The sequence below is a fragment of the Athene noctua genome, chromosome Z (assembly GCF_965140245.1).
Source record: "Athene noctua chromosome Z, bAthNoc1.hap1.1, whole genome shotgun sequence".
Lineage (NCBI taxonomy): Eukaryota > Metazoa > Chordata > Aves > Strigiformes > Strigidae > Athene > Athene noctua.
In genome coordinates, this window is record NC_134077.1 from 20,130,980 (window position 1) to 20,419,337 (window position 288,358).

At 40.3% G+C, this 288,358-nt stretch overlaps 7 protein-coding genes across 13 annotated transcripts; 2 read left to right on the plus strand and 5 right to left on the minus strand.

Annotated features, from left to right (window-relative positions):
- Positions 1-557: 557 nt before the first annotated feature.
- Positions 558-3,279, minus strand: MCIDAS (multiciliate differentiation and DNA synthesis associated cell cycle protein). The gene is made up of 6 exons (XM_074931559.1): positions 3,078-3,279; positions 2,675-2,868; positions 2,256-2,313; positions 1,657-1,868; positions 1,427-1,537; positions 558-683 (listed from the first exon to the last, which is right to left on the minus strand). Exons 1-6 carry the CDS (start codon positions 3,277-3,279, stop codon positions 558-560), a joined length of 903 nt encoding a protein of 300 aa, XP_074787660.1.
- Positions 3,280-4,440: 1,161 nt separating this feature from the next.
- On the minus strand, positions 4,441-5,941 carry CCNO (cyclin O). Its single transcript, XM_074932571.1, has 3 exons — positions 5,699-5,941; positions 5,429-5,614; positions 4,441-5,242 (listed from the first exon to the last, which is right to left on the minus strand). The coding sequence occupies exons 1-3, from the start codon at positions 5,939-5,941 to the stop codon at positions 4,757-4,759; spliced, it is 915 nt and encodes a 304-aa protein (XP_074788672.1). The 3' UTR covers positions 4,441-4,756.
- Positions 5,942-6,638: 697 nt separating this feature from the next.
- DHX29 (DExH-box helicase 29) lies at positions 6,639-37,916 on the minus strand. Of its 3 annotated transcripts, none has more exons than XM_074931682.1 (27): positions 37,717-37,916; positions 34,351-34,424; positions 33,442-33,555; positions 32,766-32,895; positions 28,188-28,330; positions 26,937-27,059; positions 26,370-26,496; positions 25,862-26,023; positions 25,128-25,293; positions 23,381-23,504; positions 22,523-22,969; positions 21,528-21,671; positions 21,258-21,434; positions 20,517-20,657; positions 18,944-19,088; positions 18,619-18,739; positions 17,620-17,704; positions 16,927-17,015; positions 16,217-16,345; positions 15,301-15,376; positions 13,759-13,983; positions 12,734-12,870; positions 11,990-12,083; positions 10,970-11,272; positions 9,497-9,628; positions 7,895-7,991; positions 6,639-7,177 (listed from the first exon to the last, which is right to left on the minus strand). In XM_074931682.1, exons 1-27 carry the CDS (start codon positions 37,892-37,894, stop codon positions 7,122-7,124), a joined length of 3,939 nt encoding a protein of 1,312 aa, XP_074787783.1. In that variant the 5' UTR covers positions 37,895-37,916; the 3' UTR covers positions 6,639-7,121. The 3 variants fall into 3 exon arrangements, with proteins under 3 accessions (XP_074787783.1, XP_074787782.1, XP_074787784.1); XM_074931681.1 differs by having other exon boundaries at positions 22,373-22,969; XM_074931683.1 differs by lacking the exon at positions 34,351-34,424 and having other exon boundaries at positions 22,373-22,969; positions 37,717-37,792.
- A 204-nt stretch (positions 37,917-38,120) lies between these two features.
- MTREX (Mtr4 exosome RNA helicase) lies at positions 38,121-86,050 on the plus strand. Of its 3 annotated transcripts, XM_074932985.1 has the most exons (28): positions 38,121-38,452; positions 38,734-38,760; positions 38,853-38,984; positions 40,564-40,630; positions 42,832-42,894; positions 43,441-43,553; positions 44,366-44,540; positions 45,532-45,622; positions 45,984-46,108; positions 47,314-47,412; positions 48,192-48,294; positions 48,416-48,547; positions 49,742-49,821; positions 51,217-51,327; positions 52,050-52,151; positions 53,564-53,689; positions 66,604-66,754; positions 69,732-69,904; positions 70,196-70,264; positions 74,418-74,546; positions 75,692-75,802; positions 76,126-76,314; positions 77,409-77,572; positions 78,969-79,074; positions 79,815-79,871; positions 80,287-80,449; positions 85,336-85,440; positions 85,801-86,050. In XM_074932985.1, the coding sequence occupies exons 1-28, from the start codon at positions 38,349-38,351 to the stop codon at positions 85,851-85,853; spliced, it is 3,120 nt and encodes a 1,039-aa protein (XP_074789086.1). In that variant the 5' UTR covers positions 38,121-38,348; the 3' UTR covers positions 85,854-86,050. The 3 variants fall into 3 exon arrangements, with proteins under 3 accessions (XP_074789086.1, XP_074789087.1, XP_074789085.1); XM_074932984.1 differs by lacking the exon at positions 38,734-38,760 and having other exon boundaries at positions 38,123-38,452; XM_074932986.1 differs by lacking the exons at positions 38,734-38,760; positions 70,196-70,264 and having other exon boundaries at positions 38,122-38,452.
- Positions 85,780-151,037, minus strand: PLPP1 (phospholipid phosphatase 1). 2 transcript variants are annotated; one of them, XM_074932988.1, is made up of 6 exons: positions 150,668-151,037; positions 120,916-121,067; positions 117,257-117,537; positions 101,367-101,424; positions 88,505-88,681; positions 85,780-86,382 (listed from the first exon to the last, which is right to left on the minus strand). In XM_074932988.1, exons 1-6 carry the CDS (start codon positions 150,723-150,725, stop codon positions 86,257-86,259), a joined length of 852 nt encoding a protein of 283 aa, XP_074789089.1. In that variant the 5' UTR covers positions 150,726-151,037; the 3' UTR covers positions 85,780-86,256. The 2 variants fall into 2 exon arrangements, with proteins under 2 accessions (XP_074789089.1, XP_074789088.1); XM_074932987.1 differs by lacking the exon at positions 120,916-121,067 and adding an exon at positions 133,502-133,656.
- Positions 151,038-173,985: 22,948 nt separating this feature from the next.
- SLC38A9 (solute carrier family 38 member 9) lies at positions 173,986-219,566 on the minus strand. Of its 2 annotated transcripts, XM_074932608.1 has the most exons (15): positions 219,471-219,566; positions 217,389-217,527; positions 209,261-209,393; positions 208,573-208,694; positions 205,164-205,227; positions 204,954-205,047; positions 203,843-204,013; positions 201,245-201,304; positions 198,849-199,046; positions 197,115-197,222; positions 193,559-193,665; positions 186,968-187,081; positions 185,511-185,659; positions 177,864-177,953; positions 173,986-176,140 (listed from the first exon to the last, which is right to left on the minus strand). In XM_074932608.1, the coding sequence occupies exons 2-15, from the start codon at positions 217,490-217,492 to the stop codon at positions 175,975-175,977; spliced, it is 1,680 nt and encodes a 559-aa protein (XP_074788709.1). In that variant the 5' UTR covers positions 217,493-217,527; positions 219,471-219,566; the 3' UTR covers positions 173,986-175,974. The 2 variants fall into 2 exon arrangements, with proteins under 2 accessions (XP_074788709.1, XP_074788710.1); XM_074932609.1 differs by lacking the exons at positions 208,573-208,694; positions 209,261-209,393.
- Positions 219,567-240,409: 20,843 nt separating this feature from the next.
- On the plus strand, positions 240,410-272,743 carry DDX4 (DEAD-box helicase 4). The gene is made up of 16 exons (XM_074931564.1): positions 240,410-240,685; positions 244,100-244,163; positions 250,157-250,225; positions 250,665-250,739; positions 252,890-253,003; positions 255,204-255,269; positions 256,471-256,613; positions 258,275-258,427; positions 259,976-260,130; positions 262,078-262,207; positions 263,245-263,411; positions 266,917-267,062; positions 267,816-267,915; positions 269,722-269,992; positions 270,147-270,233; positions 272,663-272,743. Exons 1-16 carry the CDS (start codon positions 240,410-240,412, stop codon positions 272,741-272,743), a joined length of 2,097 nt encoding a protein of 698 aa, XP_074787665.1.
- Positions 272,744-288,358: the final 15,615 nt, after the last annotated feature.

The window sequence follows — 288,358 nt, forward strand, 5'->3', positions numbered from 1 at the left end:
CTATTTAATCATCACACCGAGTGCAAATATACACCTATGGTTGCACACATGAACGGTGCCAAGTGCAGTTTGTAAAGACTATGGATGTAAAATTCCATGATGGGGAAGGTGTATCATGTTTAAACCTCTTGGGATGGTCCGTCCCTTTTCATGCCGGCCAGCCGCCTGTAAGTTACGCTTTTCTGCTCAACTGAGTAAAATCTCCGGATAAAACGGGGGAGATGCTCATTTAATCTCTACATTCATCACGTTCATTAGCAAACTACTGAGGGAGAGTTGCCGACTCGAAAACCTCGGCAGCTCCCTGCAAAGCTCGGCGGCGGCGGCAGTGGCAGTGCCCGGTCCTCGCTGCCCCCCTGCGCGGCCGCTGCCCCCCCTGCGCGGCCGCTGCTCCGCGCCCCGTCTCTTCCCCAGCCTCCAGCAACAGCGGCGAAAGCGCAAGTACCCGTTTCCCAGGAGAAGACGGGGCCCGCGCTCCGCCAGCCTCTCGCCGCGGCCGGCCCCGCTCCGCCTCGCCGGGGACAGGCGCGGCGGGGGGTGGCGCGGTGCGGGGGCTCTCAGCGCGGCACCCAGCGGAAGCGGAACCCGCCGCCGGCGGTGCGGAGGGTGAAGGCGTTGCCCTGCGGGAAGGCCAGGGTGCGGATGCCGCCCGCGCCCCCCATCGCGGCCCGCAGGCTGCTGCCCCCCTCCGCGCCCCCCTCGCCCGGGCGCGGGGCGGCGGCGCGGCCGGTGCGCAGCCCGCGGAAGGCGCCGTGCAGGCGCGGGGGCGGCCGCGGGCGCTTGGGCGCGGGGCTGCCCCCCGGGCTGCCCCCCGGGCTGCCCCCCGGGCTGCCCCCCAGGCTCCGCAGGGCAGCGCGGCACTTCTCCGACACCGCCCGCAGCATGGTGTCCACGCCCAACGCCTCGTCCCGCGGCTCCGGCCGCCCGCGCTCGCCCCAGAGCCCGGCCGGGGCGGCGGCGGCAGCGGGAGGAGGAGGTGGAGGAGGCGGAGGAGGAGGAAGGGCCGCCCCGTCGGCGCCCTGCGGGAGCATCAGCGTCTGCCGGGAAGGAAAGAGCGCGACTTTCCGCGGGCTGCCCCGCACTGTCCCGCACTGCTCCTTGCCCACACCGCACGCCCCCCCGCCCCGCCCCATCCCGCACCACCCGCCCCGAACTGCACCGCGCTGTGCCCCGCTGCCCTCCTCCTTCCCGAGCTGCTGAACGCCTCCCCCGCGACCCACACTGCCCTTACCGGCCCCGTCCCACCCCAGCAGCCACCCCACGGGCCCACACTGCACCACCACACCCCGCCCCACACCTCCTCCTGCTCACCCCCCCTAGCTCACCTCGCCCCGCGCCCTGCCCCGCACTGCACCCCCGCACCGCAGTGTCCCCCAGGGTCCGGCTGGGCCGCGGGAGCCAGGCCAGACGGGGCGGCAGCGCTCACCTCGAGAACGGCGGCGAGCTGCCGGGCCTGGCTCGCCAGCTCCTTCAGCTGCACGTTGCTCGCCCGCAGCGTCGCCAGCTCTTCCTGCCTCTGGGTGAGGGTCTCCTGCAGCTGCGAAGGACAGGGGCGGGCGGGGGATGCTGCACACCGGGGCTGTGCAGCCGCCTCAGCAGGATGCGAGGGAGAGAAACCCAGCGCGGGGGGCTCGGGGAGGGATCGGGAGCCCCTACCTGGCTGGTTTCCTCCAGGGCATGGCCCAGCGCTTTCTGGTGCTGGTCGGCCAGGTCCCTCCAGCACGGCTCGGGGGAAGGCAGGCGCTGCGAGGCCATCTGTGCCAGCGCACTGCTCTCCAGCTGCGGGGCACAAGGGCCAAAGGCCTCCTCGTCAAGTGAGAAATCAAAGTCGGTGCAGTCCACTGGCGGTGGCATTAAGGTGGATGCATCTGGAGGGAATGACCACAGGTGTTAGAGGTGGTTTTCACGTCCTCTCTTCCCCCCACCCCAGCACACCATTCCGGTTCAGAGCATCCCGCAGTACGTCTCAACATGCTTTTACTCTGCTGCAGCAGCTGTGCACCCTAAATCTGTTTGGACTTAATTTCTATCTCCCATGGGAGAAAGCTCAGAGTCAGCCCAGGTCCCTCTGAGGGGGTGCACCTTACGGTGCCTTACTCACTGCCTTACAGAATGTCACCGGGTGGGACAAGCGTGCAGTGAGTGGGCATCCAAAAGCCCAAAAACAAATCAAAAAAAAGAGGAAATCGAACACAGCATGACTGACGTGCACAGGCAGGTGTGTTTGGCTCAGGTAAGGAAAAAGATCTACTTGCCAGATATAAAATCATCGACCGCATCTCTGAACTCCTGGAGATCAAACTCCTGTCCATCCTGGAAGCAAGGATCCTGGGAGGGGTGAAGGAAATTTGCCTGTGAACAGAGCCCAGCGCTCAGACCTGCCTGCGCTGCCCACACTGCTCCAACACTGATTGCTGACAGTCCTCACACCTTCCCACAGCCCCGGCTTTCCCCAGGCACCTGTCCCCTCCCCTGTCCTTGCCACTAACCCATCTAATGTGTGGGACAAGACACTGTCCTCTGCTGTGCCCATTTCACAGTTGGGAAGCCGGGGGGGGGGGACACACACACACTGCCAGCACACATCAGCTTGAGGGAGCCACCCCCTCGGGTGCCCTGTGCCCAGGGCGGCCAAGCCTGCCCCAGCTGGGGGGGGGGTGGGGGGGGGGGTTACCTGCTGCAGGGTCACAGGGCCGGCCGGGGCGGTGGGAAGGATGGGGGCACAGGCTGCCAAATCCTGCCAGTCGATGGTGGCGAGTGCTGGGGACAGTGAGAGACAGGGGTGAGGAGCCCGGGCAGGGATGGGCACAGCCCGGGGGGGTGCGGCGAAGTGTGAAGTATGGCCGGGGGCATCCTCAAGGGGCACAGCTGGGGGAATGCAGGGCTGGGGGGCATGGTGGGGGCAGTAGGGGAGGACACAGCGAGGGGCATGGAGAGGGGGACACAGCCGGGGGGACAGGGTGGAGGGCACAGTGGGGGTGTCATGGCCAGGGCGTGCGGGCTGGTGGGAGGGGTGGGAGGCACGGGGAGAGGGGCACGGCCGGAGTGTCAGGGCTCTCCGCCGCGGACAGACTCACCGAGGGCGGGTGCGGCGGGGGCCGGCGGGGCGCCGCTGCGGCGCGGGCGTGGGGGGGGTGCTCGGGGGCTCAGGGCGGCCGGAGGGGTCCCCGCCGCCCCCCCGCCGGGCCGGGCCGGCTTCTTGGCGAGGCGAGCGGGCGGGCCTTGGACCCTGTTGGGGCAGATGCTGCCGAAGGCCCGGCGGCGGCCGCCCTGCTCCATGCTGCCGCCGCGGCACCGGCACCGGCACCGATCCCGGCACGGGCGCCGGCGGGCGCCCTCCGCCCCGCGCCCCTCTCGGCGCCGCCCCGCGGGCAGGGGCGCGGGCAGGGGCGCGGGCAGGACCGGGGCCATACCGAGCGCTGCCCGCCCGCCTTCCCTCCGCCGGGGCGCGGGAATCTCGCGCCGCCTGCCCGGGCCGCGCCGGCCGCTCCCGCGCCCGCGGAGCCCTTCCCCGCGCCCGCGGAGCCAGGGCGGGCCGAGGGGGCTATCCCCGCGAGGGAAACCCCAGGAGGGGCGCTGCCGGCCCCCGGCCGAGGCCGCTCCGCCGCGGCCGCCCCCCCGCCAGCACCTCGGTCCCCCTCCCGCTTCGGGCCGAGTGTGGGAGTCGGCTTGCGGGCTGGGCTGGGTTTTGTAAGGATTTTGCTAGGGCTGTGGGCCGTCAGCGTGGAAAGCGTAAGTCGGGGGCAGGAGAGCAAAGAAACCAGCTCGCGGCATCTTGACTTTGCTGAGCCCCGCACCGGGAGAGGGTTCCCCCACCGCTGCTACGGTGAGCCCTGCTGAAATGACCGGTGGGGCTGGCGGAGTATAAACCGGCCCTTAGCCTCGTGTGAGGGGCTCGCTGGTATTTTTTGCCGCAGCAGTGTGGACAAGTTTTGCTCTTTCTGCCTGATGCTCGTTAGCGCTCAGAGCGCAGCCCAGCGTGGGGTTGACCCCTTCCCCGCTGCCCTGAAAGGCGAGCGTCCCCCAGGGCGACTTTAAATGTGTGTGTGCTCTTCTGTGCACAGATACAAAGGCAATAAAATAGAAAAGAAAATATTTCGTGACATTATAAAACTTCCCTCTTTTCTCCCCTTGAACGTTTCCCATGCTACAGTGCCAGGTTGGTTAGGAGTATGCACCTGGATTACAGACCTGCTGGAAAAATAGTGATCAGCTGTTCTATTATGTAACATTTCGTTTTCATGTATTAGGTCAGTGCATCTAATTTTGCTTTTTTCTTTCTCCCCAAGCCAGTGTCAGTTTGAAATGGGCAATGACACCATTAGGGCATCACTACTGTGGGGGCTGGAGTTAACTGTTGGGGTGAACTGTTTCTATGCCAGTGTGTTTCCTCTCCCAGCAGTGTACATGTGCTGCCAGCAAACAAGACGACTACACGTGGCAAGTAGAAAAAAGTTTATTCAACGCTCCTCTGGTCCTTCCCCCACCACCTTTACAGACCATCCTCCAAATAAATAATACAGTACTTGATATTCTGCATGTTATTTACATGCTGGATTTTAAAGAACGGCAAAGGGACAGTGCAACTGACATACAGTAACATCATGTGCAAAACGTGATCTAGTTTTTAAAACCCCAGTGACACTAACGCTTAGTTGACTACACTCTGCATCAACTCCAGCCTGCGGCCAGCTCAGCTGAAGGCCGAGACAGACACCGCAGCGGCCACAGGCACCAGCGACCTTCGGCCCCGCAGTCAGCGGCCTCCCCGCAGCCAGGGGCACTTCTGGGCCACCTCTGGGGGCAGGAGGAGCGGCAGGGACTGCCCATTCAGCGACACCAGGAGCTGCAGCTGGTCCATGCAGGCCCGCAGGAGCCCCTCCGGGTAGCCGCTGACCCGCAGGTCCAGGGGGCTGCGGTGCCGGAGCAGCCGGTCGGCCAGGCCCAGGCTGCCGGCGGCCAGCAGCGAGGGTGCGTACTTGGTGAAAGCGTAGTCGGCCAGGCTGAGCTCCGCCACCCCCCCGGCCAGGCTCCTGGCGTCCGCCGCCTCCCCCGCGTCGGCCCCCCCTGCCTCCAGCCGCACCCGGCTGAAGTGCTCCAGGAAGAAGCTAACGGTGGGCGCTGCCACGTCGAAGCCCAGGCGGTGCAGGACGATGCACTCCAGGTTGCGCAGCTGCTGGCGGCTGAAGGCGCCACAGCAGAGGACAAGGAGCTCCTTCACGGTGGGGGGGTGCACCTCCACCTGCGAGGGAGGGAGCAGGGAGAGGGGTGGGGGCAGGCGGTGGCCTTGCTGCCGCCGGCGGAAAGGGTGCAGAGCCCGGAGCCCGGCGCGGCTGGGGCCCTGCTGGCGCCGGAGCCGCTGGGGGTGGCCGAGGAGGGGCTGCGGAGCCCCCGGTGCGGGGGCCGCCGGGCTGCGGGGCCGCCCTACCTGCTTGCCAGCGATGAGCAGCGCCGTCACCCCCAGGAGCTGGAAGCAGTCGGCCGCCACGGGGGTGGTGGCGAGGAAGCGGTCGAGGATGTTGACGGCCAGGCAGAGCGCCTCGAAGGAGAGCCCGAAGTGTCGGTGCACGGGGATGAGCCAGCTGACCAGCTTACAGCGCGCCTCCGCCGTCACCTGCGGCACCGGGAGCAGGGGGTCGGGTCGGGCCGGGCCCCCGCCACGCTGCCCCAGCCCGCCCCCCGCCTCCGCCGCCCCCACCTGCGGCTGCCGGGCCAGCGGCTCCCGCGGCTGGAAGCGGCTCTCCAGCCCCTTGCGGGAGCGGTACCAGCTCTCCCCGTAGTCGCGGAAAGCCTGCAGCTCCTGCGGGCTCTCCGCCGCCGCCACCGCCGCCGGCCGCCGTCGCCGCCGCCGTGCCGGTCGCCGCGGGCAGCGGCCGGGGGACACGCCGGGCCCCCGCCGCCCCGGGGTGCCGCCGCGCTGCCCGCTCGCCGCCGTCACCATGGCGGGGCACTGCCGTGCCGGCTCCGGTGCCGGGCGCGGCGGCGGCGGGTATTTGAGCGGCGGGGCGGCCCCGGTGCCGCCACCGCCCGCCCCCCGCGCACCCGCCGCCGCGGGGAGGTCGGCCGGGCACTGCCGGAGCGCCGTCTCCACAACACAATCCGAAAAGGGGCCGAGTTAGCGGAACGCCTGGCTCTTCTCTGGCGCCTTCCACCGGGGCTGACACCGCCGGGCTGCGGGAGGGCACGGGGCCCAAACCGGGCAGCAGCGCCCTAAAATCCACTGGGGCAGAGCCTGGGCCGAGCCCGCTGAAGTTCCTGCACCTCCGGTTTTGCCACTACTAAAACAAACGTCTCTCCCGCTCCTGACATTTTGTAACTCAGAAGCCCCAGAGCTTTAACAGCTACCTTGCTCTGTGTAAGTAGTGCCCTTCACTTGGGGTCAGCGGGAAGGAGAACAAACACGGGGAGGCGGGGATACCCTGGGCAAGGTTGCAGGACTGTGCAAAACTGAACAGAGAGAAGGAACAGCAGAACTTACTACAGTAGCAGGGAGAGACAAGGATCAGGGGGAACAGGGAGGAACAAGTGTGAGAAAAGACAGAGGTCAGTACACATGTTTAGCTGAGTTCACAGCAGTCCATACCATCTCATAATAAAACATCTCCTTAGTACAAACCATATAGAAAAACAAAGACATCTATAAGATGTATTGCTTTAATACTGTAAATTCAGAGATCAAGTAAAATTACACTTGGAAAACCCACATTGAAAAGCATTTGTCTTCCATTTGCACACATCTAATGGAACTCTATTCAGCTGAGATTCAGGACCCAAGCTTTAATCATTACTACAGTCTGCACCACCATGATAGTAAAGATTAGTATGTTAAACCAAGAAAAAGAGGAACTGACCACAGCCATTTTTATATTAATAACAAATAACTTCCATCCATCATTTGTACAGTCAGACAAATGGCACCAAATATATTGTAAAGGCTAAACATATTCAATGTTCATCTTTAAAAGCAATACGGAAAAAAGTAAATTCTATGTAAAACATGCAGTCTTTCCACATCATGGCTAGTATCAAACACACTAAGCATTGAAATACGTTCAGTTAATGTTTGAGTGCATATATCCCCTGCCATTACTGAAGCTCTGCTTTGTTACTGATTTCCGGTTTCAGTTACCATTCTCTGTTTTTATCAGTTCTTTGATGATGTGTAAGATCTTATCATCTAGGAAAGAAAACACAGACAGTGAGTGGAAAAAGGTGAGCTTAAAAATTGGTTGCCAAGTCTAGTTCTCAGCCACTTGAAATCTTCATGCTTTAGGCTATGCCAGATTCAAAAGCATGACAAATAGGCAAGCAGTATGTCCACAGTACACTAGAAAATTTATAAAATTACTCAGTGTGCTGGTTGTGGCCATTTCAGTATTTCACGAAAGACTGAGAAAGTGATGAGTGAACTACAGATGCATTAGCATAGAGGAACTCACTTTCTTCCTCCAAATCCACAATATTCTTCTGAACATCCAGTGTTCAAAGTTTGTATTGTGCTCCTCTACCACTTCATGTTGGGCGTCAGCGTGCAGTTCGCCATCATTAACCTAAGCTGTGGGACAGCTTGCATAACAAAATTCATTCATGCCTGAGGTCCATCCCTCAATCTAACTTCTGTTTTGAGACACACACCTTAACCATTACTACCATTACTTTGAGTGTTACCAGGGATAACTTAAAAATACCAGTTGTGCAGATCTTCACACATCTGGGATGAGCCACTCAACACACTAGGATTAGTAATGACTTTTTGGGTGTCTCTCACAATAATGGAATGATACTCAAGTCACATGAACCCTATTGGGTCAGGATGCAGTGTACTAAAGTTTCCTCAGGTTTGCCCCAAGATCTGTTTAACAAATAGTAACGCCAGCAGTGCAGTAAAAGTTACCTTCAAGTGACATTTTAGGATTTTCAAGCTTCTTCTTTAGAACAGACTCTATGAGAACTCTCAGCTGTTTGAAAATTACTGCTATCTTTACAGGAGCCTATAAAGAACAGAGAAGAAAAACATTTGCATTACTCAGACATTTTATACCAAAATATAAATTAAAAGATTACCTTACATACAAATAGAAGTTTTTAACAAGACTCTTGCAAACATGATGCATATACACTTTAAGCATATGGATAGTGTTCTCAAGAAATGACTGGGCTTACGTTATGCCCTCTTAAGCACCTGTTTTTTGTAGCATCACAGCCTAAAGAACAGCTTAGAAGGGTAACTCAAAATATGTTCTCACACGTATCATGAACAACCAGCATATGATAAAATTATTAATTTACCAATATCCTTCTTAGTCTAACTGCTTTTTTCGAAGGCATAAAAGTAGAAATTAATTTATACCTAAAAAATATCTACACATTTCTCTCTCAGGAGGTCCATCTAGCCTCTCGAGAAAGCAGTCACAAACCTCTCCTAAATCTCACTAGGAATTTGCATATCTAAAGCTGAAGTCTTTTTCAGGAATCCCTATTCCACTTTTTATGTTATTTATAAACTGCTCATGGTACAATAAGCAGCTATTATGAAAAAAGCACAAAATGCAACATATTCTTAGCATCTCAGTAGAAAATAAACATTCTGAAACACACTAAAGGATGTAATTGGCCCAGCAACTGCACAACTTATAGCTACCCGGGGAACATAAAAAATTCTCTATACCCACAAGGGACCTGCTTTTTAAAATTCCATATTCATGATAAACAGTGAATTCAATTAGATGGTTGCTTGCTTGCATCAGAGTGCACAAAACTAAAATGTTTTGTGACTTAGAGTCTTCCTTGAGCGTAACACAGGGCCCACAGGAGCACAGAAAATTGTAACCAAGTAGCTGGCAGGCTAGCAAAAACCAGTGTTTACTATTTAACAGAGTTTACAAAAGATTTTGGCATGTCACCTGTTTCAATTTTTGTCTGCAAAAATGTGCTAAAATGCACTCAGTTTTCCCATTTCCAAATAAAACTTTTTCACTTGGAAAGAAAAATCCCTGAACAAAAAATCCCAAGCACCCCAAATCCAAGCAAACAGCTATTTTCCACTTGGATTTTTTTCCTTTCCTAAATAATTCTGTTTCAGCTATAAAACAAAGTAAATAGTATTTTAAAGATAAGTATTTATTTACATTATTATAAGACTGTAGGAAAGGGTAAGATAGCACACATCTGCATTCAATACTAGCTCTATAAAACAAGGCTTAGTCTATATCCTTTTCTAACACCTTTTCTGAAAGAACTGACTTTTTTATTTTCATGGAGAGGAAAGTGATTTGTTACAAGCTGCATATATTACATGCCTATTCTTTAGAGTGTGATTTGGTAAGATTGTTACATATATATAAATTTTCCGATAATTTCCTTTAATTCTGTCCGTCCTTCTTCCCTCTTGACTTCATCCTACGTATATAGCATTCTGAATTAAGCTTGCACATACATCAACTGTGTAATACAAAAGCCCATGGAACCACAAAAGGTAGTTATCACTGCAGTGCACCTGAAAATGGATCCAGCCATCAACTGTCAGGAGACGCTCCCGATGTTGGACTTCTATATCCCCACCAAAAAGCAAAATGGGAAAGGGTGATATTAAAGTAGTTTCTCTCAAGTACACTTTAGTGTACCTCACCTGCATATAAACAAACACAAGAATTAACAACAAAAAAACCCAAACCACAAAAACTGTAACACCAAATTTCATTGCTACTTTTAAAAGCAAAAAAATACACTTTCTTCCTTTTAAGATCCAAATCAACACAAGTCACCGAACACAGAACAACTAATAGCAATTTGTCTGCTTAGACCACATAAAATACATCACCTCTAAGTAAAGTGACCAGGCTTATACACTACCAGGAAATTAGATGAAGCCACAATTTTCTTGTCAAAATTCAAACAGAAAGGTAGTGTTGTTAGCCTAGTGCTGTTCAGAGAAGACACATCAAAATTAATAAACCTAGTAACATCAAATTATTCCATTAATTTGATTCCATTATACATCATTCTTAGCAGCAGCTGGTATGTCTATCTACATCCATACATGCACATCCATTCATGCATAAATGTGGGCACACATGCAGATACATACACAGAGTAAACTACGGGGCTCAGCATATGCTACTTCTAGCTTTGGAGCCTCTCAAATAACACTGAATGGGATGGGAAAAAGTTATAGTGGGAGGAAAGGAAACAAAGAGTGCATCTTCACACAAGTTCAGGCTTCAGGTCTACTGTTCATGGAATACCTTACCTACTTTAGCTGCTGTCTTGCCCTTACACAAGGTTCTTAGGGGCAGGAAGTATTTTCAGCTCTCCAAAAAAAAATACTATCACTTCATATGCACTAAGAAGTCTAATGTAATTTCCTGTTTCTCTACAGTCAAGTTGGCCATTAAGCAACTGCTGTCAAGGTTTTGTTGTGTCAGAAGTGTAACTAAATATAAACACTTGAATTTAGCAAACAGCTGACAAAATTTTCAATTGTGAGGAAGAAGAAAGTGTCAGGAAAAAAATGCAATTCACTTAGGAAATTCAGCAGTCAATTACATTGACATGGCTATTTCATTTTACTATTGGGGATACGTGAGACCTGCACCAAGTTTCGTAACTTTATAGAGTCTGTTTAGAAGAGTAAAAAGGGAAAGCACACTTTGAAGGGTTATTACTACATATTACTGCTTAAAGTGATCGTATTAAAATCAACAGTGCTATTAAAAAAGCCAATGATACAGAAATGTAGTTTCATTTACAGCTAGCAGCTTCACCACAAACAGGCATGTTCATGATGTTCAGTCTTAACTTCAGCACTCAGCGGACTCATTTTTATGGACTTTAGAATCATTAAATACTGAAGACTCTTAAGATGACCAAGACATTCAGATATACTTTACCCTGGTGTATGCTATTTAACATTAGAGGCATAACTCCACTTTTACACAAACTGTTAGCTATATTCACTATTTTCACTTACCTTCTCCTGGTAAAGGAGCCATCCATATGTTTGTAAGTCTCTATTTACAGAGGAAGGATGCACTTGCGCTTTACCCTGAGCAGTTTCTACCATGCAAGCCAGCTTCTCTGTAATATCTACAGACTTCGTATATATTACTTTTCCTATGTTTTCATACAGCCCTGCAGTCAACACCGCTTTAAGAAGAGCTATTTCATGCAGAGAAAGGGATTGTGTGGCTCCATTTCCATCCCATCCACAGTGTGTTGTAGGTGCTGTGAACCCTGCTGCTCTGACCACTCTTATGAGTTCTTGCTTCACATCCTGAAATTAGTAAGGTGTTAATAAAACTCTGAATTTAAAAAGGTACATACTCCATCAGCAGACAACACTCTATCCCAAATATTCATCCTCTCCAGGGGAAAATATCTTACTAGAAAAACACTTGTATTTTCTGCAACTACTGTGGAATACTGGCTGTTTGTATGAGAAAAAACATTATCTGGAATATGAAATTCGACATATGTTACTATATATATAGCAAGAATCAAATCCCTCACCTGTAGTTAAAATAAAAAGATACATACATTTGTATCAAAGATCTATTTCTGCTTAGGAGAGCTCAGTCAGCCAAACTTAAATAGGAAAGACCAATTAAAACATTTTCTCAACAAAAATAAAGGTCATTTACTTGTTTGTCTCATCTTTCAAACTAACTGTAAACAGATGCGTTCTTCGATATCAAAAACCTCACAATCTAAGTTTTAATTTCTGAGTTTTGATTATCTGGTGGAAGTAAGAACTAGATTCTCCAATGGCAGTGACTACGAACATGTATACCAATGAAGCATGTGTATCAAAACTCAAATGCAGACACAGCTACTTTAATGAAGGGTGCGGATTTCATTAGTCCCTAGCATTTCACTTGTTTTTGTCTTATCTAAATAGTAACTGCAATATATCACATCTTTAAAGGGGCATGACATTCTCAGAGGGAGATTTTAACAAATAAGGAGTGTAAAGCGTAATTATTTTGTTTACCTCCAGAGTTAACAGTGAAGTCCTATTAAGGAAATTTCTTCCACAATAAGTCATTTCAGCACGATATCCTCCTTCTTGTCGAGCCCGTTTCCACCTAAGGAAAAAATGTGTTTTATTACAAGAAAAAGAACCACATCAAGAACGTAACAATACAAAAGTGGTAGTGAATTAAATGGCAATACTGTGTTTTGGTCAGAATTCTCCCCTCAGAACTAAAAATAAGTGGCATTAAGATGAACACTGCTGATCTAAGAGCACTCTGGAGAACATGTCTGCAACAAATTTGACAGATACTAACAAAAATACAAGATAATTTTCTCTCAGAAATTACACACTTCTGTCCACCTTGACAGTTGAAACAATTCAGGTGTGGTTTTTGAGACTTAGTGATAATATCCTAAAAACAAAGAAGTATGTATGTCATTTTATAATATAGGCATTTGTACTTTCTCAGATACAAAATATTCAGGTCAGACTATCACAAACAGCAAATACTTTAAACAGTAGGATAAACAGACACAGGACACCACTGTACATGTGCAAGCATAGTTAAAGAGTTAAAAGATAAGGTACTAAGCAAGCTAGCCAAATACTGTAACACAAAAGGATTATCTTGTTATTCTGAAGAGAAAAACTGCAGGTGCAAACAATTCAAGAGAAGATAGTTATTAAGAATTCTTTACAGAACCATGTTACTTAAGTGTTATCTGCATCTAGCTATAGCACAGGAGAATTATCATTTACCCCAGATAAGCATTGTAGATTGTTATATGGTCTGAAACTGCCATTGCTAGAGATGATTTTGCAAGATCTGCTTCATCTTTTCGACCAATAGGTGTAGTAAATGGGGATTTTTCTGTCATAACAGCAGCCAGAGTTGCCTGCAATTAGTAAAGTACACATCACTTACAAGTATTTAATTATAAGCTTATAGGTTTATCATACAAATAGCTTTAAGTTTTATTTCACAGTAATATTTAATGATGCTTCACCTTCTACATCTCAAGGAAGATTTATCACCTTAAGAATTTCCTACACAGAATTCAGAACTTACTTATATTAGAGACATTGCTTACATAGTGCCTTATATACACTGATAAAAATAATAAATTTCAAAACACACAAAATATTTTGTCAAATGACAGAGTAGTACCTGATGTAATACAGTGAAGGTCAGATTAAACAACTGCTTTAGATTATACGACATTAACAGGAGATATTGAGAGAACACATTTAACTTCCAGTTTTCAGCAACTAACATACCCTTGCTTCCTCCTAACTTGCAGTAAATTATATGGATTAGGTGGAAGTGTAAACTATGCCACAGTCTTCATATAATAAATTACCATATCCATTAATTTGCAATAGCTTAACACCAGCATGTTCTTGGGCCACAAACTATGGAGTAATCCAGACTGGTCTAACCCACATGTAAGAGGGCTTTTTCTGTAAGTGTCACACTCCCTGGGATTGTAACAGACAGAACTAGAAACCAAGTCTGACTATTCCTTTGTGAATAGTACCTAGGAGTTCAGAATCATAAAATCACCTAGGTTGGAAAAGCTCATGGAGTCCAACTGTAAAGAACACTTAGATTGTTCCCCTCCATGATGGCATGATGTCCAGCTGTCCTCACCTTAAAATAAACATTTCAACTTCTTTCATCATCCTTTCAAAATATGATGTCACAAGATATCAGATTAAGAGTAAAGAGTTAACCGTTTTTATGCCTTTAAAATTTAGATATAACTTTTGGTTTTTTTACTCACCACAGGATCCAAGCAGCCAAATATAGCACCAAATATAAGCATTTTGCCAATCTTTACATTAACAGGAAGGGCTGCAAGGTGCTGGCCCAATGGAGTCAGTTTAGGCTCATTTAACAGACAAGCCCCAATCTTCCTCAGCAGGTTCATTGCATTACCAATTACTTGCTGCTGCGGAGGGTCTAATGCCCTGGAAAGGAAATCTTCAGGGGAGCCAAGATTGCATTTCTGTGGAGTAAATGGGCATATATTTCAATATAAAAAGTTATTATAGTACACTTTTAGAGTAGCTATGAAGGAAACTGTAAAGCTCTTCTTGCAATCAAAAGCCCACATTCCCTTCCCTCTAAACCAGCGTCTTGGTTCTCAGAATGCAGACATGCCCTACATCAATTTAACAAAGCTTCATTTATTAGAACAACTTTGTATGGCACAGCCACTGATCAGAGAATCACATTACCAATGGTCACAGGAGACTCTCAAACCTGACGAGATAAAGTTCAAACCTGGCACTAATTTGCCAGGTTGCTAGTTCTTGAAATGCTGGGGTTTCAACCCCAAGCCCCAGATTAAGGTTGACCTATGGGTGATTCCCACAGCCCTTCCCAAAGAGGGGGTGAGTTTGCCTTTAGGCTTCCCTCCAGGGTGGTGCCGGCCTGGCAGGGAGAGCCATTGGGTAAATGAGCCCCAGGTGTCTGCATTAAGTAAACAAAGGTCCGGTGTCCCCCTTCGGGATAAAAGCTGGGACCACTTGCAGGCAGGGGCAGTGTCTGTCTGTGAGGTGGATGCACTTTGCAGAGTTTCCTGTTGGGGAAGAACCTCCCGACTCCCTGGGACTGGGCTCCAGTGAGGTCTGGCTTTTGTAGATGTAGGCTGTGTAGAGGGTGTATGTGGCTTCCTTGGTCTTATGTATTTGGCTTGTTGGCTTGGTTGTCTCCTGTCCTTTCTATGTGAGACTGCATTTCACCATTTATTCCACCCATTGTTGGTCATGCGGTGTCGTTGTTGGGGTCAGTGGGATTGATGTCCATTGTGTATAATCTGACTGACTTGTTTGTACCCCCATAGCTCACCCATGTATTGACCCTTTTGTATCAAATGTAGCTTAGTTATTGGTTCATTTTCATGCTGGCTGTGTCCTTTATGCTAGGCCTAATAATTGGCAAAACAGTTCTCCTATGCATATTCTACTCACTCAGGATGTGAGGAGAGGGAATGGAATTGCTTCCTTAAGCAGAAATCAGTTTAAAGGCTGTTTAACTAAGTTTGGATTGTTCCTCTGAGGTAATCTGGAATAGTACAGTATGCTACTCCCACTGGTCAGCATTCCCTGGGTTTTCCAACACACAACACTGGTACTGGGTTCTCCCCTGCCCTGGTGGGAGAAGCCCACACTGGATAAGGGCTGTCCTAGCAAACATTTTAGCTAACAAGGTCAGTAATTCCAAAGCCAAGCCCCCACAAGAATATGAAAGCATAATTCCTCCAAAGGTACATGTCATATTTTAGCTAACACTGTCAGTAATTCTAAGATCAAAACTATACCATAATATGAAGGCATAGTTCCTCCAAAGGCACACGCAGTATTTCTGGAACAGAATATTCCATGAAACTTTCAAACCTGCAACATCGTAAAAACACAGAATTACAGATACCAAATTTAATCTTTGAATTCAACTTAAACACAGGTTTGACATGTTCATTCTTTGCAGATGTTCTTTTGAGGGGCAAGCGGTGGGGAGTGGCACATGTTTTAATACAGGGATAAACCATTCATCTTTTGAATTAAGGTGTGTGTGGTAGCTTGGAAAGCAAGTGTTTAAGTGAAAGAGATGGAAAGGCAGTAAGACCCTGATTTTCGTAACAAGTTTAAAATGCATAGCGTGCAAACTGAAAGTCTTGCATATGGCTAAAATGCACGCTTCACTGGTTATTTCAAAATACTTTTACCTTAACTGTTTCTCAGCTGAAAGTTGCTTCAGACTTTCAAACAAGAAGGAAAAAAGTTATTCCACTGCAGTACCAGAAAATTATTCTCCAGTACTGTATAATTTATTTTATCCATAGAGATACCACTTCAGAAGCCTACAAAATTTTCTGATAAAAAAATTTGAAATTCAGGAGGTTGGGTTTGTGTATAATTTGATGCAGGGCAGTAAACGTTACTTAAAAACTCATCTACAATTCCTTGGTGCTGCACTTTTTCTTAATTATGACAATTTTCTTCAAAACACATTATAGAGATACCAAGAATAAAACTGATTTTTAAAAAAATCAATTAAAACACTTACTGTGTTATTATAACACTTTGGTCATACAATTTATTTTTTTTAATTTACAGTTTAACAGTTCCAGTTTGAAGTAAAGTGAATTTCAACAAGTCTTCTTGTTTGTGCACAGAAAAAAAAAGACAAAAATATTTACACAATTTACAAAATCTTGCTAACTAAGTTTACAGTACCTGTCTCTTGTGTACATTCGGAAGCAGAATCCATCCCTAACACGCCCAGCTCTTCCTTGTCGCTGCAGAGCACTAGCTTTACTAACAAAGGTCTCTTCCAGGGAACTCATTTGACTACTTTCGTGATACCTTAAAAATTGCAAAGCAGGTGCCCATTCAGATTTCAGAATTAAAATTTTGATGTATACTTAAACACCAGCATATTAATAATTTATCTAAATAGTATTTATTTGAAAATATTACATTTAGTTTTAAAAACTAAGCATACCTGGTGGAAACTGTACACTATAGAACCTTGGATATAACTTACTAATGAAAATGTGAAAATTAGAAAATGAAAGTCCTATTGTATTATGTAATCTCCCTGACAATTCAGAATTTTTCCAACACACTCTGTAAGGCTTTTCACATTTCAAAGGCACAAAAACCCCCTTCTAAAAACTGAGATAGCATAAAAAGGATTTACTCTATTTTTAAACCAGTACTTAGTCATAATTCTCCAAATCTCTGAAAAATTCCCCTTGCTGTTCTTCACATCATTTGAAAAATGGAGATTTATTCCACGCTTGCACCTGAACTGCAAGATGTTCAATGAGCTCAGCACATTTTTCATCCAGAACTGTAGCTTAATAAGGATACTACAAAATTCTTGCAGTACTAACCTCTAAATATTTACAATAATCACAGTATCATTGATGTAAATCACTCACCTATTTTCTTTTGTTCTCCCAGTATCAATTACAAAGACAACATCTGGTATTGTAATACCTGTCTCTGCTATATTGGTTGCCAAAACAATCTGAGAAGTAGTAACATAACAAATACAAGAATTATAGAATGTCTAACAGTTTTCATCCTTTTATTCAATATTACAGAATAAGTTTGGTTAAAGTTTGTTTACCCAGAAATGTTTCTTTAAATAATCTGACAAAGCATTAACAGCTATACCACTTGGAAAATGGTTTAGTCTACACCAATTACTAAGGAATCAAAAGTTAGACAAGAATTTCACTTTTTGTTTTATAATCCATCAAAGTTACTAGCTAGTATCTGCCAAAATTGATCAACTTTTAATTAAATGATTTGGCATTAAGTAAAACACTGTTTTCCTAGGTAAAAGCTATAGTTAACAGTTAAAAATAGTTAAAATACAGGAAAGTAACAATTAAAGAAGCTCTTAGAAAAATATTATGTTTAAAAATTTGTCTGATTACTGTCAAGGTTTTCACAGTGTGCTAGCTTCTGTTACACAGCACCAAATCAGACTAATTGTTTCTTTCCAGTGAGAAAATTCCAGGAACTACTGGTTGTTAATTCTCTATAATTTGATTTTAAAACAGAGTTGCACCCACAGAAAGTTTCTCCTTCCGGTGGTGAACTTTGCTTTTCTAAATATATCATACCTTTCTAACACCAAAAGGAGGAATTGTAAATGCAGCTGCTTGATCTTGAGTTGAAAGAACAGAATGCAAAGCTATCAACCTGTGCCTAGAACAAGAAATTACACTAATCAGTATACACTTATCAAATTAAGATACAGTAAAAAAAGAGAGACCAGAATGATGACAAGTATGAAAAAAGTGACTAGAATGGACACTTGAAAGAGTAAAACCTTGTATGATTAGGTATGAAAGACTGCTTCAGTGTTTTATTACAATATCAAGAAAGGATAACACCATTAGTTCTCAGTCTGTTCTACTGGGTAACAATGCAGGAAAAGTACTACCACTGCAGAACTCTAATTTACATCAATAGCCTAGCAAAAGAGGGAGCTAGGTGTCCGAGTTCTTTACATTGTGTTTCCAAGACAAGGACCATTATTGAAACTTCGCACAGAACTATAAACACATGCAACTTTCAGCCTGAGTAATAAAGGTCTTCAGAAATAAGACAGAGATTTGTACTTTTCTTTTCTAGACTTTGACATCTCAGTCCATCTAAGAATCTTTAGAATTTGACTGCAAATGTCCTTCTTATGCCACACACTAACTTCTAGCTACCCATAAAATAAATTTCAAAACTATCTGTCACTACAACCTTATGTCACTTCTCTTGGTATATTACTGTCTCTGGATCTGTTCTCAGGAAGTAGTCACTTTGATGTAAAGCATAAGCCACAATAAGCTATATCCCCAATATGGCAGCTTCCATACCCTAAGAAGTGGAAAAGTAGTGAAGTGCTTTATGATTAAGTAAGTTTGTCAAAAAATAAAATCAAAAGAAGAAAGTTATTACTGTACCATTCCTAAGCACCTGTCATTTTTGCTTTTATCATTTTTATATAATGGAAGTATACTTGTAGCACAAACAGCTCAGAGGCATAACTCTCAGTGTCCCTTTTCAAGAACAGCAGACCTTAAAACCCAAACATATTAATTAAATTAAAATATTCACTGCATTACCTGTCACGCAAGTTAAATCTTCTGTCAGTTGAAATGAGATCATACAGCTGTTGGATATGGGCAAGGCCGGGTAAAAAGATCAGCACTGCACCCTCAATGTTCTTGAAATGAGGACTTCTATCTGGAAAGTACAGTACAGGCATATAGTTAAAACAAAGATCCATTTGCAAACACTTCCACTTGAGAATGGGAGATAATTCTGGGCCCTGAGGTAAACATGTTTAGGATGTTTCATCTAAGAATGAAGACAAGTATCAGTACAAAACGCTGACAAGTAAGTCCAAAGGACAGCTCCAAGTATATAAACTTCATAAGTAGGCTGTACCTAAGTATGCAAGCAGCTCCAAAAGAAGTTCAAGGTTGATCTTGTAAGGGTTCATATAGAAGATTGCCTGTTGTGTTCGACTGCTATACTTCGCATAGTAAGGAGCTAAATCAGTACCAGATCCAGACTGGATTGGGACATACTCCTAAAAAGATGAACACAAAAAAATCATATTTTCAGTGTTTTAGAAGGTAAGAGAAAAAAAGGCCAATTTGTCATTCACTTAATTTTCTTAAAACAAAGACTGGATAAGATACATTTAACTAAGCTCCCATCAAAATCACTGTGAGTTAGATTAAATCACAGCCACCTATGTAACCTGTGTATAGGCACCTACTACTGTTAAATGACACTCCAGATTAAAAAAATAGTAAAAATTAAAGTCCATGGAAGCAGTACTATAGTCTGTTTTGCAAATGAAAACAGTTCCAAGGTCCATATATGGCATCCAATTGGTATCAATTCAAAATGGGATAACAGTGTGTCTATTCTTCTTTCAAAACTCCTGTTTTGGGGTATGGGAAACCAGTCTTCCCTTTTCTCCTCCCCTTACCTCACCCCTCTCAAGCAATAGTTGCAGGGAAAGTTAAGTGAATTAGGTGGCCACTCCTGCAGTGTTTTGGAGCAGGAGGAAAGAGGGAGGAGAGTTAGCAGAACATACAGACTTTTTAATTGTTTGTAAATGTCTTATAGATGTATAGGACTTCTACCTTAAGTGGCACTACTGTATATCATTTTATTGTTAACACACTTAAAGAAACTTGCCACCTCTACTTCTGTACTGAAGGCTCAACAGAAATAAACCACAAAGATGGAGGAGCACTCAGAAGAGCACTTGGGCTTCAAGTCAAGGGTGCTGTTGTGATGTATGGGATAACTACCACTCTAGAAAAAAACCCATCAGTTTTTCAACATATGCATCAGTGTTTGATCACACCAAGCTAAATGATCCTACAGAGATTCTGAGAGAGCAAGTCAGAGCAGACAGGTATCTACCCAAAATAAAAGCAATCTAGATGAACAGCCCAAGTTGCCTAAAGTCACATGGCAGCCATATACTCTTCCCTTCAGGAATTTTTATCCCAAAGCACGTACAGCTGTCACAGAAGAGTACCTACAGAAGTAACCACAGCCTGTTAAACCCAAAAGCCCTACCTAATCTCATGTAAATAATCTCATTTGACATGCCAAGTTGGAGGATCTTGGGAATTTTTCAGCTAAGAAGGACATGGCCTTGCCTCTTCTGTTCTTTGGTTCATTACTTAGTATAAGTAATTCTTTCGGAGAAAAAAACTTGAATGCTTTCCCCTGTTGCTAGAGCTGGGAATCTGTAGAGGAGAACTCAAATGTCAAATATAGCAGAAACCAAAGGAGCTGTAGACACAAACATAAGGGTGCAGCATTAATAAATATTTGGTCTCCACTATATGAGTGCCATTGTGCCTATCTTACCAACTGAAAGAATATTTGATATTATATAACCCAATCACATCTAATAAGAAGAACAAAGGTGATAAAATAATTAAAAACATAATCAATACTTCCAAGCCAAAACTAGAAGTGCCTTTTTTACCTGATACTTTGTAGTGCCTCCACCTTTGCTAGTAATATTTATTGTTACTTCCTCCTCCTCCTCCAAGAACTTTTGACAATATTCTGAGTCTTTCTCCAGAACATAGCCAGTTGCTTCAATTATGTCTTCAACATGGAAGATCTTTAGTGAAAATTCACAGAAGAAATACAAGGTATGTCAAAAACTAACCAAAGTCATCTTCATTTTTTAAAGCTTACATACAAAGCTAAACAGAGCATGCCTTTCTCTTAATGTTATAATAGATCTTCTAAATTTCAGCTTAATCTTTCTTAGGATTTTTGAAAACCTACTCATAGAGCTGCTATGAGTTTGTTAACGGGCCTCTCCACATGATCACCAACACTACCTTTACCACAGCTTATATAATATGCATGAGAAACCCACATAAGAGTGAAATGACAACTTGCATGGGGGGGTGAGGGGAATTCTTTTAATTCTTTCCTTTCTACCTACGTTGAATAGAGAAAAACCAAAGCATCACTGATGGACTGATTTTAATCAATTAAAAATCCATCAGAAAAAATAGTACAACACTGTACTTCAAAGCACTGATGCAATTTTATATTTTCAGTAAGGAAAAGGGTTACAAGTCCTTGAAACATACATTTAAATTATGTATTTTTTGAAAGAAAAAAGTGATACAGGTGTATTTCCTATATACACTAACTGAGCAAACGTGCATACAAAGTGTCTTGCATAATTAAAGCAACATTTACCTACCTCAACAGGGTAACTCCTCCCCGAGATCCTTAAAATGGGACAGTGTGAGAAATAGCTGGAAAACTTCTCACTGTCCACAGTAGCACTCATTAAAATCAGATGCAGGTCTGAACGTTTATGCAAGATCTCCTTCAGAATTATTAGCAAGAAATCAGACTGGACACTTCTTTCGTGTACCTAGAATTAGAAAAACATATCTATAGTAAGGCTTTAGTACAAGTCAAGGCTCAGAATAACTACAGTTTCTGCAGAATAGTAAGAGCTGATAACCTCATCTACAATAACATGAGATATACTTGAAAGAAGACCATCCTCCTGAAGTTTCCGAAGCAGGACACCTGTTGTACAGTAGAGTAGTCTGGTGGCTTCTCCTGTTCTTGATTCCATACGAATTTGATATCCGCACAGGGAATTCTTTAAAAAAATATATTAAAAATACAGGCATAACTTAAAATAGTATACAAACTAGAGATACTTAGAATGAAGTGAAATTTAAGCACTATTAGATTCAGACACTGCACAAGTTGCTAGTTAAATAGTACGGTGAATGACTACCACGCCGTTTTGTTATATACACACTTTCCTTTGTTAAGAAAGGGAAAATACGCTGAAATCTACTACTAAGGTTCCCCAGAGTAGCAAAGACCTTTAAGTGTTTTTTTCACAGTTCTTTGCATTCCTCAAAAATTCTTTTGCACAAATACACTACCATAAAGCATACAGGACCTTGGTTTTCTTCAAATAACAAAATAACTTATGTTGGAGGGGCCTCAAAGCCTCACTCAAGGCCAGAATGGATTGCTCAGATTTTTCAGGGGAGACTTCTCCTGAGATGACAGTCTCTGGGCAATTTGCTCCAATCTCTGACCAAGTCCATTATGAAACACTCTTGCTCTTATGCACCCTGTAAAGATTTTAGAAATCATGTATGGATACAAAGAAGTTCACAAGTGACAATCTGGAAAATAACAGCTGACACAGCAAAAAGCCCTTCTCAAGAGAAAACAACATCTAATTATTTGGTTGTGCAAGAAACACTGTTTTCACTTTGTACCAACAATCCAGTCCCCCTGTATCCGATTAAGACTAGAAAAATTAATCCAGACACATCTTACTTTTCCTCCCGGTCCTGATTCGCAACCTAGCTCTTCACAAACTCTGGTTGCCAGACTCACTGCTGAGATTCTTCGGGGTTGTGTGCAAACAATATTACATTTATTTGATCCTTCATCTAGCAACAAGTCTTCTAACAAGAAATGGGGTACCTGGGTACTCTTCCCACTGCCTGTTTCACCAGCCACAACAACTACTCGATGTTTTTTAAGAGTTTCTACAATTGAGTATCTGTGCTTAAACACAGGTAATTCCTGTCTCTCTTTCAGAAGCCTCTGGTATCTGGAGGAACTTTGCAGCTTTTTGAACAAAATCCGTGAAGGTTCCAAATTATCTGTGTTTGAGGTCTCAAGGGAGAGACTGCTGAAGTCCTCATCAGAAACTAAGTTTTCCCAGGAATCTTCAGGACCCTCAGATACTTTTGGTTGGTTTTCGGATTGTAACTGTTGCTGTTGTTTGAGTTTATTTAATAATCTAGCAATAAAGTTATCACGAGGTTTGTTGGTTTCTATCCTGTTTTCTTCTTCCTTTTTCTTTTCAATATCCCTCCATTCCAGCCAAACATCTCGGTAAGTAGGAGGCAGTAACTGATGAACTGACTTCAGGTGGAAAAAAGCAGAAAAAAGTTACTTTATGTACTACCACTAACATTTTATGTGTAAATGAACTTGAGTGGCAAAAGATATGACAAAACATGAAATAGGGAGCTATTTATTATACAGAAATGATGAAAAGAGTAATATAAATGTCAACAATAGACTTTATTTTCAACTGGCTTGCATTCCTTGTAACACCAAAGAAACAGTTTTACTATTAGAAAATTTCCTCCCTGTATACTGCAACACATAGGCATAATTACAGATAAAAGTAAATGAACATATAATACAAGCAAAGAATTTAATGAGAAACACTTCATTAAACTGTTTTTAGAATTTAACTATGGATATTACAACAAACAAGTGCAGAGGCAGATTCCAGGCTAAGAATAGTAATACTGGTGAAAATCTTACTTGTCCTTTGGTTAAATGATAGAGGGCCAAAGTAGCAGCTAGATGCTGTGCTTGCATACTATCTTCTGTTACGATTGTAGGACACATCACCGTTACATCATCTGATGATTTGGTAATCCTGACCCTTAAAGATAAATTCATACAGGCATTTCTTTAAATCTGTTACCTATATAAACAGCACACCTGTTAAATGTCTTTGTTTAAAACTGTCAGGGTTTTAACCCAGCCAGCAGCTGCTCATTCACCCTCTCCTGCCCAGGTGATGGGGAGAGAATTGGAGGAATAAAGGTAGGGAGACTCAACGGCTGAGATAAAAACATTTTAATTGAAATAAAATAAAACAATAATAAAGATAAAAAATACCAACAGGTCATGCACAAACCCATTAACTAATACCCAGCCCATTCCCAACTAGCAATCCTGGAGAAGCCAACATCCCAAAACCTCAATTCTGGGAGCAAGAGAGAACTCCCCCTTCTTGGTCAACCCTTCTACATATATTGAACATGACATTACATGACATGGAATATTTTCATTGCCCAATTTGGGTCTGGTGCTCTGGCTGTGCTCCCTCACAGCTTTAACACCTCCACACAGGCAGGACATGGGAAGCTGGGAAGTCCTTGATTTCTTAGTAACAGTTGAAAACATCAGGGTATTATCAACATTCTCCTTACACCAAATCCCACCCAGAATCCTAAGCACAGCACTATTCTAGCTACTAAGAAGAAAAATTAACTCCATCTAAGCCAAAGCCGGGTCAAAAACGTGAGTTAAAATTAAAACAGAGAAACTAAGCTAAAGAAACTTAAATGTTACTCAGTAATACCTTGTAAACAGAAACAGCCAATAAAGCTCGACTGAATAGCAGAAAATTTTCAGCAGCAGATTCTAGCCGTGAACTTGTGATTTTTTTTTTCTCTTAACAAATGTCTTCACTTTCGTCAAAGCAGAGGTATTTATATTCATACTGATTACCATTAAGGTTAGTTGCTTTGGAAGAAGGACTAACTATATGTGTGCTTGCAACTACTTTGGAGAGATTGAGATGACAGTAAATGATCTACCTGTGTAAGATACATGCCAATCAGATCAGCAGTCAAATTTCTCATATTTTTATGGGGACACTAGTAGCTTTTAACTTGAGCAAGATGACAGCTTCTTTTACTTGGCTCCTTCAAGAAGCATTACTTATTTGTAATGCAGTGTCTACTTCATTTTTGTGATAATACTCTACTTTATACCACTGTATTATACATTCATTTTCCAGAAGAAATTTTTAAAAAATCACTGATACTGCACTGTTCTGGTTACAAACTTACCTTTTATAAAGATTTATAACCTCCACTTTTAAGCTCCAAAGAGGTTTTGGTATTCATATGTTTAAAACCTGTGATTTAATATATTACTTTGAATGAGAATACCAGAACTTAATTGCCCAAATCTATCTCGCAGGTTCACTTCAGAACCTTTCATTCAGCATTACAGAATTAAAAACTAATCCCTTCTTTATGGGATCATACATTAGAATCTTGTTTTTCTGATACTCTCCTGTCTAAGCACTACTTTTACAAAAATATCCACAGTGAAATACCTCTCTGGTGGACTAAAACAAGAGTTTGGGTTAAACACACTAGATTCATATATATCTGGATCAACATGACAAGACAGAAGTAGCCAGCATTTTTATTTTTAAATGAACCAAAAGGAAAATATAAAGGAACGTAAATTTCTAGGAAATACATACCTACATTTCCAGTATTTTCCAACTGGAACCTTTTCAAAAGCAGGATTTGGGCTCTTAGGAAAATTCTTCCTGCACCAGTCAATCAAAAACTGTTTTGGAGATTTACCAGTCCAGCTTCGAGCACTATAATCAAAATTTCTTATATCCAGTGGTTCTTTCTTTTTCACTGCAAGAGCAGAAAGATACATTGTAAGTCTCCTAAAATTTATTTTATTTTACAATTCTTTGCAAGTGTTTTTACCTTTTCTTCAAATGTATTTTTACTAGAGAGCAGTCTTTTCTGAAATGTTTTACAGAAATACATGACAAATTCCTGCTTTTCCCACAAAAGTATCTAGCAGGAAATTAATTTCAATATTTTGTTTGCCATCTTTGATCACACGATAATTTAAGAGCTTTCCCTAAAGTTTGGTTATTAGAAAATGTAACAGTTTGAAAGTTTACAATCAAAATAGTTTAAAAAGAGGGTGACAATGGAAACAGTAACTAGCCCTATAATTAAAAAACCCCAGAATTTTAGACATGACACTATGGCAAAAATAGCTTTCAACATGATCTACTAAAACCAGACAGATCCTTTAAAGTCAGCTTGATCAGTGAGGCAGTCCACCTGCTTTTCCAACACACAATCAGAGCCTGATGACTCAGCAGTGCAATACAGCCTGGAAAAACGAGAACTGACACTGGAAATTTGTGATACATTCCAAACTTGTACAGAACCATTTCCAACACACCTTTTTCCTCCTTTGCAGCACCATTGGGTTTTTCAAGCAAGCTCAAATTCAAAGTGGTTTCTTGAGGCTGTGGTGATGGAGTTTTTTTCTTTTCATTTTGTTGTTGGTTTGAAATCTTTATAGCTGGATTAAATACTGGATGTTCTTCAAGTATAGTCATTTCTGTCAGACAGAGAATACAACTCACACTCACCAATTGCTGAACATTTCTTCTTTAACCCACCCCCCCCCTCAATTATATTAATTAAACATCCCTTCTTTAAAAAGAAAAGCCCAACTATATTAATCCATACCAAGTATCCAAAACCAGAAGTAGTGAAATGTTACTGACTTTTTAGAATTTGACCCACATGGAAAGGACAGATTCGTGAAAGCCTGCACAGTGTGCATAAAATTCACACAGTGGCATAAAGGATGATGAAATCAATTCAATCTGACTCAGGGACTTACTTGACTAACAAATATGCAAGTCACAAAATACACACACAGGTAATTTGCATAGCTCTACCTTGCTGAATTCTTCTTATTTTCCCCTGTGCTACCTTCTGGCCTTGCTTGTCTTTGTCTTGCTTGGAGATGCTTGCTTGTTCTTTTGCTTCTGAAAGCTTGGCAGCCAGGTGTACATACCTCTCATTCTATTTCAAACAATTATTAATTACAAATTGAATATTGTATGCTCATCATACAATACAATTTACTAATAATAAAATGAGGTTTTTTTGTCCTTTATACCAAGCTTACACCAAGGAGGAACACTTAGTTTTTAGGTAACTGTCAAAATCTCTCAGAATTTGATAGTCACTCTCCTAATCTGAGATGTGTTTCAAAACTTTTTCCTTTCTAGCACAATGTGTTCAGTATTTTGAGACCAGTACAAAAAAAATAGGAAAGGAAAAACAACTTCAGAAAGAAGAAGTTTCAACCCATTTCCCCTTCAGTAGCCTGCAAATATAAAAATAGGTTAACAAAGAAAAAGTACTCAATCCCCAATTTTTAACAAACAGCTCCACCACTTGGAGATGTACCAGATATAAAAGTTTTTGAAAGACTTTCATGAAGTGTTGCTCTATCTTACTGGGTCAAACTTTTCTTCATCTGTCTCTTTCACAGACTCATTCTCTTCATCACTCTGTTGCTCAGCATACCGCAAAATCCATTCCTTCATACTCACTTCTTTCTGTTTCCCCACGCTCGTCTCCTAGGAAGAACATTGCAAATTAAAAGTAGTGGTAACAAGCAAGTGAAAAGACCAATGCTTTGTCAGTATTTAGGAACTATTGCTTAAGATTATTTTATGTACAAAAACTAAGTTATTGTAAGTGACAAGTCCCAAGTGACTGTACTGTGAGCCTGTGCAATGCCCTGAGAGGAGGGATCACAAGTAAGTCACAGGGATGGGCCTGGTGTCACTTCTCTTGATTTGACTGCTGTCTCAACCACTCTTGGTACTCGGGCAAGAGAAGGTTCCACAAGCCCACGAGCTGGAGCAATAAATAAGGGCACATACAAGTCTAGAGGGGACTCTCTACTGGCCCTCTATTGGCAGGTCTGACACTAGATCCAGGACCTCTCTCTCCTCTATCACTTTTCTCTTTAAGTTGTTAAAGTGTTAAAGGCCTACCTTGGTTCCCCGTAAATCCTCATAGCTTAGGTAAACATAATTGTGAGAGTGCCAACATTTACAGAATATTTGTTCCCATTAAAGTTGCTATCTATGTATAGACCTGCAGTCTTCTCACCTTAATCCACACCAAGGAGATTTGGGAATCCTAGTTACTTCCCCCTCCCCATAGGTGGGATGTTATATTACATAAATAACAACAAAACATGGAGCAAACTTCTCCAACCGGGCTAAAGATCTCACAATTTACTTACATAGATATATTCACACTTGAACAATTATAACTGCTGTCAGAAAAAAAAAAAAATTTTGCAAGAAATCTTTTTGATTTCTAGGTGTAAGAGTCAATAATCACAGAAATCAAAACACTGCAAATACACAGGCAAACTTAAGCCCACACTAGTATATAAAGATTGCCATCTGTAAATAAACAGAATGTACTCATTCCAGGACAATTGGAACAAAATTCAGCTATGCTTTACTAAAAAGAAATTGAACTATGAAGAGCCTTCTAGACTTCACAAGAAAGGTTACCTTCAACTCACCCTCCCACTGAAGTTAAAATACCATGGGTGACAATTATAAAGCATAACATATTTTCAGAAGTTTTTCACAGCGTTGTTGGAAGTCAATACAAATTCTGATTTTTAGAAAACTTCATCTTCTCTTCCCCCCCAGTAAGTACTAATGAATTTTTCAGATTACCTTACTTTCAGGGCCATTTTCTTTCTTTTTGTTATCTGTTAAGCAAGGTGGAGGTTCATGTTGTGACACAGGAGAACAAAATTTTGCTCTAGGTTTCTCTTGCTGTTCTTCAAAGTGCTGGCTAAAACCTTCAGGCAAGGCATCTTCAAAATAAAAAATCCACAGAATGTGTCAATAATAATTCCTGGAAGTCTTTTGAAGTGTGTTGGGAACCAACCCAAAGAACATAAAACAAAAGCAACATGCCTGAAATAAAATTAGTCTTTAGCATTAAGATAAACCAGCATTTGCTTGTTGGACTTCCATAAAACTCTTATGAACAAGAGGTCTACAACACTTTACACTCTTAAAAAGACATCCCAGAACCAGTCAGCAGCCCATCTGGGAAGGGAACACTATTGTGTTGGGTTGGGGGGGGGGGGGGGGGGGGGCTACAGTGGTGTCTCTTGTGAGAAGCTTCTTGAAGCTCCCCCAGCTCCAAGTCAGACCCACTTCTGGCCAAGGTCGAGACATTTAGCGATGGTGGCCATGCCTCTGTGACAACGTATTTAGGAAGGTGTCCTGGTTTCGACCAGGATGGAATTAATTTTGATTGGAGTATTTCATACCATGTGATGTCATGCCCATGAGTTTAGGTGGGCAGGCTCTCTCTCTTGTGCATGCCGTCTGTTCATCAGGCCGTGTTGTTGCTGTGAGGGGGGCGGTCACTGCGCTTGGTAGGCCACTGCTGCATTTTACCCATTTCTTTTTGGATTCACTATTGTTACTGTTGTTATATTTAGTAAATTATTTCTTTTTTATTCAACCTACGAATTCTCTTCTCTTTCTCCCTCCCCTATTTCACCAGAGGGGGGAGGGGGAGGTGAACAGCCAGCCACATGGCGTCTGGCTGCCATCTGAGTTCAAACCTCAACAGTTTTTGGCACCCAACGTGGGGTACGGTGGCTTTTCTTTTTGTTTGAAATAACAAAATGGGTAAAATGTGGATTGCTTGGCTCCTTAAGACCTTATCACCTCATCTGCAATATGTGTTTCCCATGATGTTGCTCATCTTCTGTGAGAGGTGTGTTAAGGTTGTTTCTGTTGTACTCTGTGATGCCAATCTATGATGGCATGTGGTCATTGGTTCTGTGGCTATTTACACTCGTGTTTGAGAAATTTGTGGAGTTCAAATATCTTTGTAATGTTGACAAAAACATGGTTGCCATGCTGTTAGGAGCTAGTGTTTTCCTGCATGTGGTTCAGGTTTTGTTTATGGTTAAGCTACTATTTAAGATTAACCAAGTAACAGAAACTGCAGCCACTACAAGCTGAGGACGGGCGCTGCAGTTGAACCAGAGAACCAACCCATGACAGTGTCAGCTGCTCCCATACAGAAGAAGAAATATACAAGAAAATCCCCTCGCAGTGTACAGGGTGATGATGAACCAAGCCTATCACAAGAACAGGAGGAGGCAGAGCCAGTGACAGTCACCCAATCCTTGTCCTTGAGTGAGTTGCAAGACATAAGAAAAGATGACAGCCGCTGAGCGAGAAAAGTGGCCGGTGCTCTACCTCTACACTGACTCATGGATGGTGGCAAATTTGCTGTGAGGGTGGTTACAGCAGTGGAAACGGAGCATCTGGCAGCACAGAGGCAAACCCATCTGGACTGCTGAATTATGGCAAGATATTGCTGCTCAAGTAGAGAATCTGTTTGTGAAAGTATGCCATGTAAACGCTCATGTACCTCAGAGCTGGGCCACTGAAGAACATCAGAACAACCAACATGCAGATCAGGCTGCCAAGATCAAGGTGTCTCAAGTGGATCTGCACTGGCAACATAAGGGTGAACAACCTATGGCTCGCTGGGCCCATGACTCCTCAGGTCATCAGGGAAGAGATGCAACATACAGATGGGCTTATGACCAAGGGGTGGAGTATTGCACAGGTAATCCATGAATGTCAGACATGTGCTGCAATCAAGCAAGCCAAATGGTTAAAGCCCATTTGGTATGGAGGACAATAGTCAAAATATAAATATGGGGAGGCCTGGCAGATTGATTATATCACATTCCCACAAACTCGGCAAGGCAAACACTATGAGCTTACAATGGTGGAAGCAGCCACTGGTTGGTTGGAAACTTATGCCGTGTCCCATGCCACTGCCCAGAACACCACTTCAGGCCTTGAGGAGGAAGTCTTATGGCGGCATGGCACTCCAGAAAGAATTGAGTCAGATAATGGGACACATTTCCGTAACAACCTCATAGATGCCTGGGCCAAAGGACATGGCATTGAGTGAATATATCACATCCCCTAACATGCAGCAGTCTCTGGGAAGATTGAGTGATACAGTGGATTGCTGAAAACTACACTGAGAGCAACGAGTGGTGGAATTTTCAAACACTGGGACGTGCATTTAGCAAAAGCCACCTGGTTAGTCAATACCAGAGGATCTGCCAAGCAAGATGGCCCTGCTCAATCCCATCTCCTACATACTGTAGATGGGGATAAAGCCCCCATAGTGCACATTAGGAATCTGTTGGGGAAGGCTGTCTGGGTTACTCCTGCATTGGACAAAGGTAAACCCATGCGTAGGATTACTTTTGACCACGGACCTGGGTGCACTTGGTGGGTAATGCAGAAGGCTGGAGAGGTCCGATGTGTGCCTCAGGAAGATTTGATTTTAGGTGAGAATAGTCAATAAACTGGACTGTCAAATAACCCTGTTATGGCAACTGGTGCCTTGCAACATCCCTGTGCCACATCCAGAGCCTCCTGTTCCACCGACTGAGTCAACTCTGCCTCATTCCTCAGCCTTATAGACTGTCATTGCAGATGGAACCCGAAGTTATGGACTACATGAAGTCAGCAAACATTGTGGCAGGATGGCCTATAGACTAAGGGAATGATAATCTGTGAGACCGGGGAAAAACGGGGTGGTGATTCCTTAAGATGTATTTGGAAACCTGAGCATAATGTCAATGGTATGGAATAAGGGGTGGAGACTGTCCTGGTTTCCACCAGAATGAAGTTAATTTTTATTGGAGTATTTCATACCATGTGATGTCATGCCCAGGGGTTTAGGTGGGCAGGCTCTCTCTCTCGTGTGCACCATCTGCTCATTCAGCCATGTTGTTGCTGGGGGGGCAGGGCAGTCATCGTGCTCAGTAAGCCACTGCTGCATTGTACCCATTTCTTTCCGGACTCACTATTGTTACTGTTGTTCTCTTGTTATATTTAGTAAATTCATTTATTTTTTATTCAGCCTACAAATTCTCTTCTTTTTGTCCCTCCCCTATTTCACCAGAGCGGGGAGGGGGAGGTGAATGGCCAACCACGTGGTGTCTGGCTGCTGGCTGAGTTCAAACCTCCACAGAAGGGGAAACTGAGAGGAGGGGGAGTTGTGAGGAAGAGTTGAGGGAGGCACCTATGCATGTAGGACAGTGGAATGAAGTGGGGGAGGAGGTGCACCAGAGGAGAAACCCCTCCTTGCAGCCCATGGTGAGAGGGCAGGCTGTGCCCATGCAGCCGATGGAGGTCACTGGTGGAGCAGATGCCCACCTGCAGCCTGTGGAGGACTCCACAGCTGGGCAAGGTGCTGTTCCTGAAGAATGCTGGGACTCTTGGAAGCCCCCATTGTTGTATCTCAGCACTGAAAGGACTGTAACATGTGGGAGGGACACACGCTGATCTCCAGTGGGAGGGACTACACACTGGAGCAGGGGAAGAGTGTAAGGAGTCACAGAATGGTCTGGGTTGGAAAAGACCTTGAAGATCATCAAGTCCAACCACCAATCCAACATTAACAGTTCCCAACTACACCGTATCCCTCAACACTATGTTGACCCTACTCTTAAAACACCTCCAGGGATGGGGACTCCAACACTGCCCTGGGCAGCCCATTCCAAAACCTAACAACCCATTCTGTAAAGAAATGCTTCCTAATACCCAGTCTAAACCTTCCCTGGTGCAACTTGGGGCCATTCCCTCTTGTTCTATCACTTATTACTTGGTTAAAGAGACTCATCCCCAGCTGTCTGCAACCTCTTTTCAGGTAGTTGTAGAGGGCGATGAAGTAGCAGAGACAACGTTAGGGACCAACCACAACCCTCATGCCCTGCTCCCCTGCACCACTGGGAGGGTAGCAGGTAAAGAAATTGGAAGCAAAGCTGAACTGGGAAAGAAGGGAGGAGAAGGTGTTTTTAAGATGTGATTATACTTCTCACTGTCCTATTTCAATTGGAAAATTAAGTGGTGCTGGTAGTAGTGTTACTAAATTGATGTTCTTTTTCTTCCCCTAATGATTCTGCCTTTTGTCCCTGACCATGATGGGTGAGTTAAGCCTCCCTACCCTTGTCTTGATGCCTGAGCCTTTTGTTGTATTTTCTCCCCTCCATCCCTGAGGGGGAAGGAGCAAGCAAGCCGCTGTGTGGTGCTCAGTTTCCCTTTGGGCTCAAGTCAAGACAACTGTGGGTACTACCAGTCTTGGTGAAACAATAAATTTGATTACTACTATGAAACATTCTCATGCCAAAGCAGGTCCTGTTACTCTTCTGTTAAAAACTGTAATCAATTCTCTGTCACCATACTCACCATCAGGAAGGTTCAGACAAAGCCAGTCAAGTGCAGAGTGAAGATCACCACCATATAAAAGTGTATTTTTCATTGCTTCCTCAATGTGCTCAGTCTTAAAAGAGAATCTTTGTAAAGCCATGTATACATCCTATAAATAAAGAAGGCAGTAAATTTTAGTATTTAGTCTAGCAATCTAATATAGGCTTGTAAACTCCTATTTCCCACATACCAGGTATCTGGCAGTAAATGGAGGTAAGCAGCATAAATTTATTAGGAGACTGAGTAGAAAATCCTGTTTTGCATCTATAACTTATATTTTAATTGTAAATACATATGCATATGTATAAATACAGCTACATTCCAGTCTCCGTACACAGCTTATTTTCTACTTAAAAAGATAAACCTAAAATTTTGCAGCTATATGTAATGAAAAAATGTAGGAAACAGAACATTCAGATTAAGTTCTACTTCTCTATTCTGTCTGAAGACTCCAGTTTTAGTTACTGAATGCATAAAGACATGTATTTCCTAATAAGCATACTTGTCAGTTTCACTGACCAATCATTAATATAACTAGCAGAAAGCACTGGCTTTTACTGCATGCAGAAGTGTAGCATGATACATGATAAGAATGACAACAAAGAAACTTTACTCTAATTAAACAATGGTCAGAGAACACCACTTTAAACTCTACCTGTAGTTTCTTAGCAGTAAGTCTTCTGGAAATCATTCCTTTGTCATCATTTTGGTTTTTATGGTCATTGATTACATCAATAATCCTTTTCTCTAAATGACCATTTATCATTACCTGCACAGAGAAAATCAATTGAAACAAAGCAAAATGTAACAATTTTTAATGATATATCAATGCTCTTCATGGCTAAAGAAATAAATACAGAAATTTCTGCTATTCAAATCCCAACTTTTCTAGCTTTCCCTAAGTGTGGTAAACATTTCTTATGAAAGGGACACTTTTTACTTTCCCAAGCTATATGCTTTTACTTGAAATAGAAGAGTTTACTCCTTATTACAGAGAAGGCCTATTTACATATTCAAGGAAATGTAGTGTGTCAAGGAAAATACTGTAAGGAAATTCAAAAATTTCTACGAGAAAGAACAAGGCCCTCCTCCTCTGCTTACCAAAACTGATATAAAATAATTTGATCATCAAGATACAATCTGTGACACTCTTTCCTGCCTGGCTTAAAAAAATGTTAGTATAATAATAACAACTTTAGTATTTTTAACACTTCTAAAACATGAACCAAGCCTTGATTGCTACTGAGGTTGTTGTACAAAATCTGTATTCTACCTCCAACAGGAAGAATCCACATGCACAGAAGTCCAAACATAACTCTTAATAGTTCTGCATGTAATGTGGCATTTGTACTTAAAACCAGATATCCTCCTGCTCTGTTACTTTACCCCTATTTCATAAAGCACACTGAAAATCCTAAACATATCAAGCTCAAGACATTCAACATCTAATACATGAACACAGTTTACCTGCCTAACATAATGCTGAAGAAGAGCTGAAGAAATATTCACTCAGCTATAAGAGCACTATGGAAAACCAAAATTTTTTACCCAAGAAGATACTCACCTTAAGAACCGATTTATCTAGATTTGCAGCAGCACCGGAATCTGTTGTTGAACTAAAACTATAAGTTTTTGGACCTGCAAATTGCAAATAACTATCACTACACAAGCAGAACACACAACATCGTTTACAATAGCTAAAGCAGACCCAACATAACACAGGTCAGTGCAAGCAAATATCACAGTAATTTGTCAGAAACGTGTATGTATATATGAATAATCACCAGTGCAGAAAGACCCTTGAACAAGGAGTAACAAAGAAGAATATGACTCCCAGCAGCCAAAACATAAAATCCCAAGCGGCACAATGATAGGAAGTGGGATTGACTGCTCACTTTCAGCTTTGGAACAAGGAGTGCCAAGGAGTAGGGAAGTTAATGGCAGTTTCAAAACAAGCAAGACTGTTGAGGTTTATCACAAAAAGCACAGCCTATTAGGCTGTTCAGAAATTAATTTACGTTTTGAAATGTGATTTTCATTGTATGTGTTTCAGGAATAGTACCTTCTCGACTGGCATACTGTTAAATATTTTTGAAAAGCTCATGTTATGAACTTCCACACTGTATAATTAAATTATAATAAACTGCGTTTTTGACAAATTTTGGAGGTTTGAAGTTCAGATGTCAAAACAGCAATTTTGACAGATCTATGAGTTCAAACTTGGACGTAATGCAGCACAAGCTGCTCAAAACATCAATGAGGTATATGGCCAGGGAAGTGTTAACAAACAGACAGTGTGACTTTGGTTCCAAAAATTTCGACGTGGCGATTTCAACCTTGAAGATCAAGAAGGTCGCAGACGTCCTTCTGCTATTGACGATGATGAATTGAAGGCTCTGGTAGAAGCAGATACGAGCACAACTGTTCAAGAACTTGCAAAAGAACTCGGGGTAAGCATATCAACTGTTTCTGAGCATCTGAAGAAGATTGCAAAGTCAAAGAAGCTCGACAAATGGGTGCTGCATGAATTGAATGAGAATCACAGAAATCGCCAAAGTGTTGTCGGCGCTTCTTTTTCGCAACCAGAATGACCCATTTCTCGACCGTATTCTGATGTACAATGAGAAATGGATGCTCTACGATAACTGGTGATGATCGGCTCAGCGGTTGGACTGCGATGCAGCTCCACAGCACTTCCCAAAGCCAAATCTGCACCAAAAGAAGGTCATGCTGATTGTCTGGTGGTCTGCTGCTGGTTTAATCCATCACAGCTTCCTGAATCCAGGTGAAATGATCACAGTGGAGAAGTACGTCCAGCAAATCAATGAAATGCACCAGAAACTTCAATGGCTGCGCCCAGCACTGGTCAACAGAAAGGTCCAATCCTCCTCCATGATAACCCATGGCCACACGTTGCACTTTCGACGCTGCAACGGTTGAACAAGCTGGGCTACGAAACTCTGCCGCATCCACTGTACTCACCAGACCTGTCGCCCACCAACTATCACTTCTCCAAGCATCTCGACAGCTTCCTGTGCGGGAGACACTTCAGACACCAAGGGGAGGCCGAAACTGCCTTTGATGACTTCATTGCTTCCACAAGTCCAGAATTTTATGCAACCGGAATAAATATTCTTGTTTCTTGTTGGCAAAAATGTGTTGATTCTAATGGTTTTTATTTCAATTAATAAATTTTATTCTGAACTGAGGTATGCCACTTCAAACATACAGGTTGAAATTGGCAATTAATTTCCGAACAGCCCAATATGTCACAGAACTCTTTTCCATTAAAGCTGTGGATATTAGACATTTACCAAAGACCAAGGGCAGACAGGATAACTTTGCAGTAAAGAAACCGATTTGGGAGGGCATTGAAAAAACATTGCATATGGCTCAGGAAGACCCTAAGCCACAACAGGTGGAGGACATAAGAGTATCCTACAGCAGTATCACTGCATATCTGACCTATTCTTACCTAGGTACCTGCTTTTGGCCCCTATTTAGGAGAAGGCACTGCGTTAGAGGCCTTTGGTCTGATCTGCTGTGGTCATTCTTAAATGCTTTTCATTTAGCAGATGTTGGAAAAAATAGTAATTCACAAAGCTATTTATTGTCATTAGAATGACAACATACAGCTACTGTTGGATTCCACCATTTGCAGAACACATGTACTGCACAGGTATAAAGAAACTGAGCAGCCTCACAGCTTTCACCACTGTTCGAGGCTGTATGCCACCCCAGAGGGATCACAGCTGTGCTCCAGGACAGCTACCTCCCAGCTCCTCAGCCTGCCAGCAGGCTGGCTGGACAGCTCATCTGTGCAGGGCTGCCTGTGGAGAGGCATTTTAGATTGGCACTGGGTGTAGGTAACTGTATTTCAGAAAAAATAACAGTCAAATCTGGTCAGGAGCTACAAAGAGCAATCAGCATTCACGAGCTAATCACTGGCATTTACTGGTAAACTGTGCAACTATACAGTAGTTAAGACTACACTAACTTACTTATCACTTACACTGACTTATTTTTCACCACAGCAGACAACCTGGGAGAGATGCAGGATAGTTTCTGAAGAGGACTGAGCACCATGGTGTTGGAGAAGTGGGACACACAAAAAATACATTTAGCAGAGCCCAAATTTGTAAAAGCAGTGTACATTAACAAGTTCAAGAAGGTTAAGTTAATAGATTGCAATACTCTGTTACCAAGTCGTAATTTCAAATGGCCGGGCCATGGCATCATTTGCTTATAGTCTGCAACATAATCAGTTACTGGTGTTATAAGGTATCTGAGTTACTTCTGGTAAAGCTGTCTTACTGAAGACAGACCTCTCATGGTGCTGCACAATACTAGTTTTTCAGGCTACAGCCAAAAGAGTCATCCCTCAGCTCATCCAACACTGAAGTGCCTTCAGCCCACAGAAGAGTTCTAGGCTTTTCTTGTGACACACACACCAAAAATCCCAAATCCACGTTACGTTTGTTTTGAGCACATATAAAATGAACATCTATAAAAACAGCTCACTACTGGGAAAGTGCCACATCAGCACTTACTCTACAAGAGCTGCCAATAACCTAATGACGGACTTTTTGTAACTAACCCATCAATGCCAATAAGGCTCATCTGCTCAGGGACACCCCAGCAAGTGAGACAGGCTAAAGCCAGGCCTAACCAACCCCGTGTCGGAGAGATTTAAGGTGCCTCTCGATGCTCAATTACGTCAAGCCTTTTAGCAGGCCTTTTCACGCAACGCCGAGGCGCCCAGGTAGCAGACAGCGCCCTCGGGGGCTACCCGACGAAGCTGCCCCTCCGTGTGCTCCCGGCCATCCAAGCCACCCCCTCCGCCGCTCAGACCCTGCGACCCTCCTCCCCACGGCACTGCCGCCCCCGGGGCTCCCTGGCCGGGGCCGCCTCACGCCGCAGGGCCCGGTACCTTGCTTGACACGAGGCTCCTTGGAGACGGGCGGCGGCCGCGGTGCCGCTCGGCTACCCGCCTCTGCAGCGGCGGCAGCTCCAGCCTCGGCAGCGGCCCGAGCCCGGGCAGCAGAAGTAGCAGCGGAGGCGGTGTGGGCCGCGCTGCCCGCCCGTTGCTTCTTGTTACGGCCGCCCATGACACCTCCTGCCCGTACGGGAAACGACACGCCCCCTGCATCCGGGCACAGCGCTTGGCACCGCCCTTCTCTTCCCATTGGCCAGAGGCTCCCGCATGGCACCGCCTTCCATCCCCATTGGTCAGCGCCCGAGGCAGTGCGCCTCGCCGCCGCTAGGCCTCCTAGGCCATGCGGAGATCAGGTTCCGGGGCAAGGGCCACTGCCGGCCGCGAGGGCTTGTGGGAAGGGCTTGGCGGGCGGTTGTAGTTCACTGAAGGGAGGTTTACAGTGCCCCGGTGCTGGTGGGGTGGGACCGGGACCGGGAGCGGGAGCGGGATCGGGCCGTTCGTGCGGCTCCCGGGGCGGCGGGGCGCTCTGCTGCTCCTCGGGGTGCAGAGCCGCGGGAGGGGCGGAAAGGAGCCGTGTCGGTGAGGGAGGCAGTGCCGCGCGAGGCATTGTGGGACCGGTCGGGAAGATGGCGGACGCGTTTGGGGACGAGCTCTTTAGCGTGTTCGAGGAGGACTCGGCCGCAAGCGCCTCCTCCACCAAGAAGAGCAAAGAGGATGCCAGGAGACCAGGGTGAGGGTGCAGTGGGGGTCCGAGGAAGCAGGGCCGGGGATGCTGTGGCGGCTGAGTGTCGGACCGCAGTGCTGGGCGCGGCTTCTGCCTGCTTATTTGAACTACTGAACCTCCTCGGGACCGGGGAGTCGGTGCAGTCTAAAGGGAAGCGCTTCACTGGGATTCCTAGTCTCAAAGCTGTAGCCGGCCCGGGCGCTGTGGGCGAATGGGAAGCGTGGGGATGTGGGGGAATGCTCATCTGGGAAGCGGTTTGAAAACCCAACAGATTTTCGTGGGTGGAGTTCCCCGGGTCGTGCTCTGAATGCAGGGTGATCACTGTTTATAGGACACCTGATTTTTTTCTTGAAAATGTGTACATAAAAGAAACAAAATTTGTATTTGTTTTCTATTTATGTTGCAGAAAACACTTGGAGGAAAAATCTTCAGTAGTTGCAACAGGGAAGCCCAAAAGGGAAGTTGTGCTTGATAGTCCTGAAGATACCATTTTGGGAAAGAAGGCAAAACTGGAGGATGTTGTATCAGAAGATGCTAAGTAAGTACCCATCTTAATGTTAAAGGAAAACATAGCATGACATACTGGTTAGCTGTATGCTAGTTGTGCATAATCAATGTCAGTAGCTTTGCATTGTTTTCATATAAAGATGAATAGGCATATGAAGTTGATTTTCCATTATCTGTATAAGTGAGAATGTGTTGGTAGTACAGCTTCAGCAGTGATGACCCCTGGGTATGTTTAAAATGATACTGAGGACAGACAAGGAACTGCAGTATGAAAAGTTAATGTATTTGTGGTTACTGCATATGGATTGGTGGTTCTTGGTGTTGATTTCAGGCATATAGCAAGAGATAAGCAGTGAGGCACAGGGGAGGAGGCAGGCTTGCTGTACCATGCCACTGAAAGACATTATTGGCTTGGGGTACAGGAAAAATAATTTGACTAAGGGAGCAGAAACTATTAGAACTGCAGCAAATATTTGGAATCATAAGTATGGACATGCTTTTAAATTTGAACACAAATGGCAGGTATTTGACATGTTGACAGCGGCAGAGATAATGCAGCTGAAGGCAGGCCAGAATGCCTTTTCTGTGCTTTGTGATCTACATATCTTCCCTCTTTTCCTTATGTAACTTCATGACAGGTATTATGAGGTGTTTTGTGGGGACAGTGTGGGCACTTTTACAGTTTAGGATATGTTAAGAGATTATTGGGAACTTGGAAGTTTGTGTTGGTTTAGAAAATGATTAGGAGGGTTCATGGAAGAAAAATTCATCCAGAGCTGCCAAATGAAGGTCTGTACCTCCTAGCTCAAGGTGTAGAAAACTCTACTACAGGAATAAAAATAATGTGCTTTCTGTGTTCTTTTTTCTCTGGGTGATGTATTATTGACTTCTGTCAGACAGAATCCTGGCCTGGATTATCGTTTGGTCTTACATGGTAATTTTTTGGAAATTTAAAGGAATATTTTCTATGAGAAAGTCATAAGAAGACTTCTTGGAACAGCGTAAAAAAAAGAGTACCTGTATAGAAGCAAAACAGAGCCAGAGTCAACATTTTAAGTCCGTTTGTGTTAGTGTTCTCAGTGGAATATATACTTGTCCATGGTAACTTACCAAGTATATTAAAACCATCAGAAGAAACCACTGTTTTATGCAGTGAAGACACTAGCCCATTTTTGTGGCCATGAGAGAAAGGACTGGTAAAGAAAAGAGGGGTCTCGTCTTCAGGCAGCTGCTTGGGATGCTTCAGGCTGCTGTTGTTCAGTGTCATGACTAGTAGTAGGAATACAAGTCTTGAATTTTGCTTTGTTGTATGTTGAAAAAAAGTCCCCATTTAATCAGAAAAGTTCATGTGAACAAGTGTGACAGAAGTACTGTTTTGTGGTGCAAATCTCAAAGCAGTAGTTAGAGTAGATTTATATGGTAGCAAAATTTTAACACCTAACAGGTATTCTTAGTCCTGGTAGTAGTCTCTGCCAAGTGTCCATTTCACGTTTGCACATCCTTTTTTTAATGTCGCAGTTAAAGTAGCGGTGAAGTTCAACATTTTTGCATTTATAAAGAGACAGGATTTTTAAATATTGTTTTGGCATTCCTAACTCATATGTTTTTAGTCTGGCAGACCTGATGCCTCACGTGAAGGTGCAAGCTGTGGAAACTGTTGAAGGTTGTACACATGAGGTGAGTGCAGTGAAAATGCACATGAAAAGTATAGGCTTGTTTCATAGAATTGTATGTATTGCTGCCAATATAATAATGCTGTTTATTGCACTTCTTCTTACTATATCATAGGATCCTTTAGGTTGGAAAAGACCTTTAAGGTTATCAAGTCCAACCATAAACCTAACGCTGCCAAGTCCATGGCTTGGCTAACGCTAAACCATGTCCCTAAGCATCACATCTACATGTCTTTTAAATACTCCCAGGGATGGTGACTCAACCAGTTCCCTGGGCAGCCTTTCCCAGTGCTTGACAACACTTTCCGCAGAGAAATTTATCTAATATCCAATCTGAACCTCCCCTGGCACAACTTTAGGCTATTGCCTATCATCCTATTGCTTGTTGCTTGGGAGAAGAGACCAACACCCACCTTGCTACAACCTCCTTTCAGGTAGTTGCAGAGAGCAGTAAGGTCTCCCCTCAGCCTCCTTTTCTCCAGGCTGAACAACCCCAGGTCCTTCAGCTGCTCCTGACAGGACTTGTTCTCTAGACCCTTCACCAGCTTCGTTGCCTTTCTGTGGACACACTCCAGTATTTCAGTGTCCTTCTTGTTGTGAGGGGCCCAAAACTGAACACAGTATTTGAGGTGCAGCCTCACCAGTGCCGAGTACAGGGGGATGATCACTTCCCTATTCCTGCTGGCCACAGTGTTTCTGATACAAGCCATGATACTGTTGGCCTTCTTGGCCACCTGGGCACCCTGCTGGCTCATTCAGCTGGCTGTCGACCAACACCTTCAGGTTGTTCCCCACCGGGCAGCTTTCCAGCCACTCCTCCCCAAGTCTGTAGCATTGCATGGGGTTGTTGTATCCCAAGTGCAGCACCTGGCACTCAGCTTTATTGAATCTCATACAATTGGCCTTAGACCATCAATCCAGCCTGTCTAGATCCCTCTGTAGAGCTTTTTTACCCTCAGACAGTTATATTATTTCATACTAAATTTAATGTAGGACAGGCTTGTAAAGAGTTTGAAGTCTCTGTCTGTCACTGAGCATGCCCAAAATTCACTCAAGAAATGAACTGGATATCTTACCGGAAGCAATTTGAATGATACTTGCAATAAAATAAGTGATTGTGAATGACTTAATGATAAGTTTGAAGGTCATATTTCAAAGGTACCAAGCACAGTGTGTACTGTTGTTGAGGAGGAAAACTACTGGTTGTTAAAATAGGTATTTGTTCATAGTGTGATCTAAGTGTGCAGCAATGTATTGAAATATTTTGCTGTTTTGCTTCAAAGAATGAAAGGCTTTTTTGTAAGGCTGGTTACTGTTGAAAATTACATTTTTAATATAAAGGGAAAGGTTTTTTACGTAAAAGCGAAATAATGAAAATATCCATTTTCAAATTGTGTTAATAGACAAAAATACAATTTAAAATATGAAAAATCAGAATTAAATTATTAATGCTGATTCCTTTTTTTTAAATGATCCTTCATCCAAAGTTGATTGTCAAGGAGTTTCTGTGAGAAGTAAATATGTAAATTTTAACTTCCTTGTACTTTTATGCTCATTTTCTGTCCTGTTCTGTCTTCCAGAACTAGCTCAAGTTAATTAGGGTCACATTCAAGGATCCTGTATGATTAGACCTTTGTAATGAAGGCACTGTATATGCAATTGAAGATAGAGGTTTTAAAGCTCTTGCATATGTACAGTATTTATTATCTTCAGATGTCTGGTTGAGGTTTGCCATCTCTTAGTAACTGAAGAGAGCTTAAATATTTAGTAATAATGAATTTCAGACATTGGCCAGAACAGGAACTTTACCTGTATAAATACATTGTCCTTGGAAAGGGTGTGTTAGCAGTGTGAGCTGAATAATAGCTTCTAACATCCACCGGCCAGAAGCCATGATTGTGTCTTGGCCTGAAGAGTTAAAGTTCCAAGGTAGGTGAAGTAGAAATATTTCACATAAGACAGTAAGGAGTGAGAGCAGGAGCATCATTGGGGCAGGTGGATAGAGATGCTGGTTGAAAAACTGTTGAGAGGAAGGAAGGAGCCCTTGACATAGGAGCTCATAGAAACAGGATAATAGAAACTCAGACTAGTTTTCATGCACTTTACATCTCGTGTCCCAGGTCTTCATAGCTTGCCATGTCTCTGGAGTGGACACCAAGAACTTGAGAACTTTGAAACTGTTTATATTTAAAATGTGTTTTATAGGTTGCACTTCCAGCAGATGAAGACTTCACGGGTCTGAAGCCAAGAACTGGAAAAGCTGCGAAAGTATGTGGTAGATTGCTTTTTTTTTTTTTTTTTTGGCATATGCTTTAGATAGTAGATGAGGGTAGAGGGCAAAATGATATACCCTGCAAGTAAGGCTTAGAAAAGAGTATCTTGAAAAGATAGCCTGTTGCAAGTAAGACTGGTGTTTCTGTATTTTAAATTTGGTAGAGTAAAATGTGGTTGAATGGGATCGTTAGGCTGTTGTGACTCCAGTTCTATTCTACAACATCAGGTACACAGTAGTACACAGTATTACACATTTTACAGTAGTTTTGTCTTCCTAAATTAGTAAATTAGAGAAAAATCAGTCATGGGGGCAAGATTTTAACTTGATATGGTGACAGGATGTAAGTAAAGATCTTAGGTGTAGTATTAGATAACACAAAGTCATTGCAAATTTCTGGATTAAAATCAGTTGAAGTTACAGATATCTACAGGATTTTATTTCTGCCTGTAATTGGCACCCTAGATCAGTCACAAAATAATTAGATGTAAATAACAGTCGGTGTTAAAAATACGTAATGGTTTTGCTTTCTTTCTTTTTAGGAATATCCATTCATTCTTGATGCCTTTCAGAGAGAAGCTATTCTTTGTGTAGATAATAACCAATCTGTGCTAGTGTCGGCTCATACATCAGCTGGTAAAACTGTTTGTGCAGAGTAAGTAATTTTCTGACAGGCTCTAATAAGAGAATGGTATGATGGTTGTCATGTCATTTTATTGAACCATCAGTAGCTGTTGTGTCTCGGTTTCTTGATACAAAGTTTGGACCATTAGTGTTAGAAGTGAATGGACTACTGAATATAAAAATTACTTATTTTGTCTTACTTAGTGGGTAGTGAAAGGCTTAATTTATGCTTAAGTTTACCTTTCATTTTTAAACAATCTGGTTTTGTTGAGATGTTATTGTATAGATGGAAAGGAAAGCTTCTGCAATACAAAATTTAATGAATTTAGAAAAACATACCTTTGTTTTCTAGCTCTTGGCTAATAAGGAGTTACTTGTATGTTTTCTTTGCTTTGTCAGAAGCATTGGTTTGATTTAATTTGCAACTAGCTGTTTATCAAGCAAGAAATGTTCAAAAGATAGTGTATGTTTTTTGTCAGAGTTTGGTCTGGCAGTGAAGTGGCTTTGCTGACCTGAGGTGAGATGTCATATGTACATATAGATTTGTTAGAGCATGGGTTCAAATAGTAATAGTTTGACATGAGACTGACAAATTTTTAGATTTAATTAGATGTGCTCTGATATCCATAAAAATCTGTTAATGTTGTCAATGATTTGTTGCTTGCCAAAGTGGCTTACATAGTTAAGATTCAACTGAATTTAATAATGCTTCATACCACTCTAGTGGTGGTCTGAATTTCATAGTTTATTTTGTTTTATCTTTTTGAAAAGAAGTTTAAGAGGAAAGTGATATGCTCTGAAAGTCTTTCTGACAACTTTAATATGTGCAATGTTTGAATACAGATATGCAATAGCCCTTGCTTTGAGGGAGAAACAGCGTGTGATATTTACAAGTCCAATTAAAGCTTTGAGTAATCAGAAGTATCGTGAAATGTATGAAGAATTTCAGGATGTTGGTTTGATGACTGGGGATGTAACCATTAATCCTACAGCTTCTTGTCTGGTAATGACAACTGAGGTAAGATCAGATGTTAATTTGTGATCTGTGTGTGTTTTATTCTACCCTTTTTTGACTGAGAAGGTCTGATATTGAAAGATTAAAGTTATCATTATAAGCCCAGTTAAGGTAGAAAATGTTGCAAGTTCATTATACTACCCTATAATGTTTTAACTTTTGGTTATTGAAAAAGTTAGGTAAATCTCTGTAAACTCAAGCTTTTGGACTATCAGCAAGGAACTTTCATTCTCACATGCAGAAAGGCAGAACTAGGTTTCCTGAACTCTCAAGACACTGAGTTTTCTCTGAATAGATGTGAAGTACTGAAGGTCAGACAAGCTTACTGAATCCTGTAGGGTCAGTATTTTATTCTAGGGAAGCAGAACGGGGAAAGGAAAATCGCTGAGTAGTAGTTGAGTGGTTCATGCTAGATGCTAGTACACCAGGAATATACAGGTTTTTGTCTATGGTAGCAAAGTACTGTTGGCACAGTTGTGTCATACTTCTGTTGTAGAAGTCTATCCAGCCATGAGTTGGCATATTCCTCTTGCTGTCTTTGCCTCAAAGGACTGAAGAGTCTTACAGAGAAAACTGGTAGGGGAAAATTGGTGTGGAGAGACAGGATGACTTGAATTCTGACAAAGGTTTCCTCTTAATCACAGAGGCTTATCTATTAGCATGAGGGAGGAAGGCTTGGCAGAAGTAGATCTGTAGACCTGTAACAAATATGCTACCACATAGGGGCTGAGAGAAAAAGAATTTTTCCTTCATGTTCCTTCATTGTTCTTGCAGGAAAATGACTTAATCTCTTATCATAAGATTTGTTAGATTGGAATCGACTTGGAAGGCATCTCAAATCAATCTTTAAATGCTTTTAAGTTTTGTGCAAAATAAGATTTCATATTGCCATGCAAATGTGAACCAAACATTCTGGCAGTTTCTCTCTGACACCTCTGTAACGTGGCAGTTACTATTTCATGTGATGATCTCGGGTGTTTTTTTCCTCTTCTAGATTTTGAGAAGTATGCTCTACAGAGGTTCTGAGGTTATGCGAGAAGTTGCGTGGGTTATTTTTGATGAAATCCACTACATGAGAGATTCAGGTATCCTATATGTACAATTTTTCTTTTCAGTAATTTTTTTTTTTTCCCCAGAACAATTTTTTTGTTGTTTTAAAGAATTACATATATATTCTTTCTCTAAAAATCAGTCATCTTTGTGCATAAATCATTGAGAATTTGTTTTCTACTGAATGTATATAAGATAATTATTGTGTGTTGCAGTCTGCATTTTCTTTGCTGAGGCAAAAGCCACCCAGAAAGCATTTGTTGTACCCTATTTGTGTAGGGGAGGCTTTTTTGAGTTTTTGTTTTATTTTGTCTTTAAGCATGCTGTTTCTTGGCATCAGAGCTGAAAAATAGGCTTTAATCACATAAATTTCCCATGTGACTTTTACACTTTCAGAACGTGGTGTGGTTTGGGAAGAGACAATTATTTTGCTCCCTGACAATGTTCATTATGTGTTCCTTTCTGCAACTATTCCAAATGCCCGTCAGTTTGCTGAATGGATCTGCCATCTTCACAAACAGGTAATGTTTTTGATGAGCTGTACCTCCATCCTTGTTGTTTAGTGGCATAATACTGGCTCTTTGGTTGATGACAACTGAGCCTTTGAGCATCTTTTTAGTCATATTGCTTATAAACGATGGTATAGATCACTCCTGGCTTCTTTGGTTGTATTCCTAGCTTTTGCAACTATACTGGCTGTTGGTTCTACAAAGCAACATTAAAGCTGTTTCTTTAAAGTTTATTTTCCACACTTACTTAGACACCAGCTTGATTTCAACAAACGCTCTGAACTATGAATCACGATGAATGTACTATGATTGTCAGAGGGCTGATAGACAAGAGGTTATTCAGAGATTTTTTTTTAAGAATTCCGTAAAAAGGCCATATGGAAATCAGAAGTAATTAATAAATCCATAGGAAATACTATATATGTATGCAAACAAAGTGAGAAGAGAGGAATGTAAGAAATCTATCCTTTTACATAACTGTTAGGTTTATTTTTATCTGTTTTTTTAAGAGATGCTTTTGCAGGAAAGAATATGGGCATTATAATTAGGGAAGTTGATATCCACAAGAGGTTGGTCCAATTTTAAACATACCCCAGGGATTGAATCTTACATTGTTTGTGATGAAAGGAGTGTAGTATAAGAGATGTCTATTTAAGCATGGCATAAAACCTTGACTTTGTTTTGCAGACAACTAGACACTGTTTTTTGTTTTTTTTTTTAAAGAAGATTTAATGTTTTAAAGGAAGTGTTCTGTTTATTTTTTTTCCTAAACAAACTTTCTCTATGCATTAAAACCTTAAATATTTTTAAAAGTCTACTGTGTGCCTTTTTCAGGTGGTGTAGGAAATACTGCAGGCTCTTTTGTAAAATAGAAATTTTCCTTTTGGTTTTAAAAGGTTTTGGGATTTTTGAATCTGTGTAATAATACAGAAGGAAATATTACCTGTCCTTACTTTTTGGGTTCATGAGAAAGAATTTTTGTAGCCAAATTGTGTACTTTTAAAGGACTCGCAAACTTTAATTTTCTTAAGCAATGTCATTAGTACAAAATTCATATTCAGGAAAGAAAATTTATCTTACTTTCTGTGAGTCTTACTTTCTGGCTTTTAGAAGGATGTATTTCAATAGTAATGTATTTGATTTTTCATCAAGTGAGTGTTTTTACAGTGCTGTTAGAAACATTAAATATTTATGTATATGCTGTTCTTTCTTTATAGCCTTGCCATGTGATTTATACTGACTATCGACCCACTCCACTGCAGCATTATATATTCCCAGCAGGAGGAGATGGACTCCATCTGGTTGTTGATGAAAATGTAAGTGACATTCAGTTTGTTTGGAAGGTCTTTTTCCTCGTGTATCAGTCACAAGCTTGGTCTCTTGCAAAACTTGGATGGGCTATGCAAAAAAGGATATTTGTGTTAAAATGAAGTACAAATGGGTAGTGGTGGTCTTTGAATTGCTGTTAGATTTTTGGAGCCTTATAGAAGAGAATGGTTTTATTACCTAATGCAGGTAATCAGCTGAGTAATAAGTACTTTGCTGAGATGTCTTAAGTGCCCTCATCCTTGCTTTGTTTCCTAAAATGCATGCTTCTTTCTGTAAATCTGCAAAGTAGCTGATGTTTATTGTACTGTTTCTCAGAAGAAAACATAGTAGCATATAAATTTTACTTAGTCTGAGGGGCAAAATATTTTGTGTCTAGGTGATTTTGAAGTAATGACTTGTTTAAAATTCATCATCAGCTTGCACAACAGTAGCTGTTGTCATAAGCAGTTGTACTGCACTTGAAGCTAAGTCTTCATTGTGCAGTGTTGTTTCATGTAGACCTTCCTAAAAGTCAGTTTTATTACTGTGTCAATCAGCAGGTCTAGCATGGTTAATGGTGTGGTGGATAGAACAATGAGCAGTGACTTCAGAGACACCAATATAATTCTGATCTGTGACACTGAGGTAGTAAACTCACTAGCTTATGTATTGTTTTTGTTCTGCCTGTAAATGTGGGGTAATGGTACTGGCTATGCAAAGTACCAGATATTTTTTAAGTAAGCTATGTAAGAAGTAATTGCTTACAAAGGTTGTGTTTTATATCTAGGGAGATTTCAGAGAAGATAATTTTAATACAGCAATGCAGGTGCTTAGAGATGCAGGAGACTTGGCAAAAGGGGACCAGAAAGGCAGGAAAGGAGGACTGAAAGGTGAGTTTGAATCCCATTCTAAAGTAACTTTTTGTATAATAGTTGTCCTTTTGTCTCAATTATTCCATGAGATTTTTTTTTTTGCCAAAATAACATTTAAATTAATATAATCTCTCTGCAGGTCCTTCAAATGTTTTTAAGATTGTAAAAATGATCATGGAAAGGAATTTCCAACCTGTGATTATTTTCAGCTTCAGTAAGAAAGACTGTGAAGCCTATGCACTTCAGATGACTAAGTTAGATTTCAATACAGGTACAGATAAATAAAATGCAGTTTTCTTCACAATTGTAGTTTGATGTGAAATGTTACTCGGGTTAGATATTTCTAATTCCCTTGTGACTTTTTGTGTAAAAACTAATGAAAAAAACATACTGCTTTTTTGTTTATTATGTCGGTACATCAGGCCATTTTCAGTAGAAGGCTGTCAGTGCACAAAGAGTACTTGATCATCACAATATTTAATTGTTACTCTATTTTTAAACTTCATTCATTTCTTCAAAATCCTGTTCACTTTAATAATAGCACAAGAGTTCCTAGAAAATTTTTATAATGGGACAAGACATAACAAGTGTATTTCCCAAAATTTTCATATTATGTCCATTAGAAAAGTGACTATTTTCTCAAAGTCAAAGCAGCTATATAACAAAACACTAGACTGTTATTTCTCAACTATTAAATCTATTACATTTTCTTGCTTTCCTTCCTCCCCCTTCTCAAAGAAAAAATCAAAAGGTAAATTAAGATTTTTTTAGTTTTGGATTAAGACCAAGATTGGAAAACGTTTAAGCTTGTTGCTTCTTGGAAATGTTAGAGTTGTAACAAAAGTAAGGAATTTGCTGTAAATCAACATAACGCTTCATGTTTGTGAATGGTTCAGGGTTCTTGGTTGTTTACTTACTCTAGCCTTTGCACGTTTTGGTTCAGTGTTTCAAAACAGTGCAGCCATTTCTGTCAGAAAATCTAATGATATGCACAAGTGCAGAGATGCATTTTCATCCATTTTTTAGTCATATCTTTGAGTGTATATTCTTGATAGTTGTACTACTTAAGTAGAAAGGATATAAACGTAGAGAATTAGCAGGGAAGAAGAAGAACCTCTGTGTCCATGCAGACAGGGACTACTGGGTAGAAGAGAAACAGGGAGGTTTATGAAATAGGCAGAAAGTACATAAAACTGAGAATTCCCAGCCTTAGAAATAGCTGAAGTTTAGGCTGTTCTGCCAGGTTTGTTCTGTTTTCCTTTTCCCTGAGCATCTACTGGTTACTGTTAGGGTCCTTGAGGCTCACATTCAAGTCTTGACCCAATGTGGATGTTTTTGTGTGAATTTCACAGTCTTCCATGATCTTTTTATTGTAAACTTGTAAATATTAGAATGTAGTAATGCTTTATTTACATATAGTATTAGCCTTCTCGATTTTGTGCTAACTTAAAAATTGCCTTCTTAGATGAAGAAAAAAAGATGGTTGAAGAAGTGTTCAATAATGCAATTGATTGTCTGTCGGATGAAGACAAAAAGCTTCCTCAGGTGAGTGGAAATTGGATAGGTGTAGCTACTGCTCTCCTGTTTTCTGCAGCTTTTGAGGCTGTGGGTCTTTTGTAGTGGGTGCAGAAATTATAAACTGGATATTCTCATTCATCTCCCCAGGTTTTAATATCTCTAGCATTTCTCCTTGGAATTGTGAAATAGGACTCAGTCATTAGGATTCCTTCCAGTTGTGATTCCACTTAATGACATATGCTGAAATCAACCATGGAGTTCCTACCCTATGTTTATTTTTTCTGATTATGTTTTTAAGTAAATACAAGGGCTTATAAAGATCTGTACCTGAGTTAAAACTGTCTGGAAATTGTTCACATGAGAGTGCAGCATGCACTTTATCAGGTATTGACTGCTGAGCCTTTCAAAAAGTTGAATTGACACATCTGCATTCTTATTGTATAATGACTAAGCATAGTGATGGCCTTTACAGTGGAAAAATACAAGCTTCTAAATGGACAAAATTTTACAGGGTTCAGTACTCTTGCAATAAATACTAAAAATATAATTTATTCCTACCCCTCTATTTATTTGTGTCCATCATTTCTTAATGTAGTTACCTTTATTGTGAACATGGCAATTTCTTCTTTTAAAAAATAACCGTTGAATTTTTGGCCATGCCTACTTGCTTTGGATTCCGCATACCTGTTTATTCATGAACTTGAGAAAAACAGAAAATAAGAATCCAGTATATAAGGTGTTACATGATGGTATTTTTGGTAAGCTTATAACAGTGGCATTATACCCAAGTAATCTGTTTTAGTATCTGTGGACAGTGTATTCTCAAAATTAGGTTTGGGGTGGTAACCAAGTGTTATTAGATTATTAATAGGAAACATTGTTTTAAAAGAAAAAACAGAGACAAAACTGAGTTTGTATAGGTATTTGAAGTATAATGTTTTTAGAATTTAAGAGACTAATTCAGTCATTTACAGCCTGGATTTCCATGTATCACTCTCGTGGGTGCTGACTTCACTGTTTTACAGCATACATCAGTAAATGAAATCACTGCAACTAAAACTGAAACAAAAGAGCTCATGAATACCAGGATCGCTATTTCCGAAAATTATTTTAAATGAGGCAATGTTTTTTTGTATAGAGGCAAATTTAAGTACTAACTGCATGTGTAGATTAGGGCATAGCTTCACAGTTGGTTAACCCAGTTTAAGACTAGTCTATTGAAAAGATTGGCCTCTGGCTTTACTCTTCACATCATCCCTAGTTCTAACCGGAAAATAATATTGAAGTATTTATTGTATTTAAAATCGGGAGATACTGAATTACATGAACACTGAGGGCAGTGTTGAGGTTTTCTGTTCAGGTTTTATTTTTTAGTAATGAATATTAAAATTTTTTTATGGGTCTTTATACCTTTCTTCGCAGGTTGAGCATGTACTTCCTCTTTTGAAGCGAGGAATTGGTATCCATCATGGCGGTCTGCTTCCTATCCTAAAAGAAACCATAGAAATTCTTTTCTCTGAGGGCCTAATAAAGGTATATAATTCATGTCCATATTTAAGTTTTTCTCTGTTGTGAATACACAGTTGGTAATCCTGAAAAAACAGGACCCGTGTCTTAGCTCAGAATATATGCTAGTATTACAGTGGAGATCTGCGTATGGTCTGAAAAAGGTGAAGGACTCATTACGGTGCCAAACTGAAAAGTGCTTTCTGTTTTGAATGTGATTCTGTGCAGGAAGCATAAGGCTTAGTACTTACCAAAACTGTTTTTGAACACTGTGTGAACCATTAAGTAGGCAGTTTTTTTTAAAAAGAGCTACACACATGTGAAGGGAGAGGTTTCATTCAGCGGATCTATATACTGGGTTCTACAAATGCACACAGAACCTCTGGAAGCCTGTAGCTGTTCCAGTGGCACAGGTTAATTGGTGTAACTGGTTGCATCACCCTTACCTTGAGAAATGCAAATATTTCTGTAAATGCCTCCATCTTTACCTGAAAACAAAAATTCTTGAAGCAGGTTTGGTTTTTTTTCTCTCTATAAGGAAAAGTTTGTAGTCTTTAATGCTTTGCCGTAGATGTCTTATGTTAGTGCACAATTACAGCTCTAGTTTTATGTGTTCAAGATTTTATTCTAAAGTATTTAAACTTACAATGTCTAACTGTTGTGGGGTTTTGTGTAGTAATGTCTGATGATTTGCATGTTTGCTTAAGAGTGTTTGTTTTTGCTTGCTTAACTTTAGTCTGTTTATTTAGGCCTTATTTGCAACAGAGACTTTTGCTATGGGAATTAATATGCCAGCCAGGACTGTGCTATTTACAAGTGCCAGCAAATTTGATGGAAAAGATTTCCGATGGGTAAGTGAAAAATGGGTTCTGTAGAATAACTGAATTGCATTATTGAAACCTTATTAGGTTTAAATTTACTTGTGACGTATCCACTTCAGTGTAGTAGATAATATCTTTTTTCTTTCAAAAATCTTTCTTTGTTCACTAATTCATTTATAATTAGTGTACAAATTCCTGAAGACAAGATTCCTCAGATTATGCATGAGATTGTTTAGTTTAATAGACACAGCAAAAGGACACGAAACACAGGTTAGTGGTGGACACTGAATTAGACTAAGACTTCTGCACAACTTGTCCAAGGTTGTGTGACCTAGGCATTTTCTTCTGTGTCAGAGAAATGTGGAGAGTGAGTGGGTTCAGTATCATATCATAATGATTGCTAAATTTAGGTTTAGACAGACCCAAGAAAAGAGATGATTTACCTCAGGAGAGTATTGACTGTTCTGTTCCAGCATAGTGTTTTGGGTAGCCCACAGAAAGACAAATGTGCAGAGGGAGAGACACGTTTTTAAAACAGCTTAAAAACAAGTAATTTAAAAGTTTTAAATGTTAAAGGAATGTGATTCACATATAAATAATAATAAGGGTGTACAAGTCATTCCATTATAAATAAGTGTCATGGTTCATCTTTCAGAGATGGGAAAATTGAGGTAAACGTGACAAGTGACTTGAGATGCATTATGAAGTAAATATCTTTTCAGTCTTAGTTCAGGCTGTTCAGTTTCAGTATTTGTTCAGTCTGATTGCATGTTCTTAAGGTGTGTGTGAGAATTGACTACCTTTGAGGGATCAGATATGTGGTACTCCTGCTTTTGAAATGACTTAGCACAGTTTTCTTAAGTAGTTTTTGACATCTGACTTAAAGTGAGCACAAGTGCCACAGATAAAAAAAAAAAAGGTTTTATGATTTACTGAGACATAGGGAACCACTTACAGCTGGCTCTTGTCCATGTCCCAGTTCTTCATAACCTCTTCCATTTCACTGTTAGTAGGCATAGAAATGCTGCTTCTGCTAGGTATCAGTATTTTAATGTTACATATGTGAATCATTTTAATCATTTGAATGAAATGATACATTATTTGAAGATGGTGAAGATGAATTATCGGTATGTAGAAGATGTATTATAATTTAATGATCTCCACCATGCCCAGCAACCTTCTATCGCGTAAGACATAAAATGGTTTTTGTATTTATTAAAGTGATACACTGTTACAGAAATCACTGTAGCTATGGAAACGTTAGTTAATGCTGCTGAGGTGCATTATTCGTAGTCAATGGAATCTGTGAAAAGTTCATGTCTTAGATAACTCTCCTAATTTTTATACATCATGGTCATTTACTGTATAATTGTAAATAGCACTTTATATGTTTTTGCTATTTTTCTCATGTTTGTTATTTTTTTTTTCTTGTTTTATCCTAGATATCCTCAGGTGAATACATTCAAATGTCAGGTCGTGCAGGACGTCGAGGTATGGATGACAGAGGAATAGTAATTCTTATGGTGGATGAAAAAATGAGTCCAACAATTGGCAAGCAGCTCTTGAAGGTAGGAGAGAAGTTAACTTCTTTTTTTTTTTATTCTCTCCACTAAGGTTATTCTCATTTGAATAATGTAACATGTAAAATTGTACACCTAGAGAAAAAATGTATGTAGAGCATGCAAGTAGGAGATGCATGGGCTAAAAGGATTATGGGCTTTCACTGAATTTTCATTCAAGTGAGAGTTTCTACTGTGAGACCATTATCATCCTTCTCTGTATAAAAGGGATCTCAGGCAGGAGAGGTACAATTACATTCTGTTTTCTAGTCGTATCACTACTGCTGCAGCATTCTGTTAATTTCTTGCTGACCACAGTCAGTTCAAGGATATTGCTGAACTAGAACAGGTTATCTGAGCTTTCACAAGAATTATTAAAGGCTTGGTTCTGTGGTGAAATAAAACTCTGTTAATGGACTTTTCAGTGTAATAGACAAACTGGATAAAATGAGGTACATCTAAATAAGAGTGAGATGCCTGTCAGCTAAAATTAACTATTGATAGTGCTTGTAGGAGACTGAGGTTTATAAATCAAGAGATTGAAAAAATATACTCTTGTGATTGAGATGAGCATTAGATTATAGGGCTTCCTCACAACTGTAGTGGAAATTGTTACAGATTCAATTCTTGCTTTATTTTGCACTCATTGTTCATTTTGCACTCTTGCTTTATTATTGCATACATTACACTTCTATTTAAAATACATGGCAAAAATCACCATAATGAAGCATAATATTCTGTTCTGTGTGTTGTCTGTCTTAGACTGCTTACATTAATTGTGTATGCATGTTAAAATTGAAAACTTGGGGAGTTACTCTGCACACAGTTTGGGAGCTTGTAGTCTTGGTACAAATAGCAGGTCATTTGTGTTGAAACAACGCTTAAGAGTATTATCAAAGTTTGTATAAATGGTGTTAATTGTACCTTCTTAAAGTCAGAATTTTCATAAATACTATGTTATGGCTAACTAACCACAAATTAGTAAAATAAGTTTCAAAAATATTGGAACTCATTCATATATGGTAGCGTTAGGTTTTGAATTTACTTCTTAGTCTTGATTTGATTTGTGTTTTCCCAGTGGAGTGGATGTGTATTTGTTTACATCCACACTTAATGTGTGTGTACATCTCTGAGATGTATGAAGGCTAAGTATTTTAAGTGTATTTTTATGTGTTTTTAAGTCTATTATAAAAAATAGATGTTTTTGTGGCATACATATTTAAATAAAGTCTTTATACCACTCTAATTCCACCATTGAAAAATAAAACAGCAGGAGATACAAAATGAGAGAAAAAACCAGTTCTTATAAATATCATTAATTTTTTGAACTTGTAATTTGTAGTTTATAAAGAATATCCCCCAAAGGTTAATTTATTTGACGTAATAGTAAATAGCTTAAGAAAAATTGATCTTTCAGTTATTTATCTTCTAGCTTTATGAGATTACTCTATAAGTTCAACCATTCAGAAGGTATGTTTTTAAGTTTGTACATTCAGTAGTTTGAGAACTGTAGAACTCAATCTGCATGAAGTATGGAGAAAAAAGGAAACAGTGTATCACCTACATCTTTTTGATACTATCTCGATTTGTTGTCTAGATTTTAAGGAAATAATAAAGAATATTTCCTTTATTGAAACTATAAGCCCTTTGATTTTATTTTTTTTCCCTGCCTTTTGAATTATAAGGTAACAAAAGGGAAAAATAATGGGAAGTTTTTGGCTTTCCATAGTATCGTTTGGTTCTTCTCCACTGATTTAAATACATTAATGTATTTCATTAATTTTTCACACTACTTCACTTGTGAGCAAGGACTGAATTTAAGATTTCTTTGAAAAAGATTCGAAGGGGCTATAATGAAGGTACCGATGCTTCTGTAGCTTCTGTTACCATTTAGTCAATTGCTGAAAAGGCAGTAAAAGTAATCTTTTTATGAGATGAGCAGTACAACATTAAAAAATACTTCATATTTTCCCCTTTTAAATACAAAACACTTTGAGGAAATTTTATATCAAAACAGGCCAATAATGTGTACAGACTTAACATTTCTTCAATATTCACATTTTGTATTCATCGTTAAGTGTGTCTGAATTAGCTTTTACTTAGTAACTGACAGTGTAAATAAAAAAAATCTGTATTAAGATCATGATCATGTCTTGTGGTAATATTTTACCGCCACATCAAGTATTGTGGCTTTGCTCCAGGATAACCTAAAGATCTATAGGGAAAACTTCAGAGGAAATGCATTAGCCATACTAAGAGTCATAGGACATTTACATAGGACATTTTTATCATCACTCTTCAACCTTAATGCATGTCTGATCCAAACCATTTCCTGAAAACTAGAGCAAAACATCTAGGAATAATGTTGTCAGCTGCTGTAAGTGAAGTGAGAGCTTTGAGTACGTTTCAGTACCAGCAGTATTGTTGCAGCTGTGCTGTTTGGCTGCCACTGTTCGTCGCAACATTGTGTACCTCACTTCAGACTTCAGTTCAAAGTTCAAATCTTAGATGGAGTTCTTCCAAGGGGTATTTGTAAATATTTCTTTAACTTGGTAATGTACATTTGTCTTCTGTAGTGTAACTAGGGGTTTTTGTTTATCCTTAGCATTTATTTGACCATTGAATATTTAGTAAACTGGTGATTTGCACAAATCTATAAACACAGTACTGTTTGATAGATTTCTGAAGACAGTAAATTACAGTTTTACATTTACATAATACTAAAAAATGTTTGGTGGGAAAATTTTTTTTATTTCCTTCATTACAATCTTTAGCTATATTGTGATACTTTAGGTAGGAAGTGGAAAGCTTCTTCTGATGCTGTATCACCTTTAAGACCAGAACAGCATCTTTCTAGTTGGAATTTGGCCATGTTACAAGCATGTATTCCTCCAGAGCCAACTGAGTTACTGAGCAGTGGTAATCTGTTAATGTCTCTAAAAGACAAAAATTTTAAGCTAATTACATTACAGAAATGAATGATTATATAATGAAAGAAAATGTGCTAATGTAAGTTAAGTTTTTGAGCCTTGAATTTGAGTGTATCAATTCTTTGCATCTACTTATTCCTTCACAGGATAAGCTAGATGGACTGAAAAAATGAAAGAAAACACTCATCTAGCCAGAAAAAATACACAGTATTATGCTTTCCTTGTCAATAAAGTGTCCCAATGCCAAGCTGTAGGAGATAGTCCACTAGGCTCCTTGGCTGGGCCTTCATTTTTAAAGTTGGCACTACTGTACTTGTTTGGCCTCTGTGAAATCTGTCTTGTCTTTTTGTATTTTATTTTGACTTTTAGGTTGTTTATTGTACTAGGCAAATGAACAGGATAGCAAGTCAGACATCTTGATACTTTTCGCTAACTTTCTGCCTGTTTGCACAGCTCTCTCATATGACCACTGTGCAGTTGTTGGAAAGTTTCTTAATTTTGAAAGGACAAATCATTGTTTCCTTATAACTGAGGCAGCATCTGTGTTTTAATCATCTGCTCCATATCAGATACAGCTATTCCTTTCAGACTCCCAAGTACAAAGAAAATTCTACTTACCGTGAAGACCTATATTTACATAAAAATAAATATATTTATGCTGATTGGGAATAAATAAGATTGGTAATGGTGAGGTGATGAGAAGCATCAGCTGCAGGAAGAGGAAGTTTCTGGAACAGGAGCTATGTGATGAAATTGCTGGAAGTTAGTATTTTTGCATAAGCATAGCTGCCTGTCAGCATAAGTTTCTGTGGATTTCTAACACAGAAAGTGTAACAAGCAACTAAAACTTTTGCCTGGGTCATGAGAAGTGCCATAGTTATCTAATGCCATAAAAAACTCTGATAAATCAATTCCGTGTTTTAAAATAAATGTGGATGTGTATGCTCTTGAATTAGGTTGAAAAACAGTAAAACTTTAAAAATTACCTAGTGTAAAAGTATAGATTCTGTTTGAGTGGTTGGGTTTTGGGGTGATTTTTTGTTGTTGTTATTGCTAGGTAGATTTAGGACAGTCCAAAACTGTTGTTGGTCTTTATTACCCTTTAAAATACCCATATATTTTAACATCATACTCTTGAAATTATTAATGTGTTTTTGTTTAACTGATCTCATTTGACTAATATATAGAAAACCCTTTCAGTGAATGGGAAATTTTTCAGGTGGTAAGATTTATTCTGTTAAACTGAGTTCTCATTTTGTTCTTACAAATGGTACTGAATTTTTACTGTGTGATTAGGCAAGAAGCATGGGAGTAGAGCATCAACAGAGGTTCTTTATCAAATGAAATGATTAGCACTGTCTGAAGTGAAGAAGCAGAGGTTGTTTGCTCTGTATGCCTGGCTGTCACAGAAGTCAAGAATAGGGAGCTGTTGACAACCTCTATCAGGAAGCTCAAGGTACAATCAAATGCAGGCAAGAGTGTAGCAGTTCTTTAGTGCAGTGTTTGGCAAAATTGCAGCACAAGCTTCTTTGGCCAGAGGATATCCTGATACAATGTCTATGAGTAATGTTTTCTTGTGAAAAATGTAGTGGCCTGTACTGAAATAGGTATGGAATGATATGGCTTACTACCTCACTTTTATGATAAAGAGTCCACAGAATCTTTAATACTGCGGGTTGTCTTCATCTTTTAAAGTGGTACTTTGTGCAGATTTTCCATTTACTTTTCCCCAAATGCATTAAAGATGTTTTTAAAGAAGCAAACTGGTATTTCAGTTCATTTTCCTGTAATTTGTGAGTGAATAGTAGTTACAATTTTCCATTTGGTCTTGTTGTTTGGAACTATGCACAAGACAGCAGGTGAAGCCTTCTAGTGAGACTGTCTTCTGTGAGCATTCTGTCCCTCTGCAAACATCAGCATAACATGCCAGCTTAATTATACTATTGTACTTTGGTTTGGTTTAAAGCTTACTCATATGGAAATAATGAATGCCTCAGGATCTTAGAAAATTACTAAAGCCTAGTTTGGGAGAGAAATAGATTTCAGCTGGAGGTTGGCACTAGCACTTTTTGGAAAAGGTGTGGCAAAATCTAGATAAATAGATTGTCACTGGTGATTTGAGGACAGTATAACGTTCTTTCTAATCTAAAGTTGTGACATAAATGAGAATATCAATGAAACATTTTGGATACCTTATCAAAATTTAGATAAAAACAATTTTAATGTGATTTTTTTTAAAAAAAAAATTTTTAATTGTCAAAATACCATTTTTTTATTGCCAAACTTTTTTTGTTCTTATGAAGCTTGCACTGCAGAAATTTTCCAGGCTTCAATTCAGGAAGGTACTTGATTTCTAACCTTAATTTAAAATATGCTAAAAGTCAACAAGATTTTAGCATGAAATCGTGGAGAGAATTCAGCTATTTTAAGGGAAACAGATATTCAGATGCCATCGTGAACAGGGTGACAGTTTTGTAGATAATTATACAAGCCAGCAGATAGAAAACCACAAATGGTTGTTCTTCCTGCTGTTTGTAACCAAAATGTGGGAAGATGCGGTGCATCAGGTGGCATGTAAAATAGTTTGTCACTCTTTAACTTCACCTCAGGCTTTGCCAGAGACAGTAGGACTAAGCTAACTGGTGTTTATGAATTGCAGTTGCTGCTTCTTATTACCACAAGTTACTTAAGTTTTATTAGGTCAGTCTGTGGAAAGCAGATTCCCCTGAGCTAATAGATTTTTTGGAAATTTTCTTTTACTTTGGTAAACTCATCGCTACAAATGTGAATGCGTTTTGACTGGTTAAGTTTTGTTTTTTTTTCTTTGCCTTCTTATTCTTAAAAGAACGGTAGGTGGAAGATGAACAGAAGACAAAAGTTCCTTTTTAAAAATTATGTTAACTTTTTGTAGAAGTATATGATCTTTGCTAGGGCATACATGTCCTTTAAGTTAAACATACTGCATATTTATCGAAATTGTAAATTGCCACATCAGTGACCTGCTACCTGTAGTAGCAAATCTGAAACCAGTGACTGTCGAGGATCTTGGCTAGCTTCTTAGTGCAGATATAGATACCATTTGTTTTTTTGCATTTCAGCATTCTCTGAGTTCATCCAACCTAGAAGGAGCAATATTATTCTCTCAAATGTATTATACAAATACAGTTATAGTCTTAGCAGGCTAGCTCAGGTCCAAAAGAATCATTGTACAGTATGGTGTTGAACACATGGTGAGTTACCTTGCCCCCACTGTCCATTTGTGTTCTGTGCAGAGCAATTCCTGTAGCAGTGCTATGATCCTGGTTTGGGGAGGGCCAGTTTCTAAATTTTTAAGTTAATATTTGCTTCAGAGTTTAAATACTGCTTTGTTGAGTGGGGATGCCTTGGTACAACTGTGTAGGGTTTTTGTATATTTTTCTGTGTTCAGTTCAGAAAGAAGACAAAAGGCTTAGGGGAAGAAGACAACTTGGAGTTAATAGCCTGAAGTAAAACTAAGGTTGGTTACAATGGTAGGAGCCTACTATTTAAGAGAGAGTAAATGACTGAAAAGTTCAGTCATTCAGAACTAACTTCAGACGGTGGTAATTGCATGCGAGAGAAATTGAGATACATTTTTATTCCTTTTAAGTCTCGAATTACAACTGGAGCATTTGTGGAACCCAAGCTGGAGGTATTTTCATCGGCAAAGCCTGCTAAAGCAGCATTTTGCCACCCACAGTGGCTTCTGGTTTTGTTTTTGCAACTGGTTTTGGGGCAAAGCAGTTAGCTAGATTGCTAATTAATTTGTGCTTAAAATAGCTACTTACTGTTGTCTCTTAAAAGTAACCCTACAGAAGGGGTTTTTGTAGGTTTTGCAATCATGCCAGGATGGCTCAGGATAATCCTGTTATCAGTATAACTATACAGTCTTTTTTAATATTTCTGAGAGGCATCTGCTTATTCATGTGGTAACTGTATCATTGATGTGTAGAAAAAAATGTGTGCTGTTAATTGCTGTTTCACTAAAGGCATTTCTATGTTTTACAGATTATCAGGCAGTCACTTGCATTTTTATTTGATGAGGTTTTTCATAGAAATTCATAATGGCAACTGTTACAGACAGCTAAATGTACGTATTTCCCCCTTATGAGGAAAAAAGTGAGAGACCTTTTAAATATCATCAATGTGTTCTGTCTGCCCTTTTTGTAAAGCAGTTCTTTGTTTCCTCTTTGGAAACTAATTAATTCAGCTTATTTCTGGAAACACTGATAAATAAATGAAACAGTCAGTGGACCAGATGGTGTAAAATATGTCCTGTAGTGTATCTGATTTGTGTCATTATGAAAGATACTTCATTGTTGCTTTGCACGTTGCCTCTTTCGTCTTGGTTACCTCGTAATGTCCCTCAGTGTTAGTTTCAGACAGTATTTGCCATCTTATGTTCCGTGTGAAAGCTTTGTACATGTTTTCCATGAGAGGCTGGAAAACAAGAAAGTTACATGCAAAATTTGTTCCTCTCTCTGCATGGGAACAGTTTTGAAAATGTAAATATTTTTCTCCCACCATAAGAGAGAACAGAGAGAGTAACCCTTACCAAATGTACATCTTGCTCAACACTACGTGCCATAATGCAGCAATGACAGCTCTCAGATCTCTTGTTAGACAGAGCTTCCAAGTCTTAACAGTAATTAAAAAAATGTGAAAAAACCTTTTGAATATCAATTCCAGACACTAATATTCCTCCTCTCCAATCTTGTATCTTTCTAGTTTATGTGGGCAAGAAATGGTAGGACTAGGAAATGCTGAATGCCACGTTGGATGATTTGGTTGTGTTAAGGAGAGACTGCACTCTGAAGTTGCTGGCAGTTACAGGGCACAGTGTATAGCTGCTATAATTTTCAGATAGATCTTGACTAAGTTATTTCTGTAATAAATTGTTTATGGGCATGTTCTTGATTTTTAACATTATCAACTTAAACCAATCATTCCTTTGCAATCCAAATCTTGGAAAACTTGGAAGGATGATACCAGTAAGTTGGTTTAAAATTTCTCAAGAAGTGAAGTGGTTGCAAGCACACAGAGTAGGTCATTAATTTCTGAGAACTTTATTTGATATATCCAGGCTGTCCTCACGTATCTAACCAGTTCCCATCCAGAGTTATGGATAAAACAGCTCATAAAATTGTTCTTTTTTTTTTTTTTAATATTCAGACATAAATCTGTTGTACTGTCTGTTGAAGATTTGGGGTGTGGGGACTGCCGTCTTTGACAGGCTGAGGAGGAGGATTACTTGTAGAAAGGAGGCTGTAGAACTGGGATGGTAGTTCTCCAACATCAGTAAAGTCACGGACACAGCTTGTGTTTGGCTTCTTGATGGTTGTTCAAGGCAGCCTTTCTCATAAACTTTTGTTACAGCTCTGATCAATTAGGCTTTTGCTCAATCTTCTGCTTGACTAGTTGGTAGTTCTTTCTTTTTCTAATATGGAGCTTTTTCTCTGGAGAGAGAGAACTTGAGGCAGATGATTGCAGATGAGGCACATACCCTAGCTTGTCGAAGAGAAGATTGATGAGTTGTGACAGGAGGATCTATGGTAGGGGATGAGTTAAATGTCATGCACATACTTTACAATATTTTTAAGAAAATAAGAAAAGTAATTGTTCTGGGAGCTGGTGGCACAGGGCTTGAGTAAAGAAGGAGTTTGCAAGAGGAGCAAACTGTCATGGAGAAGATCTAAGTTAAACTGGTTTGCCTCTTATAGCAGCAAGCAAAATCCAGGATAGTTGAACACGTTGCTCTCAAAAAGCCTGCACAGTACAAGATAGGAAACAGGTCCACCTTTTCCATTTTCCTATCAGTAATGTATCTATCTTTCCTCCCCTCCTGTTCTTCCCTTCCCTCCAGCATATATATCTGACAGGTGTCTTTAGGTAACTTTTAACTGCCTCTTCAGTAATCATGCCAATCTTTGTGATTTATCAGAAAAAGCTTGATTGTCTACTCATGTTTTGTGTGTACTTATTATGGAAGAACAACTGTGTATTGCTATAAGGTTTCCTAATGCAGCTGCAAAATTTGTATGTTGCTTCTAGGAAAATGAAGCAAGGACATCTGGGTGATTGCTGTCTGTTAGATGCGAGTCTGTTGACAGCCCGGGGTAGTCTGTAGAGACTAATGCATGTTGCAGAATTCACTGGCTGTGCTGAAGGTGTAATACAGTAAAGCTTCTTATAGGTGTTTTTAATTTGGAGAAGCAACTGTTCCAGTTTTCAAAAAAAATAAGCTGATCTCAGACTTTTTATTTTGAATGTAGTATTGCCTAAAGAACGGGAACAAAACTTGGAGAAACTTGGGGTTTAGGAGATGAGGAAACAGGAACAATTCACAATTTTTGCCAAAACAGGATTTGTATTTTAACTGCTTGGTCTTAATGGAATGATCTTATTTTCAAATTGTAAAATGCTGATCATGTGTTCAAAATAAAAATTGCCACATCAGCAATTGGCTCAAATGCTGCCTTTCAAGTAAGTCTGCTTTATATAATCTTGGAAATAGTTTGGTGGTTTTAGTTCATTTTTAAATCACTCCTTCAGAGTTGAACTGTGCTGATTTTAAAAAAGCCTTTAAAGTGAATCCGCAGGAGTTGTTCGGTTTTCTTGGCATGTTCTGTGCCTGTATTATAGTTGTATGAAGTTCATTGTTTTCTCACTTTATGATAGCATTTAAGTGACAGTGTCACACTATTTTATTCTTTCAAATAGTTGATAATCTCGCAAGCACACAGCTAAATTATGACTTAAAGCCATGTAACGTCAGGAATGGAAAGAGGAGTTCACAGTGTGATCAGAGCAGTCACAGCAGCATTTTGCCAGATGTCTGCTGATCTGTAGATAAACTGGTGGGTATATTCCAGCTGCTTACTTGATGCCAGGATATAGCAGTGGATGTTGCTATAGGAAAGAATCTGACCCACCGTTAACTGACACTGGCATAATTGCTCTGCTGTTCTTTAGTAAATGCCATTCTTTAAATGGCATTGTCTGTTGTAGCTTAACAGACTTTTTAGGGAGTGGTCCTTTCTCTTTCCTAGAACAATTCATATATTTAGAAAAACAGACAAGATCTTGGGCACATAATCCTTTTATTAGGTCTAAGGAAAAAGCCTTGTTAAACATCGGTTACCAGCAGCAGCAGCAGTTCTCATCCTTTGGTGTATCAGACCAGAGACATCTGTAGAATCTTGAGCTTTCCTCAGTACGCTGCAACTCAGCTGTTAACATCATACTTATTGACACTTTTCTGGTAGTATAAACCTATTTGCAGTAATTTCAGATCTGATTGTGTTATTTCAAATACATATTTCATGATCTAATTTAAGAGGTATTTCTGTTATGTGGTACATGACTTGAGGTGAAAATCTGTGCGTGTATTCTCACAGATTTAAGCTAGAATGACTGAGTCTCTGGCCATGGAAAGCAAAACATTAGCGTATGTGATTTATCTTAAACCCGTTTTACATGTTGGTACTTCCTTAGTATAAACATATGCTGAAGGCTGCTTTGTAAAAGCTGGGGTTTTTTTCTGAGATGAAATAATCATGCAGTGAGTACAATTCTGACATTTATAAGGTAATCTACTAAACCCCTTTATCTCACATAAAGCAAATGGGATTACAGTATTCTTAAATCTCCTACATGTGAAAGACTCTTAGACTCAAACTTTCTCTGATTAAATCTGACATCTGTGCATCAATGAAAGTATGAGAATTCCTGACTGTAGATTTTAAATTGCAATAAAATGTATGTATTGTGGTAATGTCATTTAAAATCCATTAGACTTAGATTGACCTAGGAGAGCATTTGATCTGAATTTCAGCATTTGCATATATAAACTAACATATGGGGGTTTTTAATAGCCTATGCTTTTTTTGTTACATATAATTAGGGAGTATCTCTGCTAGACACCTTACTGTATAGCAAAAGGCAAAGAAAGGAGCTGCAAGAGGATACAGTATAATTGATTTTAGGTAAAGGAAACCTTGAGCCTAAAAGAAAATGTAGCATTCCCAAGTGTCAGCCATCTCTGAGCTTCTAAAATGTCTGATAGGATATGTTGAACTTTAAGCAATCACATATTTACATTAAAAATATATCTTGAAACATACTCATTTTCTTGTTATGTTTTATTATTATTAGTTTAAAATGTTTAATCATAGCTGAATTTACCCATAGGTTTTACTGAAATTACATTTGTTTAGTAAATATCTTTTACTTCCAGTTTAGTTCACTCTTTAATAGGCAATAAATACTAAACTGTTGCAAACTGTTGCACTTCATCTTATAATACACTTTCAGATTCAGTTTCTCTTGCCATTTTATTCCTCATCATGAAACTCTGTGGATTGCTGGTATTTTCTGTATTTTTAGCAGACCTTGCTATTTTTCTATCTATGACTTTTCTAGATGTCTTATAAATCCAGACATCTTTGAGTCTCTACTGGGAAATTTTGTTTTGAAAAAATACCAAATTAAACTGTAATTCACAGGTCTGTCTTTTTTTGGTTTTTTAATCCCTTAAAGACATAATTACATTAGTCTGGTGGGAGTAGGGAGTGTGTTATCATAAGTTTTTCAGGAATCAAGGAGGTATGATAATCCATGTACTTGTTAACACCTTCAGAGAGCTCTGAAAGATTTGTGATACCTACCTTGGTTTTAGATAAAGTCTATGGTGCTGTTGTGCTGTAGTCTATTCAGCTGTCTTGATTCTGGTTTCCACTCCTCTTGCACAGAAATTGCAGTTTTCTGCTTCATAACTTCTGGATTTCTCTTCAAATTTTCCTTTGATACCAGTGCTACTTTAGATTAAAGTTTATGCACTTCAGATGGGCAGTTTCATACCTCAGAAGTTTTGCGTCTCTGGTTGCAGTGACTTCTTACTTGGTTTATCAGGATGGCCTGTGCTGACACTTAAGTTAGAAACAGTTTCTCAAGTTTGCCCTTTGCTCAGAGAGGCTGTAGTGTGGAGGTCTTCTAGATCTTTCTTGAACACTGTTTAACTGTTCTGTGTATTCTTTGAATAGCTGGTTGTTTTATTGTATATCAGTTAAATGTTTGCTTTTCTTATGATAATGCAGTCTTCCTCTTGAATAAGAACATAATAATTGCTATGGTGAATCAGGCCAAAGGTGCATCTGGTTAGTTCAGTACCCTGTTTTGACAGAGGACAGTAAGTAGATGTATTTGGGAAAGAAGGCAGTGATGTGGTATTTCCTCACAATTCTTTCCCAGCATCCTTTCTTCTTAGGTTATTCAAAATATCTGTAAATACCACCTTGTAAAAAAAAAAAAAATAAACCTCACAGAATCCCAGAAAGTTTGAGGTTATAAGGGACTTCTGGAGGTCATCTCATCCAGGCCCCCGGCTCAGTCAGGGTCATCTAGAGCAGGCTGCCCAAGACCGTGGGATTTTGTGTATCTCTCCAAGTGAAGAGTCCACAACCTCTCTTGGACAACCTGCAAAGTAAATTAATTTTATAGTAAGACATTACTTAAGTTAAAGAAGATGCTGACTACCTGTTTTTGAACAGACTTCCCAAGATACCAGTGTGATCAGTAAGACTTAAGATAAAAAGTTGTGCAAATAAGTTTTTCGAGAGTATTAAAATAATGGATTGCTTTAAATAGTTAAATAACTCTATAAAAGTTAAAATAACGGAATACAAATAATAGACTATAACAGACATCTAAGTTTTTCATCTTTTAATTTCATTCAGAACTAATTTATAATATTGTAGTGTAACTGTAGATGCAGTGAGTCATGTAAATGCTGTTACATGTTCAGCATAATAAAATTGCTTAGGATTTGATGAGACACGTAATCTAAATTCAAGACAAGCGGTACTACCCATCAAAGTAGCTCCTTGTATAAAACATTGCATCATGATTTATTTGGTATGTTCTTATATGCTGCAGTTAATATTTTTTAACTGGACGGTACTCTTGGATCTTTTTCAGGGTTCAGCTGATCCTTTAAACAGTGCATTCCACCTGACGTACAACATGGTATTGAACTTGCTTCGAGTAGAGGAGATTAACCCTGAATACATGTTAGAAAAATCCTTCTATCAGTTCCAACATTACAGAACTATTCCAGAAATAGTAGAAAGTAAGTATTACTGTATGTTGTACTTACAAGAGTCAGTATAAAAGGTGCTGCGCTGTGATGTCAGGTAGTTACACTTCATCACACTTCTAAGAGTTCCTTCTAAGAGTTACCTCTGCAGTTCTTGCCTTCCCTGCCAACAGTTGCCACTGCACAATTTCCTGTTACGTTACAGTTTCAGGAAGAGTAATTTCCTCTTATTCTTAGGACCTTTATTGATATGTACTGTCAAACTATGAAGAGAGCTTTCCTCAATAAGTCAGACAAGAATGGTTGTTTTGTCAGCATTCTCCTGGCAAAACTGGCTGCTCCTGGCTTGGATGGGCACACGCTTCCCTGGGTAAAAAACTGGCTGGACGACCGGGCCCGAAGAGTTGTGGTGAACAGAGATAAATCCGGTTGGCAGCCAGTCACGAGTGGTGTCCTCCAGGGCTCGGTTCTGGGGCCACTCCTGTTTAACATCTTCATTGATGATCTGGACGAGGGGATCAAGTGCACCCTCAGTCAGTTTGCAGATGACACCAGGTTGGGTGGGAGTGTTGATCTGCTCGAGGGTGGGGAGGCTCTGCAGAGAGACCTGGACAGGCTGGAGCCATGGGCTGAGGCCAACTGGAGGAGTTTCACTAAGGGCAAATGCCGGGGGCTGCCCTTGGGCCACAACAGCCCCCAGCAGCGCTACAGGCTTGGGGAGCAGTGGCTGGAGAGCTGCCAGTCAGAGAAGGACCTGGGGGTGTTGATTGACAGCCGGCTGAACAGGAGCCATCAGTGTGCCCAGGTGGCCAAGAAGGCCAATGGCATCCTGGCTTGTGTCAGCAATAGCGTGGCCAGCAGGGACAGGGAAGGGATCTGACCCCTGTACTCGGCACTGGGGAGGCCGCCCCTCGATTCCTGTGTTCAGTTTTGGGCCCCTCACTACAAAAAGGACATTGAATGACTCGAGCGTGTCCAGAGAAGGGCAACGAAGCTGGTGCAGGGTCTGGAGCACAGGTCGTACGGGGAGCGGCTGAGGGAACTGGGGGTGTTTAGTCTGGAGAAGAGGAGGCTGAGGGGAGACCTCATCGCCCTCTACAGCTCCCTGAAAGGAGGGTGCAGAGAGCTGGGGATGAGTCTCTTTAACCAAGTAACAAGCAATAAGACAAGAGGGAATGGCCTCAAGTTGCACCAGGGAAGGTTTAGACTGGATATTAGGAAGCATTTCTGTCCAGAAGGGGTAGTTAGGTGTTGGAATGGGCTGCCCAGGGGGATGGTGGAGTCCCCATCCCTGGAGGTGTTTAAGAGTCGAGTTGACACAGCGCTGAGGGATAGGGTGTAGTTGAGAACAGTCAGTGTTAGTTTAATGGTTAGTTGAATGGACTGGGTGATCTTCAGGGTCTTTTCCAGGTGATTCTGTAGTTGTCACATTGCTAAACTGTAGGACATGCAGAAAGAAAAACAATTTTTAAATTCTTGCAGCCTTTTAGAGGTGCAGAGAAAAAAGGTCTTATTCCTTCTTGATATGAAGAATTGATCTAAAAGAAGTATGATTTTAATATCTCATTACAATCTCTAAAAAAATAATTCAGACACACTGTATTCAGAGTAGTATAGGAAAAAATGTTTCATAAAAATACAAAGCAAAATTCAGAGAGGACTGAGACATTATTTGCACTCCACTGAGTAACTAAATTTTGAGCCATGATCTTTAAATAGTGTGTTTTCATGAGCCAAAGATAGTTTCCAAAGATCTCAGCCAGGGTTTGAGAGTGAGGCCTCTTTCAAAACTTAACCCAGAAAAATCTTAAGAACACAAGAGGTAACTTCTTCCTTTACCACTGATGAATGAGCATTTCATCTGTTCATTTGTTAACTGAATATTAAGAGGCACAATGTGTAGCTTTGATAGATGTGCTGAGGGGGAGGGTTTCGATTCCCTTTGCAGTTTTTGTTAGTTTGCAGGTGCAGTATTTGAGACAGTAGTAGTCAAATATAGTATGTATTTCCTGAGAGTCTCACTGTTCCAGCTGGCATACCTAGATCTTCATTTTGGCATTCCAGCATTGCTATTTCAATAGAGAGAGAAATGAAGCTGGAGAACAATTTTCATATTTCTTGGACATTTTTTGTTTATGCACCATACTGGGTATTAAAATTTTGTGATCACTTCAGCTGCAATTAAAAACACAAAGGAGAGAAATGGTTGTTTAGATCAAGTTGGAAATTATGCTATGAGTATGGATTGCTAGCTTTTTTCTTTAAAAAGTTGGCAGTTAAAAATAGGGAGCACTTCCCTGAACTGTCTCTGAAGCAGGCTCCCAGTGACGTGGGATTTCTGAGTCACCCGCATGCATTCAAATAGCATACGAGAGGGTGAGTTGGTAGAGAGAAAAAGAGATCTTTATAAAGTGTCCGTTGCTTATGTTTACTAGTGCTATCATCAGTGTGAGAGAACAAAGCATGTTGCTTATAATAAAAACTGATTTGCCTAAATAAGGCGTAAAAATGTTGGAGGAAGAAAATAGTGATTTCCAGCTGATGAATTCAGAGCCTAAAACAGGTTAAGAAGAACACTTTCTAACAACTTCCCTCTTTTTGGAAGATACCTTGTTAGAAGATGTCTTTGAGCAATCTTATTTTCATAGGAGGAGGTAGAAGGGCGCTGGTAGACAGTGAATACCCTCCTACAAATTATTGCAAGTTCTTGTGGGACTTCTCTGTAACCCTGAATTAGTGATTCCTGGACAATTGGGGATCTAGCCTTCTTTGTTTTCTTAAGCTTGTTTATTTAAAAATAATATTTTCTAGTATTAATATTTAATTTCCTATAAATAAAATTTAATGCACACATTTATAAATTTCTAGCTTTCCAGAGAACAGATTATTGTAAATAGAAAATGAATGCCAAAAATAGTGACAGAATACTAGTTATGTAGATATGAAGGTGAAACATTGATTTCTAAATCTGAAGTTACTCATTTCCATGAGATTTTACTTTTTATTACAGGAGTGAATAATTTGGAAGGACAGTACAACAAAATAGCAATTCCCAATGAAGAAAATGTGGTCATATACTACAAAATCCGACAGCAGCTTGCAAAACTGGGTAAAGAGATTGAAGAATATGTTCACAAACCAAAGTACTGTTTGCCCTTTCTACAGCCAGGGAGACTGGTAAAGGTAACTTGATGCTTGTTTTGTTTTGTTTTGTTTTTATTTTTACTATCTATCTGTGAAATTTGCTGGGTTCTTGTCTGCTGGTTTACCGCCTTGATATATTACATGCATTTCACTAAGCAAGAATTTTGACTTCTGTTCTTTGTTAAACATTCAACAATGAATTAAAAGAAACACTATTTCCGCGATGAATATTAGTCCATGATTGGTGTTGCAAATATCAAATAGAAAAAGATACACTTGCTAGGATTGATTACACATAGTTTATGTTATAACATCTTGTAATATTTTCAGGTGAAGAACGAAGGTGATGACTTTGGATGGGGAGTGGTTGTTAATTTCTCCAAAAAATCAAATGTTAAGGTAAAATATACATTTGGTCCATTAGAAACAATTCTTTTTCTGAAAATAAGATAAAGCTCCTATTTTCTTTGTAGTTCTCAAAGGCAAAAAAGTTTTCCTTTCGCAAAGGAAATTACAAAATACTCAGGCCTTCCTGAAGTAAAAGTATAAAGAAAAAAACTATGAAAGGTGGGACAAACCCTAAATCCTGTGTTCATTTTTTAACTTTTGACATATTTATGGAGGAAATGCTTGGTTGTGTCTGGGATAAGTAGTTCAAAAGTGCACTTGGTACTAACAGATATTTGTTTCTGAGACAACCCCAACAGCACTACTCTAAGTGGTTCATGGGAAAAATAGTCTTATCTACTCAGAAAATCAGTAGAAACTCTAAGTGAGGGTTGAGAGCTAGGGAGACTGACATCTGGCTGTGTGTAGAAGGTTATCTGAAACTGGGGAATTGTGTCTTGAGTCCTGAGCTAGTGCATGAGACATGGGATTGCTTCTCCTGAGACATTTCTGTGGAGTTGAGAGTTGGGAAGTTAAACTACGAAGAGAGCAAAACAGTAGAAATGCGTTCAGGGAAATGTGGAAGAAAATACAGAGGGCAGTGGTGGAATAGAAGCCAGATTTGGTTTTACTTCCAAAAATCCATTTTTATAGTTGGTCTCCACACAACCCCAGAGATGATGTTTTAGTCTCCCTTTTAGAAATGTTTTGACAGGCTGGTTAAAATAAAACCAAAGTTTAAAGTGTATTTTTCTGTGGTGGCATTTTTGCTGTAATTTTGGCTGGAGAGCATTGGCATTAATTACTAGGTCTAAATGAGAAGTTGTCAAGTTCTGGTGATGACTGTACATTGTGGCACCTTTTGGTGCTTCTCTAATGCATATTCATTAAAGAGAAAATGAGAAAAATGTGTGCATACAGAACTTATTAAAAGATAACTTGTTTCGTTTTCCATCTTCCCTTTGAAAGTCACATTTCTTTTCAAGTTGAAAAGCTGGACTGTTACTGCTATTGCTTAAACTTTTGCTTCTAGACTGCCTTTTTCGTAGAGCCATGTGAACAGCAAAACAGATTTCCTTCTCACCCCAGCCTTCTAAGTAAAACTGCCAACCTCTGTGTCACTGGAAGCATTTCTTCTATCTGTGTCATATTTTACCCACATATATATTTGCCTTATCGATCTGACCTGTCTCACTGTTGTATAAAGCCTTTAGGTTTGAATATTAGCTTTGCAATTACGGTCAGTTGTGCAGGGGGTGGCTCTGGCTCCAGCAGCCCTTTTTTCATTAAGTCATTCTAGCAGCTGGGTTGAATTTTTCCTTCTGAGCTCTTTGGAAAGAATGACAATAGATGCTGAAAATTATGGAACAGACTTAAAGCTATATAACTTTTAAAATTGGTATAGAAAGACTACTTTCTATGAGGAGAGGCAAAACAAATGACTTAGAGGCTGTTATTTAATGTGCCTATTCAATGTATTTTTGTCCTGGGATACAGATACACTTCCCCATGTTCAATGTAGTAGTATACTTAGTATTGCAATATGTCACTATTATGCCATGCCTTTAACCCTTCATCCACTTCTAAGCTGTGACAGTTCTTTGGCTTTGCTTTTAGAAATTACATTGAACTCAGTCTCTATTAGTAGTTTTTCTTTAGTTGTAAATTTTTCTTCATGGTTTCTAATGAAGTTCTCTTTCTAGTGAGGAATACATGTAATTAAGATTGATATCTAGGATTACAGTATGTCTGTATTTGAGTAATTCTTTAGTCATTGCATTGTGAAAGCAAAAGCATGAGTCATTGTCAGTTTTGTTCATTGCTAATTTATATGTTTTTGCAGCATAATTTTCATGATGCAGTGTTCCACAAAATTGTGAATACAAATAGCACTTTACCCTGAATTAAAGCAGACAGAAGAATTTATGTCATGCAGTGGTGCTTGCTATATATTGTACAGTACAGCAGGCAGCAAAGTAACTATTTGCTTTGGAATTCATAAAAAAACCCAAAATATTTTTGAGCAAGAAATTTTATTTCCACTAGATTGTGCCAGCAGTATGCTAGTTTAACTGTTGTGTTGTTTATAGTCCATATTGTCATCTGATTCCTAATTCTAGACATCAAATTTTGTCTGTTAACAGTTACTGGTATTAAAATTTGAGATACTGAAATTTGGTCTTCCTTATTTAGCATAATTATAATCCTTATGTACTAAACTTAGATTTATGTGCTTACCTGTTCATATGCATTTATGTTTACTGAATAAGCATTATTTTTGCTGTGTTGTGGTCACTAAATTTTCAGTGAGTCTGATGTTATCAGTCTGGAAATCTGAATTTGTTATCTGTGTCACATTTCTTGATTTGCAGATATGATCAGCTGTTTTACCTTGTTTTGTTTCCAGGCACATAAAGTAAAAGAAGTTTCAGGGCAAATATAAAATCCTTGGAATAATGTGCCAAAGAGGGCAGGAAATTTATCCTTGAAGCATGTGGATTAATGCGACATGAACCAAAGGATCATTCAAACTTGATATGATGGAAATGTCTGCGACTAACAAATTTTTACAGGGTGTTCTAGTCTCCTTTTACTCTTGCATATAAAACCATGGATGTTCCTTTTCAAGGGTTTAGCACCTAAAGTGTTGTAGAAAACCCACTGAAGGAAACATGCACATTCAAAAAGCAGTTCTAGGTTAACTCATGTCTGGCCAGCGTTGTCTAAAAGCCATTGGTATATGTGAACTTACAGAGAGTAATATTCACAGCAAATGTTAATTAAATGTATACTCCTTTATTAATAGGTTTACAGTACAGTTAGTTTTAGAAATACTTTTTTCCTCTCATCATTTTCTAGACATCTCCAATTATAGTATTTTCTGTAGCATATATATGCAGCTATGAGTTTAGTCTCTTCTTTATTCAGGTCAGCATTATGCTTTCTGTGGCTTTGGCTGGATACTGATTTGGTATATGTGGATATTATTTTAAAATATTAATTTGGAGAGCAGCAGTCATACAGGTTTTGTACGTTGCTGTGAGTGCTTTCTGCAAATGTAGCATAGAATTCAGAGGAGCAGCTTCTTCCCCAGCAAGTAACTGCATTTCTTGAAGAAGTTATGTATCTAGTAGAACAGGATAACCCTGTTTTTCTGTTTAGTTTACTGTGGCAGTTTCTCATAGTACTTTTGCGAATCTCTTAGAAATGCTAGCTGGCTCCACCCTGCTTTGCATGCAGCAAAAAAAATAGTGTGTTGTAATGAAAAATATTGCCCAGTAAAACTGAACTGAGTTAATATGGGATTTTGAAAAGACTGTTCTCTCATCATCTCTCTTGTATTTGGAAGCAGACAAGGTTGCACATAGTATTTTAAAAGATGATGTCTGCCTTCAGTGTTAGGCCTATAGCTTGTTTCTATTCAAAGTCATAAAAAGATTTGCTTATAGTAGGAATGTGTTTCAGCAACCTTAGTGCATTCTGATCCAGTCAAATAACTAACGGCAGATTTTTCTGAAGCAGTATATAACAAAGGTTAGGCTTTGTGAACAGTAGTCCTTAACCACCATATCTGCATGTTTTTGTTCTTTAAGTGAATGTCAGCTGTTATGTATGCAGTTTTGGGTATGTAAAGGTGTGACCTGTAAGATGCAGCTTCTGGTCTGCTGCAGACACAAGCTGTTATGGTTGAAAGATTTTTCTGTGCTCCTTATTGCAGGGAAAAACTTGAACTTGCAAACCTGCAAATGAAAGAGATCGCCCAAATTTTGTTTCTTTTTTTTAAAAAAAAATGACAAAGTTCAGTACTGCTAGCTAGCATGATGCAAATATTTTGCATTACAGTTACAAAAGATGTAACTGAAGAGAGCTACATCTAGAAGAAAGGGCAGAAGCACCTAAAGCTGCAAGTAGGCTTTCGGCTACACTGGTGAGGGAGGATGAGGAAGGAGTAATTTTTTCAAGTGTATTTTTCTGTGAGGGAACTTTAAATCAATACCAATTCAGTGGTTTTTAGAATATACTGCATCACTGAGTTGATATGCTCTGAAGAGCAGTAGCTCATTTCATACCTGTAATATTGAAATAAAATCATGCTTTTTCCTTCCATTCTTGCTGGTATTTTAAAATAACTGTTATGGACAAATTTTTTCTGTGCCCTCAACAGCCAAATTCTGGTGAACTGGACCCACTATACGTAGTTGAAGTGCTACTGCACTGCAGCAAAGAGAGTTTGAAGAATTCTGCTACTGAGGCTGCAAAGCCAGCCAGACCTAATGAGAAAGGAGAGATGCAGGTTTGTTACACATCTTCATTCTCAATAGTTTCTTATAGATGTTCTCAAAGATTCTATTTCCAAAATATTTGCAAGCTGTGGTAAAAGGAGGATTGATGCATTAAGAGAAAGGAGCTGTACACCTAACTCCGCTTTCTTAAACAGTTGCTGATTTCACTGAAGAGGAAACTTTTTAAGTGTGAACAAAATACTTGAGTGAATTTGTTACCATATAAGAAGTGCTTCAAAAATTAGTTACTGTTGTGTTCTATATTTCAAATCAGTAAATGAAAGACAGTAGCCATAATGTAAACATGAAAATGACCTGTATAAGTGGTAAAATCTGCAGATAAACTAGTCTCTATAAGCTGTTTTTTCTTGGATACTTGTGCAGAATTTTGTGCGTAATATGCATTTGTTCTTCTAGATCAAGAATTTAGTTAGAATTTTTATAATCCTTAAGTAATAAATTTTAGCAATGCTGTTTGGCAGATACTCTTCTTCACAGTATCTTCTGTCTCTGGGAGCAAAATTCTTTTTTTACTTCTTTTTTCACACCCCTTCAGCTTTGCGAGACTATCTCATTCTAAAATTAAATGGTCATTTTTATTGAAAGCATTTGCATTATTTAAATTTTTCAATTTGAAACCCTATATCAAGACAAACAATGAAAATTTTCAGACCAGACAGTGGTTTATGAGGTCTGCATGGTTTTTTCACAAAGTCAGTTTAAAGCTTGAGTTTTGATTTTTTCATGGTGTCTTCATGATTTTGATACTTATGAATATACATTTACTGATTTGATGTTCTCTATTGTTAGCATTCCTATATATATGACAATAATTAGTCTGATTTGGATCCTAAGATGTATTCCAGTAGATAAGAGGCAAAACAATAGAAAAATGGAAAACTTCTTTTCTGCTTGTGGCCTCTCTCCAGATTTAACTGATTTTCCCATTTGGATAAATCTAGTTTTCTTCTTTATTAATACTTTATCTCATTACCCATATTTTCCTGCTTCTGACATTTTCCTGCTTTCTCATATTGCTTTACCTACTGCTCTGTCCTTGTGTACTTAGATCTTTTCCTTTGTAAAGTTTTGCTATGGAACAGTAATAATAAATATTTTTTCACTGATTTATCAGTTACTGCGCTGTCTTTGATAGGTTGTTCCTGTTTTGGTACATCTTCTCTCAGCTATCAGCAGTGTCCGACTCTACATACCAAAAGACCTGAGGCCTGTTGACAACAGGCAAAGTGTGTTAAAATCTATACAAGTAAGTTCTACTAAGCTGTGTAAACTCTCTACTCAGATTAGTGAGGTACTCTTGAACCCAAGACAACTTGTTCTAAAGAAATTTGTCTAAAGCTCATGTCACATCTTCATCTCATTCTTAAAAGGGCTTGGAAGCCATGAGTTATGTCAATTGTTTCTCCTTGTCAACAGTCATTTTAAACTGATTTTGAAAACTTCTGAAACACTGCATAACAAACTTACACCAGTGCCTTCTGTGTCCCTATAGTTCTGACAGCTGATTTGTAGAAGTATAGTTGATTTTACTGTTACTAATCTTTCAAAAAAATATTCTTTTCCTTTTAGGAAGTACAGAAGCGATTTCCTGATGGAGTACCATTACTAGACCCTATTGATGACATGGGCATCAAAGATCAGGGACTGAAAAAAGTAATCCAAAAAGTAGAGGCATTTGAGCATAGGATGTATTCCCATCCTCTTCACAATGATCCCAACTTGGAAACTGTATACAAACTTTGTGAAAAAAAGGCACAGGTAAAAATACAAACCAAACCATGATATTTAGCTGAAGAGAGAGACAGTAAGAGTTCCCTTCTTACTTGCTTTTCTTTTTATTTGCAAAGCCCAAATAATCCTTTTAAAATTAATAAGCATATTACTGAATCTCACTAACAAACTGGCTGACTTGGTGGCATGCCCTTGATTGGTACAGATGGGAGGTACATCTGAAAAAAAAGCTCTTAAGAAAAAGTCATCAGGGATTAGAAGTTACAGAGGTGCCACTAGAGTATTTTTCACTGAATAGACATAGTATAATACAGGGTAGGTAAATTCTTCACAGATAATTGAAACTGATCATTTTTAATATGCTTGTGCAGAGCTAAGTTGAATTGATGGGGATTATTAGATTGGGGAGTGTACCATACAAATGTGTGCTGCTGCTTCCAGAGCTCACTCCCAGCTGGGAAGCAATACACTTAATTATTATGTATAGAGTCATACCCTGCTAGACCAAAACTGGTTGTGCACACAAACATCTCTCCTGTTTCTGTACTGATCCAGAAAACAGGTTCTCCAGGAGTCATTTTACAGAAGTGAGGCAGTTCTGTTACAGGCAGCACAAAGTTGCATGTGGCAAGACCTGATGGACCAAGCAGACTTCTGCGAGGGTGTCTGCACTGTACACCCCGCTATCAGGATGCTGGCAGTGACTGATAAACTGCAAGGCACTGGAGAAGCTCTAATAGCAGGAAGTCATGCCTTTGAGTTACATTTGATGGAATGGTTAGTTAGCTGAGACTTAGTACAGGTCTCATAAGACAAATGTTCATTTCTCAACCAAAGATTTCTTGTGTGGTTTTTTGGTGTGGGCCATTTGGGGTTTTTTGCTCTCACTCTGGGTAAGTAGCTTACCTTCCCAAACATGTCAGAGTTTCCTATAGGTTAATGAAGCTGTCTTGTTTTGGGTTTATTTTTCAATTTGTTTTAAACCTTCCTCTTAGTAGAGTTAGGACTAAAATGTCCATATACTGTAGTTCTGAGGCCTTTATGTAAATTAAACAATGTCTTTAAAACAGTTGCATCTGTTAAGCCAGTAACATGTAATTTCTCTCCCTCTGTCCCCCCAGATTGCTATGGATATTAAAACAGCAAAGAGAGAGTTGAAAAAAGCCAGAACTGTCTTACAAATGGATGAACTCAAATGCCGCAAGCGTGTTTTGAGAAGGCTGGGGTTTGCCACATCTTCAGATGTTATTGAGTTGAAAGGACGGGTGGCTTGTGAAATCAGCAGGTAATTGGTTTCTGTGCAAAGTGATTATTGTCAAGAATACACACTTTACTGTCCTTGCTGAAATCAATATGCTATATTGATGTTTATATTTTACAGTTCTGAGACTGTTAAAAGAAAGATTCCTCAGAGCTTACATGATCTGTGTCATGCAGGGAATATACTGATTGAAGCAATAAAGATAGCAACTTAAGGACAAAATAAAACAGATTTAAAAACTAAAATGTGGACAGAAAATGCCAGAACAATGGCTATTTTCTTATACAACTTAAGCAGTAGTTTGTGTTTTCATTTAATATTGTACATTAGATGAGATAATGGTCTCAGTTTCTATGGTTGCAGTTCCTGGGTCTCCTAGTACAGAGTTGCTCACAAACAAGGGTGTAACAGTGATTATCAGCAATTAACCAAGTAGCTGACAAGTTTGGAATACAGCTTAATTGCTTTCATAAGAGCTGTTGGAACAAATCTATGCAAGTCATGCATTTTACTGTAATACATTTAGCAGGTACATCTATAGTGAAACATATTGTAAAGATTCCACAGAAAGTCATGAATCAGACTTTAATACTTCAGAGTGTAACTCAGGTTTTGGTAGAATTGTGTATTTTTAAAAGTTACGATGACTGCTGTACTCCTTGCCTTACAGATAGTTTGAAAGATGCTACCTATATTTGTTTGATATCTAATACCTTTTTGCTCCTGCAAAATTTAATAGCAAATGAGGAAGCTGAATCAGAATTTTATATCAACTTTCTGACATTCAGGAGCTGTGTGCTGATGAGTTAACACTTTTCTTTGTAAAAAAAAATCTACTTTCTTCCCCCATCCTACGCATTTGTCTGATAAACTCCAAAAATAAAGGCATAGTCTTGTCAACAAATTTGTTGTTTTATCCAAATAGTATGTTTGGATTTTGTATCCACATCATGCGGCTCCTATTATAATTAATGATTATGTCTTTATTCTACAAGTAAATTGAAGCAAGTTTGTTCCTCTTTTCAATATCTTGGAAATACCCAGTTGAGTCTTTTTGAGCAGCAGCAGTACCAATTTTTCATAAGTTGCCTAACTCTAGTTCTTTTCAGTCTCTTGATATCCTGTCTGACAAAAACTGACTAAAGCAACTGTTAATACTAACTTCCATGAACTATCAGGAGAGATTCTTTGTAGTTCAGTAAGAGCTTTTAGTTTGTTTAAAATATTGCCTCACTGTCTTATAACTAGCACTTCCCCTTAAAAAGCTAACATATCAGTATTTGGTATTCCCGTGAGAAAAATTGAGAAGTTATTGTTTATTATCTATATCCAGTTGCTTCACAAAACAGATTAATATTACTTCGTTTAAAAATTACATTTCAGTAAGTCTTTTCCCTAAGCTTCCTTCTCTTTATTTTAGTGCTGATGAACTACTCCTGACAGAAATGATGTTCAATGGTCTCTTCAATGACTTATCTGCAGAGCAGGCAACTGCGCTACTAAGCTGCTTTGTGTTTCAGGAGAATGTGAGTTACTTGTTCAGTTCATGAATTCTAGGCATTTCTGTCTACCAACAGTATTGTATATAATTCAGTTCCAGAAATTGGTCATAACAATATGAACCATTGCACATTGCACATTTTTTATCCTTTCCTAAGGTGTTTGACGTGAACTCCCATTGTTACCAAAAGCATTGCAGCTTCAATGCCAAAATCTTTCCTCATGAATGATGTGCTGAAGGTTGCATAAAATTGCAGTCCTTGTAATGAATCTACAACTCTTTCCTCCTCATGTATGTACTCACACATCCCTATAATTTAAAATGTAGAGTGATTATTTCAAAACAGAGGCTTAACAATACCTGCTCCACACACTCCAGGCTGACAGTATCTTTAATTCTGAGCTGTGTCCGTGTTACACTACATGGACAGTGCCCTTGACCTGTTGATGGAAGAGGCAGTACCACATGGAATTGGCACTTCGAAATTATGGAACAGCTAAATAGAGGGAATTTTGGAAGCATTCTGAAAGCAGGTGGTTTTTTTCATACTGTTGGCAGGTGGGACAGAGAGATTTTGTTTTCTGATTTAGTTTGAGGAAAAATTACGTAGGGAATTCAGTAAATTTTAGTGTTCGATAACAGGTTTGAGAAATTGGAATCATTTAAGATGGCGGTATCACAAGCTGAACTTCTATTACTGCATTTAGTTTGGTGTAGAGCAAATGTATGGGAGCACATGCGATTATTTAATGTCTTCTTTTTCAGTCCAGCGAAATGCCAAAATTGACAGAGCAGTTGGCAGGACCACTTCGGCAAATGCAGGTAATCTGTCCCTTAGAAGTCTGTCTAAGATCAGGGTTTATGTTAACATGAATAAAGTGTATGAGTGAAGTATAATCAATGCATGGTGAAGACTTGATTTTGGATCATCAGTGAATTTGGCTGGCCCTGCATGTGGTTTTGCATTGCGTAATGGGTTATCTTGTTTGCAAGAAATCTTCATGCTAATCTAGAACATGCCTTTAAAAACTTTCATAAGCTTGTTTACTACACTGTAAGTTGTTAGTGCAGGCAAACTTAATGTAAACAATGGTTTACTTGCTGATTCTGAATAATTTCACAGTAAAAAGGAAATCTCATCCTGTATACAGTACCTAATAATATGCAAGTTTTTCTATTGGTTGAACACTTAATCTGTTTAAGCATATCTATAAATTTAAAATATTTTATTTTAAAGGAGTGTGCAAAAAGAATTGCCAAGGTGTCAGCAGAAGCAAAACTGGAAATTGATGAAGAAAATTACTTAAATTCTTTCAGACCCAACCTAATGGATGTTGTGTATACATGGTCAAATGGAGCTAACTTTGCTCACATCTGCAAAATGACTGATGTCTTTGAAGGTATGTTAATCAGTTTTCTTTAGGAAGTATGAGTGGTAATTCCATAACATGGAATGGTAATTCTGAATAACCTTCCAATAGATCACAAAATGTATTAACTCAGATGTATTCAGGTATCTGCCTGGCTGAAACTAAGTGGGGAAAAAAAATGTTTACTATATATGTTAATTTATAGTTTTACTGTGGGTAACTTAGAATCTATAGAAGACTTTTTAAAAGGCATCTCTCTACTTTTTAAAAACTTTATATAAAACTCAGAAATCCTAAGTATTGCAACAAAGTTAATGCTTACCTTTGCTAGTTAAAGGGAAAAATACTGTGTTCCAAATACTTGCCATTAAAAAGCACATCTCTTGTGCTTGTCCTCATTACAGTTCAGTGTTTTGTTTACTTGGTAAACTGAAGGTTCCTCTTGCTGTCTTAATGGTGACAGAAGTGAGAGGTGGTAACCAAGTCTCTGTTTTGGATGGTTCATCACAGCAGTGTCATGACCCAGCCTGAGAGCCCAGAGAGTCACAATGGTTCTGTGATCCCCTCGAGTTAAATTAAGGTGAAACAACACCAAACAACTAGTTAAAATGTTTTACTTGCAGTAGAAAACAATTTAAACTTGGATAATAAGCCATGTGGTCTCTTATAAATCTATAAGAAAGAAAAGAGTCAAATCCAGATCACCACCCCTGGATCCAGTGTTGTTTCAGGTCTGATAATCTTGGGTGGTGGGTGCACACACAGCAAAGTTTTCTGTGACCCTTGAAGTTCATCTTATCAGCTGATTAGCATACTGGACAAAGAGAGGCAGGTATTCCATGAACTCTTTTCCATGAGAGACAGGCCAAAGGTGGAGCATGGGTTCTGCACATGTGTTGGGGGGGGCAATGGAGTGCACTAACCTTTTTGTCCAATTGAGTTGGTGGTTGTGATCTCCCCCTGCCCCTTTACCTTTCCCTCAGTTTTGGTTTCTTGGGCAATTACTCAGTCATTAGCTCCATCTGGCGTTAGTTGTTTATCTTTCTTACCACTCTTTTAGCATTCCTTGGAGGCTGTAGTCATAAATTAAAGTGTAGGCCTTAACCTGAACATACGGTTTTACTCAAGTCTACATCTCCTCCCTTCAAAGTTTATCTAAGGAATTTGGTTATAAAACCACAAGGGAGGAGAGCCATGCACCCTTTGATACACCCTGTGCTTCCCTGTGCAGATAGTTCATTCCTTAAGACTAATCACAAAGGCCACAATTTGTCCTTGAGTTTTTTTGTCGATGAATGTTTGAGGCATTATTTCCTTCAGTTCCTTACACAGTGCTATGCAGATATTTGAAAAGCCTAGGTATAACCTGTCACCTGGGTTAAGTTGGTTCCTAAAGTTGGAGTACTAAAAACTCCCCTTGAGGAAAGACTTAAATTTTAATTATTTTAAGGATGAGTTAAAGCCCAGATACTTTGTAAAATGACACACTATCCACCTGAAGGTCAAACCAGAATGAAAAACCTTACTTCATCTTTACCAGCTATGTTGAAAATTGTGAGGAACAGTAGAATGTGTGCACCAGTCTTAAAAGTCTGTGTGTAATGACTGATAATTGAAAATCCTTTTTGAAGTTCTTGTCACGATTCCCTTGCCTCTCTCAAATGCTGTTTTCTTGTTTGTGTGTACATAATTGCAAATGGGAGCCCTTAAAACAACAAAAATCAATGCACTTCTGTAATCCAGTGCATAGACCCGGGTTCTAAAGCATATTGCCTTCGAGCAGCAGGAATCCTGGCCATCTTTGATTCTGCATTCAGGAGATTCCTCCAGTTGCAGTGAATGTCTGAGCATTACATCTGATGTAGAGGCACCCTGAGTAAGGAGAATACAAAAGGAAAAGCAGTAGCTGGCTTACGTCTTTATGTTGGCATTTGCTTGTTCAGAATACACAGAGCAGTAGCATTTTCCATTTACCATATTTGGGCTAAGGCTAATCGGTCAGCTTTGTCCTAATCAACAGTGCTAACTCCCTCAAAACCAGATCTTATGGGCCTGTTTTGAGAACTTCAGCTCTTGTGGCAGGGGTTGACACATGATTTTTCCTTTAATTTTTAATAGGCTGGTTTTTTGTGCATTCTTCAAAAGGAAGGAAAGTGCCTCAGATGTCCACTGTCCATTAACGCTTATCTTAAATGCAGTGTGGTGCTGCTGAAGCCCAGGGCAGTTTGCCCTGGTTAGCCAAGTCACTATAGTGATTTCAAAGGAATTAAATACTGGAATACAAAAAAATCCCAAACAACAGAACACAGACCAAAACCCACAGCATCCTTATTGTGATCTTAAGCGCAAATTTTCATTTACAGTATTAGTACTTCTGTCTTAGTTTTGACATAAGGTACAGCATGATGTACCACAAGGTACAGCATGATGTCTTGTTAAAGCTCTAAAAGGTGTATTTATTTTCCTCTTTGCCTTTCAGGCAACATGGAATTAACAGTAACGAATTGCTACTATTATAGGGACTCCGAACTTCACTGTTGTGTATCAGTTTTAGTAAGGAGGCTGAAAATTGTCCAGCCATTAGAGAGTGCACTGGAAGTCACCACTTTAAACTAGGTTTTTCATCACCTCCCCCCCCACCCGGCAACTTACTGAAAGTGCTTTCTGAAAACTGCTTTTCTTGTTTTGTGCTGCCATCCAGGCTAACAGGCACTAGCAGAACTGTTCTAGACAGAAATCTTGAGTCAATGTCATGCTTCCACTCTTCACAAGCCTGAAGATAGATGGCGTTCTGCTATTTTATTACTATTGATGGTCAAGTGTCTGAAACCTTTTGGATGCAGTTATGAGTAGTGTGCTACTTGTGGTAACTGGCTTACTTTTCAGGTTGCAGCATAAGCCTGAGTGTTCCAAGAGCAGACGTGCTTGCCAGAGATTGGAACAGTGTTGACTGGCTAATGAAAATGAGTTGTCATTAAGCTGAAATGTGTGTGTGGGAAAGAGGTAGAAATTAGAGAAGCTTTTTAAAGCTGTAGAGAAGAATGGCAGACTGAGCTAAGTATACTGTTAATCAGTTAGATTGACTCTTTTGTTTTGTGGAAGTAAGTATACACAGTAGTCATTTAGTCAAAAAATGCAATTTTTTTTTTCATGCAGAAGTGTGACTGCAACAACCCCAGATGTGCTGCCTGTAAATGAGTACTCTCTGGAATGGTTGTCAGGGCTGGCCTTGTAAATGGAGACAAGCAGGATTTTTAAATGCTGAGTGGGGGCCTGCCACAACACAGTGTGGCCATGTTTGGGGGGGCTGCCTACAGTTCACTTGCATTGTCTCTGTTCTTTGTGCTCAGTAGACTTATGTATGGTCTTTTTCACCTTGTGTCATTGCAACAGGTTTTGCAGACTGCTGCTCTCACACAAACTATTCTTTCTGTGGAAACTGACATGGCCTACTTGTACAGTAGAAAAGTGATATTTTATTTAACTTCTCACTTTCCCAACAACGTTCTTTTCATATAGTTTTTCTCCAGGTAGGTCACCTAGTTCAACCCACCATGCAATGAGCAGGGAGATCTTCAACTAGTTCAGGTTGCTCAAAGCCCCATCCAACTTGACTTCGAATGTTTTCGGGGATGAGGCATCTACCACCTTTGTGGGCAACCTGTTTCAGTGTCTCACCACCCTCACAGTGAAGAACTTCTTCCTTATGGCCAATCTAAATCTACCCTCTTTCAATTTAAAGCTGTTACTTTCAATTTAAAGCCTCATCCTAGCCCTACACTCCTTGAAGAGTCCCTCCCTATCTTTCCTGTAGCCCCCCTTAAGTACTGGAAGGCCGCTATAACGTCTCCCTGGAGCCTTCTCTTCTCCAGGCTGAACAACCCCAACTCTCTCAGCCTGTCCTCGTAAAGGAGGTGCCTCAGCCCCCATTCACCTTTGTGGCCTTTTCTGGGCCTGCCCCGTCAAGTGCATTCATGTCTGTCTTATACTGGGAGGCCCCAGAGCTGGGCACAGGACTGTAGGTGGGGTCTCACAAGAGCAGAGGGGGAGAATCACTCCTCTTGATGCAGCCCAGGGTAGGGGCTGTGAGTGCATGTTGCCAGCTCCTGTCCAGCTTTTCAGGGCCCAGTACTCCCAAATACTTTTCCACAGAGCTGCTCTCAATCCCTTCATTGAATACTTACTCTAGGACAATTATTTTGTCTGTAGGTATGAGGTGATGCTGGAGGAAATGACCAAACAGCATTGGCTTGCATGCTACTAAAAGAGAATACGCGTTAGGGTCACTTTGTGAAAGTTGTTGCGGTAACTTAGGCTAAGCTGAGAAGTTACAAGGAGAGGAACGCTTAACAAACCACACTTGGATATGAGGTTGCAGTGTAGGAGCTTTGTCAAGTCTGAGCTTGTATGCATTACTATAAGCATGCAACTGGGTGGTAAAGTGGTCCAGACTGAGTGGCACAGGAGAAGTAAGGTAGACCACTTACTGACTCAGTGGATCTACCAACTAAAGAACTAAGGGCTATCAAAAAAATAAACAGCACATGTGTGGTGGTTCTTAAAGCAGGACACTTCTGAATCCCTTGAATCTGTATGGTTTTTGAGAGAAGTCTTAACAAGTACTTAACAAAAAATCCACTAGTAGTCACTAGTTCTCTGGAGACTGTGTAGAAAAAAAACAAGAACAGGACAAGGTCTTGGAGGATAGCTTCAAGGAAATGCCTGATGAAAAAAGTTACTGTTAAACAGAAACCAAGCCTAAGATATATAGATATATATATATGGCTGTTCTTACCCTTGGCTTCTAGATAAATTGAACAGGGTTGAAGAAGGGCCCAGTGGGCCCAAGGAGCTGAATTGTTCTGTGACATGATGTGGCAAAGGATACAAAGTTTTCCCTCACATTTTTTATACAGGTAGCATAATCCGTTGCATGAGGAGGCTAGAAGAATTGCTTCGGCAGATGTGCCAGGCTGCAAAAGCCATTGGAAACACAGAGTTGGAAAATAAGTTTGCAGAGGGTATGTATTTCACTTCCACAGTATAAGTAAGCGTAGAAAGCGTAGAAAGGAGAGGGCTGCAGGGAGAGGAGATAGGGCAGGGTGTGGAGGAATGATTTGGTATTAACAAGCTTCTGGTATCAGCTTCATGGTAAGCAGCATCATTGCTCTCCTTCCAGACAACATCTATGTTAAGTTTGACTTAAATGCATACTGACAGTTTAACCAAGTTTGTGACTGAAAATGGATGTACAGTGACTTCTGTTTAAGGCCTGTAACACCTTCTGTGCTGCAAAGTATTACAGACCTGTAACTGCACTAAAAATAGTGATTGTGTCAATTATGACTGCTGGATATTAATATGGTTTTCTTTTTTAATAGGGATTACAAAAATCAAGAGAGACATTGTGTTTGCTGCAAGCCTTTACCTGTAACAGAAGGTATCTTCGAGAAACAGTACTAGATTCACATTACAAACAAGATCATCAGCTTCACATGCTACTTTCATTTCAAGTCATTATTTCTTTTAATGGTGTGTATTTAAAACCAGTCATTTGTACATGCCTTGCTGAAACAGCAGTGTATGTAATATAACTGTTACTATGTTTTCAATAAAAATTTACAATTTGAATAGCTTTTTTCTTTTATGCAAGAGCTTGAGCCAACAGAAATTTAAAGTTTAGATATACATTAACGGTGGTAGATGTTACTATATACAGGTAAAGTGAGCATCCAAGAGCAGCAGCAGTCTCTTAAAGGCATTTACTTGTATTACATAGTTAGACTTGTGAAACTGTTTTCCTTTCAGAGAGCAAGGCAGGTGAGGTGGGCCATTCTTCATGGTTGATGATTGCTGCCAAAGTGATTTCCATTTGTTGGAGTCTCATGTAGGGTTGTATGGGAATCTTCTTTTGGTTGAAATGTACATCCTCTCACTTTGAAGAAGTCAGACACATACACAACCTAAGTGAACAAATAAGGGTTAAGCTCTTGCACTTGTGCAGAAGGTAAATTCCACAGTCAAAAGTAATAAAACATTTAAATGGATTAAAACATTAGAAAATGCTAGGAAGTCTTGAATACATTTCTGGCATCTGTTCTTTCAATAGGTTTTTCTCCAGCTATTACTCCCCTCCCACTGACTACTTAGCCACTGATGGTTTAAGCCAAATTCAAGGCTTATGTATCAGGCACTGCTTCATTACAATAGCCATAGTCTCAACAAATGATAGGCTTGCTGAGGGCCCATATCACATGTACTGTTAAATTTATTCGGTAATTCATTTAGAACAGGACAGGAGATCTTGTGCTTTAGCTGAGAAATAGGGCTCAGTAGTTAGTAACTATTAGTCTCTAGAGTATCACTCTCACTTTCATTTCTTTAAAAGCTGGTTAAACCAAGCTTGCATTCCTCTCCTTGACAAGATTCACAGCATCTCCCTTCCCAACACATGTGTCTCACCCAGGTTACAGCATCTGTAAGGGCAACTCGATCCACATTATCCTTTCCTACATTCCTTTGAACATACCAGTTCCTTCACAGCTACCAACTATGAGACTTGATCCAATTCTGAGGCTTCCCACTACCCACTTCATCAAGCCATACTAGTGAGCGTGCTGAGTGGAGTGCTGCATGAAGTACAATAAGTGAGAAGCCTTCTCATGATCCCTTCCCTTCCTACTTCTTCCCCTCCCAATGCAAACTGGAGAACTGCAGAACACAATTCAGGGCAGCAGCAGAAGACAACTTCCACACCAAGCTGATGGCCCAGCATGCTGCTTAAGATTCAGTTTCAGCTTGCACTTAATTCTGAATTCACTCAGCTCAATTTAGTGCTCCATTTGCAGTTGCAGTCCCAGCATGCTTACTTAGCTCAGCTTTCTGTTTCTAGAGATGAACTCTTCAGTTCTTTCAGATAAGGGGTTTGTTTGAGGAGGTTTATTTTTTAAGTTCTCACATTTCAACTCTGTTCACTGTTATGCCACCTTCTACTCATTCTTGTATTACCGAGCATCTCTAAGATACCCTCTCAATCATCCAACACCCTTCACTAAACTCATTTTTCTAATACAAGTGCCCTCAGTTCATCATTCCCTGCACTCCTTTTCTTAGAAAGTGAGATTGTACAAAAATGAGGGGTAGTATTATGTTTTAGTCAACATGCAGCCATTTAATAACAGCTAATGTAGCATGTAGGTTTCCCAGAGCTACTCCAAGATTTGTTTTGATGATTGCAACAAGTAAACAAAGCTTTGTCTTGACATGAACCATACCCTTCTGACTTTCAGCTGAGAAAGTGCTTATCATGGAAGCTGTTCTTCTCAGTGAGCCTCAGTTCTTGGTAACTGAATTCTTTAGTATTAGCTCATGTCTCTGAACCAGGAGTCTTGATCTGTCCCTTCCCATGGATGAATCAGCCATGGCACTGCTGACAGCCAGCACAACTGATGCCACCAAGTCAGCCAGGCCTGCAGCTCCACATTTAGCTGATTCTGTTTCTTGGGATGGTATTTCACTCATCAGTACAGCTAAGCTTCACATGCTGGTTGCTGTGAACAACTTTTAGCAGTCAAAATGCATACAAGAAATGGTGAAGATTTTTTGTTTTCCATCAGCCTGAAAAAGCAGGCTGTGAAAGGTAGCAGAGGCAGACACTGGGCACACAGTCTGTATCATTAAAGGCCTTTTTTTGCCCAGCTTACCTCATACACAGTTCTGTTGTACCTGCAATTTAGAATTTGGCTAGAAGCAAAAGCTCTATCTTTTCTTGGTTATATAGAGGCCCACACAGCTTTGCAGTTGACCATTTCCATCTCAGTTATTTGAAAAGCTCTTGGGCAGGGATAATTTCACATTGTCCAACAGCTAAAACAGCCACTTATCTCATCATTGGCCCAGAGTCTGCCACACTCCCAGAAGTACTATGGCTACCTCCAGTTCAAGGAGTTGTTTCCCCTCTCCAGCAATTTTCAAAGCATTAGGAAGACAGGTCAGCTTTCATCTGAACATAGCCTGCAATTCTAAGGTGCTGTTTATAAAAGCAGTGTTTACACACACACATACACCACCTCAGAAATTACTTACAATGAGCACAGCTACCACTGCTCCCTGAATGAGTCCTGTTAAAACATCACTCCAATGATGCTTGTAATCGGAAACACGTGAGAGACCCACATAGATAGATGCAGCAATAAGACCAAATTGTAGAGTAGGACGTACAAGTCTTGCCCAGTCTCCTTTCATTCTGGCCTGAAGGTAAAGCTAAAAGGAAAATTATAAAATACATTAAATACAGAAGCAGTAACCATCACATAAAATTGTGTTGGGTCTGTTCAAAAAGTTGAGTTGAAATTAGTGTTCAGAGACACGATAACATCCACAAATGTTCCAAATGCTATCCTTTCACAAATATGCTATGGCAGAGTTTGATAGTCAAGTGTTGCTCTATATGTTTTACATAAAGCTATATAACACCATCATATAGATACTTGCTGTATTTGTACCAATGTGACAAATTACTGTTTTCAGGATAAAGGTACTGGTAAATACCAGAGCCACTTAAGGCTTAGAAAGAATCCAGTGGAAATCAAACCAGTATTCTAGTCCTACATTAACTACAGGTAAGTCTCACACACACACAAAAATCTGACAACCATCCAAATTTAGTCCTCCAAATATAGGGAGCCCCATCTTGCTCTGAGTGGGAAGACCATTAACACCTTCAGTAAAGTTTACATATACTATGCAAGAGTTGACAAGTTTTTAACTTTATTCTCAATTCCAGTCACCTTCAGTATTACCAACTTTTAGCATAATATTACAGCTGTAGTTAAGCATCAGAACTAACTTGATATATCAACATTTAGGATATCTTTTTCCCTCCCCTCATGTGTATGCTTTTGATAAGTTCTCAAACTCACAGTATTTCTTACTTTTCCATCTAATGTAAGATCCTGCTTTTGTCTCCTCTGGTCTGTCTAGGATAGAGATCTCTTATTTCAGCTATAAGAGGAGCTTCTCCAAATCCACCCTGTAAACATAATTGAATTTATTCTAGAACTTGATCCTGTCAAGATAGGCAACATAGTTACCATATTTACAGAGAAGAAAAACACGGTTGGAAGTTAGATTTAACATTTCAAGTATGATCTAGGAACTTCAGGTAGAGTACAAAACCTTGGCTTCTATGATTTCGCAGACTGTCGGTTAACTAAAACACAGGCTTCAGGCACTAGGCACACTAAACTTCTGGTAAATTCCTCCGTTGCCAACTGCAAAAGCCATGACTACCTTTTAAAGGCATTACATTTACAATGTAAATACTGGCATAGAGCATGCACTGTAGATACAAAGGTGCTACTTTCCAAAGTTAAACATTTGGGGAAAGTTTGGTTGGTTTCTGTGAGTAACTCACATCATACTTCTGGCATGCTGACTTTTTCAGCTATAAATGGAACATCAGAAAGATCAACCCAATCCATAAAGTTTTGTTAATAGTAAGGTCATGGTGAAAACTGAAGCAGCTACAGCTAAGCCTGAACTGGAAAACAAGTTTTTTCACCCCAAGTGGTGGGCACTGCCCATTTCTGGGGAACCTTAATTTCAGCACTAGGGAAAATACTGTTTAGCCACTTCAAAAATTAGTTGTCACACAGTTCTTTTAACAAAAGATGTTTTAATGGTCTTATATTAATATTACCTCTGGATTTACCAAGAGTAGACCAGAAGACTGAGTGTCAAATGGAGCACAGGTGGGTCTAAGGAACACATGCTGGTAGCCCAAAGAGAGCTGGCTGATGATTTAATACTAGCTGTTCTTTCCTCTTTCCCTATTCACACTAAATTCTACGTAAGACAGCTAAAAATACCTTGCTGTAATAAAGTTTTTTCCATGTAAGCATTTCTGATAGTTGACAAAGATCTATAGTTGTATTAGAAAGAAAACGACTGCAAATAGGTGAAAAAGCAGGTTTACTTCTCAGAGGAATTAAATAAGGCAAGACAGACAAAAAACAAAGTTGGAAAGATGCCAGCCCGCAACACCAGATGACCAATAAAATAGTCTTTGAATCCTTGTTACACAACATGTATTCATATTTTCTTTCTGCTTGACAAAGCATCAAACAAGACACTTGGATTTAACATCTGCATGAAGACTTAATTTCCATAAGAAGAAATTAATCTCCAGTCATAGAGAAGATCTGGAGATGCTTCATCACCTGCAGAACATGTGCAGTTGGCTACTGGCTTCATCAGTTCTAGGTGCCTCTTCACACCACCAACTCCAGTAGCTGCACAGGAAATGCTCAAAGCCCTTCTTGCACCTTTTTCTAAAACTGGGTGTGAGAAGAGTGAGGAATCATACCCCAGGTGTCAGTGACTGATCACTGCTGTATTTACTTCCAGAAGTAGCAGCTGTAGAGATTTTTTTTGTTCAGTTGAGAGTAACTGATTATTAACCAGCTGCTACAATGGTGAATTCCATGTTATTTTTAAAGAGGTAACTTCAATCTGACAGTGCTTTTAATAGACTGAGGCAGTCATGCTCCCCTGCAAAGATCCTTCCTACTACCATGACTCACTCAGACACGTCTGGGCTGAAATGGGCCAGCAGGATCGCACAGGGAAACAGAGCAACCAAAGAGAGGCAGGAGCTTTTTTGCCTTACAATTCATAGAATCATAGAATGGTTTGGGTTGGAAGGGACCTTAAAGATCCATTAATATAAACCCAGGTTGATACCCTAAGTATGACCCAGTAGTCCTTATATAGCATTATATGCACAATATAGAGGTGTCCTGGTGTTACACTGTAATAACACTTCCTACTATTTTGACCCTGTTGACTAACAGAGGGCCATGACTTCAGGCTGTTTACAGAACCCCTCCTGACACAGTTTGCCTCAGCTTCTTTTGCTCCTCTGAAGTCATTTACAGCACAGGCTTAAAAAAGGGAAACAGAAGCAAATCCCTGCCTGCCTCTCTGCCTAAGTCTGTTTGCTAGAAAGGAATAAGCTTTAGAGTAGAATTTGTAATCTACAGGTGCAGCAGGAACTTTAGGAAGTGTCATCTGGTACACAGTAGTGTAAAGCCCCTTCACAGCAGTTCACTTGTTGCTGAGAAATACATCTGTGGGCTTACGAACACAGCAGGAGCATCCACAGCTGTTCTGGTAGCAACGTGCTCCTGTAAGTGACAGCTATGACACCATGCCAGCTTCCTGGCTATCCTGTTTCTGAGCATCTGTCTGATCATTCAGTAATATAATTCAGCTATGATCTATTTCTCCATCCTGCTGTTTCTCATGTTTGTTTTGTAAAGTACATAAAAAGATTTCATAGAAACTTTCTTGTAATGGGATTAAATAATCTTGAACTTTTTTCCCCCCCCGTACTAGCTAATGCTTACTCTATAATGAAAATATGCTCTTTACACCACACACATCCTGAACACAAGTTTCTTCTTAATCTATGGTCTAGTACTTCATTTCTAAAAATACACACAGGAATGAGAAGAAACTCACAGCCACTTTGTGGCTTGTTGCAAGAAGCCACAGACATGAGTGGAAGGGTCTCTGCAACTGAAGAGTTATTTGCTGCTCTTAATCTTTCTAGCATAGTTTTCAAGTATTTGCTCTTCCACTGAAGCAGTATTAATATACATATATACATGATGCCTGCCTACCTGATTTTAAAGTACAGTGACTTATTTCCTAGATGGACTTTTGTAACCATGCAGCTTCACAAGAAGATTTCCCAACAGCCAACATCTCACATCTCTACCTTAAGGGCACAAAATTGTTATAAATCTACCAAAGCCTCCTCACTCCACAAACTGAGGTCATATTTCAGATACTTCAATACTTAAAACTCCTCAGTCATTTCTCATTCAATATCTTTTCAGTTTTTTTCCAAAATCCTATTACACTAATCCTAAAAACTCTATACTGCAAAATGTTTTGCCTATTAGGGCATGGGAAATTCTCCTGTACTTTCAGTCTTCCTTTAAAAAAGAAGTTCTACTTGTTCTACTGGTACCAATTGATTTGTTCTGTCACTTTTCAAAAATTATTTTCTTCAATAGGATTTTAGGTTTCCCAGTATCAAAAGGCCCTAGTAATCACACTTCCTACAGGTTTCCTGTTGTGTCCTAAGGACTAGAAGTACACTTTCCCTTTGGAGATGTACCTGTTTTCCCTCTTATTTTTGTCTCTCCAATCCTAATACAGCATCATGAACTTAACAGCAAAACAGAGAAAGCATAAGGTTTTCTTAGAGACAAAACTCCTCTGTGAGACAGGGAAGCAAGAGCACTTCTTGAATTGTTCAAGTACAAGTAGTAAGAGTCTGGAGGAGAAATAAAGGTGCAGAAAGTCTGTTTTCTTACAAAGCAAGCCCTACTGTGAGAGACAATAGTGGCTGATACAAGTTTTGGGAAAGAACAAGTAAATGGCATTTACTTAACTTAGTATTTACCACTAGTCATGTCTAACTTCAGTTTCATGATACCTGCTTGAGCATCAAGAAAGTCCTATGGCATTACTGTTTTGCTCTTAACAGGCACAAGATCCTACTGCAGTTATCATTAGTATTTGGATCTTTTATTGACTATCATTAGAAAAGCTCATACTTTGAAGCAAGTCTGCTGACCCAAAAAGTTCAAAGTGCCACAAACAGTAATCAATGCTGTGGAAATCTACCATAAGGATTCTTCCCAAACCAAGAAGCTCTGAAACAGTAATGTGTAAGCCACCTCAAGTGTGTGTACACATGTATGTGGTTGGGTTTGGGATTTCTGGGGTGGAGGGAGGGGATATATAGAGGTACTGTGTTTTGGTGGTTTTGTTAATGAGACTGAGGTGGAAGTAGAAGGGAAAAGCACATGAGGCACCAGTGTTTTAAAGTCTTCAGAAAAAACAACCTCAGAATAACTAATCTGATAAACAATAGGGCAAAATTCTCCAGGAAGCCAGTGGTTAGGAAGGAAGACTGAGAACCCAGGCACACTTGTAAGACAGGTAAATTCTATTTCTATGGATATCCCAAGGACATCCTTACAGGACACTCCTAAGACTGAAGTCATCCATTAGGAAACTGAGTAGATGCACAGAGCACCAAAGTAACTATCCACCCTCCTACTCCATCAGTAAGTAAGCATCATACCCTTTCTGTGAGGAGAGGGGACTCCAGTAACTACAGTACTACACACTTCTAAAAGACAGTTTGCTCCTGAGTATCTTCAATACAGTTATTCAAACAAGATCTTCCAAGAGAATGAAAGACCTGAGACAATCACAATTCTTGCATAATGCTATAAAGCAACAGAAAACAGACACTTAAACAGATCTGCCATCTCCCTGTTCCGGTCCTGCTCAACAGTCCAGCAGTACAGACCCAAAACACACCTGCCCTACTCATACTAGGTAACAGGGGTGAAAAAAGCCCACTTCAGAAAACTTCCAAGCTTTTTCCTCCTTCTGTGAAGGTTTGCAAAACAGTTCTTCCCTTTCTGCATGTTACACGAACCGTTACAGATTCCTTTGTATAAAAGCTAGTTGATATAAAAGCTATTCATCATATTTCAGCTACCAGAAACTCTGGAATTCAAGGCAGTGTAAGAAATCCAGGAAATGGTTTAAAAATTGCAGTTCCAAGCACAAAACAATGGCCAACAGCCACAAGATGTGCTGAGAAATAATCTGTCATATATAATCTTGTGTTTATGCAAATACTACATACAAGAGAAGCAGCTTGTTTTATACTTGTAAGCACAGTATCTACAGAAAAATAGAGCTTTAAGCAGCAACCAATAAGGCACTGCCTGAAAACCAGAAATCAGTGTGCGGTGTCTCATGTGAAACTTGATTTTAATATGGATAATATCTATCCCATGTAATTTTAAACACAACAGGCTCATATACAAACAGAAAACTATTATAAAAGCACTACAGAGATGTAGCAGAATTCATGAGTCACTCATGAGCTAGGGTTCTTAAAGAAGAAAAAAGCAACTTAGACATCTAAGTTTGTCATTTTAATGACATCTTTTCTTAAAGAATATATACTTATGATCCCTGGTATATCTGCAATATTATCTGGTTTTTAGTTTTATTTTGATTGAGCAGAAAAAGGAAAAACACAGTATTTCAGAATTAATTTTTCCTCTTCCAGTGAAGGAAAAGGATACAGGTCTGCTTTACTTCAAGGTGGTCTATCTAAGCTGTTGTTCAAAGGGATATCTATCCCTTTAACCATGTATTCCTGCTGACTCCCCTGTACCAGCTCTGATGTTTGAATAGCCCTACAGTGAGCTGGTACAGGGAACTGATCCATTGGACAGATGAATTAAGGGGGAAAAAATGACTGGGCTAGAAAGAAAAGACAGAATAGGTACTTATCTGGCTGCTAAAATAGCTGCACACTACTGTTAAAAGGCAACTGATGCACAAGAGCTGCCGCCTATGCAATGCAAAAAAATCCCCTCTGTTACTAGCAATAGCCCAACTCTCAGTTCGATATCATAAGTACAATCAATCTATTCCATACAGACATTTCCCACTGGACAAGTAATATTTTATGGGTTTTTAATGCTCTAGTCTGAACTTGTCTGTACACAGCAGAAATAATTGTTTATTGACATCATTTTACCATCAAGCAGCATAAACATTTTATTCCACTGAAAATGTTAACACTTGGATCTTTTCTGATGAGAAAAAGCTAAATGTGTTCCTTCTACTTGGTATAAGGATTTTTCTTTTCTACCAAGTTATAGAAACCTTCACTAGAAGAACATAAGCACTGCAAAGTATTGCTTTCAGCTCAGTTCACAATAATCTCATCACTCCTGACAGCTTTAACTTCTAAGCAAACTATGGAGAAGTACTTTTGCTTTGTTTGCTTACTGTTAAAAAGTCTAAATACCAATGCAAGCAGAAGCACAAGCATCTCCATACTTGAGCCTTACAGCGTGACTAGTTACCCTTTATTTTTTCAACTCTTCAAGTAAGATGCTTAGTACTGGCCACAGCTACAGTCAAATAAAACATTTTCAGTAATGTCTTTTCATTAGTTTTTGAAGACTGGGTAGTCACTCCTCAGCTTTCACATGGGCAGGAACATATTAAGGACTGTTCTGTAACTCTAGACACAATAAAGAAATACTGCCAGGCAAAGAGATATACCTAAAATACTGGATAAAGGCTCCAAGGCTCTTACTTGGGTACTCTATCACTCAACCTTCAATCCCAACATAAACAATTAAAGTAAGATTTCAAGAACAAAGCTTGACTGGCACATTTAGGAACATGAGTACAGAAGGCATCCTAAACCCAACCTTCACTTGTGTTTATTTAGCCTGTGATCTCTGCTAAAGGTGGCTGTCCTTTCCCAACCGAAATACTAGTTGTCCTCCCCATTCTCATCTGTAATTCCCTGTGTCCTTGGACACATAAAACGTTCTTTCCCAATGAACAGTGGGAAAGCTTGAGAGCCACTCAAGTTACATCATGCAAAGATTCATCATCCCCTTTCGTCCCAAGTTTAAGCAACACAAACGTTGCCATCCCCAGAATAGCAGGGCAGCTTGGCTGGGTTTCCACAGCCCTGTTCTTCATGACAGGTTAGGAGCCAGCAGGGACATGCCCAGGCCAGCTACAGACAACACCAACTCCATTAAAGCAACCTGATCCTCAGCGCCACACTCATTTCTGCCAACTGCAAACAGTTGCAGTGGGGTCATTCTCCCTACTGAAGACAGCATACATTTTAATTTACAATAGTTTTCAGGTGTAAGTTTTAAAAAGAAGTTGAAGCAAAAATTTAGGACTATAACTGAAGCACCTCCCACTCTAGGGGAAGGGTGCTAGTTTGGTCACATGAACATTGCTAGAAGAGACATTCAACTACATTCACCCTCCCATTCTCCAAGCCAAGATAAAATGGTCTTGTTGACACAGGAGAGATAGTACCAGCTGTCTAACTATGAAAGAAAAGGAGCAGCAGGGGGAGGGGATGACGGAGACAATTTGGGATCCAGCATCTGTTATTAAGTCACTGGGTTCCCACACACTGTTGCACCTCAAACTCCCTCTAACTTCCACGTGAAGCTGCTGTTGGCAAAATCATCCCAGAGATAAAGGCTCCATCTGGACCCAAACTGACCCACCTAGCTCTGCCAAATGAATCTCAAAATACGTTCTCCACCACAACTTCCCAGCCTGGTAGTCTGCAAGCAGATTTTTTTTCTGTGGCTTCATTCTACATACCAGTTAGAACTATAAGAAACCAGAAGCCTAACCTGAAGCAGACTAAAAACCCAGGCCTTAAACTGGTCTAGTTAGACACAACCACTTTTTTACAGGTACATGGCAACATAATATCCAGTTAAAAATGTAGCAGTGACCTCTGTGGTATAATAATGTGAAATACACTACTGCTTGTTTAAATAGGTAGATTATACATGCTATTTAACATTCCCTAAGGTTATACAAAACCTACACATTTCTGTTGTACTATCATTCTTTTAGAACATGTTAGATATATGCTTTATGAAACAGAATTAATGCATTCTTCTTGTTACTCTGCAGATGAGCAAACCTCTTTTCTCAATGGAAGGTGCCCCAGTGATCTGCAGTAGGCACTGCCCTTGCTTCTGTTTTAATGCCAGACAGTCACATACGGCAAGCTATGTGAGACCAGTTCAAGTAGAGATTTTGCACATGAACACAGTAATAATTCAAGCACAGTAACAAAATGTAGATTCATTATATTTTGCCATAAAAGGCTTTAAGAAGAGACTAGCTTCATGAAGCTGCTATCAATTATGGAAATATGTAAATTGATATGGTATCACAGACTCATTTCTTCTATTTAGATAATAACCTTTAAAAGCTTGACTGCCACATGCATGTGAGGTGAATGCTGCTTCTGCACCTAGAACAGACAATAGTAAGTAACTGTAAATGCTGGGGAACAAAGGTTATTTGTGTTCTCCCAGAAATATGAGCCCAAATTACATACCAAGTAACCATTTTTGGGGTTAAAAGTAAAGTTCTACTCTCTAATGCTGTCCCACAAACCAAGAGACAAACTAAGGAGAAATGCTTCAAATTTCCAGATATGTCCTTGCTTAAACTATTCATTTTGAATAGAATATCATGTGGCATGATAGTCTTGTTTGTTTCTTGAGCTCTTTTAAAACTCGATATGTATTTTCAATATGGAATTTCAAGCTTTTCAGCTACTATCCTTCCCTTCTTAACTAAATCACACATTTTCTTCTACATGCTCCTGAAGCAAGAAAATGAGACACCATCTACACAAAATCCCTGCTTCCAGCATAACGAAGCCCCCAGAATACTAAGACATTAAAATTACAACATCTTTAAGAGATGAACTTTTAAAGAAACACCCACCCAGCAGTACCTACAACTTACAGTTTTTGTCAACATCTTCCTTCACATTGAATATAAAGCCTAAGCCATCAGATATTTCTGAGATGTCAGATGCCTTCACTATGAGGTGGAAATATGCAGCACAGGATTATGTTCAAAATTGCAGTTTTTAATCCCAATACCAGCAAAGCCATGTAGTCAGAACTCAGATACCACAGTTCTCACCGAGACTGGAATTTCTCATGTCACCAAAGGTTTAAAGCATCTAAAACATTTGAAAAGGCTGATGAACCACCTCATGTTATTTTTTAATCCATCATGTGCAAGTGCACATAACAAAAAAGCTACAATTTACAGCAGAATTGCCGGACTGCAAACAAGGTAAGTAACTGAAGTTGCGAGAAGTGTGTCACTACTTCACTTAGTATTTTGCAAGGTGCCTTCAAGCCACACACATCAACTTCAAGCATCTCATTTCACAGCTGCAGTGTTTGTGGCAGAGATCATTTCCCCTTTGATTCCACTGAAATGTTCCCTCATTTTTGAAATTCATAACCTGACACAGTACATATGTTTAGCAGGTAACATTTAAGAGCACGCTTTCTGCAGCATGTACATGGCAGACTGCTCCAGTCTCTCCAGAAGCCAGTATGCTGGTGTCTGGTTATGATTAATGCTGCCTATGAGTAATACCACATGTTAATGATTCTGTCCTGCTCATGACTCAGTCCATGGCTGGATTAAGTGTGCAAAGAGCAGATAAAGCTGGCACCAGAGTTCAGTTAACAAACAGGTTATCAAGTGCCACAGATTCGGTTTAGAGCCAGCAGCAGCATCCTGCCTTGCCACATGCACAAGGGGGAGGGTTAGAAAACAGTTTTCCTCATGTTCCTGCAGTAGCTATCTGTCTGCTTGAAGACATCTGTACTTTCTTTTTGTTACCTTTTTTTAATAATAAAAAGACCACATGCAATACAAAGGTTAGTATGCAGTAACGCTGTGTTAATCAGCAAAGTACAAACATCTTGCACAGGTGTCATTAACCTTCTTCAGACATCTGTATGAAAGACTCCCAACAATTTCTGGGTGAATAACCTTGTTACAGGACAGAAGAAAGGACAAATCTAATCTCCACAAAGCCTCTTACTTGTACTGGCTAACAGCCCAGCCAGAGACAAGAAACTGGGGTGCAGGAATAGATGATGAATGCCTTCTCCTTCAGCCAGGGTTCTGGCTACTCATTGACAAGTTTACTGAATAACAAACTAATCTCCAATAAAGCACTTACTGTCTAACTCTTAACATGACATTTGTTGAAGTCATTCATACCCTTCTAGTTTAAGGGTGCTAAGTAAAGCCATGTTGTCTTGCAGTTACTACAGAACTGAAAGAACATGAGGGCAGTTTCTGGAGCAGCAGGCTCAACTACAGTTTTATTTCATTGCTGAACCAGGACTGACACAAGCTCTGGATTTACAGCATTTCTAAGTGGCATACAGAGGATGATTTGACTTCCACTGCTCTACTTCTCCCCCATGCAGAAGGCTGTTAAGAGCGAAGCTCACATACACACAAAGCCCCAAGACACATAAGGTTCAGTTGCCTGTTGAGGAACTCTCCACACAAGCTCCTTTGCATGGATTCAAAAAGCCATGCCACAGGCAGCTACAGAACACATTATTTAACCCACATGAAGTTAATATTTTCAAAACAAAGAATTCTTGACTTTCTTGCCAAAGGCTGCATTTTTTCAAATCCTACCAGGTTAAACAAACAAGGTCTAAAGACCAAGCTGTTCAAGCCCATCTTCTATTACATTGCATTCACCTAAAGATGGCCTCAGTATTACAGCAAGAGAGAGGGGGGTAGGGTGGGGCAGGCAGTGAGGCACACACAGGTTTTAATTAACAGTTGAAAGGTTTGAAAATAGCAACTCCTTTCAGTCTGTAGCAGTTGAGAAGTCCTCCTGACCACCACCATTTCCCCAGTCTGCAGCAAGCAGGATTCTCCTGACACACACCCATGACAGAGGTAAAAGTTCAGACAAATTCAGATCCCTGCTAAATGACTATAATCCAGTCAGTATAAATTATAAACCATACACACTGCCACACATCTAGCCAGTCTTTTCTTGCCTGTAAGTTTGTGCTTCTGAGAAGTGGCAGTATTCCATTCTCATATCGCTCAACAAAATCATGCATGGAGAAGCTGGATCAAAGGGTATGGCTTAACCCAATGGAGCAAATCAGTATTAGGTTGTTATACAGCAGTAATTGCTCCACTGCCCTATGGAAATAGTGGGTTTGGAATCATATCACAAATGGACCTACATGATTTTGGAGACTGCCAGTCATAATGTGCAAGACACTATTTTTAAAATAGCTGACAGATAAGGAAGCTGCACTATATTCCAGTCAAACCCATGACATAATAGCACTGTGAACTCTTGGTATTTTAACACTAAAGACAGGTGAGAAGGGAGAGGAACTAAACAGGTTTAGCAATAAACAAACTTCAGTGATAGATCTAAACTGAACACTGAGCTTCTGAAAAGCCTTTATTTTAAAATAAAGTTTAAAAATACCTATGTCATACTGAAAAGCCTACCCCCCTTTCTGTTTGTGGTTGTAGCTTTTTTACTTTAGTTTGGATAATGTGTCCATCCACTGTGGATGTTATAACACTGCCAAGAGACAGAAAAAATTTAAAGTGCAATCAAGATAAGAAGGCAAATTGAATCTGAGCTCTGAAAATCCTGGCATGTATGTATTATGTTAGGAATTTATATCCAGGACTTAAGCTTAATTTTCCAACTACCTTGAAGACAAAAGTGCACAAAATTGTTTAATACTTTCTGTGTTGCAAATTAGCAGAGGGAGAACAATCAAAATCAATCTTTCAGAGTTACAAATCTTGTCCTAGGACTGAAGGTAATTGACCCTAGATGACTTGGAACAACTTGAACTGAAATAGATTATGCTGCAACTGAAGCATTAGAAGAATTGATATTATTATTAGTATCTAGGTCCCCACACAGATCCATCCCCTTGCTTCCCTCACACTTCCTCCCCACCCCTAGAAGATAGGAGAAACTAAAAGGAATTTAAAAATTCAGGTTGACTTTGTTTTGTGCATATGGACCCATACACATTTGACCAGGGTTTAAGTTTATGGGTTTTGTTTTTTAAATAGGCTTTCCATGTTTCATTAATTCAGACATACCTTATTATATATTTTTATATGGCTTGCAATACTTCCAATATAACTAAATTTAAGTAGCAGCATATTTTCCAAACCCACTTGTCAATAGGTTCATTTTAGAGAAGACACACAAGCCAACTACCATATTAAGTATTTGTAGGCACACTGAACATAAATTCTCTTCGTGTCCCAGTATCAGTGGTGTTCCCTTACAACTCCTACTGAGAAATCTTCAGGTAAACATCCTACAAAAGCAATGTCTCTTGCGCAACGCAGCCAAATAAATACTTCAAATTTTGTACTAGGTAACTTAACAGACTTTTCGTTGCCATTTAAATGGAAAGAGCATACTTACTGCTAGGAAGAGCATGCAGTACATGGAGAACGAAGAATGGCCAGAGTAAAATGATAGTCTAGAAGAGAAGAAAGCAGACATCTCATCATTTTGCTTTTGCAACACAGTCTACAGTGATACTAATTTATCTTACACAAGTGAACTGGTAAATTGGCAAACATATCCATGCTTTTTCTTCATGTAGGGAGGCTAGCTAGGCACAACAGCCATTATGCATGTCTGACAACAGCTTCTGACGAACAGCAGATTTCTCTACTCAGCAGATACCTTATTCCAGCATTAAGTTCATCTCCACATTAGGTAGTAACTACTAGCTCTCTGACTGAGCAGCAAGTAGACACATCCTCCAAACTAGGTGTCCTTTAAAGCAGTATATTTGCTTCTTCATCTTAACACCAGAATACTGTAATTATTATCAATTTTTAAAATTACTTACCTGATAGTCACAGTAGGTATATGAGAAGAAATGACACATTGATCACCAATTAGTTTTGGTCACCATCAAGAGGCCATAGTGTACAACTATCTAGACGTTTATACCACATACACATATGTATACCTTTGGTAAATGTACTGATTGATGCAGACCACTATCATCTGTCATTGAAGGGTCAGGGGAAAGGCTGGAAGGCAGTTCATTAGCCAGCCAACCACAAAAGACAACACTTCATCTAATATTTGTAGAAATATCTTCATACTTCGCTATCTCATTTAAAGAGTGTTAACATTGCTTTCAGCTCATAAGGGCTTCTAGCAAGTCCAGACTGAAGGGACTCAACAGTTGATGCTGACACTCTGGCATGCCTTCAGCAAAGTCCTCCCCCGCACAGGTGGTTTCTGAAAGGAGCTGAGTATCAGAGATATAAAACAAATCCCACCCACCTTTTCATCAGGAAGAGAAGACAAAAGGGAAAGACATTTCTAACTCCATCTTAAGCAGCAACATGAAAGAAACTGTAAACTATTTTTTCTATTTTATGCACAGACCCTCGTAACAATGCTGCTTAACAGGTACCAGCCAGGCTTCTGTGCAATTTAGCTAAGTAACACAGCACTCCTGACTTAAAAGAGTTTGGCATATATAAACAAGACCAACTTAAGTGTCATAGCCCTCCACCATATCCAGCAGTCCCTGTTTTGATGCCTCAGGCAGGCAGAGAGCCTGAGGCCATGGAAATTCCTGGTCAGGGAAAGCATTTCTACTCTTCAGGTATGAAGATAGTAACGAAGTAATTAAGGCAGCTCTGATGCCCAGTAAGATAATTGGGTTTAACATTCACTACTCAAATACCACAAAGAAGAGAATAGAACAAACTTATGCACAAGTGAAACTGCACAACTTCCTGAATTAATTTTCACACCTAATATCATGAAACTGAATCAGGCATCAGAAAAACCCACATAAGTTTCCTCTACACGTTTTAGAGTTCCTGGCTTATAGTTGATTCAAAGCACAGCCAATAAATAGCTTTTCAGTTTCAGAGGTACTAAATAAGAAGTCTTGAATGACTACTTTTGTGGGGTGTGAATATATATAATATCACAGATATTTTAAAATTCAGTTCTTAAATAGAAAAACTGTATTGACAATGTGTTATTCATGTTAATATTCAATTATCAATTGAATATCAATGTTAATATTCAGATGTTTAAAATTCAAAAACATAAGATTACATTTTAGCTACACATCTCCACTTTAGTACTCTTAACTCTTCACCAGTTAAAATCTCTGGGCAAGAATCCACTGTGAAAGCCAATAAGCATTTTGAAGATCTCTGTCTTTCAGACAAATGTCATCTGAGCCATGAAAGCAGAGCATGCTGTTCTACAGAACAGAAGATAGAGTAAGGAATTCGTGGCTCCTACAGCAATATTTTATCCACTGACTTTGGGCCTACTCCTGTTGTCCACTGCCTTTGGAGCTATATCTGTTGTCCATAAGATGACATTTCCTGTAATTCCTGAAGACAACCTGTTGCCAACTGAAGGAATACAGAAGGCTAATAATCAAGAGAAGGAATAAATGCAATTCTTTAAGTTTATTTTGGAATTCCTATACCATTTTAAAGGTGGTATTCTCAGGTTTAGGTTGATGTCACATTAGCCCAATGTAACATTAAGAACGTGTTGTTCCAAATTGAAGATTAAAAAATTTGAATGCATTCTTATCAGGCATAGATAAGTATGCTGTACATGATTGAAAGTGTTGTGCTTAGCACATAAAGTAATGCCAGAAATACAACTGGGACAAAGTATTGATCCAACTTGTACATTGTGCAATCTCACTGAAATTTCTTTGGCAATACTGCTGATTCTAGCTTTCTTTAAAACACAGACATCTAAAAAAAATAATCTTAAAACCCTTTCAAACCCTAAGTTTGACAATGGAAAAGTTTACCAGCAATTCCTCAGCACGCAAACAACATCCTCCCAAAGCCAGGAGAACATCTGTCTATCAAACCAGCCAAGCGGCTGCACAGCCCAGGCTTCTTTGTGATCATATTGCAAGTACTGGTTTGCCATGAGACAGCATTTACAAAATAAATACATTTTTAATTAAGAAATTAACCACTCCTTAGTAATCCCAAGAATGCAGAAGTATTATAAGATACATTAATAAATAAAATGGTACAGACAACTCTCAAAACCCCTACCTTTTGCTAATGAAAGAAAGGCTAAATTATCCCAGTAGGAGTTTGCACATCAAATTCTGGGACATCTTTTCAAAATTAATATTAGAACAGTATCCAGTAAAACTGTAGCATCATGAAACAGAATTGGTAACTGCAAAACTTGTTTTGATTTTTTCCAAAATGGCAAAGTCTGACATCAAAAGGACAGCTTTTCAGAGATCTATGCTTTTTACTCCATCAACACCTACCTCACAGATCTCTTCTGATGTGAGGAACAAGGCTTCATTTTAACAGGAAAAAGCATAAGATTTAGTTTTTTCCACTTGGGCGATGATCATATCTCAGTTGAGGTCTACAGTTTCCATCATATACAGTACCACTGCACATCTCAAAATGGTCTTAAAACAAGGTAATTTAAGGGCAGTTTAGCTTTCTTGAAACTTAGCAGTTTTGCCACAAATTTCACATTGTTTATGATAAAGAAAAAAGCAAAGACATTATACCTCCTTAAAAAGTTGCCAGAAGACTGATTACAATTAATCACTACAGTCTGTCACTGTAAATCTGTGTTTTTAAAGATTACCTGGGAAAATTTGTATTTTATAAGAAATAATTGAACTGAACCACACAGTACTTTTAGCCAGGACTTCTAATCCCAAGATAGCAAGTCTAAGTAAGATTGCCTTGCAGGACTTGACATTGAAAACCATTTCACTCTGTTCTATTCCTTTCCATGCACAAAAGCAACTTGGCCTAGGGAGCAGAGCCTGCTTGATAGAAGGTACCATTTCTTTAATTTGTAGAAAAATGAAACAATACACACAGCAGATAAAAGGATCATTTGTCTTACACTGTCACAAGAAAGCATATTTTGTAAAGTGCATTATTTCATAAGGGAAATACTGAACAGCGGAGCTCAATACACAAGCTTCATGTCTTCTCTCCATAGAATGCCTTTGTAAGAACACCTGAATACGCAGAAACATTTAAGCAAAGTGCAGGAATCTGACAGGGAAATAAATATTGGAACACTTCATACAAGAGAAGTTATTTTAATGCAAAGTAACATTTCATCATAAAATTATTCCTAGTACAGGAGGGGGGTGGGAAGACATACGATTGTTAATAAGATGGTTATCTTCAAGGAAATGTCCAGTCTCATTTTAGACATTAAAAATTTCAAAGCAAACAAATTGCAAAGGCTATCTAATGAAACAAGGGAAAAGAAAACTAATCATGAAAATTAAATTAAGGCGTGAAGTTTGGTTTTGGTTTTTTTCTGGGAGTTTGTTTGGTTGTTGTTCTTTTGTGTTTTTTTTTTAACAGAGTTACAGTTTTGGAGGCATTCACAGAACAGACAACATAAGCATTTTGAAAGTTTGGTTGAACTTCAAAAACATTATACAAGTTAGCCCCATACCAGTTAATCTAGCACAGGTCCCTAGCTACTGGGAACTGCTCCAGGTGATTTAACTGCACTCACTGGCATGCATGAATACAGCCTGTGAAAGAGCTCTAAACAAAGCTGAAATAAAATTCCTGGCAAATGACTGGTAAAGGGCACCACCTTGGCAACTGTGTTGAAATAAATTATCAAGGTCAAAACTGTCAGCTCTCATTTCCTAAAGACTTCTTTGAAGATTACATTTTGAGTTTGCAATGGCAGACAACACACAGCTTGTTTTGAGTGCAGCCAGCATGTGAGCAATAGATCAACTTAAGTAGGGAACTGTTCTTTCCTCTGGACATCTGAGTTGTAATATGAAACTGTACATTAGTAATACAATTATAATTATGAAACAACAGCTGCATTATCTGTTACCACAAATAGAAAAAAGTCACAGGCTGAAATTAGAGAACTTCAACTATCCAAAGTTAAATTCAACTTCAGAGAGTGTGCTTCTCACTCACATATACACTTGCTAGCTGTGCAAGTCTGCTTTGGAATCTAAGAGAGTTCAGACTGCAGAGAGTACAGCTGAAGTAACCAGACTTGCACAACATGGCTTAATATTTACCACTTCAGGTTAAAAGGTTTCACTTTTGTCTATGTGCTTACTGAGCTGACAAACCAAAAAAGGGACAGCTCTTTGGATCTCCTTAGTCACCAGGTTTTCAGTGTTCCTCCAAGCCCTGAACTCTGAACTTTCAGGCCCCACCCCAACATCCATACTCAGTAAAAAAACCTAAAAAAATATATCTAAAAAATATATTTAGAAGTCACTGATTGCATTATTATGACAAACCTGCACTGCTCAACTAAACTGCAATAAATACTGCATCAAAAAATCTGTAGTAGACTCAGGAAGCCTGAGCAGGTAGATTAAGATCCCTTTAGCACACACCCAGGACTATTACACATGGAAAAAAAACCACTTCACGCTGTACAAGAATGTGTGCTGATGGGAATTAGTTTAACCAGTGTTAAAGCAATAGCATAAATCAAACTGTATTGCAACACTGCAACGAAATTTAGGATGACTACAAGAGGAAGCCATTAGCACCCTAAATAAACAAACATGCTGGCATCCAGTTTGTCTTCTAAATACTCATATCACTGCTGTTCCTCCTCCTTTATATTCAACTGTCCTTTAAGGGAGAATATAGATTTTTGAGAACAATTAATAAAAAATTTTGTTCTAATTTGATTCTCAACCTCTGAAAAACTACAGTATGTCCTCAGAACTGATTTACAAGATGACTCAAGCTTCAGCTACAAAACGTTTTAACAGCAAATTCCTTATAATAGGTACTGTAGAAGAGAATTAAGGCAACCATTAAGTACATCCACTGTCAGTACTCATTTGCAGATCACCTGCACCACCTTCTATTTGGCCCAGAAACAGAAGTTATGGAAAACACAGTATGGAAGCACATGTATAACACATACACACTCTTAACTGGTTAGTTAGAAACCTGCTATCATAGCTGAAATTGTTTGCTGAAAGGGCTAATCTGTCGAAAGACTGTTTAGACCTATTCTCACATCCTCCTCTGGAAAAGATCTGAACGCCTACTTTCTACTCCCAACTCTGCAGTGTATTAATCAAGGAAGAACATGTTACACTTATGTCTTCCCATCTGCAACTGTACTGTGTCTCACAGCAGCAGCATGATAATTAAGCACTTCACATCCCTGGAATGAAAAAAGCTGCTTGTTTACCTGAAGATTATAGAGACATTACACACATGTAGCAATGTTCTGCTTCCCCATTTTAAAAAGCAGGAAATCAATGGGGGGCAGGATGTTTGCTATATGCATTTTTTTCTCTAATGAATACTGCACTCTTCACTTTCAGAATTAGAAACCTGGACTGTATCCTTGTACAACACTGAAACGACTTTGTTATGGAACTAGTGGGAAAGTTTTCAGTTTTGAAAATGTGAAATAACATTTTGAATGGCATCCATTAAAAATTCTAAATTTTATTATATTTTCTGGAAAAAAAAAAAAAAAGCTGGACCATCAGTTACCCAGATTTAAAATTCAACCCTGATTTTTCAAGGTGCATTCTGAAAGGACAATAAAATTCCAAAGGGACACATCTGGCATTTATGAAATCCAGTTTGAAGCATATCTTACACATGAACAAGACGAAAAGCCCTCATATCTATGTCTCAATAGAAAAACAGAAACAAGCCAATCATAACTCAACAGTATATGTTTTAAGAGACAGGAAGACTGGAATGCCTCTGAATCTGCACCTTAAATGAGAGATCAACAAATAAGCTCCAGAGTAAAAGTTCGTGAATTGAAGGGTTCAAGAAATTAAACCAGATGTTGACCCTTCTCCTATTAACTCAACTTAAAGTACAGCTGGAAAGGCATAAAAATAAAATAGGAAGTCATTAAAGAAGCTCACTTAGATGTTTGGAAGCCAAGGTTAAAGTCTTGCCCAAGGCTGAAGAATACAAAGAATTGCTAAGTCATCCTTTCAGGCTCAGTAATTGTTGTACACAAAAGTGATTGGGGGACAACCCCAAGATGTTTTAGAATCCACTAGTTAGACTGGGCATCTCTAACACTAAAGTACAGATTAAAATTTCTAACGACTAGGGGCATAGGAACTCAAGCATCTCGTATCTAGAATGGCTTCCTCTCCTAGAGAAAGTCAGCTGCCTCAAAATCTGCAGGAAGGACATAACAGAGTGGAAGCGATTCAACAGCCTTCCTTTGACACTGCTGTTGGACAGGCCTAACAGGAAGATTGCTTTCTACTAAGCTGTTACTCAGGAGTAAAAATGAACTAGTTGGACATGTCAGCAATAGCCTTGGTTACAGCAACTATGAGGCAGTAAGATTTCAAGGACAACTTCCTCAGAGCACAAATACATTCCATCCCATTGTGGAAGAAAACAAGCAGGAATAGCAAGAGGCCATCTTGATTCAGTGAGCAACATCTTAGTTTAGGTAAAAAAATATCATGAGAGGTACAGACTGCTTACCAAGGACAAGTACTGAAGAATCACCCAAACATGCAAAGGAATTAGGAAGTCCAAGGCTGGAGCTAGTGAGGGATACAACGAGCAGTGTGAAGGTGTTCAACTGGTAGGTCAGCAGCAAAACAAAGACAAGGATAACATGGGCCCACCACTGAACAGGGTGAGCTGTATGCTGTGACAAAGCGAATAGAAAAGCTAAAGGTATTTGATACCTTGACTCAGGTTTTGAAGTCTTTTCCAACAAGACCTTTTCAGACTTCCAGGTCTTCAAGCATAGTAGTGAAGTTTAGTCAAAGAAGATCTAACCATGATTACTTAAAGCTGGACTTGCAAGTCCATGAGACTGGATGGCTTGCACCCAGTGGTGCTGAAGGTAGATGATGCCCTGATGAGGCTGTTTAGATATCTTTAAGAAGCCATGCTAAGGAGGCAGATGGTACCCTTGATGGTTAGAAAAAGTGCAAGAATGAATGAAGGAATATATTTTCCCAACAGGCTGTGGAGTATCCACCTCCAGAGCTCTTCAACAAATCAGGATGCACAGAGTTTTGTCAAAACTCTATAGTTAGCCTCCATTTTAAACAGGAGGTTGGACTAAACCTCCAGAGATCCCCTCCTATATACACACAAAGGCTTCCTAAACATCCAGCCACGTACCAGAAGTATTTAAGCCATTCTTGCTAGACATTTTAACAAGGTCTCCACAGTCTTCAAGATCATGCGGACATTAACAATCCTGGATGGGGGGGGGAGGGGGTGGGGAGGATCAATTCAGCAGAAAGAACAGTTCAGTGAACATTTCAGAAGACAAAGATTCAGAATTTTATAAGACACCTCCAAGTGTCTATACTCAAACATTAGCTTTTAAGAGAAGCCACCAGGTTTATTTTTCTGAAACGTTTTAATACTTTTTCTGGTGACATTTTAGAAAAGTTCTTTTAAAAATAGTTTTCACCATCATCTGCAGGCAACATCCTGAAATGCAGTATTAAAAATACAGACTTAGGTTAATCCAAAATTACGAAGAACAAATTCATAACCAAATTGCCAGGTATCTGAATTGATTCTTAAACTTCTACCCACTAAACTGATTAGTCTTAATTAGTGTCTGTTTCAGAGAATTTTGTGACCACTATGGCACAACAAGCAGATCAGGTACACTGAAGATGTGAGAAGAGGAATCCATGAACTAAAAGCCTTTTATTTTCAAAGGTTCCAAGTTCAACACAGCATTAGCAACAGTGGTTTGACATTCCTTATTGAGGTATTACAAACCAACTTTTTTCCTACATATTACTGCAGGAAGTGATTCTAAAACCAGAAAGTTTAAAGAAGTATGCTTTAAGATTTTGAAGTTCTAGGGAGGCATCATTTGCACCAGCAGTAACTAGACCTCAGTTATTTACACCCTAGTATGTTATTGTCCCTGTGAAATTATTCAGCAGACACTAAGTAATAATATTGCACACTTCATGCTACAACATTTGTTCTTAACGTTTTGCGGATAAAATGTAAATTTAAATAGTACCAGATTCAATATACCTGACCTTTACACAAGGCTTTAATGTGCTATTTGTGCTGCCAAGTTTATAACATGATATATATACACAAGTGACAGCACAATCCTAAATTAAGTTCTAAAAATACTGTAAGCTGTATATAGCACCTGCTACATTGTTTGAGAATTTAAAAAACTCTCATTCAAATATTCTTTCAATTACCTCCAGCCCTTCAAATACCAGAAACTTGGCTGGTAGAGGTTCTTTATTGTTGTTTTGGGGGAGATTTTGTTCAGGGGGGGATGCCTTAAAGTTTTTTGTTTGGTTTTTAGTTTTTACCTGCTTATGGAAAGAATTTTATAAAGCCAGAGAGAAAAGTATATCGCCATTACCAAGTTCCCGTCCTCCTCAAAAAAGATACTGACAGAACCTTTAAGCCACATTTATTGTCTTTGAGACTGGATTCTACAACCAGTAAGAAATACCCATTCTTCACTAAAATGACACTCCAACTTTACAGATACAGTTAAGACTGACCTTTTCCAATTTCAGTCTGCCCTGGTCAAGCATGTCTCCTGGATTCCAGATCTTGCTACCTAGGGATTACCAGTTGTGAGGAAGGACCTGTAACTACCTAAAAACAGGGCCTGAGAGAAACAGGCCTGCAAGAAAAAACAGCCTGAGAAAGATAAGGTGGGGCATGTGGGAGCAGAGGCCCTCTGAGCCAAGTACTGTCTCAAACACCTGCAAGTAGCAAAACTATAGTCACAGGGTGGATATCAAGTTTGGAACTGATAAGGCTGCCTGGATAGCAAAGGATGCAGCTAGAGGGGGGGAGCTCCTGTGAAGGCAGGACAGTTCTACTGTGGTGCATCTTGTAAAGTTTCAAGAGCCATCTGTCCAGTGAAAGACATTTGCTTCGTTATCCACAAAATGTATATTAAAGTTGGCAGCCCTGAATATGCTAATAAAGATTAACAAGATTATGCTAATTACCTCATCCCATGAAGCCCCTTACCCCTCCCCATACGTGAGATATGTAGGTATGACCTAGGGGACAGACCCCAGGAAAGTGTGTACAGCTTGAGGGGAGGGGGGGGGGGGTGGGGAGGAGGGAAGGGGAGAAAGAAAGAAAGAGACATGAAGAAAGCAACAGATGCATCCCTGTCAAACTCGGACAGGACCAGTGCAGGAACCTGGACCAGTGATTGCTATTTCTCTATTCTATCTCCCTCCTTTACCATCGAGTAATGCAAGACATACTGTATTGCTTGCCATAACTCATTATATACTTAGCCAATTACTGTGTATCCAGTTAGTATATTGTGGGAAGTTAATAAATGTCTGGACTTTGAGACTTGTCTTACCATTCTCCACAGCTGGGGATTTATGAATCTTCATCACCTGTCTGCCTTGTCTGAGAGGACACGACACCAATCCTTGTCCGCACAAAGGCTGTCAAGATACAGTTAGCAACTCTTGACTGCCAAAATTATTTGGGAGCAACCAGTTCACACTGCCACACAATATATTAGAACAATCTAACAATACAGTTAGAAGGAACCCTGTCACCACCTTGAAGTGCTGAAATACAATATATTTAAGTGTAACTAAACCAATAGCTTTCAAAGTTGCCTTTTCTCCCCTACCAGAAGCCTTAAAAAAAAATCTTTCATACCACTCAAGTGTTAAGAAACACTAACAACAAAGGCTTTTTGAGCATGTTGAAGACTTATTCCACAATTCATAAACTTGAGGAAAACAAGCAGCTCCTGATTTTCAACTTTGTTACCCTACCAAGACATTCATTCAAGCTTCACTGTCTACAAAATTTCAGGCATACAACCAGCAACTACAACAAGGTACACTCACCAGAGGAACAGTATAATATTAATTCAGAGCTCCTGCTGCTGAAGACCTGTGGTTTCTATTAACTCTTTTCTGTGCAAGAAAGCTAACAAACAGGATGCATGAACAACATGCCACAGACTGGCTAGAGCAGACAGGTTTGGGAAGTATGCCTTAGCTACCAATATGGAATAGAGAAGTCACCTGTCCTTTCTGTGTCCTCCCTGCCTACTCCTCTTTGGGGAATTTGGGTATCTTGCCAACCCACTCAAAGCCAGGCAAAGGCACACAGTAACAAGCCAAAAGAGAAGGAAGCACTGAAAAAGAATGGGCGCCGCAAAAATGGCTCACTCATCCCCACTCAATCAGGGTTATGGCCCAGCATACTTATTTATTTTAGTGAACCCTACTTTGCAGATTTGAGAAAGGAAACAGCCATCTGGCAAGTCATTATCTTTATGGGTGCTGAAGAGAGTACCTTAAAGGCAATCCAGCAGCATTAAAGTATATGCTGGTATACTCAAAGTGACATGCTAATTGCTAGCACCAGTGACAGCAGGACCCCTTGGCTTTGATCTCCATTCATAGACACTAAAACTTGTTTTAGTGTAGTAGAAAAGTCATTATCTCCCAATAAAGAAACTATACAATATGAAGTTCTGTACCCTTCTGCCCAGTGCAACTACATTTTAAAAATATTTATCTTACTGAACAGCATTATGTGCTTTAAGGAGAACTTTGCTATTTTGATATTCCAAAGAAAAACCACCTTCACTGAGTTACTACTCTTAATATTTATTTAAATGGAGTATTACAGAGCTCCACACACAACTAGGTCATAAAAGCTTGAGAATGCAGTTCTGTATAAGTCATTCACCCTCAGAAAACTGCTGTGAAGTAACTCATACCAAGCTTCTGTTGCTAGCTTAAATTAAATGCCAAAGAAATCCTGAAGATAGGGTTATCTTACAAAAGAGACACTTAAGTACAGTTTCTAATGCTAATACATTATTTAACTAGCAATTTTTTATGTAGCTAGTGATTTCCATTTATATTTTAGAGATCTTCAAGTGCTACATACTTTCAAGTAATATATGCCAACTCTTACATGCATCTTTCAACAAATATGAATGAGATTTACCAAGTACACAACTGTGATTGTGACCCTCAGCTTAGCTTAACTACTAGTAGTACTGAAAGTACAAAGACTACAAAAGTTGTCAAGGAGAACCTAAGCTATTTAAAACTGAAGAGGACTCTCGTCCTCAGCATGATACAGAGCAAATAAGACACGTAAGTCACAGAATCACAGAATCAACTAGGTTGGAAAGGACCTTGAAGATCATCTAGTCCAACTGTTAACCTAACACTGACAGTTCCCAACTACACCATATCCCTCAGTGCTATGTCGACCCTACTCTTAAACACCTCCAGGGATGTGGACTCCACCATCCCCCTGGGCAGCCCATTCCAACACCTAACAACCCCTTCTGTAAAGAAATGCTTCCTAATATCCAGTCTAAACCTTCCCTAGTGCAACTTGAGGCCATTCCCTCTTGTCTTATTGCTTGTTACTTGGTTAAAGAGACTCATCCCCAGCTCTCTGCACCCTCCTTTCAGGGAGCTGTAGAGGGCGATGAGGTCTCCCCTCAGCCTCCTCTTCTCCAGACTAAACACCCCCAGTTCCCTCAGCCGCTCCCTGTACGACCTGTGCTCCAGACCCTGCACCAGCTTCGTTGCCCTTCTCTGGACACACTCGAGTAATTCACTGTCCTTTTTGTAGTGAGGGGCCCAAAATTGAACACAGGAATTGAGGTGCAGCCTCACCAGTGCTGAATACAGGGGCAAGATCCCTTCCCTGTCCCTGCTGGCCACACTATTTCTGATACAAGCCAAGTTGTCAGTAAGAATTAGCTTATGAAACTCAAGTTAGAAAGTAAAACTTTACTGAAACTAACTAAAATCCACAAGTACTTTATTAATTTAAACAATCAAGCATAAGTCTCATTAGTTTATGTTCATGATAAAGCATATATGTATTTCAGCATGCACTCTAATACTGTTACTGATGAACAATAAAGACTAATGATTATCATCCTCTCATGTCCCCATGTTAGAGTAAACATATGCAAAGAGTTGCAAGCATCAGATTTGCATAAAACAGTACTGGAACAGACTATGCAAAGATGCTTGCCCAAAACACTCAGCCTCCAACCATAACTTACAGGCTTCTAGAAACATAGTTTGTTTTCTTGGTTTTATTCTTCTAGAAGTTCGTCCAAATGGTTTTTTGAACTCATCTATAAACTTACACATCTCAGATCTGCAAGGAGTTCCACATCTTTCTTAAATCTTCTTAATCTTCATGTGAGAAAAAACAAAAAGTAACTACTTCAAATGTTTTCCCTCCAATTTCACTATTAGGAGAAAAGGGGAACAAGTGTTCATTACCTAACTTCTGTACCACTTCTAAAGTATCTAGAAACTTCAGTCTTACACCCACCTCTTCAATACACATCCACTTTATTTTGACCAGGGGCTCTGATTTACTCAGAGATGCTGCATTCCAAACATATAGAATAATGAGAAGGGATGACAAGGGAAGAGAAAACAAAACGAGTACAATATGCGTAGTGGAAGCATACAGTAGATTTTTACACTGGAAGCACTGCTTTCCTGCTATGAATTAATATAAACAGAGATTAAATTTGTCTTTTGGGCAGTATAACTGAGCATGAGTCTCTAAAAATATTCAAACACAACCTCAAGTTGTACTACTACACAGGAATAATAGGTTGAATTCAGAACATATGGGTTTCTATGCAACACTATAATTGTCCTGTCTTCATTCTTTCTTGGAATATCTATCTGCATATTTATCTTATGCAAGTGATTGTAGATGGTAATAAGTTTGTCCTAGTAATTTTGTCCGACTGATCCAGAAATTCACCTCTGGGTTACTGTTTGAGAGCCTACTGACCTACTCCAACTTGCTGTAGAACTCACTGCAATCAAACTCCCTCCCTCTTAGTGTATGGTATGTAGGTATGTGACCTAAGATCATTGAAACCACCCTTTCAGATGTAGGACCTAATTTCCATAGGAAACCCAGAATGATTTACTAGGTCACTGTATCCATGACATCCACCTGTACAGGACAATGTTCCACTTTAATCTACCCTTCTTTGACCATGCAGTAACTTAATTTTTCTTTACAGCTTCCTGTGCATGAAAAAAAATCTCAGCTGAGAGCAGAATCACCACAGGTGAGCTCACAGTGAAGTCATCACTCAAGGCAAACTTTGACCAAGAAAGGACAGCCCTGTTACGTCATTTTCTAGGGAGCAACAGTGACAACAGAAAAAGGGAACAAAACAGTAGCTGGGAATAAAGACCTAACAGCTCAGTTAAGAGATGACAGACAAGTCTTGCTTCCAATATGGAAGTCTGATTACAAAGCACTAGTTGCACAGGGAAGAGCAAAAGCTAGGTGATTAGTATGCCATTGTTCCCCCATGTTATTCTCATACAACAAAAATCTGCTTCCTCGATTAAGAATAAGCTGAATCTAGTTTTAAGCATCCCCAAAACGCAGAGAATTTTACTTCATGACCATTTTAGTCATTACAGTCTATTGAATTTTCTCCTTTTCCCTCTTTACATTAGAGAAGCATTTTTAGACTTGTGTGAAATTCAACTGAAGACTTCGAGCTATGCCCAAGTTGAATTTTGACCCCACAGTTCCATGCTGAAAGCCATGCAATTCTGTTCCAAAGAACCTGAGGAAGTGCCTTTTTGTTTAAAGACTCATTCCATTTGAAACTTAGACAAGTATCTTTTCACATAGTAGCAGAATAAAAGGTCAAAACATCTTACCTCTGCCACAATGTAATATACAACGAATTCTGTATTTCCTTCCTCTTGTAAATTACCATTTTATCCTCTTTTAAACTCTAAAGATATAGTTTCTGGCAGTTACTTCTGCTAACTCACTACACTAAAATTTGCAAAGCTGATAAGATACCAATACAATTTGTTACCTTGGGGGAAGCAGCATCTCCTTTATTTCAGTTAAGGTTGTTCTACTACAAGTCAGATCTTTGAAAAGTCACTAACATTTAAAAGTCTGACAGACATTTTTCATTAAAAACCTCCATTGTTTACTCTGCCTTTTTCCAAACTGAAGTTGACAGTCATATAGAAAGTGACCATTACAGGTGTTTAGATACATTCCATTTCCTGGAACAGAGGTAAGAGTTATACGTTGCTAGTGGATATTCTCACTCTACAGGACTACTCAGAGATAAGGAAAGTTCACCCAATAATCAATGTCTAGAATAGCTTAGTATGAGTAAATAGAAGTCTCCTAAGCACAATTATCAGCATTAGTAATTTAAAAAAAAAGCTGCACACAAAGCATATTCTTCTACTGCAATCTCTCAAAGAGCAAACTCCCGTTTCTCTGTTGCATGACGTTCTGTTCATTTTAGGATTGCCTGCTCTACTGCCTATCTATCATCATGCACTTACTTCTCCACCAGCAACAGCCATTCAAAATACAAACTGCTCCTGGCACCTTTGAACAGCTGCAGTGCATGACTCAGAGCTGGATCTGGTCCCCCACCAAATCAATACACAACATTTTTCCAGTGGCTGCTGAGGAATACCATGTGGACTACTGGAAGATCCACAGCAAACATGTGCTCAAGGAGCCGAGGACAGTGAATGAAACCTATATACATGTATTTAAGAACCATACACAGAGAAAGGAGTTCCAAAAGAGTTCACTGGTCTCCTGGAAAAAGAACAGCAAGGAGTTTCTCTAAAGCAAGCTTCCAGGGAGCTCAAGCAACTCCAATACCAGAAATTATTCTGAACATACTTTAACATTTCCAATTCCATTCGAACATTTTTTCTTATAACACTGACAAAATTCCAGTGTGTCAGATGCTTCTTTTATTTCCCTGTTACCTTGCTTCAGTAACTAGCAGATAAAGATTTAAGGTAAAGAAATGCCTAATAACAAGAAAACCAAGTAAAGTGATTCTCTTAACAGTCCTCCATATTTTTATATGGACACATCCAGCTTTTATTTGCTTTCATTCTAAAGCTAAACTGTTTTCCTTGCTATTCCACATCCAATTTTGAAGGCAGATTTCAAATTCTTCTTTAGTGGGATGCATAGACACTTCAGAAACATAAATAGAAGACAATCAAAATTGAACATCTACAATTTGTAAAAAAGCAGAAATGAATACACAATAATTTATGCATTCTTCTGTATGTTAATAAAACACATTTCCACAAATTAGAAAAAATCTTAGTGTCTAGACAGGGCTCAAACTTTAAAATTGATTACAAGAAATTTACTCTAGAATCACAAAAAATGCAGCAGCAATACCAAACTCATCATCTCAAGTTAGGAAACAGGTCTTACAACCAACTACACAAGGTTAGGCAGACTCACCTTCCCTCATTGATTTTTGCTTTGTCTCCTTGACAAGAGAAGTTCTCAATGTAACCAAGACTGCAGTTGATTCGTGTCCAGTCGGGCTGGCATACAGCGAGGAAGTGAGGACGCAGCCTACCTATGGAGTACTTGGCAATGTCTGTCAGCGACTGGCTAGCAGCTGCTCCAAAAATGAAGGTCCCAATGGCTTTGTAAATAGTGGCTATGTAGTTATTTCTGACAAATGAATTTGAGTGCAAATTATTATAAAAGACAGAGAGAGTCTCTCCTAGGATTATCTGAAAGAGAAATAAGGACAACAGTTAAAGAAAGATAATCACTTCAAAAGAAAGATATTACTCTACTGTTATTAATACTCAGATATGCAGTTTCAGAATTGTACAAAAATTAAGCTGCAAATTTAAATTTTCCAAGAGTCAGCAGTAACCATGCCGAAACTTTACACACTTATGTAGAAGAAAAAACCATTACCTTACCCTGCTTCATGTTCAACTTAACATTGTTGATTTTCAGAATGTTTATTAAAACACAGCCTTCTCAGAGTAACATTTCTCCATGTTACTTGGCACGACCCTAATTAGAAGCATTTTCTCCACTATTACATTCTATTCTACATTGAGTCTTCTTCAGCTAAACTGCTGAGCAAAATTTTTCTATTTCATCATTAAGTTGATCGGTTTTTGTGAAGCCAGAGACTATTCTGAAGGGTCTAGACTTCATTTCCATATGTGAAAGGCCAGTTATTTAAACAAAGAAATATCTTATTCCTCAGGAAAATTAAATCCTATGGGGAGAAAAGAAGACTAATGAGTGGGAAGAGACAGGCATTACTGAGGACTTTCCAAGGATTTTTCAACCTGCATGTCCAAGGTATATGCATCAAGTGTGTATCAAGTGTTGATAGGGAAACAGATTTAATTTTATTTCCCTGCAACTTTATCTTTTGCAGAAAGTAAGTTTTCCCTTAAGCCAAGTACAAAACTTCAGCTCAGACAGGCTGGATATTGAACCAAATGGTCCATTTTGTACAAAAAGGCTCAGCTCATACAGATGATCAAGTGAGTGGGGGGACTGTATGCATTATGTAGACTGGTCTTTAAAAATCATGTAAAGATTAAATGATGGCTCCATCTGTCACTCAAGAGTGACAAGCCCAGGATCCCAGCAAAGCAAAGCTTTGGAGAATGAAGCAATTAGGCACTGACACTTGGGCATACAAAGTAGCTGTCAGCAGCTCTGCACATTAAGGCAAAACAATCCCATCAGATGCATGACACTGAAGTTTTATACCTTGCACCATACTGAAACATGAACTGAAGCAGAGAATCACCACTAACATGGACTAAAGCTGAGAAAGCTTTCAGTAAAGTAGATGTTGGTAAGCTCTTATACAGAATCTACCTATCCCAGAGAATAACCTCTTAATGAAGACAGTTGAGCAGAAATATCACAGCCATGACTAATAATGAATCCCTTTCAAAGAACACTGCAAGGAGGTCACTTATCTTGGTTGATCTGACAAAAAAAATTACGTGACGTCAGTGCAGCTTCTTCACTGGACGGAGACAAAGAGTATTCATCTTCAAGAATCTGACTAAGCACTGAGTAGACGACACCAACATTCGCTTTTACCATTTCTTGACAGAAAAGCCTCACTTCACAACTGAAAGACAATCCCTGATGTTACAAAGGTAACTGTGTTAGCTAAATGTTCATACAGGCTCACATGGAGACTGGATAAATTCAGAGGAAATGCATCCATTAAAATTACTATATTTACTGAAGCCTTTTCTGACTCTGGAAGTCCCTGAGCTGCAATGGCTAGTAGCAAAGTACTTGAGGGCAAAACAATCTTTGCTTGCTGTTTTTCTTTATTTCCTCCCTCATCTGTTTTAGTTGCTGCTAGAAATGAGGTTAGATGGACTTCAGTTGTGACCAAGTACTATTGCTCTGAAGTAATATTGACTACCAGTGGTAGTAACAGGGTGGAAAAAACAGTCCTATCTTAAAAGGCAAAATCTTTTAGCATAAACTACTTGCCAGTTAATAGAACAGACAAAACCAAAGTTTTATCTGCTCCAGAAGTATTTCTGTAAGTTTTTGAAGCAGTTTTTCCAAGAAAAAAACTAGGTAAGTCACAGTTTTGATTCCCAGCCCCACATTTCTACAGTATAAAACAAAAAATTCAACCTGAGAGCAAACATTAGCTACAAGTTGACCTTTATGTTGGAACCTAGATAAAAATCCATGCAGTCCTTATGCAAAAACCAGTTAGATTGACATAGTAACCCCTCCTGATTTTAACTCATTAGCCCAGAGAAACAGCTGGCCACTACTGAGGTTTACATTTAGCTGCTCCTCTTCCAGATTTGATTCCTAAAATATATTTGAATAAACATTTATACACTTAAAAATCTTATTTGGCATAAAAGAGTTTTAACTCTGCTCAAAGTGTAGCTGTGCTGAGCTTGGATGTCACCCAACAGAGCCATGAATGGAGTCTCAAGCTTTTTAGCACAGGGACTAAAGTCCAGGACTTCTGGACAGGGATCTTGAAGTCCCCATTGAAGTGCCATTGTGGGAACTAAAATGCAGTCCCATGAAACTTAGGACACAAAATAGTTAATTGATGAGGTCCAGCTCTCCCCTCTGCCCATGCCCAAGGACATGCCTGCAGCACTGACACTGTATTCTTCCAAGAGCCATTTCACTGAACATAGCTCAAGAAAGCTGCTCTTTTTTGTCAGGTTAAGGAATTTCACTAGCTTATACTGGGTCAGACAAGCAGCCAGAGGTAGCAAAATACAGGGTAATAGTGGGACCTCAACTTTTGTCCACAGCAAGCTATTGAGCTATTAGGCTAGCTCAGCTGACAGTAAGCAATTAAATCTGAAAAGATACAGTGTCACTATATGCTTGAACCAGTTCAACTGATCTAGAACCTGTGGTCAAATAGGCAGATCCCAAACTGGCAGTTGCTGAGGCAACCTCTCCAACTCTCTAATACAGTACAAAAAGGAGGGAAGGAGAACTCCATTTTCAACCAGGGTGCAGCAAGAAAGTGAGCCCTAGCATTAACACAAACACAAATGGGCCCAGTGTTTTATTCAGATCTTTGGGGAAATATCTGGCTTTTTTTTCTAGCTATGCTTTTGATACATTCTGACTGGAAGCCACAATATTTTTCTATTACAGAACTTAGTATCTGTTGGTGCACTTCCACACAGAAGTATTTTCAATGACTCTGTGGCAGATTAAAAAAAAAAATCTAACTTAATAGGTCATGTAAACTCATTCTGAAAGTAGTAACTCCCCAAAATAGAAAAGTTTGAGACTGTCATTTAAGATACATTAGTGTTATTCTTAACTGATATGGTAAGAGAAGTTTTTATTGATCAGACTGTGGAATTGTCACCATAGTTCTGAATTATTCTAGTCTATAATTCTAGTAGTTTGACCTCAATTAAAGAAAACATTTTAGTTATTTTTGCCAGAACACCATTTCTACTGCTTTAGCACCTGGTCTAATGACATTATTTTAAAGTTGAGAAATCTTATAGAATACAGTTTTAGAAGTCTGTATCAACAGATTGCCCCTCCTCCCTCTTCCCCACCCCCACTGAAATCAAATGCAATGAAGAGAAGTTTTAACTTACAACAATTATACTGAAAGGAATAATTATTCCTGCTAACAACTTATAAGAAATGGTGTCCTCTTTGTATGGATACCGGATGGATTCATCACTACAGAAAACTCCTCTCTGGAAGGGGATACGTCTTGAATTGAGAATTGCAAAAGGCAAGCCAGCTAGCAAAAAGGAATAAAAAAAATACATTACAAAAGCAACACAGACTCTGGCGATGATTATATCCCCGCATTTCCAAAGAGAAGCGCATAAAGAGGAACAGGCATGCAGCAAATTAGGAGGTTATGCACTTCCTTTGGCCAATGACTACTGCCTTGTCTTTGCAGCTCCCAGGAAGGACTGCTGAATGAAGGAGAGCAGGACAGGATTCCTTTCACCTTTTTGATCCGAAATTTCTCACCCATTTGTGGCACATCAAGTATGGAAGCATGCCAAAACTGTGATTGAGTAAACAGTTCAGTGACAACCACTGAATTGCTCAATCTGCTGCTACTGCCACGATTATCGACTGTTCCTTTATATTCCAGTGAGCAACAGTTGCCCCTTTATACCTTCTCTGGAGAGCTTTACAAGTCAGAAGAGCATAAATTACATTCCATGAAAGCAGAAAACGGGTGCTTCCCAGGGAGTGCAAGTGCAGAGGGAGTTTTCAGGAAGATATGGAAAAAAGGTAAAATTATACAAATTATACATGCATGTGAACCCCTCACTTCCACACACATTGGATAGTTCCCTGGAACAATGTGGTCACCGCACAAACCCTACAATCTCAGGGCATGGAGATTTTATTCCCCTCTCTTTCACAAAAGAAGAAGCCTTTGGCTCATCCTAAACTCAAGGGAACACAAGATTAAGGCGCACAATGCTCTGTGCTATTGCACCTCAAGAGACCTGCAACACTAACCAAAACTAGTCATTTGAACAGCAAAGTTTAAAAAAGCTTAATAGGATACAAATTACTACAACTAATAGAATCAATTTTTAAATCCTGATCCTCCATCGTTGACAGGCATACATTATCTGCACAATGTGTTTGTGTACAGAGATGAATACCCTCAGAAAGAAACAGCTGTATGGAAAAAAAAAGTGGAGACTACCAAAAGTGTTCAACAAAACAACAAATAATCTTCTTTAAGTTAGGAATGAACAGCACAATGGCACTGAAGTGCTTAAAACCCTGGATTTTGTTCTCAAAATTCAGCAGTATTGCACATAAAGTACATACTGAGTTAGACAACAAAAATCTGGGGGTAGACAATCCTCATCTACCACTAAATGTATCAGAAAGATGAAAAAAAGCATCCTTCCTGCCTGCTAGAGTAAGATGTTGCTGTAATCTCAATTCTCTCCTCAGGACCTCAGTGTCAAGGCACAATCCACCTTTTCCTTTCCATATATACAACTACACCCACATAAATGTGTACAAACAAAAGTAAACATGGAAAGAACAGAAGAAAAAGAAATTAGCAAAAGATACCAACCAAACAGTACAAGAACTGTTAGAGGAGAAAAACACTAAGTTACACAGTCAGGACTTACAAGAAAAAAAGAATACCTAGGATGCTTTTCAACCCTCTTCTCACTTTAACCTCCACCCATGAAGTCCTTCAAACTAGCCTGACTCCTGGGCGCATCTCAAAGAAGACATACTATGGTTTCACCAATGATTTGCTATGGATTTCATTCCTCACAAACATAAAGTGACTGCTTAAAAGAATGCTTCAGTTTGAAAACAGACACAGAAGAACAAAAAGTGAAAATTTCCTTGAAGTGACTTCTGACAAATGACACACAGCTTTCTTCCACAACCAAGCAGTTATGGGTTTATCATAATGCCCACTTATTCCAGCTAAGCTGTCACAAAAAAATCATGCAGCTTCTGTACTGTTAGAGTCATAGAATCTATAGCATTCTCCCTTCTGAAAGTGGCCAAAAAACCCACTGTCATTGTGATGGGGGGTTGCTTCCAGTTCCACACTAGTAGGACTACAACTGACCTAGCTCTGGAAGCTGTCCAAGCACACCAACAAAGCAGAAGGATAGCAGAACAGGCTAAGAGCCAAGCCAGAGCCTCGCCAAAACACTGAACCATTCAGACATGAGCCACCACAGAGCCCTGGAGCAGTACTCTGCAGTACAGTGCAAAAACATAGCCCTTCCTACCAGGAAAAAAAATCCCCGTTGCTTTCTCCTAATAGTATGAACAACAGGGTTTTTTTAAAGTGCTGCAGACAAGACCTCATTTCTGCCCTCCCCTTGCATTGGTATTGTGACAATGTCACAATATGTAATCAGTTGTTTAACTAACTTGTGTAAGGGAGGAGGCAGAAGCAGTGTGCAGTCAAGGTGAGGGATGGTGACTTGTCAACATAATGCCGTGGTGTGTTTCCAAGACCATTTACTCTACAAAGTATGTATTGATTAAAAGCTTCATCCTTTGCCCTGCACACATACTAAACACCAAGATTGAAGACTGTATATTTAAGCATATTTTTTACATTTCCACAAGTGGAGCATGAGGCACACACAAATAAGAATCTCTTGATTATTTACAGGTTTGCTTTAGAGTAGGTAAGTTTTAATCATTATGGTAAAGCAGTTGCTCACAAAATTAAGTCTAGCCTAGAAAAACCTCATCACAGCTTCAGCACACTGCCACAAATACTTGCAATCATAGTTAGGTGATGTCACAGACATCACCAGCTCTGCATCATCCTTTTTAAAGACCTGCTCTATGAATAATGTTGTCATGGTGTCTTACTCCTCATTTCCTCCTACCCATACCTGAATATTTCAGCTGGGGTTCTTCAAGTGTTGGGGGGGGATTTTTTTAATGTAATTACCTCCTGCTAAATCAGACATGGAAAGCAATGGTATGCAGATAATGGGAACAAAGTCCATCATGCAGCAAGAGCATGTGCTTTTCCATGTAAAGAGAAGCTGCTTGAAACGTGTGCTCACTCTACAGCAATATCAAAATTATTACGTAATTAGTCTAATTGCTTGCAGCACCTTCCTATATCAAGATCATGCAAACAAAATACCAAACAACTCTAAGTTTGGGGGGTTTTTTAAACAAGTAAGAACCAGCTAAAATATGTTATTAAAATGCCTTATCTCTCATAATTTTTCTACTTCTACCTGAAACCAATCCCACATTGATAATTAAGAAAGAGAACTTTATAAACAGTTTCCTGAAGTCTTAACCAATAATATTAGGTAAGACAGTATGAGCCTTAAAATTCTATGTATCTGGTTTGAATAACAGTTGGAAGATCTATGCACTGGAAAACAATACTGCTAAAAAAGCATATACAGTAAACTTCATGAAGGGTTTCTTCAGATTCCCCCAACTGTATAATGTATTTTTTAAAAGTAATTCCACCACCTCTTTGTCAGCATGTTTCAGTGCTGTAAGGAGACGTGCTCCACGAAAGCTTAAGATAAAAGTTTTAATTTTTAAAAACATATTACAGTAAGATTGATCAGATTAACTTAACACTGTTAAACTGAAAACTAAAGTCACAGAACTACAACATTTGTAATTTACCTTTTGCTCAATCCAAGGCAGTTAGACTGAAAAATCACGCCAATACTGGCTTTTGATGTCTTTTCAGTTGAAGTACTCTCCAGTGCCAATACCTACTCCCTCAGAACACAATCCATACAGGTTTAATTTACTTGTTTTAAAGACACATGGACTGGCTTCACTATTAGCTGGTGGGAGGGGGGAGAAAAGTAGGAGTCAAACCAGAGGAGCCACAACTCCTACTGTTCCTGTCATGTGATGCCATTAAGAAAAACATCTCAAAATACTTAGGGGTTTTGTTCTGTTTTACATGAATCTGCAAGGTCTGGTTTTGATGGATTTAAAGGTGTTTTTTTAAAAAAACAAACTATTTGTGAAATAAAATCAAAGTTATTTCAAATATATAGCTTAAGTACTTCCTGCAGTGCAAGCCCCTCTCCCCCCAAAGACAATGCAGAGACAGGGAAAAATAGTTTGGCTTTTTCATTAGTACAGGCAGGACAAACAAGCAGAAGAACTGGCGTAAGTGATTAAAGAGGCAAAGCCTCTTAGCAAGTACAACAGTAGCGTTTCCCTACAGTTCTGATAGACATGTTACTTTTTCACCCCAAGAGGTATCAATTTCAGAAGACAGGAATAAGTTTTTGCATCATGGTAGCAGGACTGGATATTATTGAAGAGACTAAGTGATATTTGTCTTTATAATGGTACAACTATCATTAGCATCAAGGTCTTTAACTTCCCAAATACAAATGAAGAACAAGTTTCAGTGGTAGTATAGGAGGTGGTGTGCTTCATTGTCCAAAGATTTATCCACATAGAAGTCTATAAAGTAGTTTCTCAGGAAAAGCAGCAAAGATTCAACAGCAGATCTCTGGGAAAAGAAATCCTGCTCATCTGCCATAGTCATGTGTTGCCACAGTAAGTTAAAAGAAAGGCCCTTCTTTTTCTAGAATTACCCTTTTCCCCCCTAAACAAGCTACAATTTCTAAGGACAGAGTTTGGCATCTTAAGAAGAACTAGTAAAAATTACTTGGTCTCAGTTTTACATGAAACTAGAAGAAGCAACTGGGGAGTTTAAATACTCCTTTTAAGTGGAGATGGCAGAGGATCATCAAAGGCTCTCTACCAAATACTTCCCATATGACATTACCAAAAACATCCCTAACGTATACTTCATTTCCCAAGTCAATTGTAACACAGTGAAGAAATTGCCTATAGGAAAGATGACAACAGGTATGTTAAGAGGAATTATAAGGTTGGGAAGAGGTTAGGTTACCAGTAGGGTAATCTCAAGGATAAAGCCAACAAGCTAGTGGTATGCAGTGCCTATGCCAGCATCATTAATGAATAACCAGTAGATGTACTGCTAACAGAGCTGGCAATTCTGATACTGTGGAAGATCAAGGTCAGGCAGTTCTGCCTGCAAAACAACTCTTAAAGACTGAAGCAAAAAAACAGATGGAGATTTGTGCCGTAATGAGTTCAGTCATGTACTTGGGAGGTTAAACAACGCTAACAAGCTGGGAGCTTGTCAGTTCAAAACAGGAAGGGAAAATAGTGACTGCTTCCCATGGTTGTTGTTCATCAACATAACAGACCATTAGAAAAGTCTTTCCAAAGGCTTTAACACTTCCAGCCACCCAACAAGAATTTCTGCTGAAACAGCATTCAAACAGAACTTGAAAACATGTTTATTTTTCATTAAACTGCCTTACATGCAGAGAGGACAGCTAAGGTACATTCCTCATCTCAAAGAGCTGGAAAAGTTGAGTTTTGCACAGTTCAACAGAATGTAAGGGTTGTGAATCAGCTAATTGCTTAGGCAGTGGTATCGGGGGAAAAAAAAAAAAAGAGCAATACTTCAACAACCAGCAAGAATTAAGGAGCTGCAAATACAGTTGGCAATAAAGACATTCATAGCGAGGGAGATACACAAGCTTTTGAAACAGCCCTTCACTCCAAATACAGGGGTAGAAACACAAGTAGCTCAACTGATAAGACTAAGTATTTTACACAATTATAGTATACTTGTCCAATAGTCTGACTCACACAGTATAATGGATTGTATTTCCTCACAGGCTGAAGTGATTTCTAATCAGTTATGATGAGGTTTTTTCTATAAATGTCCTGTATAACAGGCTTATTTCTTTCCATGTTTCTAATTTTGATTAAGTTTCTACACTGTTACTGGGCATGGAGTTGATCTCTACAGAACTAAAAGCTGATCATTACCACTCTGGTGAAGAGAAAGAACATCACATTATATGTCACCCTCAAGTTGTCCTTCCCACTCTCCTCAGGAAGGATATGACTTGACATTGATCTAAGCTGTATTTCACTAGCCATGTTATTGCCATCTTTTGTATTTATTGCTCTGAGTACCCTACTTGGCTGTGTCACTGCATACACTCTCTTCCAGGGCATTTATCACTATAAATCACTATCACTGGCCAGACTGCTGGAGAGCTCTACTTGGTACCTTCCTCCCTTCTTAAAGACAGGGAGCACGTACTCTTACTGTCAATTTCTCACATTTCAATGATTTATTTATATATTTAAGGTTTCCTCATCTAATCCCATGACTATTCAGTTTCTTGGTGAAGTAATCATTTGAATGTACAGATCAAATGAATTTAAATGCTGCCTTTATAGCCCAAGTACTTCAGGCTCATGGTTTATTAAAGGGATGAGGAAGAGAATAGATGTGATTGACGCCAGGAAACAGTGGATATGTTTCAGACAAAATAGCTTTAAATATCTGTGTTTAAGCAGTGGGTATCAATAGTCTTTCTTCTGAATTTAGAAACAAAACTGTTTTTGAATGATGTTGCTCTTTTCTCCCAGCACTTCAAGAAAAAGCTAGCACCATTTTCACATTTTCATGCTATTGTCTAATGCCAACTTCATTAGTGTAGCTTTAAACCAGAAGTGACACCTAGACTTATTAAAAACACGTAAGTAGTATCTGAGGTTTAAGTCTCCTCCAGAAATGGATAGACAGCAGAAATTAACATCTCATGAATATGCTGTAGAGATTGATTACTAATTGCATCAAGAAAAAACATCCATAGTATTCATTTGTACAACACCAGAAATCCTGCCTGAAAAAAACATTTTGTGAAAGCTTAGTTAAAACTTCTGAGTTGAGTATTACTCTGTATAACTGCTCACATTCCACGGGGGTTGATTATGGTATTATACAGCTCATTGCAGATTAAGTTAAGACTTCAGCTTCTCCTCATTACCACAACAGTGTTACTTTACATTTCTTAAAATGAAATTACAGGAGATTTACAGTTTAGGAGGGCGCCTAACAAGAAATATACCATCACTCTACAATTCACCAAAATCAATGGCTGCATTTTGTTATTCAGCTTTCTCCAGAAAATATGGATAAAAACCATCTCTCTGCATGAGCATTTCACTGCTCAAGGCAGAAGAGAAAGAGATACAAAGGGGTGAGCCAGAGGAAGGGAAACAGAAGAGGCAGCCAAAAAGGAACTTTCCCTCTCTTCCACTTACTTTCCCTGTTGCTCATCTCTGGTTTCTGGTGCAGTCCCTTCCCTTTTCTGCCACCCCCTTGAGTGTCTGTTTTAAGTCCTGGATGTCAATAGCAAGTTATTAGTAACTAGGTATGAGACTTAAGGAAAAAAATCCATGCCACAGACTGGTTGGGGGTTTTTTTGCTTAGATGACAAACTCGCATATTTAAAGTTGCAACTCCCTCTCCCTACATTTTTCCCTATTCTGTTTTACCCTCTTAAAAACAACTCCAAACCACTTGGCTTTCTTCATTATGACCACACTTCACTCAACATTTTAAAAGCCCTTGTCTGGAGCTCCTTCCAATGTCAGGCTGCCAACTATTTTACTGTGTCATACACTGCATGCATTTTTCATCACTGTATTAACAAATGTACCTGAAGGATTGAGAAAACTACAATATTCAAGTCCACAGGCTTAACAAGCAAGTAGCTGCAATTTATTCAAATTGAACTGCATCTGGTAAGAGTATCAAACTGGAAGTGGCACTTCTCAGATCTTTCCTCATCTGACTTCAAACCAAGCCCACCAGAACACCCTTGCTTGCCATGGACAGGGCAGAAGTGGGGCCAAAACTGGATGCAGCAACTGTCATTTCTCAGCATCTGTCCCCCACAGCAGTGATCTCACCCAGTAATTACTCATCAATTCAAGCAAAGTGCATCACCCCGTGCAACCCTTCACATAATGTAAACATGGGTTGTATAAACAGTTAGTATCAAGTAGAACTCATGTCAGATTATGAAGTTCAACAGCACTGCCTAAAAAGATTTCCAGTGCCATGAATACACCAGAACAACAAGATAAAACATCATCCTCCTTTCAAAAATTTTACCAGGTAAGAGGCAAAGTCTTGTTCGAGCATAATAAAATACATAACCTGAAAATTAAAGGATGCAAAAGTCTACTTTAGTGTCAAACAGCAGGTTTAATTTTGATTAGTTGCAAAACTATCAACAGTGGGCCATAAAGCTTTGACACTGCTGCAGAAAAATGAAGTGCACATCTACCAATTTAATAGTCCTCAACAGGTTTCATTACAGTCCCCTGCTTTACCAGGCTTTACCACAGCAGTAGCTATATTTGTCCCTCAAGAAGCATATGAACCAGCCCAACGAGTGCTTATGTTATTAATCAAATAGGTCCTTCCAGTAAACTTTTCCCTGCAAAATGTACCTCTTTCACAAACAAAGCATAAAAGATTAGTTTCTTTTGCCAGAAAATAAATGAGATTGCCTCCAAAGTATGATTGTGCTAATCTGTAGAAAAAGTTACAGTCAGAACATCAATGCACATGGTAGAAGGAGACATTGCTGAGAACATTAAGTTTAATGCCTAACACATTAAAGCTGGCACAGAAGCAAAGTTACATAGGTCCCTTTAGGGAAGGCATCACAATACTGAAGACATTAGCCTTTGCCAAATCAAACTAAGAATGTTTTGGTTTTCTGAAGTAGAAGACAACAAGACCTGACAACCTAAATATATTTTGGATGTGTTTAATGTGGAGAAATTAAGTCCTACAGGTACGTAACATTCCTTTCTCTGAAAGAAGTCACAAACTGCAGAGCTCATCCCAGAGAAGTGACTTAGTCAAAACCCTGTACTACTACTGAACACTTCCCCTTGTCAGGAACATCAGCATTTGCACTACCTGTTTTAGCAGCAACAGCTGTGGCAAACTACTTTGTTCCCACAAACTCCATGTGGCACTTTGGCTGAGTTAGAAGAACTGAACACTTGTCCTCTAATGAATCAATCCATCATATAGAAACTCACCAGTGCATTGTGTCCCTTCACCTCCTGAACCTCTGCTCAAGACAAAGCTTTGGTAGGCAACTACAGAAACCCTGCTCAGAACCTAGCATGAGCAGCAGATGAAACTCAGCAACTCTTGAGTTGCTCCCATTCTTCTGCTCCTTTGCTGAGAAGGATGCTTCAGAGAGGCCTCCTTTGCTCCTTCCCTCAATCACATCTACCCTTTGATCTAAGAATAGCTATATGAGCGTCACTGAAGACAGCAGTTTTAAGAAGCAAGATGACTGGAGGAAGAGGAAATTGATCTGGAGGTGAGGTCACCAGAAAAGACCAATGGAACAAGGCACATGCAAATAGGCATGGTTGGACCTTGCTGCAAGAGCAAGACACTGACATTAATCTGTCATTTATACATGGAAGAGCCAATCTCATGCAGACAGCTAAAGATCAACAATGCCAGACCAAAAACATCTACTTAAGAGATTAATTTCAAAATATTCCTAGAGTTGCAATCTATAGACACTGCCCCCTGACTAATCATGACTTTTAGACTAGTCAGAATTACTTTCTAAGCATCTCTGAAAGGACTTCAGAAGGTGGAAGCATCAGAAGAATCTTCTGGGGTTCTTGAGATGTCAGTCATCATGAATGTGTGCTGCTCCAGACACTGGCCTAGACATCAAAAGAGATTCATTTTTCCGGAGCACTACCAAGGCTCAAGTGTAAGTCTCCAAAAATTCTAATACAAAATTATGCTTAACATCCAGACACAGAAAACAATTTGGAAATTTATGAAGTATCAAACTATGAAGTGGCACTTGCAAAAGAATAAACATGAGTTTGCCCCAGACATTTTATTTTCTGATGAAAGGTGGCAGTGGGAACAGAAAGAGTTCAGTGCTATAAATGGAATTGTAGAAACTTTTTTTTTAAAGAAGATCCCTGCAAGTTTCTAACATGTCTTGTAAATCTTCACAAAATGTTCTGAAGACAAGTAAATGTTCGGGCAGCCTAGTTTTTTATGCACAGAGAGACTTCTTAATAAAATTTCTATGCCTTACTCATTGCTGTATGTTTGGTTTGTTTGGGATTCTTTTTGAAGGTGTTCTATATTCCACTAGGGGCCTACCCCATCAAGTGAACCAGACAAGACCTTTTATTATTATAAAGCAAGCTGTCCAGGCCATTTCTTACTGCATTCTGAAGACAAGCAAGCTGTTAGTGCAGCAGGGTCATATGCATAATAATATTTTGAGCATTTCTGCTGAGATTTCATGAGGCTTTAGGGACTAAGGACTAAATAACTGCATCAGCAATACCTGTACATTGTTGAATGCTAAAGGGAAGGGTTATAACTACTCTACTACCTAATTAACCATTCTCTTTTTTCATGTTGTAGATCTGATTCCTTTTCCCTCCCTCAGCTTCCTACCACAAGTCCTTCCTTCTGTTTTGTGATGTGACAAAGCTGAGGTGTAAGTCCTTCTTAGGAAGGAGTATCCTGTTCAAGCTAGTCTTTGATTAGGGAAAAAGTTTGCACAAAAGAGCAATTTATCAACTCTTATTTGACAGTATTTGACCGAATTTTTACTCTCAATTCCTTCATTGAGAAGCCTGTTCCCGTCAAGAACATCTCAAAAGTCAGGATAACATTTTTTACTAGATGTGGGATAATCAGTATCACTGCCCAATAAGCTTTCACAAGCCAGCTGTGACCCTGCTGAGGATATTGACTCTGGAACATGCTACTTCCAAAAACTTAAGCTGCTTTGGAAAAAGTTTCAAGCCTCCATTGAGTCAGTCCAAAACAAATTGGAATGTCAGATTCTTCTGCTCCCAGACTAATCAACTTTCCCTGTTCTTTTTGAATAAAGGCAAGCTTAAAGCTAGAAAGCATTCACAACTGGAACCCACTTTCAACTCAGTAAATTGTAAAAAAACAGATCTTAACATCCCTAGCTCTAGACACCTCACCCTAGCTCTACATTTTCAGTAACCATAAATGATTTCTCACCTATTACATGAGGCTGAAGAACTCCCTCAATGTAATACTGTGACCAAGAAAGCCAGTTAGATTAACATAAGTGCACAGAACAGTAATATACACACTACAGTGATTACTTTCTCACTAGATTCCAGAAAAATCTGTGTTAAGGTTTGTAAAATGGTCAGACTGAAGAAAACTGATCTGGATAGCCTGTATTGTCGTTACAGAACTACAAATGCTTTAGAATTTTTTTTTTAGTGTCTCAACATAGAAGCCACAATTGATTGTTCCAATTATATACTTGATCCCCTGCACAAAGACAAACAATAAAAATTCACTGTGTAAATCCTACAAGATTATAATAGGAAAAAAAATATCAGAATAGACTGGAATCAGTGACAAGTCTAATCCTAGGTTATAATTTTAGATACCTTGGAAGCTAAAGTTACAATAGCAGTCCAACTCCTTAGATGTTTACACTCTTAAGTAAATTAACTGTAAATCAGGTGTTTCTCCACTGCTTTAGAGCCCCCCTCCCCCACATTCTCAACTGACTTTCTATTACAGGAACAACTTCTTCTAATCTAAAAATAGAAGATAAAAATATCAAGCAATTCAATAGATTATCTAACTGCAACTGAAATGCCTCTTTAAAAGTCCAAACTTCCACAGACCTGCAATTGCTAGTTTGCCTGTGAACATACCAGTTAAGGTACACATGAACTCTACTGGAAAATTAATTTTCCTGAAATTGTAAGATATATATCAGTACAAAATTACAAACTTCAGACTGTTTCCCTCAAAAGTGGACTGTTTTGTCTACCATCTACTCACTGCACAGGACTAATGCAAGCTTTAATAAATAAGCATTTAATGGAAAACTAGAGTACCACATGTAGAGATTCTGCAGTTTTCTGTTTATTCATTTTAAACAATAGCTTCCATCCATAAACCAACTTAATATACACTTATTAGTTTAGCATATACATTTATCAGAAGACCAATTATGGCCATCTCTAATGCAACCATTGCAGGCAGAAACAAGAAGATGCAATTTCAGGTTCAAGACTGATCTGAATAGTTAAATTTTGGTTCTCTAAACCAGCTCAAACCTTACTAAAAACTCAGATGCAAACATGGATAAAACAGTTAGAAAAGCCTACTGAAGAATTAAATTGTTCTTTGTAAAAATCATGTGGTCTTGAAAACACTGACTCTCTTTTTTACAGGCAACTAGATTTTCAGCCTCTGTATCCCATTTTGAAGGGTTTAAAGAGTCACCACATTTTTTTCTAAACCTAAGACAACACACTGAGTGCAAATTAGACTTATTTCTGTAGAAAGTATATGGAAGCAACAGTCATTAGTTATAGGTTTCTGTACTCCACTACAGTGCCAGTTTTAACATCACAAGTGTTTAAACCATCAGACTAACCTATTCTGAACAAGAGATGTATTTTATTCCACAGAATTTTGGAAGCTTGTAGCATTCTTATCCCCTGTGATAAGAGCCTAGACTAACACAGTTTAAATTCTCATCTCCATTTTTTTTCTGCTCCTAAAACAAATGAGATTAGCAATACTAGCAGTCAAGAGATTAGTCCCAGATTTCCTGTGCAAACGTAAGTAGCAACAGCATCTTTCACATGCATATTACTATACACATATGGGATCTTGCCTATACAGACTGTCTTCACCTCAGTCACAGTGCTTAACTCTTGAAAGGCACACATTTTATTCCCATCACCAAAACTCCCTATAGATTAGCTACTTACAGAGAAAATGGGCAGGGTGAACCCCACTGTGTAGAGGACAGTGGATGTGATGGTACTGTCATGGAACGGATACTTGATGCTGTCATCATTACAGAAAAAGCCTCTCTGATACGGTTTTATTTTGGCCAAGTTTAGAACACCAAGGGGTAAGCCAGCTGTTGGGGGAAGGAAAACAAAAAACAAAAACAAGAAATACATGTGGTTAAATGAAAAAAAATCATTTTTAAACATGCATGGAGGAAGCTACCAAACATGCAAAACTCGAATTTCCTAAGTATCATGCAATGTATACACTTACATTTCTATAAACGGGATTTGTTATCTCTTCCAGAAGTCTATTTCAGAAAGACTCTGATGTTGCCCACCAGATACAGAAGTTAAGAAAATATGAAGTTCAAAGTCCTTCCATCAGTAAAGTGAGTTGTCACACACTGAACCAAGATTACGCTTAAGAAAAGCATTTGCCACTCACATGACTGAACAGTTATTTGAGGGCAAGCTGCCTTTTGCACCCCCTCCTTCACCACCACCTCACAGCATTGAAATGTATCTGAATTACCAGCCTTGTTCTGTACACTGTAATCTGGTCGGTGTTTACAGAGAAGACAAAAATACATACAGATTTTATTGTAGTTAAGGAGTTAAAAATTTCATGCAAGTAGTTTTCATGCAAGTAAGGGGAACAAGAGATCTGCAGACACACCAATGGGAAATACAGACACTTTGAATGGACTGCATTCTCAAGGTAATGAGATCTATACTTTAAGAGTTACATTTACACAGCTTTGTATGCTTTGGAAGATTTCTGCATTGAAAGCAACTAATTTACTGACATGGGAACTGAGACTTGGGTCTCTGAATTTACACTGTGTGACATTACCTACTCCTCCTCTTACAATTCACTTCCACTATACTGGTAGACATTCCAAAGAAGCCATCAAGACCTCTGACAGTTACATTCAGGTCTAACTTATTTCTGACAAGAATCATCTAGGGAATAGACATTTGTAGGAGCAATGACCTCAGGAAATCAAAGTTTGTCATTTTACTCTACCTTCTCATCCTCCCCCTTTCCTTTGTTCCCCTGAGCAAGTAGTAGATTAACATTGGATAAATTAGGCAATGCTCCAAGAATTGCTAAATCCACAAACAATAGCAAAGATACATTTTGGTTTAAAATAAGGTTAAAAAGGGCAAACTAAACTGTATTTTCCCCAACATCCATGTAATATGCAATTCTGCATATAGACATTATATATAAATTAATGGTAAGTGCTATTATTGAAGCAGAAAAGATCTCATGATATAAACAAACTGCCATATTGAGAACAAAAAAAAATTTCAGAGAAGCTCAGATGATGTGAGACAGCTTTGATTTCTGGTGATGCTTAAGACACCTATCACATAAATCACTTAAAGGGGTTTTAAATAAGCTTATTCCTATATACTTCATTAGAAGACAAGACATCAAGATTTAAACATTAGGAACAGAGTTGTAATCCCTGGTCCCTTCTTTGAGCTGCTAAATCACAGTGCAAAAGCTCATGAAGTGCATATTGAAGCTGTGTACATGCTTCCTAATGCTCCAGCTCCCAACTTTTCTTCTAAGAAAATTGCTACGGTCACAGAAGACATTTTGTCAGGAATTTAAAGCCTCATATGGAGCAGAGAGTAATTTTTTCCACAAAACATCTGAAATCCTAAGGACTGTCTACACTTAACATGTTAACAACCAGGGATGCTGATGCACCAAAGGACTTCAGCAGATGCTTACCATCTTGTATAACAAAACTGAACAAAAATGCAAATGGCACTATGCTTGTTCAACCTTAAGCACAAAGTTTCATAGAGTAGGTCAATTTACCTTCAAATCAACAGCATCTCAAAGATCTCTCCCTCCTCTGCTTTAATGATTGAAAAGGAGCTGGAACATGACAGAATGAAAATGGCAGAAGTAGCTGTAACAGAATCACAGCCTTTCAAATACACAGCACACACTGAAGAACTCTGAAAGTTCACTCAGATCAAAGGACACTGCTGAATGTTCACATGTCTGGAGCCAATTTTTAGCTCCACTCGAGGCCATGGCAGGATTCCACTAATGTACATCAGAGGCCATGTTTCCTGTCTTTATCTCTGCTATTGCATGCCCAGCGTCAGGATGATGGAGTGGCAAAGCCATTACCTATTTGATACAATCCTATCTTCTCAAACAGGTCACCAGATTTGCACATGCGGAAAATATATCACATCCTCATGGTTAACTTAAGCAGCAGCTTCCACAAGTTGACTACTTAAGACAAACACCTCTGTTCTCCAAGAGAAGCTGCTACAACTCAACACCAAGAATTTTTCTGTTTCATTCAATTACATTTTCAGCCTTCCAGCTCAACCTTTTGAGCCAATATTGCTCAGTTTTTACAACAAGATTTTGAGGTGTTTTGCCTTGTTTTTTGTTTCTAGATTTAACTTCATTAGGACAAGCTGTTTCATTTTTACCAGCTGCTGAACTCTAAGTGCTCCAGTTCAGAAAGTGAAAAAGACACTCCAGTAATTCACTTGCAAACATGAGAGTTCTTAGCTCAAAAATTCCAAATTTCTTCCCACCAAAGTACACAGGTTTACAGTCACGGGTCATGTTTTTTTAAGGAAGATTTCTTTAGGAACTGGAAGAGATCTATTAAATGACTATACATGAAAAAGAGAAAGTACCGTAAGTTTGACATGCAGTGTTTTAAGCCTACCAGCAAAACAAATAGTTTGAATATGAAGGGGGGTTTTTTTGTTGTGTAACTGCAGCAGGAGAGAATTACTCACTCTGTAACCTAGTTAAGACAGAAGCTTGAGGGCTTTTTTTTTTAATTAGGGAGAATTACTGACAGTAAGTGCTATGCCCTCAGTTTTTAATAAACAAAGATGAAGGGAACTCAAGATTTAATTCAAGCTTTTCTTCCCATTAAACAGTCATCTGTATGTGAAATATATAAAAACTAGTTTGAGAACTTTCACATAAATAGCAGTTATCCAAATCTTTCTGTGCCTACATATTTAAATATTTCTCGTACATTTTTGTTCCTTTCTACATGTTTCATTGAAAGAAAAAGATTTTTTGTTAAATCAGATTGATTTGACTAAATTACACAGTTTAATTTCTTTGAAAGTGTATAATCTAGAGTAGGAATTAAAAAAACATGTTTGCACTTTCAACCATAAGATTCTGGAAAGGGGAGAAGAGGAAAAGCAGCAAATAAAGGGGTCAGATGAGAACAGTTTCACCAAAGTGACTGCAAAATTCATTTGTACAGTCCATAGTAAAAGAATACAAGAAACTGGTAGTGGGTTACACATGTTACACTAAAAGCCCATTTCCATTTTTTACATTACTGTTAGAATTCCTACTGCAATGATGCATTGCTTTCCAGCAGTGGAGTAGAAGACTTTTGAAATGGTGTTTAGTTGAACATTAACCTACCCTAAACAAGTAGAAGCATTTTTACTTTACAGGGAAAGAAGACAACACTGCAGATACGTAAGCAGATGGTCCTTAAGTTTTCACTGTAAGAGAAAAAAACACACTAACATAGATCACAAGCCAGTATTGCCATTACAGGTGCCAAGAATCTCTATGACCAGGTGACTGTACACTGAACTTCTGAGGAATGCATGTATGTTCAGTTTCATTAGCTTCTATAAACTGGAGGAAAGGGTGACCAAGATCTACTGAAAGATTACAAGGCTAAAATTCGGTCTTGTAGATCAGCTCTCATGCCTTGTCTCCTTCACAGTGTACCTCCTCTTCCCTTTCACCTAGCCAGTACCAGCAGTAACCTACAAAGGATGCTTTTCTGATCTAGTTAACTTTATATTTTAAGGGATCATAATGGCTCAGTTGTTATTCATACCCTCTAAAGCATAACCTTCAGCTGTAAAGACAATTCCTTGAAGTTCCCCATGCTTCAGACTCAGAACTGGGGTGCCTCTACTTTCTGTTAAGATTCTCTATTTTGTTTTAATATTTGTCTAGTTGATTTTATCAAGGACTAGTCACCAATAAGTTCTGTGATGTTTGCTAGGTACTAGCAAGAAACAGCAGTCCTCTGATTTAGATTCTCTCCCCTTTAGTTATACAGAGAAAACAACCTGATCACTCAAGTGCTCTGGAACTGGCTCATCCAAGACTTTGTGAAAGACTGGGAAGTACACTTCGCCTGTAATGCTCACACAAAGAGCTTTCAGGGTTAGCCAGAGTCTACAGCACTAGTAACAAAGTTGAACAGGAAAAAATACTGCAGAGATTTGAACCCTTCACCTATGAAAGAAAGGTGAAAAAGATTCATCAACATGGAAAAGAACAAAAGCACACACACACGATGGAGCGGGAGAAGAGAGAGGCAAGACCAAGATTTGAATTACTGAGCAGGGCTTGCAGGGAAGAAACAGCCTTAAGTTTTTGGCTAGAACTGTAAGAACTGGGCAATACACATTTGTACAGAGTTAAGCTAAGCCAGTTCATAGAGTTACATGGGGCTACACTCAGTTCACAAGGAGTTCCCAACATTTATTTGTAGGTTTGAGACAGCTGTAGTGTAGTTTCCACTGAAAACCTATGGATAATTCACAGGAATATCAACAGCCTTTAGGGAGCTCATATTTAATCACATCTGGCTGGACAACATGGCATGACACAAGTCTGTAAGGAAGGAAGGGAGACTAGGAAGGAAGTTGTCACTCTGAGAACAGTTCTCCACCCATAGAAAGGGAATGTCAAGAAAAAACAATACCCAAAGGAAAGGGAAGATGGAGCCTTCCTTTGGCAAAAAAAAAAAAAAGACTGTTTAATGAAAAAAAATGTTGATTTGTTATATTTTAAATAATTTTAAGATTAAAACAAAGTCACTTAATTTCCACAATTTACCCTACAGATGGAAGTGCTAGATACCAAACTATGACCTTTTTACGATGTGTATAACACTGTAGTATTATTCTGATTTGTGGCTTTTATCACACTTAGAACTTTAGTTAGGTGTTTAAATTTAGAGGCATATGGAGCTGGATTCTGATATTCAGGTGCCTGTTTGGCTTTGCCAGCAAGTTGCATGGGATAATTTTTCCCTAAATAGGGAAAATGATAGCATTTATAACTGAATTAGCCTCTTTTGCAGCCAGCAGTTGCCATAAAGTATTTAAGACCAGCAAGAGAATACTGTTCAAAAGAAGGTAGCTTTAGGGTCTGCAAATACTGTCTGTGTTCTACTTAAAACTGGGTAACATTTTCCTAAATTAAGTCTATGCACACAGTTTTAGGTCTTCCATTTTAACATTTAGTTTCACACCTGAAAGGAAAAAGACTCTTGAAGTTTATAACCATTTATAACTATATATACTGTACCATCTAGTTCAGAAGCAAGTGTGGTGCTCACAAAACCTGGCTACACTGGGCTCAAAGACTGTCCTGCCTTTCTCCCACCTCTGGCCATCTATCACTATCCCCTTCCTTGCCACAGCACTAGCTTTTCACACCAACCTGTCCAAAGAAAGGACAAGTGCATGCCCACACAACAGCATGACTGTTAGAGCTGGTATAAAGGACATAAAAGGAACACATAGCCAAGGGTGTGGAAGAAAGGAGAACAAGGACAGACTGGCCACAGTCTCAGATCAGCTCAAACTCCTTCTGAAATTGTTTCCTGGTCAGTGTTTCTTCCTCCTCCACAGCTTTAAACAGTTTAAAGGAATGCACTGTATTTTTTTGTAAACGTTTAATTAACCCAGTTGGCCTCCTTATCTGTGGAAGTGACTGAATCCTCATGTGAAGCTCTGAAAAACTTTAAGAGCTTGTGCTGAATTGTGTTTCAAGTTCTCCAAGACACACAAGACTTCCACCTGGTCCTCAATCAGAAGTTCTTATTTAAACAAATTAATATCTAGAAACCAGGAGAAAGACAGCTGCCCTTAAGGGAGACGATGGCAAATAAGAATATTCTAGCTTGATTATTAACCAAAGTTTTTTCCTTATGCTGTACTGAGCTCACAAGTGCTAATTAAGAGAAACTATACCAGACTAACATGAGACTGAGAACTTATGTTTCTCTACACTTATCCTGAAGAATAGGATCAACACATTCTGCGCTTGGACTGACAAAGTCAACTTTTGTAAAGAAATCCACAACTTACAGTTAAGTCGGGGAGTGTCAAACAGGAATTCTGGCTGTATCAGAAATAATCGCTATAAAACACATCAAATAACAGTCTCAAAACTGATCAGGTATTCAGCTGAAGGCTGCTCATTTAATGAAAAGGTACTTCTCACAGCTTAGATGCTTATTAGAAAGACAATGCTTTCAACCCCACAGATAAAAGCCATCATTCTGAGCAGAACATATGCAGCTGGTAATTACTACTGAGGGCAAGATAGAATTTAAGTTCTCCCACTCTTACACAGGTATTTCTGCTTTTATTTTCAGACAGGACAACCATATTTGCTTTGCTTTTGCAGTGTGCAGTCTGGGGTAAGAAGGATGCGAGATTTAAAGAAACAGGTCAGCACTGCTGGAGAGTTTGGGAGCATCTGTAAGAGACCGTTCTTTGCAGAAAAGCAGATGTGCTGAAAATTTTTTTCACAAGTGGTCAAGACAAACAATCAACACCTCTTAGACAGAAGGTATCAAGAGGAAGAAGAGGTTAAAAAATTAAGAAAGTCTCTAGGGGTGACAGATGTACACGAGTCAATACAGTATTTATTTTCAGTATTTGAGATGAGTGGGTAGAGTCCACAACTCACCTCCTAGCCACTTTAAAGGACTTTATCTTACTTTTCTACCCAAAGGAATGCAAAAATAGTATCTAACACCAGCACATTGTTCTGGTAACACCAGAAGCTGTGCTAGGCTTCAGTAAACAGGATATACATATTTAAAAGTACAAACTACCTTCTAATCTCTGCTACTATTCTACTTGCAACTATACAGTACTTACATTTTTATTTGTTTACTTATCTGTGATTTAGCTAGCAGGAAGTCAGATCAACAACCTGGTCCAGCTGAGACAGTTTCAGTAAATGATTCCCTCACCATACCTTACACTTCTAGTTGAGCCAAGGCAAGGGTGGCAAAGGCAGGAAGTGAAGGAAACTTTCCTGTGAGCTGGACCAGCCTCAAAACAGAAGAGTGCAATTGCTAGTCCACTCATTTACTAGCAGAAAACTACATTATATTCCAGTTTCTCCACATTCAACACTTTAGTAGTACATGAGAGCACTAGTTGAGTTATCTACATTACCAATCCGTGACAAGAAGTCACAACATTTGTTTGAAAATATTCACATAGACAAGTGTATTCCCCATTATATCTACATTTCAATGAAAAAAATGGGCTTTTAGAAGCACTAAGTACCTGTTCGTCTAAAACCCATGCAGTGGTCTCACCTGTGAGCATTTACAGAAATACAAATACAAAATTAAAAATGCAGAGAGACAAGACAGTAGTATATCCTAGCCTGCTCTATTACTTAGAGGAAAGTATTCAGCTGAACCAAACCAGTTGCAGGTCACAAGCAAAGGCTGTGCCCTGTGCTCTACTCTGTTCAGGGGGCAGAGAATGTTGAAGTTAAACCAGCAACTGACAACCACCTGGAACTCATTAGCAGTTCACCTAGTGGGGCAGAGGCCAATTGCCCTGATCACTGACAGACCTTGCAAAGATTTTAGACCCTCAAACATCTAAAAGACACTGGGGGGCAGGGGGAAGAATGGAACGGGAGAGGTCAGCAGCAACTTGTGTTGCAGTGCAGCTCATGGGGTGTGGAAGAATCCAGCTGGCTGCAGCCAGAGCAAGCAATAACCCTTCCTGTTTAGGGGAAAATAAATAAATATTTAATCACTGCTTGCATTATGTGCTCAGTATTACATTCACTGTTAAAGGCTTTGACTGTATTGTCTAGAGAATTAAGAAGCCCACAGATACAATATGCTGTGCATGCTCCCCAAAGATCACTATCTACAAACAACCTACCTAAAGCACAGGGTTTACAGACAGGGAAAACAACACAGCAAGAGAAACTTAACTATCAAGGTCAGCTGTAGGCAAGGCAGGGAGGGATTTTTCTTTCTGCAGGTGATACCAACTCTGAATGTCATGCAAGACCAGTGTTCTTGTAAACTCCAGAAGTTCTAACTTTTGTTTTGTGGGAGTGCACATTAAGAGGCTTTCATAGTATTTCACATACAGCTACACACCATAACCTGAAACACCATTCAGTCTCTAGAAATGTAATAGCCAATTAGTTGTTAGTAGTGTAAATGCCCTTTTTCCAGTGAGTCTTACAAGCATAACAATATTTTGTTTAAACAGTCTTTTAACAAAGTCAGGCCTTACAAAGGCAGTGCTAGAGGGACTCAGAACTCCCATAAGATTGTCTACCTTGTAATCCACCAGGACAGTATTTTATACTGTACACACTGCTGCATACCACCATGTTTAGGAGTATTTTTAGTTATCAGAACCACATTTTTTCATGGTACACTGAAGTCTGTAGTGTCTAACAGTACATTCTGAGAATATAAGCTCTTTATTAAGCTATACCTAAATAGAATTTTAAAAGGAAAAATGAGAATACCCTATATATTTTAGAGCTACCAGAGCAATTGTTTTGTACTGATTCTGAAGACTTCCTGAGAAGTTCATTTAACCAGCATTTGTAAAAATATTTAGAAAACATTGCTCTTGATACTTGAGTATAATGAATAATGCCACAGCATAGAAAGTCTTCTAGTACTCTCATAACAGAGCAGGTGTTGCTTTCCAGTTTCAGTAGAAGTTATCAGCACCAGATTCCTGATCTTAGTTTCTATGTATTAATGATTGGAGATTTCATTTTCTAGTGTTAGTGACTGTAGTCTTAAGACTCAAGAAGATATGAAAAGAATTATAAGAGACTGTCTGCAAGCAGAAACAGTGACCTTATTTCCATCCTCAGCATCTCCATTAGCATTAAACACAGCCACCATACTGGCTTGTAGTATTTCAGCTGAATACCAGTACTGCAGCATAGGCTTACCTAACAAAACAAAATGAAGCTGTAATTTCCCTGAGTCAGCAAAAAGGACTCACTCAAGAAACACCAAGAAAAGGAGCCACTGACTAAGATGATGACTTTTGGAATTTAATGGAGAACAGCTCCTGACGGGAGCTCTTTGCAGGCTCAATCTCACTGCCTCCCTTCTGTATCTCAGCATTAAATGCCCTCTTGACCCCTTAAGGGCCATACATGCTCCCCATTAGCTTGCTGCACATCAGAAAGTTCCCTGGTTAAAACTAGAAGTTTATCCTCTCATGTCTCTCCACCACTAGCTTCCAAACCAGTCCCTTCATCTTAAGGTAAGCATAGTCCATTGCCCCTCAGATACCTTAAAATAAGGTAGATAAGCTTAGATACATGTATGTGCCTTACCATCCCAGCACTCCAGTTTCAGAGAATATTGCACCTACTGTTAAATCTCAGTAATTCAGCCATCTAAGTCTCAGTCAGAACAGATTTACAGTAATCTGCAGGTCTGCAATAACAGGACAAAAATACACTAAGATGAATTTGAGGGGAAAATTCCACCTTATTCTAAGAGAGTCAGAAGCTACCTGAGATGCTGAAATTTGATACATAATCCCTTCTAGATTTAAGGGAAAAACTGAGCAAAATACCTGTTGGGTACAGCTTCCTCCTTCCCTAGGAGAGGGATCAGATAACAAAATCCTATGACCCTCCTTCTATATCAGAGATGACTAGCTAACGTCTTGAAGCTACCTTACAAGATCAAACAACCCCTATGTGGTCTCTCTGAAAGCTGCATGCTTAGCAACGGCAGCCTAAGGTAAGCAAAGTCGAGAAAGATTCATCGTTTCAGCAGCGTCACAAAAATAAGGCTATATTGATAGGGCTCCTGCATACCTTTGGTTCCATTTAGTAGAATCAGGGTTTATAGACAATACAAGATGGATGCCCTGATCTAACATACTTGCCTTTTTAAATTTAAAATTAAAAAGTTATTTTCCTGTTGCCAAATATCAAGATACCACATGAATAGGAGATGCCAAAACTGTGTTGGAAGTACAATACAAATAAAACTAAAGTGCCTTAACACACTTCTGCATCAGACTGCTTCTTGGTTACAGCTTTTTTAAAGATGAATCAGCAAAGTCTGTGACACTGTAAAACCAGCCTACTGATATTTTGCTGGTTGTTTCAGGTACTGCAACTCAATGTGATAACAGAAGGAGTGTTTGGTAATTACAGCAGACAGTTTCAACATTACTTTTCTGTATCATATTCTGCTGAAGAAGCTTACTTTGGTCTATTTTTGGCTTCTGTATGAACAAGCAGCCTTGATTTTAAATCTAGACTGGACCTGACTGTGCTAGAATTAGTGTAGCAGAGGAATATGTCAAAGGTAGTTTGAAAGACACAATGCAAGTTTATCAATAGGCAGTTTAGTTCTGTGCCTCTGAGATCAGCCTCAACTTGGAAAGGAAAATTCCTCCCAGAAACTGGGTCAACTAATTAGTAGTCAATTGTTAAACAAGAATAGGTGAGCTGAAGATACTTAATATAAGGGACAGTTTCTACATGCCAGACTACACTACTCTGGCTGAAAAAAATGCTTGTGGGTCTACTCACAGGTGGGACTAAAGTCTATTGCTGCAGCCAAACTGATTAATAGTATTTCCTGACGTAGCAACAATTACATTGTTCCAACAAAACAGTCTAAGAAAGTATCTTAAGGAAACCTTGCTTCTTCAGGACAGCTTTAAATGGTTTTGATTTTGTCACAAAACTGGGCTATAACTAGTCACTTGCTAATCATCCATTATCTGAATGTGTAGTGTTTGTGGATTTTTCAGTTGTCTTCAGACAACTGTTTTACCTGATTAAACCCCCAAAAGGAAGAGCTTCCTTTGTGGGATAAAAAAAAAAGAACCAAGCCCTGAGCAGATACAGCAATAAACAAGCCCATACCAATGACTTCTCTGAAGTTGTACTTCTGTGGGTGGCATATCTTGCCAATAAGGTTCTATGTTATTCTGTTCAGCACTTTTTCTTTTTTTTCCCCCAAGGTGAGTTTGTTTTAATTCTCCTGGACTAATTCTGGAAAGAGAATTATCAGTTGTCAGGAATAAATCCAAGTCACTTGGAAGACTACAAAGCTCAAGTTACCTCTCACCATCAGGTACCTTCCTTACAGACTTAGGTCACCTGTTCCTGCCACACACTTCTGTGGTTCTAACACAGTCACAGATAGAGGACTAACACAGCTTTATCCTGTTATCAGCATCTGGTCAGAGCAACAGTGCTCCTGCATAAAACTACGCATAGCAGGCAACCAGCTGTCAACTCTTTACTTCCTCCCCCACCAGGGCTGTGATTGTGCAGGTTTGAAACCAAGCTGCTTTTAGTCAGTACAAGTTCATGCTATCCAACTCCTTGAAACCAGGGCAGTGTGCTGAATCAGCTCAGCACAGGCTCAACAAGCACCCAAGCAGCTACAAAGGTGAGGCAGGACCTCTTCAACTATGAGAGATAAACTATATTATTTAGCTGTAGTGTGGCACTTCATTTTCTACAGAAAGTGTGTCAGAAGCCCTTTCCCTCCCATTCTCCTAAACAAAGGTCACCACCCTCACATAAGCATGCTGCAAGAGCCCTTCTGTCTGTTTAAGGTTAAAAAGTCACCAGGACTCAAGCAACTTGTAAGGAACCTCACTGCTGACAAGCAACTTCCTCTATTATGCCAAGAGGAAAGAGTATAGAGCTGAGTTCAAGATATGTCTCTTGGGAAGGCACTAGAAGGTGAATTAGGATTTACTCATTGCTGTAAAAAACTAGTGCAAGAACAACTTTTTTTGAGGCTGGGGTTAGCCAGAATACAAGATACACTTTAAAAGCAATACCTGCCAGCGCAAGAACCCAATTGCTGACTTTGAGTAGTGCTCATTAACTATTTGAGTTCTAACCTGAAGCTTTTCTGTAGGCTACCAAGCAAGACAGAGAGCATCTCTGGGTAGAGAATCTTTCTTTATGTGGGGGAAAGTAAAAAGTGACTTGCCAAGAACAGTAACAAGGGACAATGTCACAACCAGACTATTTGGTCTCATGTGTTTTGAGAAAGCACAGTGGGAGAGGGAAGATTTTCCATGGTTTAGGTCACAGCCATGTTTCCAATGAACTCAGAGTCAACTTAATGGGTATCATATCCTGGTACCTGGTGGACAGCATCATCTGAAGACAAGATGCTCTTTCACCTGAGCCTGTTACAGCTTGAGGTATTCACACACTAGAAAAAAGATTTAGCATCCACATGACATGAAAAATAAGCATGGTGACACATATGTCAGTGAGTCACAAGTAATAAGGGAGGAGGTTTTATTTGAACTAGGGCAATCAAGAAGTGCTAACCCACATAGAAGGAGGCCCTCCTTGACTGAACAGCAATACCTTAATCATCATAAAAACAGCTGCCTTCAGTGACAGCAAGAGTAAACACTCCCAAAAGGGAAGAATGGCACCTAATGCAAAAACATTGTAGAGGGTGTGCAGAGTGGTCTAGCCATCTCATCCCAGAAGTCACTGCAAAATCAAACTCACCTGTCCTACACACATGCATCTGCCATTTAGCATATTGTATCACGCAACACTCCAGTAGTCTTTAAATAGTACACTTTAAAAGTTATGTAAGCAATTTGCATTTCTGGGTTAGCTGACATGTTCTTCTGTTTGGAAGACTAGAAATTCTCCTTCCCTTACTCAGAAGTAGTGTCATAATAAAAAAAGATAAATAAGACTGCCACAGTGTCACCTTCCCCACCACCATCCACCTACCAAACTCCTTTTTTCCCCCCACAGGCACTGCTTGCAACTTAAGGTGCCTCAACACTCAAGTAGCAGATAGCCCTAATGCTAGAGAATGGCTGGTAATAGGCAAGTTTTTAGTTGGCTTCTTGAACCAGCACAGGATAGGACATGGGGAGGAAAAAAAAAGCAAAAGAAATCCCTACACATGCACCGAATAGAATTAGATACTACAGCAGTTTCAAATTTAACTAAGTAATCCTTTACTATTTCCATCATATGGCAGAAGATTGGATCAGAACTGTGAAGAGCCAAATTCTTTGGAAGACATCAATTTTTCTAATCTTAGGTTGTATGTATTCTTGCATTACAGCAGCAATCACATATTGACAAGTACACTCCCTAAGTACTTACAATAGAGTTTGTCAGTAATTGTGTTGTCAGGCAAGGGACTAAAACACAGTTCTGTTGCACTGCAAGTTGTCCTAGAGTCTGACATCACAGAGAATGGTTTCCTTATTGCTCTAGTCACCTCTGCAGAACTTTATCTGACTTAGTCTTCGTGAGAGTTTGGTCTAAAGGTAAATGCATTTAGTAGTTGTACTGATTACAGGAATATTACCATGGTTTCCCAACTTTGTTCTTTAAGTGTTGTTTACCTGCTTTAATGAAGGAGCCTGATTTGCAGTCAGATAATAGACCTATAAAAGTGGAATAGACTATATGTATAGTGCCTAATGAAGATAGCTGTTACAAGCTAATTAAGTTACTCTAATAAGCTGTTATTTTTTGTATGACAAAATGAAAGTATAATAAACCATATGAATCAAGTCTCAGTATCAGCAAAAATGGTTTTACTATTGTCTAGTAATGCCATTCCATTTACATGTCTGTGTCATGATATATAAAATGTCTCTGTCAGAAAAACAAGGAGGGACAAGTAACAAAAGTATGCAGGAGAAGGAAACCTTGCAGTCCAGGCAGCTCATGCTCTCCAGTGACAGAAGCAATTGACCACTGACTACTGGACTGCACAGAGTAAGGGAGCTGTTGCCTGCAGCACTGCAGAGCTGCGCACAACATGCTGCATGCACACACAGCACGGCAGATCAGCACGCACTCACAGAATGCAGATACAGCCTTGTCAGACTATTTAAGGACATATACCACAGAAATCTGCAGTTTTTTCTTTCTAGTATCATTTAGGAAAGAATTATCATCCCGATAAGAAAGGAGAGCTTTCATTTATTTTCTCAGTGCACCAAAGACTGCTTTCCCTGAACTCTCTCTCTTACTGGGTAGAAAGGTAGATGAGGGAGGGAGTTTCCTTAAGGCCAGTTAAGAACAACCTTAGACTTAAGTTTCAGGCAACGAAACACATCTGACAGTTTAATGCCACATAAAGGGGGAAGACGTTGCTCCCTCCTGTGCTGCCTGCTTGCTCTTGATCTTAGTGTCTTACCTACCTCTCCTCCATCTGGGGCACTTGTCAGACCTTTCAAAAAAGTCATTTAAATCACACAAAAAAAAAATCACAGTAGATCTTTCCCTTCCTTCCCCTTTGGAAAATTTGTGTTGGGAAAGCTGAACCTGCACAAAGAATGGTTTGACTAAAAAGGGAGCAAGTAAGTCAGACATACACAGTCAGAGTCATCCAATTCCACTGTGGTGAGTTTATGGATATATCAGGTCACTGTAAGTTAAAGTGATATCCTTAGGTTTCTGTCAAACATTGCTTAGACAATGAAATTAATTTTTCTTCCTCATCTTCACTTATTATGGGGAAGGTGAGGACAGGACATGGAAGAGAAAAAAGTCAAGCTCTGTACCAAATGACAGTAAGAGCTACCTTGGGAATCATGGTATGCTAATGGTAGCCCTTTTTGTAGAGTGGGCTACCACACAAAGTTTGAGAGTTCAGTCATCAGCTGAAGCTAGTCTACATAGTTTTAAACTTTCAGTATGACACAGTTAAAGTTTACTCTTGGAGGCTTCGTGGTCTCTTTAGTGGAGCTGCTAGGTATCAGGTTATCAATACCTGCAAGTCACTTTATCTAGGCAGTTACCTTAGCCATCTGAGCAGATACCAAAGTGCAAGGGGGGAGGGGGGGGGTGGGTGGGCAGGGGAAAAGCAAGTTAGAATAAGAATCCACAATCAGCAAGAACTATTCTTCTTACAGTAAAAAAAAATCAGATTACCCCATTAGATACACAGGTTTAAGATAATTCTTCTAAGGGTCTGTCTCAGTCACATTGGAGCCAGGAAGAGGAAGATAATCTGGTTCTATATGCAGTATCTTTCCCATTCTTACATATTTTTGTCTCAGCTAGTTTCACTGAAACCTGTAACTCCATGTGTTTGAAGTTACAGCTGTCAAAGATTTCATGTTACACACTGCCTGCATTTTTCTTCCTACTAATACTAAACAAGACCAGGGAAAATATAAATTCTGTCAACCTCCAGCACACTGAGGGATCAGATTAGGGCATCTGTGATGCAAATGCTACACAGAGGGGGGCAGGGGAAGGTGTGCAAATTGATACTACACTGCAGGGCAAGGTCAAGAATCCACCCCCCAGGTAGTAACTTGGGGCAGGAGCAAGGGGAAACCCTCATTCTTTTAGCTGGATAACCCTCAAGTCATATGCCTCCTATAGTCTTCATTTTAATACCTTTTGTTTTTCTCAAGGTTACTTAAGAGTATGCACATATGCCTCAAACAGACTAAAGTATATGTGTAGTGCAAACTTTTGGCAATTGTAAAGATTTTGTAATGACAATTGTCGGGACAGTCAAAACTGTTTTACGGGCCATAAAGACAGCATGAAAGATTAAGCCTTGCTACAGTGTAGCTTTGAAAAACTTCTGAGTAAAGATTGCTCCTACTGGACTACATGGATCCACTATCACTCTCCAGAAGCTCTCTCATGTAACGTTTGTTCAGAGCAACGCATCTGAAATTACCATAATTTTGTTCAATACCATTTAGCTATAGGTACACACTGTTGCCACATGAAGCATCTAGCAAGATAAAATGTTGCTCCATATTGATGCTAGAAACTTCTTCAACCAAGAGAAACTTCATGAACCAGGTCTGTTTGAACACCCCCACTGAACAGGACAAGAAATTGACTAGATTTATTACTGAATCACATTTGATTAAGACGCAAACTGCCTAACACTTCCTAAGACTGACCAAGAAGAACATCTTCTGATACCGAAGACACTTCCCAGGGTCTCGACACCCAGAGCTCCAGAGGAGTCACTGCTCATTACAGAGTAAAACCTCCCCTCGCTGATCAGTAACTAACATTGTTACTCTTTACACCGGGTCATTATGTAAAAGGAGAAAGTCAATGCAAATTGACAGGCCATGATGTAGTTTCAACAGAGCTAGAGACTGAAACGGAAGAAAGAAAAACTAGGAAGGAGCCACTCTCTGGACGAGCCAAGAGAAGCGTCTGCAGTGCTGTAGCAGTGTGCTGCGGCTGTCAGGGTTCCCCGCACCCAGGCATCGCTCCTGCCCCTACGCGTGTCCCTCTCCGCCGCCCACAGACACGGGCACGCAAACACCACGCTGCAGTAAATGCCCCATTTCGCTTTCAGCCGCAATCGAGGGTACCGGCTGAGCTTCCCCGAGACCGCACACAACTGGGACCTCAGAGCGACCGACCCTCCTCTCCGCTGCACCACGCCTGTCGCGCCGCCGCGGCCGGGCACGGCGATGAAGCGCGTCCCCGCGACCCCGGCCCGCGCCGCGGCAGCCGCCCGACCCACCCGGGGCAACAAGAGCACCCCAGGCTGCCGACACCTACACTGCCCCAGCACAGGCTTTCGCCACAACCGGCTTCCAGCCGGCAGAAGAGGTGAGGGAAGGAGGAGTAAGGACACCAAAGAGCGGAGGGAGTTCCAGATGTCAGTCGATAAGCGGCAGCAGCCCCCTCCCCCTAGGGCTCTTCCCTTCCCAGCCCGCGGCCCCGGCGGGCGGGGAGACGGCAGTGACCAGATTCCTCCGGGCGAGGGTCGGGAGGGCCCGGCGCCGCCGTCTCCGCGGGGCGGCGGCGAAGGGAAGGAGCAGGCGAGAGGCAGGCAAGCAGGGAGGGAGGGAGGCGGGGGAGCGAAGGGGCGGCAGGCAGCGGTGAAGCGACAGATGTGCGCAGCGAAGGCGCAGGCTGGAGGAAGACCCGCGCTGGGGTGGTGCCTCGCGCCGCGGGGAGGGGAGTTGCCAGCATGCGGTTAGCCCGGTGCCGTGCGGCGAGGGAGCGGAGCGGGACGCTGCGCAGCGCCCCGGGGCGGCTTCCCTCGCCCCCGCCGCGGCTCGCCGACCTACCCAGCACCACGCAGACCACGTCCAGCGCCACGAAGGGCAGCCGCGTCCTGTCAAACATCCTGGCAGCGCCGGCGACGGGCGCGGCGGCTACGGCCGCGCTTCCTCGCGCAGCGCGGTGACAGGCTCGGCCCGAGGGGCGGGAGCGCAGCGGAGGCGGCAGGAGGGAGGGACGGAGGGGCTCTGCCGCCGCCAGGCGCTGCGCTCCGAGCCAGCAGCGCCCGCCCCCCGCGGCCCCGCCACCGCCCGCACTGCGCTACTGCCGCCGCTGCGGTGCCCACCGGGGCTATAAGGCGGGCGGGGTGGGGGGGGAGGGCGGGCAGGCGGCGGCGCCTCCGACCGCCCCGGCCCGCCGCCGTGACGCCCCACCCGGCGGCCGCGCGGCAACGCCGCGGCGCGGCGCGGGCCGGCCAATGGCGCCGCGGCACGCCCCCGCGGCGCCCCGCCCCCCGCCCCGCCCCCGCGGCGCGAGCCCCGCCGGGCCGGGGGGCCGCGCCCCCCGCTCCTGGGGGCGGGGCGGCGGGCGCGCGGCGGGAGGGCCGGGCCCCCACCTGCCGGCACGGCCCGGCACGGCCCGCCCTGAGGCGGTGCGGGCCGGGGCAGCGGAGCCTGGCCTGCCCGGGCCCCCGAGGGGCTGCCGCGGTGACCAGCACCCGGGGGGGCTGTCGGTGGCGTCCGGCTCCGGCCGGACACGGGGACTCCCGCCGCCGCGGCGCCCCGGCCTGCCTGCGACAGAGACGGGGAGGCGTCCTCTGCTGCAGACGCGGGGGAGATTTTTTTTTTTTGACTAGGAAAAAGCCGTTACCACCTCTAAAGTGCTGGAAAATTGAAAAAATGCTGAGAAGCTGAGTTTCAGTCCAGTCCAAAACAATCCTTTTCCTTATTAAAAGCTTTTATTTGGGAAGAAAATCTCGACCGACGTGAAGAAAATGTTTTCTGCGTAACCTCATTTTTATTTTAACAGCATTTACCACAAAACAGACAGCTTTTTACACCAGTGTTGTTAGCGCTGTTGGGCACAAACTCCTCACACGCACCACTGAGCACATCTGTGTTTTGTTCCAGGTAACTGCTGGTGGAGTGGCGCTTCCCACTCCAAAAGCATCCGGATAAACTCTTCTGCGATTTCTCATGTATTTCACCCTCTAATTCTGTAAACAGCTTCACTTTGTATTGTATCCTAAAGGCGGAATAACAGGACTGGCAGATCAACAAGGGAAACAAGGCGGTGGAGGCGCCTTGCTAAATATGCTGTCGTCTTCAATCATGCTGCCTGAAAAGGTACATAAAGCGGCTCCATGCAGAATATATAAAGAAACTCTACACAGCAGCACATTCGGGATTCCCGATTTCATCTCAACAGCTAAGAAGCATCCTAGCTACAAATCAAAATGGGTGGCTCTAGAAATTAAAACTACCCTTGACTTCTAGGAGTGCAGAGTAATTTACAGAGCACGTTTTCCTGTGCAAGTATTCTGGGATGGTCTCGTGAAGGTAGAGGCTCCAGTATTGTCTTAAAATGCAGAAAGTAATGGAACAAATTGGTGCACAACCTGGCAAGGAAGAAAAGTGGGGTTATCTTTGTGAGAACTGCAGCTGAAAGAAAAGTGTGCTGTCTGCTCTGCTCCTCACAAAGCAGGGGATTGTTCACAAGGTCTTAAATCAGGAGTAGATAACATCCCCAAAATTGCAAGATGGTTACAAAACCCAGAAGACAAGCAGCGCAAACATTCCATGCACAACTGCTGTAATTGCTTTCTTCAACCCCAAAGCATTATGTTAATCTCGTTTGGGCTGAACAGCAAACAGCTCTCCTGATCCACACCCCTGTGCAGTAAATTAGAGACGGAAGAGCTTGCGCTAATTTACATGGATCTCTTCCCAGAAGAATGTAAGCAAGATAGTGATTACACTTAAAAACACCTGAAAATTGGGCTGCAGCAGCACAGCATTCACCAAGGAGAGAAATTAGTCACGCTTTATTGTCTTGCAGTTTCTACACCTCTGTTTTACCCTTGAGAGGTAGCTTGCCTGAGGGAAGAGGCATCTCTGAAATCTTCTGCCAGAATTCAGGAAAGAAAACAGTGACCCAATTCCTCTCCAAACTTTCCATTGCACAAAGGATAGGAGCCTCACTGTTGCAACATTATTCCCACCACCAGGCTTGCGATGACTTGGAAAACCCCCAGCTGAGCACGCAGGGTTTGAGGGATTCAGTTAGCACTGCACTGTTCTAGGCTCTCAGAAGGCTTTTCTGGGCCTTCATAGGCGGACAAGCATTAACCATGGCAGCACTCCAACCCAAGCACTTTCAGCCTGAATTACAACTCAGATTAACAAAACGCTACATTATTCAAGGGTTGTTACTACAGGTACTGCATCTTTAGATATGATCTTATTTCACACAAAAAGGATGTAAGGATGTTTGGTGTAAAACTAAAGAGAGGAAAAAAAACCCCACACCACCAAACTGCATGCATGCTTAAGCACCTTTAACAAATAATAAGTGTCTGTGGCAGCAACAATGGCCAGAGTAGCAGAAATGGCAAACTGATGGTGCTTGAGACCACCTGGAGCAGCATGTTCCCAGGAGGATGGAGGATGCTCATTTATAAATACAAGCAGAAATCACGTTCAGCATCACTTGGAAGTCTGGGGTTTTTTTAGATGTACTACACAAATATCATAGCTTCTAAACTTATTTTTTTCCTGGTACTGTGAGAGTTTTGTAGTATCTTCTGACTTTGTGGTATTTTTCCTGTCTAGACTTTGCTTGGTACCTGTCCCTCACAGCAAGGCACTTGGATGTCCACCATTCTTAACCATCATAGTGACTCAGTGATGTCAGTCAGATCCACTCATATGCATAGCAGGATCTGTGCTAAAGAATGTTTTTGATCTGGGACCCAAATAAAATGAAGGCAACAGACAAAGCTCATAAATTATATTTTATTCTGTCATTACATTTACATTTTAAAAGAGTCTAATATTACTCTCTAGAATTCAGATTCTCCTAAAATGGTTATTTAGTTGGGTTTTGGTTTGTTGTGGTTTTTTGTTTGGTTTGGTTGGGGTTTTGTTTTTTTTTTTTTTTTAATTTTATCTTTTTGTTTGTTTAATTGAGAGCAGTGAACAGCAGAGAACACCAAGCCCAAGTTAAACCCCCGTTCGTGTCTGTTTTTTCGGGTTCTTCTAGAAATCCTGATCTTTAGTGTTTTGTCCATCCTGCTTAAAAGTTTTGTGTGTACTAGGATTAAATTCTCAGGAAATTTATCATCAGTCTGTAGTGGGACTTGTATGATAATTAGTTAGCACTGACCCAACAGGACTCTTAATTGCAATTAACATTCATATAGATCAGTAGCTTTAGTAAATGACGGGACTTTCCCAGGCTTGTTCCTCTATAGCTTGATGGGAGTCAATAGCTCTGAATGAGCTGTTACCGCTCGGGAAAGGGATGAGAGGGTCACGGTGGACAGTTCTGGGAAGCCATCCTCTGGGTACTCGGTGGAGAGATCACCACGCCAACTAGTGCTGGGAGTGCTGTTAGGAAAGACTTAGAGAGCAATTAATCCAGTATCACTATGACACATTCCTGAATGCCGGCAAATCCCACATCAAAATGGGTAAGTAGAAGCAGAGAATGCTGAAAGGAAGGCAAACGTGATTTTTAGCACTTGTATACAACAGCCTCAGAAGTAGAATAGGATTTTTCAACACGAAAAGCCAATGATGGGAGAGGAAAAGGCTTTATAACGCGCAGATCTGTAAAATCATGAAAACAGTGGAGAAGGTTGAATGTGTAACAAGTAGTCACTACTTTGTATCAGATAAGAACTAGGGACAACCTATATAAGGTGTCAGACAATAGGACTCCTTTACATTATAATATTGTGGAATTTATTGCCTCAGAGTGCTGTGAGGGACAAAATTATGAAGGAACAAAAAGGCACTAAGTAAATTCATAGAGGATAGGCCTGCTGTTAAGCAATGGATCCTGGCAGTTGAAGAAATATCACAACTGCTGATTTCCCACATTTAGAAAGGTCTGCTGGGGAAGGATCATTCTGCAGGCCCTGTTTCTTACACACACACACACACACACACACCCCCAAACATCTGCTGCTGGGCACTGTTGCATGGTATTGGGCTGGGCGGACTTGATCCAAATCAGGTCTTATGTTCAAAGCCAGGCAATGGCCATTGTGTAATGCTGCCAAAGACATTAGTAATAGTTAGCAGAGATGAAATAGTTCAGACTTGTTTATAATATTGTCAGATTCAGACTCTGCAATACTTTTGTGTGGTTATTTAGAATTTATCTGCCAAAACTCCACTCATGCAGTACGACCTGCAGAAGAGGACCAGGGAGGAAAGTCTGCCAAGATGGGCCTCCTGAACTTCTCTTTCATCATTTGTCCAGGGCATGGGATTTGCCCCTTGCAAGATGACACACACTTCTACACTACAAGTACTGTTGAGACCTGGACTTCTGAAGTCAGCTGACAACCCTTGCACAGAATGTTTCAGGAAACAGAATTTGGATTCCACCAAAATATCTTAGCCACTTGTCCATTCTTTTGTTTGGTCTGGACATTTAGTTGTTTTATTTCTTTTGCTCCTATATCTTATGTTTGTTTGGCTTTTAATAAGGGAGCAGTGAACTATACAGAACATTTACATTTCTGATAAACAAAGCATGAGGAGTTTCCTGTCTTCTGTCCTTTAATTCTTTTTCCTTTAAATACAGCTGACACTTGTTTGGCTGCTTCACTCTCACATCCCTATTGAACTGTGTTGTCTATTCACCAAACAGCTCCTGCTGTCAGGCTGACTTGAGATTGTCCCTCGTGGCACTCCACAGCTTCGCTCCTCAGCAAGGTCAGATCCATGAAGGGTTCTGCTCCCCCAGTTTTAGGTCAAAATTACAAGAGCATTTCCACAAGAATAAGCAAGACCTGTTCTAGTAGAGAAGACAACTGGTTATTTCTAAAGATTAGCTGGAAAAATAAAGAGTCAAGCAGACATCACCAGACAGCATAATAACATAGATTTAATATTCATGTCCATGTAATGAATGAAAAGGTATTAAACCCGAAGTATTTAGCTTTGTTTATATATATTTAATAGCATGTATCATACAGCCTCAGAAGATCATACAGTATATTCTAGAAAAGATCCTTCAGGCTACATCTACACAAGTTAACTTAGTGGGGCCAGCACACACGAAACGGGTTCTGGCACATGATTCTCCATACCATTTATGTGTTAGCTCAGAAATGGTGTTGTTTAGAATTAACTAGCACATGACAGGGAGCATTCTCCATGGCAGTTTTGCATGCAGCCATACTATTTTGCCAGGAAGAAAATGCAGCTGTGTGGCCATCAGCTATGCTTTGCCAGTTGGCCTTCAGGCTAAGAAACTGTCTCTGCTCTTTATTGGATATTATTATTTGTTTCAATTACAGTTATTGCTCTGAAGCAATAATAGATTCTGAAAGAAAGAATGTCTCAAAGGCACTCACTAAATGTTCATGGCTGAGTGATCTCTTATGATCATTGCAAGTTGTAGTGACTTAGGGGCTGCAGGATATGTGTCCTCTGGCTTCCGATTTCCCTTCTCTTCCATTCTTGGTCATACTTTCCAGTTAAACCAGCTAGCAAAACAGAGGTAACTCTGGCAGCAGTAGGAATTGCAAGAGATGAACTTCAACAGGGTAAACCAGTTGCAGAGTGAAGAATTTGCCAGTGATGTATCAAAGACAACCAGTTTTGACCCATCACACACTTAAAGTAGCAACTCAGCCTCCTGTGCCTGGTTCCATGTATGTTCCATATATCCATGTATCCACTTCAACAGATAGAAGATAAGCTTGAAGGAAAATGTGTGTCATTGCACCTCTTCCAGATACATCTCCATGTGCTTCACTGGCTGATCAAAGCTGTGCATCCAGAGTGCAGCAGCTAAGGTGTGTGCTCCTGCTGCTTATCCCTGCTTGGCAGCCGCAGTCCCACCCTGGACACTCTCTGCTTTAAACAGGCAGCAATCTACACTGAAACCATTGTGAGGCAGCAGCTTCCAGTCATGTACCGCTTCAGGGTGGCTTGGATACCAGTTAAGTACCACCAGAAGTACAGCACAGGAATAGACAGAAGCACACAGACTTGGTGAGATGTAGATCCGAGGTTTTTTTCCTGGCCTAATTCTTATGATCCTGCTAGGTGAATGAACCGCCTGACTGCCGCCCCTTTGGTTACACATGCCCTGCTCATTTATGTTGAAAAGCCTTCAGAACGGCAATGGTCCCTTACCATGTACGTTTCCTAACACAGTGAGTTGAGCCTCCAGATGTTACTGCAATACTCATAAGTCACAGTCATCCAAAACTACACTCTGAAGCTAAGGCCAAGCTAATATAACCAGAATGGCTATGGAAATATGTCTGCAGGGGGTCTTTTGCAACATTTTTAGTAACACTATTATGCTGTTACAGATGTCAATGTTGCTTCTGCTTGAACTCCACAAATCTGTGCCACAGATCCAAAGGTATTTATTCACAGGTTCATAGCATTTTGTTGTGGTTTTCTTAAGACATTATAAATATATCAGATAAAATTCAACCTTGGACACATCTCTGTGCACTAATATAATGCAATTACAATAGCCTAGCACATAAATAATAGCAACTACAAAAATAAATTATGAGGGGGCTTTGAAAGTGAAATACAAATAGGAAAAATGTCACCAAAACCCTCAAGCTGGCAGAATCAAATAAGGCAAAAAGAAATACACTTCAGTATTGATTGTGGAACACATTTATTTCTTGCAGTTTTGAATTATTCTTCACAGAGCATGATCATGGTCAGTGCCTGCTAAAAAGTAAATTAAGGGTGGAGGAGAAAAAAATCAACAGATAATTGCAACATTAATTGCATCATTCCTTTTGAAAGAATTATGTGAGGATTTGGGTCTTAATAAAATCATTATCTAATGAAAACTTCTGCCTCTCCATCTACTGTAAAATAGTATCTGACTCCCTGAAACAGTCAACAGAGTTGAACACAAACAGCCACAGCTGGAGCTGCTCCAGCCGCTCCAGTTCTAACTAAAATCACTTCCTCTTAGGTTGTGTCCTACACGCTGAGCAGGAAACGTGGGATTTCACTTTGCTGTCTTGTCCCTTTACATGGATTCACCCTTGTGCCAACAGTAGATTCAGTGCCTTAAGGTACAAGTCAACGGCTCCTGTAATCCACTGCCAGAGCACAGCATGTCCAGATTATAATTAAACCCTGACCACTTGGTATTTACTTTTATTACACTAATACTGAGAGGCCCCAGTAAGATTTGAGCCAATTGTGCTATGTGCTGTACACACTCACAGTCATTGCCTCAAAGACCTCACAGAGTAGGATGAAAGAAAGTATTATTTTCCACAGCAGCAAAAAGAGCCTTAATTTTGTTGCTGTTCTCCGTGAGGCATTAATCCAGAGAGAGACGAGAAATAAACCTGTCCCATATGAGTCATCTGTGCAGATGAAAGCATAAAAATATCCTCTTATCTACTGTTTTATCTCTCCCTTCCACGTTGCTGCTTCTTTCCCAACTAGAATAATAACAATAAAAATAAGAGTGAAGTCAGCACTGGGCAGGGATGTTGTGTCTGGAGCACCAGAAGCAGTGGAAGCAGGCAGGAGTCTCACTTGATGTGCTCTGGCTCCTGTAGTCAGAGCAAGCACTTGGCAAAGGAGAGGAGAAGGATTTTATCTGTCAGAATAACTTTTATGGGACCCAACTCTTCCAGGGATTGTTTAAAATCCACATAATGCTCTTAAGTGTTAATGCTTGCATTGGGATGTTTGCATTAGCAGATAAATGTGCAAGAACACGTTTCCAGACATCTGCCTAATGACTGCACATCTGAGCAGTTTGCTGAAACTTGGTCCAAGGTCCATGAGGTCCTTGGGCTCCTGAAATGACTTCCAAGGTTTGTAATAAATTGTGCTGCTGAAGTGTGCTGCAGTTAAGCAATTCTCACATGATAGAAACAATGTGTGGTGCACTGCACTAAGCCCACTCTATGTTATTTTAACTTTTCAGCCTTTGAAAGCACTCAAGGGAAGGGAACACAAACATACTGAAGAAATTCATACCTACAGATGTTGTGAAAAAAAACCCAACAAAACAAACTTGGAATGATGCCCCCAAATTATCACCTTCCCAAGACTACTGGATAACATAATGCTGATCTTTGCTGTGCTTTGTATTAGCCAGAAGTGAGGAAGAAGAGGGTAGTTGTTGAGGTATGAGCACTCCCCCACATTTCCAGGGAGCCCTGGTTGAATTGCTTATGTCCCTCTAGCTAGATCCCTATTTTTTTAGCCATGTCAGAGGAGTGAGGACTTGAATGTGCAATGCCATAAGGTGAAGTGGTGGTGTCTGGGACAGACAGGTTCGTTTTCAGGTACAAAAGGCATTGCAGTATTGTTGAGTTTCCCTTCCTGGTGCACACATGAGCTTGCGTCAGCACGTCAACAAACAGGTGGTGTGGGCTTTCAAGGAGCTTGGGCTTGAGTGGGAATGCAAGCCATGTACATTAGTACACCCTGGCCTTGTTCACTCCCTTCTGCCAGGTGGGAAAGATAGCACTGCTGTACTGCAGGTATGTACTGTGAAGATAAACTGCACAGAAGTGACAAGGGACTCAGATACTACTGCCATGGGTATAGATCCAGGGCACAGATTTAGTTTGTTCCTTTCTCTAATGCTATTATTATTATAAAATTCACAGATAATAACCTATTATCAGGCTTAGATAAGAGTTCTTACTCTGCAATACTTAGGATAAGCACAGTTGCTAGCTTTCAAATGCAAACCCAAGTTATTTCATTAAGGTACCAGTGCATCAACGTCAGCAGTGAACAGCTGGAATGGTTCCTCCTATAAACAGCACCTTACAGAACACACACAAATCATGCAGATCCATACAAGTATAAAAAGCCAGTGTGACAGGTATCTTGTGCAGTATTTGTTTTCTAGAACAAATACGAAAGCACAGCAGCCTCATCATAAAATCTTTGCATAAATCAATAGAGAAAAATCTGCTCACTGCGTACGTACTTTGTATGACTAAAGCAATTAAGAGGCATAAAAAGGCCATGCAGTTGCTAAAAATAGGTAAATGGGGAGTATCCCATCCCAAACTCAGCAGTTGGCAGAGTGTATGTGCTGCAGTAATTTATCATGAACCTGATCTTTGTTTTGCTTAAGAGCCCATGAAGCGTGTGATAAATTAACATATTGGAGCAGTGACAGCAGGTTGGCAGAGGTACCTGGGACTGAGCACGCTTTTTATTGCCCAGTTACATGCAGTCTTAAAAAAATTTTGGAACACTGAATAGGTGACACATAAATTCTGAGTGCCGGTTTCACCACTGTGTTTCTCTGCTTCTAGAATAAAAACTAAGAGGAAAGCTATAAACAGAAGTGGGAGGTGATATGGTACAGGCAGATAAAGGCAGGTCAATAAAACATGTTAGACCCTGATAAGTGACGTGTGTCATACAATGCAATATTAATATTACGTCTGCTAAATATATCTACGGCATGGTTTGTTTTCTATCAAGTCCTCTGTGCTACCCTTGTTTAAAAAAAAAACCCCCTACTTTTATAAAATTAAAAACCCCCAGACCTGTTTAAGAATCAGACATCAACTCTATATGGTAAAGAACCTGCTTTCCTTTATCACATTTAAAGATAACTGAGAGAAATAGTGCTGTAAGGCTGGTGATGAGGAAAATCTCTGATAGACTGTAGCTTTTGCTGCAAGTCTGCTCCACACATGTTAAAGAGGGAACTCAGCTTCCCAAATCTCCCATCTGCCAGCTGAGAGCTTTTACTGCCAGACACGAGCAGGACATAATCCGTCTGCTTCCTGGCTGTGTTTCAAGGGACAGTTAGGTGTGCTCGACCAAGATCAACAGGTGACAAAGACTGAAGAACCCCAGTTTTTTCATTTGTCTTGCTCTCACCTGTGAGGTAGGCTCTGAGCACTCCTGTGACTCCAGGGATGACTGTAGATGCCTGCAGGGTTGGGTCACAGACATTGTGAATATGCTTAAGTGCTGTTATCTAAAAAAAACCTGTTAGGCATCAAAGACTTTGTGAATCAGACTGAGGATGCACGCTGTCACAGAGCCGTAAGACTTCAGCCCTGACCCTTCCCAAGTGCCTCACTTTAATCTCACTCATTTTTGCTGTGACTTGTTTGCTCAAATGCTCAATCCAGCACATGCAACTGCAAAATGAGAAGCTTCCCTTTCCTCTGCAGCCAGCTTCTAGCACAACCATGGTGTTGATTTTTCTTGCACTTTGATAATTTTGAATACACCTGTATTTAAATGTCTCATTAAAAAGTGTGTGCGCGCATCTGTGTGTGCTTGCGTGCATTTATGAGATTAAATAAAACTATTTTAATTGTTATTCAGTTCAGCACTAGATTTTAGTGTAAGGAGTAGGAAAAAACCCAAGGTGTTGTAGACAAATTATGACATTTGTTAGAGGGAGGGACATCAGTGAAGTGGAACCTGAATCCTAAGCTTGCAGCTGTGCAGCTCTGGAGACAGTCAGTGGGAGCAGAAAGGAGTCAAAGGAAATGCAGAGGCATCCCCTGGCATGCTCAGTTACTGCAGAGCACATATGTGATTCTATCAGTGTTGTTAGTGTTTAGTCTTGCAAGAAACATTTTTAAATAGAACAGTGAAGGAATACTGTATGCACTGTGGTGTGAAGAAATGGGGGAGCCTCATCTGAAAGCATCAGAGAAGTCAGTGAGTGCAACAGCTGAGGTAAAGCGTTCAATGCGTTGCTCTAATAAAGGAGGAGATTAGTGTCAATTACAAAAGTGGTTTAAATAATATTTCACAATGGAACAAAATAATGGATTGCGTTCTGTTCTTTTTGGAAACAGGAGGAAAAATGACAGAGATGGATTAGAGTATTCCAATATGAAGATCTGGGATAAACTAACTCAGGATCGGTCCTTCAGGCTTTCTCAAACAGCATGACAGGGTATCTAGCACAAAAACATGCTGAGAAAGGTTCAGATTCCAGAAACACAGTGACTCATGCACTTCCAAAACAGTGTTAGAACAAGTTGCTGTCCAAATTTCCTGCTGTAATATATATAATGTACATTCAGTGGTGCTGCTGGCACACTTCCCTCTGAGTCAGTATTGAACTACTGCCTCAGTTCAGAGTTAGGCGACCACTGTGCTGCTGGAGCTTCTGCCGTTACAAACAGATGTAAACCAACTGTCCCAACTCCTGGTAGCCATCAGTATCCTCTTGCAGATGGCAGAGTCTAATTCATCTCTGACCTGATGACCATGTATAAAGATGGGCACTTACCTTCTACATTTCTGTGCCCTTCAAATTGGTTACAACAATTTTCAGTTGAACTAACATTTAGCTCTGGGGAGCTGGACTCTTAAGTTAAGGAAAGAGAGCAGGAAGCTGTAAGGGAGCATTATTCTATACATGTTTTTCTTTCAGTACCTAATACAATCATATTGTGTCTTAATGTTATGTGACCTTTCCTGTGGATCCTCTTTGCACTGTGTGTTTGACAAGCACTTGGAGGCATGGGAAACCATGGGGAGAGGTGAGAAGGAAGGTAAAGTATAGAGAATTGTAAGTACCGGCCTTACTCATACAGACATGCAGGGATTCACTGTTGTTAGGGAGCAAGGTAACTTGCCTATTCCACAAGCCCTGGAGTAATCCTCCATGGGGATTCCTTTCTGTTCCCTTCTTTTTTCTATCCTGGGTCTTAATGTTAAAGGGAAGCATTTCAGCCTGGGGGAAATCTCGACCTGTCTATGTATACCACAGCTTGTAAATGAACAAGAGGAATTGGTTAGTAAGAAAGAATTAGCAGCACTGAGCTTGGGCTGAAATGGTCAAATCCAAATCTGTTGAAACTGAAACCTAAGAAACCAGACTGCAATGAGGAATTTTGGGCCTTCTCTAATCATTACATGCCATCACAAATATGAAGAAAGAATATCAAAAGCCTCTTTGTTTTTTTCCTTTCCTTTTAATGTGCTGGTGGCTTCCTTGAACAAAAGACATCATGAGGCATTATGTGCCTTCCTAGTAAAACCTTTGCCCTCTGTAAATGTGACTGTTTCATACCATGTGGAAATCTGGAAATAAGAAATCGTATCCTAAAGACAATTTAATTGAATTGATAGTCTGGCTTGAAAGAGTCAAGCTTGAATTTTTCCCAGAGCACATTACTTGTCTGCTGAAATAGAATGAATTTTTCAGAGGTTAGGTGTTGCTTAATGTGTGCTGGAAAACCACCGTTGTAGATTTGCACTGAGGAAAGATGGTATTTGAATCTGCTGGAATACTTTACATATTCATATTGCCTGAAGGTTGGAAACTTTTTATCACCAGCAAAGTAGCAGAGATGACAGTAAAGATACAGGTCAGGCAATGGAAAATGAGATTAAAACAGTTGTTGAGACTCAAAATTTTCTTCAGAACACTTTTTTTTTTTTTTTTTTTTAATGCAGAAGTCCACATGTCTTTTGTGGAGATACACAGATTTGCAGAGTATGTTGTACTGGATCCCAGAGACAGCTCAGATGAGTACAGCTTGATCCCTGAACAGACTTTAGATGTAAATATGAAAAACTCAACAGCTTTTCCTGGCTATAATGAGAACAGTGACATGCCATGTCCCTGCAACTCAGATTGAGGTGAATAACTCTTTACGACATTTTCTACAGCACTGCCTTCTCTAAAGCGTTCTTGCTGGCTAGATCACAATTCATTTTTTAGCAATGACGGTTTCCACAAACCTTACTCTTGGGGATATAACTCTCCTTCCAGGAACCTATCCTGAATGGCAGGGCAATAAAAATTTGACACAGTAATGAAGAGCAATCTAAATCTGCTATCTTTTTAAACCTAGTGTTAAAAAGTCCAGGAGAACCAGATTACATCTGTTTTAGTCTTGTCTAAAATAATCTAGATTCACTTTTTGCAATTGTCTGTTTTTTTGCAATGACTCTTCTACAACACCACTCTTAAAAAGCAGTTACAGAATGAGACAAGGCTAAGTTGAGAACAGAGCTACTGAAAGATGAGGGAAGGACATGGTTGATTTTTATACTAATGCTTAGTTTCTTGTTCTGCAGCTGACAGGATCTTTAAGCTTTACTGAAGTCTGGAGATCTCTGGGTGTGTGCAGCCACATTCCTGTGCACACAATAGCTGGAAAAATTGCCATTGCAGCCTTAGAAAACATGGCTTTTCTTCACAATTACGATTCACTTACATAAGTGCGAGATGTAAACCTAAGATTGCAGTTGGCAACACAGCAAATAATTAGGGATGCTCTGCCTTGTGGGGTATGAGTTATGTTAAATTGAGAGTTATGTACTCACATTAAATGAGAATAATCATGTACTCTACTACATGAGATATTAAAAAAATCCAAACAAGCAAATAACAAAAGAGAGAACAATGCAACATGCACACACCTGAGAAAGAAAACCTGTTGAATAAGTAGTGCTACAAAAAGCAGTAAAACTTTTGCCAGAGAACTTGTAGTCTCTTGCACAGATTTACAATTGTGTTTGATCCTCCTTCTTCAGTGTCTCATGGGACCCTTGTTCAGCTTTGTCATTCTTTATTACGAGACTGACATCAGTCAGCTGGTTTGTAGCCAGTTGCACTAATAATAAACTGGCAGGGAGATCAGAAATTACTGGAACTATTTGGTCATCTTGAAACTGAAAAAGCAGGACTACTCCAAAACTCTTGAAGGCAAAAAAAGACACGCACTCTTAAATGCCATTTCTGTAATAGTTGTTTCACAGCAGAAAAAGTTCACAGAGTTTAAATTGTTTCAGTTTATTTAATGCTATGTTGGCCTTAAGAGCTGTGAGGAAGGCCAGGCAACAGAATCTATCTCCTCCAGGACGGATGCATTTAATATTATTAAACAAAAATATATATTGTCGAGGACGCAAACTTTTAAAAGCATAGAAATAATTTATTAAGGAGAATGACTTTTCATATCACATTGCCTACAGCTTTGTAATCAAGATATTCCATCTGTCTCAAAAGGATTATAGTCTAATATGAAATGTTGAGAGACTGCATAAGCTTTTGCATCAGCTACACAAGCATAGTGTGTGATGGATTTACATGTTTGACTGCCCCACTTGAACAGTTTTTCAAGCAATTCAGTTCTCAGGTGCTTAGGTCATTCACTTACACCTTTATAGTTCTAACCTGGCTCCATGGGAGTACATAGTGACTGGCTGACTGCTTTTGAGTATCTGGCTGAAGTGAGAGCTTGAGTGAAGCTTGGGAGTATCTTACTGATACTTACGTGAGTGATAAGATGGAAACAATGACATAATGCTTTCCTCTGTCTCTGCACTTCTAGGTTTCTGGGTGGACCTGCACATGTCCTGAGGTAGCTTTTGCCACTGCATGCCATTTTTCTATTCATTTCCTACTATTTCTTCTACAGCTTTTGTGTGCTCAGTTAGGCATCATTTTATTCCCTTTGAAAGTCCCTGAAGTAGAAAGAGCAAAGTAGTCCAGAGAATTATATGAGGTTTAGAAGCAACAGTGTCTTTGCCAGCTGGAGGGCACCCCCTCAAGTGTAAATGGCTGGAAGCTGGATATTGCCTGGAGCAGCTGCAGCTGTGTGTACCTGTATTATACCAGCCCATCTGCAATTGCTCATTCCACTTTACTGCCAGTGGAAAACATACCTCTTGAATTCACTCAGGTCATCATGGCTAATACATAACATGAGATCAAAATCCTTAGAGCCAGAATCATGACATTTTATGGTGTCCAAGTGGAGAGCAGTGATGAGTGGCGTTCCTCAGGGGTCAGTGCTGGGACTAGTGCTGTTTATCATCTTGGTGACATGGACAGTGGCATTGAGCGCACCCTCAGCAAGTTCACCAATGACACCAAGCTGTGTGGTGTGGTTGACATGCTGGAGGGAAGGGATGTGACATCCAGAGGGACCTGGACAGGCTGGAGAAGTGGGGCCGTGAAAAACTCATGAAGTTCCTCAATGCCAAGTGTAAGGACCTGCACAAGGGTTGGGGCAATCCCAAGCACAAATACAGGCTGGGCTATGCGTGGAAAGATGGGGAGGGACTCTTTATCAGGGAGTGTAGAGATGAGGGGTAATGGTTTTAAACTGGAAGGGGGTAGATTCAGATTAGATACAAGGAAAAAATTCCTCACTGTGAAGGTGGTGAGACACTGGAACAGGCTGCCCAGAGAAGCTGTGGCTGCCCCCTCCCTGGCAGTGTCCAAGGCCAGGCTGGACGGGGCTTTGAGCAACCTGGTCTAGTGGAAGGTGTCCCTGCCCATTGCAGGGGGTTGGAACTATATGATCTTTAAGGTCCCTTCCAACCCAAACCATTCTACCATTCTATCATTTATTGTTCCTAAGAGTCAGTCTGTCAAGTTAACTGCCACCACACACTCATCCTCATAAGGGAGTGGATATCAAGGTGGCCATATGATGCAACTGATTGCAGCTCAGCATGAGCAAACATGACAAAAGGGTGCAATTTGTACTTCAGGGCTTCATGGAACATCAGCTAGATACACATTATTTGTGTGTCAGGCATACCCAGTGGTGCCCTCTCTGAACAGGTCAGCACCAGAATGTGAGTGCTTAGGCCTCTAGACCCCCAAAAGAGATTCTTTCTATTTGAGTTGCAAAGGTCAGCGGCTTCTCTGCAGAGACACCTGATGGGCTATGCAACTATTCATCTGCTGAAGAACTGTTCTCGGGAGGCCCAGAACAGGCACAGTTGGTAGTCAGGTTAAGGAAAACTGGATCGGTTGCTCTAAAAATCAGTATGATACAATGGGCAAGTGCTGGAGCTGGTGGAAAAGCATATGGCAGAAAACTGAGTTCTGAATCCTCTGTGACTTTATATATATACCTTGGCTTAACATTTTAAAATAAACATGGTCAAAAAAGTTCACAGCTCCTCTCCAGCTGTCTGCTGGCTTGAGGTCTGTGGCTCTAGTCAGTAATGAAGGTAGTGAGCTGCATGGAAATTCACACAGCACTTAGAAAAGGGAGGATCTTTTAAAACTCTGGGACCGTTCTTTACAAGTGTTTTTGAAGAGGACATAGTGCCCTTAGTGTTTTTTTTTCTTTCCCAGAAATACATGACAGCATCTACACACAATAGATTATTCAAGAAATTTAGCAGGTTCAACTTGGTGCATACTTTCCATGAGGTTCAAGTGCTGTAAAATATTCCACAGAGAAATGCTGCTGACAAATAACTAACAGGCAAAGAATAAGTACACAGGGGAGCAACAATGCAACTACACACAAATCGCAGAATGCTTGTAAGTTTTTGCCCAAGGAGTCAAAGAAAAGCAAAATTCACCCTGGGATGAAAAACCAGCTGAGGGTACTTCAATGGTATTCTGTTTTTTCCCATATGAGTTATCATTGCACACACACACACACACACAAATCAAGTTGTTCTTCTCACTTATAGTCTAGGTTTTGCTTTGGTATACACATTTCCAGCAAGTTTTTTTTAAGGTAAATCTGTTATATCACACTCAACAATACAGCATGTAAACTGTGATGCAGCTCTGACTGCACCTGATACCAGCTGCTGAAGTATACCCAGCTTCTTGCATAGAAAGCCGAGTCCTGCCGTTTCTGATGGAATCTTTCCCTAACTGCCAAAATCTTTTCAAGAGCAATTTCTCCAAGGCCTGAACGAGTGCCCATTGAAAGCAAAGGCAAAGATTCATATTGATGGCAGCCATCCCAAGTAAGCCAGAGGTCTAGGCTGCCCTTGCCAGAAAATTTTGTTTATGTGCATTCTGATGACTTTTAAAGCTTCTCTTTTTGTAGTTGTCTTTCTGATGGATCTTATTTTTCAGTGAATTTTTTCCAGACGCTTCACATACTGGATGAAGTGGGGTTGATGTGTTTCTACCGCTGATTCAACACAGAAGTTAATTTTGTCAGAATAATTTTTAAGAGACTCACTTTAATCAGGCTGCACTGGGAAGCATATGCAATGTTAAAACATTCTGCTGTCCAGTGGTCTGATTTTCCCTGTATAAACACATGGGATGAAGGTAAAAGACTCAGTCATGTGCTAAAGAAAACGGTGTCATGCCCTCACAATAAAACCATAGAAGCCAGGTTTTTAACAAGTTTATCCAATGGTTGAAGTTTACTTGAAGTTTGGCCTTGGAGGTAAGTATAGACATTCCAGTGCGGTTGGGGATTGAGGGCAGATTTCACTTGGAAAGACCTGGAACAGTCTCATAAGCTCTCAGGGAAGGCGTGGGAGCCTGTGGCCACGTACATACTCCTTTGATGCCACTAAATGGCTATTTATTACGAAGGTGCAAATCAGGTGAATAAACCTGTCTGAAAGGGGGTCACTGGGGCATCTTGAGTCATGTACAAAAACAAATAGGAAAGGAATGAAAAACGATGCACCTTTAGGTTGAGTTTATTTCTGGAGGAGCTCTAGCCCATCATTTATTGTGATTGCTATGACGGGGTAGCTAGCTGCCTGCAGAAAATAAGTGCTGTCTGTGGTATAAACAAGTGCACTCAGAGTGCAAAGACTGTCATATTGTTTTTCTTTAACTAAACTTGTTTTCTTCTGTTGGAGCAGGAGAAGGAACAGTATATGCAGTTGCAACTCATTGTTTTCATAGACCAATATTGTTTTAGGCAAGACTTCAGTTAGTTTAAAAAAATTCAACACCAACACCGACACCACCCCCCCAGCATTAAGAATAGCAAATTTTGTTACACTTTTGATATCCCAACTAATTATTCAGAGAAGAAAACACAGCTAGCTGGAGTTTGGCTATCAGAGGTTACCCCTAACTTCTCACTCCTTTTGTATATGAAGTACAAGAGAGATGAGATAACACTTAAACCTGAACAACCACTATAAAACCAGTTAGGGAGCTGTTGGCACCGTAAAGAAATGTGATTACAAGGGCTGAATAAATCTAGTCTCTGGAAGAAGACAGCAGTTTCCTGGGCAAGAGTAAACTGAGGCAGGATATGATCTTCTGCCCATTGATGTCAATCTGACTGCACCCTAAATAGCAGCTGTATTTCCAAAACAGAGGCCTTTAGTTATGCAAATTTTGCCTCTCAAGCTGGAGGACTGCAGATAGGAAAGGTGAGATTCAGCCTTCCCTTAAAGAGTGTTGTGCTTCTATAGGAGAAGAGATCCAGATTGAATATAAGATCTTCCAAATCCCAAACCCACAAAGCCAGCACAAAGCATTGTCATGAATCATCTTCACTGCCTCTTCCACGCTGTACCAGCCCAGACCCCTTGAACTGGAAGGTGAAGTCCCTGTGTTTGTTTATGCTAACTTGGTATCCCGATCTGGGCTCTTATTACACATATGTATGCAAAAAACTACATATTCGCTAAGGAGCTAAATAAAAAACAACAGCTTCAATGTAAACCAGCCTCCCTTCTCCTCCTCAAATAAGCCTGTTATTTGAATGTCCTGTGCTAATTTCGTAATACAATCTCCTTTTGCTCTAAGAGATGAAGCCAGCTGGGCACTGGGGACAATGTCTCTGTTTGGTGTGGCATTTAGTATCTAGCCTGGAACTCAATGTGTAGGCATTTCTCCTCCCCTCATATCGCAGCTGAATGAGTTTGCTGTGTTGATTTGAAATGACCTGACTAATCTCAATTTCCTCTAACAGTTTAATGAAATGTCAGAAGTGAACAAGGTCCATGGAATTGAAAAAAGACCATTCAAACAATGATGAAAAGAAACACATGGACAGCAGTTTTTAAACAGTCTTTGGGCTATTGGAAATAATTCAATGAGCTTTAACCTAGCTGCAATATAAACATACTAAGAAGGGACGAAAAATTGTTTTACATAAAGCCACATTTTTCATCCGGACTGTTTAATCTACTTCAGGACTACAACAAGGAGGTATATGGGAAAAACATAATTGAGTAAATTTGAAAAAAGAAAGAGACCCTTCTTGCTCTGCTTGGATCAGCTGGTGTTTGGAAATGCAAACCACAGAGCAACAGTTATGTAGCACTGGTTTCACCATCTGAAATTAAAGGAGAGGTAGAGAGGATCTGGCAAGTTGAGTCCTGTTCTTTCCAAGAAAAGTTTAATGGTGTTCTCAACTGCAGAAAAAATTAAACATGCTGATCGTGATTCCAACCTCACAGAACACCAACTCAGAGGGAAAAGCTTACACTATATTCCCCCATCAAGCATGGTACACTGAGGTAAAACAAACAGATTAGTACTCTGCATATCATTAATATTTTACTTCCTATTAGGAAGTTACCAAGAGCTCTGCTAAACCAGCATTTTCATTACTGAAGACAGCCCCCGTATGAACTGCCCATGGAAATTAATTTCTGCTTTCAACTCAAGGAGAGAGGGATACTGTATTGCTGGTACCAGCTATTACCAAGCATTAATCCTTTTCCTATTATTTTTCCTCAGGTACCTTCATATCCATTATAGTAATGACAGATGCTTAGTGCAGTTGTCCTCTAGGGCAAAATCTTAAAGACAAAAATATGCTTTCCAGAGACTACCATATCGCTCACCTCCCTTACTACCATTTTGCCGCAGAACATGGCCACTGCAGCACCAGTCTGGCTGTACGTACACAGGAGCCTCTGGGACTTCCCAGAATGCAGACTCTCTACCAAAGATCTGACTGCCTCAGTTACTGTGGGAAGTCTCTCCTCCTTCCCACAGCAGCTCCAGCATTCAGTTATACTGTTACTGCCTCTCAGCTTTTGGCTCTTATGCCATGGTGGAAGGACATTCACAGACACAGGCCACAAAGGAGTTTTAAGCAACCTTAGGGGTGGCTGCACGTTCTTGCATGTTAACTAACATTTGCCCAAAGTCCAGCACTTAAAAATTAGGAGATGGCAGGTCTGAGCAATGATAGGAAACCAATTTCTCCTGCAACCTTCACACTCTCAAGCTGACTCCCTAGGGGAAAAAGTTAAGTGACCATGTAATGGAAAGCATTAAACCATTGTGTGGAAACCTGGTGGAGGAGGGGGCAGTCTGAAGGCTGGGCGGACAGTCAATCCGACATTGCAACCAAATGCCATTATCTTTACATAATTTTTGTATGTGGAGTTTGAAAGGTTGAACTTTTAAGAAAAAAGGAAATATTACATAAAATGTCCTCCATGATTATTCCCTCCATTTAAATGATGCAGTGTTTGAATCCTAAACACTTATTTTTGCTGTGCAGATCATCTGAGCTACAGGATTTAATACACTGACATTACATTAACATTAAACCATACAGAACAGGATAAATTGATTTGTAGGAACAGATGCAGCTGTGAGTGACTGGAAGAGCAAGGGGAAACTGAGAGCTAATAAGCAAAAGGAGAGATTCTGAAGCCTGCTAGAAGCTGAAAGGAAGAATCTGGGCCACAATAACATTAAGAAACTGGAACAGATGATGCTAGGACATTACAGAGAGGACAATGAGGTTAGTACAAGCATGGATATGGAGAAGCTAATTCTTTCTCTCCTCACGGCAGAAGCAGACATAAAGCCCCATCATCTGTCCCTGTCCTTAGAAAGTACAACTACTTCTGTTCATCACAAAGCTCCCACTGAAAAACCAATGCCTTGGTCTCGGTGCTCAGACTATGTATAATGACCCACAGACATGTCCACAACTGCTCTTGGAGCTTCCTGGGAAATTCCCTGGCATCATGCTTTGGCAATGTCTAAAGGTCATGTTGGGTTAATGCCTTAGATATCTTGTGATATGGATTTTAGCTTGATGGTATCAGCACAAATGATTACAGCTGCCTGAGCCTCATGCAATGAAAACTTCAGTTTGCATCACAGTTACCATGTAATGTAAGGGCTGGATTTTCAGAATGCAGTGAGGTAGAGCCTCATTGCAAAAGAGCTTGCTACTGCTATGAGAAAACCTTAGATTCTTAGTGTCCAGAGCTGACAGTATTTTCACCTCACAGCTTACTCCAGCAAAGCTCAAATGTAAAGACAGAATTCAAAATTTCCAGCAGAAATTATTTTTCTTCTATAAAAAGGTAATAAATGACATTTCACAATACACCATCAGGTCCATATATTACTTATTCTGCTCCACTAAATCACAGGATGATTTGCTGGAACAGAGAACATAAGGAATTGGAATTAGCTGGCCATCACTGCCGGTCGCATGAGCAAGTAAGATAAAGTATGCATTTGTGGAGAACTATATTTTGTGCTTGCATGAAAAGACACACTGCAACCTAGCTCTTGTCTTTTAGACCATTTAAGTTGCCATTAAATTTTAAAATATTAGAATTTTAAAATTAGAAAATAAATTTTAAAATATTAGAATTAAATTTTAAAACTTAGAATGTTGACTATTGACAAAGAAAAAAGCCCCTAAAAATGCCACCCTACTTACACACTTGCTTCTGACACTTGTGAATATCTCAACTGTATGCAGTAAAAATAAAAAATACTTTTTCATAAGAAAATGTACTTCAGATAATGAAACTGTAATGAAATACTTATCACTTTAATACTTACCAGTTTATAATTCAAATCAAAGCTGTTAAAGGCCTGTATGAATAAACAGTGCAGCAAGAACCTATCTCTGCAACCCTGAGATAAAAGTGGCTTTCAGAAAGGTATTGAATAATTTCCTTCTAAATATTAACTCAGATGGGGTTATAGTGTTGGTGGGTAAGGGAATAGAAACTGATGTCATCTACCCAGACATGTGCAAAGCTTTTGACACTGTCTTGCATGACATCCTTGTCTCTAAATTGGAGACATGGATTTGACTGATGGACCACTAGGTGGATAAGGAATTGGCCCAATGGTCACACTCAAAGAGTTGAAGTAAACAGTTCGATGTCCAGGTGGAGAGCAGTGATGAGTGGCGTTCCTCCGTTTAACATCTTCGTTGGCAACGTGGACAGTGAGATTGAGCGCACCCTCAGCAAGTTCACCAATGACACCAAGCTGTGTGGTGCAGTTGACACGCTGGAGGGAAGGGATATGCCATCCAGAGGGACCTGGACAGGCTGGAGAGGTGGGCCCGTGAAAAACTCATAAAGTTCAACAATGCTGAGCGCAAGGTCCCGCAGAGTCAGGGCAATCCCAGGCGCTGAACAATGAGCAGACTGAGAGCAGCCCTGCAGAGAAGGACTTGGGGGTATCAGTGGATGGAAAACTCACTGTGAGCCAGCAATGTGTGCTCACAGCCCAGAAAGCCAACTGCATCCTGGGCTCCATCAAGAGGAGTGTGGCCAGCAGGTTGAGGGAGGTGACTGTCCCCCTCTACTCTGCTCTTGTGAGACCCCACCTGCAGTGCTGTGTCCAGCTCTGGGGGCATCAACATAAAGACATGGACCTGCTCAAGCGGGTCCAGAGGAGGCCATGAAGATGATCAGGAGCTGGAGCACCTCCCTTATGAGGACAGGCTGAGAGAGTTGGGGTTGTTCAGCCTGGAGAAGAGAAGGCTCTGGGGAGACTTTAGCTTTCCAGTACTTAAAGGGGGCTACAGGAAGGATGGGGAGGGACTCTTTATCAGGGGGTGTAGTGATAGGATATGGGGTAATGGTTTTAAACTGAAAAAAGACAGATTTAGATTAAATATAAGGAAGAAGTCCTTCATTGTGAGGGTGGTGAGACACTAGAACAGGCTGCCCAGAGAGGTTGTTGATGCCCCCTCCCTGGAAGTGTTCAAGGCCAGGTTGGAACTAGATGATGTTTAAGGTCCCTTCCAACCCAAACACAGGATTAAAAAAAAAATTAAAAAAAAAAAAAATCATTGTACATCACACAACTGGAAAAGAGACAAACAGAAGATGCAATTAAGACACTTCACCTTGAACTCCATCTTACTTGGGAATTTCTGTTGAACTACTAGATCCTAACTGAATTTAATTCTGCTAAAATCAATGGGTATTTTACTATCTGCTTCAATGGCAAGGATTCATATCTACATGAAACATGGAAGGACGTAATCAAACTGAAGTACCTGCACTCATCAGGGCTTGCACCTAAATTAAGCACTGAATCTATAATAAATAAGCACAGAAGTGTAATGTGAATGAGCCAATGATGCTTGAAATCCTGCATCTTTTGTCTTTTCCTTCTGGTGTTCAACTACTTCTCTTCTGTATCAAATAACTCCAGGACGTTTAACAACTTACTACAGTTGTGGAACTGTAAATTTGTAAAATTTGTTGGAAAGAAGTAGTTTGTTGGAAAGTGAAAAAAACCCCAAACAAATTGGTGAAATACACTGCTGAGAATGCTGAGGGAATGCAGCCATCAAGTTACATTCTGTGATGACTATCGAAACATTCAAGGAAGTATTTTATGGGAGAGGTCAGACCCAGTCCCTATGGCAGGTGTGTTGGCCAGTGCTAATGGTGGCATCACTGCAAGATATACCCACTGTCAGCAGTTAAAAGGGTGGACAGATATGCCCCAGAGAAAAAGGAAACCGAGCAGTGGAAGATAAGAGTATACACAGGGAAAATGACCAGGATGGGACAAATACTTCTAATACAGAACAGACGATGGACACATTCTCCCAATTCTGAATCAAAGGCACAGAAAGTTTCACAAGAAAAAAAGTAAGAATCTGAAATAATTGTTCTATTCTGTAGACATCTCAAACCCATATGATCTTATATTTCATACAAATCAAAGGACACATATGCAAGTCAGTGTCCTACACACAGTTTGAGGACCCTAACTCAAACAAAATGATTTACATCTCTACTACAAAAATTCATTTAATTTCCCAGAGAAGCATGGCAATAATCTGGGTTATGCTTTTCATTGTCTTTCTGATGAAATATGGACTCTTACCCTGCAATGTAACTGTCCTTCCCAACTCCTACTTCACAAATACTGCATGACTCCAACTTTCTTCCTCTCTAGAATTTAGCATTGTTCCGAGTTTTCTTACAATTATTCCACATTTGTTGATTATTTTAATACACTGAAATTCTGTACAAAAAGGAGTTTTTACTCTCTCTCCAACCACAAAAGATGATATTAGAGTCTGGCAACTTAATTATTGCATGTTTTAGGTTAAGACTCAGACTCATGGACAGTAGGTGAAGGAAAGCGTCTTGAGTGCTTATGTGTGTACATCATCTTAGTAAACAAGAAGTTACAAAAAAAACCCCAACACAACAAAACTCTTCCCAGATTCTTCCAGCTTCTGTTAGGAATTATTTAAAACTTAAATTATTTGATTTAGTCCACAATCCTGAAGAGTGCTAGCTTTGTCTCTCTGCTCACATTCAAAATGTTTACAATAATTTAGTGGAAGACCATAGCAAGTGATCACTAGAGTAAGTCCCTACAAGGGAAGGAGCAAGCCTGTGATGAACATTGTGTCCAACATGCATCCATAAATCCACATGCAACTCCTGACAAAACAACTTCACAGAATAGTAATAGCCCAGTTAACAGAGTTGAAGTGAGGTCAAGCATGGAATTCTAATTTTAATTGTATTGTTCTAATTTTTTTTATCCTCCTGACTTTTTTCATTGTAAAATCACAAATATGTTGTGTACATATTGGTTCTGAATAAAACACTGAGACATGAGTTTATTGTTTCTCTTAGTTGGAATTTCCTAGAGGAAAAACACTGCCAAACCGATTTAATAGCATATTCAAAATTAAGAGTGCATTTTGATCCAAATGACTATAAATTAACCTAGGGAAAAAAAGGGGGAAAGACAATAATTTCTTCTTTTTCCAAACAAAACAGGAAAATAACTACAACAAAAGAGCATTTCAACAGTCACTGAACAATACTGTGAAAGTATGTTTGTTAATAAAGGTAAAGACAGTTCCTCTGGAGAAAAGAGGAGTTCTACAGCCTGAGGCTGAAAGCTGTGTGTTTTGAAAAGTGTGCTGTAAAAAATTAAAATGAGCTTCATTAATCTTTGATGTATGTTCAACAAAACCAGGAGAACTACCTCACTCAAATATGAACCATTTCACTCCTCACAAAATTGTGTTTTCTTTGGAAGAGCAAGACAGGTTTCCTGTCAAGGGACTGAAAGATGTGTTTTGAATTTGTTTCAAAGGTGCAGCTTTTCTCAAGATCATATCGAGGACTGTTTGTTCTCATGCGTGACAATGTTGCTCAAGGCTGCTGCTAAAAGTCACACTACCATTTCTGATAGCCACAGGGAGAAGGGGGAGTTTTCACAATAGGAATTGTGCAATCAGATTAGCCAGCCCAAGGAGGATTATAAAGATGTGAATGATCAATGCTGGCCACTTCAGCTGCCCAGCACGATACAGGGAGATCATGTAGATGAGGGACGGATACACGAATACAAAGGCCAGACCACATGTTGCTCCAGAGTATCTGAGGAAAAGGGGGGAGAGAGGAAGAAGAAAAAAAATAAAAAAAAAGAATGCTTTGTGTTAACTCTAATTTCTTCTTGTCATTTTCCCCCCTCAAATCAATGAACAGTCTGGCTAAACAATAACTATCTGCAGTCCCTAAACATCAATTTCTGTTACCCTCACCTCCTTCACTGGCATTTAATTATCCCCCTCTGTGTTGCTCAGCCCCCTGCTCTCCTGTACATGCATTCTGAGACACCTCTGTGGTTTCAGTCACATCCCTAGATGCTTCTGGGTGACTGACTCTGACTTAGAAACATCTTTAACTTGATGTTTCTACTTTCTTTCAGGAAATTTGTCAACATGCAACAGAAAAAGACCAGACAGTGCATCCTTTACTGTCAGAACTGCAAATTTCATTGCACCCCAGCCATCTGAGGACATATTTTAAAGCATGTAAGCATAGAAATCCCAAATCTGCAACTTTTACTTGAACTTATTTAATGAGCTCCTAACACACCATTCTCCGGACCTGAAAAGATCAGCATGTCCTCTTGGTAAGATGATCAACCACAGCAAGTAAAACATTTAACTACTCTTTTTCTGACCACTCCCTTGCTTACCAAAACCTTCTCATTATTTTCCACTACTTTGAGTTTTCACCTACTAAGCTATACTGCAGCCAAATGTTCATTATTAACTAACAACATCTTTTATTTCAAATATTTGAACATTCCTTTTAGACAGAGGAAACATCATAATACAGAGTAACTATCTGCAACACAAAACCAGCAAATTGCATGAGACTTCATATAGACAATTTATCAGCTGGAAGTTCACTGTTCAAAATGTTTAGTTACTATGCACAGTATGAACATATTAGCAGAGATAAGGATCAGTTTGCAAACAGATAAATGTATTACATGGTATTTGTTTGGAATTAATAACTAGACCATCTCTATTACTGGAATATAAAAATTTTCACTAAAAGATGATGTAGAAAAAAAAGGAAATGGAAAAAACCTCAAAGATCAGTCTCTGAGCAAAAGCAAGTTATTTTGCTCTCTGGTAAAATCCAAGCCTGTCATTCTGGTTTTATAATTGCAGATTTCTGTATTTTTAAACACCTCCCTCTCCTGGTTGCTGTAGGAAAGATGCAAACTAGGAATGAATGACGATTACAAAAATGGCGGTGTCAAATGTAGAAAATAAAACTCATAAGACTGTTTCCTCTAATCTTTCTCAATTACAGAAATCCTAGATGTTGATTAACATGGTAAATTTAAGGTATCATTTAGAAGTAAAACTTTTATGTCACTTTTCCCTTTGAAGTTACTTGCTTTCTTGAAATTTTATTATGGACTTTCAAAACAGCTTCAAATGGTCTTAACACAAAACAAAACCAGGGGAGAAGCCATACAATAACCAAGCAGCTTTTCTACTGACAGCATTTTCTTTCACGTGTATAGTTACAAGGTCCTCAGATACAGCTCCAGTGCAACTTGGGGAATCATCCCAATCACCTCAGATACAGAGGCATAATTACAGATAGCTGTTCATCAGAAGTTTAAAAGAGCCAGTTGTTTATATTCCTAGGTCATTATTTACAACTTAAAAAGGCGTAGGCCTCACAAAATATTAAGATACAATTACCTGCACTCATATTGTTCCTTTTCAACATCAAGGGGTAAACATGCAGCAACACCACAGGCAAGTTCACTGTGCAAGCAACACTCACTCACCTTATGATACCTCCTATATTTGGATAAAATCTTGCCATTGCTACTCCAGCTCCTACAATTGCTACGTTCAGGATGAGCACATGGAAAACGCTACAGGAAAGTGAGGAAGAAGTGTTAAAATCTGTCATGTATTTATTACAAAATGCCACCATTGTCCTTCATTTACAGTAACATTTAACTGGTACATAGACAGTGTATCCATTTGCAGGACTCACACTATTAAAACCAATTAATTTCACAGCAAGCATAACATCTACTGAATATTCAGACCGCCAAACTTTAAATATCTAGTGTTTTGACTCAAAATAGTCTTAAGGAGTAAGTATGTATAAATTGGCGGTTCTTCTGAAAAACACCATACGTGGTACTCAGCACTCAAGTATTTCAGATGGATATTCAAATACAAAAAAAACCCAATACTGTATAACTTAATTCCCACAAGAAAGAATTAGTTTGTTCAGAGAATGATCTGAATTGCTCGAAGTGAACTAATGGAAACCAGAAAAAGGAAAAGATGCATCAAGTGGAAAACATTATGTAGAATAGTACTAGAGGGGAAATAACACCTTAAAACTTGAACTCTAATGCACTTTGATAGAGGACAAACATTTAGAATGCTGGATGTCATTTAATATATGACCTGTGTACTATTTATGCTGGAATTTTTTCTTGAATGCATTTTTATGAGTAATTTCCTGTTGCTTTCCTTTTTGCATTAAGGATGAAAAAACCTGAGGTTTTCTGTTCTGCAAAAGCAGGTTTTAATGCATCAGACAAACTCAGTTTAGTTATGCACAGAGCTGAGTCTCAGAAGAGTATCACTTTTCTTTAGAGAATATGAAATGTTGGCATATTTTAACATAAAGTCAGGAAATACAATAAAAAACTGTGATATTTTGGTCACACAGCTGTTTCTACGAAGGGAAAAAAGAATTCACACAAGAGGATATATAGATACACATACAGGTTTTGTTTATTCTTCTGGAGGATTTGATTTCTTAAAATAAACAAAATCTGTAAACCAATGCTAATTTTTACTTAACTGTAGAAAGTATCTGTATTCTGGAGAATGTCTCTAACTAACAAGCTTTTAAAAAGTGACCACTTCCATGGCTGAAAGGGTAGCTGCCAGTTTCCACACAGAGTAATTAAAGTTTAGGGGAATTGAGGTAATTTAAACACAAAGGAATAATTTAAGATATGGACTATTTCTAACGTTCACTCTGAAAAACTGATTTCAGAAAGACAGAAATATCTTTAATTTTGTACATGACATTTTAACAGTGGTACAAGAGGTGTACCTCAGAGGCTGAAGATAGCAGTGGGAATAGAGCAGCTGAAACTTTAACAAAAACATAATTGGATATAAACCTGGTAAAACCCCAAGAATAAAAAATAAAATCCCAAGAATCAGACTTATTAGGGAAAGAAGGACCAGACATTTACTGCTTCTCTAATACTGCTGAGGAAAGCCAATTAACTAAACAGTTTCCAAAAAGCGTTTGTCATTAAAAATTACTTCCTCTCTCCCCACACATACACCAGATCACAAATTTTACTGTCAGAGAGCACAACTGAAGTCAAAAGTTTATGAACACAGAAAATGACTGCACTTCATTCTTTTTTTTGCTGAGATTAATTTTTAGCAAGAGGGATTAAAAAGAGTGCAGGTTTAGTAATTCAAAAGTGTTCTGCAAATTTTGGTCAGTTCAGAATATTTTAGCAGAAAACCTGAAAAAATTCTGAAGTGTTTCATTCTGGCATGATTTAAAACAGAAGAAGTTATTTTGTAGTTCACAAAAAAGAAAAAAAATTTTAAAAAATAATTCTAGCCTCTTATAACTGCTGAAGGAAAGTGGTACGTGTGTGTTTGGTGTGAAATGAAACATTTCTGAACTCTTGATCTAGGGAAAGAGTAATTGGCTTGTGGGGGCAATGTGTTTTGGTTCAACTGAAAACAATTGTCTCAAAATGCTGGAGCTTCCAAACAATTCATTACTTGCAGAGTAGTGCTTTGCAGTCTTAATTGTTACAATTAAGCAGGATCCTCAAGTACCAAAATCAAAGTCTGACAAGGATTTAAATGCATTTCCTTCAGGGTAACAGGTTACACTGTATTTCTCCCTCTGGAACATCCTTGCTCCTTTTTCTACCTTTTTGAAACAGTCCGAGTTGTAACTATGTTATTACACAACAGACCTTTAACTGGCAAATCCTTTCTTTTATCTAGGTAGATATTCATAGCTCATCTCAGCTCCCAGACAGGAAAAAGTCACATTCTTAATGGAGAGAAAGGCATAATTTAGAAAAAAACCCTATCCTTCTGAATAAAGAAGAATCTGGTATCAAGGGCTACTAGTAGGTGTATTATTTTAGATAGTGTTTTTCATAAGACTAAGTTTCATGCAGGTGTGCTCCAGAAGGGACAAGGATTTCTCATAGCCCATGACATTTTAACAAGTTCTAAATTCTTGTTTTATCCTGACACGGGCTTATGGTACAATTAATGGTCACCATACATTCCAAGAGGGTAGTCAGAAAAACAGTATTTTTGAGGGGCATAACCATACCACCTCTGCTTATTACAACTATAGGAGAAAAATATTTAGATTGTTTTAGAGATGTGAAATGAGATTTAGTCCCTTTTTACCTAACCACCCTGCTGGCACACAGCAGTTTTCTAAGCAGCATGACTTTCTTCTTCATGGTCAATGGCAGCAGAGTAGGGTGGCCCAAGCCAGGGCTGGGTTGTCTGCCAGGGCAGCCTGATTGGGGTTGCCACTCTGAAGCACAGGTTGGGTTGCCTCAGGGAGGCAGTAATTCACAAAAGAGGCACATCCACAGCAATCCAAGTGGAGCACGTGGCACTCTTGTCTTTTCTGTCCTCAGTATTCTCAGCTGGGCAGATGAAGACTCTAGTTCTCTTCTATAAAGGGAACTGCTGCTCACCTGCAAAAATCTTGCAATCCCACAAAAACAACAGTAGAGAGGATGAAAAAAAATGTAAAAAACAATGAGGCCTTCCCCTAAGTCTTGCCTTTTTTCCTCGCTGCAAGATTAACCTTTTGGATTGACAGTTGAGAAACAACCTGGTATGCCAGAAGATCATTAGAGGGCTTGATCTATCAAGTTCTCTCCTGCAGAATTGGTAGCTACAGTTAAGCCACTGAACACTAGTGACCACATATAGCTAATTAACTTCAGCATCCTCAAAGTGGGAATCATATCGAAAATGGCGAAACCAAGGGCAGGGGACATTTAAAGAAATAAGCTGATTTTAGATCCCCTCAGGTCAGATGCAAGGAAATTAGAATTGATGGACTCAGCATGGAGTCATGGGGTGAACGCACACAATAAGGGAAACAGGAAAGCAAGAAAAAAAGCAAAACAGGGTCATTTAAGTAAGAACTTTTGAAAGGATACTGTACCTAAAAATGCATTTTCTTACCGGAAATCCCAGTCAAGGGACATTGGTCAAAAGACTATGAATGACAGCAGTTAAGAAGCAAGACAGAAGCTAGGTGAAAAGCAAATAACTAAACACTTATGAAAACAGCAGAAACTCATTTCATTGCATCAGAAGACACACATCTGTTGGAGAACTGGCAGGTCTGCTGGGCTACAATGGAGTAAAGGGAGGACAATCTTTAAGAAAAGCCAAGTGATTTCTGTCCATGGCTTATTTAACCTCTCAGAACAGGAAAGATGTTCAAAAGTTTTAAAAACTGATCAGGTGACTGTACACAGCATTTTTTGCATGGCATATAATTAAACACGGGAATTATCTATCACAAATATCACTGTAGCCCAGAGCCAGTAACAGTAATAAAAAAAAATGTAAGTACATGTAAGTAGATCCAGAGTCACGTAACAGCCAGCAGATAAACCACATGCCTCTGGCCCCAAGTAACCCTTTCAACAACATCATTGCAAACATATCTGACTTTAGGAATAAAAGTAATTTCCCATTACATGACATTTTGGCCTTCCTTTACAACACCAGGGAGAGAAGAGAATGAACAGTTCCTTGGGGTTCATCCCAGTACATAATTTTCTTTGTTGTAGTCTGTACGTTAGCATGCATTTTGCAAAATGAAAAAAGGAGTTAGGATGCTTCTGTCTCTAAATCTTTTGTAGGAAGCACAGAAAGGCTGAAGGCTTTGTGATGATGCCTGTCAGAAGACTACTGTGCCCAGCATATCTACACACCTATTTGTTTTTAAGATAGGCAGAGAAACAGGTGACTGAAAGTGGTTTGTAAGAGGAAGGAGATTTCCCCTTCTTAGAAGTAGGGGAGGCTTTTGCTCTCCTTCTGCCTGCTGGAGGATGTAGGATGCTACTCATTTCCTCTGTGTTTCAGACAAGCAACCTGCCACTGTTCAGCTGATCCCTGATGTGAAACCTGGAACAAGAAAAAGTTATGTATTGTCTGCTTAAGCTTTTAAATTTGGAGAGGGTGAGCTGCTCCTCATGCAAGAATACAAGTTAGTAGGATACACTATGGATAAGCACAGTAAAGCACTGCTAGTGGAAAAATAGCACTGCAAAGTATCTAAAAAGTGTGTGACAGAAGACATATGGGGATCAGTCTTCAGACAAGAAAAATTCCCCTGAAGTTGAGTAAACGGTTCCTCATTATAATCCAGTTATAATCTATGGCCTACCAACAAAATCCAGGATATGAAACAGAATGCTGCTTTTGGTAGAAATTGCCTTGGATTAGACTAATTGTTAAGACTAAGAAGTAAAAAATGGTAAACTAATACCTTGGTGCTTCATCATATCCAGTGGCAGATAAATAGTAAAGAAAAAGCAGTTAAAGCAAAGAATCAAATGGATTTGAGCAACATAGTCACTGCCAGAAAATAAAAATTATCTGGCAGCCCTGTAAGCAGGTGTGTGATGAAACTATTCAATCAAAAGCCAGCTCTAAGATGAATCCATTCAGAATTCCAAGTACTCCAGCTAATAACTTAATGGCTATCCATTAACTCCATCCATAGCAGCAGCAGGTATCCACATCTGCAAACAACTGATCACATGAAGAAGCCTGGCTTTTAATATTAGGGAGCTTCCAGTTCATGTGAAACCTCCAGCACATCTGGAGATATGGAGACACATATGGAGAACCCAGGGCTTAAAAATGAAAGTAGGAAAATTTACAGTGGAGACTTTGGCCAAAGAAGGATGAGCAGGTTTGCTTGTGGGTTTTGGGGTTTTTACTGTTAAAAAAATGAATAATTGGACAATTATGGCCAGAAAATAAATTTATAACATTCTCTCAGCTTCAGAGTAAACTTAATAAAGGAAGGATGCACCTATAGAAATATGTGCGTTTTAGCACATTGAGTTAAATGAGGCTAGGCTGCCAACAGAGATCCTCAAATGCATGATCAATATGAATTCAGCACCACTACTCAATGTGCTGCATAAACAGACGGATGGATGTACCATGAGTGCACACTCCTAAACCTCACTTCTACAACCTGAAAATAATAAGAAAATGTAGAAAAAGAATGTAAATGTACAGATCTTAAACTGTGGTTTTGTTGTTATTTTATGGGGTGGGGTTTTTTTAATTCTCCTAGAACAGCACAGAACTCTACTTTCTGTTCTGCTCTTCTTCTCCTGCTTTATTCTTTTGGGTCATTACTTAAACAGATATGTTCTCTAGTCAAGTGATCAGGAATATTCTCCTCCATACACCTTACGCACACATCTAAGAACTAAAGCTTGAGGCTATGAAGGTCAGTCTCCTTACTGCCTGAGAATAGTTAGCCCTGGACATTTAAGACTTCAATAAAAGAAAGCCAAGTATATACAACTACTAGTAGAGTACTCATTTTCCTGTAGAAAAGCCTGGAACTTAGTATTTCCAGGTAGGCTCTTCAGGGTACATCAACAGGCTCCCCAGTGAGACCACAGTTTATGTCAGTAAGAGCTACTTCTTTATAGTTGCAAAATGTTTTCCCATAAAAGCAGCTTTAGGAAAAAATCAGAATATTGAAAATTTTCCTAGAAAAGTGATATAGGAACATTGCTACTAAAGGATCTTTGTCAGTTTTAGATACTGGTGAGAACCAGGCATTGTATTTCACAGTCAGGTAGTAAATCGTTACTACCCTCCCAGAGACAGGTCCTGTGCTTGCTACCAGTCTTCAGCTAGTCCCCACTGCATAGAAAAACTAAGGGCTGACCCTGCCGGTTGTGGAGGCACAGAAGCTGGAGCTTGGAGGTTAGTTGAGTGATTTTTGTGCTATATTTGAGATACTTCAGATACGAAAGAGACAGACAGAAGGTACTATGTTACCACTACAGGTTGGAGGGATTTAAGTGGTTTCCTAGAAACCATTTCTGACTTCTCAGAAACTTTAAATGTTTCTCTATAAGTCGTTTACAAAAAAAACAAAAGTCTGTGAAGCTACGCACAGAACATCCTGGAGACAAGTACCAAGCAAGTATTTGCATCATCACATTCTATCATGAGGGCTTAAAACAGCAAGCTGGTTCTAGAAGAGAGCATGAGGGAAATGAAAACCATTCTGGTCAGGGAGTAACTGGAGGGAGGAGATAGGAAGAGGACATCCACACAACATAAAGGACATGGCTATTTCCCAGTGGCTGTGAAATCCATGTTTAGCACTTTAATCAGTGGCCTTGTTTCCAACAGTAACTTGCAGCAGTTCCTAAAAATCTCCTCAACATTAAACTGCGTACAATTTAGCATCAAAAAACAGTAGGCCCTTATTTCACTGCCTAATTTTAGGCATCCAATTTCTAGACGTACTCCTACCTATTTTAGGACCCAGAAGAAATGTGAAACTTGGAACAATGTCTTCCCAGACCTGCATGCTACAGCTGATGCCACAGAGGAAATACACGTTTCTTCCTGGGATATTTTTTTCCTTTCCTCCATCAACAGTAACTCACAATATAAAATAAGAAACTCATAGATAAATGCCAGCTTCTGAGCTGTGACAAATCCAGACAATACTCCCAATATAAATGTCCTAGGTTTTGTTTAAAGAAAAGAACACTAAAATTGAAATCTGGATGAGCTCTTCCCCAGAGTTCAGACAGTGTACAAATGCAGGGGTGTGGCTCATCTCTGAAATTAGCATGTGAAAAGCTATTTTTATAAGCATAGCAGCAGCCTAGATAACACTCACTTAGCTATTAGCTCCGTTTAAAAACAGATGGATGATTACTAATTATGTGCAATCAAAACACACAGAGCACCCTGAGAGGATAATACCCAGACTGTACCTCCTTCACAGCTTAAAGACTACTTGATGAAACGTTTGTGGACTGAACAAAATTTTTTTCCTGTACAACTTTTCTTTTGCCATATAAATGCCTAACACAAAGGAAGAGTGTTGACAAAATTCCTCTGTTTAATGACAAAATGAAGAACTACAACAAAAGAACCCCTCCACTCTGCTCTGTCAAGCTGCAGCAGTCCTGATTTACAGGCAAGTTTATTTTGCATGCCTAGTCATCCCCTGACTCTACAAACACTAAGAAATTAGCTTTTGAAATCTACCTAACTCAGCAAAGGAAATCTCCAAAAGCTCAGCCAAATATCTGACAACAGAAGGCTAGTTAAACAAAGTGTGCCAAGCTCTTGTCAAGGAGTAGACTTCTTACCTTGGGTAAGCATTTCCAAAAAACTGTCTTAACAGCTGAACTCGTGCCAGATAGCCCAACAGTGGGTATACAGTCATCATCTGGAACAGCAGGAATATTCTTGCAACAAATGACATGATGTCATCACTGGGAAAGTTATCTAGAAAATTCTAAACATAGGAATGTTACACTTAATGGTGTCTTAACGATATATATCTGCTGAGTTTTAATAGCTATGTGCAAGAAAGAAAGGGATAAAAGCCAAGCAACTACAGTTGCTAAATGAACTCCATAATCAGAAATACCCTCTCCTTCTTTTACAATTGCCTTGCCACCAAATACCAACTGACTTTTTAATATTACAGGGCTGATGTTAGCATTAAAGATGGAATTATTTCCTAATCTTCTGAACATCCTCTAATAATCATGGCTGTGGAAAAGTCACCTGATTTTTTAGGCAGATGGATTAACATACTCCTGTTATTTGTCATATCATAGCTAGATATTTAAAACAGCTATTTAATTAGTAAAACTGCATCATATACAAATGGGGGACAGATCATATGTTATAAGTGGGAACATCTGAAAAAGTAGTATAAGACTTAAGTATCACGAATGTATACAAATGGCTTTGTAAGTACTTAGGATAACTATAGTAAATAAATGGGGAAAAAAACATTTGTCATCTATTATTTAATTGTGTATTTTGCCCCATGAAGTTATTTCAAATGGTTCAAAAAATCATTTCATACTTAAACAATTGTACCAGTTCTAACTAACCTACAGTCAAAGGAAGCTTTAAATGCTGCTTTATTGCTAAATATTATGCAAGAGACATGAATACCTGGCGTAAAATGGATCACCAATTGATAACTCCTATCTCTCGAAGTAATTTAAGGTGTGGTGATCAGCCTTGCCTATAAGCAGATACAGAGTTTAATAGCTTTCACAAGATGTTTCATGTGGTGCTATTATCTCAAGAACTCTGCTGGCAAGGCTCACCACAGAGTTAGACTCCAAACCTACCCATTATGAGGACTCCTATCTACATGAGCTTGCATTTGCACTATATTTCTTTTTTTGGGGTACCTGAAACCAGTCCCAATGAATGGAACTGGTCACTGCACATAACTAAATGCAAACATAATACTTTTCAGGATTAATGAAGCTAAAGAAATTAAGGCCCCAGCTGTTCACTTGTTCATTTTGGCCCTTTCTTCATCACTTTCACAGAGTATTTATTAAATGCTTGTTTTTTACAAAACTACTGGCGACCAGACATGAATATAAATGAGATAATGAAAGTATTACTCATCTGCTTGTGGTAGTGGCCATGAGGCATTTACCAACTGACCAGTGTCAAGGACAGATGTGTCTGCCAGGGTGAGTCATGCAGCAAGAAGCAGTAATAGTTATTTCTTAAATAAGTATTTATTAAAAGACCAAGGATGAATATATACTGCAGTAAAGTATCTTACCTGTTCAATACATTCTTTGGATAGTGGTGGTGAAGGGAAAGATGCAAAAATTATCACTCCAACATACAGATATGTTAATCCCACCAGGAAGTATGCAATAGAGAGGTCTCTCACCTGAGGAAAAATAAAATCTTATTTTGGCCAGCACTGTCACACCAAAACAGGCAAAATAAAAACCTCATGAGAAGATTACTGTTGCATCTGCTACTGTTGCTTTTGTATTTATTACTGTTTTATATTTATTACTATTATTTCTACATTTTTGCTTTTACTTTCTATTACTTGAACAGGGACTTCAAAGCTGGTCCTGGATCAAATCAGAAAGCTGCAGGAAGATATCCCAAAGTGGAGCTAGACAAGTATGATGTATCTATCTACATACAGAAAAGGCACTAAGAAACATATGTCAACAGATGTAGCATGTTATTGCTGGATGCACAAACAGACACTAGTTATTAAAACAAACAAAGAAGAAACACAGTCTACTTTCTTGCATTCACCTATTCCTGCTAAGAGCCTTGGGACAGAGACAGCCATCAAAGACAGAAAGTCCATCAATGTCGTATGTTAAATCTCATCAGGAATAAAGTCTTGCAATTAAAGACATCAGCCTAACCAACTGCACATATAACATAAAGGACATTTTCTAAGAAGCTGCTTTGAAACCTAAGAGGATGACACTCTGGCTCCAAACCAGAAACTAATACACTGGCCTTCTCTATGAATGGTGTGATAATGAAAAACATAGCTAATACACCATTAAATAAAAATACAAATAAATCACAAATAAAACAGAAAGGCATAGAGGTATATGTCCCTTAGCTTTAGCACTGAATTTTACAATTAATCTTTAATTTAAAATAGCCTGTCCACTTTATTACTGACTATCTAGAGACACTCCAATTAAGTACACTAAGTAACAAAGATTTTTCGAAAAGAGTGCTGAAGCTAGGGTCATAAATCCATATATAACTATGTTACATTTAACTAAAATGCTGGTTTAATCCTTAACTTCAATGTTCACTTCTGAAAATTTTGACTATAAAGTATCTAATACATTAAAAAATTGTCAACTACACAAAGTTTTTTATACCAACATTTAATATTGGAAAATAAGCAGCAAATTTAATCAATCACTTTGTTAAATTGCAGAATCCACATATACATCAGAGTGACCTCAGCAATGTACTTATTGCATTATTGTTGTACATCAATTGTTTTTTTCTGAAATCAAGTGGGGGACCATTTGTTTCTAGTTATTAACCAACTATAGTCTGCATAAGCTTATGCTACACTACAAAACACTCATTACCTTACAGCAAATCATTTGTTCAGCTGCTGCTAATAATCAGCTTCTTAAAGGATTACTAGTAATGCTTCAATACATGACCCTATTTTCCTGTGACTGAGAAGCAAGTCTTAGTAGCTCAGGCACAGCAACAGATTATTAGGACTATATGGCATCCAAACCAGGATCATAATTATGGCCTCCAGCCAGCTCACTGAGCATGGGCAAAGCTTACTCACATCTGTGCATGGAAATGTTTCCCTAAGTGTTTCTTCACACTATCTCCTTGACAAAAGAAGCATATCCTACATCTTCCTGGAGTCTTCCAAGGGCAAGGTGTTCCCCAAGGTAAGTAAAAAATGCTAGTTTTCAAGTTTCAAGAAAAGTTCAGTAGGAAGCCAGTTTTCAGAGTTTTTTCATTTTGTCAGTGTTTTGGGGGTAGAAGATTGATGCCTTTTTGCCACCAGCCTGCAACAAGCCAGTAATATTTTTCAAACAACAATAAATACACTGTTAACATGTACCCCAAGGTGAGCCTCATGCCCCCAGCAGCTGCACACTTCCAGCTACAACCTCATCTTCCTGCTGACCAGTTACATGCAGCTGGAATATGCTTCTCTAGTCATCACTCTCCTTCCACTGGTCACACTGAGTAAGGACTATCAACCTCCATCTTTAAATTATTCCCAGAATTTCTTCTGAGTGACATGAGAAGCTACCTCTTCAAAAGCACCAGTGCCCATCCTAAATTGAGCATCTAGATTTCTTACAGGTATTTATGAGTAACTTCATTAAGTGCAGGAGCCAGAGACTAATCAGGGTAAGGTGGTTTTGCAGAAACCCAGACTCATCTCTTCAAGACAAGACTTGCATAATTTTTCAAAATGCACCCAAGACCTTCTTAAAGCACATCATCTGACAAAACCTGTTTTCATTTGGTTTAAATTTGGTATTTTTGGTGTATTCCTCAGGTGTAAGGACAGCATAGTAACTCACAGTTGCTATTTGTACTCAGCCAACATATAAACTCTAGAATCAACGGTAAAACTATTTTCCTGTGACAAGTACTTCCAGCTGTGAGGGCAAGCAATCTGAAACTAAATTCTTACTGCTTCCTTTGGACTACACTTGATTAAGGGTCGATAGCTGGTGTGCTATTACCTCTGATTACACTAACCAGTTCATGTTCTACAGTTCTTAAGGGTGTATGCTTCAATCTGTACTGAAATTAACTCTTGAGATAATTTTGATAATGTATTTTTATAGCATGTGACAACAGACCCTTGTCTTCAGGTGCTGTCACCTATTAACAAAAAGAAAAGAAGTAGACAACTCTAGACCCTGAATTTATTTTTTTCTCAAATATTCATCAGCTCCCTTGCAAACATCTGCTTCTGCATACAAGAGGTTATCTTTGTACAAGAGTTTGTGCATCTAACAGGAACATCTTTTGATTACTGTTCATTACTCTTCAGGAGACCTGGGCTCACTCCCTGAAGACCTTGACTATAAATACTGTTTAGACAGCGTAATTCCAGATAAAACCAAAGGACACACGGAGAGAGATAAAAGGATTAATTTTAAGTAGCAGAACAGAATAATCGCATTTGTCTATTTTAAATTTTATATTAAGATGTTTATATTCAGAATGGACATCACTATGGTGGAAGCTAAGCATAAAGAATACAGCAGTCCTTGCACCTAGAGTTATAACCAGATTCAAATGTAGAAAAAATGGTTGAAAGGAGGAAGTATTTGGGGGACCAGAGTGAAAGGGAAATATCAGAGATAACATGCAGGTCACAGTCCATAAGGATCACAGCTTGCCACCTGCCAAGCCCTTGTCATGTACACCTAAACTAACAGGCAGATTTTGAGGTGGAACTTGGAGAACATATATTAGCTGCAGTTACTGCTGACCAGGAGCTTCTTCATCAGATGCACAGAACAAAGTGTTAAAAGTGCTTCTGGAAGAACAGAAAACTGTATGACTGAGGCTGGCAGCAGCAGCAGCAGGAAGGCAGAAATCAGTCTCCTAAACAAAAGGATGAGTCTGATAGATCGTGTGGATCTAACAAAGAAAACTCTGAAAAGTACAAGAGGTTGTATCACACTCAGACTAGCACCCAGGCACGGGCTGGACCTGCAGCACAGGACTGGACACAGCACAGTGAAGGCTCTGTGGCTTTAAGGATATTTCCTATATTACGCTGAAAAAACCTGGCAACTGCAGGCCTTGTTTTCCCTATCACATGCCATGGAGAAAATAGTTCATTTTTTCCTCAGTATCACAGTGAAAGCTAGCTTGCAGAGTTGCTTCTTGGATGGAGAAGCCATATCAGTTCTTAGTAACTATTACCACATTAGAAGTACCTTTTGATCATCTCATTTCAGACTGGTCACTTCTCAAAAGAGAGATACTGCCTCTGTAATATCTCAACAAGACTCTGACCCGTATCATAAAAACAGACTTCAAGGGCAAGTGATAACATTTAACAGGATGACAAAAAAAGTACTTTTCCAAGGTGAATAATGCTGTGCATAGTTTTGCCTGGAAAGAGAAACCAGTGGTAGGGCAGCATCAATGGAAGCTCACTGTTTACAGGGAATAAACAGTGTTTCAGTACTGCAGAAAGTAAGAACCATCCACATCACCATGCCTTCTGCAGTTACCACTTGGACAAAACACATTTCCCCACCCACAGCCTTTCCCCCAGGTAGGTCCACAAACAATTGCTAGGAGACAGCACTAGCATATTCAAGCCTGTTACATCATGCTCTGGGCTTGTACAGCATCTGCACAGCCGCTCAGGGAACCAAATCATAGAAGTGAATCGGAAAAAAATTCAAACAAACAAAAACCCGAATAAATCACCTTTTTGTGGCTGGGTTACTTTTTCTATGCAATTAGTTTCGAAAGCAGTTGATGGTGCAGCGCACAAAAACATACACAGATAAGCACAAGGGGGAAGCAGTGGGAGATGGGAACAAGGAACTGAACTTTGAACTACAGACCAAGAACACGGCTCATAGGGCTTCTCCACGCTGTGCTGCTGACATTCACTCCAGTACACCGCTCTGCTCGCACCCACACCACTGTACTGGAATAGCTGCCAGAGGAATCCTCCCCCTGTGTGTGTTTTAGCTTTGGACAGTGATATACGCCTGTTACCAGAATGGAAGCTGCTACTGTTTTGTATTTGTGATTCCATAAAAGGAATGTTATTGTTTCTTTTACTTTTTTTGACATCTCCAAAGAGTTGTTCTTATGACTACTCGTTTCAGCAAGTTTTGTTCAAAACTAAGCCAGTACTTTTCCAGCTGCCAAATTCTGTGCCTTTTCATAGAACTCTGACCAAGTGACATGTTAACAAATTGATGCATAAAACAGTGGAATCTTCATTCGGCTTCCCATGAGATACTGCTAGAACAAAGCACCTTGTTGATGTAAATACACAGGAAAAAATACCCTCAACACTGTGACTTATGACAGAAGTTGAGACCCCTATACATATGCAAACGTCCCACTTAGTCCAGCAGTTTAGTGAAATAGCTCTTGAAGAGCATCAGCGCTTCATTAACATTTGCAAAGCACTTTGAGTCCTGTGTGAAAGGCTCCTGTACAGCTACAAACAGGGAAGAAAATATCTAGCCAAATAAAACTCCAAGAACTATGCACAGATTTGATTTCCCATTACAAATCTTCCCTGCCATACTTAAAGGTGCTCTTTCCGTGCAATTTGAACACTCTCTTGGAATGTGGAGTCTTGTTGAAGGCTTGGGATCCCTACTAGGGCTGACTTGGAGATTCAATTTAAGCTCCAGGGTGGGCATTCAGAAAAGCTGATTCAAATGCAGGCAGCAGTTTTTTCCTCCTTAACACAGGAAAAACAAGCTGGAGAAGATTCCAGGTGCTGCACTTTGCAGTCGATTGCTTGCTCCAGTGCAAATGGAGGGGGAAAAGCCACAGAAAAATTCTTGAAGGCATTAGGCCTCCTCTACATACAGAGCTGACTGCTGGAGTGACCGTGCCTTTAGAACTTGAATGCCACAGCTAAAGAAAAAGAGAAATCTTGCCCTTTTCCACATTGTAAGATTTTCTTAAGAAAATTGAGAAGAAACTTACTTAGTTCTCTTTCTCCAGAGCTCCACTAACCCTTTCTTCAGTAAACTATTTTCATAAATGCCCATAAACCCCAAGCAGCTTTCCTAGAGAATTCATGACTCCTTTGCAGAGGGTGTCACTCACAAGATGGCCTTGGTTCACAGGGACAAAAAGGTAACTGCAGATTACTAAAGCAAAAGGTCATCATTGGCACATAATCTGTACTTCACCTCTGAATAATCAAATCAGATATATTTTATCTGATGTGTTGTGTAAGCAACCAGCTCTAGGTGATGTTGTTTGAGCAGGGGAGTTGGACAAAATGATATCCAAGGGTCCCTTCCAACCTCAACCATTCTGTGATTCTGTACCAGTTCTTCATACAGCTAATATTTAAAATCTTTGTATGTTATTGTAGTTACTTTTACAGCTCAGATTTTAATGAGGCTGGACAAGAATCATGGAAAGTAGGAAGGAAAACGTAAAATAATCAAAATAATTGCAGTAAAAATGTACTCTAGGACTCTAATTTTGTGCCACATTTATTCTATTTTGTATTTTATAATGAGAAAATATTAAGAAAGAAAATGGGAAAATATTAAGAAAGAATGAAGTTCCATATCGATGAGCGGTACATAACTTCTTCAAGGGAAACCAGTCCAAAGCTTACATATCACAAAGCTTCCCAATTCAGGCTTTAACTTTGAGGACTTCCTAAACATGGTTGGGTTTCCCTATGAACCTTGACTTGGATTGTGACACAAAACTACTGAAGCAACTCTGAGCAAAGATCATTATCTAGACCCTAATGTTACTTTTCAGGATTCTGCTAAAATCAGTCCTGTACCCAATATTTTCCTGCCTTTTCCACTCTAAAATTGGTTGGTTTTTTCAGAGTTTTACAACAGTGTCAAGCCTTTTGACTCTTCTGTGTAATTTGACCATTTCATACCAGCCTGACCACAGATAAGTCTGGGATGGTCCTCAAGTCTTTCATCTGAATAAATTTGTACTGCATCTATTATTGGTTAGTATCCAGTGAAAAGTACGTATAACTGGTTTCTTATCAGATCACAAGAGTTACATTTTCTGAAGCTATTACAGTCCCTGGATCTATTTCAAAAGAAGCAGACAGGAAAAAATTAGTGTCTCCTGGCAATCTAAATAGAAATCAGCACAGTCTTGTGAAATTACTTACATTGTTTTCTTGATTCCTGTTATTTTGAAGAAGTGTGATGACACAATTGTGGATGAAGAAGGCAAGTGTCAGAACCCCTGTGAGCTGAGGGAACAGAATTCTAAACTCTAAGGGAAGAAAAAAGTGTTAACAGCTCATTACTTTGAAACAAACAATGCCAAAATGCAGAGGAAATACAGTGCTGTGGAATCTACTGGCAGAAACATGAACCTCCACGTTGAAATCTATTTTTGACCATAGCCAACACAGATATTTAATCACAAAGTACAAAAAGCATGAAGACAGTGGTTATGATATAACACACTCTCCAGCAAAGTTTCTCAAGAGACACCAACCACCAAAGTTAATTGGTTAATCTAGGATTTACACATACAAGCTTCTCTGATATTCAACACTTGGATTGGAAAACATTTCTGAGGCAGAAATTGATTGCAGTGAGGCTGTATATCTACTGGGTCCTGAGCAGGGAGATGGGGGAAGGAATCATTTGCTCTGTAGGCATCTTTTGTTCTTAAGAAGTCACGCTACCAGAGGAAAAATGACATTTGTAGGTGTTGAAGAGGTTCTGCTTACAAACCAGAGCATAAAGAAAGGCAGAGCAACTTCTTGTCTTACCATATTTTTTTTGTCTCCATGGGAATAACATTGCCCTGCTTCTTTTAATACTTGAAGGATTAAGTTCACAAGATTGAGTTTCTGGAAGTGCTGCAACTGGTCTAGGAATTCACCAATGTGTAACATTGTTAAAGCACCGCCTTTGATGGCATTATATAAGGATATATGTACTCTTTAGAGTGCTAGCAGCAATTACAGATCCCTGAACTAGCTCAGCTTCTGGAAAGCATCCAGCAATATGACAAAACACTCAGTCTCACAAAGCCTCACATATCAAACCACATAGTGCTCCATACAAACATATTTAAACCAGATTTCTCTAAAGTGCTATGAAGTCAGTAAGGTAAACACACCCTAGGCAGTTAACGAAGGGCTCATTCAGGTTGAAAGAATCTGCCTTCCCTAGATCTGGATTCACTGTATTTTCAATACCTAACTAGCACAATGCGCTACTGAGAATTGAGACTCCCAGTGACTTTTGGGCTGGTCTTCCATCCACTACTTTGATCTCAATAATAAAAATCAAACTGACAGATTCAGAATCTCTTTCAGCACTGAGTTTCCTCCATCACTACAACAATCAATAGTAGCTGGATTTATATGCATTAGGTACGTGCTTTGTCTTATCTCCTAGCAGCACTAGTTGCACTGCCAAAATAATCAAAATACTGGGTGCTCTACTTCTTAGTGACCCGTGGCACACATGTTGTGCTATAATTCCTTTTACACTAGGACTGCTTAACAGATCTTGGACTTGAACTTCAAGATGCTTAAAACCTGATTTCTTAGACTTAGGTCAGATTCCAGTTTACCTGTGTTTATTAGTGAACCATAGTTTAGGCAAATTTTCTCCTGCAGTCCCAGGAAAAGTCTGTAGATGTGAGGCCATGTAAACATTTAAAGACTGACTGCTGGGGCAGTTCAGGTTAAAACCATGTTTCCATGCTTGCAATGGAGCAAGACCAAACATTGTGGTCTATCTACTGACTGAGCAGCACATGCTTGAGTATCATTTCTGCTTACTGACAGCATTAAGAATAATGCCATACAAAATAAATTAGGTCATCATCCAATGTTTTGAAATCCAAATTTTCACACTGGAGACAAATAGTAGTTTGTTAGTCCAAAAATTCTGCCTAAAAGTCAATGCAGTGATGGAGAAAAATAGATTGCATAGACAGCACTGTTTCAGAACTAACTACATCCATCTATTAGTCTGTACTTATGCTGCAGTAGTCAGGAGGATTCTTAGGGAATTAGGATGATAATCCAGTTCATCCTCAAAGCACCTGCTCTGGTCTTGCACACAGTTATACTCAGCAAAACTTGCCTGGTTTTGAAGACTCAGCCAGAAAGGACAGTACTTTTTTTTTTTCTTGGTGACAAGACCAAGCTGAAGAAACTGTTTTACATAGCTTTTCCCTTGTTTTTTGTCATTCAGATCTTGAAATGGGGCTCTGAATGCCTGGCCGAGATGAGGAAGGAATGACCTCCAGCAGTTATGGAAGAATGAACAGATTTGATAATAGCTAGTAGCTGGGGATCAGAGAAGGGGAATACTGTGTTTTGAGTAGACTTCTTTGCCAAATGTACATGAAATACACTAGCTAAACTGTTTATTCTGCTTATTATTGTGCCAGATCAATTTCAGTTCAACTAGAGAGTTGAATCAATCCAAATGGAGTGGCAGAAGATGACAACAAATAAGTAGCTGCAAGACCACTGCAACTGTGACGTGAACACACCAATCAGCTGAATTTCATATCAGTAACTTTACTCAACTAACTACTATCTGTAGTTTACTCACTAGTTGTTTCTCTTGTTGCCACAGTGCGTTACTATGATTCCACATATTAGATCAGATTCTGCTAGAAACACAGAACAACACTGTTGTTCATTTTTTGGATCTCTATCTTGCTACAGTAATTCAAATCCCATCCTAATGTTTTTAAGTTATCCTTGTTTTCTTTTCCAATTCTACATTACTGGGCCTAACAATAGTTTGCCACCCACATGTAAAACGGTTAGTACAGTGCTTACTGTGACTGAAAACTAAAAACGTACAAACCCACAAAAGAAACCTAAGAACATGCATCTCTGAATTTTGCCTTAAGTAAATAAGTAACTTTTAAAGAAGGACAAAATATTTGTTTCTAAGAACAGAAGCAGTGATACAATTCAGTAGTATAGGACACAGCTCCCTGGAGCTAACTGGTCATGCAATTTTGCCTGTTGTGAAGGATGGTGGAAAAACAGCTAAGACCTAACCCCTAGGTTAAGTCTCTCATTCAAAGCCTCCTAAATCAAGAAACTGATCTCTTCAGACTACCTGTTCATGCAATACCACTATTTGTGACATCTTACACAGTAATTCGTAACAGTAATTTGGAAAGAACAAACGGTCACCAAAACAACATTCAAGAAAGGAAGGAAACATACTGAATTGCTAACAGGTGTTTAAAAGATATGAACTAAAACCTGAGACAGATAGGGAAGTACAGGAAAACAGTACTTGTAAATTATGGTGAATGAGCTATTTCATTTAAGCAAGACAGTGTGTGGAGAACTTACAGCACCTTTGCCAGTCAGTCTGTCTACAGTTTGTCAACTGTAGCTGCTACTGAAATAGGTCTGAAAACAGTGCAGCCAGAACTTACTGTAACAGGTGAAACAGGACTATGGCATGATATATGTTGGAGATACCTCTGATGGGCACTCCTCCACAGTGTTGATACTGTCTCCCAACTGAGGAACATCACTGGGAAAGGGATTCCTTGTCACTTTGTCACAAGGGATCCTTCCTGAGCCTCTATGTCAGACAGCATTTCTTCACTTATGTCACAGAGTGTTAGAAGTTAATGAGAAAGTCATTCATTAATTGCTTTAAGAAATCTTAAATCCATCATATATATGCTTCATTACTGCATTTTGACTACCTTACCTGGTACAAAAAAATCATTCTCTGTAAACCAATTGTATTCTAAGTGGATTCCCAGACGAGCAGCCTTTACAGTAACCAGAAAAACTAAGTAGACAACTGAAACAGTACCTAGAAAAGACAAGAATCAAATAAACAACATGAGGCAGTAGCAAGTATCTGTGCTGTGTTTTATTCTTGCTTCATCCAACTAGTTCCCAGCAGCCCAAACTTAGGGTTGGTATTCATTCTTAAAAATACAGACTAGGTCTAAATTGTCTTTTCCTTTATTTCTTTCATAGGCCAGGGAGAAAGAATAATGCACTTGCACCCAATGCAAGCTTTCAGCATGTTTAGTGTTCTCCAGACACTGCACTAGTGACAGTGGAAGAAGTACCCTGTAATGCAGAGTGCTGGTCAGGTAGGGAAGTCTCTAGGCAGTAACAGATAGGTTCCAGCTTCAACTGCAGGATTTTAATCTAACGTGAGACAAAGTTGGCCACAGTTCTTCAGCTATTATAACATCCATTCAGTCACTGACATTTTGAGCCCAATGAGATATGAATGTTTATTGCAGTTGTGAACTTTACACTGGGAGCTAGGAGCTGATAATGACATTTGATCACTACTGATTTAAACATTGTCTTGATCATAACCTTGGATAACCTTGATCATAATGCTGGATTTGCATTCCATCTCATTGGTTCAGAGGCATCCAGCAGTACTCTGCACAGCTAAAGGAGCACAGATAAGACCACAGATGGGTATACATGCCTTGCTGTTGCAGCATGTGGGATGCAAAACGTAAGGTCTTGGCTCCTACCATTTGAAATAGGTAAGGGCAGAATAATAACTACCTAAAAATTGAAAGAAACTACAACAGTAATTAAGGCTACTGCGATGCAACCTCCTGGCCAATAATATTGCTAGTGACCAGAGAATAGGCTACAAGTAAGTTAATACAAAGAAGCAGCATCTTTACAGTTTAGGATTCAGATTCACATAGGACACCATTTCATTCTAGCAGTACCTCTGATGTTAAAAAATAAATTGAAGAGAATTCAAGAAACTAGGAGGATAAAAGGTTCTGTACTTGAGGAGCAGCTTAACAGTTAAAATATTCTGTAGTTTCCTAAAGACTTAGGTTTCTGTAGGTGTAAAGATAGGTAATACTGTATTTGGTTTTGGGCCCCTCACTACAAGAAAGACATTGAGGTGCTGAAGTGTGTCCAGAGAAGAGCAATGAAGCTGGTGAAGGGTCTAGGGAACAAGTCTTATGAGGAGCAGCTGGGGAACTGGGGCTGTTTAGCCTGGGGAAAAGGAGGCTGAGGGGAGACCTTATTGCTCTCTACAACTACCTGAAAGGAGGTTGTAGCGAGGTGGGTGTCGGTCTATTTTCCCAAGTAACAAGTGATCAGATGAGAGGAAATGACCTCAAGTTGCACCAAGTGAAGTTTAGATTGGGTATTAGGAAAAATTTCCTCACTGAAAAGGGTTGTGAAGCATTGGAACAGGCTGCCCAGGGAAGTGGTTGCGTCACCACCCCTGGAGGCATTGAAAAGACGTGTAGATGTGGCACTTTGTGACATGGTTTAGTGGTGGACTTGGCAGTGCCAGGTTAACAGTTGGACTCAGTCTTAAAGGTCTTTTCCAACCTAAATGACACTATTCTACGATTCTACTAGCTAGAGTAGCTTTCACTGTTTTCTATACATTTTAGCCACAACAAACCAATATTTAACAGTATTTGTTACCTACCTAGGACATTAAACTTTGCAAAGAAGGATGGAGACTTCAGATTTAGCAGGGGTAGAAGAACAGCAATCAGGTAAAATGGTACCGTTCGTGATTTGTTCCACCACTCCTCGAAGAGTTCAAAACCTGTATTGTTGCCTGAAGAGAATATCACACTCCTGTTCTGTGGTGGATGACCACCAGCAGCACCTGGACAAATCACTGGAAGAAAGGAAAAGAAAAATATCCCCAGATTAAAAGAGTTTTACTTGCACAGAATGTTCACAGCCAAGATCCCCTAATTCCTGTCCTGAATAGGAATGTTTGACAACTCAGTTCCTATCTTCTTTTTTTTTTTTTTCAATCAGGAGTTCAGCACTAAGATTTCACTGTTAAGACACCTTGCACTCTAAGCTGACAAGTGCTATTGTTCCTACAAGCAAGCACTCAAAGATGCTAATTTGTCTGAAGCCTGAGCTGTGGCATAGATCAACCTTCAAGGTCACATACCTACAATTAGTTGTGTTCAGTGCCGACATGCACCTGCTGAAATCAAGTCATAGCAACACACCTCTGCATCTGGCTGTGTGTTTAGTATTGTAATCTGTCCCTGCACACTTCAGTAACATCATATGAACCAAGATGTGCGTGCATGTGTACAGACGAACCTGTATTATTGTATGGTACTTTGGGAACACACAAACTAAGGATGACAAGAAAGCTACTATAACAATTGGCAGGTCTAAAACTCATGCACCGAAACAAAACACCCTGTCGTCTTGATGATGTGCCCGGTGCAAGTACATCACTGCTAGTCAACACAACCCAAGCAATTTAAGATAAGCACCTGTAAGGCTGCCAAAAGTGAATGTCACACTCCTGTTACAATGGTGGCTGAAAAATGGCAGCACGTGAACAAGTGACTGGAACAAAACCAATCAACCAAAAAGAGCCCTTGATCGAATGTGCTTATTCGATTTTTGTTAATATCAGCATTTCTTTCTAACACATGCCTATAAAGTTATGTGTTGAAATATGAACCTGTCTTACTGTTCTCATAATGTCTTGCTTTAAATTTTGGCATCCCACAATACCCAACAGCCTCCCTCCTGCATTGGCTGCATGCCTGCTCTGTTAAAAAGACAAAAGTGTAAAAAGTGTTCTATCAAATTTCTTGAGAGACCATTATGTTACTTTACTTCCAGTTTTCTCATTTGCTTTCCTTCATTACTTATAAGAGGATTGTTTCACAGACCTTGAAAAATGCTTTTGTTCTTACTGATCTCTTTGGTAGCCCGGAATGCCCTGCCAAGAGTCACTTGAGCATCTGGAAGCCCTTAATGTAGTGAACCAGCTGCTTTAAATCTTCTAGTTTCTGGAGGATGCTGTGGAATACTGCTGTCTGCTTTGTCTCCAAGTTATACCCCCTGCTGTATAAAAATGGGACAGAACAGCAGAAGCAAGAGAGAGCATAAGAGCACTGCAGCAGCTATTGGTGCCTTGCTGGTAAGGACTGCAGGAGGAACAGGATTCAACACTAGCTCAAATGCAAATCAACTGCTTTTCAGAATTAATTTCTCAACTCCTTTGACTCCAAACAGCTGCTCTCCAGAAACATGGTGGCAGCTAGTGTGACACACAGCTGTCTGGCTGTTACTGAAATGTTTCCTCATACCCATAAGTACCCAGGATAGAGAAAACACTTTATAACAAAACACTACATGTTTGGTACTATACATAGGCAGAAAGATCAGAGGCTGCCAATGCCTAGTTCCTGGCTTTATTCTACATTATTCTGCCTACTTAAGAACTCTCAACAGACCTATCTTCATAGTTGACTGCAGTTTCTTCTCTTAGCTGTGCAAATGTCACCCTTCCCAAAACAAAAGTCAATGCTCACGTAGCCTGACACTTGTTTCTTTTTGCGCTCAGCATCATTAAAGCTGTTCTTATAGCATTTTTTAAAATATGAAAGTTGCTGCAGAGGTGGTGAGGAGCGAAGATGCCCTAGCCAAGATTTTAAACAGCAAACAGACCTGGTGTGCCTCAATTCTAGGGTGCAAAAGTTAAAATTCCTTATGGCAATTCCTCATTGTGGAATACTGTTTAAGAGGTCTAACAGTCACGGTTTTAAGGATCTCTCTGGGTATACACAAACTTGTAATCTGCTCTTTATTCCTTATTTCCACCCCCACTTACTTTCTTTTTTTCCTTCCAATTATTAAGCTTTCCAAGTCTGTGGTTATTTGTGGAAGTACAAATCCCACATAGTAAACGACATTTTTTAAAAAAAAACCCAGGTAGTTCGAATTATAACATAAACCTTATAACTAGAACGTGATTAGGCATAGAAACATGATGATTTGCCTTTAAACACCCACTCCAAACCAGGAAACAAAATACTAATAAGTGCTTCTTACCTTTGTTACTTCCATTCGTTCCAGGAACAATATCTGTTACATTAATGTCATGAACGAAGTCTGAAAAGAAGAAAATCTTACTATTGATGTCCCAAATCTGCTATTAGGCTTTAATCTGTTGACTTGGTAAAAACTGAGTAAGGTAATATATTGGAAAATTACATCAGAGGCGCAATACAGCAGCTTGCACTCCCCCCAAAACCAAGTGGATATTTTAAAACTTTCTTTTAGAATTGTTTTAAAGTAGCACCCCACTGTACTATCTTCTCAGCACCCCTGTCCATTTATGAAGTTCCTGAGCCTCCCTGCTCCCTGCTGTTCATTTCTGTTCCCTTAGCACACCTCCACTTGTCCCAGCTCCTTGGACTGCAATGTTGTACAGTTGGTTAATGAGATGCATCTTAAAACCAGCCTCTTTGGGGACAGCAAAACAGTACATGCAACCATACCCTTAGTCCAGATGGTATTATATGGAAAAAGCTTCCCCTACTAATTTTTCTCATCTTTTTTTGCAGAAGAGGCTCTGTGGGATGCTTTTTCCCTGTTGTATTTTAAAGAAGGAAATCTCTTGAAAAAGGTTTAAGTCTCACTGTCTATGGTCACCTCTAGTATTTTGTTTCTAGTATTCCTGTGCTACTTTACTGTTTTGCCACACCAGATATTTCCAAGTTTCAGAAACTTCACCAGTATGAGAGTATGGGATAGCAACTTCTTAATATTTATGTATATATACACACAGAAAATGCCTATCAGCTTGGAAATTTAATTAGTGTGTCTCTGGTTAAAATTTGCTTCTACTGCATGTGGGTATATTATTCACACAGAAAATCAACTGGGGCAGTAGGCCTCAGTTTTTTAAATGCAATTAACAGCAGCTTGTCTCTCAGAAAGAAAGTAAAGTCTTGTGGGAAGAAAACTATTTTTTGTTTCTTCATTTTGATTTATGACACTGAATCGCAGCTGAGTTTCTCACACTTACTGATATCAATTCAGTGTAAGCAACAGTCAAAAGATTTAACTAAAAATCACTTATCACCTCCTCACTTCACCACTGTTTTGTGTGGCTTAAAAAAACAGTACCTAGTCTGAAGACATCAAAATAATTGGTAACTTTTACAGAATTAGAGCACTTTAAAATCAGTTGTAGATGGATAGCCAATTTATGTTTCCTCTGACTTAAGAAATGTTTTAGCACTAACAGTTGCATTTGTGGATTTATTTCTGTTTCATAAAACAAAACCAGAACAAAAGCATGGTAGATCATGTTAAAAAAAAGGACAGGATATTATACTTGGCTTACAGTTCTTGCATTCTTTGCATACTACTACTTTCTAGACCATCCTCTTTAGGAAATTAGTTTGTTCCCACCTAAATTATATGTGCAGATTTTTTAAGAAATCATCTGAATGTAACAGAATTACAGTAGCCTGCTTATTAGAATAACTTTGAAATGCATGGCTGCAAGATGCCCTTGTGTCAAACCTACATCCTATTAACCATTCTATAACCTAGTAATTAAGTAGCCACAGTGAAAGTTAGGACAAGGATCATGATCAAAGTTATCACAGAGCAAACAAATGAAATAAGAACCTTGAATAAATATAGGTAAGTGATAAAATAATATGCCAATCTCAGGGACACTATTCCCAGAAAAGGAACTGGTTTAATCATTCTGATGTTTGCTTATTAGAATCAGAGTTATTTGGTTTAGAATAATTTAGGATTAAACTGATAACCTCATTAAAAAAACCCACAAAGTCTAAATTGAAACAGACTTAATATATGAATTAGGTCAGCTGTAAAGTACACCAGTCATTAACCAATAAAGTATGTCTTCGGGGATAGTGGGAACACTAATTAAACATTGTTTAAGAGGTATAAGTGTCTGAGCTGTTATTTGCCTCAGAGATTTGTTAATTACCTTCAAAACAGAAATCCTTAAATGTTACTCATGCTATTCAACACTATGAGTCATATTTTCAAAGCTCTCAGTTCCATCACTTATTCTCACAACTCTGCATACCTAACTGATTGTATCCACAAATCTTGTGTGTCTGTGCACGTATGAGGGTATAACTAATAGATATGGGGGTTCTGTAGCAATGCCAGACTAAGAATCCTTCTTTCACCATGTTACAGCTCTTGCAGAAACTTTCTATATGGCAGCAATCTAAGTGTGTTTGTTGAAATCTAGAATGAAACTAGATTTTTTTTTTCATTAATGTGGATGATTTCAACAGCCTAGTGTGTTACATGGCTGTTCAAATAGTTACACCCATGCAAACAAGGCGTGAGTGAAAATACAAAGTGGAATCAAGCAACCAGGTCTGGGTTGTTTAAACTACATGAAAAAGCCTCATTACTGACATGCAAATCAGGTAAGTGATACTCTGTCTTTCATTAAAATCACAATTTAAGAGAGCAATTGAGAAAATGGCTTTGAAAACATACAGGACTGTGCCCATAGTTACTTATTCTCACTTTTCACAGAAAGTAACAGAAGAATCAAGTAAAATGGACAAGCATTTTTCAGTATATAGAAAAGTCTTGATCTTTCCACAAGATAGCTGTTAAAGTTAACCAAAAATGTATACTTACTGTATATAAACCTTCCTGTGTTGAACAGAAAGTTGGACATAAGCACCCAATAAACAACCATGGCTCCAACCAGCGATACCATAGAAAATAAGAGGCTTGACCATTGACCAAAGGATCCAAAGTAATACTTGCAAACATCTGGGAATTCCCAGTTTGAGGTATCTATTAAAGCTGAAGAAGATACAAAAACCAGAGACATATCTAGACAAAATGTTGTATTAGAGTCAGTAGAACTCTTCATGACAGGATATATTCTTGTTTCAGAATATTCTGACACAAATTCCCAGTGCTTCCAAGGGCTAAGAAGATTGCTGTTAGCTTTAAAGTATAACATGCATTAGGCATTTGACTGAAGGAGCCTGAAGAAGGAGAAGCTTTTATTGTGGCCATACTACTACTTTGAGTACTTCCAGAAGCACTGGAATAAGACACGATGTCGAAAATGCAGCCAGGCATTTGCAGCTACAGCCTTTTGCAAGAGTTACGGTAACACAGGTCAGACCAGGAACTAGTCCTCAGCAACGCCCTGAAATGAGCTGTCACAAACTAGAGGTCTTAACTGTCTTTATTTGAGCAAGTAAGGGGTTAGTTTGTGCATCACCCGCAAGATGAGTTTTGAACAATAAAAGTACATTCAAACACTGAGGCAATTGTCCATAAATTGCTTCTAACACAGAATATACACAAATATTAGGGTTGTACAGGCATACAACACAAGTGGTTGCAGCTACAGCCCTCACTGTTCCACTGTGGGACATGATCAGAAATCCATGTAGAGAACTGGACAGCACTTACAGAGAAGGAAAGCCTCTAACTCAATTAAGTCCCCAAATGCTTTAGTAAGCGACCATCTGAAACCTTGCTTGCTAAGAGTTTGGGTTTGGCTATAATACTTAGGTACCAAGGAACTGAAGGATAATCTAGTAAGGGAAGAAGACATTTAGTTTACAGAGCTTAGATCCAGTCTACAAAAGTAGGGAGACATTCAAAGGAACACTTTGCAAGTCAGGTCTAATGTATAGTACAGATACAGACAAACTAGGAATCTGTTAGGTCTCTGTATTTCACACTTAATATAAGCATTTGCATTATGAAGCTTTGTATTTCTTACGTATCATCTTCCGTGATTTCACAACTCTGTAGCAGCAATAAAGAGTCAAAATACCCATCAGCAAGATGAGAATAATTCCAGAAGTAAAGCCTGCCTGTTAAGAGGGAGAAATACAGTTTAGCTTATTTATCAGTAACACTAAGGAAAAATGAAGAGCAAGCTATGTTACCAAAACCATTTTCATACACATGCATTTTTTCACAGTTTTACCTGTTTTATTCCCCATGGGATACTTAATATAGATGTACCCATCATTGTATTCCATATCATAAATCTAGGAAGAAAACAAAAAACCCAGTAAGTAATTTAAGCAGCACTCTTCATACTACCCTCTTAGCAACAATAGTTATGTATACAATTACAGGAGAACTCAACAGATGAACTTGTGGCTCCAAGACTGGAATTACCCTCAGGGCTTTGGATTTTTCAATCATGGGTTAGTATACAGGATGCTAGACCTTTTGGCATCAGATGGAATGCACCTGTCCCAGTGGGGGGAAAAGGATCTTGGGGCAGCAGTTAGCTGGGCTCATTGAGGCTTTAAACTAGACTTGAAGGGGGAAGGGGACAAAACTGGAACTCCCAGATATAAGTCCCAGGGTAAATTACCAAAGTTTGTGGGCTGATGTGCCAGCGATGACCCTCACTCTGCCATCTCAGTGGAGGCAAGGGATGGAGACATGCAGCACAACGATGCAAGGGATATGGATGGATCAGTAACTGTGGTAACACCTGTGAAAGGTCAGGCTGGAATTAGAACCTCTAAATGCAAAAGAGTGCTGGGGACATCATCCCATCTGAAGTGCATGTATACGAATGCACACAGCATGGGTAACAAACAGGAGGAGCTTGAAGCCATGACAAAACAGGAAAATTATGATGTTGTGGCTATTACAGAAAGATGGTGGGATGTGTCCCATGACTGCAGTGTGCCAACTGATAGCTACAAGCTCTTTAGGAGGGATAGACAAGGAGGGAGAGGTGATGGGGTAGCAAAGTATGTTAGGGACTGTTATGATTAAGTGTAGTGAAGACAGGGTGGAGTCTCTGCATTAGAATCAGGGGGAAGGCCAACAGGGCAGATGATGTAGTCTACTATAGGCCACCCACCCAGGACAGAGAGGTGGATGAAATATTCTACAGGTACTTAGGAGAAATCTCACGATCACTCGTCTTTGGCTCTTGTGGGAGACTTTAACTTCCCAGACATCTGCTGGAAATACAACACAGCAGAGCGGGACCAGTCACAGAGATCCCTTGAATGTGTAGGAAATAACTTCCTAACACAGCTGGTGAGTGAACTGACCAGAGAAGGTGCTCTACTGGACCTCCTCTTTGTGAGCAGAGAAGGGCTGGTGGATGATGTGGTGGCTGGAGGCCGACTAGGGCACAGCAATCATGAAATTAATAGAGTTCTCTATACTTAGAAAGGCCAGGAGAGGGGGCAGCAGAACTGCCATCCTGGACATCCAAAGGGCTGACTTTGACTTGTTTAAGCACCTGCTTGACACAATCCCTTACGAGACAATCCTGAAGGGTATAGGGGTCCAGGAGGGCTGGGCACTCTTTAAGAAGAAAGTCTTAATGGCACAGGAGCAGGCTGTCCCCAGGTGCTGTAAGAGAAGCCAGAGGCAGAGAAGACCACCCTGGCTGAACAGGGAGCTTTGGCTGTAACTCAGGGAGAAAAGGAGAGTTTACAGCCTTTGGAAGAGGGGGTTAGCCACTCACAGTGATTACAAAGATGCTGTGAGGCTATGCAGAGTGGAAATCAGGAGGTCTAAAGCCCAGCTAGAAATTAATCTGGCTTCGGCAATCAAGGACAAGAAATGTTTCTCTAAGTATGTCAACAGCAAAAGACCAGGGAGAGCCTCCATCCCCTGCTAGATGCAGCAGGAAACACGTTAACAAGTGATGAGGAAAAGGCTGGAGGTGCCTTAATGCCTTCTTTGCCTCAGTCTTTAATAAGACTAGCTGTATTGAGGAAATCCAGCCTCCTCAGCACAGAGACAGAGACTGGGACAACGACCCCCCAGCAATCCAGGAGGAGACAGTCAGTGACCTGCTGCATCACACAGACACACACAAGTCTATGGGACTGGATGGGATACACCCGAGGGTGCTGAAGGAGCTGGCTGGGGTGCTCACCAAGCTGCTTTCCATCATTTACCAACAGTCCTGGCTGACCGGGGAGGTCCTGACAGACTGAAATTGGCCAATGTGACGCCCATATATAAGAAGGGTCAGAAGGATGATCTGGGAAATTACAGGCCTGTCGGCTTGAACAGTGCCCATCATACAACACATGTGGGACAAGCAGATGATCAGGCCCAGTCATCGCGGGTTTATGAAAGGCAGGTCCTGCCTGACAAACTGGATCTCCTATGACAGGGCGACCTGCTTATTGGATAAGAGAAAGGCTGTGGATGTTGTCTACCTTGACTTGAGTAAGGCCTCTGACACTTTCCCACAGCATTCTCCTGGCAAAACTGGCTGCTTGAGGCTTGTATGGGCACATGCTTTGCTGGGTAAAAAACTGGATGGCCGGGCCCAAAGAGTTGTGGTGAAGAGAGTTAAACCCAGTTGGTGGCCGGTCACGAGTGGTGTCCCCCAGGGCTCGGTTTTGGGGCCACTCCTGTTTAATATCTTCATTGATGATCTAGACGAGGGGATCGAGTGCACCCTCAGTCAGTTTGCAGATGACACCAGGTTGGGTGGGAGTGTTGATCTGCTCGAGTGTGGGGAGGCTCTGCAGAGAGACCTGGACAGGCTGGAGCCATGGGCTGAGCCCAACTGGAGGAGTTTCACCAAGGCCAAATGCCGGGGGCTGCCCTTGGGCCACAACAACCCCCAGCAGTGCTACAGGCTTGGGGAGGAGTGGCTGGAGAGCTGCCAGTCAGAGAGGGACCTGGGGGTGTTGATTGACAGCCGGCTGAACAGGAGCCAGCAGTGTGCCCAGGGGGCCAAGAAGGCCAAGGGCATCCTGGCTTGTGTCAGCAATAGCGTGGCCAGCAGGGACAGGGAAGGGATCTGACCCCTGTACTCGGCACTGGGGAGGCCGCACCTCGATTCCTGTGTTCAGTTTTGGGCCCCTCACTACAAAAAGGACATTGAATTACTCAAATGTGTCCAAACAAGAGCAATGAAGCTGGTGAAGGGTCTGGAGGACAGGTCTTATGAGGAACGTCTGAGGAAACTTGGGTTGTTTAGTCTGGAGAAGAGGAGGCTGAGGGGAGACCTGAAAGGAGGTTGCAGAGAGCTGGGGATGAGTCTCTTTAACCAAGGAACAAGTGATAGGACAAGAGGTAACGGTCTCAAATTGTGCCAGGGAAGGTTTAGGCTGGATATTAGGAAGTATTTCTTTACAGAAAGGGTTGCTGGGCGTTGGAATGGGCTGCCCAGGGAGGTGGTGGAGTCCCCATCCCTGGAGGTGTTTAAGAGTCAGGCTGACATAGCACTGAGGGATATGGTTTAGTTGGGAACTGTCAGTGTTAGATTAATAGTTGGACTAGAAGATCTTCAAGGTCTTTTCCAACCTAGATGATTCTCTGATTCTGTAATATATAGAACATTCAATAATAATGCATTTTCTGGCTAATATATGGCAAGGTGCTTAACATACATTGTCACTATACTGGAGTTTTTACCATAGCCATCTGTGTAACTGTCAACTTTAAAAGCAGTTCCTAATGGACTGTACACGTAGATTTCATCAGGAGCTGGAAGTACATGATCAGGAGCAATCTAACAAATGGATAAAAAACAAGACTTAGTAACACCAAAGTAACAATGGTTCCAAATACAGTAAGCCAACTGCTATAATTCATAAAATCTTTCCATGAAAAGTACATTTTAAAAAAAAGGTTGGACTACATTAATTTTCTCCCCATAAAAACAACCAACAGTTGATAGGATTTTTAGCTAGGTAGTAGAAAAATAGATTTTTCTTCTGTAACATATTGCGCACATATCACGCTAGTTTGCAGTACAAATTGCAGCTGACCACTGCTTAAATCCTCTTAGAGATGGGAGAAATGAGTACACATATCTGGACCAACTGGAACTCTGTTATAAAATTCAAGCTGTTTGTATGTTTTCTTTGGATAGTGAGGGTATTGCACAAGAAGTCAATCACAACTTGTGATAACACAAGACATTGTTAAGGCACTCAGCTACTTGATATTTACTTCAAAGCAAGCTGCAGAAAGATTTTACCCTGCCTTTATTTCTGTTTCTTTTATAAACCTAGTCTGTGGAAGACCCAGGATGCCAGAGATCACTCAGTTAATCTGGCCCTGTCTTTGCCTTACCAATGCCCTGTCTGCAGGAGACGTGAGCCTGCTATAGTAATGAATCCTCTTATTCATTGCTGAAGCTTCATCAGTGACTCTTTGCATGTCATCATTCACACTGACTATGTTTGTAGGCTCCACATGAAATGGTCTAAAGGAGGGGAAAAAAAGAAAGAAAAGGAAAACCCTTAAAACCCTAGAACACAAGAGCTAACATACAACTCAGAAAAACAGCTTAGCATCACTCACAATGAGTCTGTCATTCGCTGACACAAAGCAAATACAAAAAATATCACTGTCACAAGGGAAGCTGCCATCCATGAAAGAACCATATGTTTATATCATCCATATTAAAACAGCCTCTTGCCCAGATTCTGTGGGGCAATCTGACATCAAAATTCAGACTTTATATCCATTTAATGTGTTCTCAACAATGAGTCACACCAGAACTACATGTTAATATGCTTCTCCAAGCTTATTAGTGCTTACAACCGGTGTTGCCAGAACTAGCGATGAGGAACAGAGGTAGAAACAGAAAGTGTGAGAAAGCACAAGCAGAAAGAATATGAAGAAAAAGAGGAATGAGCGGTGGTAAGGAGGACCACCTATGAAAAGACTAGGAACTACTAATCTAGCAAAAAACACTGTAAGAAATTATGTTTAATGGGGAAAGAACCAAGCCCAAATAAGCCCATATGCTAGTACTATTTTTAAGCCAACACAACTGAGAACAGAATTTGTCACAGAACATAGCACAAGACATGTCCATTTGCAGTTCTGAACTACTTCACAACTTTCCTTCAGATTTATTTAGGGTAATCACAGGGAATAGGACTGTCAGCAACTCAAGTCTTTCATCTCTCATACAGAGACATACAGAACACGGGTCATACCCCTTCCCTCTTCTCCAGCTGAGTTAGGCTGCAGGCACAGACACAGGAGAAAGCAGCAACATCACACATCCCTTGTTTTCTCTGCACCCATGTAGGTACAGAGCAAGCAGGTAAAAGCTGCTCCTAAAGTTACAACACAACATAAAACTAGTTTCGTGCAAGAGATGCCACCAGAGATATGTGACCTAATCAAGATACTGCAGACATTTTTTTTCTTAATCAAGTATAATTTACTTCCATATAGACATACTATGCTATTGCCTAAATGCAATATTCACTCCTAGAACTGATAGGCTACTTTCTCAGACAAGAGGGGATACTGGTGAACTGTAAGCCTTGATAAAGTGTTTTGGGTTTTTTTCCCTTTCACCAGTGCTTTTAATTTCTAAAACAATCTCAACAACCTTCTGATCATCTTCTTCCAGGTTGATGTTTAAATCACTCAAATCAAGAACCACCTTCAAAACCAGAATCCACAGAAGTAGAGATCACAACAAGTTTCAGGCTAGCAAGAGCAGAAATTAGGCCAGCAATAAATCCATGCCATTTTTCTTGTAATATGAGCAAAGTCTATTTGAACTGACTGTTTTTCAATACCCATTTCTGGCTCAGACTACAAAGGAACTTGGCCAACCCCCCTCCTGCCCCAGCTCTCAATACCATAACAAAGGTCCCATTCTCTTTCCCAGTGAATCATTAGGCATTTGCACCATGGCACCACCTTTTAAATGGAAGGAAGAAAATGAATGCAGCTCTGAAGCTGGTTGTTATATCTTTGGAAGAAATTAACGTAGGTTCTTATTCCTGTGTGCTTAAAGGGACACAGCAGGTAAGAGTATTTATGGGACTAATAAACCTGACTGATAAAAGTGGAAAACACAGAAAAATAATTTCCTTCTCCACAAATTCATCCTTTCCTTCATCTTAGACTTCATTAATTCTTACACCTTCCTTCATCACGGAAAAAATGGCTTAGATTTGCTAAGCCATTTCCCACTTACTGAAACAAAAGTGAACACACTTTCAATTTTTAAAACATACTCAATTGACTCTCCTTTTTCCACATCTCTGACATGAAGGGGGAAATCTCCATTTTGTGTATGGACTTCTGTGGTGTTTTTATAAACAATTAAGACAAATACTGCAATTAAACAGGAATAAATTTTAAGCTATAGCTTTATTACTCAAATCAGAGGCCTGCAGGGCTAATTCCATAGGTATGTAATGAACAAAAATAGTCATGGACATTCAGCTGTAAAGGACTTCACCTGTTTCAGCTTAAAATTTATTGGGTTGACCCAATCATTGGACACTGCTAAAATATTTCATTAGAAGACCTGTAAAATAAAGACTGTAGTTATGAAAACATGAAATGTAGTATGTTTAACTGCCTCCCCACCCTCAGTCAACACTGTATTTTTCTTTTTGGATCACTGATACACATTGTATTTAGAACACAAGTAGTATGTGATATACTGCAGCTGCATAGTGTGAAGACGTTTATGAGGACTACCTTTTTCTCCATCTCCAGTCAATATTATTAGTACATTCCCATAAACTTCCATCGCTACTGTGGAAAAACTACACTGAGACAAAGTCTACATTTCGTTTCAAAGTGAGATCTGTGTCAACTATCCCTTCAAAATGGTGTTCAACAACTGCTGACACGGATGTCAAAGAAAATTCTTCTAGACTGGAAAAGAGTGGAAAACTATTTTTTAAAGCAATTCAACTTAAGGCCACAGATGATTTTAAAATTAAAATAACAGAAATATGACTACAAGATCCTATTTTAAGGTGAAAGCAATGTTGTTAGTCAATGACCAAACAAGTGTCAAGAAAAAAATTAATGTGTAGCAAAAACATATCCATCTGTAGATAAGAAATTCTTTAGAGGACATTTCATTTTCTTCAGTATTATGAACAGAGTTCAGTCTGAACAATTTATGGTCCAGCACAAAACAGAAGGGTATGATCCAGAATCTAACCTATGCGTGAGGAAAGAAAAACAACAACTAAACCCAAAGAAATTCTATATATTTGCTGCTGCTGCTTCCTGCCTAGAGGAGTTTAATGCTGCCAGTACTTGGGGCTGCTCCCTCTCTTGATCCCATGTCTGTTGAGAATGAAAATGACCAAAAGCAGCAATTAATTTTCTTTTTCTCAGGGTACCACCGCACTTCTAGTCTTACTGAGCAAGTGACTATGCTAAAACAGACTGCCCACCTATTCATTTTATAGTTGTTAGAGATCTCTTTGAAAACATCAGTCTGACTTGGAAGCTATGCAGGCACGCTGGGATTCAACCTTCCTCCCTGATCCTCACTAGGAGAGTGTAGCACTATCTAGAATCAAGGTCATTTCCAAGCCCCCACCTACATCCAGATCAAAGACTGGTTATATGGTTTACTCAGAAGTCTGAGAAGCTCTGAAAGACTCCAAGTCAAAGCCCAAAGCAGGTAGGATATAATCTGGGACATACTGTGGAAAACTCTTTTTAGGGACCTTAAGTCTAGCAGACACGCACCCTGTACATGAAGCATCAGCAGCTCCAACAGATTCCTAGAAAAATTTCTGATTTATACAGGCAGCCACATACCTCTCACGTGGAAAAATGATTATGAAAAGGATGTGTGAGAATGTGATCTGGGGGAAGGGGAGAGGTTACATGACTGGAGGGTATCACTATTAACACAAAACAGTGCACACAATTTCCATGCATTGAGATAGGCTATAGTGGCCGATGAATTTATTATATCCACACCAAAAAGCACAATTACAATTTGTATTTCAATAGCTAGCCTGAAAAATCAATGCTCTTTTTACCTGGGCAAACACACCAGTAAAACAGCTGTTTTCCACAGCACAGGGAGTATGGACAAGATACAGGATCCCATCCAGGAGGTCTACACCTCCCACACACTACACCCTGCAGATGTACTTCAGAAACCCTGAAGTTACACTCATCTGCTAGTTATTTCTTACACACACAAAGGGACCATTAATAAGAATTCAAGTGCTGGTCCAGGAAGAAAGAGAAGAGAGCTTCTGTCCAAACTTCCTCATATTATGCACTTCAGCAGCAATTTTTGCAAGCAAAGAAAACAGGAAGAGATGATCATGACTCAAGCTGTTTCCAAAATATTGTGCTAGACAAAGTTCAAGTGTTGGATTTTAAGGGTTAGGGGGAACACCACAATAGGAAAATTTTTGATTGGTGAACTACATACAACCTCGCAACTGCTAGTATTCATAAGGATGCTACATATTTTTTCTGGGTATTTTTAGCAATGTACTCTTGCAGAGCAATGAAGCAGTATGACAGATACCCATCTCAAGAAGTTGTAAACTAAATAATACTGTTTTCCAAGTACCTTTGCTGAAATATTTTTAAACAACCGATTCTAGATATCTTCTCAAAAGCAGTGCTCTGAGTATTGAGCTGTTCAAACATAATACAATTTTTTTGTGTCAGTGTTTCCTTTGGCTGTACATGATGGTATTAAAGACTTCACATTAGACAAACTTTTCATATTTAAATAAATACGAAAAAATATTTTTTACATGATGCTTAACAATTTCTTTCCTCTCATCCAAGACGACCATAAGGAGCCACTTCAGTTTATTGCATAGATTTTTTTGACACTCCACATCAATCAGTTACTTTTCTGAGATATGGTAGGATTAATACACAGAAATAAAGCTAGGAAATTCCTACAGCTTTATTGTTTTACTGAATCACCAAATTATTATAAGAATGCTGTATATGGCACAGGAGATACTAAGGAGTAAACTGATTCACTACCATGAAAATTAAAGTAAGGAGAAAAAGTAGTAATAAGAAGACTGTACTCATAGGTTTCTATTTCTTAATTGGGAACTGGCTATCTTAATAGGAACATTACAGATGTCAGTGCAATTCTCTTAAGGAAAACTGTTGCAAAGAATTCTATATCCGACTTGATTTTTACTTTCTTTAAGAAGTCCAAAGAGTTTTTTAAGACTTTAAGCGGTCCAAATTTACTTAAGCATGACAAATAGAATGTTTAGAGTTTATCCTATAAGATCTTTATTCTCTTGTCAATACATTTTACTTAAACTTTTTCCAAATTCCACACCACTGTCATTTTGATTACAGCATGACCACACAAGTATCTCAAAATGCTGGATGCAGAACCAAAACAACCTTTCAGAGCACAATACTAAGTCATCTCTGCTGCTCACAGGATACACATTTTAACAAATAAAAAATCACAAGCTTTACCATACTACATTTTAATCACTGTTCCCTGTTCTGTGTTAAAGGCAAAGCTATGCTAGTCTTCTCAAGAAGTACAAAAGGTTCTTAAGAAGGTTCTAATTCTTCCCAGTTAGGAAGTAGTAAAATTGGAAGTCAGCAAAAATATTAGCAACATAGAAAAATGAAAGCAGGCAATGGAGTAAAAAGATCACATGGATGAGGATCAGTAAAAGCATAATTAGTGCAGGTAGTTTTGCACAGGTTAGTCCCGACCATTGTCTACCTTTCTGTAATCTAAAAGAACTTTGAAAAAAAAACCAAGAACCGACCACTTTTGCATGAAAAAGGTTTCTATGACTGCCATCTACAGACACTGTTTAATTTATAACTGTTTATCACCTACTGATCTCTCCTACATTGTTGTGAGAACACTATGGGACTTCAAAAAGAATAAAAAAAGGAAGAAGGCTTGATCTCCCTTTAGCAGGGGGCATTATCAAGTTTTTTTCATGTGCAAAACAACCAAGACAAAACACTGTTTGTTTCTTTGAATGTTCAAGTATTCTCAAAGACAACTGCAGTATCTGTTGACAATAAACAGATGTAAAAAAAGAAACTCCCTCTTTTGCACACAATAATCTTCAATAAACCAAGGCAGCAATGACATCCTAGTTTTTAAACGGACCTAGAAAATGAGCAAAACACACCTAATATGGTATGAGTAATTCGGGTCATTGTGAAGAACAATAACATCCTTTTTTAGAGGATTAAAAGTGGCTTTATATTTTACCCAAATTAGCAAAAGAATAATAGACAAAATAATTTACAACTCTAAAAAACAATTACCTTATTGTTCTTATGTAAACACTAAAAAGCATGACTTTTAAAAATCAAAAATCCTCCAAGCCGTTAAGAAAACCAAATAACTATGCAAATGCCGTCTAATCTCAAACAACCCAAACAAAAGAACAGAACAGCACTAAAACTGAGAAACAATGATTATAAGCAAATCCCACCAAACTCTCCAAGAGTAATCCCAATGCCAAACAACCACCCACCAATGTCGGATCAGGTTTCTGAATAGTGAAGTTAAAAAAAAAGAGCAAACTAAGTAGAGCCAGTCAGATACTGTTGCACTTGCACTGATACTTCTTATCACCATAAAACTCTCACTCTGGAGCTGCTGCTCCCTAAAACCCTAACGAAGCTGACTCTCAAACCCCCACTGCTCTGACCACAGCCAAAACAGACCCCGATGGCCTGTTCTTCCTCACTGCTTCTCCTAAAGACTGCAGCTGCCTCTTTAATACGCAAAGATGGACTTCAACCTTGTTTGGCCCTACTATGATTTCCATGTCTTCCTGATACCCTAGCACTCACGCCCTTCATCTCTGTGCCTCTGGATGCTTGGAAGGCAGACTAGTTGTAGAAATGGAAGAATGAACTAAAAGGTGGAGCAACAAGGATAAAGTGGACAGATCGGCAAAGCTGGAAGTTGTGGAAGGGGGAACACAATCCCAAGTACATGCTTCTGTTTTCGGGGAGGGAGTCAAATGCCACATGCGATGACCTTTTATTAAGCTGGGTCTCCAGACTTAAGAAATCAAAAGAAAAATAAACACAATGAGGAAACAATACCTAACCTCACATTTGAAAAGGGGAATTTGGCATTTTGATATATCACAAAGGTGTAAACTTTCTCTCGTTGCTACTGCATCACCACAACACTTGAAACTCCTCAAGCAGCACATACTCCTCCAAGGTACTCCCAAAAGCAATAAAAATGAGCAATCTTCTCATGCCAGGAGGGCCATGAGGGGCTCAGACACTCCTCAGAAAGAACACAGAGCAAGAATTCATTTTGCAAACTTCCTTTTTCCACCTGAAAGTACTTTACCATTTCCTAAACTTTATATACAAAATTCTATAGGCTCCCACACCTATGCTCCCTCTATCTGTTCCCTGGGCTCACTCAGACCCTTATCCTCCTTCATTTGCTCGCAAAGAGAGATTATTTAGTCCCTGACAAACATAGGCTCTCGTGAGACAGCTGCAAAACACTATCAGAAAGAGCTTTTTTTGCTTAAATGGGCACCAACTAGAGAATTTTGTATACAACACTGCCATCTGTACTTCCTTCAGTAAAACTACTCTATTGAAATACAATGCAGGATGCAAATGTCAAAAAAAGAGCCATGAACAGCACCCAAGAGGTAGCACAGCTATTCCTTCGTCTAAAAAAAAAAAAAAATCAGAGCTGGTGCCTCCAGCTAGCGTATGGTTAGTTCCCACTCTGATCTCAGTTTTGGTTCCAGGACCAGCTCACAGAAATCTTAACTGCAACAGCAGAGGAAATCTCAAACCCCGACCTCCTTTGGGGAAGAGATGTTAAACTCTTAAGAAAATGTGCAAAATAAGCACTTAACTAGATATGTACTATTTTCACAGGCATGGCAAAAAGACTGGGTGGGCTGCCGAATTTTTCATATTTGCTCAATCTCAAAAAATACTTTTTGTTTGTTTTTTTAATTTTTTTTCTTAAAGGCAGTAAAGGTTGCTCAGTTCCTTCAGTACTAGCAAATAATGTGTCCTTCCAGCATCACCTGCAGAATGCATACAGAGCCATTCACACATACTGACAGCCATTTATCTGCACCATCTGGCAAGCTTCCTTGAACAGTCTCAACATTTCAGTTTGTTGTGCTAAATAAAAACCAACATGATTCAGTATACACATGCTATTCAGTGTTTGAAGATCACTTTCAAAGCCACATGTCAAATTCTTATTGGAGCACTCTCTCTGAAGTGATGTTACTAGAAAAGTCTTATCCTTATAAATACAGTATGAACATCTGTTCACCTGGTGATTGGAAATAATATCATACAGAGACAAAGCAGTAACTGTATGGTTTCCAAATGTTAAGTCTTGTCTTTGTAGGATTTTGTTGTCAAAAGCAAAGGTTAAACAACTCATTGCTATATAATCATTCTGTAGGTTCAGCCTTCCTCATACCTTTTGCACTTAAAATCTTCTGGATTGAACTGTATATTCATGATTCCATAATTGCTTTCATCGCCTCCCACAGGAACCAAAAGAGGTTTGGCATCCTCTTCCATATTTGGTGAATGTGCCTCCTTCTACTTATTCTAACCTAAAAAAAAAGGGAAGTGAGACAATTGCAGTTAAGCAAAACTCTGCTCCTGCTATGAATTTAACACTGGCAGAGTCCCACAGCTTCAGAAGCTCCTGGGGTGAAACCCACCAGAAAATCCCTTCAACTTGCCCTTGAGATTTCTCATTCCATAATGCAAACATCACGGGACCAGTACATCGGGACTGTATTTTTTACAAGAGATTATCCATTTAATTAAAGTGGTCAACATACAATCACACTCCAAATCTCCTTTAGCACGCAACAGACAATATAAATTAAAGGAATATGATGAATGCTTATACTGGGACTGAAACAGGTTTGTAAAGAGCGAGACTTGGAATCTGAATTTCCTTTGAACTACCACAGCTAAGTCTCAAGTCTACCATGTGCAAATTAACATTAACTATATCCATACATAGGTCTTTTCTTCTCAGTTTCAAAGCATGGGACTCCTTTTCTTACTGCTCCACGTCAAACGAGTATGATTTTCAAAGGAGCTATATTTCCAATTTATAACAGTTCTGTTGAGCACAATTTAGGACAGTTATTAGAAACTACTGTTTCACAAAATTATTTCCAACTTCACAGCAGACACATATGTAGTTTTCCAGCCTATTTCCCAGAATAAAGATCACATTATGGCAGTCTACCGTGTTTTGGCTCTTTGAATTAAGGGCAATGAATGGTTTAGTGGTTTAATAATGCATTAATAATAACATTATAGGCATTCAGAGCACTCCTGGCCAAACAATAGGGAGCAGATCGCTTTTAAGATAATGGAACTCTACTTAAGACTGAATTACAGTTCCCACATGGGACTCAGGAGTGCAGCTGAACAAACATAATGGCTTTAATCCCTGCTACCTCTTTAAGAACTTCTCAGTCAAGACTCCTTCGTCAAACAAAAATGGTAGAAGTACCTGCTCTTTCAGGGGGGCTGTTTCCTAATGCTTTAGAATGTTAGACAGGAAAGATAGATGAGCTGGCACAAGATACATAAGGATGGCACCGTATGTTTGAAAACTGGAATGGTGATGGAAGAAGATAGAATGACGTGTGTATCATTCTTCTGCATTCTCATGAAAATGCACAGTAAAGGCCAGAAAATCCCAGAGATTACATCAACCAAGCACTGACATGGCTCTACCACTTTCTAACTGCATGTTGCCCATCCTCTTGCATTAGCAAGGAGCCAATGAATGTGCGGTCTCCACCAGGTAATAAATCTGAGCAAAATTAAGAAATGGAACATCAGTCTGATTTGTCTTAATCAGATAAAGCACCTATTACTCGTATATAGATTTGGTTTTTAAAATTTTTTTTTTTTTTTTTTTTTTTTTGTGGAGACTGTTAAGAAGTACATATAAGAACATGAACCTTCGGGATTAACTCACATTTTTAACACGACTCTTTTTTTTCTTTTTTTTAGGTTAACGGGTCCGGAGGCCCGTTAAAACCAGTGTAAGCTTTCCCCTGATTACGGACCGCCCGAAAAGCTTTCATGCCGTTTCTGCACGCCAGACAACGCTCTGACGTGTTGTTCGTTTGCCCACGTAAGGCGTTACACTCGAACCAGACGAGGCGTCGCCGGCCGGTTTCTGTGGCCCGAGCCGCTCCTGCGGCGGCCGCCCCCCCCCCACCCGCAGCCCCCCGCAGCCCCAGCGCCCTCGGCGGCGGGCAGGGCAATGCAGGGCGCGGCGGAGCGGAGGGGCCAGCCCCGAGGGGAAGCAGAGCGGCGGCTCGGCCGCTCCCTCGTCGGGGGGCGCAAGCCGGCGTGCAGCGGCGCGCCGGCCAGAGCTGGGGGGGGGCAGCGCCGCCCGCCGCACCGCCTCCGCGAAGCCCCCAGCACCCGAGGGCCCCGCGGCGCCGCCCTTCCCGCCCCGGCCGGGCCCGAGAGCGCTGCCAGCTGGCGCCACACAGGCAGACGCGACTCCTCGTACCTGCGGCGGCGACGACTCCGCGCTCCCGCGGCGGCGACAGGAAGCACCGCGGGGCGGGGCGGGGCGGCGGGCGGAGGCGGGCGAAGGCTGGCGGCGGCCCCCAGCGGCGGGCGGGCCGGGCCGCGTAGTTCCCGCGGGCGGCTGCGCTGGGGAGGCCGCCGGGGCGCCGCCGCGCGCAGGACTCCGCTTCCCAGGGAGCCGTGCGCGGCGCGAGGCCGCCGGGGCGGGGCGGGGCGGGGCGGGGCGGGGCGGGGCCGCGCGGCCCTCGGCGGGCGGGGCTGACCGCCAGGGGGCGCTTCCCGCCAGCGCCGCTGTGCCGCGGGGCCGGCCTCGGTGGAAGGCGCCGCGCCCAGTCAGGGGAGCCCAAACCGCCGGCCCGGCCCGGCCGACGCCGTCGTTTCTCGGGGGCGCTGGCGCTTCCCTCCCCTTTTTCGTTGTAAACCAGGCCTGCAGGTGGGCAGTGCCGTTCTTCCAGGCCCCGGGCCTCGCTGCTGGGAACAAAACCTGCTCTGAGCCTGGCCCGGTTCTCAAGGGACACCATTACAGCATGGATAAGCGTTTACCAAACAGCCATAAAGCAAAGATTTGCATTTGCTGGTGATGGTTGACGAGGTGCCTCTGCTAAAAAACAACAGCAGCTCAACCATTTGCTTCCATGCTTTTGCAGTCAGTATGTTGACAAAGGGTTGGCATAATCCCAACTCACGTGGCTGGCTACGCACCTTTTGTGAGGAATGGTGCATCCCGAGTGTCCTCACCTGCTCAGGCAGTATGCAAAACTTGCCGAGCAAAGGATGGGTAAGCAGATGACAGCAGGGACAATCAGGTGGCAAATACATTTTAGAAATTCACTACTTCTAATCCCAGGGGCATTTTTTGGTTCTAGTTAAAGTTGGGAACATATCCCTTCCATAATTGACACCAAAATCAAATTCTGGGGATATTCATATCTTACGCTTGGGAAAACTGCTGAACTGCATGCAAGGAAGACAGCAGAGGTAGCTTCCCCATGTGAGAACAACATTACAAAACAAGCTAAAGCACAAATCCCAATCTGTACTTTCTGTTCAAGTGCAGCCCAAACCAGATTCTGTGGCTAGGAGCAGGACTGTTCCTGCAAGAAAACTGCTGTGTAATTGAATTTCAGACTGGGAGGAAATGAGCCAGCAGAGACTAACACCACCCATTATCCTGAGATTCAGCTGCACCCAAGCTCAGTCAGTACAAAACTCTTGCTTCTGTGTAGCCCAGCAAATTCACTACCATCTTTTGCTTCTGAGCCACTCCTGGAATCCAAGTGTATGTTGTGGCTCTTGGACATTTGAAGATTTTGGTCAATGAGTTCAGTAGTCTGTCCGCCTGCTACCACATGAATTTGAAATGCAATGCTTACACCTCATGCTGGTGCTATGAAAATGAATTAAAGCTACAAAAGTAGAGAACTGTGAAGAACTGATTTTTTTCAGCGTGCAAGTATCTAGTCTTACTCTTGCAAGCTTGTCCTGTGTCCTGTGCTATGAAAGACTTACATAATTACTATTATAGCAGATGACCTGTATTTCATTGCATTCTTGGTCACCAACTTCGAGTTATGCTTAGGAAATATGTTTTACTGTAAGAACTGCGAGCCAAACAGAAGTGTACAGATTCCTCCTGCTCCCTCATCAAAACTGCTACCAACAGCTGACTACACAAAAGGGTGTCCAGTTTTTGTGCAGTGTTTGTGTTGTGTCAGTCTATTCTGATGACACATTACCTTTTGGGCAAAGAATGTCTCTTCCTACATGCCTGGGCAGTGTCTAGAAAAATTGGAGTCTAAATTCATTTAGAACTTCTTCGTAAATCTGGAAGAGAAAGAGGGTATTAAATCCATCTCTTTAAAAAATTTCCTCCTTACATGTTGAATCTTCTTTTGATTTAGCCTTAAGACATAGTTTGCTCTGTACTTGCAGGTATAGGACAATTGTAATACGCACAAATTCATAAAACTGAGGCATTGTAGGACATTACAGTGGATGAACGAATAACTTTCCCCATCACTGCAAATTATTCATGGTCACATGGCTTACAAACAGTGGGTTTTGCATTTTGTTAGAGATTACTTCAGATTTCTTTCTGAAAAATACTGATAATACATCAGGATAGTATTAAGATGCAGAAATTGTGTTACACTCAAAATCTTGTTTGTGGGCAAAGAGAAAGCACACCTTGTATATAAGTAAAGCCAAGAATTTGTTGTTAGTGTAACTGAAATCCCAAGAGTCTGATCCTGAAATCCTAAAGAGTCCGATCATCATTACTCCAGCTCTAATTGTTACACACATACACACAAAAATTATGCATGTGTGTACCTTCTAATGCTTTTCCTGGTGTTCTGCCTGTTAAAAGAACACAGTTCTGTCCGGGTGTCCAGTGTTAGTTGCTCCACAGTTTGAACCCTAGGTTTACTGCAGCAGAGTCTCAGATATCAAATCTTATTAAAATAATTATTTAATGGTGTGGCAACAGAAGTATTGGCTCAAGCTGGGTGCCTCCAGAGACAGACCTCAAACAAAGAAATCCCTGGGTAATTATATCCTTAACAGACTGTTATAAATAAATTCAGACTCACTAAGATTTCAAACCGAATTCCAAATGCATTGTTTGAATAGAGACAAGCAAACACTGCTGGGTGTACCAGGAGTCTTCGCTCCACCAAGACACACACCCACATAACAAAACCGAGTCTTTTTATAGTGTAGTGCTTTTACATATTCATGGCGATGGGTGTGAGTAAAGTTTCCCGGGCTTTTAGTAAAGTTTCCTGGGCTTTCCTCAGGTTTCCATCATGGAGGGGAGAATGACTCAGCATAGGGAATGACTCAGCACAGGTGTTTTCGTAGTCATAGCATAGGCTGATCACAGCATAGTCTGAACATACTGCTGTCTGGTTTGGTGATGGAGGCCATCTTTGCTCCTTTCTTTAACAACAGCAACTGGTCTAAACAACAAGAACTATGTACATGACACCCTATTTCCCTGAAACCTGTGGCTCCATAAAAAAGTACAAAAGCATTTAAGAGTTCCATACTTCAGAGAGTTGCATTTTATCATTCACATGGGCACGAATCAGACAAACATATCTCACAAGACTATGCATGCCCCCCTTCATGTGATCTCCATGTACCAGCCACACACCCTTTGGTCCAATGGCAATTCTGGCCTGAGATCTTCTGACACCTTCTGCCTCCTTACTGTCTTTCTTCACTGTCTTGCACTGTCACAGTGCAGTTTCTGTTGACACTTGTATCGTCTGCTCTGCACTGGCTCTGGAGGCCTTGTATAACTTGAGTAGGTAATGGTCATTAAAAGTTCAGTATATATAGGTGAAAAGTTTACAGCTTTCAGCCTAAGGGTTCAACGAATCTAGCTCCTTATGCTAAGTAAACAGCATACTACATCACACACCATTGCAAGTCTAAGCGAATCGTTCTATTCAAAACTTACTTATTTAAGCTAAACAACTAATATTTCTTAACAATGCTCACCCATCTACTGCTGCTCTGGGTCCTGAGGTTTGTGGTTTCATTCCTGGATGGTGGTGAGAGGAGGGGATGTTACAGCAAGTTGTCAGCATCTGGAGTCCTTCTCTGGGAGGAATATGATGTTTATGTCACTGGTTTCTTCTTCCTCACTCTAGGGGATTACACTTGGGGTTATTTTTGTAAGCTTTTGTAATATACTTTTATATGTTTTTCTGGTGATCTGCAGCTCCATGTTATATTTTAATGTATTATATAAGATACTGTTTATTTTGGATACTATTTTGTTCTCTTTTGGCTCTGAATGGCTTGAGTGGGGCTGGCTGGACAAAATGACCTCAAGACTAGTCAGCAGATGTCTTGTGTAACTTGTGCCCTGCCACCATGGTGTACACTGAATTGTTAGAAGCCTTAGGAAAAAGAAAGGAAAAAAAGTTGTAGCTCCCTGAATAGTCTTCTGAGTTGAACAAATTAAGTTACATTTACCATGTAGTTTCTTAGTATTCACAAAATTTCATTGTTTGGCTTCTGAAGTAGCGGGAAATAATTTGGATGTGGTAGATAGTGCCCTACAATGAGCAGAATCAAATGATTCTGTGAGGCAGAGAAGCTGGTTCTTATGTTCCTTAGCTGCTTTGCATTCTAAGTTCAGCTCAACCTGTGTCCTGTGCTGATGTTCCTAAAAAATGAGCAGCTATAAAGGGTAGGGCATAACTGACAATGGGGCAAGGTTAAAGTAACTAGAACATTAGTTCAGAGACCACTCTTCAGTAACCTCCATCTGCTGCAGGAATTTGTCTTATTGTTGCCCAAAGCCCCTAATAGACATTCAGATGTTTACTGCAAAATTACAGATTCGGCGTCACTTCTGTGCAACAGAAGATATAAAAGTTTTCAAATGGGCACACAGTTTTTTGAACACTTCTTCTGATGAGGAAAGTCTGTTGAACATGGTAGAGCGGTTTTACTACATTTATGGAATGATATATACTTCCTTTATGATTTTCAGAGTAAGCATTGCTATATTATTTCGCAGCATGAACAGAGTTACAGAGAAGACGTACACTGCACCAGCGGCTCAGAAACACAAGCAGAAGTGTCAGAGTACTTGCCGCAATTTTCGGTAGATTCACTGAACTGATACTGATGCCCATGAGCCGTTGGTGCCTGCAAGTTGAGGCCTATAACAATTAGCGCTAAGAGAAGCTTGCCATTATACCTTATATGGTCATGTTGTAGCCAATTGAGTATAGCTGGAAGTCTCAAAGGGCGAATATTAAGAAATTCTTTTACCAAACAATGTTTAACTTTGTCTTTAACGTGGCCTGAGTGATTAATATGTACGGAGAAGATATCCTAATCTTGAGAACAGATACATCCTGGCAGAAATGCTCTAACAAGGCAGATAAGAAAGAACAGCCTGGCTGGACAACAGAGTTGGGAAACATCCAAGAAGAAATTGTCTTCAAAATACTTGTGACCATAAAAGGGAAAAAGGAGTAGGGGGCTAACTCCCCAACCAAACACTGATGACCACCTGAGACCCCTGAACATGCGTAGTGTAGTTTTGCAACACCAGCATTATGTAAATATAGTAGATAGACAGAAAGGTAGACACTTCTTGGAAAATATATGAATATTCATGTATTTAAGGTATACAAAGGATGAACTTTTGTTTTAGTGTGTGCATGTTAGGTGGAATGATCCCCTGTGCATCCAGCACTGCAATAAAGAATGACTGCTTTCTAAAACTCCGAAATGAGTCTTTGAGAGTTCCTCTGAACAGCTTTTACAGTAACATTTTGGCACCTGGAAGGGACCCTCTGCCATGTTTCCTGCAGATCCAGGGAGTTTCTGGGATCTTCATGCCGGCATTAGAATCTTTTCCTGAGAAGGAACCACAGATCCCCAGACCAACTTGGGACACTGGTAAGACCCCTGATTTTTTTCTCTTTTGAAAGGCATTCTTTAAACTTGTTTGCCTATCCACTTTAGTCACAGGAGATGTCCTGTGCAGTGGATAGAGCTTTCTTTGGTTGTCCAGACATTGTATTTGAATGGAGGTCAGGTTCATGGGTACCATTGCCTCCAAAGGGGGAAGCCTGAAAAAGTCCCCACTGAGTTGCATTTTGTGACTTTGGAAACAAATAGCAGAGTCCCCTTTGAATTAATATGCTAAGCTGGGTATTGTAGCTCTGTGTTAGGTTATGGTTTTGTGTTGTTATTTTACTATTTTGTTTTGTGTGTTGTTATTGTACTGTTTTGGTTTTTGTATTATTCTTGTGATAGGTTCTGTCCAATCACAGAAGGAATTCTAAAGGCTGGTCATTTAGGCTGCATATTGAAACACTGGAAAGATCTGGGGGGAGAATCATTAACACGAAAGAAACTGATTGGATATTGTAATCATTGATGGCCCTTATATACTTTAGATGATCAGGGGAAATGGCCTAAGAATGGAAGTATAAACTATAATACTCTGTTGCAACTGACGTTGTTTTGTAGATGTGAAGGAAAATGGAATTGAGATGCCATATGTGAATTTGTGCTTTGCATTATGGGATCATTATGATGTACATAAGGAATGTGGTTTGATTGGAAGTGAAAGTGATGTACTGGAGAAGTGAAAGGGGGGCTGAATGGAAGTCAAAGCGAAAAAAAGGATATTGACTTAGGTAGTTCAACACAGAAGAAGGTTTCAGTCTGGTGGTGCTCAGAATGGACAAGCCTCTCTCAGGCAAGCAGTAGAAACAGATAGATCAGTTGAATAAAGGTGCCATTTTTGGTATCAGATTTAATGAATTGGAAGAAGTCTGCTGTGTCCTGCCTGAGGAAAAGAGAGTGGTACTGGAAAAAGCTCAGGAGAAGGGAGGCTAAATACAAGGGATGGTCCAGATTGTTTTATGCCAGCACAAGAGCCAGATTGGAATCTAAATTTCAGAGGCAGGCAGATTGATGAATAAACAGGATCAGCTCTTGACTACTTTGTTCATATGTCAGTCAGCATCAGATATAAGAAGAAAGTGACAAAAGTAGAGGGCATGTCTGGAATGTCACTTCTCAGTTAACAGAAAATGCTGCAGTTTTAGCAACTTCATTTACTTAAGCACAAACCTCCTCTGGGGGAAGAAGTTTCCTGAGAGGATCAAGAACAGGAGGAAATGTGAGAAACAGAATCCCTCTGGGAAGAGATCAGCATGTGATCTGCAAGGGAAAGGGACACTGGAAAAGATGAATGCCCAATGCCCAAAGAGACAATTGGTTAATTGGATACCCCTGTCTGCACCCATTCTGGAGGGAGACTTACTTATGATTGGCATGGAAGACTTGGATTGATGGGGACCGGGAAGTTGAGGAATTAAAACTCCCCAGCCGAACCCCTGCTTTCAGTTAAGCTGGGGAATGAGACAGTTAAATTGCTAGTTGATACAGGGGCAGTATGTTGGGGGAGGAAGCGGGCCTACTGAATGCCTGACAGAGAGAAAACAGTTTGACGTTGACCAGCATGTTATGTACCCCTGAGCAGCTGGAAAAGTCTTGAAGGAGTGCTGGGTCAGCCTGAGAAAGGAACTGGAGATAAGAAGAAAGAAGAAAAATACTGTGTTTGTCAGATACCTGAACAGTGGGGGATTTTAAGAAAAGTAGCCAATAAAGTAGTAGACAAACAGCCATGTAACCAATAAGAATGATGTATGGATAAAAGAATGAAGTATATAAGAGATGGGGGAACAATAAAGATGGCTATTATGCTGCAAAAAAGTTGTCGTGTCTGTCTCTACCGCAACAGCAGCATATTCTCTACTAAATGGTTGTAAAGGACCCATGAGCAAATTCTTTATGTCAGTGATTGGTGCCACAAGGTGGAAAGAAAATCTGCTGTTTTTCTAGCCTTTAAAGTTTGGAATTGGGAACAGGGTGAAAACCCCCCAATTTCTTTATATATACCAGATTTCCCTATGTTGCTAGTAGGACAGGACATATTAAGCAAAATGAATGCATAAATCACTTTTGAAAAAGGAAAAATCCAAATCCATATTCCTGAAAAAAAAGCTTTGGATGCCCAAGTCTTTATGTTACAGAGGGAAGCTGAGTTACAGGAGGTACCTTCAGAAGCAGAATACGCTATGATTCCTATTGTGTGGGTCAGAGAAGTCCCAGGAAAATCCAAAAGAGCAGAACCAGTAAGAACTGACCTTAAACCAAGATCCTGCCTGTTAAGAATTAAACAGTATCCTCTAAAGCTAGAAGCCAGAACTGGGTTGGTGCCAATAATTAAGAAATTGTTAAAGTACAAGTTATTAATAGAATATGAGTCAAAGTACAACACCTCCATTTTGCTGGTTAAAAAGGCCAATGGTAACAATTACCAGTTGGTCCAGGACCTGAGGGCAATAAATCAGATAACCCAGGATATTCATCCTGTTGTAGCAAATCCACATACATTGTTAACAACCTTCACTGAAGAACAGGGTTGGTTGGTTCACAGTCTTAGACTTGAAAGATGCCTTTTTCTGCATTCTCCTTGACACTGAAAGTCAGGAGCTCTTTTGCTTTTGAGTGCAAAATCCAGAAACAGGGGGAGAAATACAATATACTTTCAGGGTAGGCAGCAGGTCTGCTGAATGCCTGACAGAACCGATGGAGTTTGACCTTGACCAGATCGTCCCATACCCTTGAGAGGCCTACGTGCAGGAAGACATACCACACAAGAACAAAGAACCGAGTAAGCTAGGACAGGGAACATTTGCTGCAAGAGATATGAAACTGCTGACCACAGACAAGAAACCATGTGAATTATGTTCAGAAGTAAAACTAAGAAAGCTATCTAGTCATGCACGGTTGCTATGGGTTTAACCAATTGTGTTAGAGCTTGCAGTAGCTGTAAAAGTTATATAAACTATGTAGAGAACAATAAAGTGCTTCTTTTGCCTCTGACTTGATTACTGATTTTCGCTTAACCATCTCTACCGTGACAATTGGTGACCCCGATGTGATACAAGTGAAACATAGGGGATTTTATGTGAGCTGCAGGGCAAGGTGCAGCAGAGACGGAGACCGGTGAAGCTGAAAGCAGAGGGGATTCTGTCTGGTCCTGCCCTGACATTTTGACACCTGGATACAAGGTGAGCCACGGGGAAAAACTTCTTAAGACATAGTATGGTGCAGCAACTAACTAAAGAGGAGGAGACAATTTTGTCTGCCTGGAAAGCCCTTCTAAAAAGAAAAGGGGTTAAAACCACGGAACAAAGCCTGAAAAAGGTGTTGATATGGAGTAAGAGGCAGGGCTTTGAAGCTAATGTAACTACAGTATTTAGTGTGACTGTGTGGCAGAGAATAGTCATAAAGCTATGCGATGAAGTTTCAAAAGGACAAAAGTAAGCGTGTGAGCTAGCAGCTACATGGTGCTTGCTAACTGAGATGCTGAAGGAGTGGAAAAAGGAATATGACATTGAAGGAAAGACAGAATCTGCTCCTGCCTCTAGTTCATCTGGTCCTGGGCTCAGTTATGATGACCCCACACTGTCTGCAGTGGCGGCACGAAAACCATTGACAGGAAAAAGCAGGGGATGTTCTCGTCCACCTCCACCACCCCCAGTGCCGATACAGGAACACCCTGGAGGGGCTTCTCCCTCGCAGAATTCTGATATACCAAGAGTAGCACCATCAGCTCCTCCAGAGGAGCCAGCAGTATGTAGTGAGTCTGATGGGGACTCTGAGGGCAGTGAACCCGACACTAAAGGACTTATTGACAGTTTGTGAGCATTGAATCTGGCTGATAAACAGACAGAACAAAAAGCTACACCATGGACGCTCCCTCCAACCATTGTGACTGTTCTTCCCAGGTCCCCGGAACAGTTTTGGGAAGGTGTTTGTAAATATGCAGCTGAGAGTGGTAACAGGGACTTAGTAGAATGAATCACTCCTAGCTCTTCCCTCCTGTTTCCCTCTTGTTCAGACCAACCACAAAAACAGGCTTTCCCTGTTTTTAAAGCTGCTCCTGGCACTAATGAGCATGATGACCATAACCCAATTAGTTGGAAAGTCGTGCAAGATCTCCAGAACAAAGCACAGAAATTTGGAGTAAATTCACCAGAGGTGATACAACTGATCCGTATAATTAGCACAGACTTGCTATGTCCTTATGGTATCACCCATCTAGCACATTATTCCAGCCTGCTCAACTGCAGGTATTTTTTTCATAATTGGAGGCAGTTGGCCAGAACCACTGCAATGGCTAACCAGCGTCTGCCATAAACTGACCCTAGATTAGGTGTAGGTGAAGATGCGTTAATGGGAGAGGGTCCTTTTAGCAATCCACAGTTGCAAGCAACTTGGCCACAAATTATACTTGAGCAAATGCAGAGAGTGAGACTAGAAGCCTTGAAAAAAAACATGGAAATGGCCACCCCTAAGCAAAAATATATCGCCATTCGTCAGGGACCTAGAGAGCCATTTTTACAGTTCGTGGAGAAAATTTCTGCAGCCTTAGAAAAACAGGTAGAAGATGAAACTTTATGAGAAATGATGTGTAAACAGTTAGCAAAAGATAATGCTAATGAGGACTGTCAAAAGATCATTCAAACTCTCCCTGGAGATCTGTCGGTGCCAGAGATGATAACAGCGCGCTTGAAAGTCGGCACCGTAGAGCATAAGATGGTGGCATTAGCTACTGCCATGAGAACAAATGCAAAGAAATGCCATGCGTGTGGAAAAGAGGGACATTTTAAGGCGTTCTGCCCAAATAAAACTGCTAAGAAACGATCTCTGCCAGCCATAATTTGTAGTCGACGTGGCAAGCCCGGCCATTATGCCAAACTATGTCGATCAAAGTTTCATGTACATGGGCATGCGATGCTGGGAAACTGGAGGAAGAGCACGAGAGGGCGCACTCCGACAGCACATACCCTGACACCACAACCCCTCTCTGTGAACGCTTGTTGGCAGCCACAGCAGGCTCCACAGGGCTGGATGTATCTACCGCTGACACAGTCACAATAACTACTAAAGAGGTCGTTAAAATGCCACTCGAGGCTGTTGGGCCCATAGGGCAGAGACTAAGTGCATTGTTAACTGGAAGATCCAGTAGCACATTAAATGGACTCATAGTACCTGTCGGAGTTATTGATGCAGATGTTACAGGACAAATTTGCACAATGGTTTCAACTCCCTTTCTACCATAACAATACCAAAAGGTACTTGCATTGCTCAACTTGTCCTATTTTTGAGTTGTGTTTCAAAAGCAGAACAGCACCTACGTGGAGACGGTGGCTTCAGATCTACAGGACCTCCTCAGGTCTGCTGGTCACAGAATTTGTCATCGTCCTGACTGCACATGGTGTGTACACTATCAAACTGTGACCGATTGCCGACCACAGTAAGGCTTGCTGGGCTCCTGGATACTGGGGCTGATGTGACTATCATTGCCGATTACCCATGGCCACCAACCTGGCCAATGGAAGACGTGGAAGAGGGGGTACTAGGGCTGGGAGGGTACACATGAGCAAGAATGGCAACCACACCAATTCTTGTTAGCAATACTGAAGGCCAACAAGCAGCTGTTAAACCATATGTGACGGCTGCCCCCCTCAATCTATGGGGGAGGAATTGCTTGTCGTAATGGGGGGTAAAGATTACTACGGATTTTTAACAGGGGCCACTGTTCTGCAGGGTGTTAAACGGCCCACACTGGAATTAACCTGGTTAACAACTGACCCTGTGTGGGTAGATCAGCGGCCCCTGCCAATTGAAAAGTTAAAGGCCCTGCAAGAATTGGTATGAGAACAGTTGGTTGCCAGTCACTTTGAACCCTCTCAGAGCCCCTGGAACACTCCTGTATTTGTAATCAAAGAGAAATCAGGTAAATGGAGGTTTCTACATGACCTGCGGCAAGTTAATGCTGTTATGGCCACGATGGGGGCTCTGCAAGCAGGTATGCCCTCACCTGCCATGATCCCCCACAACTGGGAAATAATAGTTATAGACTTGAAAGACTGTTTCTTCACAATACCATTAGCTTCTCAGGACAAAGAAAAATTTGCATTCTCTGTGCCTTCTGTTGATCATGCAGAACCTGCACAAAGATACCACTGGAAGGTGTTGCCGCAGGGCATGAAAAATTCTCCGACAATATGCCAATGGTTCGTGGCGCAAGCATTGTCACCTGTACGGGAAAAATTTCCTACCAGTTACTGTTATCATTATATGGATGACATTTTTTTAGCATTAAACAGCAAGGAGCAGTTGAGTGACATGGAAAATTTGACTAGAGACTCATTGCAACAATATGGATTAATTATTGCCCCTGAAAAAGATAGAACCCTGGAAATATTTGGGGATGACAGTTACAAACAAGCAGGTTATGCCCCAACCTGTGAAGCTTGACCTCGAGGTTAAAACACTCAATGATGTACAGAAATTAATGGGATCTTTGAATTGGATCAGACCTTACCTCGGACTGACCAATTTACAGCTGCAACTGTTGCTGGAATTGTTAAGGAATTCCAATGATCCAACAGAACCCAGAACATTAAATAAGGAAGCATTAAGTGCAATTCATATTGTGGAGCAATCCATGCACATTAAGTACATTCTTTGTACTAATTGACAAAACTGTGCCATTTGGTGCCTTGGTGCAGTGGAATCCTGAGTGGAGTGACCCCTTACACATTTTAGAATGGATGGTTTTATCATTCAGATCATGGAAAACTGCTCCTGGATTATTTAATTGCTGATGCGATCATAAAGGCTAGAAAACGCTGTTTGGAGTTAACAGGGCGTGATCCAGCTACGATTGTTTTACCTGTTCAGAACTGGTATTTTGAGTGGTGCCTTGCAAACAAGTATGAGTTACAAGCGGCCTTAGCGGACTTTCAGGGACAAGTGTCTTATCATCTTCCATCACAGCCGCTATTGAAATTCACTCAAGAAATACCACTTGGTCAGAAACACTTGAGCCAGCCAGAACCTGTTAAAGGTCTTACCGTATTCACAGACAGATCAGGAAAAACTGGTAAAGCAGCAGTGGTGTAGTACGAGAATAATGTCTGGAATAGCAAAGTTGTTTACCAAAAAGGTTCTCCACAAATTGTTGAACTGTGTGCCATGACTCTTGTTTTTTTCTACCTTTCCTACTCCTATAAATATTGTAACTGATTCGGCTTAAGTGGCTAACAGTTTCTCGACTGGACAAAGTAGTCTTAACTTTGTCGGACAATCAAATGTTATTTGAGGTTTTGCTAGAACTTCGGAAAACTATTCAGTCACGCACAGAACCCTATTTTATCATGCATATTTGTAGTCATACCACTTTACCTGGATTTTGTACGGAAGGCAATGCCAGAGCAGATACTCTTGTCTCTGCAATGGCTTTGAGTCCCATTCCTAACATGACGCAACAAGCTGTTCTATTACATCAATCTTTTCATCAAGGTTTTCGAGCTCTACGACAATAGTTTGGTTTGTCTCATTCTGAAGCTCGGTCTATTGTTGCTGCTTGTCCTGATTGTCTCATACTCCAGCCTATTTCGGTACTAATCCCAGAGGTGCGGCGGGCAGAGGAAGCAAGCAGCCGATTCAATGTGAATGATAGAGCAAGCTTCAACTTTATTGAAAGAAATCACACCTTATATAAGCACTCTACAATAATCATGCATACTACTCACAGATCTATTGGATACATGTAAAAGGCTACATTATAATATCCCAGCCCCTTGTGGCGTTTCAGATATGTCACAACATCTTCCCTCTTCTGAACCTGTTTTTTCTCCCAGGGCCATTCCTTTATCATATACAAGGTCATAATGTACCTCAGTTTCTCTCTTTGTTAACATAACAGTCCTTTGTTAGCATAACTGTACCCTGGGTTTTTTCCTTTGTTTACCTCAGGTGGCTGTGACCAGCTCCTGCAGAGACCCATGGCCTTGCTCTCTGCAAGCCGTTCTCCAACAATTCCCCCTTTTTCTTTTATGCAGGCTGCACAAGCATAAATTTACTAATATTTCTCATCATACAACTATATGCTATTTTAATAATTACTACAATCAATAGTACTATTCCTAATCACCGCAATCCTTCTTGTAACAGACCTTGTAGCCATAGGGACAGACCAAACACAGATTGTACCCATTTGTCTCAAGGATTGACAGCCACTTGTGTTTTTTGTAAACGTTGCTTCATCCATTGTAATTGGTTTTGAATTAATTGACTGTGGTCGGATAGATTAAAACAACACATCCCATCAAAATCTTTACATCCATGCCCCTGGGCAAGCAAAAGAAAGTCTATGGCAGCTCGACTCTATAATACAGTGCGCCTTAAACTGTCGAAGGTACCTTATCAAGTACAAAGCATCCCACATACTATCGAAGAGCAATCACATGAAAGCAAACAAACTATGATTGGTTCTATACTACTGTCCACAAGCCTTCACGCCCTCTATGGTTGGTCCCGTTATGGTGTTCACATGTAGTTCTTCTGTTAGGCAAACATCTTATTTCCCACAGTCCAGCATCCTTATTTCTTTGCTACTCACACAGTTTCTCATCCTCTCGGCCTTGCCGGTGTTCTTCCCAACAGCTACAGCCTGATTACAGTGATGCCACTCAGTCTGGATCACTCATAACATGTCCGTTGTTTCCCAGGCATTCCACAAATCCCCCTTTTTGTTTTTGAGTGATCCAGACCCCTTTTATTGTTCAGTCCATCGTTCTCATAAAACACTTCCACACACAGGTTAATACCATTAAAAGGATTACAATGACAATTTAAACTGTTATTCCATGTAAAAACAAAAATTTTTTAACCATCTAATAATTGGTAACCTTTTAGTCAAATCATTATTAAACCCTCTTCCTTCTTCAAGATGTAAATTCATTGTATAAACATCACTACAAAACCTAATGCTATTCACTGGTACTGCTGAAGGAGTCACATCTTGCCATCTCAGCCAGATTGTCTGATTATACCAACCATAATGACCAGTACAAATGCCATACCAAACAGGTCTGAGATGGGTCGGCAGCAGTTGCTAAGCCCAGGCAAAATGCCTACTGTCCTGATTGATTTTTCCCTGCCACCTTGGCACAACTCTGCAGTTTCTTATCTATCTTACGAGGCCTGTTCTTCATCAAAGTTTAGCTGTTTGTCAGGAGCTGTGTGAGGCCGATGCCTTCCAGCCCTCCCCTTTCTTTGTTTTGCTGCAGCACCTGCAAGACTTGTTTGAGAGCTGTATCAATTAAGGGTTAGACAAACTTCAAAACACAGCATACTTAGAATAGTTCTAATTAAAAAGAGTAGACTAATTTCACTATCCATATTTAAGGGATATGACTAAATAGGACAAAAATAAACAGTAAGGAAAATATGGTACTAACATTCAGATCCACAATCGCTAGGAAACCCTGGATACAGCGAGAATTTAGAGCACCCTTCCTCACAAACTGGAAACCCTACGTGATGCGTCCATCCGTAGGTGAGGCATCCAAAGTCGCTGCAAGCAGGCCCAGCCTTTAAAGTGACAGGCCAAAATAACTGGCAACTTTCTTTGAGCGGAAACATCTGATTTCATCCTCCTGTTGGGTTCCACCTGGAGCCTGGCCAGCACTCCAGGGGGAAAACCAAGGGAGTTTCTAAATAAGGTTAAACACTTGAGCTCTTAATTCTTAATATTACTAAACAAAGAAAGTGGAATACATACATTCTTACAGCATCTTATCCTTATTAATAACTATATTTTATCTAAACTACATTTTGCACAAGTGACTAGTAAGCCTATATATTTCATTAAGGAGTTACAATTACTGTTAGCATTTTCTCTTAAAAGAATTGGCAACTGTAGCGTAGTTTGTCCTGTTGCAGTAGCAAACATTACTCAGACATTCTGCTTAAAAGATCAGTCGAAGAGACCGCAAACTGTCCGCACAGGGGCACCCACAGCACCCACAGCTGGATCCTGAGTGCTGGCTGCCTCTCACCCTCAGGTGTGGTTGCACACACCTTGCTGGTGACCATTGGAGACTGAGACCTGTGGAGACACAAGCATAACCTCTTCCCCAGGTTATTAAAGAAAATGCTCCTTCCCAGTTACCCCTTTCTAGGTTTTTGTTAACACCTGAGCTTTGCTCTGGACTTCTTGTTGATCTGGTATCTGTGATGAGAAATGACACAATATTGGTGACACCTGTAACACAGGGGAGATGTTTAAAAGGTTTGAAGAGCTGGAGTCTTTCTGGTATTCAGGGCAAGTTGCAGTGATGTTTTTAGCTGGATGCCTTGATAAAGAAAACTGTTTTTGTACTGCTCTGACATTCTGGTGGAAAAAAATGCATGCGTTGGAGCCAAGATCTCTCCCCCCTTTTGTTTTTGCAAAAGCACTTTCAAGATCTGGCGTGCTCTTTCTACGATGGTTTGTCCTGTGGGGGAATGCAGTATACTTGCGATGCTTGTTAGCTATATGGTGAAGATCTTGTTTTGCTCTCTCGGTAAGTACTTTGGGTGATGTCAGTGAAGGATCTTTTCACAAAATATCAAATAAGCTATGCAGATCATCATGAGTTAGGCCCACAACGGCTGTATCCAATTTATGGTTCCTAACAGTGTCTGTAAATATTTTAAAGTCTTAATAACAGTTTTAAGTTGTTGCAGGACAATACACACAGGTGATTCAGTTCACAAGGTTAGTGTCAGGGTGGGTTTCAGGGTGGGTTGTGCTACAGTGGTGATTAAGACAAATTTGATCCAATTTGAGTTCCTCATTGAGTCATACAGTTATGACCCCAAAATGCAATAGCCCCTTACATGACTGAGATCTTCGCTTTAAATTGTTACAGCATGACACCAACCCTGAAAAGCATTTGAGTTACCGGAGCTAACAGCCAATCTGCTCACAGATATTATGGTCACATCTGCACCAGTATTTAAAACGCCTGTCAGCTCGACAGATTTTTTAGCTTTAACGAGAGTACATTTTACCAGATGTTAACCTTGTGTTACTGTTTTAGTCCAAAAATATTTAAGGGGTATCTGCAGATCCAAATCCTGAGTAATTGCAGCTTCTTTAACAAGCTGAACAATTTTTAACTTTTTTTGTTACAGAACACAGGGGTACAGACCATAATTTTGATTTTTCTTTTCATAACCAGCATCTACGACCCCTGGTAAAACAAACAACCCCTGTAAGGTTGCAGATGACCTTTTGACAATATTTTCATTAGGCAGAGGTGCACTCTCCCCACAGAGTATGCACCTAAATTCAAAACAACAATCAACACAGAATGACTGCATCGAGGAGGTATTTTACCTGTAACACTGAGAACACTGAGCCCAAACAAACCGCAGCACCGATGACCCAGCGGGCGGGCACTAGGACCCTGTTGTTCCTCGCCGGCCGCTTCCTTGGCCGGAGAACTCCGCGGCTGCCGCGGCCGCGTCTCACACACACACGCACACACACACAGGAGCTCCTGACACTCATCACTCACAACATAAAGTGACAAATATTACCAATACGAGGACTCCATTAAGAACATCTAAAGCCTGTGCTGCATAACCCTGCCGCTTTTGGCGGGGGGGTGCCGAGAGCGCAGTGCCGCGCTCAGTCGCAGGCAGCTGCTCCGCGGGGGGGGTCGGGGAGGCCCCAGGCCGCCGCCGCCAGCTCCGAACGCCGAGCACAGAGATGTACACGCTCGGTTTTCCAGATAGAGTACTGTGCCGGCGTGAATGCCATTTTTTTCTTAAAAGTGTTAGCCAATTTTTATGGGGCCAATCGATATGCCTGAGCCATCGCCTCCAGTACAGCTGTTGTAGTCTGAGTTTTTGCAGCCCGTTCTTATTAATGCTTAAATCTTTAATAACAGAAAAATGCTGTTCTTCCCAACGTGGCTGATGACTCGGCTCATAGCTTACAGGAGTAAGAATTTTTCTTGCCATGTCCATATTCCCTTGCGCCAAAGTTTTTTCGCCTCAGTTTTATCTATGGATCATCCCCAATTAAAGGAGGACACAGACCAGACAGTCCAGATTCTTTTTCAGGATTTACAGCATCAGGGTCTAAAAGATTATCACACCATTCTGCTTCTTCAAACAATAAATTTGGCTCTTTAAAGTGTCCCTTAGCCTTGCCCAGACCAATCAGCGCGGCTAAGTTTTTTATCGGACTTACTCCCCGCTTTTCTAAAAAGCAAAATTTTAAGGGCTACCTCTCGTTCCTTGTTCCTGCCCGGGCAACAATTCCTCAAATTCCTCAAAATCCTGGTGCAGCTTGACGACCTTCCTTAAAGTCCGATCAAGTAGCCAGACACCAGTGAAGGCTTTTCCTGGGTAATCAATCCCTATTCAGCCTTTTATTCCTGTGGCCTTTCCTGGGTATTATCCCTATGGCGGCCAATTCCGGGGTAGCCCTCCTCGCCAAATCTCCCGAAGCTGGACCAGCTGCTCCGATGTCAGACTTACGAATCCCGACGCTTTAGGAGATGGCACACATCTACTGCCGTCAGCAGCGACCTTATCGCCTTCCAGCTCCGAAAATCCGTTCCGCCGCTTCCCGGGTTCCGTTCGGTGGAAAAGCAGGGTTCGGGTAACCCTGTTCGGTGTGACACTTGCGACGGGCGGAGGAAGCAAGCAGCCAATTCAATGTGAATGATAGAGCAAGCTTCAACTTTATTGAAAGAAATCACACCTTATATAAGCACTCTACAATAATCATGCATACTACTCACAGATCTATTGGATACATGTAAAAGGCTACATTATAATATCCCAGCCCCTTGTGGCATTTCAGATATGTCACAACATCTTCCCTCTTCTGAACCTGTTTTTTCTCCCAGGGCCGTTCCTTTATCATACACAAGATCATAATGTACCTCAGTTTCTCTCTTTGTTAACATAACAGTCCTTTGTTAGCATAACTGTACCCTGGGTTTTTTCCTTTGTTTACCTCAGGTGGCTGTGACCAGCTCCTGCAGAGACCCATGGCCTTGCTCTCTGCAAGCCGTTCTCCAACACAGAGGTATTCAAGCTTTACAGATTTGGCAAACTGATGTTACTCATGTAACTGAATTTGGCCAACAAAAATATGTTCATGTTTCTGTTGATACTTATTCACATGCTTTGGTAGCAACAGCACATAATGGAGAAATGAGCAAGGATGTAATCTGACATTTACAGAAAGCTTTTCCTGTGCTTGGGGTGCCACGCCAAATTAAAACGGATAACAAACAGCACATGTTTCACAGAAAGTTCAAACATTTTTTAATTTATGGGGTGTTACTCATGTTACAGGGATTCCCCATTCCCCGACAGGACAAGCAATTGTTGAGCGTGCACATGGCACGCTGAAGCTTCAAAAACAAAAAGGGGGAATGGTTGGGGAACCACCACAGACGTGTTTAGACAAAGCAGTTTATGTTCTTTACTTTCTCCATTATGGGGATAATTCTTCTTTGCCACCTCTTTTTCAACACTTTTCTTCTCTTTTTTCAAAACAGAATTTGCAAAAGGCCATCGAAGTACAAAGATTTAGTTACTGGCCAGTGGAGTGGACCATGTGCGTTATTAATCTGGGGAAGAGGTTATGCTTGTGTTTGCACAGGTCACGGCCCCTGATGGTTACCGGTAAGGTGTGTGCAATCACACCTGAGGCATAACAGGCAGCTTTTGTTGGACACTCAGGAGCAGGCTGTGGGTGCTGTGGATGCCCCTGTGCTGACAGTTTGTGGTCTTTTTAACTGATCATTTAAACAGAATGTCTGGGTAACGCTTGCTACTGCAATAGGACAAAATAGACTATCTCTGTTCTTAATCACACTATGGTTGCCAACTCTTTTAAGAGAAAATGCTAACAGTAATTGCAACTCCTTAATGATAGTTATTAATAAGGATGAAATGCTATGAGAATGTGTGTTTTCAACTTACTTTGTTTAGCAATATCAAGAATTAAGAGCTCAAGGGTTTAACCTTATTAGAAACTCCTTTGGTTTTCCCCCTTGAGTGCTGGCCAGGCTCTGGGTGGAACCCAACAGGAGGATGAAATCAGATGTTTCTGTGCAAAGAAAATTGCCAGTTATTTTGGCCTGTTGATTTAGAGGCTGGACCTGCTTGCAGCGATGTTGGATTCCTCACCTATGGATGGACGCATTGTGTAGGATTTCCAACTTATAAGGAAAGGTACTCTAAATCCTCACTGCAACCAGGGTTCCCCAGCAACTGCAGATCATTCTGAATCAATCCATAAGAGCATACAACAGTTAAAAGATGGTGTTAAGCATTTAACAGAAGATGATGGCTTAGATTGGTTGACAAGGATGTTTAAAGGTTGGGGGCTGTCTGGGTGGTTGATATCACTGGACAAAACTGTAGGGGTAGTTTTCCTGATCATAATAACTGTGCTTTTAATGTTGCCATGTCTCACCAGCCTCCTGCAAAGGGTCCTGCAAAAGGCTGCTCATGCAATGTTTGTAGCACAAATACAAAAAGGGGGAATTGTCGGGGTAGGCAGTGGGTCTGCTGAATGCCTGACAGAACCTATGGAGTTCCACCTTGACCAGATTGTCCTGTACCTTTGAGAGGCCTACGTGCAGGAAGGCATACCACACAAGAACAAAGAATTGAGTAAGCTAGGACAGGGAACATTTTCTGCAAGAGATATGAAACTCTGACCACAGACAAGAAACCATGTGAATTAGGTTCAGAAGTAAAATTTTAAGAAAGCTATCTAGTCATGTACCATTGCTATGAGTTTAGCCAATTGTGTTAGAGCTTGCAGTAGCTGTAAAAGATATATGAAGTACGTAGAGAACAATAAAGTGCTTCTTTTGCCTCTGACTTATTGTCGCTTGACTGTCTCTACTGCAACAATATACCTGGACGGTTTTACCTCAAGGCTTTAAGAATTAAATTTTAGAATTAATTTTACGGTAACTATACAAGTCCTATCTATGTTTTCCTGCGTGTTGAAATAAATAAAACTTGCAAGAGAGGAATTTAGCCCTCTTACTTTTCTCCACAAAGTCTGTTGTAACAAAAAACACTGGGAAGAGGATGTTCTTAATTTTATTTTTTAAAAATAAATATATAGCCTGTTGGACCTAGTTGTTTATTATTATTATTATTATTATTATTATTATTATTATTATTATTATTATTATTATTAATTCTAGCAGAGGTATGTTCTGTTAGCTGTTATGCTAATGCTTGAAGATTTTGTTTGCAGCTAAATCATTAGTAGCTTAATTGTAGTTCTGCAAAACCATGGATTTCACTTTTATCAGTAGATGTCTGTAAAATAAATCACACTTTAACAGTCATACACGAAGAAACAAAAGAACGTCCAGGTGCTCAGAGCGCCAAGCAGGATCATCACCACGGCAGAAGCACCCGGATATTGCGGACCCGCACCTTCCCAAGCTCCCCTCTTTCTTCCACATGCCCTACCCCGACGCCCCAGGCCGATACGCCACGCGCCCCCGTCGGGCCGAGCGAGGCACTACCTACAGCCAAGCCCCCGCCTGCCGCCCCGCCGCGCCCTCCCGCACGGCGCCGCCCAGCGCCGGCGCCCTCGCCCGCCCGGCGCCACGCGGCGCCGCGCCACCCGCGCCGCTAGGCCGCGGCACACGTGCGGCCGTGACGACGCGCGCTCCTATTGGCCGGCGGGCCGGGCACCTCGAGAGCCCGCCAACTGCACGTGCGGTGGCGTTACAAGTAGCGGGGTGAGAGGTGCCATTTTCTACCCGGGTCGAGGTGCAGCAGCGGAGGACGGAGGTAGGAGCGGGGCTGGGCGCCTCTCTCCTGGAAGCGGGGGGGTTTCCCCCTTCCTTCTCCTTTCCTACCCCCGCGGGACAGGGTGGGGGGCGTCGGTGAGGCCAGTGAGTGCGGGACGGGCATCATCAACAGTGTCCTCTGCATGGGCGCTGTGGGTCCCGCTGGGGACAGGCCGGGGGCTGCAACTAATGTGCTTTGTCTCCTGGAAGCAGATCTGGCAAGGGACAGCATGAACCCAGAGAACTGGAATGTGGAGGTGGGGGACGAGGAATCATCCGTTCTCCCATCCCTTCAGCAGGTATGGAGTGGCAGCTGCTGGTCTGTAGTGTGTTTGCTTCCCTTCCCTTTCTCCCAGTCCTGGCCCTGCAGCCTGCTTTTATTTTCTCCCTTTTGAGGCATTCCTGTTCCTTATGTATGTGAAATCTAGTATTCCTGAGGCTGAAGGACAAATTGAGGACAGGTTGCTGGGGTTTCAGTGTTAGTAGACTGCAGGTTTTTGCAGTAATAGGATTGGTTTGATGGTCCTTATTACTGTCTGTTGAATAGTGAAAGGGCATTGGTGGAATTGTGTTACTGGGGTCTAGCAGAACCATGTGTTTTGGTGGTAGTTCTTGGCTGTGGGTTAGATGTGAACCGTAGCTTCTGTCTCTGTGCTGTTGATGTCCTTATAGCTAGTCTATTTCTTTTTAGCTGGCAGTCACTGAATTCGTATTTCTTTCTACCACTGCAACAAATAGAATCTGGGTGACCCTCTCAGCTGATGTGCATTGTTCAGTTAATGTTGAACTTAATATTGGTCCCAAACGTTTAAATGTATAGCTACTGTAGGAAGGGTGAGGAGTGCGCCTGTTTGAAGGATTGTAGTTAGGACTTTGAATATCACTTGTAGTATGTTTTTGTAAATATGGTAGGCTGCTATAGGAGTTCACTGTTACTGAAAAGAGTTTTCCTTCGGGCTAGCAGTTTGCTTGATGCTGTTTTATTCAAGCAGTGCTTTAGGTGAGCTCTAATTGTCTAACCTGAAGACTACTTTTGGTGATGGAGAAAGGGCTTAGATGGCCTTGACCACCAAAGCTGATACAGAGAAAATAACTGAAGCCTCACCTTTTATTGATAGCAGTGAGTTGTTACATGGAATTGTTTGCATGCAAAACTGCAGTCTTAGAAAATGGGAATCTGACTTTTCAAGCAGGCTTAAATGTGTATAGAAACCAAGTCGACTTAATTGCATCTGTAGCTCTTTATGTGTAAGTGGGTCTCATCATGGTAGTTGTCCTCTAAAATAAGTTAACATGGGCCCTCTTGTTCTGTTTTGCTCTGTATTTTGAAAGTGTTCTTAATACTCTGATTTTTAGGAAAGAGGAGCAAAGAGGCTCATGGATCATGATAGGGATTATGGAGCAGTTGTGTTTCCAGATCTGGTTATTTACTAATCTTCCTTTCCAAGCTCTGTGGGAAGCTATCATATATGCAGACATAGGTGGAACTGTTGTGTTTCCTCTCATAGCTTCTGCTTAAGTTGCTTCTGTAAGTTGTCTCTACTCCCCGCTGTGAGCTGGGCTACTACAGCATTTGTAAACCCAGTTCACTTAAACTGAAACTAGAAAAGGGTGCTTATAGAAGTTACTGTCTTCGATTCGGCTAGGATAGGGTTAATTTTCATAAACTGGGAGGGAGCATAGCCAGGACAGGTGACCCGAACCAGACAAGGGGATATTGGACACCATGCTGACCTCACATTCAGTATATAACTGGAGGGGCTGGCTGGGGTGGGGGGTGATCGGTGATCGCAGCTCGGAAAGGGGCTGAGTGTGGGAGGCAAACAATTGCGTTGTGCATCAATCACTTTATTATATTCGTTTTATTTGTGGTGGTGGTATCGTTTTCTGCTCTTACTGTGGTGTTCTATTAAAATGTCCTTACCTCAACCCACAAGGTTTTACTTTTTTCCTTCCGATTCTTCTGTCCATCTAACCGAGGCGGTGGTGAGGGGTGGGGTGTGTGTGCCGAGTGTGCGAGCAGCCTCGTGGTGCTTTCTTGCCCACTGGGCCTAAACTACAGTACAGGAGAAAAGCTACAGTAAGGTCAGGATGTAGTACATATAAGTTGTTAAATTGTGTGCAGCTTAATAGTCTCAAGAGTTTGATAGCTGATTAGAAGAATTCTTAAAATACGCTTCCGGAGTTCATAGCAGAACTAGTTATGTCAGGTACCTGCTGTCAGGTGTAGTTCTGAGCTAAGTCTTGTGTAGAGATTCTTCTATTCAATTTTTGTTGTTTTTTGCATAGCAACAAAATGCTTTGGTGTGAAATGAAGTGTAGGATACAGGAGTGTAATGAGACAGCTAAGGAATAATGTTTTGTTGCTATTGTTGATTGAATATTGGTATCAGAAGAAGCTGCAGTAAATTTGAGGAGAATCTGTAGTGAGTCTTTGATTGTTGTCATTGGTCTTAATGGGTGTTTAAATTCAGCCTTGAGGAACACGGAGGAAGGAGAGGCAAATGGCTTATCCAGATGGATGTGTAAGGCTACCGGTAAGGTTGCCAAAAGAAGTAATTACAGCATATACTTTGAGAATAGAAATTTTACCAGTTTAGGTTTAATTTCTTGTCGTGGTTGCAAGTCACATTGAAAAGTCTGAAAGCTGTAATAACTGAAAAGCACCGTCCTGAAGTGAAATGTTTGGTAGTGATTTGATGTTCCTCAGTCAGATGGTGTTTTGGTTTACTAGTACATGTCTGGCTTGCATTAAACAGGAGAAACTTAAGCATGGGCTTTGCTGGAAGTAAAACTGACCACAAGAGTAAAATGTGAAAATTAGGTGCTGTTCTATATTGTTTTGAATCAAGTATCTGAATCTTTGAATAAATGAACAGGGACTGACATATTTCAGGTATTTCCTTTTAAGATAATCTGTAAACATCCTCTATTAAAACCCTGGAAGTGCAGTTACGAAACTAATGAGGACAGGTTTTTAATCATAATAGAAAGAGTCTGAAAGATTGGAAAAAATACTTCAAAGATTACACTATTGTTCTGAACAATGTTTCATATATTCAAGGCTTAAAATGTTGGCAAGGTGACAAAGCTGATACCTCCATAAAGCAGTGACAGAAGGCAAGATAAACTTACTTATTGGATAGGTGTAATGTGGTTTTGGTGACATTCAGAGGCAAACAGTATGTCACTTAGTACGCTGAAGTGTAATAAACTTAAGTGAACAGAAGAGTCTGAGACTGCCTTTCAGAAGGTGCGGAAGGCAGGTTCTTTTAAAGTGCAAGATTTAGCAACTGCATTTGTATTTATGTACTTTGGCTTGAAATTAACATGATGCGTCTTTTTTCTTTTGTAGGTTAACTTCTCTGAAAGACCAAACAGCCCTTTGTTCTACTGCAGTCCAAGTATAGACTCGTTGGGTATGTGAAAGGCACTTTTGATTTTACTGACATTTGGGGGAGTTGATCACTTGAATAGTTTGGAGATTAAAGCAAACAACAATGTTATCACTGATGTTTTCATGTGTCCCCCAAGGAGTTAGCAACATCAAATTATATGGGTAACATAATGAGTAGACTTTCCTTTTGACCCTCAACCCTTCTTTATTTACTGTAGTTATTTGCTGAATACAGCATATAACTTCTAATGAGAGCTGATAGGTGTTACCTCACATGCATTTCTAAAACTGGCTGTGCTAAACATGAACATTATTGAAAATAAGTGATATATGTGATGTTGAGCAGTTCTAGTGAGGTTCTGTGTGACAGTTGTGTTGAAAACAAGAAAAGGTCAGATGAAGTTGTTGAATGGAAATTTAGATCCATTTAAAAAAACCCAACAAAAACCACAAGGCAAAATGTTGAAGTTTGGTATCAAGTTTCTGTAAAGCACACTTGGTCTAATGAAGATGATGCCTTTATAAACTTGAACAGAAGTTTTTGATGTAGAAGTTTGAAGAATTTTAGATGTAGAAGATAGAAGTTTTAAATATGCCAAGCCAGGGTTGCTGCTGAAGGTAGTTTGCCCCAGGCTTTACTTTGTGTGACTCTGCAGTAGTCGGATCAGGGAACAGGTTTTGTTTAGAACTGATAGTCTCTGGGTTAAGGTAGTTCGGGTGTTCTCAATGTAGTCTCTGAAGTTAGGAATGGTCTTTAAGACTACTTGGTATTTTGACTTCAGTGAATTTCAGTCTGAGGTAGAAAGTTTTTGAGCTTAATCATTTAGTTAATCCAACTGTGGAAGAACAACCTAAACTTTATTTTAACAAATTGTAATTAGTACAAGTTATGGTCATATCATAGAATCATAAAACAGCCCAGGTTGGAAGAGACCTTGAAAGATCATCTGGTCTGACCTCTCATGGTAAAGGAAGCCTGAATGAGATTGTCTAGCACCCTATCCAACCTCATTTTGAAAATCTCTGGTGATGGGAACTCCACTATGTCCCTGGTGAAGTTGTTCCAGTGAATGATTGTTTTCACTGTAAACAATGTATTCTATCTAGATGAAAATTCTTCCAGTGCAGCATGTTTATCTCTTTGTGAAGGGAGACCTCCTGTTGTCTTTATAGCATGTCTCAAGTACTAGGATACTGTGATAAGATCCTCCCTGGACCTTTTCTTCCAGGGAGAAAAGACCTAACTTGCTCAGTCTATTCTCATAGGGCGGGTTCTCCATATCTTTCTAACTGCTCATGTGTTTGAACAATCAGACCATGGCAGTACATTTATGGCTGAGGTATCCATCCCCTGCCCTTTAGTGTATAGCTGAAAGGCAGACTTACTTTGTCCAATTCCTTGTCCCTAAGATATTGGGAAATTAGGAACAGCACAATAAAATATCACTTGTGCTACTTGATTTACAGTGAATATGGACAGTTACAGAAAGTAGAAAATTTGGAGGACAGGCTTTGCATTCATCCTAGAACAGCAGAAGGGATTTTTGAGATCTTCACAACCTTGTGAGGTTGCTAACTTCAGCAATAGTTTGACACAGAACAAATGGGAAAAGGCAGTGCCTGTGAGGAGGAATTAAATTGCAAATTGGATGAAAGTGAGTCTCAGAGCTTCATGTTATATTCCAGCTCACTCTTCTGACTAGCTGTCAGCTCTGCATCCTAACTTTTTCATTACATATTGCAAAAACAACTTGTGTATTCTCAGATTTGTGCCTCTTGTACTGAAATCATGGCAGGGAGGGCTTTTCCTGCAAATGTCTTGCTTTCACAGTCATCATTAACCATTCCTTTCCCGAACTAGGCATATTGTGTCATTTTAGATCAGTGTGAGCAATTTCAGCGTGTCTGTTTTGGCTTAACACAATCTTTCTGTTTTTTATTGGTAGAGTTCCTTATCAGCTGTTCTCAAGCATAGGTAATAGTAGTGAGATTATTTATGCTAGATACAAGCAAACCTTATTTGCTCTTTAAAGAAGGACTTAAAGACCTAAAGCTGTTAAGGAATTCCAGAGGAGAGGCTTTTAGTTGATAGGCTTATGCATCTTGTCTTGACCTTGTTTAAAAGCGTGCCTCAGTGTTAGGGTGCCTTTCCCTACAGCACGATGGAAAAAGGTGTCCTTTTTTTCCTCTTTTCAAGAAAGGCTGCATGGGCCTTACTACTTTTTCCCTTGCAAAGCTTCTAATTTATTAAAAGATTGTGCTTCAGATTAATTTTAATTTAAGCACTTGTGAGCTGCTCTTTTGAATGCCATGCCCTTGTAGGCTCTGTATAGTTTATATTAGCGATCCAGCTTACTTGTTTGACACTAAATACTATGAGTAGTTAGTGTATGCAGGTTAAAACTTTAACTTTTTTTCTTTGAAACAATATCTAGTAGTAGTACTCTTATGTAAATCCTTGTAATGAGGGTAAGCTAAAAGTAGGATCTCAAACTCTCAAATTATTTTTAATAAAGCTTTACTTAAAGAAGTGAATTCATTCTTTGTATTGCTTCTTCATGAAAGCAAAACTCTTTACAAGCTGATGGTTCTAAATTTTCATCAGTTCTGAAGGAGGTTTTTTCTGTTTCACACTCCTTTGGTACTTAACAACCCACCCGCAAAAACCAGAATTAAAGTCTTGCCAAAATAACATGTAGTATGTACAGGATTTGGGAATAGATGTCTCTGAAATGTATTAGAATCAGGTTTTAAATCCCAAAATACAGTAGAAGGCTATAAGTAAATGCATATGATGAGGAGATTGGTGGGTCTAACAGCTGTTGTTCATGGATATGCTGTTGCAATGCTAGATTTTAATTCCAGTGAACTGGAAGCAAGGACTCATTCTAGTCCTCTTAATCTATCAAATATTGCTTGAAAATTAGTAAACTTAGAATGGTAAATGGTATCGTGACAAATTAAATACTAGCATTTGATACTTCTAGACTCCCTGTAAGATGAGCTAGCTTGCAAACATACGTAGACATGAATTGCATGAATAATTTGTGTAGTAGTCAAATGAAAGTTGCTATACTTTTACCAATTTTAAGTTCATTGGCAAGTAACATGGCAGTCTACAACTGATTTGGTGTAAGTGCTAAACATAGCAGACTAGTGTAGAGTGATTATTGGTTCTATCCTATTCACGGTCTGTAAACCTGTGGTTTTGTCCAGCATCTTTCATTAGTAAGACAGTAAACACAGATGGCAACATGGTGAAGGAACTTACTACAGCAGGTGCATTACTGATCAAGTATTTTGTTGACACATGATGTACTTTCCAAAAACTTTCAATTTTGAATTAACTTAGTGTGCTGTGGAAATATCAGTGGAAGAAGAGTGATAGAGTAAGAATGGATTAGGATGGGAAGTAAATGGAAGAGTTGTCATCCCATTAAAGGCAAATAGACTTGGTCAGTGGAAGCCAATCTATAGTGGTAAATCATAAATATATCAATTTAAATAATTGGTAAGGACTTTTTATTTGTTGGTGGTTACATGTTAGATTAAACATGACTATCAGAATCTTTTATATTGATTTTTGCCACAAACTACTCACTTAAATTTTCCAAGCAAGCAGGAACTTTGAACATTGTTCAGGCTATGAAAGCAGCAGTTTTAACATTTTGTTTAATATCGTATGAGCAAAGTTCCCTAATTGAGTGACTTGATACTCAACGGTGTTTTCCTTTACCAATTTTCCTTTGACAAGCTCTCGTATACACATGATCTTTAGCTAATATGTTTGCCTTGTTGCAGAATGTACTGTACCTAGTGGATTGGTTTTGTTCAGAGGTAGCTGTAAAAATATGTTAAGCAGTGTTAACTTGGAAGGAAAACAGTAGCAATCAGTTTCTGTGATAAGTCACATGTGTACATCATGGAATTTTGTAGACATGTTTTGATTTCAGATTTCATATCTTTGTGATGGTTGCTGATGTCCTCTGATCTTGACTTTGATACTGCAGAATAGGGAATTTTGTTTTTTATAGAATCACTGAGGTTGGAATGCAACTCTGAAGACTGGCCAGTCCAAATCCTTGCATAGAGTAGGGATGGTCAGTTATAGCAGGTTGCTCATGACTTTGTCCAGCTGAGTTTTGAATTTCTCCAGAGATGGAGAACATGCAAGCTCTGTGGGCCATCTGCCTAGTGTTCAGCTACCCTCAGAGTAGAACCATTTTCCTTACGCTAAAATGGAATTTCCTGTATTTCAATTTGTGTTCATTGCCTCTTGTCCTCTAATTGGATATCAGTGAAAATAATCTGACTCTGTCATCTTCACTTATTTCTGTTAAGATGTAAGATGGTTTGAGCCCTGTTGTCTCCAGGTACAGCAGTTTTACCTGTCGGCTGCTCTCTGTATGACAGATGTGCCAGCCTTTTCATGATCTTTGTAGTCCTTTGGGCTCACTCCAATATGTCAGTGTCTGTTTTGTACTGGACAGCTTGGAACTGGATGCAGCATTCAAGATAAGGTGTCAACAGCATGGAACCTGCCCCCACCTGCTGGCAGCATTCTTCTTATTGTAGCCCAGAAGGCTGTTAGCCTTTACTGTAAGGGCATATTAGTGGCTTATGTTCAGTTTGCTATCTACTACAGTCCTCAGGTGTATCTTTGCAAAGATGCTTTCCAGCTGGTTGGCCCCAGTGGGTACTGGTGCCTGGAGCTATTCCTCCCCAGGTTCAGGATTTTGTGTTTCTCTTTGTGGAACTTTGAGGTTCTTCCCTGCCCATGTCTCTAGCATGTTTTGAGTTTCCTCTGAGTGAAAAAGAGTCTTGTGTTATGTCCTGATTATGTCTGCAGGCATCCTGACAGTGCATTATGTCCTGTCATCTGGGTCATGAATGAAGATGATAAACTGTGTTGGCCCCAGTGCTGCTGACTGGCCTCCAGCTGGAGTTTGGGCTGCTGATCACAACCCTTGAAGCCCAGTGGTTCAGCCTAATTTGTCTTCCTCACTGTCCAATTATGTAGGCTGTACTTTTGCATTAATTTGGAGTTAAGTAGGTGGTGGGGGTTTGGTAGTGGGGGAGGGGCTGCAGTGCTGTCTCCTGTGGGAAGCTTCCCCAGCTCCAGGCCAGACCCACCTCTGGCCAAGGCTGAGCCAATCAGTGACAGTGGCTGTGCCTCTGATAACATATTTAAGAAGGGAGGGGGGAAAGGCTGCTGGAGAACCAGCAGTGGAGAGGAATGAGATGAGAGGAACAACAATGCAGAAGCTAAGGCCAATGCAGGTGGGGGTGGAAGGTGCTCCAGGCATTGGAGCAGAGACCCCCCTGTAGCCCATGATGGTCCACGGTGGAGCAGATCTCCACCTGCAGCCTGTGGAGGACCCCGCTCAGAGCAGGTGGCTGTACCCGAAGAATACTGATTCCATGGGAAGCCTGAGCTGGAGCAGGCTGTTCCTGAAGGACTGCATCCTGTGGAAGGGACCTACACCGGAGCAGTTCATGTAGAGGTGCAGCCCGTGGGAAGGACTCGTATTGGAGCAGTTTGTGGAGGACTGTCTCCTGTGGGAGGGACCTCACACTGGAGCAGGGGAAGAGTGTGACAAGTCCTCTCCTCTGAGGAGGAAGGAGTGTCAGAGACAACACGTGATGAACTGACCATAACCCCTATTCCCTGTCCCCTGTGCCCCTGGGGGGGAGCAGGTAGAAAAATCATGAGTAAAGTTCAGGAAGAAGGGAGTGATGGGGAAGGTGTTTTGAAGATTTGGGTTTATTTCTCATTATCTTACTCTGTTTTGATATGTAACAAATTAATTTGGTCTTTTCTCCCTGATTCTGTGTTGCCCCTGACTATAATTGGTGAGTGAGCCCTCCCTTGTCTTGACCCCTGAGCCATTTGTTAAATATTCTCTGCCCCATCCCACTGGGGGGGAGAGCAACCAGCCTCATGGTGTTTAGTTGATCTGTTTGTATATGAGGATGTTATGGGAGACAGTACCTTACTTTCTTGTTGTTTTCCAGGTGCTGCTGAAAGACCTAACAGAAGTCAACGTATGCAGAATTATTTTGAAGGGTATTCTAGGAGTAGAGGTAGGATTGCAGGGTTAAAATTTATAATTTTGGGGATGGTTAAGCCTTCCTTTTGGACAAAAGATTTAGAATGGAGAACTTTACAACAGAGATTCTGGAAATTCAGATTTCACTGTGTTGGTAGCAGTACCCTTGCTGAGTGGTGCTGTTTGTTACAGAAAACAGTAGTTAGACCTGTCCAGAACTTTGTAATTTTACTTTTCTTTGTCCTGCAAAAAGGGCACCTTTGTCATGTGGTGGTTTTTTGTTGAGTGGGAGGTAGGCTGCAAATCTGAGGTGCCTTTCAGCAGGAATAATTCTGTAATTTCACTGTTGAGTTTAAAAAAAACCAACACAGCAGACTGAAACAAGAAAAAAATAAACATCCCAAACCCAAAAGACTACCCTAATGTCAAAGATAGCTTTGAATGTGAAGATGATTCTTTTTTTCTAATTATAGATGCTGATGAATGTCTGAACAGACAATATCAACCAGTGAGTGGGTTTGGTGGCAGAAGGAATTTTGGAAACAGAGGTAACTTTCTGGAGTGTCTGTAATTCTAGTGGCTAGTCATATTTGGTACATTAAATTTTCCCTATTCAGGTACTCAGTTTTCTTGTGTCAGAGCCAAAAGTGTATTTATGACTTGCAGGGTTAATACCAATCCTTATTTCTACATAATGTAGGCACTCAGTATCACCCCTTAATTTTGAATGCACAACATAAAATACCCCACTGTATTTGCCAGAAGGCAGAACTCTGCACTTAAAATCAGTGTTTTCTTTACATCTTGCTTTGATTCCATTCTCCCTGGAGGGAGGTATTTTTCTGATTTTGTTATAGTGTAGTATAAAAATCAGTTGAATATTAGTATTCACATATATGCCATGTGAGGCAGCATACCAGTGCTTTTCTACAGAAGACCTGAAAGCTAGTTTTCTTTAGTATCCATAAAGCAATATTTAATCCCTGTCCTCTTCTTGCTTACAATGGCAAGTGCCACCCCTGTATGCAATGCACATTGAAGAGGTTAATAGATGGCAGTTTGGCAGTACTGCCACGTATGTTTCCACCAGGTACTACCAGAAGCACATAGGGCAGTGGAAGCTACTGATGCTTAGCATCTGTCTTGATAGTTCTATGGCTATAAGTGGGGCTGGTATGGAACAAGGAAGACGGAAACTCTAGTCCTGTTTTGGGCTTGTTTAGCAAAAGTTCTGACCTGAACAGCTGTGGAGCCCCTTGGAGTTTTATTTGTTTTTTTCAAAAAAATTCTATACCATTTCTTCATCTCTTATATTGATGCCCAGTATGGTAGGGGTATGCTGGAATTGTTTGACTGAGTGTTGACCTTGGTGGTGCTGTAGAATGCCGAACAGTTCTGGTGTAGACTCTGGCAATTGCAAAGCAACTCACAAGCTGTATTTAAGGTCTGTAGTGTTTGTGCATGTTTATATGTAGACTGTCTTTTGCATGTGAGCCTGTAAGATGTGATTTTTCATTTTTTAATTTGGCAAAACTTAGATGATGTATAAATTGGTATGCATCAAGCACTGGTGGAGAAGGAGCTACAGATGCTGTGGTAGGAGAACTTGTTGGTCTCATTTAGCAGAAGTTGCTCTTTGTCACTACAAGATGATAGAACAGGTGTTCACTTGAATACAGTCTAAGAACTAAATGACAATTTAAGTCAACTGCTTGGATCTTAAACACCTGAAACTGGCCAATCTGAAATGAGTACATTTTTGTGTGTGGCTGCTTACTTCCTCCCCATCAGGAGGGTGACTAGGGAAAGGGGTTAGAAATATATACTAAATACTTTACACTGCCTATCCCAAGCAACCGAAAAGCACTGAGTAATAAAATAGAAGTTGATAGATCTGAAAGGCAGGTTTTTAAATCCTTGCTCCATAGGAGGCAGCAACTGTAGTAGTACTTCACTACAGTACTGTTATGAAAACCGAGAAGGTACAAGTGCTGTCAGTTGTTGTGTGACTGAACCAGAGGACTGAACTGATCTGGATCATAACTGAAGAGTTAAAAGGTAGTAGCTTATATAGTGTATATGCATGTAAAGTCAAATACTTAATGTTCAATTTACTTCTTTCAGGGAGTAATACTACAGAATAGCAGTATGCTCTTCTACTTTTTGGCAAAAAGTACTCTTTCTCTTTTTTTCATAAGCTTAGGCAAATCAGTTAGTTTTATTGTAGTTTTATTGATAGTTTTATCTGAATTAAAAAAGGACTGTGAAGAATAATTGCTAAGTAAAAGGCACTGGACCTGCACCTGCAAAATTGGACCAATTAAGTTGTTTGCTGTGCTGTACTGCTGATTTTCAAGAAATGAAGTGTTGTAGGAGATTCTAACATACAAAGTAGTGGTTTTAGAGGATTTCCTGTTAGCATTGAACTAAGTGAGAAGTTTTTCATGTTGGCTGGTTTGTGTGGGAACAACATACATTTGGTCGTTCTTTCCAGGTTTACTTGTCCGCTGAGCTATGAAATAGCTTTTCTTCAGCCATGTTGTGGAACATGGATGATGATGTCTTTGAATATTAGTATCATGAGGAATAATACAGCATAGGTTGGAGTTAGAAATTATCTTTTGGGGCTGTTGCACTGTAGAGTGTTTCAAGTAGATAGTAGTAGCTTTAAGCATAATATTTCTTTATACTATTTTAGACTATCCAATACACTGTGTATTAGTTACAGGTATTAAAGATGAGCAAAGACGTGAACCTCAGTCTGGCATTTTTCTTGGCTCTAAAGGAAGAGGAGCATTTGGAGGTCATGCAGGTGAGGCTTTTTAGTAGGGTGGTGAACCTTTCAGATTTCTTCACTGATTTTTGGCAATGCACTACCATGTTAGCTTTGCTAAATGCTGTCTCACTGTGATTGTTCTCCCTGTCTGAATTAAGAGTTTACTGCAAATGTTGAACAGCTTGCTTGCATGCCCACACAAGATGTGTTTGTAACTTAAACAAATTTTAGCAATTGGATCTTCACAGCTGTTGTCCATAATGTTGTTTTCTTGGTCCTACTGCCACTGGTCAGTTAATGCACAGTGAAGCAGAGGTACTAATCTCAGAACTCCAAGCAAGCCTTTAAGAGCTGCTCAGTTTTGAAATAGTTGCTCTAGGCTTTTTCTACCCCACCCATAAAGGGAAGTATTGTTTTAGTTTTTTCCAGGCTGACAAGTAAGGCTTGTGTCTGAGAGGCCAGCTTTTCCTAATGACTTTAATCTCTTGGGTTTTTGCTGCTTACAAAGGGTTTTTTCCCCTCATGGTTCTATTTTGCTTTGCTGCTGGTGGTACTGTAACCTATGTGTTGTGCTACCTAAAGCATAGTAATCTATCACTCACAAAAGTCCCCGTAATCCAAATTAGAAATTCCATTAAACTAGCGTACTCGGTACTGGATGCTGGATGCCAGTAGTAAATAATCTCCATTTAAGAATAGAGAATATTAAATACTCTCTATTTAAAAACATTTTGTGCGATCCTGGTAAAAGGATTTTTTGCTGTAGAAAAGGTTAGAATGATTAGTATGCATCTTCAGAAGTGCTTCTTAATATCCAAAGAACAATTGATTTGCCTCTAGTTGACAGAGTTAAAATTAAGTTTTTCTTTAGTTCAAATAACGATTTTTTTCTTTTGGAACTTGTGTTTATAGAAGCAGCATGCTAATATTCATAGTGGACATAACTGCATCATTAATGCAGGATAGTTATTCCTTAATTTTTGTGACCGTTGTGTAAAGTATTTGTATGTGAAGACTGTTAAAGATACTGGTAGGCAACAGTTGCACTAGTTTGTATGAACAGCTCTTGTTCTTTCCTCTTCACTCAGTCTTGTGTCCATTATCTACATTGCTAGGCTCCTTTCTGTTCAGAGGGGCATTACTTTAAAGGGTTTTTTTAACATTCTTTGAAATCAGTACCACGGTTTCTTGCACAGAGTAGCTAGATGCTACTGCTTTAGTTTAAGGCTTTTTCTATTTTGTGTATAGTAAGAGCAGGACTTGAAACAGATTCTGGAAATGCTACTGTTAATAGCTCAATCTTGAATACAGTTTTTATATATGCAGGATATAGTACTTTCTCACTCTTAAGAATAAATGTCAAGAATAAATGTCATTGTTTTTTCAGTGGTAATGAAAGCAATACACAATGTGTGAATGTCAAGGTCAGAATTTTAATGGCATGAGTATTATAAATGTGTGGCTGTTGAAATAACAGGATAGTTTTCGGATTTAAATTTTCTCCTAACTCTTGAAAAATTGCTGTGAAGTTTATGGCTATGGCTCTTCAGTTATTCAGAAGTTGGTTATGTAGCATAAAACAAGCATATTTGCATTTTGTGGAAAAGTTGAATGGTTCTTAAAACCAACATGCTGTAATGGTAAGCATGTGTGAATTACTTGTTACAACATTTGTTTATTAGCTTTAGGGGGGAAAAAAATCACCTAAGAAGTAACAAAGGGTTATAAAACTCAAATTTCTGTGGCATGTCAATTTGTTGTTATGATTTTTTTTTTTCTCATGATTCATTTTGGGTGAGTATAGAGCCCTTTCAAAGCATATGCTGGATTTAGGAGGGATCATTACTCTTGATTGTCTTTAAATACAATTTGCTTCATTTAGACACCTTGTGATGGCCATCTGGGATGACTGCATTTGATTTGATAAGGGACTTATTACAAGTCAAGTAAGGACCAGATGTGTCTCGTGAAGTCTGTCAGTTTAATTCCTTCATATTATTACTGCAAGGTCCTGCTAAGCTTGGTGTTCCGTTCCGACATTCTCTCTTTCTGCCCTTTAAAACATAAATATGGGGCCTTTGTCTTCTGACTTTTTATAACTAAGCTTTTGTTGCTTGCTTAAATATTTCCACTCATTTTGCCAATCATATCAGGACCCCTAGTTGACTTTTCTAAGTGTCTCTAGGTATTTTTCATTAAGGTTCTTAGACTTTTCTCTTAAATTTTTTCCTAAAAGTGGTTAACTTTGGAATGCTTCCTTTAACAGCAGCAGAATGCAAAGAAGAAACACGTTCTGAAAAACGTAAGTACCTTCTTCAAAGTAATATGCCAGTTTTAATTTTAACTCAAGGAACATTCTTTAAAGTAAGTTACTGGAAACTAATTGAGTAAAAAAGAAGGTAGCAATATGGGTCAATGCATAACCATCTTCATGTAACATGAGTTGCCAAGCAAATGTGGTTAGTATGTTTAAACTTTTAATCTTTAAATTACTGGACAACACAAGTGGTTGTTTTCACCTAAAGACTAGCTTTTTGGAATAGAGTGCTATAGAATTTTTCTGTTGCTGGCTGTTTATTCTTTCTTGTAGTAAAGCCTATCTACCTGAGCCACAGGTGTTAGAAAACTTAATTGGCAATAGTGTAGGCTTCTAAGTGATGATAGTCATTAAAGCAAACCATGAAGGAACACTAGATTCTCAGTTTCAGATGCTGTAGCATCTGGTAAACAGGCTTGATGTGTTACTGAGTGCAAATTAGTAAATAGAATTTCAGGATTTGTGTATGCGGGAGATCAGATTGAAATGTATGATGAATGATGTATTGAACATGTCAGTTGGGACAATCTATTAGAAGGTTTCTTTACCTGCCGTGTTTTTTTGCAAGTGACATTAGCCTTACATTGCCTTTCTCTTACTCTTGAAATGTAAAAAGAAAAATAGTGAACTCCTGACTTCTGTGTGAATAACTTTCATTCCTCATCCTTCCTCATTTGAGGTCTCTCTGAAGTGGCTTCTACTGCCAGTCTTTTAGTGAGCATCAAATAATTAGTTTTATACCTTTGAGTTTATTATCTTGAAAAATACCTTAAGGAATACAGAACTATAAGTGTACTGCCATGAACAGATTAATTTTATCCTTGTGTATTAAATGTATTGTTATTCAATGGGATAATTTGTAGTATAATGAGTTTTTGTGGTAGAATTGTTTTTTGCATGGTGGTGAACTAGAGCCTAATTTAATTTTTGTGAGTAGCTCTTTAGAGTAAGATCCATGAGCAAATGTGAGAAAAAATGCTTGACAAAAGCCTAAGTTTGAGTTCTAGCCTAGTAGTATTAAAACTGTTCTAATAGAATTCATTTATGAAATTTCTTGTCTTCCTGGAAACTGGACAGAAGCCTGACAGATATCCCACTGAACTTCAGCAGGTCCATTCTCAAAACATTAGTTTCATTTTAATTTTTCTTTATATTGTTTATGAATTTAAGTGCTTGTGTTTTTAAGGTCCAAAGGTGACTTATGTGCCCCCTCCTCCACCAGATGATGAAGAAGCCATCTTTGCACATTATCAGACAGGAATTAATTTTGACAAGTATGATGAAAATGTTGTGGAAGTGTCAGGACATGACCCTCCAGCACCACTGCTGGTTAGTGAACTCATTAATCTCAGGGTTTATGTGGAACACAACTCTGCAAGGTTTTATACAAAGTCTAATAATATTCATTGCTAATGGAAAATTTTTTGAATGTTGCAGACAGTACTGTGTTGAAAGGAGATGCTGCCCACTTGAAAGATACAAATTTGAATTCAAAATTATATTGACAAACTACAGAAGTGTCCCAGAGAAAGTAATACTGAATGGACAGAAAGTGTAGTCATTAAATGGCAGAAAAACACCACTTTAGATCTTGAAAGGTCTTAGGCAGCAGTTTGTGAGAAGGCTGGTAGGGTTATCTTGTTGAAGTCTGTTACTGGGGAACCCTTAACATGGTACATTAACAGCTGTAGGAGCAGTTTTTATTTGGACAGAGGTGTTTTTGAAGTAATTTCTGGGGTTGCTGTTTAATGTTTAAAAGTAATATATAACTTTGCTTCTATTCCATACCAGGTAGCTAGTGTGTTGTTTTGTTGTTTTTTTTCTTAAAAAGCTCTTAAGAATGAGGAAGAAGGGTGGAGGGTGTAGTAGCACCTGTGTTGAAGAAGCAGATGCAGAGACTTTTTTCCCATCCATCTTCTGAAATTTTCTTACTGAAGTTAAACTGGTTTTGTCATGTATAATGATTTTTTTCTTCTCGGGTAGGAATGTTGCTTTAGCTCCCCTTGTTAGTTCTAGCACAAAAACTAAGTGTGTATGTGAAATGCTGGGGTTTCAACCCCAAGCCCCAGATTAAGGTTGACCTATGGGTGATTCCCACAGCCCTTCCCAAAAGGGGGGTGAGTTTGCCTTTAGGCTTCCCTCCAGGGTGGTGCCGGCCTGGCAGGGAGAGCCATTGGGTAAATGAGCCCCAGGTGTCTGCATTAAGTAAACAAAGGTCCGGTGTCCCCTTTAGGGATAAAAGCTGGGACCACTTGCAGGCAGGGGCAGTGTCTGTCTGTGAGGTGGATGCACTTTGCAGAGTTCCCTGTTGGGGAAGGAGCTCCTGCCTCCCTGGGACTGGGCTCCAGTGAGGTCTGGCTTTTGTAAACATGGGCTGTGTAGAGATTCAGTATGTGGCTTCCTTGGTCTTATGTATTTGGCTTGTTGACTCGGTTGTCTCCTGTCCTTTCTATGTGAGACTGCATTTCACCATTTATTCCACCCATTGTTGGTCATGCGGTGTCGTTGTTGGGGTCAGTGGGATTGATGTCCATTGTGTATAATCTGAATGACTTGTTTGTACCCCCATAGCTCACCCATGTACTGACCCTTTTGTATCAGATACAATTTGGTTATTGGTTCATCTTTATGCTGGCTGTGTCCTTTATGCTAGGCCTGATAATTGGCAAAACAGTATGTCCTATGTGAAATGTAACAGAAAAGTTTTAGTCTGTTTTTGGCTTCTCTGATGTTCCTGTCAAAGCTAAATAAGACCAGCTGAAGGCCTTCACTGTCCTACAAACAACATTATTTCAGTGACGTGGGCGGGTTGAAGAAACCCTTGGGGCTCTGACATGTAGGAACCATGGCAATCTACATGATTGGCAAGACCCCCTCAAAAGTTAATACTTTTTAGTGTTTTAATGTCTGTATCCTATGGTAAGCAACTTAGTTTTTAAACTCTAACTTCCATGCTTGTATACTGTTAATAACAATTCTTTCTTGTACAGAATTTAGAAGAAGCTAACTTCTGTCAGACTTTAAAAGTGAACATTGTTAAAGCTGGATACTCTAAACTTACTCCAGTGCAGAAGTACAGCATTCCTATTGTTCTGGCAGAACGGGATTTAATGGCTTGTGCTCAGACAGGATCAGGAAAAACTGTAAGCATTTTCTGTAGTATTCATCCTACTGGAAGCGTGTGATGTTGAACTTTAAGGTGGATGCCTTAGTCTTCTGTGTGTCACATGCTTCACAGCTTGTTGTCTAATGATTTGACTTGCACTACAATGGCAGGTGTAGTGTTCAGTGCAGATATGAATGATGAATGGGTTGTTGCATTTCTAGGCTGAATTTCTTTGTAATTTCAGTGAACTACTGTTGTGATACAGCACGCCAGTCTTCAGGGCTACAGATACAGATTCAGAAGTATAGGCCGTTGTAGAAACCACTGAGAGAAAAAATCAGCAGTTGGAAGTTGGGGCTTTGTTGTGGATTTTTGTGTGTTGGTATGTGTGTTTTGTTTAGTGGGGGTGTGTGTGTGTTGGTTTTTTTTTAAACTTGTGCCAGATTGTAACAGTGTGCTGGTTTGTCATCCTTGGCTTGATCAAGGCTGATCTGCACCAGACTTAGTTTTAGGTGATACAGTATTAATTATGGAACAGCGTTGAGAGTTGATACTGAGTTGACAGTTGTCTCAACTTGTTAAACTGTCTAATGTACCCAAATCTATCCACTGACAGCTTTGTACAAGAATATTTGAATATTAAATATAGCTTTTAGCTCTTCAGTATAGTGTGGAATTTTAGTTTTGTTATGTAGCTTATTAGTTACTTTTTTTGAAAAACCTCTTCTATTTGCAGACGGGGAAATGTCCAGACCTTACACTATAAATACTCTGAATGGTTTTGAGACTGCTGTACAGATTCTGTTTTGGGGGTAACTAGTCTTGCATGGGAGTAATGGTTCTGGTGTAGCTGTGTTGCAAACTGATCTGCTATTATAATAGTCTGGGTAATGGTGACACATGGTTACCTTGAATCTACTGATGATACTGTAATGCTTGTAAATCTTTCTTAAAAGAAAGGTTAGGAGGGGCTCTTTATCAGGGAGTGTAGTGATAGGATGAGGGGTAATGGTTTTAAACTGAAAGAGGATAGATTAGATCTCAGGAAGAAATTCTTTACTGTGAGGGTGGTGAGGCCCTGGCACAGGCTGCCCAGAGCAGCTGTGGCTGCCCCCTCCCTGGCAGTGTCCAAGGCCAGGCTGGACGGGGCTTTGAGCAACCTGGGCTAGTGGAAGGTGTCCCTGCCTGTGGCAGGGGTTGGAACTGGATGGGCTTTAAGTTCCCTTCCAACCCAAACCATTTGAGACTGAAATATTAAGGAGGGGGTTTGATCCTGGGGTATATAATTATCAATCTATGTCAGCATGATATGTGGAACTGCCTGAAGAACCCACAACGTAGTGCATGTCTGTGTTCCTACATTATTACATTCTTCTTAAGGTCCAGAGAGATATTTTCATGCTTCTTAAACGGAGAAATAGGCTTAAATGTTCTGTAGTGCATTCAGGTCAATTGTTTTGCAGTGTGATTTCCTTAAAGTTGATAGTGTGCAGTATCATTGTAGCTTTTAGATAGATATACAGCTTTTAGTGTGACTGAAAAAAGGTTTAAGACTAAACAGCATAAATACTGATTCTTTTTTTAGATGGCTTTTCTTCTACCAATTGTGACTCAGATGATGAGAGATGGGGTGACTGCCTGTACCTTTAAAGAGCAGCAAGAACCAGAATGTATTATTGTTGCCCCAACTAGGGAACTGATAAATCAGATCTTCTTAGAAGCAAGAAAATTGGTTTACGGGTAAGCTTTTGCACTGTTGCTGGTATTCATTGTTACTTTGTCTGAATCAGCAGTGATTTTTTTTTTTATGAATACTTTCAATGTTTTTTCTGTGCCAGTTGAGTGACTACAAACATTTGAATTTAGATGCTTATACTGACTAGGAGGTTTCATACTATGTGGCTAAGGATTTAAACTCCTAATATTCTTGATATTGCTGGTGGGTGAAGAGAGTCTTAATCCAGCTTGAAGAGATAAGTACTAAACTTGTGTCACATGTTTACTGATGAGAAAAATGAAACTTCTTAAATGAAGTAACTTAAATTTAGCTTGTGTCAGTAACTTATGCTTTTATTTTCCTCTTGACAAAAATTGAGGTATGGGTTTAGGGGTTTTTAATTAACTTTAGTGTTGATTTGTAGTAAGTACTTCCCAATGTTTCTCATCTTGGACAGAAATTTCACAGCTCAAGGAAGCTTTTCTGGCTCTTTCTTCAAAACAGAGCAAAAAATCTACACTTGTCACTGAGGCCTTGGATGTTGTGTGAGATTACCTTTGTACTAGTTTGCCAGTGATCTTTCTGCTGCTAAGTGATAGGTGTCATCAGTGAACAGGAAGAGAATTCAGTCTGTTGTCTGTAGAGGCTTGTTACTGTTAGGAGGTGGAATGGAGAACACAGTGCAAAATCTGGTGGGTTAAATTAGATTTGCCTTTGCCTGTTTAGGCAAATATAGGCTTGGAGGCTGTTTCTGTCTTTAGGAAGTCACATCATGTTTGCATATGTATTTAAGAGTATTACTAAGAATAGCTTAATCTCTAGAACTCTTCTATGTAGCTAGTTCTATTAATTATGCCATTTTAAACTAGATACAGATTTCACAATAAAATAACTTTTGAATTTAGAAAGTTTCTGCTACAGCTGCCCTGCAGGAAAACCAAGATACCCTACATTTGGGGGGCACTTAAGCAATATCAGGGTGTTAATCTGTTGCCTCTAAAGAACTGCATGCATATTGTTCAGTTCAGGTTCATGATGGTCTTAAGCACTTTGGCTTAGTTCGCAAATAGGAATATGAAATACATATATTAACTGATAGCAGATAAATGTTGAAATGTTTTGAGTCCAATCTGTTCCTATTCTCGACTAAAGCTTTCTGAAAAGTTCTGATTAAACCTGGTAAATTTTTATCTGATTCACAGTTGCTGCATATGGAGCTGAATTAGTGTCTTCAAGAATAGGCAGTTTGAATTTGAGTATGAAAAATGCATGTAAAAGACTTATCAGGGGGTTATATAAACTTCTGAACTTGTTCTTCAGCTATATGAGGGACTTCTTGCTCATAGAGGTGGTTTTCTACAAGAGATGAGTATCTGATGTAGCTCTTCTCTGTAGATCTAACCAAAAAACTTAGTAGGAAGAGTGCTGAGTAGTTTGGCACTTGAATGGGTTTGCAGTCTAACTCTTGAGTGGCACACTACATGGCCAGTGTGATCAGTTCCTTCACAAAGATCTATCTGTGTGGTTTTGGTTTTTTTGCTCTGTCCTTTCAAGGTGTGGAAAGATGACTTCCGAAGCTCTAAATGCATCTATTTGGTGATTCTGCTTTTTCTAAGTATGCTGTATAAAAGGGGACAATGTCTTAACACCGTTTTGGTTCTTACTGCCAGTAACTCTCAGCTGAAGGGAGAGGGAAGAAGGCAGGTGAAATGGAATGTTCTTTCAAAGTAAGCCACCTGTGCAGCCTATACAGTGTAGTATGAATGAAACCTTTGAGCTTACAATGAGTGACTTTTAGGTCTTGGGTCCTGCTTTTTGTTATAAGTTGTGCTGTGTGGTGAAGGAATTGAACCACTCTAAGATGGTTTATGGTAGATATGATAATTTATTACATAGTTTCATGAAACAGTGCTGTCTGCATACTTTTATCTTGAATCCAAATTTTAATAAAAATTTTTTCTATATAATAGTACTTGTATAAGGCCTGTTGTGATCTACGGAGGTACACAAACAGGCCATTCAATTCGTCTGTTACAACAAGGCTGTAATATACTATGTGCCACTCCAGGAAGGCTTCTAGACATCACTGAAAGACAGAAGGTAAGTTCTTAAGCGTGTTTAGGGAATTTAGATTTTTGTGTTTTTGCATACTGGTTTTCATTCTTAAGATTTGATAGAAGCAAAGGTAGAGCCACAAAACCATTCAGTAGGCTGCCTTTGTACAGGCACTTACTTAAAATATAAATGAGCTTTTCTTGGCATACCTGAATACCATGAGATTTTTTTAAAGAGTAGTGTGAGTCCACATCTCCTCAGTCCCTTTCAGGACCCACTGGAAAATATCAGTCTAAATTAAACTGTCTGCAGTGTTCTTGTCATAGAAATTTTATTGTATAAATACATGGGAACACCTTCTCTTAGTCCTCGTGGAAAACTGCATAGTATATTTTCCTGTTTGTCTTGCTACAATATCTTTTATCTGTCTGGAACTATGCTAATATTAATTCTTTGGATATTTTAATACTGATTTTATTCAAAACACAAAAAGCCTCCAGCTGTCATATTGCATTTGAATTTTTATTTTTGCAGACACTGTAAGTTCAAATCAGAATTGCTACATATTGTAATGGTGGCTCAGTGACAAACAAATGAAGTTTGGAAAACATTTCTTGGTAGTAAACTGGAGATCTGCTTTCTGTGGTTGCTGTGCTTCTAGTTAAAATTACAGTCTTGGTCAGCAACAGTGAAGCTGTAATGTCCTTAATGCTTTCTGACATTTATTTCAGAAAAAGGAGGTTTTTGAGTGTGTGAGGGTTATATGAGAACCCTTCTAAAACTCAGATATAATTTAAAAATAGATGTGCTGAATAATAGTTGATCTATAGTCTCTATCTTAGTTTACATGCTGAACCAAGTTCTGAAGCACTTCAGTGTATGCCATACTACTAGAACTAGTGCAGATTAAAAAGTTAAATAGAGGTTGAGATGCAAATAAAACAATGCACATAGGCTTCTATTTGTGACTAATTAAATTCTACTAAAAAGAAACAAAAGGTAGGTTTTGGCAACTAGAACATTCTATAAGTATATACTGTCAGTGAACTAATACAGTTTTTCTTTTACTGAAATACTTGCAGATTGGTTTTCATCAAGTGAAATACTTGGTGCTAGATGAAGCAGACCGCATGCTTGATATGGGCTTTGGGTTAGATATGAAGAGGTTGATTTCTTACCCAAGCATGCCATCAAAAGACAAACGTCAAACACTAATGTTTAGTGCCACTTTTCCTGAAGCAGTTCAGAGGTGAGTAAAGTAAAAATGGAATTATATCTGAAGTTGTACTTATGTGGAGCCAAATGTCTGAAGAGTTAAGAGCACTCCTTATGTTTTAAAAGCTTATCTTGCTAGAAGATTCTGAAAACCCATGATAATATTCCTTGTTCAAGACTTCCTTTTTTAGGTAACAGAGCTAATAGCTCACATTAACTGCTTAATTTAGGTGGGGACTCTAACACAACTATGGAGTTTGTCTGAAGACTTCTAAATTCCATTTCTGCAAAAGTCCTCATACTGCCCCTGTTTGTTTCTTGTCCCTCCTGCACTACAGTGATATCCTCAAAACGGTGATCTTGCTGTTTCACAAGTGGCACTGGTAGTGCTGTCTTTGGCACCATGACATAATATATCCCAATTATTGCTCAATTCACCAGCCTTTGATGTACAGTTCGTACATGCCTAAGTGCTATGTTTTCTGTGGTTTCATACCTTCCATAAACAGGTTTGGGATATTTCTTACAGCTCTACTACTCACCACCCTTAAAGTTCCACTTTCCAGACTCAGAACTGTCTTCAACAGGTGGTAGTGGGGTTGCTGAGCCTAGGAGTAATAGAACACACCATTCCCTGTAGGTGGATGAAATTATTCAGTATTTACACTTTTGAAGAGATAGTGTTGCGGAGGCTCTCAAGATAAACAAATGACAATTAAAATTTTGTTTTAATACAATCAACTGGCACTCCAGCAAACTTACAAGCAAAAATTTAAATGTTTGAGAGGAGAACAAAAGCTATTGCACAGACACTAGGATTTAACAACAATCCAAAATGCTTGGTCACTCACTTAAAAAGTGAAAGCACTCAACCTCGAGGAATTTCTTTGGGGAGCAGCCCAACCCATAGGGGAAACCTCAAGGGGTTTACCTGGGTGGTGTCCTGACTCAAGGGGGAGAGCCTTGAACTACAGTGTGCTACTCCAGGGGGACTAGCTCAAAGTGGCTCCCCAAGGGGACTCCATTTATACTTGAGCTGAGCCTGATCTATGGTCAGTATCAGCCCTTACTGACTCAAGGCCCCAATTACTGTAAAGCCCTGAGAACAAGGGCATGAAAAAATAAATCAATGGCCACTATATTTCAGCAGCCAGGAAGCCCCATTTTCATCAGGTGGGTGTACTTGCCACAGACAGATGTCTGAATACTCATGCTTAAGTCTAAACTTCAGTTTGGTCAGTCACATAATTTTGGTGACTTTTGTGATAGGCATACTGCAGTTTCAGAGCATGTAAACTGATCAGACCATTGCAGTGAATTATGTTGGTACTTCAGTGAATCAAATCCTGACAGCTCTTTCCTGGCCTTCAGAAAGCCTCAAAGGTCTTCTCTGAGGTGGGGAGAAAACATCTTCAGTAGTTGACAGCCCTGAATGATAGAGGGGAATGGGGTGCTTTCTCTCATTCCATCAATTATTACTGACAGCTGTTGGGGACATGAATTGCTTTTCTCTAATTAGGATTGAATTAACTTTAAATTCAGTCTTAAGTTCCATGTTGTGGCTTTGCTTCCTTCATTAAGACTTTCATAGACTTTTTTTCATATTGTAAGAAGAGTAAACTAACAGCCTTGTTTCTGCAGCTGGGTATCAAGTGTTCAATTGATACTATACATGAGTGTGGTTCATGTTCATTCCATGTTTTTACTCTTTGTTCAGGTATGTGGTCTCACTTCACACTGCATCTGGGGAGATCCGGTGTGTTGCCATTTAAGATGCACAGTGAGATTGGCTCAGGTTTTGGGGTTGAGAGGAACCTTGATCCCTTGATCTCTATATGGGTTGTCTTTATCAATGTGTTTTCACTAATGCTCTTGCTGTGTGTTGTTGCTACATACTGAGTAGTAAGGACTACTGTAACTATCAGCATCTGAAAGGAGAAGATCCCTTCAACTGCAAGATGTTTACTGTCTGTCTCTGTTTAATGAAAAAAAACCAACCTAGATCTACCTTTCTACTGTCTGTCTCGCAGGATTTACATAGACTTCAGAAACCTGAGTGCTTGGATCATGGCTCAGAAGTGCATAATGGCATTTTTGTGCCCTTTTGAAACTGGAATGCCTAAGGTTGTTCTTACTTTAGCAAATGAAAACGCTTCTTGTCTGGAGTCAGTTTCTTCCTGGATTTACTGTATTTCTAATTCAGTAGTTGGGAAAGCTAATGTTTTCTTGTGCTCTGCTGTTAAAACAACTTTGGACAATATATTATTACTTAAGTACCATAGGATCTTTCTTTGGTCCTGATGGGTTCAGGTTCTCTTGCACTTCTATTCAGTGAGTGTAATTAGGTTTAGTTTTAACATACTGTTTGGTTTTGTACCTGAATTTGGATCTCTGCTGTTATATTAACCTGTGGTCTGATCGTCAAGGCTCTTCCTGTGCATGTGGATTGAGAACACCATGCATTTCCTAGCTGAGTGGTGAACTTCGGTTTAGCATTTGGGGCTTTGTATCTCCCATTAAAAGGTTGTCTTCTCTCCCTGTTTTTTGTTCATGGCTCCATTTTTCAGAGAGTTTAAACCTGCCTTTTACTTTCAATTTAGAACTGTGTCCTTCTGAGATCTTAAACCAGTCAGATTTTAAGACTGAACACATTTAAATATTAACTTTTGTAGTTGCTATGAAAAACACCTTTTCAGTGCTAAGTGTAAATCAGGTGGGAGAATCAAGTTCTTAAGGCAGTCCTTTAACATTTTTAAGATTATACTTTTTTCTGAATTTAATTTAAACTTCAGATTTCCTGTTTTCAGTTTAGGGTTGACTTGTTTACTATTTGAATTTTACTGCAGTGGAAGCTGCTTTGTGTACACTGTGCATGAAGCATACTATCAACAAGTTAACACAGTTTAGTAAAACTCTCAAGTGTTATGGGGCATTCCAAGGAATTACCTATTCTGGCAAGTTTCATCTCTCAGGTAAGATCACCTATGTAAGGGATAATTCAAGAGGAATACTGTCTGAACAAAACCTGATTTTGCCTATAGCAACTGGTAAATAAATGCTATGCAATAAACTGTGTTTTTAAGTAGTGCTTTTGTTGAACAGTCAGAAAGGATGGTGGTGTCTCTTGGAGGCCTGTTTTGAATCGTGGCCTTTGTAGAATTCTCCCCTGTCCCTCCAGCTAGTGATGATATAGTGGTCTGAGAACAGTTCTGTGAGCATGTATGTCAGTAACCCATTTTATTATAAGCATGTATGTGGAACTTCCTGAGATGGCTAGAAAATGCAGTATTTGTATTATGAAAAGCTGTAGAGACATAATCAGTCTGTGCCCCTTTGTGTTGATCAGGTTTTTTGTACAGCTGTCTAAAAACCAATACAGTTAGCTTTTAAAAAATGCCATGACTGCTTGTATCCTCTGCCTTGTGAGGAATGATACAAGTATTTGTTGTGAGGGTTGCTTAAATACAAACCAAGTTACTTGATCTTAAGCAAAAATACAACTACATAACAGACTTCACGTTGCTCTGTTTCTTTTCAAGGCTTGCTGGTGAATTTTTGAAAATTGATTATTTATTTGTTGTTGTTGGACACATGGGTGGAGCTTGCAGTGATGTTCAGCAAAACATTCTTCAAGTTCCTTATTATTCCAAGAGGGATAAACTGATAGAAATTCTACAAAGCATAGGTAACTTTCATTATTATTAATTCTTTTTCAGGGAAGACAAAATTGGTTTTGAACTTGTGTGGTTGCTATTGGCCGGTCGTGATTGCATTTTATTACGTATGTTACACACTTTACAAGACTGTTGATTGAAGCTTGAAGCAGACCTTGGGAATTTCTAGGTTTTTAAGCCTATGTGTGTTACAGGTATTTGTTGAGGTCTCATCTGTATTGAGTACTAGCAGACAGGCTTCCCTGATGGTTAGTTTCTTTATATGGTCAATTACAATACTTCAGCATTTGGAGGTTTTATCTCCAGATTATAGGTATATTAAACCCATGTGAGTGTTTGGGCCTGTATTTTAATGACTGGGAGTTTTTTGCTCTTGAATATATCTTAAATTCTAATACTGAAAACTCAAAGGAGTTTGGAATTAAAAACCAATCTGTGTACCTTGCTGTTTGGTGCTCAGAATGGTGTGACACTTTAGCCACATGCTGTAGAAAGGGAGTGCACACTTATGGAGAATGTTTGTTTCCTCCTTCTGTTGAGGAGCAAAATAAAATGCACCTGTCTTCACATAGGTTTCTGTATTGATCTAAAAAGTGATGGATTGAATTTAATGAGTTCAACACAGGTAGGAGATTATAGTCCCACCTTAAAGACTTTATTAAAAACATTCTGATATCAGGTGTTTATATAAGTAACTGTAACTGTGAATAGTGAGAATGCATCAGTTTAAAACTGCAGTGGATCTGAATTCTTGTTTAACATAGGTTATGAACGAACCTTGGTGTTTGTGGACAAAAAGAAAAAAGCAGACTACATTGCAGCCTTTCTTTGTCAAGAAAACATACCAGCCACTAGCATCCATGGGTAAGTGTTTTTACAGTGAAAGTCAGGTGGTAATAGTATTAATTGCAAGTCACTAAAAGTTTCTGGGAAGATACAGTATTTACTGAGATTTCATGTTTGGCCATATCTGTGTGACTTAACTTGTCTTGTTTCCGATAGCCCTGTAATCCTCAGCAGCACTGCCCAATTGAGAATGTAGTGTTTCTGAAGGCCAGTTCTCAAAGCATGAGTTGACTTTACCTCTTTCTGGTTGACCACACTTCAAATGCTGTATATGAACTGGAGAATCTTATGCCTACTGCTAAAAAAAGAGTATATAATAAATTCAGTAGAATCAGCTGTTTAGTTTTTTGTCATCAGTTTTGTGACCAAAACCAGGCAGTCTGGTGTTATTGGTGAGACAATATTTGTAAATTCATGTGGCAATTGTGGACCTTCCACTCTGTCTTAGGCTTCCTCAAAGTGATGAGGTAAGTTGAGTCACATAGCATATGGATTTCTGATGCTGTCACTTCTGCCTCCTTGTCATATTCATGGACATAGCATTTGTGTGGAGATTGATCTAAAGAGAAGATGCTTCTAACTTGCATTTGTAGTCTTCTCATTAATGTTGTATATCTGAACAAATGCTAAGAAACAAAGTGAAATAGTTGTTAATTCGAGGTCTAAACTCATCTAAAAATAGGATCTGTCTTCCACTTAAAGAGCTAGAATGTAGTGCAGTCTTCTGTGGTGTTTGTTTATATGTCAAATTGTAGGACAACAGAGTCTTAAGATTCCCAGTGAACTGTAGCACATCAAAAATGTGGTTTTAAAATTTTTGTTCTGTAATAGGAGGAAGAGACTTGAATTCTTGTCAATAAAATAATGTTTTGGGCAAGTGTTCTGGCATCAGAATATTAAAGTTGTAGATGGGTTAAAATGATCTTAGTACAAAGACAGAAGACGTTTGTGTATATTCCATGCCCTGTCAGTTTTACACACCTGTGGAGGGTCATTTTGAGAAGGTCTGGCCTTCTGTTCGTGGCTAACCTGAATTGCTATCCCACAACTTGTCTTGTGTGGGAGGAGATTCTGTAGAATTGTAACACTGAGTTACTGTATACTTAAAAAGAGAGTAACTGGTTCCATGGAAGCAGCTAAACTGTCATGAATGTTACCAATTTCTGATCCACTTAAGTGTTTTGAGTTGAAGTTAGGATAGTTGCTCTTACCTGTGATAGTGGTCATACCAGGCTTTACTAAATGTCCCATATTAAATTGAAGAGCACTGTTTCTTTAGCTTTCTAGTTTGTTCTTTCATTTGAACAACAAAAAATGAGTTAAACTCTAATCTACTGTATTTAAGTACTGCCTAATCTGTAAATAGTATTTAAAAATACAAACCCTAGAGCAAATCTAGTTTTCTTATGATAAACAAAAGACAAGTTCTGTGCTGTTGGTTGGCCACACTTTATAATATATCTGAAAAAATGGTGTATGCACAAGTCTAGGTAGACTTCATCTTTGCTATTCTGTCTCCCTGCTATGGAGCAGTAGGAAAAGCACTTCTGATTATGGCATAAAGAAACAATTAGTTAAACAAGTGGATCTTTTTAGTGAGTCATTGAGTTTGGTACATGATTATCTCTGGTTCTTTTAAAGAAATGTATTTCTCTAGAGACTTAGGTTAAAATAGTTATTGTGTCTTACTGCTAATGAGTTAAAAACTCATCCCCCCCCCGCCCCTGAACTACTTTTGTCCATGAATCATGGCCTTTTAACTTGTATCTTAAATAATACTATAGAGTTTTTGAAACATCCATTGTAACCATTGCTTTTTTGTAGAGATAGAGAACAGAGAGAAAGAGAACTCGCTCTTCACCATTTTCGTTCTGGAAAATGTCCAGTTCTCGTGGCAACTTCAGTGGCAGCAAGGGGTCTGGATATTGAGAATGTTCAACATGTTATTAATTTTGATCTTCCTTCCAACATTGAGGAGTATGTACACAGAATTGGACGAACTGGCCGTTGTGGAAATACAGGCAGAGCAGTTTGCTTCTTTGATAACGATTCAGATGGCCATCTTGCACAATCTCTTGTTAAAGTGCTTTCAGATGTAAGTTTCAAATCTTGGTGCTTAGCTTTTTATGGTCTTTAGGATTTCACTTTAATGTACTGAGCAACTCTTTTTCTTTGGTACAGTTATGGAGCCCCTAATACCAATTGGTAAAGGGGTCAAAGTGTCTAAATTGACTTTTCTAATTATGTAGGCCCAGCAGGAAGTTCCTGTTTGGTTGGAAGAAATTGCTTTTGGTTTTAAAGAAGAAAGAGACTTTGCATCATTTAATACCCAAAGGGTAAGTCTGGATATAAACTGGAATTCTTGGCTTTTAGAACTTTGTCTCAGTATAAAAGTGTATTTAGCAGTATATATTGAGAGTAATGCCACTGAAACTGTTCTGACTTTTAACTGTATCCCTTATCTTGTGCATCTTCAAAGTGTTCAGTATTTCTGGAACTAATCTTGGACAACTTGCTTGACTTGGAATGTTACAGCGTGGCCTTACTAACTGCATTTGTCTTGATCTGTAGTGTCAAGAATTACTCTGTGGAAAAAAGGTTTCTGTAAACATATGCAAAGGCTGTAGCTCCAGAAGATTCTCTACTGCTCATGTAGGGTAGGAGCAAATAGATGTTAGTTACACAATCACTGCTCATTATGAATGGCTCCAGTAACTAATTTGACTGAAAACTTCAGCTAATTCAAGTTAAATGCCCCAATCTGATCCATGACAAAATTATTCTTAATGTCTGTGATAAGGAGGTCCTTCTGGTCTCTTTGTTTTGCTGAGACCAAATGTTAAAATAGAGCTTGAGTAAATGAGACAGTCTAGGTGGCATAGCTCTCAAATCACTCTCCAGTCACTAGTTTAGGATTTAAATTATATTAAACTACTCCTTTGAATTATTTTTATTTTTTCAATGTTTGATATTTCTTGCTTTTATCTACTTGGATTTTAATGCCTTCATCAAAAGACTGAACTGGGGTTGTTTAGTCTGGAGAAGGGGAGGCTGAGGGGAGACCTCATCATCCTTTACAACTACCTGAAAGGAGGCTGCAGAGAGCTGGGGATGAGTCTCTTTAACCAAGTAGTAGGCAATAGGACAAGAGGGAGTAGCCTCAGGTTGCACCAGGGAAGGTTTAGACTGGATATTAGGAAGCATTTCTTTCCAGAAGGGGTTGTTGAGCGTTAGGATGGGCTGCCCAGGGAGGTGGTGGAGTCCCCATCCCTGGAGGTGTTGGGTTGACATAGTGCTGAGGGATCTGGTGTAGTTGGGAACTGTCAGTGTTAGGTTAATGGTTGACAAGGTCTCTTCCAACCTAGATGATTCTGTGAAAAGCCTTTCCTTGATCTTTTGCTTCTGTAAGAATTTTATCACATCTCAGTTGCATTCCACATGATAATACTCCTACAGACCACAGGAGGAGTAATTACTGTCACTGCTTACATAATGTCTGAACCTTGAATTCAAGCTCACACCTTTCTTTCATGATTTATCTTTTTCCATACCATAACTGTGGGAAGTATTGGGTGTCTTGGGTCTATTTACCTGCCTAACTAGTTCCCTAATCAGATCTGAATGTTTTTTTAATTTGCATCTTCATGGGACTTCAGTTATACCCTTAAACTTCTGCTGCCTTCCTGTGCTTGCAGCCTTGGTGGATCTTTCTTCTATATTGCTGTTCAAGGACACTTTTGGACTTTGTATAGATTGCTTTCAAAGGTGGATCTCATCAACCTCTGAGTCTAGATTGCTTCCAAACATGTCTCCAACCTCTGTGGAGTGTCTCCCAGCATTTCATGAAATCTGCCATTTCTAGGTCCAAGTCTGTCCTTCATGTCCTTTATGACCTCTGAGTTACCAAATCTGATTGACTCTTCATCCACATCCTTGTGAATAGGATAGTTTCAGGGGGAATCTCTTTACCTTGGGAGTGCTGCCTTCTCAACCATGTAAATGCAGTGCGCTGACTCTTGAGTTGGAGATCATCAGATTCTAATTACTTTCTTATGAGATCTGAGATCAGGAATTTTGACAAACTCTGCATTTGTAATCAGCCCTCTTTTATTGTATTTTATATTGGATTATATTTTACTATATAATTTTGAAATTAATTATTAAAGGTTTTTTTTGCTGGTTTACTGTTATTGAAAGAGAGGCTGTATCATCTAGTGTTCAGTAAGGATTGTGTTACCTTTCTTCCCCAGGAGAAATGGCAACATCTTATTTGTGTTTTTCCAATATTCACTCTCAAAACAAATGCATGAAAGGGTCATTTGATAATCAAATGATGAATTTGAAACAGGAACCTGTTGGAGGCTCTTACTTGATTATTTTGGGACAATCTTATAGATGACTGGGCTTCATTCTTTTTCCAAAGGAAAAAGGTTTTGCTGGGAAACTAATGCAAACAGTCATTCTTAAACAAGAAATAGAGAAGGAAGGTTTTTCCCAAAGTTGTGTGAATGGATTGTGTGAGTAGAAGTTGAGGATTTGAACTTTGGCAAGAACTATTGCTACACCTGATAAAATCTGAGGTGGATTAAAGTGCATTAATTTCACACAGAGCCTAAAAACCTTATGCATATAAATGTAATGATGAAAGAGCTTCTGTATTTATTTAAAAAATATGATGTCCACATTACGGAAGATTAACTGTAGTGACTTACTGTTGAATGATGGAAAATGTTAATGATTCTAAAGTAGTACTTCTTTTTCCTAGAATTACAAAGGCAGAGGCAGCATGAACACAGGAGGAATGAAGATGCCGTACTCTGCAAGTGCACTGGAGTCATGGAATTAAAACTGCTTTAGTACCAAACTAGGTTGTATTCTGTTGGGTCTTAAGTGACCTGTTGCACTTAATGTTTCTTGCTGTTGAGTTTATAGAATGCTTAATGTTTAAAAGAGTAGATCATATTGTATGCCACAAGTTCTCAGCAACTTGTGTGTACTCTTATGATGAACCCTGATGATTATAACTTAATGAAGATACTTCAGGTATTAAGTGTTAAAACTTTCAGTAAGTGTTTGCCTGGTAGCTAGTATGCTGCTGTAGAAAGATGGAGGTTTTGCAGGTGGAAACTAGTAGATCCCTTGAACTTACTGTTTTGTAAACGTTTTGCAGGTGGAAACTAGTAAATCCCTTGAACTTACTGCTTTGCATGGGAATATAGTCTTATGAAGACTTAGTTTGGGAAGGAGCTTTATGTAAAGGGCTCATCTAAATTTAATGTTCATTCTTTGTTGTAATGGGTCAGTTACAAAATTTGAATCTACAGATGACAGGACTTAAGCATCTGTTAAAGCTTTTGAGCAGTTAATTAAAAGTTTGAGTGTATATGGATGGTGGCTTCTGTGTCAGATATGCTTTTTTTGTGTATGTCATGGGGTTTCATGAACTTCTATTTTGACAAGCACTCCTTCACCTGCAGGGATGAGAAGGAGAAAATAAAAGAAAAGGGTATGGAATTGAGATAAGGATAGGGAAGTATGACTCACCCATTATGTTTACTGGTAAAAGACAGGATTGTTAGGGGAAGAAAAAGGAACATCAGTTTAATTTAAACATTACTACCACAAACAATTTGACAATCAGAGTAGGACAGTGAGAGGTATAACCACATCTTAAAAACATCTTCCCCCTGCCCCTCCCTTCTTCCCAGGCTCAACTTTGCTCCCAATTTTTCTGCTTCCTCCCCACCAGGGGATGGGAATTGTGGTCAGTTCATCACCTGTTTCTGCTGCTCCTTCCTCCTTAGGGGGAGGACACCTCACACTCTTCTCCTGCTCCAGGGTGGGGTCCTTCTTACAGGAAACAGTCTTCCATGTAGTTTGTCCTGTGTGAGTCCTTCCCATGGCCTGCAGCTCTTCCAAAACAGCTCCAGCATGGGTCCCTCCTGCATGTTTCATTCCTCCCAGAGATGAATTGCCCCAGTGCAGTTTCCCTCAGAGTCCCAGCCTTCTTTGTGCACAGCCCCCTGCCCTGGTGTGGGGTCCTCCACAGGCTGCAAGTGGGCATCTGCTCCATCTGTGACCTCTTTGGGGTGCAGGGGCATAGCCTGCCTAGCCTGCCTCTCACCATGGGCTGCAGGGGAGTGTCTGCTCTGGCAAATCTTCCCTCACCTCATACTAGTTTCTTCCCTTGACCTGGGTTCCCACCCCTCCTCCTGCTGTCACCTGCTTAAATATATTATTGCAGAGGTGCAGCCACCATCACTAACTGGCTCAGCCTTGTCCAGAGGCACATCTGACTTGGAGCAGGGGAAGCTTAGAGAAGCTCTCATGTAACACACAAACCTAACAGTCTTTTGAGTTGGGGGGTGCAGCAGAGAAGTTCTGTACCTAAAAAGCTGCTGTTAATCACTTGCACTGAAAGCTAGATAAGAAAAAAATGGTGCTACTCTTACTGTAGTGCTATATCACATGTTGCTGCGGCGAATGGTAAGTGCTTGTGTTGCTGAACACCTTTCAGAAGCACTGCACGAAAAACTAAACATGGTGAAGTTCACTAAGCACTTCGTAACAATGTCAGAATACTTCTAAAGAAAGCCTGTTCATAGCTACTACAGTGGCTGGTCCCAAGCTGACCAGCAGGAGACTGACAGTCTAGGCTCCCTCTAGTTGTTCTAGGTAGAACCCTCAGAATTAAAATGTCATGACCAGCAGATGGTGTTCATGTCATTAACAGCTTGACTGTGAGTGCTAACAGGTGCTAAATACAGCCTGTGTCTGGGGCTGACAAGCAAAATGACAGTACCTTGTTGCTGTTCTGTCTGAAGTTCTTGGTGGGCTGCTGCTTGATTGTACCAGCTTCCCTAACTTAGCTTGCTTCCTGGGAGCTTGTCCTCCACTACAAGTGGATCATTGCCGCGATTGAGAGACGGGACACAGCTTGATGCAAGCAGAGTCAGAGAGAGTTTATTGCAGAAATCATTCATTTATATAGAAAATTAGAAGAAATCAGAAGACATGCATCTTACACTGGTTGCTATACTTCAACATTCTTTATCAATGCTCGTTGATTGGTAGTTAATTAAAACTTTAACAACAGGACTGTTTACAACTAAGTTGTTTTTGCAGACACTAAGTTGTTTTTCAGAGACTTTACATTTTCTTCTTCTCCAGTGCCACATGACTCACAGGGGCAGTAACTCTCCCCCACATCAGCACTCCCCTTATCAGGCTGCCCAAGGCTTATGGCCTCCAAGTTCTAGTACATCGCCTTCTAACAACAACAGTGAATCAGGGCGTGCCATCCTGTCTGCTTCTTTCAAGTCCTGTCCCACATCTCCCCCTTCCTGTTGTACAAAACCAATCTTTTTCATAGAGTGTTCCATCAATTGTTGCAAACATTGTAACAAACAAGGCAGAAAAAGCAATAAGAGAATAAAAACAGCTAAAGCATAAACAATAGTCTTTACTAAGCTTCTAAGCCATCCTGATAACCCCCATTCTCCAAAAAGCTTGTCTAAGCAATCCCAACTATCATCTTGTTGGAGTTCAGAGACTCCTTTTTTAAGCTGTTGGATACTGGCATGAATCGATTCCCAGTGGTCAGAGAGATTCATGCAACACATGCCTTCAAAAATCTTCACAACCATGGCCTTGTGCTAAAAGTAAAAAATCAATAGCAGCTCTATTTTGTAATGTAGCATGGCGGATACTGTTTACATCTAATAAAAGACCGGACAAAGCTTTGCTAGTGGATTTTGTTTGTTTAGCAAGCCAGCAGCCAAGCTTATCTAATGTTGCTAATGCTTTTCCAGCAGCTGCTCTCGGTAGCAGAAAAGAAGCAGCGAAACGTTTACCCAAGGACCAAAATTCTGCATTGTCGTCACAATCAGGAGTATATGCATGAATGCCACGCTTCACTCTGTGGGATAAACGATGCTGCAAAATCATAGATGTATTAGGAGTCAAAACAGAAAGACGACCAAGGCTACATGGGCCTCCCTTTATATGAGAAGGGATAGTGGGCTATCTCCACAAATAAAGAATATCCCTGATGGTAACAGAAGTGGAGTATTGCTAGACTTAGAGAGGTTTGTTGCTGTATAATTGCACCAAGCGCTGGTATTTTTAAAAATGGGATGGGTAGGAGAAACATCCCATACCTTAGATTGATCTTTTCCTGTATAGTTAAACTTAACACAAAAATCCATTTTTATCGATCCAAGAAGTTCAATCTCTTGTGATTCCAGAGTTACTTGTGGGAGAAAAGAGACCCATACATCCCACTTATTTGTCAAATTTTGCGATAGCACTGGAAAGACGTGTTTTATACTTTAAGGTATTGGCCACTTATCTAATGGCAGGCCTACGAGACATGTAGAGAAGGGGTTATTAGGTGAAGTGGTAGCAAGGCACAAAGTGTCTTGCCCAGTTACATTTGCTAGCGTGACCCAAACGTTGACCTTAGGAAGTGCCGGGGGAAATGAATAGCCTCGCACTATTGTCATTAATGTTAAAAAAACAGAAACTATTTTAAAGATTTCTTTTTGCCCCCTTTTTTCTTCCATGCCAATCACTTCTTGCATTTTTCTTTGATTTCTTCCTAGGACAACCACAACATACACATAAAACCCAAGGTTTGCAATACCCACATTGAGTACGGACAATATCTATTACAGGTACTCCTTTGTCTTAACTCATGTAACAATCCTCAGTTTATGAAGTTTGGTGAATATCTTCTGCAGCCTCAAAAGGATCAGGGAGTTGCTGTTCAGGAGGATGATCTGCAAATTGAGCAGAGTCCTCGCTGGGCTCGTCAAGTGCTCGAGGTAGAGATTCACGGAAAGGACGCACGTTCTTTGCTGGAATTCACCTGGGGCCGCCTTCTATGGAAACACAAGCATAACCTCTTCCCCACGTGACAAGGGGATATGGTCTCATTATTTTACCTGTTTCTGGGTCACGAACCAACACTGGAGCTTTGACTTGTGTCTCAAACGAGGCATTCGCATTGAAATGTAGAACTATCGGAGGATTATTATCTAACAAAGAACAATTCAAAAAGTTAAAAACATACAAAGCTTTCTGTAGTCGTTCCTCAGGGGTGGCAATCCCTGCTCCCCCCTTTTGTTGTCTTTAAAGACTGATGAGAATGTTCAATCAGAGATTGACCTGTAGGGGAATGAGGGATGCCAGTAATGTGAGTTACACCCCAGGAGTCGAGAAAGGCTTTTGTTGCAGTTGAAACATATGCAGGACCATTGTCTGGTTTTATCTGAGAGGGTATGCCCAAAGTGGCAAAGGCACGCTTTAAATGTTTACGAACATCATGCGCTTTTTCTCCTGTATGACAAGAAGAAAACAAAGCACCTGAAAAGGTATCAATAGAAGAATGAATATACTTTAGATTACCAAATTCTGGATAATGCGTAACATCTGTTTGCCATAGCTGTAAGCTCTGTAGACCTCTAGGATTAACTCCTCCTTCTACTGATGGAAAAGAATGCCTTTGGCAGTCAGGACACACGGCGATAATATTAGATGCTTGTTGAGAGGTAAGTCCAAACTGTCGTTTGAGACCTCCAGCATTCTGGTGAAAAAAGGAATGGCTGAGTTTAGCTTGTGCTATGCGATCTGGCAATACTTGTACTGAGAGCGTTAGGATATGTGCTCGTCGACTACCTTCTGCAATAAAACCAGATAAAGAAGTATGTGATCTGACATGCATAACAAAATAAGGATGAGGATGAGAATCTAAAAGAAAAATAAGCTCTTGTAATAAAACAAATAAATCAGAATGTGAGATATTCCGTAATACAGATGCTTCAGCTCGCTCAACAATTCCTGCAACGTAAGCTGAGTCAGTAATAAGGTTAAGCGGTGTGGACCACCTTCAAAAAACCTGAGCAACTGCATTCGGTTCCACTATCTGGGGAGAATCAGGAACGACTAGTCTCTATATCTGAGTCCCATTGTTCATGCTGGTTGTCCCACCACAAGATGACTTATTTGATTTTCCAGACCCGTCCGTAAATACAGTAAGCACTTGTAGCGGTCGATCACTCTTTTTTGGCCCGGATATCAAATGAATGTTGGCGTTGAGCAGCTTATGCGGAGGTGGATGGGATGTAAGTTGACCCATATAGTCTGCTAGTGCCATACTAAAAGTGTCTGATTGCTGATAAAGCCATTGTAAATATACGTTTGTCACAGGTAAGCAGATATAAACAAAGTCTTTCCCTGATAATATTAATAAGCGTTGTCTGTCTTTAATTATCAGAGAAGCAAACATTTCATGCCGTGTCAAAATTGTTTTTGTAGACTGATTCGGCAAGAAAATCCATTGAATAATTAATAGTGGATCTGGTTTCTGAGAATCCCATTGAAAAATCAGCGCATGAGGTTGTCGAACGGGGTTTAAAATAATTAGATGAAATGGTAGTTCAGGGGCCCATCGATGAGCTTGCCTGTTTGTGATCGCTGCGGCAACCTTTTGCAAAGAGTTAACAGCCTCAGAGTCAAGATTGCGAGGAGAAAGTAAGTCAGTATCTCCTTTGAGCAGTTCAAATAAAGGATTTAAGTCTGCATTAGAAATACCTAACCGTGGTCGAACCCAATTAATTGTTCCCAACAGTTTCTGTACATCATGCAGATTTCTAATGTTTGTCTGTATCTGTAAAGGTTGAGGAATTATAGTTTGAATCCTGATGCGCCAACCTAAATACTTAAATGGTGGTATTTTCTGAATTTTTTCTGGCGCAATACAGAGGCCTGATGAATTAACAACAGTTGTGACAAGGGCTACAGCTTCCTCCATGACCTCGTGATGTTGTGCAGCCACTAAGATGTCATCCATATAATGATATAGCAAGACACTAGGCATTGCAGTCCTAACCGGACTAAGTACCTTAGCTACATACCACTGACAAATTGTAGGACTATTCTTCATTCCTTGTGGCGGCACAACCCACTGGTGTCTTTGCAATGGAGCTTGCATGTTGACGCTTGGAACTGAAAAAGCAAGTTTAGGAGCATCATCAGAATGTAGTGGGATATTAAAAAAGCAATCTTTAAGATCAATGACAGTCAAATACCAATTCCGAGGGATTGTAGTGGGGGACGGGAGTCCTGGTTGGAGGGCTCCCATGTCTTCCGCAGCGTCATTAATTTTTCTGAGGTCGTGGAGCAAGCGCCACCTGCCGGTTTGTTTTTTGATCACAAAAATAGGCGAGTTCCAAGGACTCGTAGAAGGCACAATATGCCCTTTGGTTAACTGCTCCATAACTAATTCTTGGAGGGCGTGAAGCTTTTCCAGTGGTAGGGGCCATTGATCTACCCAAATAGGAGTATTAGTTTTCCATGTTAATTTAAGGGTGTCGCGTGCTTCAATGACCCCTTCTAAAAATGAGTTTGGATGGGCATTCCCCACTGAGACAGCACATCACGCCCCCACAGAATCAAAGGAACAGGTAACACAAAAGGTTTAACAGAGGCTACGTGTCCCTCTGGACCTTGGATTTGGATTAATTCTGCACTTTGGCAGCTGTTACTAGTTCCTCCGATCCCAGCCAATGCATGGGACACATTAGTCAGAGGCCATTTTGGAGGCCACTTGGCCTGAGATATTATTGTGCCATCCGCTCCAGTATCAATAATTCCACTTAGTACTACTTGCTGTCCCCTGCAGATAAGAGTACATTGACATATGAGTCGTTTCTGAGAAATAGATTGCACCCATAGGATTTGTGGGTTTCCTGTAGACCCAAATCCTCCTTGCCTTTTAGGAGAGGGATTAGAAATGAGGGAGTCCGTCCCTGCTGGAATCAATATTAATTGCGCTATACGACTACCTTTGGGTACTGTGCAGGGAGGAAACGGAGTCCATGCCATAATTTTAATTTCATCGGTACTATCAGAGTCAACGACACCTGGTAGTACAAAAAGCCCTGATAATGTGGTAGATGATCTTCCTAATAACAGCGCCTGTGTATTAGAGGGTAAGGGTCCTGAAACGTTTGTTGACAGCAAGTGAACTGAGCAATCAAGTAACGTTACTGTGTGAGTGGCTGCCAGGTCCAATCCGGCACTTTCGGCTGTTGCTGGACGCAGACTTGCGACGTTGCTGCTTCTCTCTGGGGGGGTTGGAATGTCGGCTGCGGAACTTGTATCTGCACGCGTCGCCGCCCCGCGCTCTGCGACCAGTTTCCCTGTATCAGCTTGCCCTGGAAATCATACTTAGACCGACACTGATTAGCATAATGACGCCCTTTTCGGCATCTAGGGCAAATTCCAGGGGTTTGATGCTTAGCCCCCGCATTCATAGCCAGGCAGTTCTTTTTTAAATGCTCTGGTTTACCACAGCCGTAGCAATTCCCCATGCCTGACGGACCACGCATGGCTGCAAAGGCAGCAGCCATGGCCTCAAATTTATGATCTACAGTGCCAATTTTGTTACAAGCTTCCACCCTTTCAACCAGTGTAGGATTCTGATTAGGGAGGGATTTCAAGAGCTTCTTGCAATCCGCATTAGCATTTTCTACAGCCAATTTTAACAGCAAAATCTCCCGTGCTTCCGCATTATCTATCCGACGCTCCAGAGCCTGTTTTAATCTATCAATAAATTGCATATAAGGCTCTCGAGGTTCTTGAGTAATATTTGTAAAAGCTTTCTGCAGCTTTTGTGTGTCAGGGACTTTGAAAAAAGCCTTTTTCGCTTCCTCCCGGACCGCTTCCAAAACTTCCCGAGGGATATCCCATGCCTGAGCTACCGGATCAGTGTGCTGACCCGTGCCCGTAAGATGTTCTATAGTTAAAGCAGCCACAGCCTGATTTTCATGACCCGTGTATGTGAGAAGAAGTGCCTGGAGCCCTCTTCTCCAATGCGACTCCCACAGTGAAAACTGAGTCGGGGTTAACAGTAATTGCGCTAGAGACTTTAAATCATGAGGAGTCATAACATAAGTGTCAAAAACAGAGGATAACAGCCTCATGAAATAAGGAGAGAAAAGCCCATGCTCAGTAACGGTACAGCGCAGCTCATTAATTACAGAAAAAGACAAAGCCTCCCATTGTACCCCTCGGCCCTGATATATTACCGGGGCATCTATCATTTTAGCAATCTCGAGATTCCCCTCCTTTAAAGCTTGACGTTTTATCTTAGCCCACACATTGCGTGAGTTAGGGGGATATAAATCTGGCTCCTTCTCGAGATCGATTAGCTCCGGATCAAAGGGGTCATCCTCGGGAGGATAATTTACGGCACTGACCTCTGGAGGTCCTCGGCAGCTTTGACTTTCAGAAGGCAGAGAAGGGACCGTGGGGAAATTCCCTTTTGCTTTTACATAGCCATCATCACTCTTTTCTTGAGCTTTTATGATTTCAAAAATGATCCTCCACCACGGAAGCATACGCTGTGCTTCTACGTTCCCCGATGTGGCGGAGTCCCACAACTTCACCCCCACATCGTCCCAAAGTTCCCGCGTAAAGATACTAAAAGCGGTTACATCGGGCATCTTCGTCTGCACCCATTTAAGCACAGTTATAAGATCATGCCCAGAAATAACTTTCCCATGCTTTTGAAGAAGAGCTTTCATAAGCTCGTATACGTCTCTTTCTGGGGAAGACGCTTGATTCCCCATGTTTCGTTTCCCACAGCTCACCTCTCTACCCGGAGGGATTTATTGCTGGCCAGCTCCTGCTTCCTTTCAGCAGCTCATTCGACGTTCTGCGGGACTCGCAGCAAGCTGTGCAGGCAGGCGGTTTCTCGGTCCAGTGGTCACGACGATCGGTATGGTCACGTCGTCCGGTGCGCGTTGCTCGGAGCGCGTCGCTCGGAGCACGTCGATAGGTCGGATCACGTCGCTCGGTCGGATCACGTCAGGGTCACCAATTTGCGTGATTGAGAGACGGGACACAGCTTGATGCAAGTCAGAGAGAGTTTATTGCATAAATCATTCATTTATATAGAAAATTAGAAGAAATCAGAAGACATGCATCTTACATTGATTGGTTGCTATACTTCAACATTCTTCATCAATGCTCGTTGATTGGTAGTTAATTAAAACTTTAACAACAGGACTGTTTACAACTAAGTTGTTTTTGCAGACACTAAGTTGTTTTTCAGAGACTTTATATTTTCTTCTTCTCCGGCGCCACATGACTCACAGGGGCAGTAACTCTCCCCCACATCAGCACTCCCCTTATCAGGCTGCCCAAGGCTTATGGCCTCCAAGTTCTAGTACATCGCCTTCTAACAACAACAGTGAATCAGGGCGCGCCGTCCTGTCTGCTTCTTTCAAGTCCTGTCCCACAGATCATAGCTGAACCTCCCATGAGTTTTTCTGTATGGACAAGATGGTTCCAGGAGTTGGTAACAAAGCTTCGTGTCTGAAGTGCCGTCACTTTTATCAGCATGCATCATCCAGTTGATTTGACAGGCAGCAAAAAGTAGAATATATATTAATGTGGTGTGTTGGCCCAGGCTAAGAGCCAAACTCTTACCCAGCTGCTCATTTACTCCCTGCTGCTCCACCTCAGCAGGTGAGAATAAGGAGAAACAGGAACAAAAAGTCTCATCAAAATAAAGACAGATTGCTTACTAATTACTACTGCAGGCAAAATGGACTTGATGTGGGGAAAATTATAGCCAATTAATATATGTATCTTTTAATTACTAATTCAGATACTGGGAAAGGTCAAACATTGAAACAGAGGGAAAACATCTCTTGTCCCTGTTTTCCAAGCTCAGTGTTACTCCAGGGCCTTCTCTCTGCATTGTTATTGCTGCTGCTTACGCTCACTCCCTTTAGAGTGGCAGTGAGGCATTTGGGAGGAGAGTGGTGTTGTCAGTATGTAGGGGTTTCACACTGTGCCTTCTTTCTCCTGGCTTTTCTATGCTGGACCCTAGAGCTTCCCAGATCCTCCACAGGCAGCAGAGACTTTCTGCTCTGGTGAGGGTCCTCTGTGGGCTGCAGGAAATACCTGCTCTGTCATGGAGCTCTTCCTCTTCTTGCAGTTCCCTGTGCTGTTTCTTGCTCCTTTTTGTTTCTTCTTCTGCCTGTCTGGCATTTTTGCCCTCTTAAACACATTTCCCTGCTGGGCTGGCTGGAACTAGCTGTGCATGGCACTGAGCAGCTCATGACTCCATTCTCCATTGCAGCCAACCTTGTGGCTGCAGAGTATGCCCAGCTGGGATGGCATGTGGTGGGGCAGGAGCCACATCCTTTTTAAGGTAAGAAATCTGAGAAGTAATGGCCCTGCTGTCTTTTGAGAGACAGCTTAGAAGCAGCTTTGCTTAGCAGAGTTTGAAGACTTTGCAAATCTGACAATTAATACAATTTACCCATGTAGAGGCTATTTTGGCTCTTGGAAGTTCTGAATATATAACCTGTGTGGGTTACACTTCCTACCCTTCAGTTTGGAGAAGTGCAGTGCTGTTGGGCATGCTGCCTTTTCTTGAAAGAAGCTGGCTCCAGAAATAACGTGAATCTTTGAAAAGTGATGAACATGATGTGTGCAGGAAGAGAGGAATAATAAGCTGTTCTCAGCTACATAACATTTTTTTTGTATTTGTTAAAATGTACATTTGTGAGAAATTAGTTTTCAGTGCAGGTGGTAGTTAGCATAAACTGCTGCAGCTCTCCACAGGTAGTAGCTCTGTCAGGAGTTAACTCATGCTGGTTGTGATCGTCACTGGGAATCTCTGCTTGCTGTGATCTTGGGAGGGAAAATTAGAGGAAATGGCATCTTGCAGTCCTGCTATTAAAGCCACATGGGATTTTCAGTAATTCCCTTAGTCTGTTTGTACAAATGGGTTTAATTATGTTTCCCTGCCTTTGGAATTGTAGTAAAATGTTTGGGAAGCTTGAATTACCATAGGATGAAAACATTAAAAGAATTTCCGTAGCAAACCTCCTAAGGCAGCACTCTGGGGATAAAGCGTCCTTTCTTTGCCAGCATTTTAACAGATCGCAATTACAGCTGATGTTACAGTGTTGCAATACTGTGAAGGAAGATGTGACGGGAAGGAAGTATTGCATAGTTCTGTATTCTGTAATGGGTAACGGCTTTGCGGCCTTCTTAGGAAAACACCTGATTCTTTTCTTGAGGAATAAATCCTCTCTAGAACAGAGATTGAGCAGATTCACAAATAATTACACTTAACTGTTAAGACCTTTCTGCATATATTAGATGTGAGCTTGCTGTAAAGCGTAGCAATTGGCACATTCCTTACCCCTTCTGTTAGGTTTGGACAGTTTGTAGGTCTGCCTCTAAAACTGTCAAAGTGATACAGTTGTTGCATGTTATTGTTGCTTATTCAGTGATAAAGTAGTCATAAGTTTGGCCAATGTATTGCTTTGAAACTAAGGCTATAGTCATGAATCAGTAATTTAAGTGCATGGTTTTGAGGGTGCTGCTGTTATGGAATTTTTATGTTATCCTGAAATGAATTTTAAGAAGGACATAATTACTTTTTCAGCCCTTAAATGCAGCCTTGCATGGAGGTTGATGCTAGTAGATTTCTGATAAGTTATTTACTGAAAAATTGAGTTATATATACTCAGAAATTGATAACAGTATCTGATCATTTCCTCTGTATTTTCCACACACACAAGCTAAATCCGTAGGGAATAGAAGGATACTCATGGTTTTTATTTATGTGTGATTTTGCAATGGCTTAAGTCAATGAAAGTATCCAGGCCCTGCTCTTTATATTTAGGAGAATTGAGTGATTCAGGTCATTGGCCCAGGAAAAAATCAACCTAACAAGTGATGTAGGACCAAGTTAGTTTATACAGGGTCTTGTGAGCCCAAGTACTGGCATCAGAGACAAGTCAGGAATGTCGATGAGGTAAAGGAGGGACTGGGCCAGTGCTAGCTTTTATTGGCTTGTATTGCTGTGGAATCATACCTTTTATAAACTTGTAACAATGCATCTTCATATGCAGAAGATAGTTTTAACCTGCTGCTGACAGGAAAAAAATATCCTTACAATGACAGTTTCTATTACATGGTATAGGTACATAAGTACATGTATTTGATGATCTTGTAAAGCAGTCAGAGTGTGACCCAGTTTGCAGTGTAACTTTAAAACCATGCTACTTATCTTCTATGACATTAACTTGCCTGATCTGAAGTCGCAGCAATTTTAATGTTACTGTACAAGGAAGATGTAGGTTCTGAAGCAGTTAGAATTTCCAAATGTGAATACAAACTATTATTTTTATTTGCTGTTGTGTATATCAGGAAAGCTTTTTCAAAGATGTGCTGCTGTTCTTTCAGTAGCTAGTAAATAGAAATATATGATAACATCTAAGAACTATGTTTCTAGACAAATAATTAAAATAAAAATGAAGTTATAGATTGCTACAAAACCTGACCCTGGCTACCTTTGAATTTCTGTGAAAATAAATTCATCTCAATTAGGTGGTCTTTTGCAGGCTATGTTAGCATTAGCATGAAAGTTCACTTGACAATGTAACCAACACAGACCCAGTTTAGAAACCAAACATGTAGTGTTTCTCTGCTTCCTTTCACAATTACATTACTATTACAAGTTTATAGGAAAATAAAGTTATGGCTTTGGTATTTGATACTTTGCATCAAGTGTGGGGAAAGTGCCTGGTTTTCAAGAGAATGGCTCATCAGGATCTGACTAAAGCCTTTGTAGCAGGATAGGAAAAGAAAGGAGTATTGCTGTAAGGACTGGGCAACCTGTGTGTCTTGGAGAGCCATAGGCAGAGTGGGAATAGATGGAAAAGGCAGAGTTAGGTTTGGTCTTGCTTTGGCTAGAGATCTGTGCTACCTTCTCAACATATGTCACTTCCCATGTGCATCTTGACTTCTTCTTGTCAACAGCAATGAGCAATGGTTTTTCAGGATGCTGGTGAAATGGTTAATGTGGACACAGCCAGTCTGCTTCTCCGGGTCATTACTATTTTGTCCATTCATGTAGATGTCTCTGATTGACTAATTTCTGCCTTCATTTCACTGATAATTGGTCTGGCAAGGATGTTTAGCCTAGAACTGCTTTCAGTACATAACTTCCAAATTATTTCAAATGAATTGGAAATGGCTGAACAAGTGACATGTAAATAGAGGTGTCTTACGTTTGGTTTTTTTTTTCTTCCTTGAATGAGAATCTGATCAGGTTGTCCCTTGTCATGGTTTAGGCCCAGCCAGCAACTAACACCACACCATTGCTCACTCATTTCATCCCCCTGGTGGGATAGGGAGGAGAAATTATAACAAAAGGCTTGTGGGTCAAGACAAGGACAGGGAGGGCTCACTCACCAACTCTGGTCATGGGCAAAACAGTTTTGACTTGGAGAAAAAACATCAATTAAATTTGGTACCAATCAAATCAGATTAGGATAATGAGAAATAAACCCAAACCTTAAAAACACCTTCTTCCTACCCCTTCCTACTATCTGTGCTTGGCTTTGCTCATGATTACCTCCTCCTCCCCAGCGGCTTGGGGAACAGGGGATGGGGTTGTGGTCAGTTCATCACATGTTGTCTCTGCCGCTTCTTCCTCCTTGGGGGGAGGACTCCTGACACGCTTCCTCTGCTCTGACCGGAGGTCCCTCCCACAGGATGCAGTCCTTCAGGAACAGACTGCTCCAGCATGGGCTCTCCATGGGGTCACAACCTCCTTCAGACACATCCACCTGCTCTGAGTGGGGTCCTCCATGGGCTGCAGGGGAATCTCAGCTCCAATGCCTGGAGCACCCCCTCCCCCTCCTTCTCCACAGACCTTGGTGTCTGCAGTTGTTCCTCTCATATCTCATTCCTCTCTCCACTGCAGCTTTTCCCCTCTTAAATATGTTACCACAGACATGCTACCACCCTTGTTGACTGACTTGGCCTTGGCCAGAGGTGGGTCTGACCTGGAGCTGGAGAAGCTTCTCACAGGAGCCACCCCTTTCACCCCTCCCCCACTACCAAAACCCCACCACACAAACCCAATACATCCCTGAAATTTTGAAAAGTCTTAGTTCTTTTCTTGTGTAACTCTGGCACTCAGGTATCATTGATTTTACAAGTTCTTCATCCTAACTGGATGAATCAAAAGAAAATGTACATGCAGCTTGAAATATGACAGAGTTTTTAAGTGCTCCTTGAAGTTATAGTTCTGAATGCTTGAGGATTTCTTCTATGTGTGGATGATATTTAGAAAATGTTACCATCTCATGTTTTAGTCGGTTTTGGGGTATGTCCCCACTCTTCTTAAGATATCACTGGGTCTTCAACTATTTCATGCTTAAAGCCAACTTCGCCACTTCCTGAAGTAAAATTCTCTGGTTTCCATCAAGCCTGCTTTCATTAAGACTACACAATTGATTAACTGCTGCAAGGTCAATTTGCAGACTGGCCAGTGAAAATGCACCTCATTTTTCCACTTAACTACACAATTCTCTGTTCTGTGCCAAAGTGTTTTTTTATATAGACCCACTGTAATTGCATAGTGATTATTAACTTTATAGGGTGTGGTGATACATAATACAGAAGATAGATACTTTTCAAAACTGAGCTACTGTAAGGTAGCAAATTAATATGGGATGAGGGTCAGTAGATCTGCAGTGTCCTGTCTCATCCTGTCAACAGGGACAGCGCAAATGCCTCTTTACAGGAAGGGGTAGCATCTGGGATCAGCCAGTCCCTGGAGGAGCCATCCCTTAATCACCAGCCAGAAGAGCACTGGTAGTGAGGAAGAGGCAATGAAAACCGTGAGTCTTCCTTTTGAAGGCGCTTTCTTCTCCTATGTTTCAGGAATAGCAGCTTCACTTTCCTCCCACCATCAGGAGAAGACAATTCATCCTTTTAGAGCATTCATGTGCAAACTGGATAAAAGCATCTGTAAGTGTGCATATGAAAATGCATTTTTGGCATGATTTCTATTATGCTCTAAAGTTTTCCTGTCTGCTGTGGCAAACCACTTTTGATAAATCAAATCACCCTTTTTTTGTTTGACAGTTTTCCTTTAATTAATTAATGTAATTAGTCATTACAAATGGTGGTAGCTGGAACAGCTACTGCCACTTTCATTAAGTGTTCTCTGCATCATGGAATCTCCTAAATGCTACAGCCCATTCATTCCACACCAAAACATTTAAGGTGATGGGAGCTTTAATTCAAACATGTAAGTAGTCCTGAGGCAGTCAGAAGGATTAGTCAAGGTTTTTAAAAATTAAGCACTTGCTTAACTATGTTGTTAGGTCTGGTGCAATTTTTCATCGCTTTGAAAGACTGAGCAGCTATCTTTCAGTGTCAATAAACCCAATGTATTAATCTGCCAGCACCAAGTCCAGAATGCAGGTCCATTTTTTTTTTTTTTTTAAAGGGTCTAGTTCTGCCCTTTCTTTCCTGCTTAGTAAAGAAAAAAAATTGGTATGTCAAGGAGAGTTTAAGTTACAATTTGGTTCTCTTTCTGTTAAATCACATTTATGGTTTGTGTTGCCTAGTA

Bases quoted from the DNA above. Each gene is read 5' to 3' on its own strand.
- CCNO (XM_074932571.1), bottom strand. From the start codon at position 5,941: ATGGTGACGGCGGCGAGCGGGCAGCGCGGCGGCACCCCGGGGCGGCGG. The intron at 5,615-5,698 runs GTGGGGGCGGCG...CCGGTGCCGCAG, and splicing joins CGCTGGCCCGGCAGCCGCAG to GTGACGGCGGAGGCGCGCTG. The intron at 5,243-5,428 runs GTAGGGCGGCCC...CCTCCCTCGCAG, and splicing joins TGCTCATCGCTGGCAAGCAG to GTGGAGGTGCACCCCCCCAC.
- PLPP1 (XM_074932987.1), bottom strand. From the start codon at position 150,725: ATGTTTGACAGGACGCGGCTGCCCTTCGTGGCGCTGGACGTGGTCTGC. The intron at 133,657-150,667 runs GTAGGTCGGCGA...TTCCCCCAACAG, and splicing joins CGTGGTCTGCGTGGTGCTGG to CTGGCTTACCCCTTGGTGTT. The intron at 86,383-88,504 runs GTAAGTAATTTC...TTGTTCACTTAG, and splicing joins CAGTGGTAGCTGTGCTCATT to GTTGTGTATGTGTCTGACTT.
- MTREX (XM_074932985.1), top strand. From the start codon at position 38,349: ATGGCGGACGCGTTTGGGGACGAGCTCTTTAGCGTGTTCGAGGAGGAC. The intron at 44,541-45,531 runs GTAAGATCAGAT...TTCCTCTTCTAG, and splicing joins GTCTGGTAATGACAACTGAG to ATTTTGAGAAGTATGCTCTA. The intron at 76,315-77,408 runs GTAAAAATACAA...CTGTCCCCCCAG, and splicing joins TTTGTGAAAAAAAGGCACAG to ATTGCTATGGATATTAAAAC.
- MCIDAS (XM_074931559.1), bottom strand. From the start codon at position 3,279: ATGGAGCAGGGCGGCCGCCGCCGGGCCTTCGGCAGCATCTGCCCCAAC. The intron at 1,869-2,255 runs GCAAGTAGATCT...CATTCCCTCCAG, and splicing joins GGTCGATGATTTTATATCTG to ATGCATCCACCTTAATGCCA. The intron at 1,538-1,656 runs GTAGGGGCTCCC...TGTCCTTCGCAG, and splicing joins CCCTGGAGGAAACCAGCCAG to CTGCAGGAGACCCTCACCCA.
- SLC38A9 (XM_074932608.1), bottom strand. From the start codon at position 217,492: ATGGAAGAGGATGCCAAACCTCTTTTGGTTCCTGTGGGAGGCGATGAA. The intron at 208,695-209,260 runs GTAAGGCAAAGA...TCCATTTGTTAG, and splicing joins CTCCTGCAGACAGGGCATTG to ATTGCTCCTGATCATGTACT. The intron at 201,305-203,842 runs GTAAGTATACAT...TCTTCTTTTCAG, and splicing joins CACAGGAAGGTTTATATACA to ACTTCGTTCATGACATTAAT.
- DDX4 (XM_074931564.1), top strand. From the start codon at position 240,410: ATGCCCTACCCCGACGCCCCAGGCCGATACGCCACGCGCCCCCGTCGG. The intron at 253,004-255,203 runs GTGAGGCTTTTT...TTTTCCTAAAAG, and splicing joins AGCATTTGGAGGTCATGCAG to TGGTTAACTTTGGAATGCTT. The intron at 269,993-270,146 runs GTAAGTTTCAAA...CTAATTATGTAG, and splicing joins TTGTTAAAGTGCTTTCAGAT to GCCCAGCAGGAAGTTCCTGT.
- DHX29 (XM_074931681.1), bottom strand. From the start codon at position 37,894: ATGGGCGGCCGTAACAAGAAGCAACGGGCGGGCAGCGCGGCCCACACC. The intron at 26,024-26,369 runs GTAGAGCTATGC...TCTGTCTGACAG, and splicing joins AATAAGAAGAATTCAGCAAG to AAATGACTATACTTGAAGAA. The intron at 11,273-11,989 runs GTAAACAAAATA...TACTAATTTCAG, and splicing joins CTTCACTGTTAACTCTGGAG to GATGTGAAGCAAGAACTCAT.